Source organism: Acinonyx jubatus, chromosome B3, assembly GCF_027475565.1.
Source record: "Acinonyx jubatus isolate Ajub_Pintada_27869175 chromosome B3, VMU_Ajub_asm_v1.0, whole genome shotgun sequence".
NCBI classification, from domain to species: Eukaryota; Metazoa; Chordata; class Mammalia; order Carnivora; family Felidae; genus Acinonyx; species Acinonyx jubatus.
Genome location: NC_069386.1, coordinates 5,875,897 through 6,128,356, shown reverse-complemented (window position 1 = coordinate 6,128,356; position 252,460 = coordinate 5,875,897). Strand labels below are relative to the sequence as shown.

At 49.1% G+C, this 252,460-nt stretch overlaps 8 protein-coding genes and 2 long non-coding RNA genes across 27 annotated transcripts; 4 read left to right on the top strand and 6 right to left on the bottom strand.

Moving 5' to 3' along the window:
* Nucleotides 1-18,024: 18,024 nt before the first annotated feature.
* Nucleotides 18,025-65,418, top strand: TICRR (TOPBP1 interacting checkpoint and replication regulator). Of its 3 annotated transcripts, none has more exons than XM_053223552.1 (22): nt 18,025-18,728; nt 24,768-25,047; nt 26,866-27,104; nt 28,244-28,475; nt 29,440-29,569; nt 33,508-33,647; nt 34,441-34,659; nt 37,133-37,284; nt 38,276-38,373; nt 38,684-38,777; nt 38,873-38,952; nt 39,115-39,354; nt 39,839-39,935; nt 42,631-42,688; nt 44,388-44,537; nt 54,901-54,991; nt 57,484-57,545; nt 58,619-58,753; nt 59,337-59,494; nt 61,599-63,738; nt 63,859-63,984; nt 64,724-65,418. In XM_053223552.1, the coding sequence occupies exons 1-22, from the start codon at nt 18,066-18,068 to the stop codon at nt 64,834-64,836; spliced, it is 5,697 nt and encodes a 1,898-aa protein (XP_053079527.1). In that variant the 5' UTR covers nt 18,025-18,065; the 3' UTR covers nt 64,837-65,418. The 3 variants fall into 3 exon arrangements, with proteins under 3 accessions (XP_053079527.1, XP_026923844.2, XP_053079526.1); XM_027068043.2 differs by having other exon boundaries at nt 28,244-28,478; XM_053223551.1 differs by lacking the exon at nt 64,724-65,418 and having other exon boundaries at nt 28,244-28,478; nt 63,859-64,118.
* A 298-nt stretch (nt 65,419-65,716) lies between these two features.
* On the bottom strand, nt 65,717-98,412 carry KIF7 (kinesin family member 7). Of its 6 annotated transcripts, XM_053223558.1 has the most exons (19): nt 94,924-98,412; nt 90,473-90,824; nt 88,614-88,814; nt 87,835-88,228; nt 87,076-87,610; nt 86,440-86,553; nt 85,688-85,915; nt 84,823-84,959; nt 84,363-84,478; nt 84,034-84,186; nt 82,160-82,362; nt 70,529-70,726; nt 70,108-70,233; nt 69,757-69,933; nt 68,728-68,943; nt 67,827-68,033; nt 66,900-67,098; nt 66,646-66,792; nt 65,717-66,507 (listed from the first exon to the last, which is right to left on the bottom strand). In XM_053223558.1, exons 2-19 carry the CDS (start codon nt 90,798-90,800, stop codon nt 66,164-66,166), a joined length of 4,023 nt encoding a protein of 1,340 aa, XP_053079533.1. In that variant the 5' UTR covers nt 90,801-90,824; nt 94,924-98,412; the 3' UTR covers nt 65,717-66,163. The 6 variants fall into 6 exon arrangements, with proteins under 6 accessions (XP_053079533.1, XP_053079529.1, XP_053079531.1 ...); XM_053223554.1 differs by lacking the exon at nt 94,924-98,412 and having other exon boundaries at nt 69,757-69,930; nt 90,473-94,040; XM_053223556.1 differs by lacking the exon at nt 94,924-98,412 and having other exon boundaries at nt 84,034-84,183; nt 90,473-93,838.
* A 6,043-nt stretch (nt 98,413-104,455) lies between these two features.
* PLIN1 (perilipin 1) lies at nt 104,456-117,435 on the bottom strand. 5 transcript variants are annotated; one of them, XM_027068058.2, is made up of 9 exons: nt 117,344-117,435; nt 116,617-116,675; nt 113,370-113,574; nt 111,570-111,652; nt 110,004-110,268; nt 109,505-109,677; nt 107,638-107,823; nt 106,961-107,206; nt 104,456-105,955 (listed from the first exon to the last, which is right to left on the bottom strand). In XM_027068058.2, the coding sequence occupies exons 2-9, from the start codon at nt 116,662-116,664 to the stop codon at nt 105,596-105,598; spliced, it is 1,566 nt and encodes a 521-aa protein (XP_026923859.2). In that variant the 5' UTR covers nt 116,665-116,675; nt 117,344-117,435; the 3' UTR covers nt 104,456-105,595. The 5 variants fall into 5 exon arrangements, with proteins under 5 accessions (XP_026923859.2, XP_026923858.2, XP_026923860.2 ...); XM_027068057.2 differs by having other exon boundaries at nt 117,273-117,416; XM_027068059.2 differs by lacking the exon at nt 117,344-117,435 and adding an exon at nt 117,199-117,311.
* Nucleotides 117,436-120,063: 2,628 nt separating this feature from the next.
* On the bottom strand, nt 120,064-134,206 carry PEX11A (peroxisomal biogenesis factor 11 alpha). 3 transcript variants are annotated; one of them, XM_053223562.1, is made up of 4 exons: nt 134,072-134,173; nt 128,155-128,338; nt 124,286-124,401; nt 120,064-122,336 (listed from the first exon to the last, which is right to left on the bottom strand). In XM_053223562.1, the coding sequence occupies exons 3-4, from the start codon at nt 124,380-124,382 to the stop codon at nt 121,765-121,767; spliced, it is 669 nt and encodes a 222-aa protein (XP_053079537.1). In that variant the 5' UTR covers nt 124,383-124,401; nt 128,155-128,338; nt 134,072-134,173; the 3' UTR covers nt 120,064-121,764. The 3 variants fall into 3 exon arrangements, with proteins under 3 accessions (XP_053079537.1, XP_026923864.1, XP_026923862.1); XM_027068063.2 differs by lacking the exon at nt 128,155-128,338 and having other exon boundaries at nt 134,072-134,206; XM_027068061.2 differs by lacking the exons at nt 124,286-124,401; nt 128,155-128,338 and having other exon boundaries at nt 134,072-134,202.
* On the top strand, nt 131,571-133,408 carry LOC106965872 (uncharacterized). The gene is made up of 2 exons (XR_001428683.3): nt 131,571-131,640; nt 132,344-133,408. It is a non-coding gene; the product is annotated as an uncharacterized LOC106965872 (long non-coding RNA).
* WDR93 (WD repeat domain 93) lies at nt 134,169-184,046 on the top strand. 3 transcript variants are annotated; one of them, XM_053223564.1, is made up of 17 exons: nt 134,169-134,321; nt 141,792-142,136; nt 142,978-143,170; nt 144,785-144,849; nt 151,798-151,876; nt 153,579-153,694; nt 155,318-155,356; nt 163,092-163,176; nt 167,118-167,289; nt 168,756-168,826; nt 169,377-169,463; nt 170,737-170,856; nt 172,266-172,479; nt 174,173-174,236; nt 175,059-175,215; nt 175,537-175,735; nt 183,734-184,046. In XM_053223564.1, the coding sequence occupies exons 2-17, from the start codon at nt 141,834-141,836 to the stop codon at nt 183,828-183,830; spliced, it is 2,061 nt and encodes a 686-aa protein (XP_053079539.1). In that variant the 5' UTR covers nt 134,169-134,321; nt 141,792-141,833; the 3' UTR covers nt 183,831-184,046. The 3 variants fall into 3 exon arrangements, with proteins under 3 accessions (XP_053079539.1, XP_053079538.1, XP_026923857.2); XM_027068056.2 differs by lacking the exons at nt 153,579-153,694; nt 155,318-155,356; nt 163,092-163,176; ... (7 more) ...; nt 175,537-175,735; nt 183,734-184,046 and adding an exon at nt 137,124-137,235 and having other exon boundaries at nt 134,272-134,321; nt 151,798-152,085; XM_053223563.1 differs by lacking the exons at nt 151,798-151,876; nt 153,579-153,694; nt 155,318-155,356; ... (8 more) ...; nt 175,537-175,735; nt 183,734-184,046 and adding an exon at nt 146,511-147,804 and having other exon boundaries at nt 134,186-134,321.
* Nucleotides 153,517-191,023, bottom strand: LOC106965874 (uncharacterized). The gene is made up of 3 exons (XR_003423307.2): nt 190,875-191,023; nt 165,662-165,774; nt 153,517-153,656 (listed from the first exon to the last, which is right to left on the bottom strand). It is a non-coding gene; the product is annotated as an uncharacterized LOC106965874 (long non-coding RNA).
* Nucleotides 191,024-192,853: 1,830 nt separating this feature from the next.
* MESP1 (mesoderm posterior bHLH transcription factor 1) lies at nt 192,854-212,973 on the bottom strand. Of its 3 annotated transcripts, none has more exons than XM_027068065.2 (4): nt 212,634-212,973; nt 195,437-195,550; nt 193,497-194,682; nt 192,854-193,206 (listed from the first exon to the last, which is right to left on the bottom strand). In XM_027068065.2, the coding sequence occupies exons 3-4, from the start codon at nt 194,205-194,207 to the stop codon at nt 193,132-193,134; spliced, it is 786 nt and encodes a 261-aa protein (XP_026923866.2). In that variant the 5' UTR covers nt 194,208-194,682; nt 195,437-195,550; nt 212,634-212,973; the 3' UTR covers nt 192,854-193,131. The 3 variants fall into 3 exon arrangements, with proteins under 3 accessions (XP_026923866.2, XP_053079525.1, XP_026923867.2); XM_053223550.1 differs by lacking the exon at nt 212,634-212,973 and adding an exon at nt 205,932-207,440; XM_027068066.2 differs by lacking the exon at nt 195,437-195,550.
* MESP2 (mesoderm posterior bHLH transcription factor 2) lies at nt 211,689-215,582 on the top strand. The gene is made up of 2 exons (XM_015062009.3): nt 211,689-213,557; nt 214,383-215,582. The coding sequence occupies exons 1-2, from the start codon at nt 212,706-212,708 to the stop codon at nt 214,650-214,652; spliced, it is 1,122 nt and encodes a 373-aa protein (XP_014917495.3). The 5' UTR covers nt 211,689-212,705; the 3' UTR covers nt 214,653-215,582.
* Nucleotides 215,583-219,914: 4,332 nt separating this feature from the next.
* Nucleotides 219,915-247,145, bottom strand: ANPEP (alanyl aminopeptidase, membrane). Its single transcript, XM_053223549.1, has 21 exons — nt 247,050-247,145; nt 237,802-238,637; nt 237,117-237,259; nt 236,862-237,001; nt 236,328-236,454; nt 236,082-236,236; nt 235,753-235,866; nt 235,498-235,641; nt 235,269-235,334; nt 235,059-235,124; nt 233,499-233,674; nt 233,156-233,235; nt 231,782-231,915; nt 231,612-231,667; nt 230,554-230,701; nt 226,426-226,517; nt 225,837-225,947; nt 225,552-225,719; nt 224,623-224,763; nt 224,080-224,161; nt 219,915-220,525 (listed from the first exon to the last, which is right to left on the bottom strand). The coding sequence occupies exons 2-21, from the start codon at nt 238,410-238,412 to the stop codon at nt 220,376-220,378; spliced, it is 2,904 nt and encodes a 967-aa protein (XP_053079524.1). The 5' UTR covers nt 238,413-238,637; nt 247,050-247,145; the 3' UTR covers nt 219,915-220,375.
* Between the last annotated feature and the right edge of the window lie 5,315 nt (nt 247,146-252,460).

Here is a 252,460-nt window from a genome sequence, read left to right as displayed (position 1 = left end):
TCAGGTTTTGATCTTGGGGTCGTGAGTTCAAGCCCCACGTTGGGCCCCATGCTGCACACTGGGTGTCGAGCCTACTTAGAAAAGAAAAGAAAATTAACAAATACCCTGTCTTCATTCGTATTTCTTTCACTACCCCAAAGACGATGCTTTAGATGGATTGTTCAAACCAGAATCCAATAGAGGACCAAGAATTGGATTTGGTGGTTATGTGTCTTAAGTATCTTTAATCTGGAAGAGATCCCCACTGGTCTGTTCGTTTTGTTGCTTTTTTAATGTTTATTTATTTTTGAGAGAGAGAGAGAGAGAGAGAGGGAGAGTGTGGGCGGGGAGGGGCACAGAGAGGAGGAGACAGAAGATCCAAAGTGGGCTCTGAGCTGACAGCAGAGAGCCCAAGGTGGGGCTCGAACTCACAAACCATGAGATCATAACCTGAGCCAAAGTTGGACGCTTAACCGACTGAGCCACCCAGGCGCCCCTGTTTTGTTATTTTTTGTGTGTGTTTCAACTGACACTGATTTGAAGAACTCAGACCAGTGTCTTGTTGACTGTCCTACTTATCTAGATAGGTCTGGTTGTTTTCTTGTGATGTCACTTAACTTGTTCCCTTATCCTCTGTATTCCCTGCAAACTGGAAGTTAGAGCTAAAGGCTTGATTACGTCGATGTTAACGTTTTGTCAAGAATGTATCCCGGGTGATGCTGACTGCCTAATCCAGGACCTCAGAAGGCACAGGACGCTGTCCTATTAGTACAGACGTTAGATGAGAGACTGGGTTGAGATCATTCCCTGTCTTGTAACTTTGCGTTTTCTTCCTTAGATCCTCATTGCCCCCCAGGAGCATTTTACCTAATGGTTTTAGCATCCATTGATACCCCCTGCCCGAATCAATTACTTCATTAGGGATTGCAAGAGGGTGTTTTTCTAATGCTCTTTCTTTGACATGTATTAGCTTGCATTGTTCTATAACGAAGAGCTTTCTTGTGTCATCAACTGGGGCTGCGTGGTTCTCCTGAAACTGGATCTACTTGTTCTTAGTACTGACCTTCTGACGATATGCCTGAAAAAGGACCCTCTGCTTCCAGGCCGCCCCTGACTGTGGGTAATTGAAACTGCAGATCAGAAGGGACCACTGTAACGACAAAGTGTTCTTTTCCTTTTTGAAGTATTCACTATTCTGGCTGCTGGATTTTTACGTATTCAATATTGTATCATCAGTTACAGCCTTTGTTCTCTTTTTTTCTTTTTAATTTTTTTAAATGTTTATTTATTTTTGAGAGAAAGAGAGAGAGAGAGAGACAGAGTGTGAGCTGGTGAAGGGGCAGAGAGAGGGAGACACAGAACCCAAAGCAGGCTCCAGGCTCCGAGCTGTCAGCACAGAGCCTGACGCGGGGCTCAAACCCATAACCGTGAGATCATGACCTGAGCTGAAGTCGGACGCTCAACCGACCGAGCCTCCCAGTCGCCGCTGCTTTATTCTTTAAAAAATTTATTTATAAAACCTTTTTAAATGTTTTTATTTATTTTTGAGAGAGAGAGAGAGCAAGAGAGCACAAGAAGGGGAGGGCAGAGAGACAGGGAGACAGAGGAAGCCTCTGAAGCAGGCTCTGCACTGACAGCAGAGAGCCCAATGTGGGGCTTGAACTCATGAACCATGAGATCGTGACCTGAGCTGAAGTCAGATGCTTCACTGACTGAGCCACCCAGGCTCCTCTCATAGACTTTATTCTTTTTTGATGCTCAAATTGTTCTGTCTTTGGCCAGTGGGAGCCCTTGAAGATGGTTTCTGCGTGGTTTTTGATGTATCTCTGCTGCCTTTGGTCACTCTTCCCCTCCAGGCACACCTTGATGTCCCATGTTCCCCAAGGGAACTTTTCCTGCTCCAGCCCTGAGATGAACCATTTCTGCAAGAGCTTAAGTTCCTTTCTTCAAATACTTTAAAGGCACTCTGCAAGTTACACAAACCACGTAGCTCAGCTGGATACAGCCCATGGCATGCTAGTTTGCCACCTTAGCTCTTAAGTTTCTGCAGTTTAATGCTGTAAGACTCAAGCAATCAAACGTCCGTGCATGTGGTTGTTGCCCTTATTGGTGGACCATTTGTTTTTGTTTTTGTTTTTAATTTTTTTTTCAACGTTTATTTATTTTTGGGACAGAGAGAGACAGAGCATGAACGGGGGAGGGGCAGAGAGAGAGGGAGACACAGAATTGGAAACAGGCTCCAGGCTCCGAGCCATCAGCCCAGAGCCCGACGCGGGGCTCGAACTCCCGGACCGCGAGATGGTGACCTGGCTGAAGTCGGACGCTTAACCGACTGAGCCACCCAGGCGCCCCTGACCATTTGTTTTTAAACCTAACACAGGTCTGTGCAGGACCCACCTGTCCATTGACTACTATGCTCACTGGAGCCTGTGCGTTTCCTGGTTTCATGCAGCATTCTGGGGAATGATTTTCTCATAATCTAGGTTTGCCTTGTCAGCTCCCATGTTTGGTCCCACTACTTTAGGATTATACTGTGTCCCTCTCGCACCTTCACGACCCAGAGCATTTCAGAATAGCTGACTGCTTCAAGCCCCTAATCGTGACACGGCAAGACCTCCATGATATACTGTTAACTGGGTGGCAAGGAGCAGGGCCTTGGAAATTGGCATTTTCATCTCATGCTATTGAGAGTATAAATTTGTATCACTTTCCAGTATTATTCGGGACTCCCTCACTTATAAGTGACAGCAACCCATACAAAACTAGCTTAAACAAACACACAAAGGATGTTCATTGACTCAATTAACTGGGAAGACCGAGGGAGGGAAGGCTTCAGGCATAGCTGGATTCAGGGGCTCTATCTTTGTGACTTCTGATCCAAAAGGGAGAGAAAGAGCCCCCTGTGACAGTAGTTTATATAGAGTCTCAGGGAATACTTTGATTAATTCTCTCTGGATCTTATGCCCATCTCTGGACTGAACACTGCAGCCAGGGTTAAGAGAGGACTCTGGCTGCTTCAAGTAGAGGAGTGGGGGAAGCCTGGCTCCCTACAGGAAAAACAGAAGGCTATTATTAGAAGACGGAGGGAAAGAATTCTGAACAGGGGAGCACATCGGATGTTCATTTCAGTTAGCAAAAAAAGCCAACAAAGATTTTGAAACTTTAAAACAAAGATTTTACCTTCCATCTAAGAGAATAATTTCACATCAAAGAATTCACGAACAAAAAGATCACGGACAAGGGCAGACTTGTGTCCAAGGATGTTTGTAATCACAGTACTGTGTATAATAGCAAAATATTTTAAGAATCTAAATGTCCATCTAGAGGAGATCAAGCAACTTAGCGCCCATCCATGTTACTGGGATGCTAGGCAGCTCTTGAAAATGATCATTATTTCCTTGTATTTCATGACCAGGAAAGACCCCCATGATATACTGCTAAGTGGAAGAGACAGTCTACAAAATAGCACACATGTTATAATCTAATTTTTTTTTAATTGGCTCTATACCTGGGGCGCCTGGGTGGCGCAGTCGGTTAAGCGTCCGACTTCAGCCAGGTCACGATCTCGTGGTCCGGGAGTTCGAGCCCCGCATCAGGCTCTGGGCTGATGGCTCGGAGCCTGGAGCCTGTTTCCGATTCTGTGTCTCCCTCTCTCTCTGCCCCTCCCCCGTTCATGCTCTGTCTCTCTCTGTCCCAAAAATAAATAAACGTTGAAAAAAAAAATTGGCTCTATACCCATTGGGAAATAAACATGGTCAGGAACCACATCACAGGCTTAATAGAGGTTATCTCTGGGTGATTATTTCAATTTATTTAATTTGTCTACATTTTCTATGATAAGCACGTATTACTTTTTAATAACAGATTTTTTTTTTTTTTTAAGAAAAGAAATCAGGATAAACACACAAAGATACTCAAAGAATAGACTAACAAGTAAGGGAGGGGGGGTGGCCCAGGACCATGCCCACAAGGTCAGAGATGCTCAGAGGCAAGGACACCAGGCCTGTAGGTACCTGTGGGGGCTTTGCACACCTATTCATCAGTGCTGATTCCCTGTCATCTTGACGACTCACAGTTGCCACATTAATTGCAGGGTGGGGTGGGCAGGATGGGCTGACCAGGGCAGGCCACCACTGGCCCTCAGCTGAAAGAAGTCAAGTCCTCTTTGTCTTTTCCTCATCTGGTCCTGCCTGTGAAGACCTCCTTTTCCCAGCCAGCCCTATCCCCATCCCAAGCCCTGCCAGTTCTGGTCTCTGCACTCTCAGGTTAACTGAGAGTTAACCCATCACCCAACTTGGCAGTAAAAGCCAGCAGGCCAGAAGGCAGGGAGGTGCCATAGTGACCTGGGAGGATCCCCTTGGCCTGATGCCCTGATGCTCAGCTCCCCAGCACTGGCTCAGCAGACCCCAACCCACCTCTTCCCTTTACTCCCCCTAGGGGCTGGGATAAAAGGCTTTGGCCAGGCAAGGACCTCCAGCTCCAAACCAAAGTCAGCCTCTGCACTGTGCCTGTTGGGGGATGCTGGGGCTCCAGGCCTTGGGTCACCTCTGTGTCTCCACTTGGGGAATGCTGAGGGATCTGTCCTCCAGAGGCCTTGACATCATCCAAATAGTCAACTATAACTTGATTACCTCTTTAGGCAGCCCTCTTGAGTCTCTAGCAGCAAATAAAACTGCCAAGAAGCAGAATCTCTGGTCACAGAGAGAACAAGGGCCCTCAGGCACAATTTGCTAGATTTTTGTTTGTTTCCCAAGAGACAGTAAGGGGGGAAAGAATCGCTAAGGTATAATGCTGGGCGGAAGGGGTACTTTGGGCCAGTAAAGGGAATATACTCAAGATTTGTTTGGAACACTCCTATCATATCATAAAAATTCACAGAAATTTTATATGCTACTTCATGATATAGCTATGTGTCTTTTTTCAAACATTAAACATTTTTAAGTGTTTATTTTTCAGAGAAAGACAGTGGGAGCAGGAGAGGGGCAGAGAGGGGGTGGGGGACAGAGGATCCGAAGCGTGTTCTGCATTCACAGCGGAAGTCCCGATGTGGAGCTTGAATTCATGAACGATAAGGTCATGACTTGAGCTGAAGGCGGATACTCAACCAACTAAGCCACCCAGGCGCCCCTGTTTTCCACATTTTAAATGAAACATTTCAAACATAATTATTTTCACAGTGAAAATATCCCTATACCCACCGCCCAATTTCTACTGTTAGTAGTTTACTATATTTGCTTTATCATATGTCTCTCTATCCATCCATCAATACATTTTATTTTTTGTGCATCTCAAAGTAAATTGCAGATGCCGGTAACTTCCCCCTAGTTACTTCAGTATGTTTATCGTTAACTAGAGCTCAGTATTTGTTTATAGTTTTTTGAAGTGAAATCTATAAGCAATAAGATACAGACTCTTAAGTATACAGCTGCCAAATTCTGACAAATACATAAACCTGTGCACCCCAACCTCTATCAAGATGTAGAACCCTACCATCACCCCAGAAAGTTTCCTCATGTCCCTTCCCTATTGATACCTGCCCCCAACCTCTCGGAGAACAACACTGTTCTGATTGGTTCTACCCTAGGTTAGTTTTACCTGTTCTGGAACTTTATATAAATTGAATCATACAGAATATACTCTTTTGTTTAAAGTTTATGTCACTAAACATAATGATTTTGAGTCACTTATGTTATTGCATGTACCAATAGTTCTTTTTTTTTTTTTTAAGTTTAAAAATTTATTTTTGTGAGAGAGAGAGAGTGCAAGCCAGGGAGGGGCAGAGAGAGAAGGGAACAGAAGATCCAAAGCAGGCTCTGCTCTGACAGCAGCGAGCCTGATGTCCCATGAACTGTGAGATCACAACCTGAGCCAAAGTCAGATGCTCAACTGACTAAGCCACCCAGGCTCCCTGTTCTTTTTTTTATTAGGAATAATATTCCATCGTATGACTCTAGCCCTGTTACCCATTTTCCTTTTGATGGATGTCTGGGCTGTTTCCAGTTTTTTGGCTCTTAGGGAAAAGCTGCTATGAACATTCTTATACATGTTTTTTTGTAGACATATACATCCTATCAGGTCAATACCTAGAAGTGCAATTGTTGGGTCATAGGGTTGGCGTATAGTTTTTTAAAAAATATTTATTTATTTTGAGAGAGCGAGAGCATGGGCATGCACAAGTAGGGGAGGAGCAGAGAGAGAGGGGGAGCGAGAAAATCCCAAGCAGGCTCCACGTTGTCAGCACAGTGCTTGACATGGGGCTTGATTCCACAAACTGCAAGATTATGACCTGATCTGAAATCAAGTCAGAGCTTGAGGGCGCCTGGGTGGCTCAGTGGGTTAAGCATCCAACTCTTGACTTCAGCGCAGGTCATAATCTCATAGCTCCGTGGGTTTGAGCCCCACACTGGGCTCTGTGCTGGCCACATGGAGCCTGCTTGGGATTCTCTCTCTCTCTCTCTCTGCACCTCCCCAACTCGCTCTTTGTCTCTCTCAAAATAAAGAACTAAAAAAAAAAAAAAAAAAAAAAAAGATGCTTAACCAACTGAGTAACCCAGGCACCCCGGTGTATAATTAATTTTAAAAGAATTGGCCTTTTCATCATTTCTTGATGTGTCAGGTGCTTGACGTGCTTTATTTATTTATTACTTTATTACTTTATTTATTTATTTATTACTTTATTTATTTATTTATTACTTTATTTATTTATTTATTTACTTACTACTTACTATGTGTCAGGTGCTTTACTTGCTTTATTTAATTTTGGAAATAGCTCAATGTGGAAGGTGAGGAAGGTGATATCATCTCATTAAAAAATAAAGAAAGAAAAGAACTGGCCTTTTCCAAAGTGGTTGTATTATTTTACATTCCCACTAACAATATAGGCGAGTTCTGGTCGCTCTCGATCCCCGTTAGCCTTTGGTGGGGGTCAGCTGTTTACATTCTGTTGCGTAGGTTGTAATATCTTATTTTAATTTGCACTGCCCCTGATTATGAATGATATTGTCTTTTTCATGTGCTTATTATCCAGTCATATATCATCTTTTGTGAGCCATCTGTTCAAATCTCTTGCCAGTTTTGCACCGGGGTGGTTTGCCTTTTTATTTATCGAGTTGTAGAAATTCTCTACTCATCCTGGATAACAGTTCTTTTCAGACACGGTTTGCAAATGTTTCCTCCAGTCTAGAGCTTGCCTATTTGGGGTTTTAAAAAGTTTGTTTATTTATTTTGGGAGAGAGGAACAGAACGCATGAGCAGGGGAGGGGCAGAGAGAGAGGGAGAGAGAGAGAATCCCAAGCAGGCTCCATGCTGTCCACGCAGACTCTGATGTGGGGCTCGAACTCATGAACTGTGAGATCATGACCTGAGCTGAAGAGCCAGATGCTTACCAACTGAGCCACTCAGGTGCCCCATCATTTTTTTTTTTTAAAGATTTTATTTCATTATTATTTTTTTTAAGTAATCTCTATACCCTGTGTGGGGCTTGAACTGACAACCCCAAGGTCAAAAGTCACATGCTTCACTGACTGAACCAGCCAGACACCCCTTGCCCATTCATTTTTAAACGAGGTCTTTGAGAGCTTAAACTATTGATAAAGTCTTATTTATCAGTTTTTTAACTTATGGTTATTGCTTTCTGTGTCCTAAGAAACATTTGCTACTCTTAGCCACAAAGATATTCTCCTCTGTTTTCTTCTTCTTCTTTTTAAAATGTTTATTTATTTATTTTGAGAGAGAGAGAGAAGGAGAGAGAACAAGCAGGGGAGAGGGGCAGAGGGAGACAGAGAATCTCAAGCAGGTTCCACGCTGTCAGCACAGAACCCAACACAGGGCTTGATCCCACAAACCATGAGATCATGACCTGAGCCAAAGAAATCAAGAGTTGGATGCTTAACCCACTGAAGCACCCAGGTGCCCCACCTCTGTTTTCTTCTAAGAGTTTATGGTTTTAGCTTTTATGTTTACATCTATGATCCATCTTTAATTACTTTTTGTGTACGGTGTGAGGTAGGAATTAAGGCTATTTTTTTCTATATAGAGATCCAGTTTTTCAGCCCCATTTATTTTTTTTTTATTTTTTTTTCAACGTTTATTTATTTTTGGGAGAGAGACAGAGCATGAACGGGGGAGGGGCAGAGAGAGAGGGAGACACAGAATCAGAAACAGGCTCCAGGCTCTGAGCCATCAGCCCAGAGCCTGACACGGGGCTCGAACTCACGGACCGCGAGATGGTGACCTGGCTGAAGTCGGATGTTCAACCGACTGCGCCACCCAGGCACCCCCAGCCCCATTTATTAAAAATATTTTCCTCTCCCCCTTGGATTGGCTTTGGCACCATTGCCAAAACCAAATGACTAAATAAGTGTGGGTCTATTTTCAGCTCTCTCTTCTGTCCTTGATGTATTGCTTGATCCTTATAATGGTACCACACTATGTTGATTCCTGTAATTTTATATTAAGTCTTGAAGTAGGGTAATGTAAGTATTCTAACTTCTTTTTCAAGATTGCTTTGGAGATTCTAGATCCTTTGCATGTCTGCATAAGTTTTATTTTATTTATTCTTAATTTTACTTTTAATTTTTTAAAATTTATATTCAAATTAGTTAGCACATAGTGCAACAATGATTTTAGGAGTAGATTCCTTAGTGCCCCTTACCCATTTAGCCCATCCCCCCTCCCACAACCCCTCCAGTAATACTCTGTTTATTCTCCGTATTTACGAGTTTCTTCTGTTTTGTCCCCCTCCCTGTTTTTATATTATTTTTGTTTCCCTTCCCTTATGTTCATCTGTTTTGTCTCTTAAAGTCCTCATATGAGTGAAGTCATAGAATTTTTGTCTTTCTCTGACTAATTTCACTTAGCATAATACCCTTCAGGTCCATCCACGTAGTTGCAAATGGCAAGATTTCATTCTTTTTGATTGCTGAGTAATACTCCATTGTATATATATACCACATCTTTATCCATTCATCCCTCAATGGACATTTGGGCTCTTTCCATTCTTTGGCTATTGTTGATAGTGCTGCTATAAACATGGGGGTGCATGTGTCCCTTCGAAAGAGCACATCTGTATCCCTTGGAAAAATGCCTAGTAGTGCAATTGCTGGGTCATAGGGTAGTTCTATTTTCAGTTTTTTGAGAAATCTCCATCCTGTTTTCCAGAGTGGCTGCACCAGTTTGCATTGCCACCAACAGTGCAAAAGAGATCTTCTTTCTCTGCATCCTCACCAACATCTGTTGTTTCCTGAGTTGTTAATGTTAGCCATTCTGACAGGTGTAAGGTGTATCTCATTGTGGTTTTGATTTGTATTTCCCTGATGATGAGTGATGTTGAGCATTTTTTCATGTGTCAGTTGGCCATCTGGATGTCGTCTTTGGAGAAGTGTCTGTTCATGTCTTTTGCCCATTTCTTCACTGGATTATTTGTTTTTTGGGTGTTGAGTTCTGCATAAATTTTAGAATCAGCATGTTAATTTCTATAAACAAACCTATGGAGATTATGATTTATGAATTGAATCTATAAACCAATTGAGGAGAATTAACAATATTGAATCTTCTAATCCATGAACATGGTATGTCTCTCCCTATGCTTACATCCTTTAAACATTTACCTTAGGAACGTTTTGTAGTTTTCATTATGTAAGTCTTGCACATCTTTTGTTAAACTTATTCTTAGGTATTTTCTGGTTTTTTGTCTTTGTCGTAAATTGGATTTTATTTTAATTTTACTTTTCAGCTATCTACTGCTAAAAAAATCTGGAACACTTCACAAATTTGATGTCATCCTTATGTGGGGACTGAGTTAATCTTCCATATCATTCTAGTTTCAGTATATGGGTTGCCAAAATGACATTGTATGTTTTTAATAAAAACATAGTATCATCCACTCCTGTGAATTTTTAAGATACACTCCAGGCAATGGGGCACCTGGGTGGCTCAGTCAGTTAAGCATCCTACTCTTGATTTGGGCTCAGGTCATGATCTCACCGTCAGGAGATGGAGCCCTGAATCCAGGCTCTGTGATGGACATGGAGCCTGCTTAAGATTCTCTCTCTGCCCCTCCCCTACACACACACACACACACACACACACACACACACACACGTGTGTGTGTGTGCGTGCGCTCTCTGTCTCTCTTAAAAAAGAAAAAAAAAGATACACTACAGGTAAGGAAGTTGCTTCTTACCTGGATCCCTTGGTGCGCCTAGCACAGTGCCATGGACCCCTACAGGGAGCATTATGGGATCTCTGCCCAGAATGCCTTCTCCTCTGGGTCACTATCTGGCTCTCTGAGGTTGGAAGCCTACATTCTCCACTACAAACTCCACACACTCACATCAGCTGTGATTTTGTAAAATGGTTCATCAGTCCTAAAACATGGTGGCAAAAAATGCTTCCTGAGCCAGAACCTGATTTACTGGCTCATTCCTCACATTCATCCCCAAATATTACTGGAGAGAGAAAATCCCATCTCACGGACCTAAGGATAGCCAGAAAGAGTGAAAAGAGAGGCACATCTGTCAGGCTCTTTAAAAACCATTTCTAACCTCTTGGGTGGGTCATGATGACCCTTGAGGAGAAGACAGTGCCTCCCGCAAAAGCTTGGTGGCCCCAGCCTACAGGTGCTCTTGGAGCACGCGGAAACCTCTCTTCAGCCTCAGATGAGACTGGCCTGACATGCTTTCTAAGCTAACCACAGTATCATATTCTTCTTCTTCTTTTTTAATTGTAGTGAAATATGCATAACATAAAAGTTACTGTTTTAACAATTTTAAAGTAAACAGTTCAGCAGCCTTAAGTAAGTACATTTGCACTATTGTGCAAACATCACCCCCATCTTCTCCAGGACTGTTTCTTATCCCCTATCACGGTTCATCTTAGAAAATTATTTTTTCATCTGACCTATGCTTTTTGAAGAATGAATTAAAAGCAGGTTGCCCAGCCCTCCACTCCCAAACCACTTCGCAGTCCTGGGATCCACAGTGTGATAGAAATCTTTCCTCCTGGCTCCCATTAGCTGGTCCAGGCCTCATGGGCTTAGCCCAAGGCAGGGCTGTGAGCCCTTGGGGCCCCCTGTCCGAAGGGGGTGGGTGGACGCCTAGGGGGTGGGGCTTCCAGATTAGGTTCCGCCCCATCCTCTGGTCTGGCCCTGGGTCCATTAGGGAGATTGCAGTCCTGCCCATCCCCCGCCCCCCAAATTGTCTGGGGCTTCCGTTCCTTCCCAACCTGCCACCAGGACCCCACAACTTTCCCGAGCCTCTACAAGCCCCTCCAAGAGTCCTGAGGGAATGTGAGACCCTTCCTTCACGGTGAAGCTAGCCCCGCCCTGGGGCAGAGCCCGAGGCCATGATCTTTCCCTGCCTAACTGCCTCCTCACGTGGCAGACCCAGTACGATTTGCAGTATAAATGACTTCCAAGAAGGGCTTTGATTCTGTAAGGAGTTTCAGCGGGCGCAGTGGCCCCACAACCACCGCTTTGGCCTCATTTCTTAGTGGGCTTCTGCCTGCCAGGGGACCTTCCTTTCATCCTCCATTTCTCCCATCGGTGAGTGGACCTGGTGTTCCAAACGATTGTCACAGGGCCCAAGGTGAAGTGTTTCTGAGCTCTGTGCCGTCCTGATAAGGCAGGCCTGGGCCATGCCTCACTGGCTTCAGCCACAGCTTGGCTTTCTCAGCCAACAAAGAGGGCCAGGCCCACGGGACTCTGGAATCACACTGGCCCTTGTTATGCCCAGAATTCGTGATCCCCAAAGACCACTAGGGAGCCGAGTCCGATGCAAAAGCAAAGAGCCTTTATTCGAGCTAGCTCGAGCTCAATCCCCTACCTGCACCGACGCAGCGGTGAGATACCAGGGAAAGAGAGCGAGTTTCAAAAGGACAAAGGTTTTATTGGGGCCTGGGGGCAGTTGGTGAGGTAATGGCTAAGGCCTCAGCCGATTGGCTGGGGAAGGGTCCTGGGGAAGGGTCCGAGTCCTGTTAGGCAGGTGAGGGGGGGTTACTCAAGGGGAGGAGGTGTGGTCAAGGTGAAGGACACAGAACAAGATGGAGTCGGCTGGCGTAGGCCCGCCCTTTCACCCTCAGACCTGGTTTCCCAGGGAGCACTGCTGGGGTCGGAGCAGAGTGAGGTTGGAACAAGAGATTAGGGTCCCAGGCCTTAGGTCAGGAGGGGTCTGAGAGAGGACAGGGCAGGGGTGAGGCAATCACCACCCATCCTGCACTCCTGCTCCCCACTCCACCCCATCTCTGAGCCACAGACAGCCCTGCTCCTCCAGAAAGTAGAGCGACCACTCAGTGAGCTGTGTGACGTCCAGCAACTTACTTAACTTTTCTCAACTGTTAAAATGGAGATGTACAAATGGTTTTGAGGATTAAATAGGAATGTTCTGGTTGAACAAATGCCTGGCGTGGAAGAGAAACGATCTCCTTGGAAGACCCACCCCTTATCCAGACCCACCAAGGACACATACGCTATTTGTCAATGCCAGTAAAAATCCCCAGGCCTGTGACCTCAAGATGCCCTGCCCGACGGGAGCTGGAGGGGTCCAGACACCTCAGCTCCTTTTTCAAAGGAGGGCAAGGACATTTTTGTCATCATCACCCTCAAGGAGAAACCAGAGTTTCACTGGGCCCCTGGGTGGCTCGGTCGGTTAAACATCTGACTTCAGCTCAGGTCATGATCTCATGGTTCATGGGTTCGAGCCCTGCATCAGGCTCTGTGCTGATGACTAGGAGCCAGGAGCCTGGAGCCTGCTTGGGATTCTGTGTCTCCCTTGCTCTCTGCCCCTCCCCTGCTCACGCTCTGTTTCTCTCTGTCTCTCAAAAATAAATGAATGTAAAAAAAAAATTGTTTTTTTTTTTTAGAAAAGAAAAAAAAACCAAACAAACCAGAAACTCAGAGCAAGGAGGGAGTTTGGTGATATGCCCAAGCCCCACGGCAACCCAACTCAATTAGAATCTTTGCCGGGTAGGGCCAGCTTTGGATAGTTTTTAAAAGTCCCCAGGTGCTTCTAATGTGTAACCAGGGTTGAGAGCTGCTGGTTTAGTCCAACCTCCTCATTGCAGAGATAAAAGAACACACAGGGGGAGAAAACCCCAGAAAGGTTAACAGAAATAAAATATTTAAAGTGAAAGAGTATGGTTCAAATTAGTTGCCCTAAAGGGGGAAGTTGTTACGATTTCCCTATTTCTGTTACTGCTCTAGGCAGGCTAGCTCTGTGGACATGTGTCTTATAGGGTCACACCAGCCCCTCATGCTTGGAAGGGCCCTGTGCTTGACTTACTGCTCTGCCGCTGCTGTTTTGAAATGTTTAATTTTTTCAATAAGGGGTCCCACATTTTCACTTTGTACTGGGCCCTGCTGGTCCTGGCTCTAGATCGCACAGCTCTTAAAAGCAAACTGGATTATCACCCCTTTAAAGGAAGACGAAGAATGCAGGGCTCAGAGGCTTGCTGGACCTCCTGGGCTCCATTGCCCAAGGAGGTCCCTTCTGTCCACTCCATCAGGGGAGGAGGCTGTCCTGGGATCTCCTGTGGGAAGCAGTGAAAGAGTTCCAGTGCTCTCTCTTACAAGCTGTGAGAGCCCCTCTGAGCCTCAGTTTTCTCATCTGTAAAATAATGCCTGCCTTGCAGAATTACTGAGAGTGGCCAGAATTATGCCTGTCCCTCTAGATGCTGGAAATATGTGACTTCCCTTGCTTTATAGGAACACAGAACGCATCGTTCCCCAAAAGAATGGGACCCACGTGCTCCAGGTGCAGCCTTGTCAGCCACCCCAAGGTCCTTTTTTCTCCTTCAGAGGCCCAATTACAGTAAGTTCCCAGATTTTTGCTTTTCTCACCCAAATGAAGGACAAGCAGTTCTGGGGAAAGCTTTCGTTCTGGAGTGGGCTTGTAGGCTTGAGAGTCCCTGGTGAAGGGTTGCTGCTGCTACCCTCTGGTGGTAATGTGTGTATATGCACAAATTCCTAACCTGGGAAACGCTTGGTAACATACTGCATTTCAATTATGATAATAATTTATTGCTACTCTGCTAGGCAAGAGGGATACAAAGACAAATAAAACATAGTTCTTGCCCTTTAAGAACTCACAGCTTTTAGAAAGTGAAAGGGAGATAGCTCGAATACAGTGTAATGTGAGAAGTTATAAAAACCCGGGCACCTGGGTGGCTCAGTGGGTTAAACATCCGGCTTCAGCTCAGGTCAAGATGTCACGGTTCGTGAGTTCAAGACCGGCATTGGGCTCTGTGCTGACAGCTCGGAGCCTGGAGCCTGCTTCAGATTCTGGGTCTCTCTCTCTCTCTGCCCCTCCCCTGCTCGTGCTCTAGCTCTCTCAAAAATAAACATTAAAAAAAAAAAAGCAAAAAAAAAAAACCCCAAAAACAACAACACCTGACTTCTAGCCCCAGACAAAATAGGGTACACATATTCCTATTATTCCCACTAAGTAAAGCTGAAAACTTATGGACATTCTATATACACAAACATGAGAAGACCTCTTTGAGGTTGAGAGAAGAGGCAAACTTTGCTAGGGTCCTTGAGACCCAAAGAATGACATGGCAGTGAGTTCCCAGGGTTTTCTTTTGTCCTTTTATATCTGACTGGATACTGGAGAAGCTTATACATCCATAGATGCAGACTAAAAAAATCCCCGAGGAAAGTCTGCTCTCTCCAGTGAAAAGACCAGGAAAGGGGTAGACAAGACAGAAAACTTCTAGACAATAATCACTCCCGTCAGGTAAAACTCCAAAAAACACCAAGCTAAACCAAATCAAACCAACAAACAAACAAGCAAACAGTGTCTCAGCCCCATCAGCAAAGGCTGAGTGGGATCCCACACTTGTGCCCACGCTGGGCATCACGAGACAGCCCCTTCCCCTGCCAGGGTGGCATCAGAGGCCAAGTGGGGAGCTGGCACTTTTATCCCCACCCAATGGTAATGAGGACCAAAGTGGAGGTCCCTTAGGGAACCTGGACTCCCACATCTATCCGCCGGGAACAAGATTCCCCCTCTGCCCCTGCTGGGGTGATGTCAGAGGAGGCACAGTGGAGAAACAGGACTGACACAACCCCTGTGGTGACACAGTTCCCCCACCTGCAGTGTCAGCAGAGGCCACAGAGGCCAGGGGGAAGGGGACTACATTTTCTAAGTGATGGGGGTGGAAAAAAAAAAAGATCTGTCAACCCAGAATTCTATATCCAGTGAAAGTCCTTCAGAAATAAAAACATTCTCAGAAAATTGAGGAATTTTCTGCAAGCAGACTTACTCTAAAAGAATGGCTAGTGGAAGCTGTAAAACACAGGAAAAAAAATGATAAAAGAAGGAATCTTAGAACATCAGGAAAAAAGAAGTAACAATGGAAAGAGTAAAAGTATGAGTAAAGACAATACAATCTCCTTCTCTCAAGTTTTAGAAGTTTGATGGTTAAGGCAAAAATTATAACCAATGTAGGTATTAATATTTATAAAGGAAATAGACAATTTTAAGTGAGGAACGGTAAGGGGACTTAAAAGGAGGTAATATTTCTATACTACATTATACTTCATCAGACTGTGGTTAAGTTATACATACATATTGTAATACTCAGACAAAACCCTAAAAAAATCTATACTGGGGCAACTTGGTGGCTCAGTTGGTGGAGCATCTTACTCTTGATTTCGGCTCAGGTCATGATCCCAGGGTCATAGGATCGTGGCCGCGTTGGGCCCTGTGGTGAGTGGGGAGCCTGCTTAAGATTCTCTATTTCCCTCTGCCCCTCTTCCCTCACCCGTGCACTCTCAAATAATAATAATAAAAATCTATATAAAGAAATACACTAACAAACAAAATTAATAAATAAAAATTGATTTTAAAAAAAAGGTTCGGGGTGCCTGGGTGACTCAGTCAGTTAAGCGACCAACTTCAGCTCAGGTCATGATCTTGTGGTTTGCGAGTTCGAGTCCCGTGTGGGGCTCTGCGCTGACAGTGCAGAGCCTGGAGCCCCTTTCGGATTCTGTGTCTCCCTCTCTCTCTGCCCCTCCCCTGCTCACGCTCTGTCTCTCTTTCCTTCAAAAATAAATAAACATTAAAAAATTTTTTTAAAAGTTTCAATTAGCACTGAGGGAAGGAGGAGGAAAAAACAAAAACCAAAAAATGAAATGGCAGACTTAAGCCCTAATAATCAATAATACATTACACATAGATAGTCTAAATACATCAATTAAAAGATAGAGATTGGCAGAACAGATTTTTTTTTAATGTTTATTTATTTTTGAGAGAAAGAGAGACAGAGTGTGAGTGGGGGAGGGGCAGAGAGAGAGGGGGAGACATAGAATCTGACGCCGGCTCCAGGCTTCGAGCTGTCAGCACAGTACCCCACATGGGGCTTGAACCCATGAACCGTGAGATCATGACCTGAAGGGAAGTCGGACACCCCACCGACTGAGCCACCCAGGCGCCACTGGCAGAACAGATTTTTAAAACTGACTCAATTATATGTTATGTAAAGAAACTCACTTCAAACATAATGATATAGGTAAGTTAACAGAAAAAGATCCAAGCAAGATATACTATGCAAACACTAATCAAAGAAAGCAAGACAGGCTGTATTAATAGCAGATAAATTTATTTCAGAGCAAAGAAAAGCACCAGTTACAAGAAAGGACTATTACATAGTGATAGAAGGGCCAATACACTAAGAAGACACAGCAATTCTAAGGGTGTACGCATCAAACAGAGATGCAAAACATATGATGCGATATAATGATAGAACTGAAAGAAATAAGACACATCCACAATTATAGCTGAAGACTTGAACATCTTCCTGTCAACAACTGAGAGAATAGTTAGAAAATCAGCACAGATATAGAAGCACTCAAAAAACACACTAACCAATGGGATCTAATTGGTATTTCCAGAACACTCCACTCAAAAATGGCAGAACATGTCCCTTAAACTGGTCCCATCTCCCACCCTTCCTTGACCTCCCTGCAGCATACCGTAAACACACTCCCCCTTTGTCCTCAGCCTCTAGCTTGAATATTCCCTTTACCTTGTTGCCTGATTAGAAACCTGGCTTCTTCTATTTGCAACAGGAAATGCTTTTTAGTCACTAAGTATATTTCTTCCTGACTATAACAGTAACAAGGGGATACAGAATAGAAAATTCAGAAGAGTGTGAAATAGGTATATATGTTTAAAATCACCATAATGTCCTCATCACCCAAAGAAAACTTTCGGTACAGTTTTATCATAACAGTTTAAAAATATACGCATCGAAAATTGGGGGTTCTCACTGCATGTGCTGTTTCACAGTCCTTTTTTAAAAAATCTAATGTTACATATAAAAATATTTTTGAAAGCTACCTGATGTTCCTTCCCTTTAGGCCGTGCCGTAGTTTAGTCATGCCCATTTGAGCTGTTTTCCAATCTTTCTCAAATTAAGTAAGTAACTCTATGATGTACCTAAGTATTTTATTTGGATCTAATTACCTTCTTCAGAGAAACTCCTTGAAATTATTGGGGCAAAGTGAACTTTTCATTGTTAATAAATTTTTCTTAAATTACAGAAAACGAAAATTTCATCATCGGATTCTATTCCATAGAAAGTCTAGGGCGGCTTCCTCCCAGTTTGAATCGGACCGTCTCGAACTCCCCTCCAGTCCTAAATTTCCAGTCTCGGTAAACATCTCCCAGCAGCCCGCACCCACGCCTGCGCACAATCGCCCAAACGCAGGCCTCCCGACCGAAGGGGAAACTTAAGGACACGCCCCCGAAGCGCAACCTCTTTAAATTTTAAAATGAAGGCCCGAGCCAATGAATGTTAAGTTTCTCCCTGAACTGCGTGCCCCGCTCACAGCCACGCCCTCCACCAATCAGGCAGAGAGCTTCTCCGTCGTCCTTCCAATCAGCGCCAAGGCTGGGAGTTACCAACGTAAGTTACGTAAGGCGAGCGACCAGTAGGAGCTGACTCTGGGGGCTGACTCCGCCAATGGCAGCAGCGCTTGGAGAGCGCGGGAGCTTTTCCACCGGGACTCCTGAGGGAAAGTGGTGAATGGCGCTGGTTCCCTGAGGCGAGGGCCCCGGCCGGAGCCCGGGGGCGGCGGCGCGGCCGGCATGGCCTGCTGTCACAACGTTATGTTGCTGCTGGACACCGCGGGCGGTGCCGCCGGCCGGAGCCCGGCCCGGCGGGCCGCCCTGCGCCTCCTCACTTACCTGAGCTGCCGATTCGGCCTGGCCAGGGTCCGCTGGGCCTTCAAGTTCTTTGACTCCCAGGGGGCGCGGAGCCGGCCGTCCCGCGTGTCTGACTTCCGCGAGCTGGGGGCCCGCTCCTGGGAGGACTTCGAGGAGGAGCTGGACGCCGTGCTCGGAGACGGCGCCCACGGCGCCCACCTGCCGGGCCCGGCGCCCAGGGCCAGCCACACGCACGGCGCCCTGATGGAGACGCTGCTAGACTACCAGTGGGACCGGCCCGAGATCACGTCGCCCACCAAGCCGATCCTGCGCAGCAGCGGGAGGAGACTGCTGGACGTGGAGAGCGAGGCCAAGGAGGCCGAGACTGCGCTCGGGGGCTTCGTGAACGCGGTCTTCCTGCTGGCCCCCTGCCCGCATTCGCAGAGGGAGCTGCTGCAGTTCGTGTCCGGGTGCGAGGCGCAGGCCCAGCGCCTGCCGCCAGCCCCTAAGCAGGTGATGGAGAAGTTGCTGCCCAAGCGAGTGCAGGAGGTCATGATCGCCCGAAAAATCACCTTGTACTGGGTGGATACCACCGAGTGGCCCAAGGTGAGTTAATGGTAAGGTCCGACTTGGTGCACGGTGCCCTGCGGGATCAGCCGGAACCTGGCGGCGTCCGCAGAGCCGCCAGTAGACCCAGAATGCGACCAGCCTGACCCGCATGGGTCCGTTCGGGAGGAAAGTCCTGTGGTCACAAAGTGGGACAGCCTCCACGACAAAACAGGTAGGTCCTTGGGCCCTGCTGAGGTCAGCGTTTAAAGCCGTTCACAATTTGGGCCCTGTCCGCCTTCCCAGGGAATACTCCAGCATGTGAAGCATGGTCTCTTGGGTCAACAAATCTCGAGTGCTTGTTCTGTCTTAGCCACCGGAAGCCTTTGCGAGTCTAAGCCTCTCTTCCAACGCCTTGCCCAGTGGCAACACCTCGGTCTCTGTTTTGAATTTCCACCCACTTTTGTGGCACTTACCCTTTCCCAGTGATCAGTTCCGCTCGTGCAAGTCTCTCCCTTTCATCTGGTCTGAAAACGTCTCAAAGGCAGGTCCGCACACCCCTTTGTGTCCCCTGCAGATGCACCTTGAACATTGTGCGAGCTCAGTTAAGTATCTGTTGACTAAAGGAGTACATTTAGGTACTTCCGGTTCTAAGTGGCTCATTTGGGGCCCCAGCTTCAGTTAAGCACCCCTTATGATAAGTATTTTTACCTTCATTTTTCTGCTGTCTGCTTGTTGTAATAGTCAAGCCATTGCACTGAGCGCCTACTGCACGTTGTAGCTGCTGGGGGTGCGGTGGTCAGCTGTAGTGGTTTACCTTCTGGTGAGGAAGATTCATGAAACAGATAAGATTAACAGATCAAACAGGTGAGCAGGAGGAGGTAAAAGGGTGGGGGGACTGTTGTATATAGGGTGATGGTCAGGGGAGGCCTTTATAAGCAGAGAAGGTGAAGGAGGAGGAATGTGAAGGCTGGGAAAGAACATTCCAGGCAAAGAACAAGTATAAAGGTTTGAACTAGAAATGAGCTTAGTTTGTTTCAGCAAGTGCCCATCTATGGGGCTTAAGCAGTAAAAGTGCCGATTTTCTTCTAATTGACGGGAAGTGGGTTAACCAGGTGAAAGATGTGATTCCGCTTATTGAAAACTCCTGCCACTGAATGAGGGGTGGGTTAAATTGCAAGATTACAAATGGAAAATGAGCAGATGCTTAAATAATGGTATGTAATGTTAAAATTTCCAACGTGCTTTCGCATACAAAGCCCAAAAAAGGCGTGGGAAATGCAAAATAAGGCAGCAGTGGCTTGTCAAAAGGAAGGGACAGAGTGTTTAAGGGGGATTGTAAACATTTCATGGAGAAAAAGGAATCCTAGAACTTAAAATTTCTGAAGGCAGCAAATGAAGTGTTGGACCCATACTCAACACATAAGTGTTTGATTTGGGATGATTGACACCAGATCACAACAAAGACTTGGTTCTGAAATTATATCAAATACTGGCTAGAAATCTTAACAGATGGGGCTTGGAGATCCTTCTCTCCTTTTTCTCTTTTTGGAATAGCTTTGCAATAAGGAGATTGATGGTACCTTTTTGGAGACCCCTTCCAGTTCTGACACTCTACCTTCTGAGGGGATGGGTCTTCTCTGAGGCTTCCCTTCTCACTTTAGCTGTGTGTTTCCCCTAAGAAAATGTCCCATCAAACAGGCTTTTCTGGAATTTTTTTTTCTGGTGAAGATTGATCCTTTACTATTCAGAAAGCCTCTGCCTGGCCACACCTTGGAGACAAAAGGGAGCTTTGGGTCCTGTCCTTGGAGAGCTCTGGCTACAAGGGCAGAGAAAAGGGAAGGAGAGAAAATCCAGGCCCTGTCTGGTGGAGCTCCCCATCTGGGAAATGGAACAGGAGAAACAGAACCTGGATTCACAGACTGGGGGAGGAGGGATCCAAGCACAGAACTCTGGCAGAATAAAGGGAACACAGGAGACTCCTGGAACACTTTCGGCTTTCTCTCCGATTTATTCAACACCTACTTATTACCTGTCTGCTAGGTGTGCTGAGTGTACCATTAAGTGAACCAGACAGATGCTTTCCTGGAGTTTATAGTCTTGTGGACATTTATAAATCTCCAGATTCGAAACTATCACTGAGGCTTGTCTGTCAGTTATTCTGTAATGTGCATAAAAATGAAAAATATAGGGGCGCCTGGGTGGCTCAGTCAGTTAAGCGTCTGACTTCGGCTCAGGTCATGATCTCGCGGTCCGTGAGTTCGAGCCCCGCATGGGGCTCTGTGCTGACAGCTCAGAGCCTGGAGCCTGTTTCAGATTCTGTGTCTCCCTTCCTCTCTGACCCTCTCCCGTTCATGCTCTGTCTCTCCCTGTCTCAAAAATAAATAAACGTTAAAAAAAATTTTAAAAAAAATTGAAAAATATAACCGTACTTTTTATATTGATTGTGTTTTTTATTTTGAAATAACTTCAAAAAAAATTTTATTTACATCCAAGTTAGCTCACATAAAGTGTAATAATGGTTTCAGGAGTAGAATTTAATGATTCATCACTTCCATATAACAGCCAGTGCTCATCCCAACAAGTGCCCTCCTTAATGTCCATCACTCATTTAGCCCATCCCCCCACCCAGCACCCCTCCAACAACCCTCAATTTGTTCCCTGTATTTAAGCATCTCTTATGGTTTGTCTCCCTCCCTGTTCTTGTATTATGTTTTCTTCCCGTATGTTCATCTGTTTTGTATCTTAAAGTCCTCATATGAGTGAAGTCATATATTTGTCTTTCTCTAATTTTGCTTAGCATAATACCCTCTAGTTCTATCCACGTTGTTGCAAATGGCAAGATTTCATTCTTTTTCATCACCGAGTAATATTCCGTTGTGTATACATACCACATCTTTATCCATTCATCCATCGTTGGACATCTGGGCTCTTTCCATACTTTGTCTCTTGTCGATAGTGGTGCTGTAAACATTGGGGTGCATGTGCCCCTTCGAATCAGCGTTTTGTATCCTTTGGGTAAATACCTAGTAGTGCAACTGCTGGGTCCTAGGGTAGCCCTATTTTAAATTTTTTGAGGAAACTCCACACTGTTTTACAGAGTGGCTGCACCAGTTTGCATTCCTGATGGTGGTTTTTTCAAATCATGTGCATATATTACTTCTCATCAAAAGTTGATTTTTTTTCAATTCTTATTAAAGCTTTACTTTTCAATTGATTAGCAGATTTTTTTTCCCCTGGCTATCCTCTAGCCAGAATCTCTAACAATTTCAACAAATTTTTCGTTTCCCTTTGGTGGAAAACCCCAATAAGGATCTGTGGTGTATGAACTAGCTTACCATTCTCCCCTATAGCAGTGAACACAGGCATGGACACATGGGTGGTAACGGCAGATATTGATTAATTTCCAAACTGGCATGCATAACTGAAAAGTCTTACAATATATTGTTTATCTTCGTTACATGTGATATTTTCTGTTCTCTGATATTTCCTATCCTGGTTTTTTTTTTTTTGTTTTTGTTTTTTTTTTTTAACACTGATCATAAGCCAGGAAATTGATCCATCAAAGGATCCATCCGAGTCCATCAAAGGGTCATAACCCTCATATTAAAAGCACTATCCAAGATAGTTCTGGGTTCTCGGACTAGTCTGTCCTTCCCTTGCTGTGACCTTGGGCACTCTTATGCCCCTCTTTGAACTTGAATATATGGAAAGTTTGGAGATGTCCTGGAAGACCTCACATTTCCATAGCAATTTATTGTCTACAGTTATTAACTGTCCTGTGGAGTAGGCAAACCAGCACAATAATCATATTTTGGGATAGGCACTCTTCTGTTCCCATACTACTTGAATATTCTCATGTTATATTGTGATGCTACATTAAATATTTCATTTTATTACTGTTTTATTCCACCCCCAACTTTAAAATTCTAGAAGACAGGCACTGTGTCTCACTAATCTATGGCGTATAAAGTTTGCTCAATGAAAGTTTGAAATCCATGCTTGGGTGTTGAGACTCAGAGGGAGTCACCTCAATGCTCCCTGATAGAATTCCCACTGATTAAGTAGGTCAGTTCAGGATGTTTGCTCAAATGGGTATTGGAGTTCGACCAAATTGTTGTAATAAAACAAGAGTTTAATGCCTTAAAAAAAAAAAAGTTTGTTAAAAGAAGGTTGAATGGAGCATTGGCTGTGTGTGAGGAAACGAAGAGCGGCTTTTTACAGAAAAAGCAGTATTTGAGCTAGATTACCAAACTTAGTGGAGAGGGAAGGGGAAGACACAAACAATGAACAAAAGCATGGATGATAAAACAGGGCATGTTCAGGAAACATTAGGGTTCAGTGTGTCTGGAAAGCAGCGATGGGTGAGGGAAAGATAATGTGTTTGGAAAGTTTGTTTAGGGCTGGGCTATCCAAGAGTTACGTTATCGTGGAGGCAGTGGGAAGCCCTTGAAAGTTTTTTAGACAAATAGCATGATGTGATATATGATTTGGAAGAATACTTCTTAGAGAAACATGGAGGACAGATTCAAGGCGGGACACAGACTTTAGAGGCTGTACAGTAAGAGTTCAGGCAAGAGATGATGAGGGCTTTGGTGACAGCAGTGAGGACAGAACTGAGACCTGCTTGGTCCCCCACACAGTCATGTGGAGTGGGTGAGTCAGCAGTGATCCCCCTTTAGGAGAGGGGCTCCTGCCTAGCTCCCTTGGTACCTAGCCATTGTTGTGTTCTGTTGTGTAGGACAGAATTATTTTTATTAATGTGTTGTATGTTTCTTTTGACTCTTGACATTTTATGATTCCTCTCCAGTGATTTTTATCACTTCTGTTCCTTGCCAGAAAATAGAACTCAAGTGTTGTTTTCACTACATGGGCACTTTCTAGAAGGCATAATATGTAGTAGTTATATTCTTAGGCTGTACAGTAACAGGATACTGGCCATTATTTGTGTTTGGCTTAATAAATACAATGATTGTGGAATTTGATCCTTTAATGTAGATGCCAGCTTGACTTTCTCTTGATCTCCCTAAGCTTGCTTGCTTTTTTTTAATATGAAATTTATTGTCAAATTGGTTTCCACCCAAATTGAAACACCCAGTGCTCATCCCAACAGGTGCCCTCCTCAGTGCCCATCACCCACTTTCCCCTCCCCCCTCCCCCCCATCAACCCTCAGTTTATTCTCAGTATTTAAGAGTCTCTTATGGCTTGCCTCCTTCCCTCTCTGTAACTTTTTTCCACCCCCCTTCTCCTCCCCACTGATCTTCTGTTGAGTTTCTAAGGATCCACATATGAGTGAAAACATAAGGTATCTGTCTTTCTCTGCCTGACTCATTTCACTTAACCCTCTCCAGTTCCATCCATGTTGCTACAAATGGTCAGATTTCATTCTTTTGCGTTGCCAAGTAGTTTTCAATTGTATATATAAACCACATCTTCTTTATCCATTCGTTGGATAATAAATAAAGTTGATGGACATTTAGGCTCTTTCCATAATTTGGCTATTGTTGAGAGTGCTGCTGTAAACATTGGGGTACAAGTGTCCCTATGCATCAGCACTCCTGTATCCCTTGGGTAAATTCCTAGCAGTGCTATTGCTGGGTCATAGGGTAGATCTATTTTTAATTTTTGGAGGAACCTCCACACTGTTTTTCAGAGCGGGTGCCCCAGTTTGCATTCCCACCAACAGTGCAAGAGGGTTCCCGTTTCTCCACATCCCCTCCAGCATCTATAGTCTCCTGATTTATTCATTTTGGCCACTCTGACCTCACTCTGTGAGGTGGTATCTCAGTGTAGTTTTGATTTGTATTTGCCTGATGAGGAGTGACGTTGAGCATCTTTTCATGTGCCTGTTGGCCATCTGGATGTCTTCTTTAGAAAAGTGTCTGTTGATGTCTTCTGCCCATTTCTTCACTGGATTATTTGTGTTTTGGGTGTGGAGTTTGGTGAGTTCTTTATAGATGTTGGATAGTAGCCCTTTATCCGATATGTCATTTGCAAATATCTTTTCCCCTTCCGTCGGTTGCCTTTTAGTCCCCTAAGTTTTCTTTATGGGTGCCTCATTTATAACTACCTGAGGTTCTTTATAATTTTTATTTCAGTTGTGGGAGTCCCCAGATCACCTTGGGTACTGGACAGTGTGTCAACTGCTCCACCTTGTAGGAGGCACTATCTTACCATCCGAAACTTTCCGCCAGGATTGTACTAAAGCTGGGAAAATACTACTTGGTAGTGAAAAAAAGCTGTCAAGTGAATCTCCCCTCACTTCATGGATTTCGACTCTGCCATCTGATGCCACTTTAAACTGTTTGCTCTATAATTCTCCTGCGTATGAAGCCTCATTTCCACGGATGGAAGGAATCTTATTTCTCCCTGTTGAAGGTAAGCAAATACTATTTTGGGGGCTTTTATGGTCTCAGGTACATTCATTTCCTCAAGGCAGATCCATGCTTTTCACTTGTTTAGAGTTTCCAGCAGGCTAGGCACTCAATGCTTGTAATTAAAAGATACCCATGTAAAGGGGCACCTGGGTGGCTGGCTCAGTGGGTTAAGCATCTGACTCTTGGTTTTGGCTCAGGTCATGATCTCACAGTTCATGGGTTCGAGCCCCACATCGGCCTCTGTGCTGGCAGTGCTGAGCTTGCTTGGGGTTCTTTCTCCTTCTCTCCCCTCTTCCTCTCCCCCTTCCCCCACTCTCTTTCCCTTTCTTTCAAGATAAATAAACTAAAAAAACAACAACAAAAAAGATACCTATGTAGAATCAGAGGTACCACAGGAAAGGGTTGGACGTGGGCACAGTATAACTGCCAGCCCACCTTTGAAAAGAACTAGTGAGTGATTGTTTAAAGAGTTTCCCAGCTGGGGTGCCTGGGTGTCTCAGTCAGTTAAGCATCCGACTTCCGCTCAGGTCATGATCTTGCAGTTTGTGAGCTCAAACCTCTCATCTGTCAGCACAGAGCCTGGAGCCTGCTTTAGATTCTTTCTCTCTCTCTCTCTCTCTCTCTCTCTCTCTCTCTCTCTCTCTCTCTCCCCCTCTCCCTCCCCCTCCCTCCCTCCCCCTCTCTCTCCCTCCCTCCCCCTCTCTCTCCCTCCCTCCCCCTCTCTCTCCCTCCCTCTCTCTCTCCCTCCCTCCCCCTCTCTCTCCCTCCCTCCCCCTCCTTCCCTCTCTCCCCTTTCCCCGCTCATGCTCAAGCGCTCACTCTCTCTTTCCCTCTCTCTCCCCCCTCCCTCTCAAAAATAAACATTAAAAAAATTTTTTTAAAAAAGTTTCCCAGCTGTTGTAAAGAAGGATAATATTGTTCAGGTGCCCAAGCAGAGCGGGTGGTAAGATTTCCCACCTCATAGAAGAGATTGAACAATTGAAGACCATAGAGAAGCGATGACTGATTAAGAGAAGAAATGAAGGGCGCCTGGGTGGCGCAGTCGGTTAAGCGTCCGACTTCAGCCAGGTCACGATCTCTCGGTCCGTGAGTTCGAGCCCCGCGTCGGGCTCTGGGCTGATGGCTCAGAGCCTGGAGCCTGTTTTCGATTCTGTGTCTCCCTCTCTCTCTGCCCCTCCCCCGTTCATGCTCTGTCTCTCTCTGTCCCAAAAATAAATAAACGTTGAAAAAAAAGAGAAGAAATAAATTAGTTCAGAGGCGCTGAGAATGGTGCTTGTTACCAGGAAGAGCCAGCATGGTGAACTCTTTGTAAATTGGCTTTGCCGTGTGGTCTAGTCATATGGTGAATCTCCTTTGTGAATCCTGTCTCCACACAGGAGTAATCCTACCTAGAGATGTAAACCTAAAACTATGTGATGCATTATGTGCAGTTTAAGGAAACTTCAAGAGTAGTTTTGTTTAACCAGTTCTGTCATACCTAGTTTTTAGACTTTAACATTTTAATAAGATCTGATACCCTGGACTTAAGAGGCAGTGTTGTCTTTTTTGCAAGTAATGAGTATTACTTGAATACTTACGTCGAAGGCGTAATTATTGAGAAGTTCTGACATTTAGTTGCACCCGTGTAATTCTTTTCATCTATCGCTCTTCCCAGAGAGCAAAATGAACTTGCTCTGATAGCCTGTTGGCAGTGGAATGACGGTTGAAGTGTGAAGTGACAGTTACTAGCACCTCGACCGACAATCTGATTTTTTTCTTCTTACTATTCTATTTTTAGTACCTCTCACATTAGAATTTTAATATTCCTTATTTCTAATAGACAAAGAGATTCAAGAAACATGGACAGTCACCCTAGAGCCCTTGGCCATGCATCAGAGACACTTTCAGAAGCCAGTCAGAATTTTCCTAAAAGGCACAGCAGCCCGGTGGTCTCTCCCAGCGAGTAGCATTTTGGGCACCGATAGCTGGTTGCTACAAAGTCCAGAGGAGAGCAAATCAACTCAAAGGCTGTTATTTCAGCAGCTGGTAAGCAGGCTGACTGCTGAAGACTTACACCTGGTAGGTACCGTGTACACGCTGAGTTATTCCGGTCTGATAACGCACTTGTACGGTTCAATAAGGGGTCTGTGAGGAGCCAAGGCTGGATCTACATAACATACTTTCAGTGACACAGGTGATGTTTTTGTGAATCATACTATTTCACGGTAGCATCGTGACGGTGCTTGTTGGTGAAGAAACAGTTTATAAAATTGCATGTACCTTTATTCCCATTAAGTTAAATTATATTCACATGGGAAGAAAAGGCGGCAGGTCAAATGGAAGTATTAGGGTAGTGAAATCATGTGTGGTTTCTTGCCATTTTTTTGAGTGTTCTAATATATATTTCTAAACTTATGTATTTTTATATACTAAATGTCATTGCTATGAAGCCCTTCACTGTAAAGTTGGATGTAATAGTGTTTAATAGTTCCACAAACTTAGAAATGTCTTCTGAAAAACACATAGGTACCCAGATTTGATTGAAAGGTGATGATTATTTTCAACTACTGGCAAATTTTTTACCTTACTTTGTCTTTTGCCTCTGTAACCTCAGAAGGCTTCTGTCGTCTAGATCCTTTGTGAAACATAGAAAAACTGTAGTCTCTGGACCGATGTTGTTCTTTCTAAGAGTTACGTGTGTTCTGAATGAAAGAGCTCGACTCAGGGAGTCAGCTGGGCCTCTGCTCTGTTCTGCAGTTATGTATCTAAATCCCTTAAGTGGTAGTATTGCCTCATGGTTAAGAGCATGGGTTTCGAATTCATACACACGCAGGCTTGGCTTCTGCCTCTTACCAACTCGGTAACCTTAAACAGGTTACTTATTCCTCAGCCTTAATCCCTCCTCTGTAAAATGGGGGTAATAATCATTTTTTTACCTCAGAGCGGCTGTGAGGATTCGGTGAGTTATAATCACATAATAAGTGCTTAGTAAATATTCCCGGTAACCTTAGGTTTTTCTTGTTTATAGATTGAGAGGTTAGGATCATGTGGTCACTAAATTCAATTCTAGCACTAATACCCATCCAGCCCGTCTGTTCCACAGTTTTGTCTTTTGTAATAATCATTGGGAGAAACTATCATTCTGTCTTTTACTAAGCTACATTCTCCTTTAGCTGTACGTCAGCAGTCTTCTCAATTAATTAGACCTTCTGATGTAGGTTGCCAGCGTGGACCCTGGTGAAGGCTGGGCCCCCATCACTGGAGTTATTTCCCCCCTCTCTACCAATGCTACAATTCTCACTGTGTTCCGCACCAAGGAGGCTGAATTTCAAAGACATTTTCTCCAAACAGTTGTGGCAGAGAGCCCCCAGGATACAGCGTCCCTTTTTTCTGATGTTACGGATATTGTACTGAGTCAGATTCACAGTTCACCTCAGGATCCTGCCACCTGTGGTAAGCTCCTGAACCAATAACTAACATACTCTAGGGCAGTGGTTTATAGTTTCTTCTACCATCAGAATTTTTTTCACTATGCTTTTCGTAGAACCCCAATATCTATTATAAAACAGATAAAAGCAAGCTACAATACTTCAGGCTGTTTAAATCATCATTATTTGTAGAAATCCTGAAGCACCTCTGAGGAGGCCAAAGGCTCTATGAAACTGGTGTGAAATCAGGGGTATGAGATGAAACCTGTATTTTAATATACTTATTGAAAGTGAAAGTATTGTGCTCCTGTCCACCTCCAATCTGATGCATTGTTACTAATAACAGTACAAACCCTATTTATGCCAGGTAGATATAAATATAATCAATTTGATATTTATCCCATTCATTCAACAGATTTATTGAGTGCCTGCTATGGCAGGCACTGTTCTAAGTAACGGGAATATATCAGAGAACAAACTAGACAAAAGTCTGTGTTCTTACAGAGTGTACCATCTAGTCTGGGGAGACCAGACAGTGAATAAGGAAATTGCATAGTATATTTAGAAGAGATAAGTGCCATAGTCATAAAGCAGGAAAAAGGGAATAGGGAGAGTTAAGGGGTGGGGGGTTGAAATTTTAAACAGGCTTTGTTGAAAAAGTAATATTTGAGCAAAGGCTTGAAGGAAGTGATACGAAGAGGTAACAGCAAACGCCAAGACTCTGAGAAAGGTGTGTGTCTGTTACATTTGAGGGACCGCGAACAAGCCTGCGTTTTGTACACTGTCGGGAGTGGCATTTTTCATTGACAGCATAGACCTGTTGGGGTTGGTGGTGTGGATGGAAGAGTGTTGTTAGTGATGCGGCTGTGCATCCTTTGTAAGAACGCGGCCAGTCCAAGGGAGGAGCAGGTGTTTGGATTCTCTGCTTCGGTCCTAATGCATCTTTTTCTCTCCTTCCTCTCCCATCTCTGCTCCTGTCCCTGTAGCTCCTCCTGTTCCAGAGTGGGCCCAGCAGGAGCTTGGCCGCACCGGTCCTTGGAGCGCAGCCGTCATGGAGAAGTGGTTCCCCTGCTCTAACCTGACTGGCGCTAGTTCAAGTCTGATGGAGTCATTTTGGTACAACTTCATTTCTCTGGATATTGATTGATGAAATCGGCCCTCACTTATCTGCTTATGGGTTTGTTTGGTTTTTTAGCATACTGCATTTTCTTAGTGTAGTCCAGTAATACTAAAAACTACACATGGAGAGCATTGTTTAATGGGGATAGAGTTCAGTCTTATAAGATGAAAAGAGCTCAGGAGATGGATGGAGGTGATGGTTGCACAACATTATGAATCTACTTAATACTACTGAACAGTGTACTTAGTGTATTTTACCACAATTAAAAAACTTGGGAAAAATTAATTACAAAAACAAAATGTTCTCATTATGGAAGAAAATATTTAGTATTAAATCTCAGTAAAAATGAAAAATAACAAATTTGTATAATGCAGCTAAGCTAAGTGTATGCATACAGGAAGATTTAAGAGCTTAAACTGTCTTTCAAATAAGAAAAGTTAGGGGCACCTGGGTGGCTCAGTTAAGGGTCTGACTTGGTTTTGGCTTAGGTCATGATCTCCTGGTTCATGGGATCGAGCCCCACATTGAGCTCTGCTCACACCTAAGAGCCTGCTTGAGATTCTTTCTCTCCGTCTCTCTCTGCCCCTCCCCTGCTCACACACGCTCTCTCAAAATAAGTAAACATTTAAAAATAATAAGGGGAGTGTAGGTGGCTCAGTCAGTTAAGCGGCCAACTCTTGGTTTCAGCTCAGCTCAGTTCGTGATTTCGATCAAGCCCCACATCAGGCTTCCCATTGATGGTGCAGAGCCTGCTTGAGATTCTTTCTCTCTGCCCCTTTCCCACTCACTCTCTCTGTCTCAGAATGGATGAATGAATAAACTTAAAAAAATTTGTTTTAATAAAACAAAAAATAAAAAAATAAAACGTTAAAAGCGAATTAGCTAAGGGTCCAATACAGTAAATAACACAACAGAGTAAATCCCCAAAATAAAGAAGGTAGTAATAAAGATAAGAACAATAATCACAGACAATAGAAATCAACAAACATAAAGTGATTTTTTGAGAAGTCAAATAAAATGGAATTATCTATTGTAAAATTGAGTAATTTTTTTAAAAAAGAAGACATAAACCATATTAGAAATGTAAAAGATGAAGCAGAAATTCAAAATAGTATTAAGAGGTAAAGTCAAGGTTTATTTTTGCCATATAGATAACCAGTTCCAACCCTGTTTATTAAAAGTCTTTTTCTCATTAAATTACTGTAGCACTTTGTCCAAATCAGTTCACCACCATTGTGCAGGTTTATTCCTGCAAAGAATCTAGTCCAGAAGTTGTTAATATCACATTGTCTTGAGTACTGAAATCAAGTAGTTTTAGTCCTCTCAACTTTGTTTTGTTTGATTTTGTTTTCAGAATTGCTTTGACTATTTGAGAAACTTTGCATTTCCCTGTAAATTTTAGAATTATTCTGTTAATTTCCACCAGGAAACCCTGCTAGGATTTTAGCTAAGAGTACATTGAGTCTGTAGATCAATTTGGGAAGAATTGACTTAATATATTGAGTCTTCTGATTCCTGGATGTGGTATAGCTTGCCAGGGCTAAGACAGGACAGGTACACTTTTCCCTATAAGATAGCAGTGTTTACCATAAAGCACTAATAAATAAGGTGGTGTGGTATTGGTGCAAGGATCAACAGAGAGACCCATACAGCAGTAGAGCCCAAAGAGTGACCCACACATGTATGGGAGCTCAGCATACACCAAAGGCAGAATTATAAGTAGACTGTTGGGGAAAGAATAGACTGTTCTATTAATGGTGATGTGACAATTGGCTCTCCAGAAGAAAAGCAATGAAAATTAGATTTCTACCTCACAGCATACACAGTGATAAGTTCCTGATAAATTTTAAACAAATGTGAAAAGTAAAACTTTAAAATCTTAAGGGAAAACACAGGAGGAGTTCAGGCTTGGAATGGTTTTCTTACATAAAACATCAAGCACTGAAACCATGAAGGAAAATATATGACTATAATTTAGAATTTCCTATATGATGAAAAGGCCTAGTCATAGGCCTAGGTAGCTGTAATCCATATAACCAGCAGAGGATTTGTATCTAAATTAGTACAGAGCTCCTAAAAATCAATAAGAAGAAAAGCAATTGGGCACAGAATGCAAACAAGCAATTCATACAATGAAATCCAATAGAGCAGTAATTTGAAAAGATAAGATACTCCGTTTCAGGGTGCGATCTCGGGGTTCTGAGTTTGAGCTCCACGTTGGGCCTAGTAGAGCTTACTTTAAAAAAAAAATGCTCAGTTTAAGCAAATGGAAATGAAAACGACAGTAAGAACCCCCCCACAAGATTCTGTTTTATACCCATTAGATTGTCGAAGGTCAGTAAGTCGGATATAGCACATAAAGAAATGAGAACACTTTCGATGATAGAATTGTAAATAGTTACAACCATTTTAGAGAACAGTTTGTATTCCTCGTAAAGGAGAAACTTTACATGCTGGCACCCAGCAATTCCACTTTTACATGTCTACATTAAAATATTTGCACAAATACAAGGAGAGCTACACTCGATTGTTCATTGCCAGTTGTTACAAGTGAAAAAGTGGAAAGAACCGGCTGTCTGTCAGCGGGGAAACGGATAAACAGACTATGGTATAGTTACACAATAGAACATTATAGATAGATTAGTAAAACGGAATAAACGAGCTATTTATATACTCATGAAAAATGTTGACTACAGACAGAAAATTGCAAAAGGATGATGTATGGTATTTTTTAAACTTCCAATATATACAATAGCAATTTATGTTGGTTTTAATACATACGTATGTCTCTATAAATCAGATACAAGTCTAGGAATACTTCTGGAAGGAAAGGATGGGAAAAGATTGGGGCTTTTCTGTGTCTATAATGCTTAATTTCATTAAAAGAATCTGAAGTTGATAAGGTCAAGCTTTAGCAAATATTTAATCTTTGTGGGAAGAACATATCTAATAATGCTTTCACTCCTTTTCTGTGTAATTGAAAGGCTCATAAGTTCTAAAAAAATTAACAGAATGAAAAACAAACCATCCCTACAGTTAAAGGAAATCCCAGCACACTAAGGGAGAATTAGTCTGCTTCAGAACTGCACGTGTGAAGCCGAGAAGCCCAGCCCATTCAGCCAATGTCACCATAACTTCCTCCCACTTTTAGATCAGATAATGGAAGATAGTGAGATATAAGTAATAAGTTTTTGTTTTGTTTGTTTTTGAACGTTTACTTATTTTTCAGAGAGCGCGAGCTGGGGAGGGACAGAGAGAGGGAGACAGAGGATCAGAAGCAGGCTGCTCATGCACTATGGATGCACCGTCAGTGCAGAGCCCGACGCGGGGCTCAAACTCACAAACCATGAGATCATGACCTGAGCCGAAGTCAAACGCTCAACCGGCTGAGCCACCCACGTGCCCCTACAAGGAATACGTTTTCAAAGTTTTGCTCTTTTCATGGTTTCCCTTAGTGATGTTTAGCCCCAGGCAGAGAGGCATTTAATATCTAATCCCCTCTGCCACACTTCCTCCCCTTCTCATCAATTCCAGATTAGTTTACTATGATGTAATGGTGATGTGAAAGAATTATTCAGAAGGCACTGTGACACTCACTATACTGTATTGCATCGTCTTCTACTTTAATGTATGGGCAGAGGGTAGAAAACAACTATGGAATAGTTGCCTAAATTAGACATGTACCGTAGGACCTTAAGGATCTCATCAATATAGAAGTCACTACCATATGTAATGATTAATGGTTTTGTTAACAGGTGGCTTCTGTCCCTGAGTCTGTTTAAATCATAAATGAGAAGAGAGAGAATACATTTTTTGAAGGCTGCTTGTGGGGATATCTTTTGATTAGCTTTTAAAGGCTAATGAATTTTGTTGTTAAAGCATTTTGAAAAATCAGAATTTCAGCTTTGTACTAGACATCTTGACTTGTTCACAGGTTACTACAGGCTGCCTCATCTAATAAGGAAGAGTCTTCCAAAACTGAAAGTGAATTAACGTGTTGCCTCTCTGACCTCTACCAGAGAAAGTCTCGGGAAGAATCCACTGTGTCTAATCAGGAAGACAGCAAAAAGAAACGTATGCACATACTGTTTCTTGGTGTAGTCTTTCTTGAGAGTGTGTGTTTTAAAAGACTGGAATTCCCTAAAATGGGGTTGAAACGGTAACTGAATAAGAGGACAAGTTCTTGCATTTCAAACTTGAAAATGATTACATTAGTACAAAAGTGATGTTAAAAAATCGCCTACAATCTTACCTTCTTAATAAACATTTCCATTTTTAGTTATGCAAATACAACTTTGTATGCTACTCATCAATATTTATTTCCCTGTGCCACCTTGCCTTTTCAGTTACTGTTCCACCTCATTGCCTCACAAGATTGATGAAATTTTTCTGTTGTTGAACAGTTTTCAATTTTTATCATTATAAGTAATACCGTAGTATATGGGGTGCATAGGATTTATTCTTTGAGTGACTTCCTTAGTGTAAATTATCTGGAACAAATTACTGTATCAAAAAGTGGGGGAAAAGTAGCTTGCAATGCATACTGCTCAATTGCCTTCCAGAACTTTTGTCCCAACTCTGTGACCACTGGGTGATGATACCTTGGGTCTGTTCGGCCTCTGCCTTCCTAAAAATCATCCGATCTTGTTGCCATATTTAGTTCCTAAACTTGCGTTACAAGAAGAGCTCTTTCTCTTCTGTGTTGTAGGTACAGACCGATGGGAGAACCACCTCATTCACATCCTCCTGAAGGGATGTACTTTCTTGCAGTATCCCTTCACAGAATACTGAGTCTGAATTAAAGCATTACTAATTCTGCAGAAGTAAAAGCTATTTTACTTGTCTTCCCACGATGCTGTTTTGGTAGGAGGGGTCCCTCGCACCCCAGTGAGGCAGAAGATGAACACCATGTGCCGTTCCTTAAAGATGTTGAATGTTGCGAGGCTGAACGTGAAGGCCCAGAAGTCGTGTCCAGAGGGCAGTCCAGATGCCACCGGGGAGAAGGGGATCCCAAGGGCAGCCGTTGGAAGAACGGCAGATAAAGTGGAAAACCGAGGGAGAACACTCCGAAGCTCTAAACCTAAAGGTATTTATTCCTCGATGCCATCGCGTTTTGGGGTCTAAGGCCACGCTTATTCTTTCATACCCTTGTATTTTTATAAATTTTAATCCTGTCCTTCAGTTAATGAACATTTATTGAATATCTGCTGAATTCCTCAAGGTGTGTTACAGGGAATACAATAAAAATAGGATCATGTCCTATTCTCAGATTTATGATCCAATCACAAAGATGACAATAGTGAATTCATATATGCATGTGTACATGCGAGCGTACACACACACACACACACACACACACACACACACACACACGAAGTACATAATGGACTAATACAACGTAAGACATAAGAGAGCCAAGAAGCTACAACAGCAAAGACCTACTAGGCGTCAAGAACGAGAAGGTCGGCCTTGGGCCAGAAGAGGCTGAGAAGGCTTCTAAGGAGGCAGTGGAGCCCAGGCTGGAGTTTAAGGAACAAGCAGAATTCAGATGGCAGGAGGGTAAAGGAAGAGCGTACTAGATGGGAGATTAGCCTCAGTAAAGTCACAAGAAGGGCCATGGCATGGCCCTAGGACAGGTAGTTAAAGAAGCTTTAGCCATTGAGGAAGAGAGGGAGATGGGGAAGCTTTGTGACTCATCTAGTGTATTGAGGTCTTTCAGAGTTGGGCAGAAGAATTTCATCCAGTAGTGTTAATTTTCCTATTTGTTTCTTTCTTTGCTAAAAAATGGATTGCATTGCAGTGTGTTTCTCATCCTCAGGGCACATTCTTAGCTCACGCTACCAGAGCCGGTCCTGTGGGAGGTGAACTTTGGACAATAACTGCATGATGTTACCTTTGATTTCTTTTGAGAATTCTGGAGTAAAAGTTTTCTGCTCCTTGAAGAGTTTTTTTTCCCCCACCTTTGGAATATTAGATTCACAGATGATAATCAGTTTGAATGGGACAGAACATCTTTAATGAGCTAGTAAAAAAGTATTCACGAATGTGGATGGTTCATTCAAGGGAGAGCAAAATTAACAGTACTCAAGTGCCATTAATATTAACACAGTTTCTGGATTAGATTCTGAGCAGAAATAGACCCGCCCAACAGTGGTACATGCTTTTGGACAAAGGTGCCCCAATAATTTAGTGGGAAAACGATAATCTTTTCAACAAATGGTGCTGGAACAGATGGGTGTCTTGATGGAAAAAAATGAACTTTGACCTCACCTCTTAGTATTTCAAATCTCTGCTCTATTTTTCCATTCTAATACTGCTTATTTATCCTTTCTCTATTTAATATTCCTCAGTCTTACTATAGATTTCTGTATCTGGTTTTGCAGAGAATTATTTTTTTGTTTCTGCTGATCTCTCTTGTTTTTTTTTCCCTATTTAATTCATTTCTGTTCCTGTCTTTAGTATTGCCTTTGTTTTTTGGATTTATTCTCTCATGCTGTTTCTTCTGTTGTACCCTTAGCTAATTGGTTTTTATTTTTCTTCTTTAAAAGATTATTTAAGTCCATGAACTTTCCTTTAAGTTTTAATTTAAGTGCATTATACAAGTTTGCTATGTTCTGTTTTCATTGATACTTCTAAATATTTGGTGACATCCAGAATATAAGGGAATTTTTTAACCCAATCTGATAGTTTCTCTTAACCAGCATGTGCATTTGTGAAATAGATGTTTATAATTATTGATAAGCTTGGATGTTTTTTAGAGTCTTATTTTGTGCTTTCTAGGTTTTTTGTTTGTTTTTTCCTTTCTAGCAGACTGGGATCAATCAAGTTTTGTTTGTTCCTCTTCCTTTCTGCTGGGTTTGGAGGTTATATAGGTGTTTTTTTGTTGTTTTAGAGAGAGAGAGCGCGTGAGAGCGCACGTGAGAGTGCAAGCAGGGGAGAGGGGCAGAGGGAGAGAGAATGAATCTCAAGCAGGTACCCTGCTCTGTGTGAAGCCTGACGCGAGGCTCGATCCCACAACCCCTGGGATCATGACCTGAGCCAAAATCACTAGTCAGACGTTCAACCTACTGAGCAACCCAGGCATCCCTTTTCTTTTCTTTTTTTAAGATTTTATTTTTAAGTAATCTGTTCACCCAACATGGGGCTCGAACTCACAACCCTGACATCAAGAGTTGCATGCTCCACTGACTGAGCCAGCCAGGCGCCCCTATAGTTTCTTTTCCATTAATAGTTATCATTAAATTTATAATATGTACATTTGATTTGCAGAGCCTTAATTAATCAGGATCTCTGCATTTCTCAGCCTCCCCACCACTGACATTTTGAATGTCTGTTAGGGGCTGTTAGGGGCTGTCCCTTGAACCACAGGATGTTTAGCAGCATCCCTGGCCTTTGGTCACTAGATGCCAGGAGCACCCTCCTCCTCTCCACCAGTCTGGCAACCCGGAGGTAGCCACACGTGCCCTGGGAGGCAAGATACCTGGTTGACAACCACTGGCTTAAGCCATACAGTGACTTCAGCTGGATGTGATGATCAACTTAATTTTTTTTTTTCACAGACTTTAAAACTGAAGAGGAGCTCCTGTCTTACATACATGAAAATTACCAAAAGACTGTGGCCACAGGAGAAATCATGTTGCATTCATGTGCTCGGAATATGATCTCAACCATTAAAGCATTCCTAAAGTCAAAAGGCACCAAGGAATTGGAAGTAAGAGAGTATGGATGTTGCTGTTTATTATAGGTGGAGTGGTTGGTTGCTCGTTGGTGGGTTTGGTTCATATGTCTTGGGAAATGATTGCTATGCAGTGTGTGATTCAAAAATAAGAGAAGGGATGAACTTAATTCCAGATCTTGGGAAGTAGACACAATGAACTGGTAAAGCAGAAATCCGGGAAATAGACTGGGTGAGGGTAGTGGTAATTACATGTACTTCTTTTTAATGTTTTTTAAAGAGCAGAGGAGAGGGGGAAAGGGACACATCGAGAGAATCCTAAGCAAAGCTTCATGCTCGGTGTGGAGGCCGACATGGGGGGCTCGATCTTACAACTGCGAGATTATTACCTGAGCCAAAATCAAGAATTGGATGTTTAACTGACCCACCCAGGCGCCCCTTCGTGTACTTCTTTTCTAACAAAATCTCTGTTCTCAACTACATGTTAGCTGCATGAATTAAACCAGCAGTTTTTACCTTAGGTGACTTTAGAGTCACCTAGAACATTTTTGAAAAATGCTAATGCCTGGTTTCCTCAAGACCAACAGAAACAGATCTCTTGGGCTTGGTTCCTGGGTATATGTACTCGTAAAAAGCTTCGTAGATGATTCTATGCAGAGGGAGTATTGTAAACCACTGGTTTAGACCATGCTGTCATTGTCTTTATTCACGGTTAGTGCTGAAAGCCAGTCTCCTTCTCAAAAATAGATAGGAGTTATTTATAGTCCTTAAGGTTTTTTTTTTTAAGGTCAGACATGCAAGCTTGTTGTAGCCACACCTCCTTGCTCTTAAATATCTTTTTTACCCTGTTTTTTTTTTTTTTTTTGAAGATATGAAATAAGAACATTCATTTCACTATTTTTCGTTCAATAAGAGGGAAATACCTAAGGGGATATACTTCCCTTCTTAGGGCATTAGTCAGCTGTGAAATAAATTAGATATAATAAGCAACTCAGTTTTCTCCTAGGTAATAATTCTGTATTTTCAGATGAACTGCCTGAATCAGGTAAAAAATCGCCTCTTAAAAACTAGCAAAAGTCTTCGACAAAATCTGGGCAAAAAACTGGATGAAGATAAAGTCAGAGAGTAAGTAACTACCTTTGTTGATTGATTGACTGATTTACCACCACTCCCAAACAAAGCTCTAAGATTTGCTTCTATTCATTTAAAATAGATTGCCAGTTGTTCAAAGAGGCTCTTTGTGCCTGATTCTTCGTGATGTTTTAAGGTGCAGTTTGAGTTACCCATTTATCTAATAATCATGTCATTACTTAGAGAAAGCAATGACTCTTCTTTTTGGTTGTCGATTCTTCTGGAAAAAGATCTTTGCTTAAGGAAGGAGCTTTTAGTTAAATGGCACTCATGATCGATATGACCAAGTATTTTTTCTCTCAAGGTGCCAGCTTCAGGTATTTCTTCGTTTGGAGATGTGTCTGCAGTGTCTTTCCATACATGAAAGTGTAGATGATATGGAGCAAGTGGTGAAGGAGGCAAGTATATAAGCCCAGCGCCCCTGGGAATCAGCCTCAAAGACTTTCAGCGTCCCTGTAGAAGGCATATGGTAATTTTCCACTGTCTTCTTCAGGTGACAGATTTGCTGCGCATGGTGTGTTTAACTGAGGATTCGGCATACCTCGCGAAGTTTCTGGAAGAAATTTTGGAGTTGTGAGTTTGAGGACTAGTAACTTCACTACTCTTTTACCAGGAACCACGTGTGGTATTGTGTGCGAACCGTGGAATGGGAGGACTGCTTCTCGTGCTGGATGAGGGGTGGAACAGAGAGGGTGGAATGGTGGCTGCTCCACGTTCAACCAGTCTGTTCCGCAGGTATATTGGCTCCATCCCGAAGACACTCGGAACTCTTTATGACAGCCTGGGGTTTATGATTCCTCAGAAGCTAGCTGGCGTCCTTCCTCTAGACTTTTTCAGCGATGACTCCATGACACAGGAGAGCAGATCACCGCTTCTTTCTGTGCCTCTTCTGTCAAGTGCTCAGAGATCAGTGTCGGGCGGCACTGAATCTGACCAACTGGAGGAGCTTCGTACCAGATCAGCTAAGAAGAGAAGGTGGGAGCTCAAGAGATTGGAGGAATTACTTGCACTGTTGTAGTTCAGACAGACGGCAGTTGCCTTTAAATAATTGAATTCCTAGCTGCCCTTACTTCTGAATCATAGAAACCACTTCTCGGAGTTCCTAACCTACATCATCTGATGCCTTTCACTACCCAGGGAATATGCAGTGTTGATGACGTGGTCCACAGTGTCCTTCTTACCTGTCCTCATGGGGTTGCCAGGAGCCTTTTATGAGACAAGTTGAGGGCTTCCGCGTACTTTCTGTTTTTCTTGATGTTCTTCATTGCTCGTAACTAGTTGAATTTATAGCAGTTATTTTGGAAGTTGTGAAGTTGGCGTATTTCGCTACAGATTCAGACCAGTGTCAAAAAAACTGACTTTTATTTAATGTTCTCTTAGAAACTCCGGTTCTTTTCTAATGTAACTACTTGTCACCTCTATTGAATGTGTTTTGGCTCTTTGTTTCTGTTTTTAAAAGGAAAAATGCGTTAATAAGACATAAAAGCATTGCAGAGGTTTCACAGAATCTTCGGCAAATTGAAATTCCCAAAGTGTCCAAGAGAGCTACAAAACATGTAAGTTATTTCCAGAGGACAGGAAATGGTGCTTCTAGGTCTGTTCTTTCCAGCAGGAGTTGATGCAATAAGTAAGATTGAAAGGCAGTGTCTCTACTTTGAGGAAATGGTCATTGGAGAATATAGAAATAAAAGTAGATGTTTTTAATCCAACAAGTAAAGAACTATAAATTTGTTAAAGGTAAGCCATCTTACCCAAAAGTGTGACAGTTAGAGGTGATACAAAGAAAATCGGCAAGTGAAAGTTAGGAATGAATAAGTGAATTCAAAATATCTAGATAAGAAAACTCACAAAATAATAACATAAGCAAAGAGACCGTTGAAAAAGTAATGTGCATCATGATAGGACTTTGATTGCAGATCAGAAGGTGCTTTTCAGTACCTTTTACTTCAGTAAGGTGGGGTGGAGGAGGAGTGCTGTCGGGACCCAGGTGATCTGCTTTTCTGTGACAGTAGATGGGAGGACTTGAACCCAGCTGCAGTCTGTTAATATTAAGTAGAACTGATGTTTTATTAAGGAAAGAAGAGAGTACCTTGAAACTTTTTGGAACTGCAGGCACTCTGAGAAGAGTTAAAATTCTGCAAGAACTAGTTTTAGAAGCATTAATCATAACGGTTTGCTTTGTTTCTAGATATGTATAGCTGGCCTTTGGGATTGGAGGTGGGATTGTATTTTAAGAGCTAGTGATATTGACTTCCTTAGTGTGCCTTCATAAGTGTCCATGAATCAGGCACTAATCATATATGTTGGAATCCTGAGTGGGGAGCAGGAAAATCCAAAAGTGACAGCAGCAGAAGTGGCAGGCTTCCTCTCTCTAGGTGTTACAATGATTCACAGTCCTTTCTAGCACTCCTTAAGTCGGCCTCCATGTGGTAGTTCATTCTTCAAGTAACACATTGGCATAATGGGAAAGAAACAACCCCAAGCTTTAAAAACAATTCCATTGTATAGCTGTATCTATATTTTTAGATTATTGTATAGCAAATAATTTAATATAGAGACTCCTTAAGATTCTAGTCATCCTCGGGGTGCTTGGGTGGCTCAGTGGGTTAAGCATCTGACTTTTGAATTCAGTTCAAGTCATGATCCCAGGGTTGTGGAGTTGAGCCCTGCACTGGGCTCTGCGTGGAGCCTGCTTAAGATTCTCTCTCTCTCTCTCTCTCTCTCTCTCTCTGTCTGTCTCTCCCTCTCTCTGTCTCTCTCTCCCATACTCACAGTGTCACTGTAAAATTTAAAAAAAGTGGGGGGCACCTGGGTGGCTCACTTGGTTAAACATCTGACTTCAGCTCAGGTCATGATCTCACAGTTCATGAGCTCAAGCCCCACTTTGGGCTCTGTGCTGTCAGCGCAGAGCCTGCTTCAGATCCTCTGTCTACCTTTCTCTCTGCCCCTCCCCCACTCATGTGCTCTCTCAAAAATAAACTTTTTTTAAATTTTTTATTTAAAAAAAAATTTTTTTTTTGACGTTTATTTATTTTTGAGACAGAGAGAGAGCATGAACAGGGGAGGAGCAGAGAGAGAGGGAGACACAGAATTTGAAACAGGCTCCAGGCTCTGAGCTGTCAGCACAGAGCCCGACGTGGGGCTCGAACTCACAGACCGTGAGATCATGACCTGAGCCGAAGTCGGACGCTTAACTGACCAAGCCACCCAGGCACCCCACATTTTTTTTTTTTAAAGAGTATAGTCATCTTCTAATTTATACAGGTTTTCCTTTACTTTTTTTAGTGTAGAAGGTATACATGATCATCGTTAAAAAACTGAAACCTTAATAAGTTAAAAGTTAAGAGTGTCCCTCCTCTTCCCAGGCCCCTTTCTGTATACACCAATAGCACACATCAAAGGTTTCCACATACCTGGACACACGCCTATGCATAAATGTTATAAATCGTTACTAAGCTACTATACTTCTCCTTCCCACCCCCACCACTTTCTCCCATCACGTAGCTCTTTCTGTGTATGTACAGATAAGTCTTCCTTCGTTCTCTATTTTTTTTTTTCAACGTTTATTTATTTTTGGGACAGAGAGAGACAGAGCATGAACGGGGAAGGGGCAGAGAGAGAGGGAGACACAGAATCGGAAACAGGCTCCAGGCTCTGAGCCATCAGCCCAGAGCCCGACGCGGGGCTCCAACCCACGGACCGCGAGATCGTGACCTGGCTGAAGTCAGACGCTTAACCGACTGCGCCACCCAGGCGCCCCTCCTTCTCTATTTTTAAAGGTCTTACTAATCTTTTAGTGTCTGTTGGATGGATGTATCAAAATGTCTTTCATTCTTTATGGATATTTAGGGTGTTTGTGTTTTTTTTTTAATTTTTTTTTAACGTTTATTTTTGAGACCGAGAGAGAGCATGAAGGGGGAGGGTCAGAGAGAGAAGGAGACACAGAATCTGAAACAGGCTCCAGGCTCTGGGCTGTCAGCACAGAGCCCAACATGGGGCTCGAACTCACAGACCGCGAGGTCATGACCTGAGCCGAAGTTGGACACTCAACCGACTGAGCTACCCAGGCGCCCCTGGGGTGTTTCTTATTTTGCACTACAATGCAGGCTTCAGTGTCCTTGGAACATATATCTGTTTTTGTGCATTTTACAAGTATTTCTGTTAGGGGTTCCGGCAAGTGGAACTGCGAGGGTCAGAGGATTTCATGTGGAATTTTTATTCTTTTTAATGAGTGCCGATTTACTCTTTCAGGAAGGCTCTCACCTTACTCTTCAGCACCCTCCAGTCCTGGCAAAAGATACAGTGCAAGGTATACTTTGTCTTCTCGGTGTACGCATATACTGACTAGGATGACAAACTTAGTTTAATTGCATGTATTTAAACAGCTGCATACAGTTCTAAATTATAATTTTATATGATCGTTGGTTAATGAGATACGTCCAGGTATCATATGTCCTAAGTCCAAATATGTCCTAAGAATATCTTAGAATAAGATATTCACACAGTCTCAAAATAACTGCATTCTGCAAAATCACGGGCCAGAAATCTTTATTTTATTTTTTTAATTAAGCTTTACACCCAACATGGGGGGTGAACTCATGACCCTGAGATCAAGAGTTGCATGCTCTACTGACTGAGCCTTCCAGGTGTCCCTGGCCTGAAATCTTTTTTTTTCTTTAACACCATTATTATGAAAGCCACAGAAAGGAAAAGAGGCAGTGAAACTGGTCTAGATGAAAGCACTTTAAGTGTGACAGTTGAATGCACTATATGATCCCTGCCTGGATCTTAAATTCAGGGAGGCAAGAAGCCATAAGGGATATTGAGACAGTAAGAGAAATGTGAAGATTGGTAGTATGCTGGGTGATAGGCCCTTATTTTTTTGTGGTGTTCCTACCTTACTGTGCTGTGTTCCTGGTGGGAAACTGTGTAAATGTAGAGAGTGATGGAGGGAGAAAACAAAACTTGACAGTTGGTGAATTTTAATGATGACTCTACGTGTAATGAATTAGTCATTGGCATTTTCTGTCAATGTTAAACTTTTATAAACTTGGGAAAACAAACCAACAAATCCAGCTTGGCTGTCAGATCATAAATGAGTTTCAGGCGTTTGTTTTTGAAACTTGGGTATCACTGGTGTCCTTAACTTTAATGTCTGTCATTGATCGGTAAATATAAGGGCTCCTCCCAACTTGTGGGTCATGGTTTATTGGGGTTGTATTTAAATGACTTGCTCTCAGAAGAGTTACCGTGGTGAGTGAGTGAGTCGGCTTCCCTATAGGCCATCTTGCTTCGGATGAAGATGCCATCCTGCTGGCTTTGTCAGGTAGTTTTTGATTGATTCTTCAGCTACTTTCCTCAACTTTAAGTCTATAAATGGTCACACACTCCCATGTTCTGAAGTCAGGAAGAGAATTTAAAATAATGCAGCAAATTCATGAAATACTCAAATCCACAGAGTGAAATCTGTGGATTTGAGAAGAACACTTTTTCTCCTTGGAGCCGAGTGCAAAGCAGTAAAAAGGCCCAAAGTGAGGAAAATCCTCACAATTCTGGCATACATTAAAACAGACCCTGATCTACACTACCGGCCTCCTGAGGATTGTGTCCATTTTACAATGACGACAGACTCTGGTGGTTGCCTACAGCTGGGAAAGCTGGGGGAAACGGGAGAGTGACTGTACTGGATATGTGGTTTCTTTCTGGAGTGATGAAAACAATCTGGAATTAGTGATGACAGACTCTGATTTAAGTGATGTGGGCCTTCCTTGTGTTCCTGAAAAGTTAGATTTAAATTGAATTTGTAAAAGTAAATAGTCTTTATGTACCATATGAGTATAATACTTAAGAAAATCCTGTTAGTAAATGTGAATATAGAAGCCAGTCTGTAGAATAGTTCCTTAAGCTTAATCAGCCGCTTTCTGTTTTGGATGTCTTTCTTTTCCCAGATATGGCATTTATTAGTGATAATATTTGGTGCTTTTGTTTGTTTTTTTTAATGCTTTCAGAAGTGACCAAAGTTCGAAGAAATCTCTTCAACCATGAAATGATTTCTCCTTCAAAGAGATTGGCAAAGCGGGGGTTGCCCAGAAGCCATTCTGTGTCGGTTGTGGAAGGTTTGGAGAATAAACTTAACAACTTGAAGAAGAAGACCAAAGGTATTATATTTTAGGGTAACCAGTAGAAGGGGATTCTTGGATCCAAAGCAGTCTTCAGACTCTGTTGCAGAAGCTCATTGATCTCCTTCATTTTCCTCTGTGGTTACCATCAGTTTTCCCCTTGGGGTCTCTCTTCCTCCAAGCTTGGGTGAAGACTTAATCCTGGGATCTGGTCAGTCCTCTCCTACCTAGTCACCCCTACAAGTATCTGTTTGACAAACCAGTGAAAAAGAAATGAAGGATAATGACCAGTTTTTTTTCTAGTCTTGGGTGTTTTGGTTTTTTCTTTTTTGTTCTTGTAGTAATTGAGTAAAGAATGCAATTCACTGGCCTTCATTGTATTTGTGAAGTGGTGCAACCGTCATCACTAATTCCAGATTGTTTTCATCACTCCAGAAAGAAACCACATATCCAGTACAGTCACTCTCCCGTTTCCCCCAACTTTCCCAGCTGTAGGCAACCACCAGTCTACTTGCTGTTTCTGTGGATTCACCGCTTGTGGATATTTCTTTTAAGTAGAATCATATACTATGTGGTCCTTGTAACCAGCTTCTTTCACTTAACATAATGTTTTCAAGCTTTATGTACAGGTTGTAGCACATCTCAGCACTTCATTTCTTTTTATTGCCATAATACACCATTGTGTGGATTAACTGCCTTTTATTTGTCCATTCATCAATTGGCGGACATTTGAGTTGTTTCTACTGTTCAGCTGTTAGGAATATGCTTCTATAAACACACACAAGATTTCACGTAGACGTGTTTTTAGTTCTCAGGCACATGCCTTGGAATGAAATTATAGGGACATATGGTAACTCTGTGTTTAACTTTCGAGGAATTACCAAATTGCTTTCCAATGTGGCTATACCATTTCATGTTCCTGCTGGCGATGTGTGAGGGTTCCAGTTTCCCCACACCTCCCCCCCACCTGTGGTCTCTTTCTTTGATTCTCCCCATCCTCCTGGGTGTGCAGTGGTAGCTCATTGTGGTTATGAGTTGCATTTCTCTGATGACTGGTATTGAGCATCTTATCCTGTGCCTGCTGGCCATTTGTAGATCTACTTCAGAGAATGTCTATTCAGATCTTAGCCCATTTTCTAATTGGGTTGTTTGTCTTTTTACTGTTGAATTATAAGAATTCTTTATGTATTCTAGATATTGGGCCCTCATCAGATACATGATTTGCGAATATTTTACCTCGTCTGGGGGTTGTCTTTTCATTTTCCTTGATAGTGCTCTTTGATACACAAAGTTTTTAATTTTGGTAAAGTCCATTTGAAAGCAGTTTGTGAATTTTTGTCATTGCTCATGCGTTTGGTGTCCTAACTTAGGAAAAAAAAACCGAACAGAATCCGCTTTTAACTTTAAACAGTTACGTTTCAGTCTTTGATCCATTTGGAGTTAACTTTTGTGCATTATTTTGTGTGAGATAGGAGCCCAACATCGTTCTCTCATATATGGCTATCCAGTTGTTCCATTAGTTGAAATGGCTTCTTTCCTCATTGAATTGTCTTGGCATCTTAGTCAAAGTCAATTGACCAGGGGTGCCTGAGTGGCTCAGTCGGTTAAGCATTCGATTCTTGGTTTTGGCTCAGGTCATGATCTCACGGTTCATGAGATCAAGCCCTACGTTGGACTCTGCTGACAGCACAGAGCCTGTTTGGGATTCTTTCTCCCTCTCTCTCTGCTTCTCCCCTGTTTGCTCACTCTCAAAATAAATAAACTTTAAAAAAAAGTTAATTGACCATATATATTAAGGTGTTAATTTTTTAAATTTTATTTAAATCCAAGTTAGCTAACATGTAGTGTAATAATGATTTCAGGAGTATAATTTAGTGATTCTTCACTTACATATAACATCCAGTGCTCATCCCAGCAAATGCTCTCCTTAATGCCCATCACCCATTTAGCCCATCTCCACACCCAGCACCCCTCTAGCAACCCTCAGTTTTCTGTATTTAAGAGTCTCTTAAGGTTTGCCTCACTTCCTCTTTTTATTTTTCCTTTTCTTCCCGTTTTGTTTCTTAAATTCCACATGAGTGAAGTCATATATTTATCTTTCTTTGCCTATTTCGCTCAGCATAATACACTCTAGTTCCATCCATGTTGTTGCAAATGGCAAGATTTCATACTTTTTGATCACCGAGTGATATTCCATTGTGTATATATATCACATCTTCTGTATCTGTTCATCAATCAATGGACATTTGGGCTCTTTCCATAACTTGGCTTTGGTTGATAGTGCTGCTATAAACATTGGGGTGCATGTGCCCCTTCAAATTAGCATTTTTGTGTTCTTTGGATAAATACCTAGTAGTGAAATTGCTGGGTCTTAGGGTAGTTCTATTTTTAATTTTTTGAGGAACCTCCCTACTGTCAGAATGGCTACACCAGTTTGCATTCCCACCAGCAGTGCAAAAGTGTTGCCCTTTGTCTGCATCCTTGCCAACACATGTCATTGCCTGAGTTGTTAACGTTAGCCATCCTGACAGGTGTGAGGTGGTATCTCATTGTGGTTTTGATTTGTATTTCCCTGATGATGAGTGATGTTGAGCATCTTTTCATGTATCTGGTAGCTATCTGGATGTCTTCTTTGGAAAAGTGTTCATGTCTTTTGCCCGTTTCTTCATTGGATTATTTGTTTTTTGGGTGTTGAGTTTGATAAGTTCTTTATGGATTTTTGGATACTAACCCTTTATCTGATATGTCATTTGCAGATATTGTCTCCTTTTCCATCAGTTGCCTTTTTGTTTTGTTGATTGTTTCCTTTGCTGTGTAGAAGCTGTTTTCTTGATGAGTTTGTAGTAGTTCATTTTTGCTTTTGTTTCCCTTGCCTCCAGAGACATGTCTGTAAGAGGTTGCTGTGGCTGAGGTCAAAGAGGTGTTGCCTGTTTTCTCCTCTAGGATTTTGATAGTTTCCCATCTTACATTTAGGCCTTTCATCCATGTTGAGTTTCTTTTTGTGTATGGTGTAAGAAAGCGGTCCAGGTTCATTCTTCTGCATGTCGCTGTCCAGTTTTCCCAGCACCACTTGCTGAAGAGACTGTCTTTATTCCATTGGATATTCTTTCCTGCTTTGTCAAAGATTAGTTGGCCATACGTTTGTGGGTCCATTTCTGCGTTCTCTATTCTGTTCCATTGATCTATGTGTCTGTTTTGGTGCCAGTACCATACTGTCTTGGTAATTACAGCTTTGTAATACAGCTTGAAGTCCAGAATTGTGATACCTCCAGCTTTTGTTTTCTTTTTGAACATTACTTTGGCTATTTGGGGTCTTATTCTGGTTCCATACCATTTTAGAATTGTTTGTTCTAGCTCTGTGAAGAATGCTGGTGTTATTTTGATAGGGATTGCATTGAATATGTAGACTGCTTTGGGTAGTGTCAGCATTTTAACAATTTGGTTTTTAAACTTTTTTATATGTGTATTTATTTTGAGGGAGAGGGAGAGAGAGAGCATGAGCGGGAGACAGAGCATGAACAGGGGGAGGGGCAGAGAGAGAAGGAGACGTAGAATCCGAAGCAGGCTCCAGGCTCCAGGCTCTGAGCTGCGAGAACAGAGGCCGATGCAGGGCTTCAATCCACGAACCATGAGATCATGAGCTGAGCCGAAGGCAGATGAGCCACCCAGGCGCCCCAACAATTTAATTGTTTTTTAAATGTTAGGTAGAAGTCAGCAGTAAAGCCATCTAGTCCTGAGTACTTCTTTGTGGGAAGGTTTTGATAACTACTTCCATCCTTTCACTTGTTACATACAGGTTTATTCAGATTTTCTTTTTCTTCTTGAGTCTGTTTTCAGTGTTTGTGTCTTTGTAGGAATTTGTCCATTTCTTCTTGGTTATCTGTTTTACTGTTACACAGTTCTGCACCGTATTCCCTAATAGTCATTTGTATTTCTGCGAGCTCAGTAGCAATGTTCCCTCTTTCATAGTAGTTTGGGTTTTCCCTCTCTTTTCTTGGTCAGTCTAGTTAAAGATTTGTCAATTTAACAAAGACGGGAGTAGAGTTTAGTGATTCTTCACTAAAAAGCACTGGGTGTTTTATGGTTCTTCTCAAAGAACCGACTTTTGGTTTCATTGGTTTTTCTTTTGTTTTTTAATTCTTGATTTCATTTATTTACTATGTAATCTTTACCATTTCCTTCCTTCTACTTGCTTTGATGTTAGTTTGATCTCTTTTACCTTTTCAGGTTTAGTTTAGGTTATTGATTTGAGATCTTGTTTTTTAATACAGGCATTACAGGTACAAATTCCCTTCTAAGCACTACTTTAGCTGTGTCCTGTAAGTTTGGGTGTGTTGTGCTTTCATTGTCATTATCTCAAAATATTTTCTAATTTCCCTTGTGATTTTTTTCTTTGGCCCATTGACTATTTATGTGTGCATTGACCTTCATGTATTTGTGAGTTTCCCAAATTCCTTCTGTTGTTAATTTCCAATTTCACTCCATTGTGGTTGGAGAACAAACTTTGTATTTTAGTCTTATTAAATTTGAGACTTATTTTATGCTCTACCATTTGACCTATAATGGAGAGTGTTCTGTGTGTGCCTGAAAATAATGTGTATTCTGCTCTTATTGGGTAGAGCGCTATACTAATCTCTGTGACCTGTTTATTTTATAACTGAAAGTTTGTACCTCTTAATTCCCTTTATCTGTTTCACCCACCCCCTACGCACCTCCCCTCTGGGGACCACCAGTTCTATGTATTGAGGAGTCTGGTTTTGTTTTTTTAGGTTCCACATATAAGTGAAACCATATGGCATTTGTCCTTCTCTGACTTAGTTCACTTAGCAAAATACCCTCTAGGGCCATTCATGTTGTCACAAATGTCAAGATCTCATTCTTTTTTATGGCTGAGTGATATTCCACTGTATGTATGCCACATCTTCTCTATCCATTCATCTATCAATGGGCATTTGGGTTGCTTCCATATCTTGGCTATTGTAAAGTTGCAATAAACAGAGGTGTGTGTATATCTTTTTGAATTAGCAGTTATCATTTTCTTTGGATAGATACCCAGTAGTGGAATTATACTGGTGAATTATATGATAATTCTGTTTTTAATTTTTAAATGAACTGTCATTGGGCATTAAGGAGGGCACTTGTTGGGATGAGCACTGGGTGTTACATGTAAGTGATGAATCACTAAATTCTGTTCCTGAAATCATTATTACACTACATGTTCACTAACCTGGATTTAAATAAAAAATAATAATAGTCCAAAACTATAAGGTTTAGAATCAAGATATGTATGTATATATATATTAAAAAATCAAGAATTTCCTCTACAAAAAAAAAATAATAAAATAAAGGAACCTTCATACTGTTTTCCCCAGTGGCTGCACCAGCTGGTATTCCCACCAACAGTTCCTAAGCGTTCCCTTTTATCCACATCCTCACCAACATTTGTTATTTCTTGTTTTGATAGTAGCCATTCTGACAAGTGTAAAGTGACCTATCATTGTAGTTCTGATTTCAGTTTCCTTGATGATGAGTGATGTTTGAGCATCTTTTTATGTCTCTGTTGGCCATTTGTATGTCTTTGGAGAAATAGCTGTTCAGGTCCTCTGCCCATTTTTTAATTGGATTATTTTTCTGGTGTTGACTTGCATGAGTTCTTTATGTATTTGGGATACTAACCCCTTATTGGATATGTCATTTGCAAATATCTTCTCTCATTCAGTAGGGTTGCCTTGTCGTTTTGTTGGTTTCCTTTGCTGTGCAGAAGCTTTTTATATTTCAGTGTAGTCCCAAAGGTTTATTTTTGCTTTTGTTTCTCTTGCCTGAGGAGACATACCTAGAAAGAAGTTGCTGATGTCAGGTTACTGCCTGTGTTCTCTTCTAGGATTTTTATGCTTTCAGTTCTCACATTTAGGTCTTTAATCCATTTTATTTTCATATATGGCATAAGAAAGTGGTTCAGTGTCATCCTTTGCACGTAACTATCCGGTTTTCCCAGCACCGTTTATTGAAGAGACTCTTTTCCCATTGTATATTCTTGCCTCCTTTGTCGTAGATTTACCACATAAGAGTGGTTTAGTTCTGGGCTCTGTATTGATTCTTTTGATCTGTGTGTCTATTTTTGTGCCAGTACCATACTGTTTTCATTATAGCTTTGTAGTATATCTTGAAATCACAGGTTGTGATACCTCTAGATTTGTTCTTTATCAAGATTGCTTTGGCTAATTGGGATCTTTTGTGGTTCCATACAAATTTTAGTATTTGTTCTAGTTCTGTGAAAGATGCTGTTAGTATTTTGATAGGGATTATCTTAAATCCATAGATTGCTTTTTGTAGTATGGAAATTTTAACAATATTAAATCTTCAAATCCATGAGCATGGAATATCTTTCCATTTATTTGTGTCACCTTCAATTTCTTTTATCAGTGTTTTATACTTGTCAAAATACAGGTCTTTCATCTCCTTGGTTAAGTTTTATTCTTTTTGGTGCAGTTGTAAATGGGATTTTTTTTTCCTTCTACTTTGTTACTAGTGTGTAGAAAGGCAACAGATTTCTGTATATTAATTGCAATCCTGCACCTTTACTAAATTTATTTATCGGTTCTAGTGCTTTTTGGTGGAATCTGTAGGGTTTTCTATATATAGTATCATGTCATCTGAAAATAGTGACAGTTTTAATTCTTCCTTACCAATTTGGATGCCTTTTATTTCTTGCTCGATTGCTACAGCTAGGAGTTCCAGTGGTACTGTGTTGAATAAAAGTGGTTGATACTCTTGTCTTTTTCCTGATCTTAGAGGAAAAGCTCATTTTTCACCATTGAGTATGATGTTAGCTGTGGGTTTTTCGTCTATGGCCTTATTACTTTGAGGTATGTTCCCTCTAAACCTACTTGGTTGAGAGTTTTTATCATAAATGGATGCTGTGGTTTGTCAAATGTTTTTTCTGTGTCTATTGAGACGATCATACAGTTTGTATTCTTTCTCTTGTTCATGTGAAGAATCACGTTGTTTTGCAAATATTGAACCACCCTTGCATCTTTGGATTAAATCATACTTGTGGTGAGTGATTTTTTTAATGTATTGCTGGATTTGGTTTGCTGATATTTTGTTGAGGATTTTGGCATTTTTGTTCATCAGAGATACTGGGCTGTAGTTTTTTGTAGTGTCTTTGGTTTTGGTATCAGGGTAATGCTGGTCTTGTCAAGTGAATTTAGAAGTTTTTTTCCTCTTTTATTTTTTGGAATAGTTTGAGAATTAGGTTTCTTTTAATAATTTTTATCACTTTGTTGACAGTCTCATTTTGTTCATACATCGTTTTACTGATTTCCTTTATTTCTTTGTGATATTCTTGAGTCATTGAGCACATTTAGAAAACTTGATTTACTGTCCTTGACCAGCCATTCTGATGGGTTTTCTTAGGGATGGTCTCCATCAAATTCTTCTTTTCCCGTGGATGGGCTCTATGTCCCTGTTCCTTTGTATATTTTGTAATTGTTTGTTGAAGATTAGATATTCTGACTATTATAATGTGGCAACTTTGGAAACCAGATTCTCCCACTCCTGGGTGTTTGCTCCTCTTCTCATATTGAGGACTTCAGCTGTCTCTGTTTTCCAAACCCGCAACGCATGTAGTCCATATTGTGTGTGGTCACTGAAGTTTCTGTTCTGTTATCTCTGGTTTGCCAGTAACCTGACCAAGATTTCCTTAAATGTCTGACTCTAAAAAGGGAAAAACAAGAAAGTATTCTTGTCCCTTTAAATATTCCCATAGCCGTCTTGGGAAATGCAGCTGCCTTCTGGAGGTCCCAAAACCAGAGCAAGTGTCTGCGCCCGCCCATCAGGGGTCCATCAGATTAACCACACAACCCCAAGTTTGGAGGACAAGGTGTCTGCCCTACCACCAGCCACCTGCTCCCAGAATGTGGGCCCCTCTCCCCACAGCTGCAGTGAGGCTGGGGAAAGGAGATCAGAGCTTCATGCGTGGTGTTCACTTACCAAAAATCAGCAGCATCTTCCTTGCATAAATCATGCCCCTCATTGTTGCAAGTAGCCCCTTGGGTTTCAGAGTTCCAAAATACTTGATTCTGATCATTTCCCACCCCCCACTCCCCTGCCAGTTTACTAGCTGTTTTGGTGGAGAGACCAACCCCTAGCTTCTTATGGCACTATTTAGTGTAACATCACTCCCTCTGGGGATTACAATTCCTATCTTCTAAGAGCCTAATTCAGATTAATACCAACTTCATTTCAGCAGTATTGAAAAACTTTGCTCCTATAAATACCGTTCTGTTTCCTACCCCCTCCTTTGTGCTCCGTTGTTATACACATTACATCTTCGTACACTCTATGCCCATCAACATCAATTTATAATGATCACTTTATTTTTCAACTCCTAGGAGAAGAGAGTTACAAACGGAAACTGCTTCTGTGCTGTACGTTGTATTTATTTATCTAGTTCCTTCCCTGGTGCTCTTTGATTCTTCCCATGGATTTGCCTCGCTCTTGAGTGCCCTTTGCTCTCAGCCTGAAGGACCCCCTCTAGTATTACTCATGGGGCAGGTCTGCTACTGAAAAGTTCTGTTTTTTTTGGGGGGGGGGGGGGAGTTTGTTTTTAACCTGGGAATGTGCTAATTTCTCCCTCATTTTGAACAATAATTTTGCTGGATATTCAATTCTTGGTTGAGTCTTTGCCCTTTCAGCGCTTTTCTTTTTTTTTTTTTTTTAATGATTGTTTTTGAGAGAGTGCGAGTGGGGGTAGAGACAGACAGACACACGCAGAATCTGAAACGGGCTCAGGCTCTGAGCTGTCAGTACAGAGCCCGACGCAGGGCTCGAACCCACGGACCACGAGATCGTGACCTGAGCCGAAGCTGGACACTTAACCGACCGAGCCACCCAGGCACCCCTGCAGGTCTCTTTTTTTACTGACAACTGGACGTAACATAATAAGGCACTTCTGACTTCTCCCCTCCCCTCCAGTGTTTGTTGTTATTGTTACTGCTTTTGTTTGGTGACTTTCCTGAACTAACTCTTTAAAGTCTGTATTCTGTCATGTGTGGCCACTGACATCTGCTCACTTAGCTTAGCGCTCCAGCTAATGATTGGACAGATTTTCTTTGATGCCTGGAACCAGTAAGTTTCTCAGCCTTTGCTGAGGGCCTTTGGTGCGTTGGCTCTTTTCTTCAGTACTCAGCCAGGCAGCGTATATTTCTCTCTGCTTTTCTAGAGCCTCAAGGTGAGCAGTGGGTGACAGCTTAGGGCCTTCTTGGGTTTACCCTGGGCGTGCACACAGCCCTGCATTGCATGGAGTTTTAGGTCCCAGGAATATGTTGAAGGTTTGTTGAGTCCTCCATAGACACCTCATTCCCTAGTTTCCCCTTTTACGCTTTTGGTTAGCTTGTTGTTTGCCCCAGCTGTTATCACTCCCCTAGGCAGCTGTGATGTTCACAAGTGCTGCCAGTTGGTTTCAGTAAGTGCTCCCTGGAAAAAGCTCATTCATACGGGGTGAGTCCTGAGGTCAAACAGAGACTACTTGAACCCGTGAGATTTTGCTTTTGTGGGGGAACTGCCAGACAGGTCAGATAATAACATCTGTGAATGGGGCTTTGGAGGAGCTCCAGTCTCATTTGGCCCTGTTCACACACAGGCCCCTGGGCCGTTGGTCTGCAGAGTGATTGCAGGCTGTTGGTTTTCAAGGCTACGGCGCTGGGGGCGCTGGGGCAAGATAAAGTTCCGTGGACTTGGCAGTTGTTACTGGGATTCACTGTTTTTCTTGGATAAACACTCCATGGATTGTTGCAAACTAGTTAATTTCCAGAGTTCTGAAAAGGCTGATTTTGCCCATCTTTGCCCAGTGTTCTCGTTCCTTTTGTGGAAGAGTTATTTCAGAGGTTCTTACACCACATTCCTGCCGACATCACTTCTCTTCCTGGTCACTTCTAATTCCCTCTAAACTAGTCCTCCCGTGATCAGCTTGGTTACATACCCCACTGCGGAAATGCATGCCGGCTAGATGGCTCTCGCTATTCAGTATCTTAATATCTGTGTGGCATGTCAGCACTTTCATACTCTATCATTTCATCATAAATATAAGAAGCACTGGTGAGATGGATACTTACTAGTCCTGATTAAATATTTTTATTTTTTTTTTCAGAATTGCTTATTAGAATTTTACAGTATTTTACACTAGCTTATTTAATGTCTAATGCTGATTGACTGTTGTGTCATGTTAAATTAAGTCCTATGGTTGGACGTTAGCCCCAAAACAATCAATAGCCCCTCCGGTAAAGACAAACAAAAACCACTCCAGGTGAGTAGTAAGCCATACAGAATTGCAGACTGCTTGCTTTGCCTTGCTGCCACTTCTTGATAAGGTTAAATGAAATTGATGCTATTTACATTTTAGGTTATCACAAACTGCTGACTAAGAGTGTGGCTGAGACTCCAGTACATAAGCAAGTCTCCAGAAGGCTTCTTCATAGACAAATCAAGGGCAGGTGAGTAACATCCTTGCCTAGCTACTTTGTGTAGTCACACAGCCTTGCTAATGATCTTGTGGGCCGCTGTCCACCTTCTCGGAGCCCCTGTGACTGATGTCTTAACTGTCTTATTACTAAAGAGTATTCAGCATTCTGTAAATTCTGAGGGCTAGAGAATCATACAGAATGCACTCTTTTGCGTCACCTCTTTCACTTGGCATAATTATTTTGAGATTGGTCCATGGTGTTGTATGTATCCATATTTCTTCCTTTTTGGGGTGGTGAGGGGTTGCTGAGAAGCAGTCCATCAAATGGGTATTCCACATTTATAAACTTTTTTTTTTTAATTAAAAAAATTTTTTTTTAACTTGTTTTATTATTTTTTTTTAATTTACATCCAAATTAGCGTATAGTGCAACAATGATTTCAGGAGTAGATTCCTTAGTGCCCCTTCCCCATTTAGCCCATCCCTCCTCCCACAACCCCTCCAGCAACCCTCAGTTTGTTCTCCATATTTAAGAGTCTCTTCTGTTTTGTCCCCCTCCCTGTTTTTATGTTATTTTTGTTTCCCTTCCCTTATGTTCATGTTTTGTCTCTTAAAGTCCTCATATGAGTGAAGTCATATGACACTTGTCTTTCTCTGACTAATGTCACTTAGCATAATACCCTCCAGTTCCATTCACGTAGTTGCAAATGGCAAGATTTCATTCTTTTTGATTGCCGAGTAATACTCCATTGTACATATATACCACATCTTTATTCATTTGTCCATCGATGGACATTTGGGCTCTTTCCATACTTTGGCTATTGTTGATAGTGCTGCTATAAACACGGGGTGCATGTGTCCCTTCAAAAGAACACACCTGTATCCCTTGGATAAATGCCTAGTAGTGCAATTGCTGGGTTGTAGGGTAGTTCTATTTTTAGTTTTTTGGAACCTCCATACTGTTTTCCAGAGTGGCTGCACCAGCTTGCATTTCCATTATAAACTTTAAAAAAAATTTTTTTCAGAGAGCGTGTATGCATGTGCTCACACATGGGGGAGGAGCAGAAGAAGGAGGGAGAAAACCCAAGCAAGCTCTGCGCTCAGCCACCCACACAGGGCTTGATCCCAAGATCCTGGGATCACGACCTGAGCCAAAGTCAAGAGTCTGGTGCTCAGCTGACTGAGCCACCCAGTCCTCCCCTGCACAATTTTAAAAACCATTCTTCATGGCATCTGGGTGGCTCAGTCATTTAACTGTCTGATTTCTTGATTTTGGCTCAGGTCAGGACCTCATGGTTGTGAGATCAAGCCCCATGTTGGGCTGTGTGCTAAGTGCAAAGCCTGCTTAAAGATTCTCTCGGAGCGTCTGGGTGGCTCAGTCACTTAGGCAACTGACTCTTGGTTTCAGCTGAGCTCATGATCTCATGGTTTATGTGTTCAAGCCCCACGTCAGGCTCCGTGCCACCTGCTTGGGATTCTCTCTCTCTCTGTGCCCCTCCCTTGTGCACATGCTCTCTCTCAAACATTTTAAAAAACCTTCAAAAAAATTCTCTCCCTCTCAGCTCCTCCCCTCACATGCTCACACTTTCTCTCTAAAAATAAAAAACTTAAAAAAAAAAAACAAACCCACACGGGGCACCTGGGTGGCTCAGTCGGTTCAGCTTCTGATGTTGGCTCAGGTCATGATCTTGTGGTTCATGAGTTCAAGCCCCATATCCGGCTCTCTGCTGTAAGCACGGAGCCTGCTTCTGATCCTCTGTCTCCCTCTCTCTGCCCCTCCCCTGCTTTCTGTCTCAAAAATTAGAAAACAAAAATGCAAAAGCATTTGTCATTACATGGAGGGGTCATCATCACTGCTGGGCCAGGCTGCAAGTTTAGGATCTCGGCTCAGCCTATGTGTGTGGTGGGCCACAGTTTTCCATGGTAGTTAGTGTCTGAAAGTTTGTCGTGCTAAGCTGCCCCTTTCCTGGTTCTTTGGCTAGAGAAAGCTGACTTTTCTTAGGGTAGTTTTGGTACCTGTTGGCATATTTGGGTTATCTATTTCCCCAGCACCCAGTCCAGGATCCAGGAAGCAAAAAGGGAACTCTCTGGGAGCTCACTGCCCTGTCTCTCTTTGGGTCCTGGGATCCCCAGCCACCTGCCTCTTCTTGTCACTGTTTAATCTGTAGTTCATTTTAATATAACATCCAGGGTTTTTAGCTGAACTTAACAGGAATAATAGGAAGGTTTCATCTTGACATTATTTGTGTACAGATTTTATATACTTGTGCAAGTTATCTATAGGATAAATTGCAAGGAGAGAAATGGGTGGGTTAGAAGGCATGCATATTTTTAATTAATTTTTATGTTGTAAAACCACTTTCCAAAAAAGTGTTCTAACCATTTTACTTGCAACAGTAAAGTATATGAGAGTGCTTGCCAACACTGGTACTCTTAAGCCCTGTGGTCTCTGTTGCTTTGTGAGGCTTGTGGTGCATGAACCATGAGTGATACTAAATAATCCCTATGCTTGTTATTCGTTAAGGTCCTCGGAGCCTGGTCCTGATATTGACATAGTCGAAGAGTCCCCAGAAAAAGGAGCAGACGGTATTACCTATGTTTGTTTTGTGCTGTTTTCTCTAGTTTCTTTGAAAACCCTCTATTTGTGGTGTTGTTCAGCATGTCCTAAGATATTGTGCAGACACTATGACAGCTCTGGGCCTGCAGTGTAGATCAGTAAATGTTTATTAGTAAATGGTCTTTTACACAGAATTTCCTGAGGGAATTTCTGGAGAAACCTTTTTACACAGTAGGAACAGAGGTCAGGGTACGGGCTAACACGGGGTGATACAAAGTGCCGTGGCTTCTTTTTAAAGTACATGTAATTCAGGGGTTTCCAAAAGCAAACATTTTGTTTTTTCCAAAAACAAAGTCATGTTTTTAATGACTCAAGTAATTTGTTTATTGTAGAAAAATCAGAAAAGTAAAACAAAAAATACAGAGAAGTCAAATTAAAAAAAAAAAAATTTTTTTTAACATTTATTTATTTTTGAGACAGAGAGACAGAGCATGAACAGGGGAGGGTCAGAGAGAGAGGGAGACACAGAATCTGAAACAGGCTCCAGGCTCTGAGCTGTCAGCACAGAGCCCGACGCGGGGCTCGAACTCACAAGCCGCGAGATCGTGACCTGAGCCGAAGCCGGACGCTTAACCGACTGAGCCACCCAGGCGCCCCAAGAAGCCAAATTTTTAATAATTGTTTGGTAATCCCACAACTCAGAAATACTTAACATTTTAGCTTCATTGATACTCTGACAGGTGTCGTTTCTACACAAATGTATGTATCATAAACATGAAAACTGCAATTTGTAAATTTAAAAAATTTTTTGCAAAAGTCACACTATATAAACCCTTTTTTCACCCAGTATCATGGTTAAAAGGGTGGCAGTTTGAGATTTCCAAAGGTCACAGTCTGGTAGGTCAGTGGTTTTTCTGAACTTTGTTGGAGCCATATGTCCTACCCCTTGTAACTTTGTTACACTTCAGAAGTCTCAAGGTCAGTAATTTGTGACAGTCCATTTTGTATGTGGTATAACAAAAATTTTACCCATTTCATACACAGGCAAATGTAAAAAGCTTGTGTTTCTCCCTGGTTACTAACTGTGATTCTGGTTTTGTAGAAATAAGCTTGAGACGAAGTCCTCGAATCAAGCAGTTGTCACTCAGCAGGACAAATTCTGGTTCCTTCTATTCTGCGTCTCAGCCCAAGTCTCGAAGTGTGCAAAGAGTTCACTCATTCCAGCAAGACAAATCAGGTAACTTGCTTGCCCACCGCCTAGTTGTGTGCCTACTTGGCGGGAAGTATTTTTGGGAAAAGAAGTATAAAACTTGGCATTTTCTTTCTTGATATTGGAGCAGTAGAACAGGCATATTCAGTAGAGGTTTAGAGTGATGGACGATCCATGACATTCACTAACAGTGTCCTTCCTTTGGATTCCTACAGCTGGTCATTCATACTATCCTTTTGGTAATTTATTCATTCAACAGGTAAATTACCTGTTATTTCCACCATGTGTTCACATTCTACACTCGGGTCCTAGGTGGAAGGGGATACCTGTTTGTCCTTCATTCTTTCATCCATCATTAGTTTGGATCATCAGATAATGTGTTTTTATATTTACAAATTAAATTCTTTTACTTGCCTCACATAAGGGCTGAGGTAACTATGCAATCTTATTAAAAGTCCAGATGGCAGCAATAATTGGGGTTGCTGGCGTAATTAGGTGGGATCCCCCACTCCCAGCAGCTCGAAAAAAATTGTTTTCTTGTATGGACTGGCTGTTCTGTTAGTATTGGGAGGGCAGAAGTTGAGAAAGAATTACTGTTTTTGACTTGCAGACCAAAGAGAAAAATCTCCAAACCGAAGTATTCGTTCTCCCAAGAGCCTGCTTTTTGGGGCATTGCATGAGATGGTCAGTCCTTCTGAGAAGGGTTCAGCTCGACTTCAGAGGACTTCAAGAAGCACATTGGGTTCTGAGATACCTACAGCTTATCAGGTATAACATTTCTATAATGTTTAAAATAGTGTGGTCTTGTGGGGGGAAACAAACATGGCCCAAAAAACCCACTGAGACCATTAGGGACAAGAAAGCAGGTGATCTGTAGATGTTAATACGTATTTGGGGGTGGTTGGGTTGATCGAGATGAATGGTTATTGGGTATATAGGGATGTAAGGCAGCAGTTTGGCTGAGGCCAAGGTGGTAGGAGAAAACAGAAATGATCTCATCTAGTCTCTTGGTTTCGTCCACCATTTTTATCATACACCACGTGTAGATCTTCCTGAAATGTACAGGCATCATTCATCTGTTGCCCTTACACTACCCACCCAATCTAGTCATCCACGTGAGAAGCCTGAGTCACTCCCAGACATAGCCATTTATACCCATTCCCTTTTCTCCATCCCTGCAGTTCTGCCCTATTCCAGTTCTGCCTGGAACATTTCAACTGTCTTTTCCCTCTTCCCTGTCAAGTCCATCCTGCCCCCAGAGGCCAGAGTGAGCCTTTTTTTTTTTTTTTTTTTTTTACATTTATTTATTTTTGAGAGAGCACAGTGGGGGGAGGGGCAGAGAGAGAGGGAGACACAGGATCCGAAGCAGGCTCCAGGCTCTGAGCTGTCAGCACAGAGCCCAACGCGGGGCTTGAACCCACAAACCGGGAGATCATGACCTGAGCCGAAGTTGGATGCTTAGCCGACTGAGCCACCCAGGCACCCCCTGGAGTGAGCTTTCTGACTGCATCACTTTGCTGAAAGCTCTAGAGACCTCTTGTTAAACAGGGTTTTCTGAAAATGGAATCCTTATGTTAAAAAATAATTTTTATTTGGAAACCCAATAAACCGCTTAGAGTTTGTGGGAGGACACTCAGCTATGGAGATGGGTTTGAAGACCACAGATTTACGGAACCAGGTTCAGTCCTCTCCAGATGGGCATGGGCCTCCATCGGCTGGCTCTGGCTCCCACTCTCCCTCTGCTCTGTCCTCTACCTTTCCGGTGACGTCAGGCTGCACGTAGGTCTGCATGCAGCTGCTGGTTTTCATTTTAGGCAGAGAAAATGATAGAGCAAAGGCACCAGGGGCACCTGGGTGGCTCAGTTGGTTAAGCGTCCGACTTCGACTCAGGTCATGATCTCACGGTTTGTGAGTTCGAGCCCCGGGTCGGGCTCTGTGCAGACAGCTCAGAGCCTGCTTCCGATTCTGTGTCTCCCTCTCTCTGCCCCTCCCCTGCTCACACTCTGTCTCTGTCTCTCAATAATAAATAAACGTTAAAAAAAAATTTTTTTTTTAAAAAGGCACCAAAATTACCTCTTCCCTGCTTTCCCACCTTTTGCATTTACCTGCTGATACCCATTCTTAATGACCTAACTCACTGTTCCTGTCCCCCCTTCAGGCTAGCTGGGTTAGACAGTCCTCTCTTGTGCTGCCAACACGTGTTGTCCCACGCACATCCCTGTCGGTGCGCTGGTGACACTGTTACCATCTTTCTGTACCCCATTCAACGTGAAATACCCACTAGACCAGGATTCCCTTGAGATGATCATGATGGGTGTCTGACCTGCTTTACCTGTTGGAGTGTTTAACTGCATTTTGCCAGAAGGAAGGGAGATTTTTTGCTGGGGAGTGTTGTTCCTGAGACGTTGTCTTTGTTGCTGGACCTTATGTATCCATCTATTCCATACTCCATCCCCACCCCACCCCCCCGCCACGGCCTGGCACATGACGGGTGTGTAGCAAGCACATGTTGAAGGCAGGTGAACAGCAGCTGATGTGACACCTAGAAGCTACTTCAGGAAGGGAGCAGGAGCGGTGCGGTGGAAGAGACTGTGGCAGTAGTGGCGTGATCCACCATTGAAGGCGAAGCGTGTTTTAGCTGTAGTATGCATCTGAAGAAAATTCTTGGTCTTGGGACCAAGATCAGATTTGGTGCTTAGTGCTAGGAAAAGAAAAGTGCGCATCATGTTTTGGAAATTGAAATGTGCCACTGTCTGAAATCCAGGTTAAGGATTTCCCATGTGCCTTTCTGATTGTCTTAGAGGTGACTCAGATGCTCTGTAGAGCATATGGGTGATGACATTCAGGCACTGAAATGAGCATTTCTTTACAGACTCCCAAGAAGAGTAACCGGAAATCTCCAAGCTCTTCTAAAGTGACGCCGAGACGGTTCCCTCGTATGCCACGAACTCCACTGCGCACCCCTGAAAGGTGGCAGAAACCCCCTACTGAAGTGACCCCTGCGAAACAGGCCATTTTTGAGGAGTCCTTAAAAGACTCCTCACAGGACTGGGGCTCACCATCTCAACCAAAAGTCACTCCTCAGAAAGGCTGCTCCCTGGCTAAAGGAGGAACCTCTCCTCTTGAAAAGAAGATCCCAAGAACCCCCGGAAGGCCAGGTGGTCAGCCAGCTGGATGTCTGCGGAATTCTACTTGGCCACTCTCGGTGACCTCCAGTCCAGAAAGCACCCCCTGCCCCGCAGCCCCCAACGGGACTGCAGGTCTGAGTCCTGCCGGGTCCTCTCCGCGAGCGGCAGCCTCGGAGGTGCGGGGAGAGACACCTCCGGACCAAGAGCACCACCATCCCTGTGTCCCCGGGGCCTCCCAGGCAGGGGAGCTAGCACAAAAAGGAAAGGAGAAAGCCGCCTCCACCCCCGGGAGCCCGGGGATGACAAGTCTGGTGCCTCCCCCATCTCCTCCTCCAGAGAAGCCTTTCACCTTTCCCTCAGGCAAGGTTTCCAAGAAGAGTCCATTTCGGAAATTTTCGACGAACTCTCCTTACCCTGGAGAAATGGACTGGAGAGAGCCCTGGAAAGCCCCCAATGTAGCCTCACCTCTCTCCTGTCCTGCTTCCTCAACTCCTCCCAGAATCCTGCAGAATGCCCAGTCTGACCCCGCACCCCCTCTGCCCCCTTCTAAAACTGGAAGAAGGTGCAGAGAGCCCTCGGATCTTGCAAGCAGCTTCCTGGAACACCAGCCTAGTGCCTCTGCTGCTCCTAGAGAGGCCCCAGCTGACAACCCAGCTGCCAGCACAGATGCCAGCAAGGACCAGAAGGAAGTGAGCCTTTCTCTTCGGTCTTCCCCTGAAAGACACAGCTACCCTGGGCTTGGCTTCAGGAGGGACTGGCGTCTGTCCTCTCCTCTGCTGATGGCGAGTGACACAGAGTATCTCACTCTCCTGGACAAAGCACAGCTTGACGGCAGTGACGGCTTGAAAAGTGATGTGGCACCAATGGGAGAGGAGAGGCAGTCAAGGACGATGGTTGCCAAGGAGAAGTCTTCTCCGTCGAGCCCTGGGGTTCTTCCGTCCCCTCGTTCCTGCGGGCCTGGTTCTCCCCCGACACCTTCCTACGACCTGCGCAGCACTGCAGACAGAAGGCAGCGCCAGGCCGCCGCGCAGCTGGAGGATCTGCAGGCGTCAGCTCGGCTTCCAGAAGCCCCCGCCAGCCCGCAGACCTACGAGGTAGAGCTGGAGATGCGAGCCTCTGGCCTGCCCAAGCTTCGCATCAGAAAGATCGACCCCGGCTGTCTGTGCGAAGCTGAGTCCCTACGAAGGGCGGGGAGCTCCCGGGGCGATGAGAGCGCCCTCCCTGGTGTTGGCCTGCCCCGGGCTGGCAGGTCCTCAGGGAGACCCGAAGCCACCTATGTGTCTCCCCCCTGCCTCCGCCCCTCACACAGCACCCCTGGCAAGAGCGGGGGACAGATGTACATCTGCCAGTCCTGTACACCCACCCGCGGCCCCTCTAGCACCCCCTCTCCGTTTCAGACAGACGGCAGTGTTCCTTGGACCCCATCTCCCAAGCACAGCGGGAAGACCACTCCGGACACCATCAGAGACTGGCCCCGCAGGAAGCGGGCAGTGGGCAGCAGCTCTGCTGCGAGGAGCGAGGTCAGCGCTGACCTCCCTGCAGGGGTGTCCCTACTCGAGCCAGAGAGGAGGGAGCGAGGCCCCGAGCTCAGCATCAGCAGAACTACCCTCTTGGGGGATTTTGAGCTCGAGGGGGTGTGCCAGCTGCCCGACCATTCGCCTCCCGGGGACAGTGTGCCGAAGGCCGAGGAAGCCTGCTCTTGGGGACAGTTTGGGCTGGGTTCCAGGAAGAGGCTCCTTCCTGCTGAGGAGGAAATGGAGTGTCAAGCAAAACGAGCGTGTGACGAGCAGAGAGGAGACCCAGAATTCAAGAGTGAGGAGCGGTCTCCGGGCGTGAGTGTGCTGTGCCTGCCCTCCACGGGGGACGACGAGGTGTTCTTTTCAGGTGAGGCTGCCGCCATGGGTTTTGGGGGTTGGGGGGAGCGCCTCAGAGCTGCTCCTTGAAGAGGCCCGGGCCCCGTGGCATGGGGTACCACGGAGCCGTGCTCACCCTGCGTCTCTGCAGGTTCCACGCCTTCTCCCGGCTGTGCCAGGCGGAGTGGCGTCTCTGCCAGTGGGCTGCAGGCCCTGACCCAGTCTCCACTGCTGTTCCAGGGGAGAACGCCTTCCTCTCGGTGGAACGATGCCAGAGGTAATTGTTCACAGAAGGTCCTGAGGAGTGACTGCTGGGTGCCTCCCTGGGGTCAGCTCGGGGTCTCGGACAGAGGACCGTCCCTGCAGGGTCCCGTGCTCTTCCCAAAGAATGGTTCTAACCTCATGGTGTAGTTAAGCGCAGGCCTCAGATCCTGATGTGTTTTCTTCAGCTTCTTGAAACTGTGACAGATGTGGACATCCCACATCCTGTGTGGCGGGAGCGTGTGGAGGAGAGGGGTGGGCGGCACGCTGGCAGCTTTCCCACAGCGGGTTCCACGCTTCTGTACTGGAAGCTTCTGTGGTAGATGGAGGACTGGCTGTCGTGATCAGACTCGAGGCTTCCCTTTCCTCGACCCCGTGGCTTGCGTCTGCGGAGTGCATGGGTTAGAAAGGTCTCCTGGAACTAAAGGGGAATGCAGGAGCGGGGGGCCTTTGGTGGTTCCTCTCCCTTGACACTCAGACATAAATCACGTGAAACAGCATAAACCCCACAATCTGAGCCAAAAAGAATGTACAAACCCAGCTGAGGGAGTTCAAACTGCAGTACTTAGCTTTTTCCATTATTTACTGCCGTCCAGTCAGTGCTGACGGGTGGGGGGCGCTCACGCAGCCCGAGAACCTGCAGGCCGTGCTGGTGTCAGTCCGTCTTCGGGTGTAGCCTCTCCAGTTCAAGCCTGTTTTCTTTTGTTCTGTCCTCAGTGACTTCCTGCCCACTAAGTCTTTCTGGCTTTCCCTAGATGAGGATATGGACGTTTTCCCGGCCGCAGCAGAAGACTCTCCTTTCAGCCGAGCCTTCTCCAGGAGACGCCCCATCAGCAGAACTTACACACGGAAGAAGCTGATTAGCTAGTGAGGCTGGAACCGGTCAGGGGACTTAAGACTTCAAACACTACGGAGCGTGGCCGGAGCCACCGTGTCCCCAGCACAGAAGACGTGTTCTGAGCGGTCTTCTCCGGGTTGGAAGTTCCAGGCTGCTCTCTTCCCACCTAACCCTGGGCTTGCTGCACAGAAACAGGAATCGCCAGGGCTCAGTGGAGCCAAGGGAGTTCAAAAGAGGAAGCTGCAGTCAGCCCGGTCCCCATGCCTCTTTGTGGTCAGCTGTCCCATTCTTTACTCCCTCTCCGGAAATCCAGCCCTACCCCTCCTTAGGGAGGTGGTGTCGCTGGGGCTGGGAGTCAGGAAGCAGGCAGGAACTGTAAGACCAGGCGCTCATTCCAGCCCTGCCCTCCGAGAGACCAAGGCAAGTCAGTCGACCCCCCCCCCCCCCCACCAGCCCCTTCATGGGTTCTTTATGAAGCTGCCGTTAGGCTGGGCCCCGGAGATCCCGGCAGGGCTCGTGAACTAAAGCACCACACACAAAGCTGAAGGCGGTGGCAGACAGAATAAATTTCTTGCCTTCCCCGTATAATAATAAAGTCCTCTCTTGCTACTCCGTGCATTTCTGCTTACTCACCAGGGCCGAGCTCTGGTGGTTCCTGGAGCAGCCACATCCCCGGGTCTGCTCTGAAACTCAGCCAGTGCCCAACGGTCCTCACCGTGAGTGGGGAGACGCACCGGAGTCACACAGAGGCCCGGCGTGTCCCAAGGAGCAGCTTCTGGGGACTCCTGGTGGGGGCCCCGGTCCACAGTTCTGAATTGGGCCTGTCTCAGGGGCTCTAAAAAGCCTTTACACCTGTCATGTTCTCAAATCTGACTCGTGTCTTGTAAATCAAACCAAGTAAAAACTCACATTCTTCCCTTCAGAGTCTCATTTATTATAAAATGGTTTTACAAAAGTCTAAAACTATGCCAAGCTTCCCACTTCCCACCATATACATAAGACCATTTAAAACACAACCCGGTTGCCACTCACTGTGGTGTGTCCAGCACCGGCTGAGCCCCAGCACTGGGGGCACCCGCACGCAGGTCTGGGACCAGAATTGCCTTTTGGGAACTCTCAAGCCAAAAGATGGCAATCCGGTACCGGAGCTCAAAGAAATGAGGGGCAGGAATTTGCAGATGAAAAAATAGGAGTCTGATCCACTGGGGCAGGTGGCCCAGGTTCGCTGATCCCGGCTGTGTCAAGATCAGGACCCGGATTTGGAGGAGAGCTAAGGGCCGTCTTTCATGAAGCAAACAGGGTTGACCGTGCCCGGGAGCGGGCTCAGCCTCCCTGCAAGGCGGGCTCTGCGCACAGCCTACAGCGGGTTTCTCCTGACGTCGATCATGCCTGAGCTGGCCCGGCGCGGGTCCCGCCGGGGCTTGGGCAGGGGCCCAGGGCTCCAGGGCAGGCCCGCCTCACCCACGGGGGGCGCCCGCCCTCCCAGGGGCTCCTCGGCGCCGCCCTGCTCCTCACCGCACAGGCTGGAGCGCTTCCACGTCAGCGGCAGCGGGGCCCGGACCAAGTCCCGCACCTCGTCTCGGGAGCGGGGGCCCCCCTCAGGGAGGGACTGCTGCCAGAGAAGCTCGGGCACGGGGCGCAGCTCGTCTTCATTTCCGGGAGCCGGTCTGCTCTCCAGGCACAGGGCCCTCTTCTCCCCACCTGTCACCGAGACCAACGACACTCGTCGGAAACGGAGGCCTCCGCTCCCCTGTGGGAGATGCCCGCGGAAGAGTGGAGGTTAGAGGGGTTCCCAAGCCTTCCTGGAAGCCGGCCCAAACCGGGTCAGGTGAGCCTCACCCCGGCTCTGGCCCGCCGCACTCAGGCTACTGAGCTTCTGTTTCAGTTCCTGGTTCATCCACAGGTGGCGGCCCAGCTCCTTCTCCAGCGCTTGGATCCTGGTCTCATACTGCCTCCTGCTGTCCGCTAGCCCCTCGCCGAGGTGATCTAGACGGGAGGGGACACGGAGGAAGGCCGGGAGGGGCGGAGGAGGAAGGAGGGGCGGGGCGAGGAGGAAAGCGGGGAGGGGCCGCGGGCAGGGAGAGGGGCCTCACCTCGGCTCTGCTGGAGGAGAAGCTGCATGTTCTGTTCGTGCTCCTTCTGCTGCAGGGTCAGCTGGCGGTCCATCTCCAGGCGCTGGCGCTCCAGGGCCACCTCCAGCCAGTAGACCAGCCTCTGCTGCTCCTCCAGCTGCATCTCCAGCTCAGAGAAGGCGATCTGCTGCTGGTGCTGCTCCTCTCGGAGCGTCACGACCTGTCCCAAGACCCAGCCAGGCTCAGCCCCCAGCGTGGATCATCCCCAACCGGCGGCAGGTACTCAGGTACTTGGCAAACTTGTAGCTACCACCCCCCACGGGCGGACGTCACTAAGGAATCACCAGGGTGTCCCGCTGAGCCAAGACCTGGCCTCCCACACCTTCTCAACAGTGTTCTAGGCAGGGATTTCCAAATGACAAGAGTCAGCTGTCAAGAGGAAGCTTACTTCCTACCCCTGCCTCAAGCTCCTTCCGAGGCCGAGGCTCCTAAGCCCGCGGGCAGAGCCTTGCTGAGGCCCAGCTTCTCAAGCTCCGCACTACTGACGTTTCAGGCAGGGAGTCTGTGGTTGTGGGGACCTGTCCTGCCTGCTGTAGGGTTAGCAGCATCCCTGGTCTCTACCCTCATGGCTGTGAGGACCGGAAGCATCTCCAGACTCGGCCAGATGTCCCCTGGGGGAAAACCATCCCTGCCGAGAACCACCGATCTGGGTGCACTGAAGGGGCCAGGAGGCCGGAAAGTGGGGGGAGAGGAGACCGGGTCTTCGTTTCACTAAGAAAGTTAGGGTTTAAGGAGGAGAGTCTGAGGCAGCCCTGGAGACTGGCGCTGGCCCTGATTCTGTCCCTGCATCTGGGAGGAAACAGACCCCCGTCTGGAGCTGCCAGCGGACCCCTCCCCCACACAAGTACCAGACGGAGGTGGCGGAGGGCCCGGGAGCCGGTGACCCACCTTGTCAAAATACTTGCAGAGCAGGGCTCTGGTCTCCGAGGACGAGAGGTAGCTGAGCTTGGCCATGAGGTTCATCTCACACTGGGACAGCAAGGAGGCCGACGCCCGCAGCACCCGCTGGCGGCACGTGATGGCCTCATTCTTGTATTCGATGGCAGCATCCAAGGCCTCGATGGCCTCGTCCAGCTGGAACAGCGTCCGCTCCTCCTGCGGGACACGGGCGGGCGTGGAAGGGGAGGCCCGGGTGCCCACACCACGCACACGCACTCCCCGGATGGCAGCCCTGGGCAGACGGCACCAGCACCCAGCCACGAGGGAGACGCTCTGTCTCCTCATCCTGAGCTCACAGCACATCCAAAGTGTCCCTGACTGGTATGGCAGGGACAGGAAGCTTCCGTCACAGCCCCGACCCCGGGGGAGGCCAGGCTCTGCTGACGGGCTGCTCTCTGGTGTATCACCTGTCGCATGATCTACAGAAGCGCAGAGCACCCTACGCCAAATGGAAGATACGGCGGGTCTGCTACGGGCAGCAGAGGGGCCACCGGGGTGAGTTTATTGCAACGAGGCTCTCTCTGCTGCTCAGGGACTGGCCACGAGGCGTGGGGACGTGCTGCCACCGCTCATTCCCACACAGGGAGCCGAGGCGCGGACGCGCGGGCTGACACGGCTCAGGACACAGAGCGCCCCCAGGGTCCAGCCGGGCAGGAACCGCGAGGGCCAAGTCCGTGCGTCCCTGCTGCGGGGGCCGCAGTGGGAGGAAGGGCCAGGTCAGCACGCCCGCTGCGGCCACCCCACGCCCTGGGTCTCACTCGCAGGGAAAGCGTGTCAGGGAGCAGCAGGGCCCGGCCCTAGGCCGGGCCGAGGCCAGGCAGGCTGCGGAGGTCCGGGCCGCGGGGCTCACCTCGGGCGACAGCAGGCTGCCCCTCCTCAGCTTGCCGTCGATGTCCAGGCGCTGCTTGAGCAGCGAGTCCTTCTCCTGGCGCAGGGCGTCGATCTCCCCGCGGAGCCGCTGCTGGCTCTGGGCGCTGCCCTGCCGCAGCTGCCCACTCTTCTCCGACAGCTCCTTCTCCAGGTGCTCCAGCCGGCTGGACACTCGCACGATGTCCTCACTGAGGGCCTGGGGGCGGCGCCGCTGGGGGTCAGGGAGGGGGCGGCCCCACCCTCGCAGAGGTCACAGAAGCGGCCCAACCACGGGATGCTACGGAGGCTGCGGGCCTTTCCCTCAAGAGCCCTACAATCCGAGAGTACCGCCCGGCGGGAGGGCCCGGCTCTCGACTCTGCGGCGGCTCGGCCAGTGGGGCCGGTGGGACCAGAGCCTCGGAGGAGGGACCCCCAGAGACGGCCCCGAAGGATCCCAGCAAGCATGGGAAAAGGCACTCCTGGCAGAAAGGGGGCAGCACCGGACAATCCAGCAGCACCCTGAACCCTGCTGAACTTCAGAGCACTCTGGACCCCCGCGGGCACTGAGTCCGAGCACCTGCTCCGGGCCCGGGCTCTGGGTCTGACATCCCCCCTTTCCCACCATCCTGGCACCACTGTGATTCCACCGGCCGAAGAGGGCACTGGCTCAGAAGCTCCTTACTCAAGAGGAAGCAGTGACACAGAGGGGACAGAGTACTGCTCAGCGGGGGGGCCGCCATCTGCCCAGGTCTGTTGGCCTCCAGCGCCTGTGAGGCCTGCGTCTCCTTGGTCATCCCCCTTTCCACACCTGCTGTTCCTTGTTGGCCTGCACGGCCCCCAGCAAGTGCAGAGGGTGAAATGAAGGGGACAGAGCCTCACGTGGCTGGAACTTGCCCGGCAGGGGCATCACCCGGAAGAGCCTCCCCTGGCAGGGTTGTCACCGGGAGGGACCTCCATGGGAGGGGGCCACCCGATGGCATCTCACTTGGCAGGACCTCACCCAGCACAAACCCCGCTGGCGGGGCCTCACCTGACTGGACCGCAGGCGCTTGCTCTCCAGCCCCGTCTTCTCCTGCATCAGGGCCTCCTTCTTGGCCAGGATGGCCTCCCGCTTGTGGAGCTCCTCCCCCAGCTCCTCCAGTGCCCGCCGCTGCTGTAGGACCTTTTCCATCTCCTGGTCCAGCCACTTCTTCTGCTCCTCGATCTTCTGGCGGGGGTGGGGGAGGGAACTCAGCTCTCACCCCTGGCCCCACGGGCCACTGCCCGGGGTCGGTGGGGGAGAAGGGTGCGCCCCCCCTCCCATCCTCCACCTCCGCCGCACCCCAGGGGGACCGAGGCAGCTGACCGGGGGCTCCGGGGACGCCGGCCCGGCCCGGCCCACCTGCTGCTGCTCCAGGCTGACCACAGAGCCGTTGCTGCCGCTGCGCCGCTTCCTCTGGAATGCCGCGATCTCTTCCGTCTTGATCTTCAGGATCTTTTGCTGCTGCTCGTGCCGCCGCTCCAGCTCCTGGGGACGCACCCGGCGAGCAGCTCAGGGGCAGGGTCCCAGGGGGGCGGGGGGGCCGCATCTCCCCAGAGCCCCTCCGGAGATGGCCTCACCACCCACGTCTCCCTGGGACTGGGTTCCTGCGGGCTGCCGGCCGCAGGCACGGCTCACCTCCTGAGTCCCGCCCGCCTCGCGTGCCCTCCGGCTCTCCTCATTCTCAGGGGCGAGGACAAACTCAGGGAGGCCGAGCCGCCAGCTCGGGAGGTCCTGCGGCTGCGAGTCCCGGGGACCCCAGGCGCCCCCGACCCGACCCGACCTTGACACGGTGCTGCCGCTTGTTCATCTCGGTCTCCAGGCGCCGCTTCTGCTCCGTCTCCTCGCGAAGCCGCCTCTGCAGCTGCCCCTGCTGCTGCCGCATGAGCTGCACGTGCCTCTCGAGCTCCTGCAGCCGCTTCTCGCTCTGGGCCGACAGTGACGCCAGCCGCTCGGTCGCCTGCTTCTTTTCCTTCAGCACCTGGACCGACACAGCCTCGGCTGGGCCACCACGAGATGGCACCACCCCCGACACTCAACCAGGGTGGACAGGACCGAAGGACGATGGACGGAGAGAGGGACGGATGGAAGGGCAAACAGGCCAGTGGGTAATGGACTAATGACAGCAAAAGATGGTGGCTACCAGGACATTTTCTCTGTACGAGGCACACATCACGTGCTCTGTGGGTATCAAATGATCCTAACAATCCTATGGAAAAAATAGGATTATCATTATCCCTACTTCGCAGACTAGGAAACTGAGGCACAGAGATCTCAGGAAACTTGACCGAGGGCACACGGCTACTAAATGGCAGGGCTGGGATTCAAACCCAAGCAGTCAGGCTCCAGAGCCCGTGCTCTTGACCATTCTACTGAACTGTCTCTTGGACAGCTGAGCTGAGGAAGGGAGGGAGGGAAGACAGACGGACAGACAGCTATAAAGTTTGGTGGATGGAAGGGTGGGTGGACAGATGAACAGGATCATACAAGGGTGAAAAACAGGGTGGGGGCGCCTGGGTGGCTCAGTCAGTTAAGCGTCCAACTTCAATTCAGGTCATGATCTCAACAGTTCGTGAGATGGAACCCTGGCGCCAGGCTCTGCGCTGACAGCCCGGAGCCTGCTTGGGATTCTCTCTCCCTCTCTCTCTCTGACCCTGCCCCACTCACACTTCCTCTAATAAAGAAGTCAATCTTAACGACAAAACAGATAATACATGGATCAATAAAAGGCCATAGAAAGACGAATGGATAGATGGATAAACGGACAGTTAGTCACATCAACTGATAAAACGTGTTGGGGAAGGTCAGTCAGCAAAAGGATGTGATTGCCCATTGACCCATGAGCTGGACCCGGGCGATCAGAGGCTCCTCACCCCCTTCCCTGTCCTTGGAATGTGGGCCGCACTTGGCTTTCCTGCTCCCAGAGGCAGCTCCAAGGACACGGCCTCGAGAGGGTGACGCGCTGAGAACGCTGCGTGTACACGACTGAACCCGCGTAGACCTTTTCATGAACTTCTAAGATACAGCAGGTGGGCCCGGGGATCCACTCATCCTGCTGCCGCCCAAGACAAGCCTCGTAAATAAGTTCCCTTTGCTGATTAAACCTGCGACTTCCCCGAGGGGAGTGGCTGCCTCTTTCATAGCTTCCCCTGCCCTCTGCATGCGGGGACCGGTTTAAAGTGACATCCGGGAAGCTCGCGAGCAGATTGCCACGGAAAATGGCAGCAGGCGAAACCCGGAGTCGGCCAGAGACCTGGGTGGGGAGAGGTGGCCCCTATGTCAGACGCTCACGGATGGCTGCATGAGCATGGGGGCGTCCTTAAAACGCTGATTTAGGGGCTGGTTTGGGAAACTGCACGGCACACCGGGGCAAAGAAGGAAGAGGTAAGGCTATTCTGCTGCCCACTGGGCTGGAGTGCGGGGTAAAGACCTTATAAAGCTACGAGGGCACAAGATGCCTCTGCTTGACATCTGGGTGCTTGTGACAAAGCCTGATTCAGATGCTAAGAGGTGGAGTCTCTGAGAAGGCGAGGAGGATGAGGAGGTAACTGAGGAGGAAACAGACAAGATGCTCCATGTCTTCTGACCCTGACACAAAGGAAAAATTTCCTTGACTTTTTATTTTTTTTAAGTTTATTTATTTTGAGAGAGCATGAGCGTGTGAGCTGGGGAGGGGCGGAAAGAGAGAAAGAGAGAGAATCCCAGGCGGGCTCCACGCTGTCAGCGCAGAGCCCGACGCAGGGCTCAATCCATGAACCGGGAGATCATGACCTGAATCAAGATCAAGAGTCAGACACTCAACCAAATGAGCCACCCAGCGCCCCACAAAGGAAAAATTTAAATAGCAATTACCCCAAACTCCTTGAAGAAAACTTGCATGCTTTGTCCCTTGAATTTGTAAATCTTAGCAATTCTTAGTAAATCTTAGTCTTTGAAATATAAACACCCCAGGACATGACCAAAGCATTGCCCACAGAGACTGAAAAAGGCAAAGTGGGGTGGGGGGGGGGAACCTTTTAAAATACAGACTGCTGGGGCACCTGGGTGGCTCAGTCGGTTGAGCATCTGACTTCAACTCAGGTGATGATCTCACGGTTCGAGAGTTTGAGCCCTGTGTCAGGCTTTGCACTGACTGCACGCAGCCTACTTTAGTTTCTCTGCCTCCCTCTCTCTCTGCCCCTCCCTGCTTGTGCACGCTCTCTCAAAAATAAACATTTAAAAAATTAAAATAAAACACGATAAAATGCAGACTGCTGGAGGAGTTCCCTTGTCCAAAATCCAGTCCACAGCCTTTGAAAGATCACGAATATCAATAAAAGCTCCAGCCATGCGAGCCGGCTGGTTCATGGCTGGAGCACTGAAATGAAAGCTGAGAGAGTTGTAGGAGGCCGCTAAGCTCACCTCATCTCATGGATGCAACTAGAAAACACATGGGAGCAAACAACCCAGAAAACAACCAGAAGACAGGCAGAACAAACCAAACTAAATGAAGAGAAGACACCCGTGGAAGAGGGTGGGAAGGGCGGAGACACGGTGGGAGCTAGATGGACCACAGGACCGTCCATGGGAAAGGGGGACACCAAGGAAGCGGAGAAGGGACAGAAACAGACCCTCACACCAGGGAGCCTGCCCCGGGGAAGATCAATCACCCTAACATTTGGCTTTGAAAACCAGAGGGGCCAAATTTTGAGAGTTCTTAAAAGTATTGGGACTTAAAGCATGGAACTTTAGGAGTGCCGGGGTGGCTCAGTCAGTTAAGCATCCAACTCCTGATTTCGGCTCAGGTTGTGATCTCAGTCATGAGACCGAGTCCTATGTAAGGCTCTGTGCTAAGCATGGAGCCTGCTTAAGATTCCCTCTCTCTCCCCTCTGCCCCTCCCTGCTTCACACACATTCTCTCTCTCTCTCAAAAAAAAAACAAAATAAAAAAAAAATTAGAACTTTAAAACTCAGCGGGCTCAGGTCTGGGAGAACCCAAGGGCCACAGGAAGTGGAGTCCCACCCTTAAAGAGACAGCACAACACATAGGCATGGAGGTACAGACAAAAGCAGGAGTCTGAAAAATGCCCAGGGCATATGGAGGGAGAGTCATTTACTAATCTGGAGGGACAGACATCACTGAGGGACTCCTCCAGGAACAGAGGACTTGGCAGGTGCCATTTCCACGCTCTGCACCCCCAGCATCAACACGCAGCCCCTCGTGGGGGCCAGCGCTACACCAACACTCACTGCCTAACCTACACTGAGCCTCATCCCACGGCACTCCAGCAGATCTGCCCCTGCAGCCAGACCTGCCTCGGTCCCAGCAAGACAGGACTCCTCCCCCAGAAGGCGGGCACAAACCTTGCAGACACCATGCACCCCGCACTTTACAGATCCACCTCCTCCGCCCCCGTGGCGGGTCCTGGACATAGTAGCAGGAGGTCCCCTCTCACAAGAGGACAGCTCACAAACCTCGCTAAAACTGGACGCCCTGCCCCTGTGCACGTTGCAGACCCGTCCCCTCTAATATGCTCTGGGCCAGAGCCCATCCAACCCAGGCCACAGCCTGGCAGTGTATAAGCAGCCCCCACAGAGGCCGGCACTACTCCAAAGTGACTCCTGCCCCAGAGAGATGGGAAGACAACCACACTAGTCTGACTGCGGCGCCAGCAGTGGGCTGGGGGCAGACAGCTGGTCTTGCCGGAGGCCGTGCGCATCCACAAAAGCTTCTCAGGAAAACACAGGGAAAGGGCCCTGCGGTTCGGTGCTTCCACGGCTCTGGCAAATCCCTGATCTGACTCAACTCAAGCCCGGCGTGGCCCCAGACTGGCCCACTAATGGCACAGGGACCAAACTCTGCCCACAGCAGACAAAGAGAGCCCCTGCAGACCACTGGACGGATGGCAAAGGCGGCCACAACAGTCAGGTGCACACGATGCACATGTGAGATATGTGTGAAGCACCAGGTTCTGGTGAACAGGGGACACTGCACTACAGGACCTCTTCCTCATGAGGCCTCTGCTTTCAAGAGCAGAGGATGTAGCTGACTTTCCTAACACACAAAACCGACCCAGAGTTAGACAAAATGAGGAGACAGAGGGATATGTCCCAGATGAAAGGACAGGACAAAATCACAGCAAGAGGCCGAAACAAAAGAGAAATAAGTAATATGCCTGATAGAGGATTTAAAGTAACAGTCATAAAGATACTCACTGGACTTGAGAAAAGAGTGGAGGACATCAGTGAGACCCTGAACAAAGAGACAGAAAACATACAAAGAGAACCAACCAGAAATGAAGAACACAATAAATGAAACTAAAAAGACACTAGGGGGAATAAATAGCAGACTAGAAGAAGCAGAAGAATGGATGAGGACAGAGTAATGGAAAGTAATCAAGCTGAGCAGGTGAGAGAAAAAAATTATGCAAAATGAAAACAGATTTAGGGAACTCAGCGACTCCATCAAGTGTAATAACATTGGCGTTATAAGGATCCCAGAAAGAAAAGAGAGAAAGGGCAGAAAATTTATTTCAAGACATGATACCTGAAAACTTCCTGAAGCTGGGGAAGAAAACAGATATCCAGATCTAGAGGCACAGAAATCGCCCCATAAAATCAACTCAAGGAGGCCCACGCCAAGACACTGAGTAATTAAAATGGCAAAAAGTAGTGATGGAGGATTTTAAAAGCATCAAGAGAAAACAGTTACATACAAGAGAAACGCCATGAGACCATCAGCTGATTTTTCAGCAGAAACTTTGCAGGCCAGAAGGGAATGGCATTCACGGCACTGAAAGGAAAAGGCTGCAGCCAAGAATAATCTACCCCGTAACACCATCATTCAGAATAGGAGGAGAGAGAAAGAATTCCCCAAACAAAAGCTAAAGGAGTTCACAACCACTAAACCAGTTCTGCAAGAAATGTTAAATGGGACTCTTTCAGTGGAAAGAAAAGATCATAAGTAAGAGTAAGAAAAGTAGGAAGCATGAAAGAAGTAAAATACGTGTATCTGTAAAAATCAGTCAGGGGACTCACAAAGTAAAAGGTTGTAAAGTATGACATCATAAATCCTACAATGTGGTGGGGAGAGGAGTAAAGAATGGTTTCCAACTTAACCGACCATCAACTTAATATAGACTGCTATTTGTAGAAGATGTTAGATACAAACCTAACAGTAACCACAAATCAAACACCAGGAATAGATATGCAAAAAATAAAGAGGAACGAATTCAAGTATATCACTAAAGAAAGCCAGGAAACTGGGAAGAAAAGAGCAAAAGAATAAAGAAACTGAGAGGAACTATAAAAAACAGTAAAATGGCAATAAATACATACCTATCAAAAATTACTTTGAATGTAAATGGACTAAATGCTCCAATCAAAAGACACAGTATCGGGGCACCTGGATGGTTCAGTTGGTTAAGTACTCGACTTCAGCTGAGGTCATAATCTCATGGTTCATGAGTTCAAGCCCAGCATCAGGCTCTCTGCTGTCAGTGCAGAGCCCGCTTCGGAACCTTTTGTTCCCCCCTCTCTCTCTCTGCCGCTCTCCCTTCCTCTCTCTCAAAAATAAGAAAACATTAAAAAAAAAAAAAAAGACACAGTGTGACATGGATTAAAGAAACAAGACCCACTATATAATGCCTAAAAGAGACATATTTCAGACCTAAAGACACCTGCATATTGAAAGTGAGGGGATGGTGGGATGCCTGGGTGGCTCAGTCACTTGAGTGTCCAACCCTTAGTTTCGGTTCAGGTCATGGTCTCATGGTTCATGGGTTTGAGCCTCACATTGGGATCCAATCTGTCATCGCAAAGCCTGCTTGGGATTCTCTCTCTCTCCCTCTCTGCCCCTCCCCTGATCATGCTCGCTCTCGCTCTCTCTCTCAAAATAAATAAATTAACTTAAAAAAAAAGTGAGGGGATGGAGAAACATCTATTATGTAAATGGATGTGAAAAGAAAGCTGGGGTAGTAATCTATTCTATCAGACAATATAGACTTTAAAACAAAGATTGTAACAAGAACAAGGAAGGACATTATGTAGTCATTAAGGGAACAATCCAACAAGATAGAACAATCGTAAATATTTATGCACCCAACACGGAAGCACCCAACACATAAAGCAGTTAATAACAAACAAAAAGTAATTAATTAATAGTAATACAATAATAATAGGGGACTTTAACACCCCACTTACATTCATGGACAGATCATCCGAACAGAAAATCAACAAGGAAACAGTGGCTTTGAATGACACACTGGACCAGATGGACTTAACAGATATATTCAAAACATTTCATCCTAAAACAGAATACACATTCTTTTCAAGTGCACATGGAACATTCTCCAGAACAGATCACACATTAGGCCACAGAACCAGTCTCAACAAATTCCAAAAGATCAAAGTCCTACCATGCATCTTTTCTGACCATAACTAAAAATCAACCACAAGAAAAAATCTGGAAAGAACACAAAATACATGGAGGTTAAATATGCTACTAAACAATGAATGAGCCAACCAAGAAATCAACAACATATATGGAGACAAATGAAAATGAAAACACAATGGCCCAAAACCTTTGGGGTGCCACAAAAGCTGTTCTAAGAGGGAAGTTTATGGCAACACAGGCCTACCTCAAAAAGAAAAAAATCTCACATCAACAATCTAACCTTATACCTAAAGGAGCAAGAAAGAGAACAGACAAAATCCAAAACCAGCAGAAGGAAGGAAATAATAAAGATTAGAGCAGAAATAAAACAGAGACTAAAAAAAATAGAACAGATCAATGAAACCAGGAGCTGGTTCCTCGAAAAGATCGACAAAATTGATAAACCTTTAGCCAAACCTATCAAAAAGAAAGCAGGGGAGGGACTCAAAATCAGAAATGAAAGAAGAAAAATAATAAGTGACACCAAAGAAATTATACAAAGGATGGTAAAGAGAATATTAAGAAACATGATACACCAGCAAATTGAACAACCTAGAAGAAACGGATAAATTTCTAGACACATAACCTACCAAAACTAATCACCAAGAAATAAAATTTGAACAGACTGATTACCAGCAATGGAATTGAGTTGGTAATTAAAAAAAAAACAAAAAACAAAAACTCCCAGCAAACAAAAGTCCAGGGTCAGATGGCTTCACAGGAGAATTCCACCAAACATTTAAAGACGAGTGATACCTATTGTTCTCAAACTATTCCAAAAAATAGAGGAAGGAAAGCCTCCAAATCCGTTCTGAGGCCAGCATTACCCTGATACCAAAACGAGTCAAAGACATGACCAAGAAAAGAGAACTACATGCCAATATCTCTGATGAACATAGATAGAAAAACCCTCAACAAAGTACTAGCAAACCAAACCCAACAATATATTTAAAAAATTATTCACCATGATGAGGTAGGATTTACTCCTGAGGTGCAAGGCACCGGGGTGGTTCAACAGTCACAAATCAATGTGACCCATTACATCAATAAGAGAAAACAACCATACGATCGTTTCAATAGATGCAGAAAAAGCATTGGACAAAGTACAACATCTATTTATGATAAAAATCCTCTACAAAGTAGGTTTAGAGAGAACATACCTCATCCTAATAAAGGCCATATATGAAAAACCCACAGCTAACATCATGCTTAATGATGAAAAACTGAGGACTTTTCCCCTATGGTCAGTAATAAGGAAAGTATGTCCACTCTCATCACTTTTATTCCACATAGTACTAGAAGTCCTAGCCACTGCGAGCAGACCAGAAATAAAAGGCACCCAAGTTGGTAAGGAAAAAGGAAAACTCCTATATGCAGAGGACATGATACTATATACAGAAAACCCTAAAAATTCCACCAAAACACTACTAGAACTGATAAATTAATTCAGTAAGGTCACAGGATACAAAATTATACAAAAATCTGTTGCATTTCTATACACTAACGATGAAGCAGCAGAAAGAGAAATTAAGAAAACCCTTTCATTTACAACTGCACCAAATAATAATAAAATATGTAGGAATAAACTTATTCAAAGAGGAGAAAGACCTATACTCTGAAAACTATAAATCACTGACGAAAGAAACTGAAGATAACACAAACCAATGCAAAGACATTCCACGCTCATTGATTGGAAGAACAAATATTATTAAAATGTCTATACTACCCAAAGCAACCTACAGATTTAATATAATCCCTACCAAAATACCAATTGGATTTTTCACAGAGCTAGAACAAACAATCCTAAAATTTGTATGGAACCATGAAAGACCCCAAATAGCCAAAGCAATCTTGAAAATGAAAAACAAAGCTGTGGGTATCACAACTCCAGATTTCATGTTACATTACAAAGCTGTAGTGATCAAAACAGTATGGTACTAGCACAAAGATAGACACATAGATCAATAAAACAGAACAGAAAGCTCAGATATAAATCCACACTTATGTGGTCAATGTTTAACAAAGGAGGCAAGAATATACAATGGGGAAAATAGTTTCTTCAACAAATGGTGCTGGGAAAACTGGACCGCCACATGCAAAAGAATGAACCTGGACCACTTTCTTACACCATCCACAAAAATAAACTCAAAATGGATTAAGGACCTAAATGTGAGACCTGAAACCATAAAAGTCCCTACTAGAAGAGCACACAGGCAGTAACATCTCTGACATCAACTTCTTTCTAGATAGAGTCCCTGAGGCAAGGAAAACAAGCAAAAATAAACTATTGGGATTTCATAAAAATAAAAAGCTTGCGCAAACAAACAGTAAACTAAAACCTATGGAATGGGAGAAGATATTTGCAAATGACATTTACAATAAAGAGTTAGCATCCAAAATATATGAAGAACTTACCCAACTCAACACCAAAAAAATACTCCCATCAAAAATGGGCAGAAGACATGAACAAACATTTCTCCAAAGAAAACAGGTAGACGGTCATCGGACACACGAAAAGACGCTCAACATGACTGATCCTCAGGGAAATACAAATCAAAACCACAATGAGGTATCACCTCACACCTGTCAGAATGGCTAGATGTAAAAAGACAAGAAATAAGTGTTGGTGAGGATGGGGGGGGTGGGGCAGGGAGGAACCCTCGTGCACTGATGGTGGGAATGCTAATTGATGCAGCCACTGTGGAAAACAGTATGGAGGTTCCTCAAAAAATTAAAAATAGAATTACCATATGATCCAGTAATCACACTACTAGGCATTTACCCAAAGAAAGTGAAAACACTAGTTTGAAAGGATATATATAAGCACCTTATGTTTACTACAGCATAATTTACAATAGCCAAGATATGGAAGCAACCCAAGTGTCCATCGATAGATGAAGGGATAAAGATGTGGCGTATATGTACAATGGAATATTACTCAGCCATAAAAAAGGGATGAGATCTCGCCATCTGCAACAACATGGATGGACCTGGAGGGTTTCATGCTAAGTGAAATATGAGAAACGCAAATACTGTATGATTTTGCTTATATGTGGAATATAGAGAACAAGTAGCACAAACAGACCCATAAATACAGAGGACAAACTCACGGTGGCCAGAGAGGAGGGGGAGGTGGCACGGGTGAAGGCGAGTGGGAGGTACAGGCTTCCAGTTATGGAATGAATAACTCATGGGGCAAGACACAGCACAGGGGATAAAGTCAATGGGATTGTAACAACGTTGTGTGGTGACCGATGGTAGCTACACTTGCCGTGAGCACACCATAAGTACACACACACTTGGTGCATCACTATGTTGTGCACCTGAAACTAATGTAATATGTCAACTATACTTCAAAAAAAAAAAAACAAAACAAAACAACCCAGCAGACTATAGTAGTAACAGATAAAACCACTCTGGCTGGGTGGACTAAAGTACTCCCCCAGGCTTTCATACAGTTGAGTGATCAACCAGTAGGGCCCGTGCCCCATATGCCAGACTGGGGCCTCTTGCCAAGGCACCCAATCCCGTCGAGGTATGGAAGTCATGGGAAACAGCCACTGTCTCAACTCTCACCATGGAGCCATGTGCTGTGCTGCTGAGAACACCAAGCCCCACCACGCCTGGGAAAGGGATGGTCTACCAGAACTTGCCTGGGGTGTCCCATCTGGATGGGTGAGTTACTTCGAGGGAACTCCTCGGTCTCCACTGGGATCCTGTTGTCCTGCTACAAGCCCGACCTAGTGAAACGCACTAGACGCGGAATGGTAAATGTGCCACTGGGAGAGGGAAGAAGGTGGGAGTCCTGGTTGGGCACATCCCCCAGTCCATCTCTTCACACCTGGCAGTGCTGCCTCCCCCAGCCAACATGTACGGTACGCACAACCAGGTCAATATCCTAAAGCTGCAAACTTCCCTCTCCTCAAGGCCAGGCGGACATTGTTTTCCAACAGTACGATCGTTTGGCCGCCATCTTGGTTCCCTCCACTGGGCTGGAGGACAGTATAGCACACATAGAAGCCCTTACTAAATTCATCTAGCAAGCTTAAATGACAGCCAAAGAAGCCTGTCCTCAACACTGAAAGGTCTCTGGTGAGAACAGCTATCCTCCAAAACAGAATGGCCTTGGACATTACTGTCCTACAAGGAGGCCCCTGTGCCATCATCCAAACACAATGTTGTGTGTTCGGCTAACGTGTGATCCTTGTTGAATCTAGTTGACCCATGAGCTGGGTGGACCCAGGTGATCAGAGGCTCCTCACTCCCTCCCCTGTCCTTGGAACGTGGGCTCTGCTCGCCTTTCCCACTGCCCGAGGCGGCTCTAAGGACACGACCTTGAGAGAGTGATGTGGCGCTGAGAACACTGCATGTGCACACGACTGAACGCAGTTCAGGGAGCCTCACAAACTTTTAAGATGTGGTGCGTGGGTGCGGGGAGCCACTCACCTTGCTGCCGCCAAGACAAGACTGGTGTGCAAGCTCCCTTGCTTAGGGAACCTTTCTACCTGGGGTGGCTGCCTCTTTCTTTGGTCTCTCCCTGCCCTCTGCACGCAGGGACCCATTTCAGGTTACACCCGGGAAGCTCCGGAGGGGGTTACCAACCAACAGCGTGACAGACAGATGTTCGAGTCAGACAGACTGACGGCCCGAGGGGTAGACAGAGAAGACGGGACGGAGAGAGAAGTGGCCGGGGAGCCGGGGGGGGGGGGGGGGGGCGCATGAGGAAGGGTAGCTTGCTTTCGATGCCCACCCCTCACTGGACTGCAAGCAGCACGGCCTCCCTGCCTCTGCTGTGTTTACAGCTGAGACCCCCCCCCGCTCAGCACCGCTGACTTCTGTGTAACACCGGCCTCACCCTGGGAGCCGGAGGCCGTTCCCCAAGCCAGCCAGGGGCTGGGCCACGAGGGCCTGAGCGCCCACGGGTGCCGGTGAACCTGGCCCCGGGGCCCACCTGGCTTGATCCCAGGCCCCCAGCCACTGCCCCGGGATCCCCACACTGACCTGCACCTGGCTCCGGGCGACAGCGACCCTCTTGCGGAACTCCTGGAGCCGGGACCGCTCGCCGGCGTCCTGGGGCTCCCTGCCCTCGAGCTCCCGCAGCTGCCTCTGGCTTTCGCTCAGCTCTGCCCGCACCTGCTCCGCCTCCTGCTCCAGCTCCCGGATGTGCTGGCTGTGCTGCCGGTTCAGGGCCTGGGCCGCCTTGCCTGGAAGAAAGAGCGGGGGCCTCATCAGCACAGGCAGAGCCTCTCCCCCAAGGGGACCATCGCTTGGCTCCCCTGGGAGGGGTTCCAGACCTCTGTCAGCCACAGTCACCTGTGGGGGTTTTGCCAAGCCTCCGCACCACTGGTACCGTGAGTTATTTACTATATTTTCCTTTAAGCCCCTTACTTTTTCAATTAAAATTAGCCTCATCCATAGCAATGACCCACAGAAATTAGGGGTTAAACTGGCTTTATTTTTTTAAATGTTTGTTTTTGTGAGAGAGAGAGAGAGAGAAAGAGAGAATGCACGTGCATGTACGCAGGGGAGGGGCAGAGAGAGGGGGAGACAGAGAATCCCAAGCAGGCTCCACGCTGCCAGCACAGAGCCTGACTCGGGACTCAAACTCACGAGACACGAGATCGCAATCTGAGCCGAAGTCAAGAGTCGGAAGCTTCATCGACTGAGCCTCCCAGACCACCCCTAAATTGGCTTTGTTTTCACCTGACACCTACTAACAAATACACAGGTTGGGCCTGCATGTAATTAAGCCTCCAGAACTGACTTCCATTGGCGGGAAATCTGGCGAGCGGAGGGACGAGTTAAATAACACCACAAGGAAGCCAATGGGCAAGTCCTGAACACGAGGGGTTTGGGACAGTCTACAGGACTGTGAGGAGACAGGAGAGGGACGCTTTAGAGGCCTCACGAGCACGGTGTGGGACATGTGTGGAGCTGGGTGCCAGCAAATCAGCTGTCCACGGACTCTGCCAAAGACCTGAGGGAACAGGCTTGTGCTCTGGGCGTGGGGGGGACGTGGAGCTTCGTTAGACGTGCTCATGGCACGTCGGTTAAAGTGTCCAAAAAGAGGCAAACTGAACGGTGTGGGGGTGAGATGACAAGATGCCTGGGATTTGCTTCAAAACACCTCAGCGAAGGCAAAAGAGACAAAGGAAAGGGATGTATGGGAGAAGCTCGTGATGCTAAATCCGGGTGACGGGCTCACGGGGACCTGCTGTGCCAGCCTTCCTCCTCTTGTGTTTGAAATTCTTCATGATGCATTTTGTAAATGTTTATTTATTTTTGAGAGACAGACAGACAGACACAGAATCCGAAGCAGGCTCCAGGCTCTGAGCTGTCAGCACAGAGCCCGACGTGGGGCTCGAACCCACGAACCGTGAGATCGTGACCTGGGCCGAAGTCGGACGCTCAACCGACGGAGCCACCCAGGCGGCCCTTCATAATGCATTTTGTAATAAATGTACAACCCTTCAAATAAAAAGGCTCAGCTGCTTCTTTACATGTGTCACCAGTGGCGGACGTAGCATGATTTGGGGCCATTGTTTGCACCCTAAGAGTAGGGGATCCTGTGCCCAGCAAGGTGCCTAACACGGCAGGCAACTGACAAATACAACTACCGCTACCACGAATAGGTATTGCTTTCTGAGAACCGGTCTTAGCGCTTCAGCTGAATGAAGTCCCCTCAACGGCCCAAAAAGCAGGTACAATTACTAGCCCCACTTTAGAGAGAAGAAAACAGAGCCACAGAGGGGCTATTCTACTTGCTCAAGGTCACACAGCCCCAAGAGGCTGAGTCGGCTACCACACTAAGCCACCTGGTCCCCGCTCCTAACCACCCTCAGGCGGGAGGCCCGCCCGAAGGCCCACCGCCTCACCTGTGCGGACCAGCTCGCCAATGAGCTCCTCCTTCATGCGGATGTTGATGGCCAGCTCCCGGATCTTCTGTTGGGCTTGGGCCAGCCGCCGCTCAGAGGCCGTGGCAGCTGGGGTCCGGCGGGGCCGCGCCAGGGCCTTGCTCCCACCGGCTACTGTAACAAGCCCGCCGTCAAGGCCACCACCCCAACGATCAGTGGGGGAGGCGGGAGAGGGGAGAGGCACGCCCCGGGCAGGGGCGGCGAGGCATGGCGTGTGGACCGTCTGGAACAGCCAGTCCAGGATCACGGAAGGGAGGGTCAGAGCCCCCTCTGCACCAGGCCCAGCTCACCTCTGGGCCCCGGGACGGCTGCACCCGGTTCTTCGGGGTGAAGCTCTGGGCCCTTCCCGGCACAGGGACTTCCTGGGCGGGCCCCCACCCTCTGGCTCCAGTTGTTGATCCCGTTCCTGGAAGACAGAAGCAGGACTCAGAGGAAGGAAGAGAGGCCACTGTGGTCTTCTGTCCTCTCAGGGTCAATGGAGCCTCGGGGCGTCGGTCTGGCAGAACTGAGGCCAGGGGGCTGGGCTGTTGGGGGCACCGAAGGCCGCCGTGAAGGCTGAGAACCAGGAGGCCCGGGGCCCACCCTGTGGCGTACTCACCCCACCGGTTCCAAGCCCGCAGTCCCCATCTGCTCTCCCCACCGGACGGGGCAACGGAGGTGAGGGCTCCCTGAGACCACAGTGGGGTCCTCCTCCAGCCCAGCCTGGCTCCCGAGGTGCTTTGGGTCAGGTGGGCAGCTGGTCCCACTCACCTGCGCAGGTGCGGGGGCCGCAGGGGCGGCTGCCCCTCCTCCTGCTCCTCCTCCTCCGAGGCAGCTGAAGAGCCGCTCCCCTGGCTGTCTGCCTCTGCCAGCAGCTGGGCCCCAGGCTCTCTGCCATTTGTCACCTGCTAGGGGAGTGCCAGGGTTTCAGGACAGAAAGCGCCCAGGGCACCGTCCATCAGCCATTTTCCATCACTGATCTTTGCTCGTGCCCTGCCAATCCCAAGTGAGAGTAGGAGCTTCCTCCCAACCCCCCAGCGCCCCCTCCCCTGTGGCACCCATAGCACCTGGGACTCCACGGGTGACAGCTTGCCCTATCTTTGTATACAGCTCACCAGCAATGCCCTGCCAGAGTGGTGGATGTATAACAGACTCCGGTCAAACCCACACCCTCCCTCCCCACAATGCCTTGGGCTTTTACAGCTGAGATGACCCAGAACTTTCAGGAAGATGCAGGACAGCCTTTGTCCAAAAGGTCCCAAGTGACTAGAAGGCCGGGCTCAGGGAGATTAGGGCTCATGGAAAAGTATACTTGCAAAGACAGAAGGGGTGGCCTCAGAGGTGATAAGCCACCCATCTCTGGAGGTGTGCAAGCTTTCCATCCAGCGCCTGAAGCCCAACTCCCTCTGTAACGTTCTCACTTCAAAAGTCTCCAGCCAGCCCAGGGATGCCCAGTGGTACCAGACCCTTCTGAGCGGCCCTACAGAGTCCCCCAAATTTTGGCCCTTTCTCTAGGAGCACTGGAAAGGGGTATCTCACAGCTGGTCCCGGGAAAGGCCGGATACATTCGGCAGCACCGCCCTTCCCCTGCCGGAGCCTGTCCAATGCAAGAGACCCAGGCTCGCCACCTCCTCACCTCTCCCCAGTTCTCAGGGCCAACTTCATCTCCAGGAAGGCAGACGGGGGGCACCATGCCCAGCATGTGGCTGTGGGCACCGTCGAGGGGGGCTGTGTGAGGCCGGGGCGCAAAGGAGCCGGCAGACAGGCCCTGTAGGAGCCCTGGGGCCCCCCAGCCAGGCCGCACCAGCTCTAGCCGCAGCCGAAGCTCCGCCATTTCCTGCTGCTGCTCCCGAAGCCGGTCGCTCTGGAAGACATGTTCCGGGTGCTGATGGGGGGTGCGGACGGGGAGGGTGCCGGGATGCTGGCAGGCAGAAGTGCGGGAAGCTGAAGAAAGGGGCCACCCCACCCTCTCTCGGCTAAAACTGAGGAGGGCCAGATACCTCTGACCACTTGTTGCCCAAACACACACACGCACCCACGCACACGCACGCCAGTTGTTCAGGGTCAAGCTCTCACCCCACCCTGCTAGCTCCAGGTCAGTCCTCCACGTTCATGCCAGTCACTGCCGCCAGAGGGCGCCGGGAGCAATGCTGACCCAGTTGCCTTGGGACGACGGGGACCCGACCGACTGCCCCTCCAGTCCCACCTCTCATCCAGGGTCATGGCCATCAGGCACGACCACCCGCACCATTCTCTTCCTCACCTCCACGCTGTTGCTCAGTTGTGGCCCCTCCATCTCTTCCCACCCTGCCAGAAGCCTGCCCTGGCTAACTCCCCCTTGTCCCCGGAAGCTCAGCTCGATTTCACCTTGAGGAAGCCTGCCCCCACCTGCAGTTTGTACTGCTCCATGGCGTCCTCCAGGGCCGCCAGAAAGTCTCGGTTCTCCTCCTCCAGCCGGGCCACCTGGCTCTGCAGGGCGAGCAACTGCAGTGCCCCGTCTTCCTATGGGGCAAGGAGAGAGGCTTCAGGGGCAGGAGCCGGCGGACAAGCCTGCCTGTCTCTGGGACACCCCGGCCCTCTCTCTGCCCTGCCAGGGGTTCCCCTAGTCCAGCTTGCTACTCTGCTGCAAGCCCTGCCTGCAATGGGGCTCTGCCTCCAGAGCCCACCCAGCCTGTGGTCCCCTCTGCAAGCTATTTGGGCCATCTCTTGGATTATGAATCATACTTTTATTAACAATAATAACGGCATCACTATTATTGGGAACCCACTGAGGCTCCACTAGCGTGCTGCGCTGGGCACTTGGTACACCTTCGGCCCTTACAGCAAGCCTAGGAGGTAGATACCCACGTTATCCCTGTTTCACAGACAGAGACCCTGAGACTCGGGAGGGTAAAGGACGCGGTCAAGGTCATCAGAATCGCCTCTGAATCCAGAATGCGCTGCGCTGATGGACAAGGGGCAGGGGCGCCGCTGGCCGTATGAAGACGGCTCCCTTCCCCGCTCCCTCCGTCCCCGGGGCCACACCTGGCCCTTGGCCACCTTCGGCCCGCCGGGCCCCTGCGTGGCCTGCTCCTCGGCGGAGGCGCTCTCGATGCCGCTGTCGGGCCCGGAGGCGGAGCTCAGGGCGCTGCGCTCCCCCTCGACGGCGCACAGCCAGTCGCGCACCTTGCGGGCGGCGGCGCCGGGCAGCCCCGGCTCCGCCTGCAGCTCGCGCAGGAGGCTGTAGGCGGCGTCGGTGCGGGCCCGGTAGCGCGCGCACTCGGCGCCCAGGCGGGCGGCGGCCGCGGCGGCGGCGGCGGCGGGGCCGGGGGCGCGCCGTCCGCGGTGGATGATGCGCGTCTCCGAGCGGTGGCGCGGGGGGCCGCGCGCGCCGGCCGCCGCCTCCTCGGGCGCGCGCTCGGCCTCGGGCCGCCAGTTGACCGTGGCGCGGTTGCGGATGTTCTGGGCGCGGCTGGCGTAGTTGAGGGTGTTGAGGGTCTCGTCGAAGTCGGAGGAGGAGGGGCTGACGCAGGCGATCATCACCGTCTTGGCGTTCCCGCCTAGCGAGTCTTTGAGGATCCTGAGGACGCCGGGTGGGGGCGCGTCAGGGGCGCCGGAGCGCCAGGACGCGCCCGGCCCAGGGACCCTGATTCGTCGCCCGGGGGGCCTCGGACCGGTGGGCGGCGCGGCCGGAAAGCCAGAGGGGACCCATCCCCTCCTCGCCTCGCCTCCCGCCGCCCCCTGACCCCCAGCGGCCGGAGAGGGGCCCCTGCTCCCGTGGGCCGCAGGCCGCAGGGCCCTCACCGGGTGATCTTGGAGTCCCGGTAGGGGATGTGGCTGCCGCGGCGCTGGGGGTCGCCCAGGGCGCTGATGACGTTGCCCAGCGCCAGGAGGCTGCTGTTGATCTGGATGCTCTCCTTGAGCCGCTCGCCCGTGCTGCCCGTCTTGAGCACCCGCTCCGAGCCCGCCAGGTCCACGAAGTGGAACTTGGAGACCAGCAGCTGGCCCGCAGGGGGTCGCGGCAGGCGGCTGGGGGCGCGCCCCCGCTGCTCCAGGGTCACCGTGAAGACGGTGTGTGAGCGGCTGGACAGGCGGTTGAGGTGTGTGGCGCCCGTGTGCCGCGCCGCGTTGCCCATCTCCAGGAGGCTCAGCACCTCGTCCAGGCCCTCCACGTCCACCTCCTTGACGCCACACAGCACTGAGGACACGCAAGGCTGTGAGCCCAGCGCAGGGGCAGCCGGGGACTGGCCAGGAGGGCAGGCAGAGCAGGGCTAGCCCTTGCCAGCTCTTCCCGACTCAGATGCCCCTTCCCCATGCCTGACAGGCAGGGGTGGGGAGGGTCCTGCCCATCCTGGCTCCGGCCCCAGGGGCTCCCACTTGCCCATGCCCACCTTGCACTCTGGGTACATAAGTATATACTGAACTCAGGGGAGACGGGAGAAAGGAAGGCAAAACGTTCCAGGGCTCGGGTTTCGCAGTTAGGAGGTAGCCCTCCCAGACAGGTGAGCCACCCCTCAGCAGGTGAAGCCGCATCAAGCCACATGTCCCACTCCCAGCCAGTGGAGGCCCCAGGAGCTCCTCACCAACATTTCCGCGGTCATCTTCCCGCAGCTGGATGTCACGGCTGGCGGTGCCCACCTCCAGCAGATCTCGGAACTCCTCCTTATACACTTCCAGGTAGGACACGTGCACCAGACAGTCAAGCAGGTCATTTTCATCGATAAGCTTGAAGGCTTCAGCCATGGCCCGTGGGATGATGCCCTGCTCGTCCTCGTGAAGGGAGGCTGGGGAGACACGGCAGAGCCTCCTGCCACCATGCCTTCGGCGGACATGGCTCGAGGCCCCAGGGCCCCAGCCAGCAGCTGGAGGGCAGGGCTCCAGCATGAGCGTAGCAGCGGAGGCCAGGATGGCTGGGTAGCCTGAGCCAGACCATGCTCCAGGAAGGTCAGGCAGAATTATGGAACTTCAGAGTTGGAAGCAACCTCTCAAGGTTCGGCCAACCCCTTTCATGAAGTAATAAGCATCCCCTCCACCACATCTCTGCTAGATCATCAGATACCCTTGGCTTGATTACTCCCCGGGTCAGGGAGCTCATTACTATAGTCTACGCTCAGTTAGCTAAAGGACCTCCTAAATTTATCCCAAGGAAGTAATAAGAGGGTGTTCAGAACATCACTCTTCATAACTTCAAAAGAATGCAAACATCCTAAGAGTCCGTCCTAAGATCCAATAGGGGTCTGGTTAAATAAGTTAACTTATATACACAATGGAATGCCAAGCCACCATTAAAAAATCAGCTTGGAGGGGCGCCTGCGTGGCTCAGTCGGTTGAGTGTCCGACTTCAGCTCAGGTCATGATCTCTTGTGGGTTGGAGCCCCACGTCGGGCTCTGTCTGCCAGCTCGGAGCCTGGAGCCTGCTCTGTATTCTATGTCTCCCTCTCTCTCTGCCCCTCCCCAGCTCACACTCTGTCGCTCGCTCTCAAAAATAAACATTAAATTAAAAAAAAATTTTTTTTTCAACATTTATTTATTTTTGGGACAGAGAGAGACAGAGCATGAACGGGGGAGGGGCAGAGAGAGAGGGAGACACAGAATCGGAAACAGGCTCCAGGCTCTGAGCCATCAGCCCAGAGCCTGACGCGGGGCTCGAACTCACGGACCGTGAGATCGTGACCTGGCTGAAGTCGGACGCTTAACCGACTGCGCCACCCAGGCGCCCCTAAATTTTTTTTTAAATTAGCTTGAATATTTAATGATCTAGAGACATGTGTATGATATATTGTAAGAAAAAAACAGGATATAAAAGAACAAGTACAATATAATCCATTTTTTAAAAGGTAAAATAATTTTCTCAGAGAAATTGGAATGGTATCAGGGCGAGTGATTTCTGGAAAGTACCAAATGCTCGTGTTTGTATTTTCCTAATTTTCTACGGCACACCTGTATGCGTTTGTAACCTAAGAGAGAGAACGTTTGTGCTACTTAACGTGGGGCAGTTCCTTCAACTGGCCCAAAGCATCCCTCCCAAACGAACGCTCCAGGGCCTCACTGAACTGCCGGCCCCCTTGCCAGGCAGCAGCCAAACTCGGCTCTTCCAGAACAATCCCCCCTCCCACTACTCTGACTAGAACACGGGTCCCTGAGCTGTGTCAGCCATCCTGATGACCTCCAGAGACCAGCCGACTTGCCTCGCCCTTCCTCCCCCTGAAGTCCCCGGAGCCACACAGTGTGACCCTATCTCTGTGGAGGTGCAAAAGGCTCCCCACGTCAAGGACTCTTCCTTCCCGTCCTGGTCAGCCTCCCGACACGGCCGCTCCCACCCGGGGCCGCAGGTCAGATTGGGAACCCAGCTCGCCTTCGACGGGGGTATGGCAGCAGGAACACAGGGGCAGAAGTTGGGGAGACTCCACAAGGGCACGGGGCCTCCCGCTGGGTCACTCACCCACACTGGCCTCCCCCATGGTGTACGTCTTCCCGGAGCCCGTCTGACCGTAGGCAAAGACCGTGGCGTTGAAGCCCTCAAAGAAAGCCTCGAGGAGGGGCTGCACGCAGGCCTGGTACACGGCCTCCTGCCCCGTGTCCTCATCCAGCACCACGTGGAAGCCAAAGTGGCGGTCTCGACCAAGGGTGACGCGGCTGTGCCCCGGGTCCACCCTCAGGCAGCTCTGGTGCCCGTGCAGCAGCTCCTTGGGCAGCAGCGGCCGGACCCTCAAGGCCACCCTCACCGGGGCCTCCTCGGCCCCCGGCAGCCTCTGGGCCTCCAGCCCCATGCTGGGGGAGGGCAGCTCCCGGTCCTGTAGAGAGAGGAAGAGGGCCCTGGCCATCAGCACCTGCAGGTGACCCGGAGCCAGATCCCGGGGCTCCCGACCTTGGGGACATGGAAGGGAGGGTGCCTGGTGTCCGAATACTGCGAGGGCCACATGCGGTCCTACACGGTAACACTGTGTGGTTCCCGTCACTGGCAAAAGAAGGCCCCCAACTCCTCCACTTGACTCCCAAGGGCTTCCGTATTCCAGCCGCACCCCTCCCCGGTGACCCCATCTCCTAGAACACGCACGCTCCACCACCACCACATCAGGGAGCCCCTTTCCCTAATACCCACCAGGGTCTCCATCACCTCCGCCCTTGTCACCTCACACCTCCCTGCCCCGCCTTCTTCAAAAAAGCCAGATCCTTCGAGACCAAACTCCTACCACCAAACCTGCCAATTCCATCTCCTAAATATCTCTCAAGTGCACCTGCTTCTCCCCATCTTATTGCCAAAGCCCCGCTCCCGGCCACTGACATCTCCACAGGATGGCTGTGACCAGCTTCCTCACTGTTCTGTCTCCAACGCAGCAACCAGGAGCATCTTTCAAAACTGCAAATGCAATCATGTTACCCTCCTGCTGACACTCTCCCAAGAGAGGCTCCCCACTGCCATCCAAACTTTAACAGCCCTGCCTTGTCTGCTCCCCTCCTGCACCCCACCCCGTGTTGCCCAAGGCTCCTCATTTCTCTGGTCTTGGACTGGCCCCCTCTCCCTCAGGGAGCCAGGGAAGCGCCTCTGCTCCGTGTCCGCACCGCGGCGCACACACGACGCCCGGTGACGCTCCCACCCGCCACTGGCCACTCTGTAGCAGAGGGAGCTGGGAGGCAGGGACCCTGCGTCTCCCTTCCTGCAGGATCTCCACCGCCCAGCACAAGGTCGGACGCTTAGTAGCTGCCCAACAGTGATGATGAAACTGCATCCAAAAAACTCTCCCCGTCCCCGTTCTCTTCTTATCACGGTCCACACCGCCTCCTACCCACCGGGTCCGCAGCACTTGGTTTGTCACTACTGAACTTCTCTGAGCACACGTAACGGTTCGTCCCTTCCCTCACTCAATCCTCCAGTCCCTTGCTGGGTGCCCGGCCCTGGGGACACAGCGGTAACTATCGCGCAATACAGTGGGCGCCTCGGCTCGCCCCGCACCCTGAGCTCTTCCAGCGCTCGAGACACAGAACTCCGCGCACCCAAGGCTCCGGGACAACTCCACGGGTGCGGTCTGGCGCGGGAGGAAGCGGGCACGCGACAGGAGCTCCCGGAGTTTGGAAAAGTGATTACACATGCGGGCCCGACTCTCCCAGCGTCGGCGCTCGCCCCTGCCGGCCAGGCCCGGGATGCTGGCCTCAGGCCCCCGATTTAGGGAAGGGGGCGCTTCCGCCCGCTCAAGGAGGGGCCTCCAGGAGCTGGTATGCAAGGATCGGGGCTCCTCGTGCTGGGTCCAGGGCTCCCCAAGTGCCGGCTCCCGCTGCCACCCGGCCCAGGCCTGCGCAGGGAGGGGGCGAGCGCGCGCCTCCCCCGCCCCCCTCCTCTACCTCCACCCCTCCCGGGCCCAAACCCACCTGCTCGGTGGGAGCACAGTCCCCCAGGGGTGCAGTCAGACTCCGAGCCTCCGCGCGGCGCGCTCCGATGCCGTCATCGGGACCCCCGCCCCCCAAAACATCCCGCCCCTCGCCCGCAGCTCCGCCCGCCCGGGAGCTCGGGGGCGGAGGCGAGAGCCGGGCGGCGCCGTGGTGTCGGTCCGCAGACAGGGCGGGGTCAGGGCTGGAGGGGCGGGGATTGGGCGGGGCCTTGCCCGGGGGCGCGGCAGGGGTGTGGGGCGGCCAATCGGGTTGCCGGAACCGCGCTCTGATTCCAGCGCAGACTTGCCGAATTCTGGGGTCGCGGCGACCACCAAGGCGGGCCTGATTCTCCGAACGGGAGAAGCCCGCCTGCTCATGGAGCGGGGCACCTAAATCTTACAATGCAAGTTGCAACAGGTGAGAAGACGAAAACTAACCAGGAGACTTTTTCGCTCCGCGAGGGGAGAGTGGATTTTCCAACTCTCGATTCTGAGTAACAGTGGACTAAAGATAAGCTACTATTTGTTCATTAACTGATTCGTTCAGGGGCAGACCTGCTCTCCTCCCGCCATGGCTGCCCCTCGATCCCAGCACTGCCGACGCCCCCTGAAAGCTCAGCAAATCTCTCCCTTCCCCATCCTCGGGAAGGCTCCGCCCCGCTTTTCTCCCTGATTTCACGACCCCTTCTCTAAAGCTGAGAAGGATCCATCCCCCTCCCCCATGAGATTCTGGAGATTGGGCTGGGGGCCCACTCCACCCTGTGTGAACGGGCCCTGGCTGCACCTTCTGCACTCACACTGGAAAGAATCGTTGCTGGGGCTCTTCTCTGCCAAGGCCCAGAGTGACCCAGACAGGGGGTGGATGGGTGAAGCCCCCCAGAGAACTACTACTCAGGCCTTCTAGCATGCCAGAGAGCAGCATGGAGCTGCCTCCGGGGGAGCCTCACCCAGGACAGGCCCTGACAAGGCCTGGCCCCACAGCGCTGGCTTGTAAGCCCACAGTTTATAATGAGCAGGGGAACCACTGGTCCACTGGTAGACCGCACTGGCACCCAGCCTCGGGTGCTGGATGGACAGCTGCCCCTGAAAAAGGCCACTGGGAGGTGAGGTTTGCTGTGGGGTTCTTAGCCAACCTCTCCAGTTAGGGAGGTTATGCTGAGTGAACAGCTCAAGGGAACCTTGCAGAGGTGTTATTCATCCTGCATCGACCTGGGCAGGTGCTACCCGAGGGACTGTCCCCAAACAGCATTTCCAGTGTGCCCCCCACCGTCCATCCCATCACTCAAGCCGTCCTTGTCTCCTCCTCTTCTCTTGTCCAGGACTGAGCCCCTCCTTCCCCTCCCCTGTAGCTTCCAGTCCAGGCAAAACCCTTTGTCCTCTACGCCCTGGCCACCCAAGCCGCCACTATCCCTCATCTGGACCCCTGCAGACCCTCCTCCCTGGTCTCCCTCCCGTCTCTGTAATACCTGCCAGTTAAAATTATATTAACAGGGGCACTTGGGTTAAGCATCTGACTTCAGCTCAGGTCATGATCTCACGGTTTGTGAGTTCGAGCCCCGCATGGGACTCTGTGCTGACAGCTCGAAGCCTGGAGCCTGCATCGGATTCTGTGCCTCCCTCTCTCTGCCCTTCCCCCTGCTCGTTCTCTGTCTCTCAAAAAAAAAAGAAAAAAAAGAATAAACATTAAAAAAAATTTTTAAATACACATTTTAAAAGTTTTTAAAAACTAATAGAGTCTAAAATATGAAGGAGGCAGGTAAGAGCGGTCGATGTCTTGGAGGGTTCCCTTCCAACTCTTATTCTCTGTGTGTCTTAGTCCATTCAGGTTAACAGAACAAAATACCCCAAACTGGGCAGCTGATAAATGGCAAACATTTATTTCTCAGGCCTTGGGGGCTGGGAAGTCCAGAATCCTGGCATTGGAAGATTCAGTGTCAGATGAGGGCCCACTTCCTGGATGCCCCAGAGGGCCAACATCACATGGCAGAAGAGATTGAGCTAACTCTCTGAGGTGTATCCTATAAGGACATTGACCCCATTCATGAGGGCTCCACTTTCATGACCTGATCAGCTCCCAAAGGCCCCCCCATCAATACCATCACCTGGAGGGATAGGATTTCTTTTTTTTTTTTTAATTTTTTTTTTAACGTTTATTTATTTTTGAGACAGAGAGAGACAGAGCATGAACAGGGGAGGGTCAGAGAGAGAGGGAGACACAGAATCCGAAACAGGCTCCAGGCTCTGAGCCATCAGCACAGAGCCCGACGCGGGGCTGGAACTCACGGACCATGAGATCATGACCTGAGCCGAAGTCGGATGCTCAACCGACTGAGCCACCCAGGCGCCCCGAAGGATAGGATTTCAACGTATGAACTTGCGGGGGACACGCACATCCAGACTATAGCCCTACGATATACAAGCACATACGTATCTATTACACACACACACACACGTATGATACACGTATTATCGCTGGTGCACTTTACCTGCGACACTGAGGTCCTTGAAAGGAGTGTGCCTTATTTACCTCTGTGTCTCTTGTCCCTGGCCCAAGGCCTGGCACCGTCACTCTGTAGAGGTTTCTGGTAACAGTTATTGAAGAAAGGAAGGAAAACCTTTTCGCATTAGCAGAAATATAGGTCACCGTGGCTCATGGTTTCCTGCTGTGGGCACAAAGTGACAGAGCGGTGCACAGGACATACCTGGAGAATAAAGGAGCATCCTCTTTGTGGCATCTTATGCTTTAGAAGTCAAGTCCCCCATCTGCATACCGGGCGATCCCGTCCTCAGCTCAGAGTCCCTTCTTTGGTCATCTCCGTTTTCCACGCTCAGTCCTGACCTCCGCCCCCCAGAAAAAGAAACCCAGTAGAAACGTCTACCTCCTCACATCCAACAAAAAAGATCCTTCTTCAGTTCTAAGTTTCACATTTTTCTCACATTTTAACATTTGTGACATCGAGTTACACCTTGTATTCATTGCCAAGGGAAACCTGGCACCAGGAGAGGTGACAGGTATCTATGTGCCACCTCAAGGAGAGAGTGTCTTCACCTCTGTGACCTCTGATGGATAGATTGCATTGACAGCACCATGCATGGTTGACTTTTAATTAAAATCTAGAAACATATTTGTCACTTTAAATGTCGTTAGAAAAATGGAACCCTGATGCAGCAGTGACATTTAATTTATTATGCCTACAGAAGATTGCCTGTCATAGACAGGCAGTGTAATTAAAGGCTGCAGAGAGGGGCAAGTCTCTTTGAGTAGATCTATATTAGGAAGGCTTCGACCTCAAGGAACACACACCACAACTTGAAGTGGCTTGTACAATAAGGCCGTTTCTTATCTCAGCTGAGAGATGGATGAGAGGGAGGAGGGCTCCGGGGCAGGCTGAGTCAGTGGCAACGTGACAAAGGACCTAGCTTGTCCATTTCTCTGGCCATCATCACCTTCGACCATAAAACATGCAGAGGAGGAAGAGAGCGCTGTATCATGAGCAGGCTCTTCGCTCTTCGCTCTTCGGATGAAGGGAGATTTTCCTAGCAGCCCTAAGAGCAGGGTTCACACCTCATGTACCAAACAGCTTAGGGCTGCCCCCCTGGAAGTAACCACCGGCAAAGGGGCGGACTGATCATGATGGCTTAGAATGTGCACCTGAGTCTGCATGGTGTTGGGAAGTGTGATGGTTCCCATCATTTTATGTATTGGCTTGACGGGGCCGTGGGGTGCCCAGATATTTGGCAAAACATTATTCTAGATGTTTTTGTGAGAGTGTTTTTGAGTGAGATTAACATATAAATTGGTGAACTTTGAGTAAAGCAGATTGCCCTCCCCAATGTGGGTGGGCCTTGTCCAATCAAGTGAAGGCCCGAATAGAACCAAAAGGCTGACCCCGTCCCAAATAAGAGTTTTCCTGCCTGACTTTCCTTGCACTGAGGCTTTGGCTTTTATCCCACCTTCAGACTCAAACTGAGTCCTGAGCCTGCCAGCTTCTGGACTGGTCTAGAACCACACTATTGGTTCTCCTGGTTGTTGGGCCTTCAGGCTTGCACTTGAACAAACCATTGGCTCTCTTGGGTCCCAAGCTTGCTGACTCACCCTGTAGATCTTAGGACTCGCCAGCCTCCATGACTGTGTGAGTTAATTCCTTGTAATGAATCTCTCTCTCCGTGTATATACATTTCCTATTGGTATATACTTATATATATACCAACAGACCTGTTGGATCCGTTTCTTTGGAGAGCTCCAAAGACAGGACGTCATCTGCCACCGTGTCCTAGATTCTTCAAAGATGAAGAGAGGCTGGTCAACGTATCATGAACGTTCTTCATTCAGGTACCAAGCCTCTCTCCGTCAGAAGCCGCCAGAAGCTGTGGCACTTTCTGCGATATATAATTCAAAATATAATTCGATACACGCAATAATGTAATAAAAATTCAAGCATTTGGGAAAAGGAGGTGAACCCCCCCCCCTTTCTCTGATATGCTGTAGAATTATATTGTTGGTCCCAACTATTCTAAAGTAGCTGGGGTCCTGAGCTGAAATGATACGGAGAAGCCTGTTACCAGAGTGGTCAAAACAATTCATTTAGGGGCACCTGGGTAGCTCAGTAGGGCGTTAAACTTCGGCTCCGGTGATGATCTTGCGGTTTGTGAGTTTGAGCCCCGAGTTGGGCTCTGTGCAGACAGCTTGGGGCCCTCTTTGGATCCTCTGTCCTGCCCTCTCTCGCTGCCCCAACCCCACTTGCGCGCGCTCTCTCTCTCTCCTTCTCTCTCCTCTCAAAAACGAACATTAAAAAAAAAACAAACGATTCATTCAGACTCTGAATGTGAAGAAGCTGGAGACTAAACTTGGACCTTCATGCACATAAATGTAACAAAGATTGGTAACGATTGGCGAAACCTCATGTTTCAGAGAAGGAGGTATGGGGTTATAATTATAAGAATAGTTATTAAGCTTAAAGAAAATAAAATTTTTACAGTAAAAATTTGAGCGAATTTTGTGATGTTAGAGTTCACTGAAACTATCGATGTAAATTCATGACTTTGGAAAGATATACCTTCTTTCCAGCTCTTACTAGTGGATATGCAATGTTGTTTTTTGTTTTTTGTTTTTGTCTGTCGCCAATATGCACATGGAACAATTGGATATTTGTGCCCCAGCGTCCAAACTTGGGCTCTGTCATGATTTCCTATTCAAAGTAGTTGATCCCACATGTTAGGTCAAGAACTGGGATCATTTTTTTGCGGGCAGAAAACTCAGATGATTTTAAAATGTCGTACGCCTGAAAGGAAAAAAGGTCCCAACTAATGGGGCCAAATTGTGGCAATCTGAGCATCCGAGCAAAGAATAATTGTAGTCACTTGAGACAAGTCAAGTCTGTGCAAATTTCTTTTGTGGAAATTGACAACCTGGCTCTGTTATTTAAATGGAAAAACAAAGAGCCAGAAGTTGTAAAGACATTCCTACAGAAGGGCCAAGGGTGGGGTGGGGGTGCCTGCCCAGCCAGATATGAAAACATACTTTAAACTACTGTAATTCAGATGATGTGTTCATCCCACAGGAACAGACAAACGGAACGTGTTTGGAAACTTGACCTATGGCAGGGCTAGCAGGTGGATCAGTGAACGAAAGCCCAACGAGGCTATACGTGAGCCAGAACCTGGTCTCTTAGCCCTACCTGGATACAAGAAACAAGGAAACATCATTCAAGCTCAGGCGTCAGCAGGGCAGAAGCTCCCAGCTGACTTCCGAGGGGCACTCTTAACCTTCTCGCAGTATGCACTTCCATTGAGGAGAAACTAAAAATTCAAGAAATTAGGAAACATATACAGGACCATCAGTTATCTGTGTGGAGGAAAGAAAATTGGATTCCTACCTCAATCATACAGCAAAATTAATTAAACGTAAAAAGCAAAACTATGGAAATATTCAAAGGAAATACAGGGGAATATCTTCATGACTTCATTGTAGGGAAGAGTTTTTAACACATAACTCCAAATCACAAAACATAAAAGAAAAGAATTATAATTATGTTTATCCAGAAAATATGAAAAAAAAAAACCCTCTAAAAACCAGTGAGAAAAATTACTAATAGAAGGTTGTTCTGGGATACCTGGGTGGCTTGGTCTGTTAAGCATCTGACTTCGGCTCAGGTAGTGAGCTCATGGCTCATGGGTTCGAGCCCCACATCAGGCTCTATTCTGACAGCTCAGAGCCTTGAGCCTGCGTGGGACTCTCTCTCTCCCTCTCTCTCTGCCCTTTCCCTGCTTGTTCTCTCTCTCTCTCAGAAATAAATAAATAAACTTAAAAAAAAAAGAAGGTTGTTCAATGTATGTCCATTTCAGTTTCTTTTTAATTAAAAAAAAAAAAAAGAAAATTGCTCAAAACTTTTGACGGATACTTCACAGAAGGGACACGTCACAAATACTCAATAAACATAATAAACGATGTTCCGTATCATTGCTAATCAGGGACTTAAATCCACAATGAGATGTTATTTTACACACTACAGATTTGCAAAAGTGGTAAAAATAGACAATATCAAATGATCGTGAGAATGTTGAGTAAGAATAAATTACAGTTGACGTTTGAACAAGGTGGGGCTTAGGGGCACCGACCCCCTGCCCAGTCAGAAATCCATGTGTAAGTTTTGGGTCCCCAGAAACATAACTATTAACAGCCTACTATTAACCGGAAGACTTACTAATCACATAATCGGTCAGTTGACCCAAATTTCGGATGTCATATGTATTATGTACTATATTCTTATAATAAAGCAAGCTAGAGAAAAGGTTATTAAAGAAGTCATAAGGAAGAGAAAGTACATTTACAGTACTGAACTGTACTTATCAAAAATAAATCTGTGCATACATGGACCGGTGCAGTTCAAGCCCGTGTAGTTCAAGGGTCAACATACTTGTAGTGAGAATATAAATCAGAACAAACATGTTGGAGGAAAATTGGCAATATCTAGCAAACACACGTACCTTATGGCTTAGCAGTCCCACTCAGTCATATTCTCTAAGAAACTCATAAGAATGTTCATCGCCAAAATTATGGAGTAGTAGAAATATGGAGGGCCGTCTGGCTGACTCAGTCAGTGGAGCATGTGACTCCTGGATCTCAGAGTCATGAGTTCAAGCCCCATGTTGGGCAGGGAGCCTACTTAAAAAAAAAGAATATGGAAATAAGCCAAATGACTGTTGACAGGAGAGTGGTGAGGCAGAGTTTGCATATCCCAGACACCCCCACCCCCGGGGTCCGGTTTCCATCCTTTTAAGGCCTCTGATTTAAAAAAAAAAAAAATTAATGTTTATTTTTGAGAGAGAGAGAGACAGAATGTGAGCATGGGAGGGGCAGAGAGAGAGGGAGACACAAAATCTGTGCCAGGCTCTGAGCTGTCAGCACAGGGCCCAACGCGGGGCTCAAACTCATGAGCTGTGAGATCGTGACCTAAGCTGAAGTCGGACACTTAACCGACTGAGCCACCCAGGTGCCCCTAAGGCCTCTGATTTTTAATTAGATGCATAGCCACTCTGAATAAAGACTCTGAATAAAGACTCAGCCTCCTTTCCATCTAGATGTGGCCATGTGACTGTGTTTTGTTCAGTTACTTATAAGCAGAAGTCATGTGTATAATTTCTCCATCCCCCTTGTTTCTTTTCTGTGGCTGGAAAATGGAGTTGATGGCTGGGGCAGAAGCAGCCTTCTTGGCCTGTGAGACGACTTGAGGAAAGAAGATCACTGACAGCAGAACAATAAGATAGAAAGGTCTGGATTCCGGCCACTGGGGAGTGCGGTCCAGCGCTGGACCGCTCATCTCTGGGCTTTTACACGAGAGAGAAATAAACTATCGTATTTAAACCACTGTGTGTTGGGTTGTACTATTGTTCAGCAAATATTTGCTCCTCTCCCTCTTCCCCTTCCCCACTGGTGTGGGCTTGGCTATGTGACATGCTTCGGCCAATGGAATATGAGTAGATATGATGCAAGCAGAAGGCAGTGATTTGTGTTGGGAGAGCATGCCCCAGATAGCCCCTGACCCTTACTTACCCAGGCTCCCTGAAATAGCACACCTAGAACAGATTTGAACCCATGCACAGCCCAAAGCCAAGTGCAGATGATCCACAGGCTGAAGCAGAGCCACTAGGAGAGCCACAGGGATGAGCTGAACCACGGTTGACCTGTTGACCCACAAACATAAGAATAAATGCACATTGTTGTAAGCCACACTATTTAGGATAGTTTATTGTGCAGTGTGTTATGGCAAAGGCTGACTAATACACGTTGTTATTTAGGGCTTTCTGTCTCTCAAAACTGAATCAATTCTGGGGCGCCTGGGTGGCTCAGTTGGTTAAGCGTCCAACTTTAGTTCAGGTCATGATCTCACGGTTTGTGGGTTCAAGCCCCGCGGCGGGCTCTGTGCTGACAGCTTGGAGCCTGGAGCTGCTTTGAATTCTGCGTCTCCCTCTCTCTCTGCCCCTCCCCCGTTCATGCCCTGTCTCTCTCTCTCTCTCTCTCTGTCTCAAAAATAAGTGAACATTTAAAAAATTTTAAAAATAACCGAATCAATTCTAATACAAATGACTAAATTACAGTTTATTTAAATATACTTATTAAACATAAAAATGTACTTGTCTATTTAGGCTGCTATAGCAAAACACCACAGAAAACAGCCTGGGTAGCTTATAAACAACAGAATTTATTTCTTATAGTTCTGGAGGCTTGGAAGTTCAAGGCCATAGCTCCAGCATGGTCACGTTTGGGTGATGGTCCTTTCCTTGGCTCAGAGCCGGGGTGTCTTACTGGGTCCTCACACGGCAGAAGAGGCAAGGTTGCTCTCTGGGGCCTCTTTTACAAAGACACTAATCCCATGAAGCCCTCATGACCCTATCACCTCCCAAAGGCCCCACCTCCTAATATTCTCATCTTTGGGGGGTAGGGTTTCAACGTATGAATTTGGCGGGAGGGATACAATCAGACCACAGCAATAGTTGTACAAGAAAAAAATTTCTGGGGCGCCTGGGTGGCTCAGCCGGTTAAGCGTCCGACTTCGTTCGGCTCAGGTCATGATCTCGCAGTTCGTGGGTTCGAGCCCCACGTCGGGCTCTGTGCTGACGGCTCAGAGCCTGGAGCCTGCTTCGGATTCTGTGTCTCCTTCTCTCTCTGTTCCTCCCCTGTTCATGCTCTGTCTCTCTCTCTCACTCTCAAAAATAAAGATTTTAAAAAAATGTTTTAAAAAAATTTCTAGTGAAAATGAGTGGTTCTCAGGAACTTCACTTTGAGCGGAAAAAAAAGCAAGTCTCAGAAGAATACATGTAATTCCACTTAAAGGTCAAAGCATGCAAAAATAAATACTGTTGGAGTGAGATATATGCATAGGAAAGGCATATGCATATATGCATAAAGAAAAGCAAGGGTATAGTAAACACAAAATTCCAGATTGTGGTTCCTGGGGGCAGGCCAGGGCGGGAATAGAGATGCCACAAAGGACGTTCTAATGGTACTGCTCGCGTTCTGTCTCCTACATTGAGAGGTGGGCAGGGGAAGGGTCCATCCTGCTCTATGTGCAGCCTCAGCGCCCCCTTCGCAGACGGGGGATCCCCTGGAAGTTGCTGTCTGTAATAAGATGCCAGTGAAACATGCAGACGTTTCCACTGACTCAGGCTTTCTAGGAATGTTTAAAAGAACCTGACATTGTGTCTGTAACCGACATTTGGATATTTAAAATAATTTGATGGATGCATTCTATAAGTTTTGATTAAGTACAAAGTGTTTAAATGTTTAGGAAAATCATGCTCAACGCAATGAGCATTAAAGCCCAAGTTGTAGTGCTATTGGTCTCCAGACACAGAAGTCCTTTGGATTTTAAGATCCTAAATAATTATGGAAGATGAGGCGCCCGGGCTCATCCAGTTAAGCATCAGTTAAGCATCTCGGAGCCTGGAGCCTGCTTTGGACTGTGTCTCCCTCTCTCTCTGCCCCTCCCCTGCTTGCGTGGGTGCACTCTCTCTCTCTCTCTCTCTCTCTCTCTCCCTCTCTCTGTCAAATATAAATAAAACATTAAAAGAAAAAAAAGCATCTGACTTCAGCTTAGGTCATGACCTCAGGGTTTGTGAGTTTGAGCCCCACATGGGGCTCTGTGCTGACAGCTCAGAGCCTGGAGCCTGCTTCGGATTCTGTGTCTCCCTCTCTCTCTGCCCCTCCCCTGCTCATGCTCTGTCTCTCTCTCAAGAATAAAAACATTAAAAAAATTTTTTTTAACTATGAAAGAAAGAAGTGGTAAATAACTGCATGGATAAATGTATTTTATGGTCTGTAATGGTCCTTTCTCCATCTCCAGATGGAGTTGGAGGTGCATTTCATGAGCTGGAGAGAGGGGATAGGGGATAGGGCATTTCTCTGGAGAGGGGCCTTGGCATCCCAATGTGAAGTGGGGTGTTCTGAGGTCATGAGCTACTGAAGATGAGTGTGCAAGAGCCTTCGCATCCATGTGAACAAGGAGGCTCGCCAGAGTGATGTCTTTCAGAACAGCGAAAAGTTCCACACCAGCCGCTGAAGCACATTTCTTTCGTTTCGAGGAAATATTTTGCTCTCATTTCTCTCCAAAAAGTGTTCAGGAACCCCGAGAGCCAGGCTCTGGGTGGTCTGCTACCCAATCAAGAGGTTTTTAATGATAAAAAGAGACTTTTACAACTTAAACTGTTTGTTTCCTGGGCCATCCTGCCCCATACACTGGCCCCAGCACCCTGAGGGGTGAGGGGTGTGGCCTGGCCAGCAGCTGTGTAGACAGCTACTGCCTGGTCAGGGACCCAGCTCTTCTGGGTTGCTGAGAGGGCAGTTTTTCTGCTACTTGGGGTATGGCCTCGAAGGAGGAGCCACAGGACTATGGAGGAGTGGACGGTCGGAGTGTGGTTTCTGAAGCTCCAGAAAGAAAGCAGCATGGGCAGGGGGGGCCAGGACAGCTGGGGGTTCTCTCTACACATCCAGGCCTGAGGTCAGTGCTCCAGCAGCTGCCCCCGGGAGCCCTGCCAGGGCCAGGCGGGACTCTATCTTTCTAGCCCCTGTCCTATCAGCCTATTTATTTATTAAAAAAATTTAATGTTAATTTTATTTTATTTTTGAGAGACAGAGCATGAGCAGGAGAGGGGCAGAGAGAGTGGAAGACGCAGAATCCGAAGCAGGTTCTATCAGCACAGAGCCTGACGCGGGGCTCAGATCCACGAACGGTGAGATCATGACCTGGGCCAGAGTGGGACACTTAACCAACTGAACCACCTAGGTGCCCCACATATCAGCCTATTTATAAGGGCCCCCCTTGCCAGATCACATTCCCTCCCCAGGCAACTGCTGGGGTGGTGTGGATTGCACAGGCGGGGTGGGTGCCAAGGCCAGCTCAGAGTCCTGGCCATGTCCACAGGTGTATGTCACTGGCACTTCCATCCCCCACTCCGGGCATCCTCAGATTCCAGAACCATGGATCAAGGTCAACGACTCATTACACCAAAGCTCTGCCAGGACCCAGAGTCAGTTTCAGAAAGCTGGGCTCTCAGAGGTGCAACAGAGTGGGGGCCAAGAGGGTGCTCACAGGCCTGAGGGGGACCTATGGGGAATGTATATATGGACATCCAAAAGGACTGATGGAGGGGCGTCGAGGTGGCTCGGTTGGTAAAGCGTCTGACTTTGATTTCGGCTCACGTCATGATCTCACAGTTCATGAGTTTGAGCCCTGCATTGGGCTTTGTGCTGACAGAGGAACCTGCTTGGGACTTTCTCTCACCCTTTCTCTCTGCCCCTCCCTTACGGGAGCACGCGCACACGCACGCGCGCGCGCGCGCACACACACACACAGTCGCTCTCTCTCTCTCTCTCAAAATAAATACATATTTAAAAGGACTGACAGCTGCAGATGACAATAACAACAAAAACTGAGTTTGGTTTGGAAGGTTACTTGGCATCATCTAACAATATTTAAAATGCACATACTCTTTTACCCAGCATGTCCTGGTTCCAGCTTATAAATTTCTCCTATAGATTATCTACACATCAGCATAAAGCATTTTGTATATAGACATTTATTGTAGCACTATTTGCAAGAGCAAAACAAAGGAAACAACCTAGAAGTCCATTATTAGGAAACTAGTGAAGTCAAAGATAGCACATCTATATCACGAAGCACTTACTGGATGGTCGTGAAAAAGAGCAAGGGGTATTTGTGATATGGATACAAAAAGATCTCTCAGATGTATTGTTACAGGATAACATCCCACAGCTGTGTGAACAAAGTGGGGAGTGTACAAAGTGGGCCTGCACACGCACAGCCTGTACCTGGAAGGATGCACAACAGACTGACAGCCCAGTGCTTTTTGTGAAGGGGAAGTGGAGAACTCAGTGAGGAAGACACACACCCTTTTGCAATATTTGAATTTTTAAATTGCACGTATGCATTCCCTAGATTTACCAAATACTGCCATTTTCAAAAATAGGGCTTGAAATGAACTGTGGTCACAGAGCCCATACACACAGTCTGTCTAGGTTAGACTTCAAGGAGGTGAAAGGTCACCGTTGTCGCCCCCAGCACCAGGGCGCCAGCGGTCAAAAGGCGACGGAAGGGTGAACGCGCAGATGGAAGGAAGGCTAGGATGCAAACGGAAAGGTGGCTGTGAGCCAGAAGGTGGCGCTACAGAGCGCAGGCCGGGGCTCAGCCTGGGAAGAGTAGCGGGTCCTCGGAAATGCGAGGCTACTCTTTATAGAAACGTACCAACAGCTTTCGCACCTAATCGTTGTTCCCTTCAAAGGAGTCTGCGGAGAGCCTGGATACTCAGGGGGAGTCTCTGAGCTCAGGGCTTAAACATGGGTCACAAACTCCTGCTTACTATCGGTCTGCGGATGCTGGATCTACATTTTGGCAACAAATTTGGTTAAAGAAGTGAGACATCAAGTCAGACAATTAATCCTTTGGAAAAACGAAAAACAAAAGGCATACAAGCAAAGCAAGCTGCTGCTCCGGTGCTTCTTAAGAATAGGTTCTGACAGCTAAGCCCAAAAAAGGTGCTGGGAAGATGATGCCGCGGGAATGGGGCCCACTTGGAAGAAGTCTGCGCTCACTTGGAAGTGCGGGCTTTGTTTCTTAGCTGGAGAGCCCGCGGGGGCCTCGCCGCCGTCGGGGCCGGGGGCCGGGCGGACGGTCGCGCGGGGCTCAGCTCTTCTTGCGCAGTTGGCTGTACTGCGCGCGGCCCAGGATGGGCTCCATGACGCTGGGCCGGAAGAAGCTGTCGCTGACCCTGCGCGCGGGCTTCTCGCGGGCCACCGCCGGGAAGACCGGGCGCGGCGCGGCGGGCGCGTCCGCCCTGTCCTCCTGCCCCGGGCCGGGGGGCACCCCGGGACTACGCGCGGGCCGCAGGCTGCCGCGGGGCTGCTGGGGGCGCGGCGCGGGCTCCGGGCCCGCGGGCGGCGCCCCAGACGCCCTGCGCTCCGCCTCCCGGCGCTCGGCCTCCGCAGGCGGGTTATCGATGTCCCGGAATTCACTCTCGGGCTCCATCAGCGACAGCCTGGGGAGCTGAAGGCAGTCGTGTTAGGGCCCCGGCCTGGCCGCTGTCCCTGCGCCTCCCGCCCACCGCTTCTCTGGGACCCTCGCATCCACGCCTCCCAGGAGCGACCTTCGAGGGGGAGGGCACCGCCTGGAGTGTAGGACTGAGCCTTTAGTGCCCTGGGACACAGGCGGGGGGGAGGGGGGCCCAGGGGAGATCAATGATGTCTTGCCCTCTCTCTCCAGCGGTCTCCACAGGCCAGACCCTTATGCAAAGCAGGCATCCCTTCCTCCCAGTTTCTGGACACCTCGAGCCTCCCTCAAGGGTCCCTGGGTGGAAAGAGAGTGGCTTTCCCACCTTTCCTTGGGGCGGAGTTGTGCACTAAGCATGGCCCACACGTTGTCCCCACCGGGGTCAGGGTGCCCAGGCCTGGCCCTGTTTGGGGCCCAAGGTGAACAGGCTGGCTGCCAGGACCCCTGGCCTGCCTCTCAGAAGCGAGTGACTCAGCGACCCCTGCCCCCCAAGCCTTGCTAGCCCCGAGGGGCCCGGTGCCTGGCTGGCAGCCATGGAGCCCACACAACCTGTAACTTGCTCTGGGAAGGGGCCCCGGGGATGCCCAAGGGGACAGTATTGGTGTCTCTTGGTTTTTCCTGTTGCTGCTAGGTGCTAGGATTGGGATGGGGCGGCCACTGTGCCCTGGAACGTAGCCCAGCCCCCAGGGTGCCCTGGAAACCTCCCTCCAGCCCCTTCCCAGGAAGCAGCACACCCTCGCTTGCTGAGGGGAGGGCTGGGCCACCAGCAACCCCAGGCTGATGGTCGGAAGGGGGCATGTGGGGAAAGGTCTCAGGCCAGCGTCATGGGCTCTATACTCTTGGGGCTGGCAAGGGCCCCCAGTCAAGGCCGTAGTTTGTCAAAACGTTTCCGGGGCGCTGAGGATCCGGAGGACCGCCAGGGAGATTGGGGACGGGAAGGCCACCACAGCCGAGTCAAAGCTGCTGTGTCCGTCCTTTCCAGGCCCCTGGGGCGGGACTCACCGGCACGTAATGTACCACCGTGTCCACCACGTTGTCAGTGACACCCTTCAGGGCGTCCGACAGGGACATGGCCCTCCCCTTGGCGGAGGAGACAGCGGGGGCCCCGGGGAGGTGCAGCATCCTGGCTGCCGAGCCCAGCACAGTCGCGGGCGCCCACATCACTGCCGAGATGGTGCTCTGGAGGGCCTTCTGCATGGTGTGGGCCACGCTGCCCAGGAGGCCTTGTGGGCTGGGCAGGGCTGCTACCTGCGGGCCAGAGCTAGGTCAGCACCTCCTGCAGCGGCCCCCCTGGCCCTCCCCCTCCCCACCACCCCCAGAGCTAGAAGGGAAAGAAGGGGGGACACCAAACTGAAACAGCCCTAGGCTCGGCTCTGCCACCAGCTGTGTGGCCTTGGGCAGGTCACTTCCCCTCTCTGAACCCGCTTCTTCATTTGCAAAATGAGTCTGGCAGTCTCCCCACCTACTGTGCGGGTCAGCTGAGGAGGGGGCACAGAGGCTGTGTGCAGGTGAGGGGAGCAGTGCAGGAGGCAGGCACTGCGTCTCTGAGCCCCTGGGGGGGGGTTGGGGTGGGAGGGAGGCAGAGACCCTGTTTCACCCTGTGCCTCTGCTTCTCGTCCCCTCACTGGGCCGCGGGACCCGGAGGCATCCTGGTCCCACTCAGCTTCTCGCCCCCTTACCTCACTGAGCTTGTTCTCCTCGGTGTCTGACTCCTCCTCCTCCGTCTCTCCCTCTGTGTCCGTGTGGTCCTCGTGGTCCTCCTCCTGGGCGGCCGTGAGGCTGTGCAGCCAGGGCGCCCGCACCTCACTCTCCCGCCGGGACACCACCTGCATGGCCGCGGACGCGCCCCACTGGGCCAGACTGCTCTGAGGGACGGAAGGCAGAGGGCTGCTGGATTCAGGGGCAGACCCCCTCGCCCCCAGGGTCAGGCCCCAGCAGACTGTTCCTAAAACTTGTCATTGAGGGATAACTTCCATACGTGGAGTGCGCACATCGTTCATGTGCAGCTCTGTGAGGTTTCCTGAGCACACGCCTGTGTAACTACCACAGATCAAGACACAGACCCCTTTCAACCCCCCAGTCTCCCTGTGCCACCCACGCAGGCGGGTGGGTGGCACAGGGGGACCACATTTTGACCTCTACCACCATGCCTTGGTTTTGCCCATTTTTGAACCTCATATAAATGGACTCATCCAATGTGTTTTCTTTCACGAATGGCTTTTTATTCAACATCATGTTGTGAGATTCGTCTGTGCTCTTGCGCGTTCAAAATAGCTCCTTCTCTTCCCTGTGACAAGTCCATGTACGCATGCCATAATTTACACATTCTGCTGTTGATGGACGTCTGTGCTGTTTCCAGTTCTTGGCTAAGGATAAAGCCTGATAGGAACATTTCGATGTGTCTTTTGGGGGACATAAGCTCTCGTTGCTGGTGGGTCGAATCGATGGGTCTTAGGGGGTATGTGTGTTTAGCTTTAGCAGCTACTGCTTGGAGATCTTTAAAGAGTGAAAAAATCAACAGGGCCACAGTGTCCCATGGGCGGAAACAGACTTGGGCAGGTGGGCTAGTGTCCCCTTGAGGCACAGCTTGGCTCACTCTGGACCCTAGGGAGCTCCACAAACATTTATTATTCAACTCCAGGGGACACCGGTATGTCTTACGTGAACAGGGTGCCCGAGGTTGCACGGTACGGTAGGGTCTCCCGACTGCACATAAGGCTGGCACACGGGTCCGTCTCAGCCCCCACTGGGAAATGACCCCCCAGTACAGGGGACAGAAGGGAACTACCAGTCCTGTATCCCTACTGGAGCCACAGAAGCTGGCGCACAGCACGTTCTCAGCAAACATTAGCTGGAATGGATGATCCAGGGCTGATGAGCTTTTAAAAGTGTCACCCAAATGATGGCTCAGAAATGGCTCTTTCGTTTGCTGACCTTTATGCTGTAATGTTGTGTTTCCTTTATTTTCCTCGATTTGGTCTTTGTTTCTTACGAAAAAATGCAGTCTATCTCTGCTAAAATACACAGAGGTGGAGGAGGGTATGGTGGGGAGATAGCCCTACGTGCACCTAGAAAAGGAGGCTTTGCCTTAGGGGCAAGTAGAATGCAAATGAGAAGCCTCTGGAAAGGAAATTTTGAAATCTGGGGCGGTCAGGGTTGCAGCCTGGCCAGGGCTCTCTCCTCAACGGAAGGAGCTTGGGGCCTGGATTATTTACAGGGGACACTCCCTAGTGTCTGGATAGCAGCTGGGGGCCTCTGCTCCCTCATAGGCAGGAGGGCCCACAGCAGGAGGCCCCCTAGGAGGATGAATTTGGGGGGTGGGGCTCAGAGGGAGACACCCTAGCAAGGCAGCTTGCCCTTGGTTCATGTCCTGTCTTTTCTTTCCCCTTGCAGCCAGAGGACCGGCCCTCAACCGCCTTAAGGCCTCTTGTCCTTAGACCAAAAGTCCCAGGCCAGGCTGGAGGAGGGAATGTTCTTAGGACCAGAGGTGGAGTTGGGTGGGAGGGACCCAGGCTGGGGGTCAGCCAGATCAGGGCAGACACTCACCAGGGGCGCCACACCTGGGATCCACATGGCCAGGGCGTGGCCCTGCTTCAGCGCACGGGCTGTGGTCTGGAAGGTGTGTTGGGACAGGGTGTTGGCCAGGGCCCCAACCCTGCTCAGGAGGCTCGGCTTGCCTTTGGGAGGCTTCTGGGCCTGCTCGTGTCCTGCGGCAGGGGCTGGGTTGGATTTGGGGGTAAAAGAGAGGAAAGCTGATCAGAGACGGGCTAGGGAAGCTCTGTCTAGGGTTGGAAAGCGGTCACCCTGGTTCCACCACAAGTCTGCTAGTGACTCGGGTCACTCACTTGCCCCACTTACAAATGGGGAGAGGAGGCTATGTTAGGATGGCTCCATCTAAGTATCTCGTCGGACCTTCCCTGTTCCAGAGCAGTGGCTGGGTGAGTCCTGGCTGCCTGTTGCTAATTCCCAGGCAGCATGGGTAGGCGCCTCCCTTTCCAGGGGGGTGGGGGTGGGGAGGTCTGCCAGCCCCCCTAACGATAGATACCTGACTCTTCCTTGGCGGAAGGGAGGAGGTACTCTACCACCTTCTCGACGCCACCCAGGGCCAGGTCGGCCCCTCCGGAGGCCAGCCGGCCGGCTCGGGTGTTAGCAGCATACTCAGCAGTGTCTTTGGCCACCCCCCAGGCGAGCTCGCAGCTGGCCAGAGCAGCCCCCAGGACCTTGTCCGAAGTGCTGGCAATGGGAACGCTGATGCTATTCCTGGCACTGCGAAGGCGGGTGGAGATGGTGTCCTTCAGCTCAGAGGCGATCTGTGGGAAAGGGGGAGGGGGGGGTCAGGCCTGTGGGTCTGGTAGCCCTGAGCCCAGCTCCCAGGAAGGCCTCAATTAAAGGCCCAAGCGAGGGGCGCCTGACTGGCTTAGTCGATAGAGCATCTGACTCTTGATGTCAAGCTTGTGAGTTCAAACCCCACGCTGGGCGTTGAGCTTACTTAAAAAAGAAAATAAAGGCCCCGGGGACTGGCACCAATATCTGGGCCTCTTGACTACGCTGGGCTTTAAAGGGGGAAGAGCTCCAGTTCTCCCTGTGCATGGATCTCCTGGCTGCTTCGCACCCCACTTCCGCCTATCAAGATCCTCACCATCCTTCCCCCACAGAGGCCACCTCCTTGATGACACCCGTCCTGAGATTCTCATGTACACAAGGCACCTCCACTCCCAAACTCCTTTAATGCCTTCTCTGTTCTTTCCTCAGAACACCGCTCACATTCCCGCCTGTGTTTATATTGACTCAGAGATGTGGCTGTTCACCCTACCAGTTCTGTACCAAAATAATTATCTTTCTCTCCTATCAGCCTGGGAGCCCTTTTGTGACAAAGGTGCCCTTTATCCGGAAAGATGTGAAGAGCACAGGCCTCCGAGCCAAGCAGACCCGCTCTCACGTGGCCTCCACTTACGGCTGTGCGGCCAGGGAAAAGTCACTAGCTTTCTCATCTGTGAAATGGGGATCCCTGCCCTGTCCCAGAGGGCTGACAAGAGGATTAAATGGGAGGGCTCCACAAATCGCATCACGGCCCCTGGCACAGGGTAGGGCTTAGGAAATAGTTGTGGGATGAGTAGATGGTTGGTCAGTGGGAGGGAGCTTATCCCCAAAGCCCTTACCTAGCAAACGCCCAATGCACGTGTATCTAGGTAAAGTGACCTTTTCAGTCTCATGGTCCATAAAGGGCTGGATCTTGAGGACATGGGAGTGCAGTCCCGGGATCTGATGAGTGTGGCCCAGGATGTTAGGGGACTATAGTCAGCAAGTGGCCCAGTGTGGGCCCACCAGGTGCCGTGGGGCAGGGCAGGGGGGTTGGTGGGATCTGAAGCAGTGAGACCCGCCCCAAGCTCCTGTTTGAGTTTGCCCCTGGGCGGGGCCTTCATTTGGCACCACAGGGAGAGGAGGAAGCCTGCTGTGTGGACTTAGGAGCCGGCAGCCACCCCCAAGCTGGAAGGGTGCCTACCACAGAAATGAAAGACTGACAGTCATGGATCGTCAGCCTGTGGCCTCTCCTCCTGAGCGGCGGGACAACGGAACACGGGGCACATTCCGGAAGAGGAAAGGGGCTCACCTTTTCAGGAGGGTACTGGAGGGCTGGGATCTTTTCCTCCAGGTGGTCCAGGCCTCGGCAGGCCAGCTCGTTGGCCGCTGTGACTGGAAGTGAAGGGCCATGGTGGGGTAAGCTGTGAGAACCTAGCAGTGGCCTCCGTGCCAGGGAAGGTGCCTCAGAGCCTTCAAAACCCCCAGCCCTGCTGCCTCCAGCGCATCTGGGAACCTGGGGCTCCCCTGCAGCCCCTCTAGTCCGCGGTAACTCCTGGAGGCCAGGCCCGTGTCTTCCCTCTGTGTAGGAACTCTGGAGTCAGGCAGGTCTGCACTCAAAGCCCAGAGTCTGCACCTGCAAAGTGTGGCCTCAGGGGAGTCACAACCTGCCTGAGCCTCCGGTTCCTCATTTGTAAGACGTGGGTTAATGGATCCTACCTTGCAGGAGGAACTGGCAGAAACTCTGTGAATCACCAACAAATACTGGGCTCTCCCTCCCTGCCCTCCCTCCCCTCTCTGGGTGAACTCTGGGTGGGCACGAAGGAGGAGAGTGAAGGCGTGTGAACAGGGGCAGCAGGGCCCTCCGGGGGCCTTGGTGGGAGTAGGGCGGGCACGGCTTAGTTCTGGAGGTGACCAACTCCTAGCCATGGCCAGCCCAGGCCCCAGACGGTCCTTGCCCTTCTTTCTGATCTCTAGGAGGAAGATGATCAGCAGCGGGAAGAGGGTCACAGGGAAGAGAAAGGAATTGTCCCTAGAGAGCAGGGCAAGTCCCAGAGGACGCAAATGCTTCTAGATTACTGCCCAGGGGCTGCCGAAGATGTAGCCCTGCAGTCGTGACCATGGAGACGGGTTCTATATTCTCTCACATAATCTTTCACATATGCTTTCTCCAGATAGGTGACATTTCTTCACAAAATTCTCAAGCAGCAGAGAACCCAGATGACCTGGCCATCTTCTGATTGGGCGAAATGAGACCCAGGGAAATTATTTGAAGAGTTTGTAGGCAGGGAGGCTGCTGGCCCAGGGCAGAATCCTCAGACACCCATAATTCTCTAATCAGGATGGTGGAAGGTCCTAGACTTCTTGGTGCTGCTGGGATTTCCCTCAGCCCTGTCAAGAGCCCTGCCTTGGATGTTGTGATGAGCAGCGGGTGATGTATGGAATTAGTGAATCACTATATTGTACACCTGAAACTAACATAACACTGTATGTTAACCATGCTGGAATAAAAAGAGAGAGAGAGAGAGAGAGAGAGAGAGAGAGAGAGAGAGAGGGCGCCTTGCTTTGGAGACTGTATTTACAAATAAGGCAGGACAATTTGAACAGGGGGGGGTCTGATAGCAGGGGCCACATCGACTGTCACCGGCTGGTCCCATCAGCTCCTGGGCCCGGAGAGCTTCCTGTGCCCCCGCTCCCCAGGCCCTGCCGGGCCAGCCCTAGCACCTAGGGACCCTGCCTGTGTGTCAGACTCTACGAGTTCCTGCTGCCGCCAGATTTGGGGCCAAACTGGGTGTCTGGTCTACCACAGGCTTCACTCCCACCACTGCCCACACGGCTCTGCCCATTCCCTCCCCTGCCAACTCTCTGGCCTATCATGTGATCCCAGGAAAATGCCAACTTGGCGATAGACGAGACACGTAAGGATGGGAAGGGATGTATGTCCATATCTGTAGCTGTATCTACGTCTGCATGATCTGTGTAATGGGATGTAGGTGGTTAGAAAGGCGGTCAGACAGACAAGAAGGTGCACAGACATATCGGCAGACGGACAAGCGAGCTGTCGATCGGACAGACTGACGGATGGTGGCCTGCAAGGGCCACGAAGACTCACACTGGGTGGACAGCCTGCGGACCACGGGCTCCATGCTCCAGGCCGCCAGGCTGCTGGCGCCCTGCACACCCTTCTCGTAGGCATTGCACACAGAGGCCACCAGGGGGTAGGCTTCCTTGGTGCTGGTGTAGGTCTTCTGGAAGCACTCGCAAGTGCCGCTCACCACCGGCAGCTGCAGGACCCGTTGCAGGACGTTCTCCTGCTCCTGGAAGAAGAGAAGGCAATCGAGTTGTCCCTCTGCCCTCTCGTGCCTCTCGGGAAGGCAGCCCAGGGTCACGGCGCCCACCGGTGAGGCTAGCCGGGGTCCAAGCGACCCAGGAGGAACCCGGGCCAGAGGGGGAACACAAGAGCCAGACTGCTCCGCTCTCCTGGCCACAATCCAGGCTCTGGAGAGCTGCTGGGACGTGGCCTCCCGGCCTCCGCATGCCAGTCCTCCCCTTGGGCACTCTCCCCCTGCCCTCCCATGCCCCTTTCTGTCGGGCAAAATGCCACTCCCTCAAGACACGGCCTGAGGCTCACTGGTTCTGTGAGGCTTCTGACCCTCTTCCATCACGTCAGAAGCTTCCACTCCCTCCTGGCTTGTCTCCACACACATCACATGGTGCTGCGATCATGTGTGTACCTGTCTCTCTCCCGGCCAACCGTCCTCTTTGCATCTCCAGTGCCTAGCCTAAAACCTGCGCGGTAATGTTGGCCGAATAAATGAATCAGCCGGGGCTGTACCTAGAAGGGGTGAGTTTAGATCGGAATCACGGAAGTTCAGATCTCCGGGAGCTTCTGCAGCAAAAATGCCTCCTTCCCATAGCCTCTCTGGCAGACTTGTATCTAGATGTCTCCTTGGATGGGTCTTGCCCCTCCTAGAGTGGCCGTGGCCCTTGTTGGACAGCCAGTGCTGAGCTACAATGTGCCTTCACCCACTGCTCCACCCTCTGTCCTCTGGAACAACACTGAGCAAACCTATTTCATCATTCATGGGCTGGCCCTTCACATATTTGAAGGCAATATATATGTCTGCCTTTAGTGGTCCCTCCTCTGTGCTCAATAGCTCCGGATCCTAACTTAGCTTACCACCCTGGTCTGCTGGTCCCCTCTGGACCTGCTACAGTTTAGTGCTGCTTTCCTTCAATATATGCACTCACACTTGAAGACAGCATTCCAGATGTGGTCTGAGCACATGGGGTATAGTGAAACCGTCACTTCTTGTTATCGGGGAGCCATGTTCTTACTAATGCGTTTCACCTACGCAGCAGTCACCTACACCGAATTAAACTGGAGGTCGCCTGGGACTCTCAGTGAACAAACACAGGTGTTTGAAAGAATGTGGACTCCAGCCATGCACAAGGGAACGTCTCCTCAGTGCCATTATACCCCAGGCACGTATCAGGGTGCTTTGGTGACAAGACCTCACTGAATTCTAACAGCGACCCTCTGAGGTCTAGCACTTTGCCTGCGGGGACACAAACACTCAGAGATGTGAAGTGACTTACCCGAGATCACACAGCTAGTAAGTGGCAGAGTCAGGATTGCAACTGAGGCCTGAAATGGCCTGTGATTTGCTTCAAAATATCGCAAGGCGGAGGAGTGAGTGAGCGTGTGGATGAGGCCAGACCGGCCACGGGATTGATAAGCGGCCGTGGCAGCTAGTGAGGGGTATTCTCTGCTTCTGTCCGCTCGCAGGAATGCTCAGAAACCGCCACATAGGAAGTGAAAAGAGAAAGCTCCCCCGTCTGACTCAGGCGCAGGGGCTCTCTCTGCAGTCGGGATGTGTCCCTGTTACAGGGTTCTGCTCTGGAGGAGAGGACCTGGCCTCTCTATTTGTAGGCTGAGGTAGAAGACCCATCAAGGAGACTCGGAACAGCAGGCCGTGCACGGCATTTTAGCTTTCATTTTGCAGGCGAGTTTGAAATTTGAACTAGACAAAGATTATGACTGCAAACGAGAATATTTTAATACTTGGACAGACTCTTCGGAGGTTGTTGTAGGCAGAGCCAAAGAGGGTCAATCCCGACCCTATGCACTTGTTCATTTTATGCCTCTGTATTCTAGGATTTATTTATTTGTTTGTTTATTTATTTATTTATTTATTTATTTATTTAACACCCACTCGTTTTGCAGAGACAGAGAGAGACAGGACGTGAATGGGAGAGGGGCAGAGAGAGAGGGAGACACAGAATCTGAAGCAGGCTCCAGGCTCCGGGCTGTCAGCACAGAGCCCGACGCGGGGCTCGAACTCACGAACTAAGAGACCATGACCTGAGCTCAAGTCGGAAGCTTAATGACCTGAGCCACCCAAGTGCCCCTATATTCTATGATTTGATATAAAACTTAACATGGTGATTCCAAGTGCAAAGGTTAGTTTAAATTAGGTCCTCTAGGGGCGCCTGTGTGGCTCAGTCGGTTAAGCGTCCGACTTCAGCTCAGGTCATGATCTCACGGTCCGTGAGTTCGAACCCCGCACGAGGCTGTGTGCTGACAGCTCAGAGCCTAGAGCCCGTTTCAGATTCTGTGTCTCCCTCTCTCTCTGCCCCTCCCCTGTTCATGCTCTGTCTGTCTCAAAAATAAATAAACGTTAAAAAAAATTTTTTTTTAAATAAAAAAATTAAAAAAATAAATTAGGTCCTCTAATTGGGGACAAGATGGGCAGTATAGGGGTGCACAATTTGTAAGCTTCATTGACTCTTTGAACTGTGCCTAAATCGGAGAGGCCTTGCACGGAGGCATCAGGTACACCTGAAGGTGTCAATCCGCTCCGAGTCGCAGAGAAAACCAGCCTAGACACACAACTCTGGAAACACCGTTCCTCGACCCCCTTCCCATACGCAGCAACAAGCTGCGCCACGTGTAACTCAGAGAGGTGCCATTCGCACAGAACACACACAACGCCCCAGAGTTACAGAATACAGCGGCTCAGCGCCTCAAACGACACCCCACCTGGGTGGACAAAGCAGGGGCTTTTGCATCAGGGTTTAGAACTCAGTAAGTAGCTCCCTTCCCCCTCCTTTCTTTCCCTCTCAGCCAATATTTCTGTCCTTTCCTCCGAGGTGTTTAGTTTTCATTAGGCACTCCCCCGCCCCCTCCTCTAAGAGCCCCCTGCAAAAGGCAGTGAGGGCGAGAATAATGAAGACGTAATGGTCAATGAAAGGTGAATATAATCGAGACAGATCTTGTCCTAAATCCCCTGAACCTGTCCTCCCTCCCCCACTCAGTGGTCCCCTCCTCCCTTCTCATAAAGGCCCAAGTTACTTACGGGGAGGTCTCCATCCGGCAAGGCTGGGCCCTTGTTGATGGCCGTCATAGCTCTTCAAGCTGCAAAGCAGAGTGCCAGGTCCATGAGAAAGCTCTCAGCTTGACACTTGCAGGGTCAGTCCCCTACCTCTCATGACCACTGACGAGGCCCAGGCTGCCTAGGGGCTCCAGCTCCCTCAACAGAAGGCATCTGGTTGGAGGGTGAATGTCAAGGACTAGCGGCCCCTCCCTGGAGTCCCACTGGGAGGAGCTGCCCCACAGCCTACTTGTCAAGACTGATGTTTCTTACAAGGGTTCAGGGTAAGAAATGAGAAATAAGGGTAGCTTTACGAGGTAAGAGGTTTTAGATGAAGAGGCTCCCAGATGAAGATCCAAGAGACTGAAAGAATAAGTTTCAGGTTTAGTCTTTTTTTTTTGGTGAAAAAGTTCTGCATTAATTCTGTTCTTTTTAAGCAAGCGTATCCACTGGTCCTTCCCTGAATGCTCAACTAAGAAAGCAGTCACTCTTAAAACCAGCTATTTCAGCTGCGTTCTGGAAAAGCTAGTGCGCCAGGATATCTATCCTACACTCTTGGTCATTCACCTTGGGTAATCTCTCCCTCAGTGGTTTCCCTGCAGGCCTCTTCATCTTCAGTAAAGTTCTCAGGACACCCTTACCCTCAGCTTCTTTCCTTTAACTCTCGGAAACAAAGCAGGTAAGGCAGATGTTCCTGGGCCCCTGCACTCACGCTAGCGGATGCTGCCTCGGTCCCACAGAGCCCAGGCTTCTGAGTGTCTCCCCAGAAGAAACCCTTCCAGCTGCTCCAGAGAAGCCTTGGGCAATGCTACTAACACCTCCCAGCTGGAGGAGGGCAGAGAGGAAGAGAACGTTGGGTCAGCCAGTTGTTGTGGTTATTTGAGCCAGGGCCCCCTGAACGTACCCTAACTTCTGTAAGGAGATATGGCCAACTAGGAGGTGGACTGCAGAGCTGATGGAAATCCAGGCCGAGGCGTTATTATTCCAGAGCCATGAAAAATCCATTCTGTTAACACATTTCTGGCCCCCGGTTCTCAAACAAACAACAACAAAAAAACCACCTGTCTTCCAGAAAGAAGGTGTTGGAATATGTCATGAAACTCATGAATTCTAAAGTTCTATAGTCTTTGGTTCCTTTTTCAGAGTGTGCTGTGGGACTGTCTTCAACCCACTTCCCTCATCCCTTATTATTTACAAGAGTGAATTTTGAACAGTAAGATTTAAACCTACGCAGGAACAGCGCTCACCCAAATGTACTACTCTCTCTCTGATACATTACTCTCAAGAAGAGGACCAGAGCTGGGGGTTGACTCTTTGGCAATCTAGCCTTTGAGGAAGCAGTTTCAACCTCTGTAAATTCCTAGATTTCAAGGAAGTTTATTGAACTCCACCCGGTCTAAGATGCCACCAGAATATGCCGCGGGAGAGCTAACTGGATTTTGCCGAGTCTGAAACAGTGTTGGCCAGGATCCTCTGACTTATTGAAGCATGCAAACAACCAAGAACTATCACCTCTCATCCCTTCCTTAGTACAAACCAGCCGGGGGCCCAAGTTCTAGCTCCTGGCTTCAAAGACGACAGAGTATGGTGGAAGCCAGTTTTCAGATTATCTAAGGGCCTCTTAAAATGGATATTGGTGGCGGTGGGGGGATTCCTGGCTGGCTCAGTTAGTAGAGCATGCAACTCTTGATCTCAGGGTCCTGATTTCAACCCCCCTGTTGGGCTTAGAGCTTACTTAAAAATAATAATAAGATGAATAATGGGGGTACAAACTTATTTTCCTTATTGTTCGTAGAATTATCTCTGTTGAGGACTCTCGGCTAAGCTGTATGCTGTGGGCAACCAGAGAAGGGCAGGAGGTGAGAAATGGCGCTTTCTCCATTGGCCATCAATTCTGCATCTGTGATATAATAAAGCAGGGAATGAGAGGTCAGGAAAGGGAGGAAAGAGTCACGCAGGGAGCCTCCAAAAGGAGTAATAAATATGTGGTATGTTCAGCACTTATTGATTTGAGTGGGACTTCTATATTTAATTTTTTTTACATCATGTTTTAAAACTTATTTTTGAGACAGAGAGCGAGAGAACACAGGGAAGGGGCAGAGAGGGAGGCAGAGGATCCAAAGCGAGTTCCGCGCTGACAGCAGACAGCCCAAAGTGGGGCTTGAACTCACGAACCGTGAGATCATGACCTGAGCTGAAGTCGAACGCTTAACCAAAAGGGCCACCCAGGAACCCTTATTTTTTATTTTTTAATGCTTATTTATTTGAGAGGGGGGGAGGGGCAGAGAGAGAGGACGGGAGAGACTCCCAAGCAGGCTTTGAGCTATCAGCAGTTATCAGTGCAGAGCCTGAGGCAGGGCTCGATCTCTTGACCATGAGATCATGACCTGAGCTGAGATCAAGAGTCACTTAACCGACCGAGCCACCCAGGTGCCCCCCGACTGGGGCTTTTAAAATAGAAGACAGTGATGGAGGAAAGGAAGCATTTAAAAATGGAAGCATTTAAAAACCTCGCCTCAAGGTTCAGGGCAATTCATCCACGAGGCTGTGTCTGGAGAGCAAACTGGGCCAAAGGGCAGTTGCAGGGCTTTGGAGCGGTGGCTCTGGGCCAGAGAGTGCAGGGCTCTGTGCCTGCAAGCTCTGCTGACAAAGCCGGTCCTTTGGCCGCCTCGGCCGGGAGTGTGGAATGTGGGTGAGAGGGGACAAGTGGTGAAAGGGCCTAGGACGGTCCCCCAGGAGCAGTCCATCTCCCAGCCACAGCGTGAAGACGCAGGTTTATTTCCTTTCCTCCTCCACCCCCACCTGCCCCCTCACCCCCCGACATGAACATAGGGGCCTTGGCCCTCTTGTGCACAAGTGGATCCCCAAACTAAGCATGGTATTCAGACATTCGTTGTGGAGCTAATTCTCAGGGAACAATGTTCAGTTGTTCTGTGCGTCTATTAGGAATGTCTTTGGTCTTCAGAATCCCTCATGAATGTGGAGGCTTGGAGGTGGGGACGGTTAGTTAGAAGCAAGAAACATGCAGAGAGGGAGGTTCTGGGGTACCATCCAGGTTTTCACACATTCTAGAAGAGACGGTATTTCCCAAACTCCCCATCGCTCACGCTAAAGTGCAGAGGACAAAAGCAGCAAGCAGGACGCCACTGTGACAGGCGACCGCAGATTCAAGGCCCACTTCTCCAGGCAGAAGCCAGACCACCACCTGGCAGAGCTGGTCCAGAAGACCCTCTCCCAGAGCAGATCATCCTAGTGGTCTTTCAACCCAGACGTTCCAACCTAAGTCATTCTTCACCCTCCTCCTCAGCCTGGACCTTCCAGGCGGGAGCTCCTTGTACCGGAGCCCTCTCTACCGTGTCCACTCTGATCGTCTCTGGATTGGCTTTCTTTTCGCTCTTCCTCATTCCCAGAACACATTCACAGAGTCAGGAGTCTGTTTTGTCTCGCAATTTATTAGACATAATTAATCTATGACAGCAAAGGATCTGGACAAAGTAGAATTGGTTACTTAAACTTTTTGCTTGCCCTGACCTAGCAGCTTTCATTTCTCTTAAAATTCCCCGAGGGTCTTCTCAAATCCCGTTATCTTGATCAATCACTTTAAAAATGAGACAGCCAAGGGCCGGAGTCTAGTTTTTAAGAATCTCATTCACATTCCTGGGAGATCTAGTGCACGTTTCTTTTCTCATTTCCGTTCAGGTAAGTGAAACGGCTTTACTGGCAGGACTGACACCAGCCTCCTGCCTGATGGCATCCTATTTTGCTATCTCACTGCCCTCAAATCGGAGGATCTGCAATCACAGCTCAACACCCAAGACGGGAAGTAGGACACGAATAAACGGCCTTGTCACTGGTCCCTTATTGCTCTTTCCCACCCCCCAACCTCCCCACACATAGGAGGTCTGATTTATCAGAGAAAATTATGGCATTCCCACATTCAGAGTATTCCCCAAAAGTTCTTAACTGCATACATTTTGATGACAATTAACGCAGAAGTGCCCAAATGATTATACGGCTTTAAATACAACAATCCAGCTGATAAATCTAGCTATAGTTTTAATTTTTATGTGAACCAATGACTAACAAAGTTCGAAAAAAGGCTTTTCGCACAGGATTCTGGAGAGTCTCACACTTCCACTCCCCCAGGAAGGCAATGAAATATAATGGAAAGAACCCTGGACTGGGAGTCTGAAAACTGAAGTGCTGGCCTCACTTTTTTAACCTCAGTTTCCTCATCTGTCACAGGCTACTACCTCCAGGCTCCCACCGTGAACTTCCATATTAAAAAAAGATTTTTTTTTTTTTTTTTAATTTTAGAGAGAGAGTGTGAGTGGGGGAAAAGGACAGAGGGAGAGGGAGAAAATCTTAAGCAGGCTTCATCCTCAGCATGGAGCCTGGTGCAAGGCTCGATCCCACAACCCTGGGATCATGACCTGAGCTGAAATCAAGAGTCAGATGCTCAACTGAGACACCCAGGCACCTCTCATGCACATTATTTTTTACCTCAGTCCTTTCTATGTGCTTCTGATTTTTGCTTACTCACACACTACCTGAAGTCACAGTTTATACCACGAAGGTGGCTGATGCGTTTCTGAGTCTCCTTGTGGACAGAGGAAGGACAGGAGTGCAGTGATGCAAGGCCGTAAGCCCAGCCCCGTGCACCCTGGCATGGGGATCTATGCAGAGGCGGGGGGCGGGGCTGGTAACCGATCAGAGGAACAAGAGGCTCCTACTAGGTCTGAGAGACAGCTGAGCAGCAGATCTACGGAAGTGAGGTTCTCAGCCCCAAAGTCACGGTGTATTAGTGTTCAGTGGTTTGGGCCTTTTCTAATTTTTATATATTCGGTAGACAGTAAGCTCCCACTATGAGCACGAGAGAGGCTCAATAAATGTTAGATGAAAGGGAAATACTCGGAAATTTAGAAGTCACTCCAGCACTCTAAAAAACACGTGTAAATCTTCATGCAGTCCCCTTCTCCACTCTTGGCCCCGCCCTTGCTCACATCACTGGTCACTAAACGCTCACAAGAACACGTCTTTAAGCACAGTCTGACATGGTCTGCACCTCACGCAGATGTCCATCCTGAGACAGTGTCTTTTAAAGCAGGTGCCAATCTCGAGCCCGAAACCGCTTCACTGCGTCTTCAGCTTCATGTGAGGATACGCCACAATGATGATGCCTGCTAGAGACGACACAAGGCCTCCGAGTCCAATGATGCCAGGATTGGACTTATAGATCCCCAACTGGTCCAAGGGGTTCAAGATATCGCAGAAGTTCTTCACCGTGTCCAGGAGCAAGGGAGGATGCTTCCTCAGAGACCGGAACAAGAGAAGGAGAAAGGACTGGAGCCACTCTGTCTCCTCGTCGGCCACGCTGTACCCCGGAGGGTCCTGAGGTGGTGATTTCTCCCTCTCTGCCCTGTCTCGTGTCGCCTGTTCCATCTGCAGGGAGATTTCATACAGATCCCTGGCCAGGCTCAGCAGGAGAGAACAGCAGTAATGGCGGGCAGCCCACATTCGCCATTTCTCTTTGTTAATGTGAGAGGCGAGCCCTACACTCCTCACCCAGAGGATGGTATCGCAGATGAAATAAACCACACGGTTCAAGTTGGCTAACGTTAGGCAGAGGCGGGGCACCAGGGCAGTGGTGTGAATGCTCTGCTGAGTCGCCTGTATGGCATGGACCACGTTGCCCAGCCTGAACCCTGCAAGAGGAACCCGCAACAGTTAACAAATATTTAATTGGTATGTACTATGAAGGCAGAATCCCTGCCTCAGGGTGAGGGGCCAGCACTGGTGTCTTGACAGGTGGCTGCCATGTGAGGCTCAGTCTTTGTTCAGGAATAAGGAAGGACTTTACAGTACACGAAGGACACGGAAAATGATGCTGGAAGGCACAGAAGACAGTGACTCTTTAAATTTATCACCTCCATTCCAGTGGATACCTTAACAGTGGCTTACGATATACTTTAGGCAAGGTCAATCACGAGTGTGGATTGTGACGTTTGAATATTACCAGCTATATGTCTTGAGAAGAAAAGTACTACGATCACATGAAGTCTAGATGTACCATTGCTGCTACTATTATTATTATTTTCACATACGAAGCTTTAATTCACTGTGGGCATTTCTCTGACCCAGATGCCAGTATTCGTTTGGAGAGTCTGATGCCTCAGATTTTACTTACTTTCCAGACAAAAGATTTGCTTTTTTATAAAACGCCATTATCATCTTGCCATCTCTGTGGTTCAAACCCCCTTCAGCTCCCTACTGTCAAGAAGACAAAGTAGGATGGTAGGATGTAGTGGCTAGGGAAACTGTTCCTAGTCGAATTAAATCAACCACTGTGAGGCATATCCTTATCTGAGCATGTAATTCAATTAATCTGGGATGTATCAATCGACAAGTATTTACCGAGCACCTACTCAGAATGAGTTATAATCCTAAACGTTATGGACAATCCAAAAGAAGTACCTGTACCTTCATTAAAGGACTCTATCTTAGACTGAGCAAATGTTCAAAAGTAGGTACCCTCAAGAGACTTACCTCAGAAGAATGCCTGGGATTACTGTGTCAATAACACAAAACGGAATATGTAATGAATAATCCTGGGTTCCAGTTCTGGCTCTTGCACTAGCTAGCTGAATGACCTTGGGTAAGTCTTTCCTGCACTTCAGAGACTAGTGAGCTCTGACACACTAAAGAATCTGAGAACTTCTAATCCTACCCTTCAAAGCCATCCAGAAAAGCTCACCCTACCTTCCAACATCCCTCTGCTGGATAACTGAAGTCTTTTCTCTGTCAAACTCGTTTCTCATTGACCTTCCAATACAACAGTTTGCTCATGAACAGTTTTGAGCCTTCACGGAGGAAATCACCCTTCAAGAAGGCTCTCCTTCCCACTCTCTCTAGCCACACCTCAAGTTCCACCTCCTCCCAAACCTTTCTTTTCCTCTATCCTAGCCAATATATTTGGCACTAAATCTTACACCATTATTTATACCGTGTAATCTTAGTTCTTTCAGAAAGCTCAGAACTATACCTAAAGCAGGTGCTCCAAAATAACTGATCAACATCTGATTTCTACATTCCATTCTAACACCTCTGTCTACCTACTGTAGCGATATCTGATTCTCATCAAACCACTAAGATTCAGCCATGCGATTGTTATTAGAAGGATGGGTTTCCCAGTACGCTTTATTATTAAAGCAAATCAGATGAGTACAAAACACGGACTTCACTTTTGCCTTGAACATGAAACCACTCCACAGTCTGAGAACCACCTTAACCGTTTCCTCTACTAATTCCTCCAGAGAAGAAGGGAAAAGGCAAGGAAAAGGCAAGGTATTCTGTTCTAGAGAATACAAAGGCCTTCCAAGAGCCGGAAGCTCATGTCAGGGATTGCCAAAACATTGTGTAATTCTAAGAACTACAGTTGAGCTAATACACTGCATGTCTGCAGGGTGTCTGTGAATGGTCTGCAGCAAAACTTCAAACTTCTTGGCCTGTCATTTCATGAGGGCAGCCTTACTGGTCAACCTCATCAAAAAACGTGATTGATTAGTGATGAATGATCTACAGAGTATTTTGTAAATGACAAGGTCTGACGATTCGAAACCAGGAGCCACTGTCCCTCAAGAGACAGGGTACTTACATTTACGGCCAGTGCTCACACTGGACTCCAGTTTCTTGAGCTTCATTACCACGTTCTCTTTGCCAGCTTTAGGCTCTAACAAATATCTAAGCAACATGCATGTGTACTGAGTGGCTCTGAAATGGAAAACAAAAAATGAGAATGATTTATAAACCAAATAAAATTTGATTCATGAAGCAAAGAAAGGAGAAATGTGTGTTGCTAAAAGCAAAGTTTCCAAGACAATTTCTCACGTAAGCAGTTCTTACAAGAGCATAATTCTGCAACAGTGACCCCACAGGGCCAAAGGGTAGAGCATGTGATGCAAAGGTGATGAAAGGGAACTCTGCAGTTACGGTGAGCAGCCCCCCAAAACGCCTTTTGCTGGCACAGAGAAATGGATAGAGCCAAAGTGGTGAACTGCCCAAAAATCTCCCCCAGGTGAAGTCTGCAAAGATTCATATTCTTTATTTTCTCCTGTATAGTGACTTTTCAATTTCCTAAAATGAACTTTTTATCATGTAGTTAACCAAATACTTATCTAATAGGACACCCACTCAAACCAGAACCAAATGAAAAGTTGTTTGCACACTGCTTAATTAAAAAAAAAAATTTCTTTTAATGTTCACTTATTTTTGAGAGAGAGACAGAGAGACAGAGTGCAACTGGGGAGGGACAGAGAGAGAGGTAGATACAGAATCAGAAGCAGGCTCCAGGCTCTGAGCTGTCAGCACAGAGCCTGACACGGGGTTCAAACTCACTAACCATGAGATCAGTACCTGTGCTGAAGTCAGATGCTCAACAGTGTGAGCCACCCAGATGCCCCACATTGCTTAATTTTTTAGAAAAGGATCAAATACACACCAATACGTGAATAAGCCTAGATATATTTTTATGTTTGTCTTTCAAAACTAATTAGTGTTTTATATATAGACTATTTAATACTAAATATTCAATAAAGTGATTATTGTTATGACTACAAATAATAATGCCTTACTAACACGAGAAATTTTATATCACATAATCAAACATCTAAATGCATTTGGCAGCCTATTAACAAAGTAGGTGCCTGTTTCCTACCGTTCTGTAACTGCATTTGAATCCCTTTAGGCTACAAATATTATTCTCAATAAAAATGTGGCACATTTTCCAAAACGGTAAACTTGTTATTGAGGATGAAGTAAAAAGAATATCTTTCCCTCTCTCCTTTTTAAAGTAGCTTCCAGGGTGCCTGGGTGGCTCAGTCAGTTAAGTGTCTGACTTCAGCTCAGGTCATGATCTCACAGGTCATGGGTTCGAGCCCTGCATCGGGCTCTGTGCTGACAGCTCAGAGCCTGGAGCCTGCTTCAGACTCTGTGTCTCCCTCTCCCTCTGCCCCTTCCCCACTGGCGCTCTGTCTCAAAAATAAATAGACATTAAAAAAATTTTTTTTAAGTAGCTTCCTGGCTAGAGGGCTCAAGCCAGTCACATCAATGGGTCCCCCTTTCTCAGACCTGGTCGAAAAACAGGGATGCATCCAAAACCAAGGTAGTATTTTGTGAATGCCAGTTTGTTTACAGGAGCCATGGATCACCAAGGGCATTGGGAAATGAATACTAGAGATCTCAGATCTTACAGGAAAGTACATCCGAGCAATTATTTTATTAACCAACCTCACCGATAAACCTTGCAGGGCACATTCCGAGTGCACTGACATTGAAGGCTTCTATTTTAATGAAGCTTGCATACAATGCGATCATTAAAAAAGCCTATCAAATTAATTACAACAGTAGTATGGGCTGGCCGTTAAAATGGTGGGCATTGGAATCAACGTTGTGGATTTAAATCTCAGCTCTGCCACTTAGGACCTATTAACCTTCTGCTTCGGTCTCCCTGTCTGTGAAAGGGGAATAATTCAGAGTATCTACCTCTTAGAGTAGTAATGAGGGTTAAATGAATGTACAGCTGTGACGCACTGAGAACAGCACCTGGCATAAAGTCAGCTTCCAAAAGTCCCAGTATTGGGGCTAGTCTTATTAGACTGTCTGTATTAGTACCTGTACACCCAGAAGAGAAGGGAATGCTGTCGAAACCTCAACCGTAACTATTTTTTTTTTTTTTTTATTAAGAATCAACCAAATTTCTAAAAGAAACAACATGACTTAATTAGGATTAAAGCACTATCTCTGCTTAGGATTTTCAGTAGCATGGCATGTATCTTAGAGGTGCTCTCCAGACTGTGCTCTGTTCCACAGTTCACAAAACTATTTCACACTCAGTGTCTTGCAGGGGCCAAGGGCAGGCTGCCCCAAAATGTGCCACTTTGCTATAATGATTATTTTAAACAATTCACTTAAGAAACAACGGTACAAAGACACTCAGCCCCTCCTTTGTCCCCCAGAAAGTAGGAAACACATCTCCCATGTGAAAAATACCCTCCCTCCCTGTACTAAGAAATTAAAGACCTCCTCACTCAAAAAGAAGGCTTTTATATAAATGCTTTACATAGACTTTACAAAGGCATGAATTATTTCCTATTTTAGCTAAAAATCTCTTAAGGAAAAAAAAAATCAACCTGTATTCCTTCTCTGTCCCTCAGAGTTAAGACTCTTATCATGCCTTCAAAATGTAAACACGGCCTAAGATAGCCTGAGACCGAAGAAAAAAGCAGGGGCAACTTTTTAAAATATAAGCTGCTTTGGGGGCACCTGGGTGGTTCATAGGTTGAGTGTCTGACTTCGGCTCAGGTCATGAACTCATGGTTCATGAGTTCGAGCCCTGCATCTGGTGAGTTCGAACCTCACATCTGGCTCTTCGCCGACAGCTCAGAACCTGGAGCCTACTTCAGATTCTGTGTCTTCCTCTCTCTGTCTGTCCCTCCCCTTCTTGTGTGTTCTCTCTCTCAAAAATAAACATTAATAAAATAATAATAAATAAAATATAAACTGCTTCCATAAAAAATAAAAATAAAATAAATTCTAAATAAAATTAAATTTAACTAAAAATTTAAATTTAAAAGCTTAAATAAAATAAAACTTAAACATTTAAATAAAATAAAATCTGCTAAAAAGAATATTATGCCCAGGCCTAGCAACTCTAGTAAGAGACCAGTATGTCCCAAAGAGCCCACCATAGGAGGGGCACCTGGGTGGCTCAGTTGGTTAAGCATCTGAGTCCTGATTTCGGCTCATGACCAGCCATGATCTCGTGGTACATAAGTTCGAGCCCCACGTTCAGGGTCCGTGCTGACAGTGCAGAGCCTGGTTGGGATTCTCTCTGTCTCTCTCTCTCTACCCCTCCCCTGCTTGCTCACTCTCTAAGATAAACTTAAATTTTAAAAAAATCTTTAAAAAAGCCCACTTTAGAAAAAACTTGGATACCTTCTCTATGCCTCTATGATACAAATTTTCTATCCCCATCCGCTTTAGGACCTAAGACCCATTCTTTAACATACAAACTTTAGGGGTGCTGGGTAGCTCAGTCAAACATCTTAACTCTTGATTTCAGCTTAGGTCATGATCTCACAGCTCATGAGATCTCACAATTAAGTGCTGGTCAAGTGCTGTGTCAGCTATTGCACTGTCAACGCAGAGCCTGCCTGGGATTCTCTCTCTTCTACCCCTCCCCCCTTAGCACGCGCTCTCTCTCAAAATAAATAAACTTTAAAAAATAAATAAAATACAGGGGCGCCTGGGTGGCTCAGTTGGTTAATCGTACGACTTTGGTTCTGGTCATGATCTTGCAGTTTGTGAGTTTGAGCCCCGTGTCGGACTCTGTCCTGGCACCTCGGAGCCTGGAGCCTGCTTCAGATTCTGTGTCTCCCTCTTTCTCTGCCCCTCCCCTGCCTGCACTCTCTCTCTCTCTCTCTTTCTCAAAAATAAATAAACATTAAAAAAATGTGTTAGGGGCACCTGGGTGGCTCAGTCAGTTAAGCGTCCAACTTCGGTTCAGGTCATGATCTCACAGTCCGTGAGTTCGAGCCCTGCGTCAAGCCCCGCGTCGGGCTCTGTGCTGACAGCTCAGAGCCTGGAGCCTGCTTCGGATTCTGTGTCTCCCTCTCTCTCTGCTCCTCCCCTGCTCATGCTCTGTCTCTCTCTGTCTCAAAAATAAATAAAAACATTAAAAAAATTAAAAATAAATAAAAATTTAAAAAAATGTTTTAAATAATAAAAAAACAACTTTCAAGGAAAGTAAAATGTATGTTTTTGGAAAGAAAAAGTATGAAGAACAGAAATACATTTTTGGGGGGCAAAAAAATTTTTATCCTAAAGTGAGGCTAATCATTTAAAGAGGGAAAACTTACAACAAAAATCTGAATATTTAAAAAAAAAAAAAAGGTTGTAGAAAGTTTAGGGAAAAGGAACCTTTGAAAACGAATTTTATATGTGGTCAGTACTGGCTAAGATTAAAATAAACTTATCTAACAATGAGTTTTAAGGGGCACCTGGGTGGTTCAGTTGGTTGAGCGTCCTCTGATCAGGTCATGATCTCGTTGTTTGTGAGTTCGAGCCCCAAATCGGGTTCACTGCTGTCAGTCTGTCAGCCCAGAGCCTGCTTCAGATCCTCTGTCCCCTGTCTCTCTACCCCTCTCCCACTTGCGCTCTCCCTCCAAATAAATACATATTAAAAAAAAATGAGTTTTAATATCAAAAGTATACTGGTGCAAAATTAGAATTTTTCTCTTTCAAAAGGTAGAAGTTTTCAGAAACAAGTGTTGAGGATGTGGAGAAAAAGGAACTCTTCTGCACCGTTGGTGGGAATGCAATGCAAAGTGGTACAGGCACGCACTGTGGAAAATAGTATGGAGGTTCCTCAAAAAATTAAAAATAGAATTACTATATGATGCAGTAATTCCACTACCGAGTATTTACCTAAAGAATACAAACACACTAATTTGAAAAGATATATGTACTTTTATGTTTACTGCATTATTTACAATAGCTAAATTATGGAAGCAACCCAGTGCCCATCAATAGGTTAAAGGACACACACACACACACACACACACACACACACACACACACACACACAATGGATTATCACTCAGCCATAAAAAAAAAAATGAAATCTTGCCATTTGCAACAACCTGGGGGGAATCTAGACAGTATGATGTTAAGTGAAATAAGCCAGAGCCAAATACCATACGATTTCACTCATATGTGGAATTTAAGAAACAAAAGAGAGAGAGAGAGAGAGAGAGACAGAAAAGACAAACCAAAACACAGACTCTTAACTACGGAAAACAAACAGATGGTAACCAGAGGGGAGGTGGGTGGAGGGATGGGTAAAATAGATGAAGGGGATTAAGTGCACACTTATCTTGATGAGCACTCAGCAATATATGGAACCACTGAATCACTATATTGTACACCTGAAACTAACATAACACTATATTAATTATACTGGAATTGACATGAAATGAAATAAAATGAAAGGAAGAAGTTTTCTTAGGTTATTGGTTTGCTTTTTATAAGAAATTGTAAAGAGTTTTTTACCTTTAATGTAATCTGCCTAGAAAAACAAAGATTCAATGCTTTGTCTTTATCAGATCTTTGATTATTCAAAAAAACTGAGTCTTCTTAATACTAAAAAAGCTAAGTTTTGCTTACAACTATGTAACCTTTTGTATTTGTCTTTAAAATTTTTTATTGCCTGGGTGGCTCAGTCAGTTAAGCGTCTGACTCTTGATTTTGGCTCAGGCCATGATCTTATGGTTCGTGAGATCGAGCCCTGTGTCGGGCACTTCGAGGACAGTGAGGCCTGTGTGGACTGCAGGGAGGCTGCTTGGGATTCTCTCTCTCCCTGTCTCTCTGCCCTTCCCCTGCTTGTGCTCTCTCTCAAAAATAAATAAATAAACATTAAAAAAATTTTTATTGTCACTTTAGCTAAATTGATTTGGTTTCATCATGATCTGTGATCTCATTTAATCAAATGTTTTGATATTTTTTGACAAACTTCCCAACATCAAATTCTAAAATCAAGTCTACAACTTAACTGAAATGTTCCAGAGGGTCCAGGGAACATTTCAAAATATTCGGTCTTCTTTTATAAAAAAGGAGCTATTACATTAATTAGGTTTGTTGTGTTAAATTACGTGAGAAGCATTGTCAAGTGATACTAAATCCTCTTAAAGTACATTTGTATAGATATGTTAAGATATGTGTTCTAGAAATTATATGAAACTCCTAGAAATCTGGTATGTACTGGTATAGAACTATCTTGAAGTGTTAGATGTCACAGAAATAAATTTCCTTGTCAGTTGCACTGTAATGAACTTAAAGGGGTTCATGACAGGTCCCCCCAAAATGTACTCCTTTGGCATGTGGATTATTTTGAGCTGAAGGCACTTGAGACCCTGTGGGCTCAAGGGAAACTTCTGCCCCTTCCTTAACTACGTAGAATCTAAATTGAGGTTCTTTCCCAGAATAAGGGTGATTAGCAAAGATAAATTTTATCTGAATGACCCATCTGTACCGTAGGGCAAACGTCAAATTACCAAACATCTGTTCTTACCACACTGTAAAAGTACATTCCTTTCCTCTGGAGCCCCAGAGCCCTATCCCTTCTCCTTAGTTCAGAATGACATATATACCTCATCTTGCCTGCCTTTGGAATTTCCATGTCTATGTGGATCCCCCATTATCAAATTTGATTTTTTTCCTGTTAATCTGCCTCATGTCAATTTGAGGGACAGGACCTTTGAGTGGACAGGAATTCTTGCTCCCTGACAAACTCTAAGCAGATCTGTAACCATGGCCATTTTTAATTCTTTTATCATTTACAGACAGTTAATACTTTGCTTGGATGCTTCTCCAAAAGCTTCCTGTAAATGTGTTTCATCTTGAGAGATTCATAAAAAGGAATTTTGACAAATGCAGGATTCTGATAATTTTAAGATCATAAAACTGAACTGGGTAAGAATGTCTGGAACTAAAGGAAAAACTGAATTTAAGCAGATCAAGAATAGCATAAACAGAGGAGGATAATTATAAGTTTAATGACATTTTTGTTTGAAATACTGACTTTTAATGTTTCGTTTTTCCAGATTTAAGAAAAGTTTTTCTCTTAAGCTATGATTCACAACAATTTATCTTTTTCTCCCTGTCTGATCCCTCTAGAATTCAAAAACTCTCATTGAATTCTTATGTTTTTTTGACAACATACTTATTTGGGTGAGTTCAATGAGAGTTTGTTCTCCTTGCACAGGACATGGTTAGAAACACGGGTTATATTACCAAGGCTTTGACTGGAATGCCATATTTGGGAGACAGGCATAAATTCAGATATGGCTAGAGAGTTTTAAGGCACTAATGGTGATCATATGGAGCCAGTAAAGCCTTTTGGAAGAAGAGCCTAATACCTTGCTTGCAGGGCTCCCAGCAGGAGCCTCTCACCAAGTGAGTAAAGGAGGACACTTCCTGGCGGGTGCAAGAACCTCAGGGTATTTGGGGGACCTCAAGAAGAGAGCAATGAACTTTAACTTATAGGTATTACAGGTGAAGTCTGATGGCAAGTATTTGGGTTGGCTTCTGGCCTCAAGAGGCTGCTTAAAGTTCAACAGCAGATTTAAGTGTTTTTCTTCTTAATGTTTATTTTTAAGAGGGGGCGGGGGGGGGGGGAGGGAGACACAGAATCTGAAGCAGGCACCAGGCTCCAAGCTGTCAGAACACAGCCCAGGGTATGGCTCAAACTCATGAACCGTGGGATCATGACCTGAGCCCAAGTTGGATGCTCAACTGACTGAGCCACCCAGCTGGCCCTGGATTTAAAAGAGCCTGTATGATTAATCACTATTTTTGCTGTACTTATGTAAATCATCAGGCCAAGTTTATCCAAACTAGATTCATTTGGCAAAGAAATTAGTCTTAATTTGGCTATCTCTAGTAAAATGAAGGTGATTATGGGAAAAAAAAAAAGTTTCAGTAACACACCTCTGTGGATATTAGATTCAAATACAATTCATTATAAACTGGACTAGATCCTGATTTCCTTTTAGTTTCTTCCAATGCCTGGCTACAATTCTTCAAACTAGTATTTTTGATATTTTCTATCTTTTGACTTGAAATCATTTGATAACTAAGACCATCCTTTTCCCCGAAGCCCTGCAAACTGAGTATGAACAACTTGATGAGGACTTCAGAAAAAGCACAACAGCTCATACGTAAACGATCTTCGTGCCTGGTGCTCTATGGGCCACTCGAAATGATCACCAGAGACACTCAAGTTACAAACCAAGAAACTCCACTAGATTGCCACTGCCTGCCCTCACTTTATGTAAAGATGCTTTCAGCGTGACAACTAGAAACCCTCTGGACTGGCTATATTCAGGACTCAGAAACTGGTTTTACAACTTGATCCAATCACTGGTCATTATTTTTCTTTTAATTTCCAGAGAAAGGCCTTATTTATTACCTGGATAATTGAACCACAGGCCTAACTGTGAGAACACACTTGTATCACCGCCTCCCGAAGTGAGTTTAACTAAAACGACCTATCCTCAGAACTAAGACACTGGTTCAAGCAGACGGGACAATTTATCAGCTCAACTTTTAAAGCAAGAAAACTTCCAGGGAAGTTTCAGAAAAGGGAACCGTAGAGGCCAAGGGTAGGCCACCCCAAAAGGTGCCACTCTGGCATACAAATTAAATAAAAATTACTTAAGAAACAGCGGTTCAGAGACTCCTCTGTCACCCAGAAAGCCGGAAACACATCTTCCATGTGCAAAATACCCTCCCTGTACTAAGGAAGTAAAAGGACATCCTTGTCGCCAGAGATAGGGACTTCAAAACAGAGAAAGCTTCAGAAACGAACCTGGTTACTTTTTTTCTAACCCTACCAACTCAGCCTAAATTCTGTTTAGGATTCCCTCCTAACTGAAGTTTCCAAACACCTGCTTTCTTTATCCTGTCGATTCCTCATAAATGTATTGTCTCTGTGTCTCAAAAGAAGAAAAAAATCCCTGCCTTGGTCATTTCTTCAGGTCTCAATACCAGCCACTGTGCACACATCCTTGATTTTTTTGTTTTTTGATTTTTCCTCCTGTGAACCTGTTTTGTGTAAATTTAATTCTTTGGCTGGCTGAAAGACCTTGAAGGTAGAGGAAGAACTGTTCCTTCCCTACAATCTCAATGAGGTAGGCAGGACGATGATAAAAGATAAATACAATTTCTGTGTCTCCATAAGCGTTTCATGGGGTATTTGAAACCACAGCCAAGGGGTTGGCTTCCCTGGCCACAAATGCCAACCCAAAGTTCATCTTATAAAATTCCTGGTAGGGGTGGCGGTGGGGGATGGGGAGATGGGGGAGTGCTGGGTGGCTCAGTCGGTTAACCTCCAACTTGGGACTTGAGCTCAGGTCATGATCTCAGTTTGTGGGTTCGAGCCCTGAGTTGGGGCTTTGCGCTGGCAGCCTAGAGCCTTGCAGCCTGCTTCAGATTCTGTGTTTCTCTCTCTCTGCCCCTCCTCTGCTTGTGCTCTCTTTATCTCAAAAATAAACATTAAAAAAAAAATTCTGGCGGGGACACCTGGCTGGCTCAGGTGTAGCGGTGGAGCGTGGGGCTCTTGATCCTGGGGGGTGTGAGTTCGAAACCCATGGTGGGTGTAATGATTACTTAAAAAAAAAAAGAGAGAGCTGGGGGACTGGTCCACCACGGTGAGGGCCTCGGAGGCTGCTGGGAGGAGGTTCCGCCGGAGTCCCGCAGAGTGCCAGAGAGGGGCCGGAGAGCGGCTCCAGAAACGAACTCGGTCCCTCCTCCGGGGCCGAACCACACGGGACCAGCTCGGGTTGCGGCACCGGGAAGGAGTGAAGGCCGCGGGCTCCTCACTCACCTGAAGAGTCGGTCCCGGCCCTGGGTCTGGTTGGTGAAGCGGGTGAAGGCATCCATGACGCCCAGCCGAGGCCACGTGCCACCAGCGGCGCAGTCTCGAGTCCTCCAGGGTGTCGCCGGGTCCCCCGCGGGACAGATTGAGTCTCCCCGCCCCCGTGGGGGCGGGAGCGCCTTCCGACCAGGGACTTCGCGGACTTCCGGTGGCGGCCGGAAGTGGCGGTTACTAAGGCGACGCCAAGCTGCCGGCGCAGGTGAGCGGAAGCTCGGCATTTGGTCTGGGGTTCAGCGGTTCCCCGCGTGTCCCCAGACGCCCTTTGATATCTAGGGTCTCCTAGAGGGGGGCTTTGCGGGACGGGGGGCCTTCTCCCCAGCTACCGGAGTTCCCGGAGACCCTGGGAACTCAGGAAAAACCCATGTGGCATCCTGAATGCAGATTCCCTTCAGGTTTTGCTTGGGGTCTTTGGGGCCGCATCATTTCCCACCTCTGTGCCTCGGTTTCCCTTGAGGAACAGCAGCTCCAGGTCTGGGGAAGGAAATGGTTAGAGCAGAGATAAGCCAGTTTGTGGCATGTGTTTCTAGCACGGAGAGCTGGGTAAAGTGAGAGAATTGTCTGCTAGGTTTATTGAGTACTGTAAGAAGATTGCTACTTAAGGAAGTCCTAGAAGGGCTAACATGAACACAGTGGAGGCAGAAGTTAATTATGATGAAACTGCACCACTGAATGGCAGTTTTCTGGGGCCTGAGGATGTGAAATCCCACCCCTTCCATAGCAGTAATTTTATAATGTACCCCCTGTAATCAAAAAGTAAGGTGAGCTATTTTTGTAATCTTTATTCCCTTTGTCAGGCCTGCCCTTAACATTTGCAGGCCCCGGGGTAGGACTACAAATAGAGACCCACATACCATATGTTAATTGATTAATTAATTAATTAAAATTAAAGATTTTATTTTTTAAAATTTATTTATTTAGAGAGTGGGGGAGGGGCAGAGAGAGAGAATCCCAAGTGGACTCTGTGCTGTCAGTGCAGAGCCTGATATGGGGTTTGATTTCACAAACAGTGAGATCATGGCCTGAGCTGAAATCAAGAACCTAATGCTCAACCAACTGGGCCACCCAGGTGCCCCAAAGATTTTTTTTTAACTAATCTCTACGCCCAAAGTGGGGCTCAGACCCATGACCCCAAGATCAAGCCTCCTGTGCTCCACTGACTGAGCCAGCCAGGCGCCCCACACATTCCATACGTTTAAATATTTAGAAGTTTTAAGTCAAGGTAACCCAATTGTCACATTAGATATGTTCTGTTCTTCTACCTTGTCTTCTACCTTCTACCAGTTTCACATTCAGAAGTCTTGGGCTCCAGCAATAGCACTATTAGGAATTTATCCAAAGGATACAGGAATACTGATTCATAGGAGCACAGGTACCCCAATGTTTACAGCAGCACTCTCAACAATAGCCAAATTATGGAACGAGCCCAAATGTCCCTCAACTGATGAATGGATAAAGAAGATGTGGTGTGTATATATACACAATGGGATACTACTTGGCAATGAGAAAGGATGAAATCTTGCCATTTGCAACAACGTGGATGGAACTGGAGGGTAATTCTGCTAAGTGAAATAAGTCAGAGAAAGACAGATATCGTATGTTTTCACTCATATGGAATTCGGGAAACTTAACAGAAGACCACGGGGGAAAGGAAGGGGAAAAATAGTTTCAAACAGAGAGGGAGGGAGGCAAACCATAAGAGACTCTTAAATACAGAGAAAAAACTGAGAGTTGGGGGGGGCAGGGTAGGTGGGAATATGGGTGATGGGCATTGAGGAGGGCATTGGTTGGGATGAGCACTGGGTGTTGTATGTAAGCGATGAATCATGGGACTCTACTCCCAAAGCCAAGTGCACACTGTATACACTGTATGTGAGCTAACATGACAATAAATTATATTTTTAAAAAAAGGAATTCTTGGGGTGCTTGGAATACCTGGAAACACAGCTGGAATATGGTACTGTGGGGAGAGCTGGCCCCCTGGTCCTTTCCCACACCCCTTCTCTTCTCATTCCTGGCTGCCATTCACATCACTGAGAGGGGCCTTACATGTAATGTGTGGATATTCCAAGCCACATCCAAGTTCTGCCCCTGCCCCTGCAAATAGCCATGCTTTGGCCATCTTTCACGTCTAGGGGTGCACACATTAGCATCTGGGCCTAACCTCAAGAGAAAGCTGGGAAAGAAGTTTGTTCAGGCCTTGGCATCATCTGGGCAGTAAATTTCAGGGGTATAGGTGCCCGAACATGGTCTAGACTCCAGAAGGGTGCATCTAGGCTCTGGGTGGGTATAATCTCTTGGCCCCACAAATTCCTCATCCTTTTCAGAGGGAAGTGCTTGGGAGAGAGACAGAAGTATCCTCTAAATTTATGTCCCAGGGTAGGGCAATACTGCAGGCAAATTTATTGAATGTTAGCCATGTCCCGACCACTGTGCTAAGCTCTCAGCCTAAGGTAAAAGGTTAATGGGGGACACGAGTAAATAGTAAACACAACACAATGATACGTTAGATGATAAAGATGAGCACAGGGTGCTTCTAAACACAGATTTATATAGTCTGTTCTCCATACCTATAATTCTGCTTTTTCACAATATCAAATTGAATCATGTAGTATGTAGCTTTTTCTATCTGATTTTTTTCACTTAGCATAATCAGTAGTTTATAACTTTTTATTGTTAACTAGTATTCCATTGTATGGACCTACCATAGTTCATTAACTCTTCACGCACTGACGTGCGTGTTGTTTCTAGCTTGGGGCAATTATAAATAAAGGTGCTATAAATATAGCACAGTACAGATTTTCATATGAAATGTTAAGTTTTTCTTGTGTAATATGTAGGAATGGAATTCCTGAATCATAGGACGAGTGTATGTTCAACTTTGTGAGAAACTGCCAGACTATTTTCCAAAGTGGCTGTGCTATTTTGTATGCCCACTAAATATGGGATGTGACTGTCTGGGAGTTTATCTGTTTGCCTATTGATAAACATTTGTTGTTTCCAGTTTGGGGCTCCTACTAATAAAGCCATGATGAGCATTCATGTAGAAGCCTATGTGTGGATGTGTTTTCAGTTCCCTTATATCATACTGAGGAGTGGGATGACTGGCTATAGTGGTAGGTAGTATGTTTAACTTTTTTAGAAGTTACTAAACTGTTTTCCAAACTGATTGTACCATTTTACCTTCCCAACAGTAGTTGGAGGAATTCCGGGTCCTCCACATCCTTGACAACACTGGTGTGATCTTTTTACCTTTAGGCGTCCTAATACACATGTATTGTGCTTGTAATTTCCATTTCACTTACTAATGACATGGAACATCTCTTCGTGTGCCCATGTCCATCGGTTATATCTTCTTTGGTTAAGTGCGCAAACCTTTGGCCCATTTGAAAGAATTGAGTCATTTCTTATTACTGAGTTTTAAGAATGTGCAAAATATTCTGGACACAAGTAATTTATCATATATATGACCTGCAACCGTTTTCTCCCAGACTGTGGACTATCTTTTATTCTCTAAATGGTGGTTTTTGTAAAACATACACGTATTTCTGAAAGGTTTAAGTTACCCATTTCCTCTTTTATGGATTGTGCTTCAATGTCATATCTAAGAAATCTTTGTCTAACTGAAGATTGCACAGGTTTCCTCCATATTTTCTTCCAGAAGTTACATAGTTTAAAATTTTACATTTTGGTCTATGATCTACTTTGAGTGAATTTTTGTATATGCTGCAAGGTATAGATCAGAGTTCATTTTCTTTTCCATGTGGATACTGAATTGCTGCAGCATTATTTATTGGAAAAAAAAACTATCCTTTTCCCACTGAATTAGCTTTGCGCCTTTGTCAAAAATAAGCTGTCTGTTCATATGTGAGTCTAATTCTGGACTTTTTATTTGGTTTCACTGATCTATTTGTGTAGCTTGATGTCAATACCACACTATCTTGATTACTGTAGTTTATAATAGTCTTGAACTAGGTAGTGTTGGTCCTCCAATTCTGTCCTTTTTTTTCTAAGTTATTTTGGCTATTCTAGGTACTTTGCATATCCATATGAATTATAAAATGAGCTTCTTAATTTCTTAAAAAAAAAAAAAGGCCAGCTGGGACTCTCATAGGGATTGTGTTGAATTTTAGATTTGGGAAGAATTGACATCTTAACAAAACTGAGTCTTCTAACCTGCAAAGTATCTCAACCCATTTACTTAGGTCTCCTTTAATTTCTCTCAGCAATATTTTACAGCTTTAAGTGTACAGTTTATACAACTTTTGCCAGGTTTATCCCTATATAATACTTTTGATACTATTATAGTATTTTTTAATTTCAATTTTTGATTTTTGTTGCCAGTATATAGAAATACAGTAGGTTTTTGTATATTGAACTTATATCCTGCAACCTTGCCAACATCATTTATTAGTTTTAGTAGATTTTTTGGTAGATTTCATCAGATTTCCTATGTAGATAATCATATTGAATAGGAATAAAGACAGCTTTATATCTTCCTTTCCAATCTGGGTAAAACAGCTTCATCGCCCTCCCCAAGCCCCCCTCATGCTATCCTTTTTTTTAATAATATTCTTCCTCCACCCATAACTCCTGGCAACTACTGATCTGTCCCCCATTACTCATTTTGTCTTTCCTAGAATGCCATATAAATAGAATCACTGCACATAAATTTTGAGACTGGTTTCTTTCACTGAGCATAATGTCTTTGAGATTCACCCATATTTTTGTGTATATCAGTAGTTTTTTACTTTTTATTACCAAGGAGTATTCCATTATGTGGATACACCACTGTTGATTTATCCACTTACCCAGTGAAGGCTATTTGGATTGTTTTTTTATTTTTGGCAATTGTAAGTAGAGCCACTATAAACATTTGTGTACAGGCTTGTGTGTGAGTGTAAGTATTCATACTCCTAGAGTAGATACCCAGGAGCGCACTTGCTGGGCCATAGAGTAAAATATATGTTTAACTTCATAAGAAACTGCCAAATCCTTTTCCAGGGTGGTATCATTTTGTATTCCTGCCCACTTACTCTGCATCTTTATTAGTATTGTCAATACTTTTTTTTTTATTTTAGCCATTCTAATAGGTATGTGTAGTGATCCATAAGTTATTAAGAAGTGTGTTATTTTTGAGGTTTTGCATCTTTCTAGATATCTGTTATTGACTTCTAAAATAATTCTGAGTGGTCAGAAAACATAGTTTGTATGACTTGAGTACTTTTAAATTTATTAAGACTTGCCTTACAGACCCGGATATGATGTGTTTTGGTAAATGTTTCATACGTACTTAAAAAAGAAGCTGAACACTGCTGTCGTTGGCTAGAGCCTTCTAGAACACTGCTTCACTGCTCTCTCACTGGTGCTTTCCTTCAGGAAATCTGCTGCTCTCCTGTATTTTGTTCCTTTATTCACGTCTTTTTTTTTCCCCCTTTGGCTGCTTTTCAAAATTTGTCTTTATCGCGTCTTTAGTTTTGATCACAATGTGCCTTGGTATAGATTTCTTCATGTTTCATTTCCTTAGGACATGTTTTTCTTCTTGGATCTGTGAGTTTATAGTTTTTATCATATTTAGAAATATTTTGTCTATTTCTACAGATTTTTTTTGTTTCTTCCCTCCTTTGGGGATTCCAATCATACATATTAGGGAACTTCAGGTAACTCCCACACCTCACTTCATTTTTTCTGGTTGTTTCTATTGCTGTATCTTCAAATTCACTAATCTTCTAATTTATTTTGCTCTGAAAGTTTGTGATTAATCAAACGTGTTCTTCATCTCAGACACTGTAGTTTTCATCTCTAGAAGTTCAGTTGGGGTGGGGCACCTGGGTGGCTCAGTCAGTTGAGGGTCCGACTTCGGCTCAGGTCATGATCTCGCAGCTTGTGAGTTCGAGCCCCGTGTCGGGCTCTGTGCTGACAGCTCAGAGCCTGGAGCCTGCTTCAGATTCTGTGTCTCTGTCCCTTCCCCACTCATGCCCTGTCTGTCTGTCTCTCTCAAAAATAAATAAACATTAAAAAGTTTAAAACTAAATAAATAAAAGTTCAGTTTGGGTTACTTTGTACCTTCCACATCTCTACTTGACTTTTCCTCTTCGTTTTTGAACATGTGGAATATATGTGTGTGTGTGTGTGTGTGTGTGTGTGTGTATAATGGGTGTTCTGGTTAGTTTAAGACTATACAGAAAGTCTTTTATATTCTGTTGTTTATATATATATATATATATATATATATATATATATATATATATATATATATATATATATATATACTGTTTTTTCCCTGCTACTTCTAATAGCTGTGTTGACTATGAGTCAGCTTCAATTAATTGACTTTTCTCTTCATTATGGGTGTGTTTTCTTGCCTCTGAATGCCAGGTAGTTTTTTTATTGGATCCCAGACATTTCCTTCATTAGATGCTGGATATTTCTGTATTCCTCTAAGTATTCTTAAGCTTTGTTTTGGTACGCAGTTATTTATCAGTTGTTTGATCTCGTAACTTCTAAGACTGGATTGGCAATGACAGAGCGGCATTTATTCGAGGGCTAATTTTCCCCGCTACTTGGCAAGACTCTTCTGAGCACTCCACCCAAAGCTTGTGAATTACGAGGCTTTCCATTCTCCCTGGTGGAAACAGGCATTACCCCTGGCCCTGTGGGAGCTCGGTTTACTGTCCCTACCAATTCTTTCAGGTGGTTCTTTTCTCTCATATTCAGACACCTGGCTCCTCTACCCATGCGCCGGAAACATCACAGGTGTACCCTAGCAGGTAAGGAAAGATGACGGCCGCGGGTTTTCACAAGACTTCCACGGCCCCCAGTGCTGACAGTGCAGGACCCCACTCTGCTACATGTTATTCATCTTAAAACAGACCCCATGTGCCACATTAAATGCCTTTATTTAACTATAATATTTGAAAGCCTTTTTTATAATTTGTACAGGTTTGAGTCTTATAAAGTACAGAAACATGATGCCCACATGCAGGCTGGAGCCGGAAAGTTGCAACATTTTTGTGAATGACGAACAGTTTTGATTTTGTGGGGGTTTTGTTTCCTTTTAGTCAATTTTCAAGTCTCAAACATTTCTGTAGACCCTAGAACAATCTCACAGGCCCTGGGCACTGTGCCTACAGAACTCCTGGTTGGTAGCTGTGGGCTTAGAGAGAAAGGAGCAAATGAGACAGCAAGGATTAGAAGTGCTTAATGGCATCTGGTCGGAGGTGAAAGAAACGAAGGAGAGCAGACGTGGCTCGCTACCCAGCTGGCCTGGGCACAGCCATTTGCGGAGATGGAAGAAGCAGGAGAACGTAGGGGGTAGGCTGGCTTCTAGTTGGGACTGAGACGGACGCTCTCTTAGCAGAAGGAGAAGGGCAACAAGAATACCTAATTCCTCTCCCTGCACCATAGTGCACACACGTCATCTTGGGCTAGCCTGGAAGATGCGACTTGTCAATACCCGTTTCTGCTGCTCTCCTTACTAATATGAAAAGCATATATCCATACTAACATGATATCCATACTAATATGAAGGGCCCTGTGGTAAATAAGGAAAGTGCCCGTCTCTAGAATAAACAGTCCCCATGGGCCTGTTTTTGTGCTAGAAGGGATGACGTGCTGTCTTCTGGTAACTTGCCCTGTTTCTCAAAGTACCTTCGCTTGCTTCCTTTATCAGCTTTTCAGAGTTTCATAGAAGTTTCCAGGGCCAGCTTCTGTGATGTCATCCCCCGGAGGAAGTCAAGTCTGTAAGATGAGGCTCTCCAGCTTTGTACGAAAGGTGCTGCTGGAGGTGCCGTCCCCAACAGAGCAGGACTGGCCTCAGGACGATGAAAAGGATTTTGCCTTCAAAGATTCAGAGCAGGAGCTGGAATCCCTGCCTCAGCCTTACCGAATGATCAACAAGATGGTGAACCTTCTGTTTGACCAGGCTTGGGAAGTGATCATGAAGAGGGATGCGCTGAGGGAAGCGGAGCACAGCCGGGTCCAGCCCACCATCTACCTTCCGCTTGTAGAAAGCAAGGTATGGAGCCGCCGACCAGGAGTCCCTGTTTCCCACCTGAGTACTAATAAATGAAAATGCCTGATCCGGGGAAGGAATTCCTCCAAGGATCCTTCATTCAATAAGACAGGGGCATTTCTGAAAGATTATAAGCATGCTGTCGTTGATTAAAATGGGTCTTGTAATTGCCCCGGGGAAATGGATATTCTGGTTAGTTGAAGACTATACAGAAAGTCTTTTATATTCTGTTGTTATTTAAAAACACTTCTGAATATATTAATCACCCTTTTGCTTGGTGGTTGAGAATCTGCCAGTGCCTCAGCTATAGCTCTTTCCGCAGTGTTCTAGATGAAAAAAGTACAGGGAATGGGACCACTTGTCCACTTCTCAGAGGGGTCAGGGTCAGTGTTGTGAATGTGTACTTGTTTTCTCTGGCTCCTTTCCCCTAAAAGTAGAATGCTATGACTGTCTTGATGCTTGGGCAAGATATTTTTTTTTTTTAATTTTTTTTTCAACGTTTATTTTTATTTTTGGGACAGAGAGAGACAGAGCATGAACGGGGAAGGGGCAGAGAGAGAGGGAGACACAGAATCGGAAACAGGCTCCAGGCTCTGAGCCATCAGCCCAGAGCCTGACGCGGGGCTCGAACTCACGGACCGCGAGATCGTGACCTGGCTGAAGTCGGACGCTTAACCGACTGCGCCACCCAGGCGCCCCTTGGGCAAGATATTTAGATGAGCTCTATTTGGGGTGATACTGTATCCAGGAAGGACCCACATGCCTCTCTGAAAAGTCAGCTCATATTCTTGCAGATGGGGGCAGCTGAAAAGCATTCCTTTCTTCTTTGGTTTTGTTTTCCCAGCTCAACAAAATGCCAAATTGTATGGCTGTTTCCCAAGACTATGTGTTCATTGGAGGAGCCAAAGGGTTCTCCATTTATAATCTGTACGATGCTAAACAACTGTATATTTGGGAGAAACTTAAGGTTGATGTCACTTCCATCTGGGCCGCAGATTTGGGGAATGAAATACTTGTTGCTCCTGTGGATGAAACGGGTACTCGTTCTTTTCATTTATTTTTTAGCCTAATTTATAAGTGTCTATAGACCGTTCAACTAAATCTCCCTTCCAGGTATGGGTGAGGCCAGACATGGAGAATTCTCCCTGACCACGTAGCATTAACTAACGTCTACAGAACAGGATGGTGTGCCAAGCACTATTCTAACATTACACATAGGTTGGCCCATTTAACCCTCACAACAGCCCTAGGAAGTAAGTACAATTTTTTATCCCTGTTTTTCAGAAGAGGCATCTGAGGCACTGAGGTTAAATAACTCACTTGAGGTAACATAGAAGGTAAGGGGTACAGGCAGGATTTGAACCAGCCAACGTGGACCCAGAGTCCCCACCCTTTGGGTATTCAGAAATCTTGCTGCTCATAGAAACCAGGGATTGGTTCTTTTCCCTCAGCTTGAGGATGAATCAGGCCTTCATGAGGACTATTGTATATGGAACCATAGAGAGTCTTGGAGGGCCCTGTTTCTACAGGAGAGTGACCTGACCAGATTGGCATTTTAGGAAGGACACCATGGTAGCAGTCTGAAAAGTCAAAATGAGAGGCAGAGATGTGGTTTTGCAGTAGTTTGCTGGTCCAGGGTTGCAATTCTCTAGTATTCCCAAATAAACCCATCTTTTGCTGCTTAAAAAAAAAAGAAAAAGAAAAAAAGGGCAGGGAGGGAAACCAAGAAGAAGTGTTGCATTCATCGAAGAGAGAAACTACGAAGTTCTGAACCAAGGCACAGGCTGGTAAAATGAAAAGAAAAATGGTGCTGTGTTCATGTCAGATGTTATCACGGGGGAAGTGATGTGAGCGGTATATGGGAACTCAACTATTTTCGCAACTTTTCTACAAGCCTAATATTAGTTCAAAATAAAAAGTTTAAAAAACAAAAAGGTAGACATAATGGCAAAACTCGGCCAGCAGTGGAATATGCGTATGGGGTAGGTGAGCAGGGATGTGAGTGGGGAGGTGAGAAAAATGGTCCTCCTCTCTGCCTTAGAGAATGGGGTGGACGATGATGCCATTCCTTGACAGCAGTCATAGGGGAATAAGGCTTCAGCGGTCTGAGCTGACCACACACAGCCCTGGGACAGCAGGAAGGGGAATGTTGATACTCAGGAGGAGTGGGGCCTAAAGATGGGATCGCATCTATCACGCTGCATTATGTCTACTTGCTTTCACGTCCGTGTGACCCTCAGTGCAGTGTGCTTGAGGGAAGAGAGTGCCTTGGCTGTCCCTGGGACATTTGTGGTCATGGAGCAGATATCCCTCAGATGTTTAGTGGGTTGAGTTAGACCTGCTTACAGGGTGGGCCCTTTGCCTTTGCCCTTCTGGATTATGGGTATTGGGGCAAGTTATGAGTGTTTTCCAGAGGCTTTCAGGACAAGAGGATGGGCCAGTGTCGGTAGGGAGGATCCAGGAGGGAGAACAGCCTGAACACGTCATGAGAGGGATGGAGGAAAGCAGGGAGACTGAGATCAGCAGGGGCTGTGGAGGGGCCAGGAGGAGGCCTAAGGACCCATGAGCACACAATGAGAATTCAGAAAGTCAGATATAAAATTCCAGTTCTTCTCTGACTCAATGGTCTGTCACTGATTTTTCCATTTCAGGTATCGCTAGACTGTTTTATTTTTGTAAGGATGGTCTTTTCCTAATCAAAGCCATCAATGAAGTGGTAAGTTCCTGTTCTTTTCCCTGTGGCTGGGCTAAGAGCTGTAGCAGATGAAGTTTACTTTTAATATAGAGGTGACGACAGCTGTCTTAGAGTAGAAAGATAGCGACTCTCTGGACAGAGCACCTCCTCTAAGAGATCCGATTAAAAGATGCCCCGCCATCCAAGGGCGCATGCTGAATGCCTTGGATTCACTTACCGTGTTGTCCAGAGAAGACGCTTACTAAGGAACTCCAGTCCAGATTGAGCACCGGACCGACACATTCAACAACTACTTACAAGTCCCTGAATTTTCCAGGCTGCTTCACATCCTGTTCCCTCTGCTGGGAGTATTCTCCTTGCCTCCCTGCCTACCATGTGCGCCTGTTAAATCTCCCTCCTTCCTTACATTTCCCTCAAGACCAGCTCAAATATATCCTCTGAGATACTTTCCCTCTTATGCCCCAAGGACCCGGTCTCTCCCTCCTCTGTCTACCCCCATACGGCACGACTTTCTGTCACAGTGTTTTCTCCACCATCCATCCTATTTGTTTGTATGACTGCTTCTTCTCTTGGACGTAACCTTCTTGAGGGCAGGGGACACTATTCACCCATGCCTCCCTTGCTCCTACCACACTACCTGTATTCAGTGGGTTCTCAGAAAGTGTTTTGTGACTCAATGAACCCACCGTAAAATTTTTAATTGCCTTATAAAAAATACCATTGTCTTATAAAGAATACCATTGATGGGCATCAAAGGAAGTCAGTGGGGAAGAGAAAGTATTTTCAACAAATGATGCTGGAATGCTAGAATAATATGTGGGAGGGATGGGGCACCTGGGTGGCTCAATCGGTTGAGCGTCCGACTTTGGTTCAGGTCATGATCTCATGGTTTGTGAGTTCAAGCCCCGCATCAGGCTTGCTGCTGTCAGCACAGAGCTCGCTTTTGATCCTCTGTCCCTGCCTCTTTCTCTCTGCCCCTTCCCCACTCACGCTCTCTCTCAAAAATAAAAATAAACATCAAAAAAAAAAAAGTGGGAGGGAAAATGAACCTCAGCCCTACTTTATACCATATATAAGAATTAATTCGAGGTGTGCCTGGGTGGTTCAGTTGGTTGAGTGTCTGACTTCAACTCTGGTCATGATCTTGTGGTTCATGGGTTCAAGCCCCGTGTCGGGCTCGGCACTGACAGCTCAGAGCCTGGAGCCCGCTTCTGATTCTCTGTCTCCTTCTCTCTCTCTCTGCCCCTTCCCCACTTGTGTGCCCGTGCTCACTCGCTCTCTCTCTCTCACACAAAATAAATAAATAAACATTTTAAAAAGAATTAATTTGAGATGGATTATAGGTCTAAATGTAAAGGTTTCTTGAAGAAAACACAAGAAAATATATTTGCTACAATATTTCTTAGGACATGAAGAGCACTGAATATAAAAGAAAAAATTGGTATTGGACTTCATCAAAGTTAAAAACTTCTTATTCTCACAACAAACACAAAAATTAACTTGAAGTGGGTCATATGTCTATATGTAAAATCTAAAATCATAAAACCTCTAGAAGAAAACATAAGACAAAGTCTTGTGACCTGGGGTTAGGCCAGAAGGTTTTAGCTACAACATCAAAAGCACAACATACAGGAAAAAACTGACAAGTTGTACTTCATCTAAATTTAAAACTTCTTCTGTAGATGACACTGGTAAAAGAATAAAAAGACAAGCAATAGACTGGGAGAAAATAATTGTAAATCACAGACCTGAGAAATGACTTGAATCCCGAACACGTGATGAACTCTCAAAACACAAACTCGAAAATGAAGGATTAAAAAGACCCAGCTTTTAAAATGGGCAAAGGATTTGACAAGAAAAGACAGCTGACCAAAGAAGTTATTTGGAAAGAGAGTAAGATGCTCCACATCCTTAGTCATTGGTGAAATGCAAGTCAAGATCATGATGACCTACCACTGTGCATATATTAGCCTGGCTAAAATTAAAAAGACCGACCACACCAAGTGCTGACAGGGACACAGACACAGAACAGCTGGAACTCTCGTGCACTGCTGGTGGTCAAGTATAACGGTACAATCGTTGTGGGAGGTTTTATTTTTTTAACTAATTAATTAATTAATTTAATCTCTACGCCCAGCACTGGGCTGAAACTCACAACCCCGAGATCAAGGGTTGCTCACTGTACTGCCGGAGCCATTCAGGCATCCCTTTGACAGTTTTTTTTGAAAAGTTAAACGTACGCCTACCATACAATCCAGGCATTCCACGCCTTGATATTTACACAGGAGAAATAAGAGCATGTCTCCATGTAGAGACGTGCACATGACTGTTTGTAAGCAGCTCTACGCGTAAGAGCCAAAACCCAGAAACACCCGAAAGTCCATCAGCACGTGAGTGGATAAGCCAATTGCGGTATGCCCACACGATGGAATGAACTATTAATATTCAGGCACATGACGATGTGGACGCATCTTAAAATAATTACGCCGAGTGAAAGAAATCAGAAACAAAAAGAGTACATACTGAATGATTCTATTTATATAAAATTCTAGAAAATGCAAACTAAGGTAGCGACGGAGAGCATCAGTTTTTGCCTGGGGTGCGGTGGGAGGAAGGTGGAAGGAATGATTACCAAGGGCAGGATGGAACTTTTGGGGGTGATGGATATGTTCACGGTCTTGTGATGGTTTTAAGGGATATACATATGTCGAAACATCAAATTGTACACTTTCAATGTGTATAGTTCGGGGGGTGTCTGGGTGGCTCAGTCAGTTAAGCCTCATGATCTCACAGCCACGCGTCGGTCTCTGTGTTGACGGCTCAGAGCCTGGAGCCCGCTGCGGATTCTGTGTCTCCCTCTCTCTCTGCCCCTCCACCTCTTGCTCTTTCTCTCTCACTCAAAAATAAATAAACATGAAACGTGTAGTTAGTATATGTTATTATATTTCTAATAAAGCTGTTTAAAAAGAATTAAAACTCCTCATCAAAAGATGTTATTAGAGTTCACTCTGTAGCAGGAACTAACTGGAGCCCTGAGAGCCTTGAGCAGCCCCCCTCCCCCACCACTGCCAGCACCAGCCCAGTGACCCTCACACCCCAGGAGGAGCCACCGCTGTCACAGCTGGCCCCAGACAGCATGAGCACAATCCCGAGCAGTGAGGCGGAGGCCCCTGCCCACACCACCTGCCGTGTTGCAGGGAGCACTGGCACCTGCTGGCGGGGACAAGGAGGTCATGGCAACGATGGTTAGGGAACAGTCAGATGGCTCCATATGGAGAACAGACAGGGTTTCATCAGCAGGAAAGACACCAAGGAGGATGTATTTGGACGGTAGATTGCCATAGAGAGTAACCCCAGGAAGGGTCCTTTCGGTGTAGGAGATGGCGAGACGGTGAAGTTTGGTACTGTTGGAGGAGAAAGTGTGTGAGGCAGCAGGTGTTAAGTCCCTGGTGGAGTTCAGCACAAGACAGTACATCTGTAGGGGAACACAGCCACTGTGAATGCTGTCCCCGTCTACGGCTAGACCTCCATGCAATCACCAGCAATCTCACCTAGTGAGAGTGGGGGAAGGAATGAGGGGTCAGAAGGTGCCCCTGAAGGTCAGGCCCCGCAGCATTGGGCCCAGTGCAGGCAACAGTCCCTACCTGTGTACGGGCAGAGACCCGCCACACCACACCAACCCTCCTGCGCACGGAGAATGGACGGAGGGGGTTGACAAGCAGGGCGCAGAACCAGGTATGCCAGTGAGAGAATCTGTATTGGGGGAAAATCAAGATGACAGCCAAGGTCAGCAGCCACCTCAACCCCGCAACTTCTGTTACTAATGCAAATGCCCAGAAAACCTAAGCCATAAGATGGCAGAGGGACAAAAGCAGCCACGAATTCGGGTGAGACTTCCTGGTTCCCAAGGCGGAGCAGGGCGGGGCTGAGTAAATGCAGGCTTACCAACTCTTCCACCGCCCGCTTCAGTCCTCTGACAAGACGTGATCAGGAAAAATAAACCACCTGGACTACACCAAGATAAGAGGTGCACGGTGAAGGAATGCTTCGACAAAATGACAAGGCAGCCTGGGGAATGGGAGAAGGTATCTGCAAACGATACACCTGACAAAGAGTTTGGATCCAAAATAAACAACAAACTGATACAACTCAACACCCAAAACCAAATAATCCAATGACAAACTGGGCAGAAGACATGAACAGACATTTCCCTAAAGAAGACATCTAGACGGTCAACTGACATATGCAGAGATGCTCAACATGACTCATCATCAGGGAAATGCAAATCGAAACCACAATGAGATATTGCCTCGTACCTCTCAGAATGGCTAGGCTCAAAAAGACAGTAATAACAAGTATTGGCAAGGACGTGGAAAAAAAGGAACCCTCGTGCACTGTCGGTGGGAATGCAAACTGGTGCAGCCACTCTGGAAAACAGTATGGAGGTTCCTCAGAAAATTAAAAATAGAACTACCCTATGACCCAGCAATTGCCCTAGTGGGGATTTAACCAAAGAAAATGAAAACGCTAATTCAAAAAGATATACGTACCTCTCTGTGTCTACTGAAGCATTATTTACAGTAGACAAATTATGGAAGCAACCCAAGTGTCCATCGACTGATGAATGGATACAGAAGATGTGGTATATACATACATACACACGATGGAATATTACTCAGCCATAAAAAGAGAATGAAATCCTGTCATTTGCAACAACATGGATGGAACTAGAGAGTATTATGCAAAGTGAAATAAGTTAGAGAAGGACAAATACCATATGATTTTGCTCATATGTGGATTTTAAGAAACAAAAACAAACAAAGAAAAAAGAGAAACAAACAGACTCTTAAATACAGAAAACTGATTGGTGGTTGCTGGAGGGGAGGGAATTGGGGGATGGGGGAAATAGAAATGATTGTGAAATCCCAGCAGTAAGGGGCAAATGAAAGATCAGAGCTGAAGACCTTGTTTTTCTACTGTTGACCAGACAACTGGAACTAGTGTCACTATTTATGCCAGCATCTGGGTTTTTTTTAATGTTTATTTATTTTAAAAAATTTTTAAATGTTTATGAAGAGAGAGAGAGACAGCATGAATAGGGGAGGAACAGAGAGAGAGGGAGACAGAATCAGAAGCAGGCTCCAGGCTCCAAGCTGTCAGCACAGAGCCCGACGCAGGGCTCGAACTCACAAATCCAGAGATCATGACCTGAGCCGAAGTCGGACGCTTAACCAGCTGAGCCACCCAGACACCCCTGTTTGTTTGTTTATTTATTTTGAGACAGAAAGAGTGCGGAAGCAGGAGGGGGGCAGAGAGAGGGGGGAAGGGAGAATTCCAAGCAGGTTCTGCACTGTCAGGGCAGAGCCCCATGTGGGGCTCAATCTCACCAAATGCAAGATCATGACCTAAGAAGAAATCAAGAGTTAGATGCTCAACCGACTGAGCCACCCAGGTACCCCTGATTTTTATTTTTACCTGAAGATGTCTCTTTTTGGTAATACCAAATGGGTTTTTCAAAAAGCCTTTTTTTTCAATATACTTTTTTAATGGTTTTAAAATTGTTTCGTATCTAGCCAAGTTGAGATTTTTAAGCACCTCATTTTTAATTTGCAATAAAACATTACAACTTGATTTTTTTTCAAAAAGTCAACAAAATGCAAGCATCTGTTAATAAAGTTCTTTTTTTGTTTAATGTTTATTCATTTTTGAGAGAGAGAGAGAGAAGGCAGGGGCAGAGAGAGAGAGAGGGAGGCACAGAATCTGAAGCAGGCTCCAGGCTCCAAGCTGTCAGCACAGAGCCTGAATAAAGGCCTTAAAAATAATAATACTTATCTTTGGGGCGCCCGAGTGGCTCAGTCAGTTAGGCATCCAACTTCAGCTCAGATCATGATCTCACGGTTCGTGAGTTCGAGCCCCACATCGGGCTCTCTGCTGTCAGCAGAGCCCACTTTGGATCCTCTGTCCCCTCTCTGCCCCTCCCCTGCTCATCCTCTCTCTCTCAAAATAAATAAACTTAAAATATTACTACTACTACTAATTATCTTTGTTATTATAAAGATACAATTAAGAAAATTAAAAAGCAAGTCACAGACAACCATAAACATGGAGTCTCTCACCTGGCCTGAAATTCGAGTAGATTTCATACTAGGATTACAGTCAGTCTCTACTTGTTATGGACTGAATGTTTGTGTCCCCACAAAATCCGGGTTGAAATCCTAATCCCCATTATGATGATAGTGGGAGGTGGGACCTTTGGGAGGTGTTTAGGTCATGAAGACAGAGCCTTCATCAAGGACAAGGGCAAGGGATTAGTGCCCTTATATGAGGCCTAGGAGAGCTCCCTCAACCCTTCTGCCATGTAAGGACACACCGGGAAGGTGGCAGGCAGGAAATCTGTGAACCAGGAAACGGGCCCTTAGCAGGCACTGCATCGGCCAGGTTCTTGCAGTCCTTGGAAATCTTAGATTTCCAGCCTCCAGGACTGTGAGAGATAAAGGTTCATCGTTTGTGAGCCATCCATCCTATGGTATTTTGTTACAGCAGCCGGAACAGACAGAGGCACTGCTAAGGTCCAGATGGAGCCTTTCTTCAAGTGGCTGACCAGAGTTTTCAGTAGAGCTTTCTTCATCTCATTTTGAATAACTGAGTGCTGGCACAGGTCTTTAGAGTTTGCAGATATGACCAGGAGAACAGATAGTATGCAATCACCACAACCATCTGGAGTATTTAAAAAACCAGGAAATAAGTCCAAAAACGTTTAGGCAGAAAATTGAGTTCTGCTTCTTTACATACGATCTTGACAAACTCCTGTACAAAAATGGGAAGTATGAAGCATTTCGAGGCATCTTTTTTGCGTCATGAGCTTTAAAAGGACTCATGTTCCCTGGTGTGAACCCCAAGAGACCCCGAAACACACTCCCGTCCATCCTCAGGCTGAGCTCCCTCTTTCCGCCCCTCTCTTCTTCCCAGGACGATACCAGCAAGCAAACCACCTGTCTGAAGACGGAGATCTCCCACGGAGGCGACTTCGCAGCCTTCCTCCTACAAGGCAAGATTAACCAAAGGTGGTTGAGAAGGTTCAGATGTGTAGTCTCTTGCAGACGACCACCTTTTTTCCAAACGTTTTATTTAGAAATAATTTACAGAAATGTTGCAAAGATTTACAGAAGAGCTACAAAGATAGGGACAGAGTTCCCCTGCACCCTTCGCCCAGCTTCCCCAATACCGACATTTAATGTGATCATTTGTCAAAATTAAGCAATGCCATTGGTATAATACTATTAACTAAAGGGTTTTTTTCCCCCCAGATTTCGCCAGTTTTTCCACTAATAGTTCTGTTCCAAGGCTCAGTTCAGGATATCATATTATATTTACTCATCGTGTCTTCTTAGTCTACTCCCATCTATGACAATTTCTTGGTCTTTGTTTTTCTTGACCTTGACGCTTTTTTGAAGAATACCGATTAGATATTTTGCACTATGTCTCTCAACTTCAATTTGCCTGATATTTTTCTCAGGATTCAACTGGGGTTAAGGATTTGGGAGAGATGCCACAGGGGTGAAGTGCTCTCGTCACTGTATATCAGGGTGTATGTGCTAGCGACATCACCTAACAGGTGTCTGCCAGATTCCTCCATTGATAAAACACTTCCCTTCCCATACTATGTTAGAAGCAAGTCACTATACCTGGACCACACTCTGGGGCAGAGGATTTAAGCCTCTCTACCTCTTTGAGGTAGGAGGATCAAAGAATTTGGAGGCATATATTGAAACCACCACAGTAATGATAAACACGAGGCAACGCACGTATCCTGGGTCCCCTTAAAGGATGGCCACCAGTTCCAGCATTCATCCTTGGATCCTACCTGCTGTAATCATTACTATGGTGATAGGACATATTTTATTCAAGTGACTGTTTGCTTGATTTTTAACTTTGGGCCTCTATTTATATTCTTGCCCCGGGCCCCTCAAATGTGAAGTGCTTGAGAGAAAGCGTATACTTCATCATGTTTTATGCATCAAAGGAAGCTTTTATACTCTTTAGTAGTTCCTGGGGCTGCCCCAACCAAGCACCACAAACCGGGTGGCTCAAAACCAAAGATACTTATTCTCTCACAGGACTGGGGGGCGGAAGTCTGAAATCCAGGTGTCCAGATGATTACTTTCTAGAGGAAACACTGAGCCAGATGCCCACACCATGGGAAAGCAAGCCTTCCCAGGTTGACGGGAATTCCGGATAGGAGCTGAGTGCGTTTCTATGATGAGTTAAAGCCCCACAGCCACTTCCGTGGGTTGTGACTTCCTCTAATATCAGCCAGGAGAATGCTCTTGAGCGATCTCTCCCAATTCTAGCCCTTAGCCATGCCCCTCTCAGTTACTGAGGCTGTTTATACCACCGTCCTCCCCAGACGGGAAAAGCTGTAAGACAGAATGTCACTGGAATTTACCATTTGGAGCCTAGAAAACATGGGGACCGGCCAGAGCAGGCAGCTTGGTTAAAAAACAGTCATATCAGCGCTGTGAGTGGGAGGGGCCCTGTTTCCTTCAGGTGGCAGAGGCCCGTCGGTCGGGGCTCACCAGCTCTCCAGGAGCAAGGACTTGCAATGACATCTCCTTCCGTTTGTCAAAGTTGCCGTTCCGAGGGCGCCAGCAAGTCTCTGGGCCAGGGGTTCTGAGAAGACAGGCCATCCCTCACAGGAGACTTCTCGCCTGCTTGTGATTGCTCAACGGGTCCGTGGTTTCCCAATGCAGGAGCCGGAGAGATTTGGCTGGATGTGTACAGATTGCCCAAGGAGTCTTGGCTCAAAGAAGTGGAGCACCCCCAACTTGCTATAAATCCAAAGAAGAAAGTCAGACAGTTGCAACTGGTAGGAGACATCTCCCTTTCCCACGGATAGGTTTCTCCCTACCCTTGACCCACATCCAAACTAAATCCTCCTTGGAATTTCAAGATGAAGAGGGCCCTACAGAGGCTGTAGGAGAGGACAGCAGGTGCTCTGGCCCACGACTCCAAAGTCGATTTGCTTTGGTTAAAATGAGATATTAAAAAATAGAGGTGTCTTCAGCAGTGGGAGCCCCACTCTGTCTCTGGTCTGAGAGTCGCCTCTGCACCAAAGCCGCTCCCAGGCATTTCGGGGGGTGGGGGGGTCATCTTCTATCCTGACTCCTGCCTCATTGGTAATTTTTTTCCCCATCTGGGCTGAAATAATCCTTTCATGCCTTGCATTCCACTGAATTTCCCAGATTATGGTATAAACAGGTTGTTCTTGATATATGGGAATACAGTATATATATTTTTCACATTCTTAGAAATCAGGAGCTCTACCGTTTCAGTTTATTTATTTTTATTTTTTAGTTTTTTTTTAAGTAATCTCTACATCCAGCATAGGGCTCGAACTCACAACCCCGAGATCTCGAGTTGCATGCTCTACCAACTGAGCCAGCCCAGGCCCCCACTTCAGTTTAATTATATGTGGACCTTGTGCTGTGTCTTTAAAATATAGTTCCTCAGTAAATATTATTCTGAGACCTGATCTGCTCATCCATCCAATATGCACTTACTAGTTTTTAACCAGCAACAATTATTAATTGGGTGAGCTTTTAAAACACACTGTATCAGGTGCAAAAGACTTATGAACTTAGTAATATAGGAGAGTGAATTTGAGACTCACATTCACCACTGAGTTCACTGAGTGGCTTCAAACAAATGCCTTTTCTCCCCAGTGAATGTCTTCAAAGAGGGGTGTAGTCCTGATCACTGGAAGAGTTACCAGCCCAGAGATCTTCCTCCTCTAAACTCTTACAGAATTTATTCCTTATTCCTCTTTTTTGGCATTTCCCCATATACTACCTTGAATTTTAGTTATCCTTTTGTGCATGAAAGGTTTTTTTTTTTTTTTTTAATTAACTAGATGATAATTTTCTGGACTGTTAAGAACACACCTTCTACTCCTTATTAACCAACTACACAGTATCATACTCCGTATCCAAAAGATACGTTTTGAGGGCTTCATTTATTATCCAACTGGGAAAACTACCTTGGAAAGGGGATGTTTCTCACCATAATTCACTCATTTCCATAACTGAGAACCAACCAAATAACACCAGTCCCAGGGGTAGTCCTGGTACTGTGACTTACATGTAGAGTTGGTTAAATAAAATTGCCAACATCGTCAATATATTTTGCCAATCAGGAATATTCACTTCGACTTAGATTTTTATAATGGCTTCCTGACTGATCTCCTTACCTCTGTTCATTCATTTTTGCTCGTATCATTATTTCCAGTTTCCCCTACTACATTTTAAGATCTTAGACAGTACGGATCGTGTGTTAAAAATCCTGCAGGCCAGAGGACCACACAAATATCGGTCCTCTGTTTCTTTCTACAGGTCACTACCGCCAACAGTAACAGGGGAAGAAAGAGATTCAGAGGAGGTGGGGGGACGTACATCAAGCCTATTGTGAATTAATTTCTCACTTTTTTCCTCAGAATACTCCTGACTCTGTGACTTCAGATAATTTGGAAATGGTAAGGAACTTTATGTATTTTTTTAATGTTTATTTTTGAGAGAGGGAATGAGGCAGAGCGTGAGCAGGGGAGGGCCAGAGAGAGGGAGACACAGCATCTGAAGCAGGCTCCAGGCTCCAAGCTGTCAGCACAGAGCCCAACGCAGGGCTCAAACCGTGAACCATGAGAACATGACCTGAGCCGAAGTCGGACGCCCAACCGACTGAACCACCCAGGCGCCCCAATGGTAAGGAACTTCAAAGAAAATCTCCAGGGAGACAGATTCAAGTCGCATGCTATAGATTTTTATTTTGACTTGAAATTTACTTTAAATATCAAGTATACTAGTGAAATGTTCCAACAGGGCACTCTTTTCAGATACTCTGTGACTTAATCTCATGCCTCATCCATGGAGAGTTGTCCCCTATCCTTGAGGATAATTGACCCAAGTCAGTTGTCCAGAGACAGATTTCCAAGAAGACACGGGGGGTTAAATTTCAGGGCCCCTCACTTGTATGGCCCCTTCCAAAGCCCTGTGAGGGGTCTGACCACTGTGTTCACATTTTTTTGTAAAATTAGCAAAAGTAATATTTTAACCAGTCACTTAGGACCACTGTGTGTTTTCACTCAAACTTCCCCTGTCACATTTCCCCCCATATTGGGTGGTATTAGGGTGGCCACGGGCATTTTGTGTTGAAAATTTTGTGTTCTTTCTTTTACAGAGGCCCCTAAAATGTATATACTCAGGTCCCATGAAACCCAATTTGCCCCTGCCAAACTAACAGCCCGTTCCACCAAGCCAAGTTTCTTGGGGGGCTTCATCTCTGTATTGGGATACCTTAGAGAATAGAGTGGCTTCCCCGGGGCAGGGGGCTTCCCAGCTCTCCCTTTGAGGCCGAGAGCACACCATGCTTTCCAGTGTGTGTGTGTGTGTGGGGGGGTGCAAACTAATGGAATACAATGGCATCTCATGTAATTTTCACTGATCTCTTCATATTTTTTATTGGCCACTGAGGTTTTCTTTGAATTGCCTGCCTGTATCACTTGCTCGTTATATGTTTCCTTCCAGTTTGTTGTTTCCCTTTTTCCTTGGTTTATGTGCTTTTCTGTTGTAAAGAAGTTATAAGTTTTGATGCAGTTGGAGTTTTCTTTTTTTTTTTTTATACCCATCGCACGTAAGTAGGTTTTCCCTACCTCAAGGTTATAAATCAATTCTCTGGTTTCTTCTAATAATCTCAGAGTTTCATTTTTGACATTTCCCTCTTTAATTCATAGGGGAGTGTCTTTTGTGAACAGAGTGAGGAAGGAGCCAACTTTCATCTGTTTTTTTTTTTTTAAGTAGCCAATTGTCACACAAATATTTTTGAGTCATCTTTTCCCATTTGTTTCGAAATGTGACCTTTTATCATTCCTATTTTATTTCTATGTTCTTTATCCTATTCCATTAAAATACTCATCTGCCTGCACCAAGACCTTAATGAACTTTGGAGCAAAACTGCCAGGATTCTAATCTCGTCAATGCCACGTGCTAGCGGGGTGACCTTATTGTGTATTTTCTGTTCTATTTTCCATATTTTTGTTGTTGTTCTACCTTTGGGGAGAGCTCACCTGCTCAGTGTCTCCACTCTCTGAGTTTTTCATTTTTGCTATCATATTTTCATTTACAAGAGCCTCCCTCTTTTTTCTTTCTTTTCTCTTCTCTTTCTTTCATAAATGTTAATGACTTTCCTAAAAAACATTTATGATAATTTTTGATGCTTCTTCTCCATGTTTGGTCTATTTCCCCAAAGTTGCTTTTTTCCCTACTATTTGTTTTGGTCTCTGTCTTTCCAAACAGATACTTTCTTCACTTGGCTCTCTACTCCTATCTAAAGGTAGGGGTCACTGAGAAACTGACAGGAAGCCAGCCCTGTGGGCATGGGTGGGGCTTGTTAACCGGTTTTGCTAAAGGGTACCCCAGCTGGGCTGCAGTGTTGGGACACGCTCCTGTCTGTTTCCCCAGCTATCCTTAAGTAGAGCGTGCCTATGAAACACCTTTCTAAGCCAACATGGGGTAAAGTGAAGAAGCAATTACCACTAACTTACGTGGGACAACGTTTGAGCATTCCCAGACCCCCAAAATAACCTCTCTTAGGCTTGCTAATGTATGTACAAGATAAATCGACATGAAGCACAGATGCTCACAGACACCGGGGAAAGCTATGGCGCGTGGCGCCCACAGGCTGGGTGCAGCTCCCCGGGAAGGACGTGGGCGAGGCCTCGCTTACCGCTCAGTGCAGGTGCTGCCTTTACTCTAACAACCCAGCTCTCACCTGAGTTGCAGAGGCGGTTGGGGAACATGCCTTGGGGTGTGGGAGGGGTGACCTCAACATTCAGTATGTAAACTTTAACTTCATTCTATCGGCTGCATGCAGTTAGGGAGTCTAAGAGTTTAAAAGCGTCTTAAAGAGATTTTCACCCAATCCTGTTGAACCCAGAGACACCTGAGCTGCCATTTTCTTGAGTCTTTAGGGCCTTTGTGATGTGAATCAAGTGACTCCCAGGCTTTCTCCCTTACTGGTTCAGATCTTTCTTGGGTCTGCTAAATCTATTAGCCACCTGCTTCCCAAGTCCAAAATTTTCTTGCTTTTGTTTCCTTTTTATTCTCTTATTCCTTCTGAGTTTATTTTTTTAATGTTTATTTTTATTTTTGAGAGGGAGAGACAGAGCACAAGCAGGGGAGGGTAGAGAGTGAGGGAGACAGAAGCAGGCTCCAGGCTCTGAGCTGTCTGCACAGAGCCCAACGCGGGGCTCGAACCCACGAACCGTGAGATCATGACCTGAGCCGAAGTTGGACGCTTAACCGACTGAGCCACCCAGGCACCCCTATTCCTTTTTTAAAAAGCACCTTCCTGTCATTTTCATGGGGTTTCAGGAAGGAGAGGTGTTAAATGTTACCTGTTCACACTACCATCTATATTTTCTAGCTAGTTATTGCTGATCCGAGGCTGTATCAGCATTCATCAACTCATTTGTGCAAAGAAGTTGTAAGGATATCAAGTTTCAGAGAACTGGAAGGCACAAGGGAGGGTAGGCAGTAAAAACATTGTAGCCAGGACTCCACTACCACTGCTCCTGACCATCACCACCCCCCCAAGAGACACAGCCACCAAAGGTGATGCTGGGCTTTCCATGACGGCTCTGTCACTGGGCTCTTGACATGGCCACCTCCACTGTGAATAATTTCTCTCCTGCTTCTGGATCTCTGTGTCACTTCCTCAAGAGTCCCAGTCCCAGGCAGGAGCCCACAGCTGGTTGAGCCTTGGTCATGTGCCAACACCCTAACCTCCAAGGGACAGAAAGAAGAATCTGGTCCCTTCAGTTCCTTAGAGGGAGACAGATTCTCCCAGACTCACACCACAGGTGAGTCCCCTCAAGGTAGAAAAGATGTTGAGGGCTGGATAGCCAAAATGATGACAATGGCCACTACACTAGTACATAGGGAAGCTATCAATTTTTGTATGTTGATCTTATATTTGGCCAAGATTACGGTGAGGTCAGCAAAACATAGACACTGTTGGGGTCATGCAAGTGTGGGGGTGGGCACCTAAGAGTGAGTGCCTCCTGAAAGTGCCTCACTTCCTTTATTTACCCTAGTCTCAGGACTGTTGGCCTTTCTACTGAAGTTCTAATGGTTTGCCAGCTGACACTGCTGGATTTTCCAGCTAGACAACCATAACTATAAATACTGACAACTTTTCCTCTCTCAAGTATTTATTTCTCCTATTTATTGTTCTTGCCTTGTTCTATGTTCTAGGATCTCTAGTAAAATGCTGAATAGTCATGGTGTGATAGACTATCCAGGATATAACAGGGGTCCTCCAACTGTTTGACTATTATGCCCGAAGCTTACTATAGGCATTTGAAATAAATATCCTTTATCAAGATAAGCATGTGTTCTTCTAGCCTCCGTTTGCTAGGAGTTTGTTGTTTGTTTGTTTTTTAATTAGGAATGGACATTGACCAAATACTTTCTCCTCATCTTTTGAGAAGAGCTTTCTTCCTTCATCTGCTTCATCTGCTTTCTTCCTTCATCTGCTAATGTAGTAGGTTGCATTAATAGATTTTCTAATGTTGAAACATTCTTTGTAAAATATGTTTTAATGTTTATTTATTTTGAGAGGGGGGGGGGCAGAGAGAGAGCGGGACAGAGAGAAACCCAAGCACCCTCCATGCTGTTAGCACAACGCCCAGAGCGGGACTTGATCTCAAGAACCGTGAGATCATGATCTGAGCTGACATCAAAGGTTGGACACTTAACCGATTGAGCTACTCAGGTACTCTAAAACTTTCTTACTTCCATTCTTGGGTAATCCATGCTTGATAATAATTCATTTAATTATACTTCAGTGTGTTTTGCTAATATTAAAGTCCTAAATAAAATACCAGCAAAGCAAACTGATAGTTCTGTATTCATAGATAGTATCTAAATTCAAACATGAGATTGGCCTATAGTGGTGTTTTTTTTTTCTTGTGGATTTCTTAACACAATTTTGTATTAGTGTTATGCTAGCCTTGTAAAGAAAGTTGGATGTCGTTTTTTGTTTTTTGTTTTTTTACCTCTAGGTCTATAAAAATCTTATGTTTTCAATTTCTTCTATGGTTATTAGTCCGTTTCAAAAACTTTTGAGCCAATTTCAGTCAGAAGTCATTTATTAGTGTAGATATATAACTATAGATATATGTAAATATGTTTCTCCTATAGTATGAAAATTAAAATCTGTCTCTTACATTATTCCCCTTCCTTGTTCATAATGGATCTAGCTCACTGATTTTTGTTTTGTTTTGTTTTGATGTTACCTATTTTAAGAGCGAGAGAGACAGAGCATGAGCAAGGGAGAGGCAGAGAGAGAGGGAGACACAGAATCCAAAGCAGGCTCCAAGCTCTGAGCTGTCAGCACAGAGCCAACGCGGCGCTCGAACTCAGGGAATGTGAAATCATGACCTGAGCTCAAGTCGGACGCTTAACCGACTGAACAACCCAGGCGCCCCCTAACTCACCGATTTTAACTTGCCAATATTTTGTTAATTTTACATCTGTGTTCATGAAGGATATTTTTTGTTTTCCTTCCTTCCTTCCTTCCTTCCCTCCTTTCTTCCTTCCTTCCTTCCTTCCTTCCTTCCTTCCTTCCTTCCTTCCTTCCTCCCTCCCTCCCTCCCTCCCTTCCTTAATATTTTAAGTAATCTCTACACCCAGTGTGGGGCTCAAACTCAAAACCATGAGATTAAGAGTTGCACACTCTACTGACTGAGTCAGCCAGGTGCCCCAATTTTATTTTCTTCTAACATCTTTTGGTTGTGGTATCAGGATGATGCTGACCTCATATAATAAGTAGAGTGTTCCTGTTTTATTTTCTGGAAGAGTTTGTGTAGAATTGGTATTATTTCTTCCTAAAGTGTTTGATAGAATTTACCAGTAAAGCCATCTAGCCATGGAGTTTTCCTTGTGGAACTATAAATTCAGTGTCTTTAGTGACAAAGGGTCATCTCTTTCTCCTTTTTTTTTTTTTGTTTTTTTTTTTTTTTACATTTTTATTTATTATCAAGAGACAAAGAGAGACAGAGCATGAGCATGGGAGGGGCAGAAAGAGGAGGAGACACAGAATCCAAAGCAGACTCCAGGCTCTGAGTGGTCAGCACAGAGCCAGACGCGGGGCTTGAATTCATAAACCGTGAGATCATGACCTGAGCCAAAGTGCGCCGTTTAATGGACTGAGCCGCCCAGGCGCCCCACCTTCTTTAAGTTTTTATTTAAGTAATTGCTACCCCCAACATGGGGCTGCAACTCAAACCTCGAGATTAAGAGTCACACACTCTTCTGACTGAGCCAGATAGGCGCCCTGGTTAGGTCTTTCTTTTTTTTTTTTTTTTTTTAATTTTTTTTTTTTAACGTTTATTTATTTATTTTGGGACAGAGAGAGACAGAGCATGAACGGGGGAGGGGCAGAGAGAGAGGGAGACACAGAATCGGAAACAGGCTCCAGGCTCCGAGCCATCAGCCCAGAGCCTGACGCGGGGCTCGAACTCACGGACCGCGAGATCGTGACCTGGCTGAAGTCGGATGCTTAACCGACCGCGCCACCCAGGCGCCCCAGGTCTTTCTTTTTAAGCAAACTTTTGTATTTTGTGTCGTTGAAGGAACTTGTCCATTTTTACCTAAGTTATCAAATGTATTGACTTAAAGTGGTTAATATTCTCTTATTATCTTTTTATTATCTGTAAAATCTGTTTTGATGTCCTTTTCTTCATTTCTGATGGTGGTAATTTGTGTTTTCTCTCTTTTTTCTTTCTTAATTAGCTTGGCTAGAGTTTTGTCAATTTTATTAATCTTATCAAAGAGCCAGTTTTTTATTTGTCTCCACATTTTTGTTTTGTTTTCTATCTGACCAGTTTCCAATTTGATTTTTATTATTTCCTTTCTTCTGCTTACTTTTGGTTTAAGCTTTTCCTTGCCTTCTAGTTTCTTAAGGCAGAAAGCTAGGTCATGTATTTGAGATCTTCTTTTCTGATATAGGCATTTAGTGCTATAAACTTACATCTAAGCACTGTTTTAGCTGCATTCTTTATATTTTGATGGGATGTTCCCATTTTTAAAAATACTTCAAAATACTTCCTATTTGCTTTTTTTAAAATTTCTTGTTTGACCAGTGAATTATTTAGAAGTATATTAGTGTCTAAATACTGGAGATGTTCCAGATATTTTTTTTTTGGTTTCTAATTTAATTCCATTGTGACTAGACAAAATACTTCATATAATTTGAAACCTTTTAAATTTCTTAAGATTTTATGCCCAGAATATGGTTTATGTTGTTGGTAATTGTTCTGCATGCACTTGAAAAAATGTGTATTTTGCTGCTGTTAGTCAAGTTATTTATGTCTGCTTTTCCTTCTATAGCCTTACTATATTCTTCCTGATTATCTGTCTGTCCTATCAGTTATTACGAGAGGAGTATTCAAATATCTAAGATTACAGATTTATCTACTTCTGCTTTCACTTCAATGAATCTTTGCTTTGTGTATTTTGAAGCTCTGTTATTAGGGGCATAAACATTTGGAATGTTATGTCTGCTTGATGAATTGACCATTTTATCATTATTCAGTGAATTTTTATCCCTGTTAATATTCTTTTCTCTGAAATCTATTATGTCAGATATTAATATAGTCACTCCAACTTTCTTTGATTAGTTTTACATGACGGATTTTTACTATGCTTTTAATAGATTGGTGTCTTTGTGTTTAAAATGAGTTTCTTTTTGACAACATAAAATAGGGTCTTACTTTTTTTTTTAAGTTTATTTTTGAGAGAGAAAGAGCAGGGGAGGGGTGGGGGGGAGGGGGGCGGGGAAACAGAGGATCTGAAGCAGGCTCTGTCCTGACAGCAGAGAGCCCAATACAGGGCTGGAATCCATAAACCATGAGATCATGACCTGAGCTGAAGTCGGAAGCTTAACCGACTGAGCCACCCAGGCACTCTGGGTCTTACCTTTTTAGACAATCTGACAGTCTCTACCTTTTAATTGGGTAGTTAGGCCATTTATATTTAATGTGATTGTTGATGCATTTGGATTGAAATAAATCACTTTGCTATTTACTTCCTATTTGTCACATCTGTTTTTCTTCCTTTCCCTCTGTTTCTGTCTTCTTTTGGGATGTGTTTTTAATGATTCTGTTATATCTCCTTTGTTGGCTTATTAGCTGTGCCTTTTCCTTCTTGTAGGATATAAACATTTGTTTTAGAGGAGACATTAAGTTGAGTCTGCCAGTTCACATAATGAAGATCAAACCACCCAAACCAGTTACAGGTTAGTATAATTCAACTAATACTCTTTTTATTTCTGATATTAATTTCTGTTTTTTTCTTTCTTTGCTTTCCTCCAAATTTCCCAACTTTTCTAGATATTAGCAGCAATATCTAAATTACAAGTATAGTTCTGAGGAGGAAATTTTTTTAAAAGTCATAAGCTCTGGGATCTAAGGACAAAAATATAAATGTTACAAGGACATAGTTAACTAACAGAATTGGAAAATCAGGAAAAACAGGCATCTAGCTGGAGTTCATCCATTTCTATATTCCTGTGTTAATGCATTCATCAGGATTTGCTGAGTGCCAATGAAGAACCAAGCACACAGATGAGTAAGACACCTTTTCCATACCAAAAGCTGCTGTTCTACCAAGGGAGAATAAGAGGAAAGTGGCATTGTAGGATATGATAAGTGCAGCAATGGGGAACATTTAGGACCATGAAAACATAGAGGAAAGAGTGACCAACTCTTCCTATGGAGGAGGCAGAGGGTTTATCAAAGGAAGGGACATTTGGGAAGGTCTTTTTTTTGCCGGGGGGTGGGGGGTGGGGTGGGGGGTGGGGCAGAGGGAGAAGGACTTGAAGGACAAGTGGGAGTAGGTCAAGAGGGGCAGAGGAGAAGTCCATTGTAGGCAGAGGATAGAGTATATCCTCTCAATACCTGCCCAGAACCTCAAAGATATATCTATAGGAATGTTCACTGCAGCATTATTTATAGAGGCAAAAGACTAATTAAATAAAATCTGGTACACTCATCCAAAGGAATACTTTACAACTATCAAAAACAAAGAAGGAAATTCAAAAGGCCAAGAATAGCCAATTCACTCTTGTAAAAGAACACGATGACATGATTTGCTCTATCAAGACTTATTATAAGGGGCGCCTGGGTGGCTCAGTCGGTTAAGCGTCCGACTTTGGCTCAAGTCATGATCTCGTGGTCTGTGAGTTCAAGCCCCGTGTCGGGCTCTGTGCTGACTGCTCAGAGCCTGGAGCCTGTTTCAGATTCTGTGTCTCCCTCTCTCTCTGACCCTCCCCCATTCATGCTCTGTCTCTCTCTGTCTCAAAAATAAATAAACGTTAAAAAAAAAAAAGACTTACTATAAAGCTATAGTAATTAAGACACAATAGAAAAATAGATAAGTGAATAGTAGATAGATAGAAATATATATAGAGAGAATATAGAAATATAGATAGAAATAGTATACAGAATATAGTAGTAGAAAAATAGATAAATGAAACATGATAGGCCAGAACAGACCAAGACATAAATGGACACTTGATAACTGACAAAGGTGACATTACAGAGCAGGCGAGAAAGGATGGTCATTTCAATAAATGGTGCTGGCTGTCCATATGGAAACAAAAGTGAGACTCGACTCCTGCCTCCCACCATACACAAAACTAAATTCCAGACGACCCATAGAAGCAAATATGAAAGAGAAAACAGTAAAGCTTTTAGAAAATAATATAAGACAGTATCTTTATGATTTCATAGGAAAAGACTTTTTAAACAAAACACAAAAAGCACTTACAATAAAAGAAAAATTTGACAAATTTGGCTACTAAAATTAAGGACTTCTAGTAGTCCCAAGACAGCATTAAAAGCATGAAGGAGCAGCCACATAGTGGGAGAAGATAGTTGCAAAACACATAAAACTTAGGAATGGTCCCTACTGAGAATATATAAAGAATTCCTACAACTTATTAAGAAAAAGAGATAATCCAGTATAAAACAGGCAAGAGCTTATTCAAATGGCCAATAAACAGATGAATGTGTGTACTCAACATCATTAGTTATCATGGAAATGCAAATTAAAACCATAATGAGCTACCACTCCACACCCACCAGGAGGGCAACATTTAAAAGAGGCGGGCCATACCAAGTTGGTGAGGATGTATCACAAGCAGGCCTCCCGTACACTACAGTTAGCAATGAAAATCGGCACAACCACTTTGGAAAATAGTTTGGTTTGATCCAGTGATGTGGACGATAATTTATACCCTGAGACCCAGCACTTACACTTGGAGGCAGTGTGACCAACCGTACCAGCTTGCCCGGGACTGAGGGGTTGGTCTACTGGGATGTGGGGCTTTCAGAGCTAAACCTAGGGAACTTCTGAGGAAACCAGGGTGAAGTGGTCACCCTCCTCCTAGGTATATACCCGACAGGTGTGCAAGCAAATGCGTACAAGGAGACATGTACAAGAATGGTAACAGTGACATGATTCTCCATAGCCCCAATCATGAAACAACCGAAATGTCCATCAACAAGAGAACATGTATTCACTTGATGGAATACTATCAATAAAAAGGAACAAACTGCAGCCATCCACAACCAAATGGACAAATCTCACAATATTAAGCAAAAGAGGGCAGACACAGAGTTAACTTCATAATTCCATCCGTGTGTAACGCTCAGAAGCAGGCCAAGCAGAGCTTTTTCGTTTAGATGCACATTTAGACAGCAAAGGTAAAACAAACTTACTGCAGTGCTTATGGAAAAGCCAAGAGAATGGGTGCTGCTCTCGCCAGGAGGTTGTGACTGGAGACGGGCCCCTGCGAAGCTTCCAGGGAGCAGGTGATGTTCTGTCTCTGGACCTGAGTGGAGACAGACATTTGCTTTGTAATAATTTATTAAGATATATATATATATTTTTTTAATTTTTTTTAACATTTATTTATTTTTGAGACAGAGAGAGAGCATGAACAGGGGAGGGTCAGAGAAAGAGGGAGACACAGAATCCGAAACAGGCTCCAGGCTCTGAGCTGTCAGCACAGAGCCTGACGCGGGGCTCGAACCCACGGGCTGCGAGATCATGACCTGAGCCGAAGTCGGACGCTTAACCAACTGAGCCACCCAGGCGCCCCAAGATATATATTTTTTAATGCTCTTTGCTGAACGTGTTCTATTTCACAGTAAGAAAAAGGTTTAGTAAATGAAAATAAGCAACAATAAGGAAGGTCTGTAGCACTGAAAGGAAGCGATCTCCAAGCTATTTGTGAGTGGAAAATGCAAGGGGGCTGGTGTAAAAGAGCAATTCTCAAACTTTAGCTGGATCGGACTCAGCCGGAGAACTTGTTAAAACCCAAAATGCTGCGCCCCAGCCACACAGTTTGTGTTTCTGCAGGCTGGGGTTGGGGCCTGAGAATCTGCATTTCTAACAAGTTCCGGTTGAGCCCCTCAGATCCCTGCTCATCTTGGAACCACACTTGGGGGGTACTAGTGTGTCCTGTGCTACCATTTGTTTATACAAAGGTGGTCTCCCTATAGGAACTTATGTGAGAAATGAATAACAATGATTGCTTCTGGCCAAGGAGACCTGGGCACCGGGGGCCTCCTGGGCACCCTCCATCTGAAAGCTGGGGTGGGAACCTAGAAAATAAATGACCCAGTTTTACTGTAGATTTAGGAACAGTTGAAAAAAGAAGGAAATGAAAGGTTTTGGGGGGGAAGGGGAATGGTAAGAAAAGTGACTGGCAGAGAAGGGAGATGGTTGAAGGAAGGTAGTTGGATAGACGTCAACATAGGTAGAGGCCGGGACCGTCTGTTTCTGTGGGCCCTGCAGCAGCGGCTCAGTAGTGATGGCAACTGGCACATTTGGGGCCTTGCTGGGCTGGGAAGACGGCAACGGTGATCTAAGGTCTCTAGTGACCTCGTGAACTTTTCTTTGGCCTTGTTTGGGGATCTGGGCATCTGGAAACAGGAAGTGATGGTGAGGCTGGAGGAGGAGGAGGAGGGGGGAGGGCAGTGGCCCTTAGCCTGTGTTCGCTGAGCCGCCTGGCGAGGAAAGAGGCGGGGAGAAGACTGAACGCTGGCTTCCCAGATGGATTTCTGAGGACTAGAGATTCTGCAGGAAACTGGAAAGTGTGGAGGAAGGAAAGGAAAATCAGGAAGGGGGAAGTCCCATGGTTTGACCAATTCTGGGATCTTTTCAACCTAGGTACCACATTTAAAAGCCCCCTGGAAGTCTTTGCAAAGATTGAGGACTGCTACGGGCTGGGCTCAGGGCAGAACCACTTCATCAAGGACACTCAGTGGGAGCAGCAGGAGGCCATCTTCAAAGCCTTGTTCAAGAAGTACCTGGACGGACAGTGGGGGGAGGAGCGGCTCAGGTGAGCAGGAAGGAGGCACGGCTCCCTCTTCCTCCCTCCCCTCGAGCCGGGGTGGGGGGTGGGGGGTGGGGGTTGGGCAGAGTGTCTCCTCTCAGGGCACACACAGGAATCAACCCAAGCACTTGAATTAAAAGCTGTTTCTGGTTTGGGAGATTTTCCCGAGAATTACGGATTTTTTGAAAAGATATGTGGAGATTGTTCAGAGAGAGTTAGAACAAAGGCTGATCATGTGGATTTCAAAGAGGGAATAGACATCTATGGAGAGGAGAAGTCGAGTTCATTTTACAATCTTATGTATATCTTCTCTTTAAAAACTTTTTTCCTGATGGGGCACCTGGGTGGCTCAGTCGGTTAAGCGGCTGACTTCGGCTCCAGTCACGATATCACAGTTTGTGAGTTCGAGCCCCACATCAGGGCCCTGTACTGGCAGCTAAGAGCCTGGAACCTGCTTTGGATTCTGTGTCTCCCTCTCTCCCTGCCCCTCCCCCGCTCACGCTCTGTGTCTCTCTCTCTCTCTCAAAAATAAACATTAAAAAAAATTTTTTTTAAGTTTTTTCCTGATTATCTAGACAACACAGAAGATCCTGAAGACAGAAATAAAAGTCGCCACTATTCACATTTTCCTCCATTCCCATCCAGTCTTTCTCAATGTAATATATTAATGCAGAATTACTAAAATACCTTACTTTGTAACCTCAGGCAGCAGATGGGCTCAGGAATCCCCTGCTGTGGCTGTAAAAACCGAGCCCAAGGCTTTGAAGGATCTGGTGGAGCTGGTTTTAAGGAACTAGCTCTCTTCACAGCTACCGTGGAGCTCAGGAACCAGGAACATTCTTGCTTCACAGAGGAAGAAAAACCCCTCATCTTGCTGCCAAGTGCACCTTAAATTTTCTCACGTCAGGACACAAACTCCTAGGGCTACGCCCTCCTAGCAGCTACCTGAGCCCTGAACTGGGCCCCAGCGAGGTTCAGGGGCATGCTGCCTGGCTGCAGGCTCGTTGTTAACCTGCGGGTAATGTCTGTCTGTAGTGGGAGTCTATACCACAAGAAGCTACAAACTCTATATAGACATCAGGAAATTAGTTTGTTCTTTTCTTAAGGACAGATGTATCAGCACACCCTGGTTGGATTGCCCCCAGCATAAGGGAGCATTTGTTCACGGCAGCCAAGTCTGGTCACTAGGGGATCTTCCCCAAGGACAGAGAAGGTTCTTCTGGGTGCCGGGTGCCGTTCCCAACCCAGGAGTGACTCCCGCGCCTCTGCCTGCCCTGCCCTGCCCTCACCAACTTCCCAGGCCTGCGGCCACCAGGGCCGGCACATCCCATGCGACTTAGCTCATGGCCCTGTATCCCTGGGAAGGTCCATCCAAACTACCCATTTCTGGCTTTAGTACCATGGCTCTGCCAGGGTGTCTCCTTGCCAAGGAGCCTGCCACGGCTGACTCGTGTCTCTTTTTCTTCCCCCAGTATGGCCACGTTCCACTTCCTCCTTCCTGGCCGCGTCACCACCATGCCAGCGGACGTCAAGAGCCCCTCGGGTAAATGAACACGATGCAGGTGGCTGTCCTGGGCAGGTGGTCCACTCGGGGAGCACCCCAGCAACCCCTGCACGGTGGGAGGCAATGAGGCGGAGAGTAGGTCGCCGCTTAACGGTGTCTGGACGCATGGTGCCCCAGCCCAGACTCCCTGATAACGGAGGCCGTGCTGTCTTCAGGCAGTGACTAGCCACACAGGAGGGTCTGAGCACATATCCTGCCAGGCTGCTTCTGAACATGAACTCACTGTGTAGAACATGCTATTTAAAACACTGACAGCCAAGAGGACATGAATTATCTAGACGACGTGAAAGCCGCTGAGGGGCACTGTGACCGTCCTCCTCACCGGGGAAGGCGAGCTGGCCGTGGGAACAGCCCTCCCGGGGATGCTCAGCCCTCCTCCCCGGGAGGCTCACCCCTCTGCTGGGCGCTGCCCCTTAGAACGCACCACTTTTGACCTCAAACCGACTTCTGCTTGGGCAAACACCTTCCGTACAAACCCGGGGGTACCCAGCTGCCTCACGTGACGCCCCTTTCCTCTCTTCTTTCCCAGGGGTAGCCTGTGTCCTTGGTATACACTGGACCGGAAACCACAACTTCTTCCTCTATTCACTTAACCGAACTCTGAAGGATAAAGCCGGTACTTGGCTGCTGAGATGGGAGTTGCCTGAGAACATGTCCTTCTCCAGCTTAGCTGAGAGCACGTGACTGACACGTCACTTTAGGGGACCAGAGCTGTGCAGGCAGAAGCAGGTGGCTCAGGGCCTGTGGTGTGAGCGCAAGGCTCTGTCTGGGCGGTCCCGTTTCTCCAAGAGAATAGGTCGATAGGGACAAAGCCCGGTCAGGTCCACAGGGCTCCTTTGGCAGCTGAGGCAAAAAGAGGCTTGGCATCAGGGGCCGGATCCGGCCCCGGCGCAACGAAGGCCCGCAAGCTGTGTAGCCCCAGGCCAGTCACCGCGTGCCCCCAACCCTGTTTTCTCATCTGAAACACAGAGCTCATTCATCACACCATCCATCCCTGCTGACTGCACGTGCTTGCCGTGGATCGCAAAATCCAGAGGGTTTCTGTATGTGAAAGCTTTTTGAAATTGAAAGGCACTTAGGACCAACACTTACGTGGTCTTTGTTTGGTTTTTACAAATTCTTGGAGGCAGTTACATGAGTAGGTTCACTTTGTGGTAATTCCTTGAGCTGTACATGGATATTATTCTTTAGAATTGTACTTTAATGTTTGGGGCCCCTGGGTGGCTCAGTCGGTTAAGTGTCTGACTTCGGCCCAGGTGACGATCTCATGGTTCATGAGTCTGAGCCATGCATCGGACTCTGTGCTGACAGCTCGGAGCTTGGAGCCTGCTCCGGATTCTGTGTCTCCCTCTCTTTCCCGCTCCCTCACTCACAGTCTGTCTCTCTCTCTCTCTCTTAAAAATAAACATTGTTAAAAAATTTTAAGAAGGGATTATACTTTAATGTTTAAAAGTGTTCAGAGGAAGAATTTTCTCTCCTCCCAACACCCTCTCAGGCAGTGTGGCTTCTAATCTCCACCTCTGTACTGACTGGCTCTGACCTTGGGCAGGTGGCTTCTCTGCCTCAGTCTCCTCATCTGTGAAAAAAGGGTGCCAACAGGACTCATCTCACCAGACCCTTGTGAGAATTAACCGAAAGGGTGCACATACAGTGCTTACCACGGTGCTTAGCGCCTGGCAAGTACTCATTCAGTGTGAGCGTCAGTGCAAGAGGACTGGGACTTGCTCTTCTGTCCTAAGGAGGTAGCATTGCAGAGAGCCCAGCAGGTACCCCTGCCCGTGTCCCAGCCGGGCAGACTAGTCTGGGCCGTGAGCTGTGCGCGTGGAGGTGGTGGGCGGGTGCAGCGGCTGGGGCAGGGGCGGCCGAGTGAGTGCCGTCCTCCCCTCTAGACCCGGAGGGTGTGTGGCCCTGTGCTGCACCCATTGCTGTCTCTCAGCTCAGCTGCTGCTGTTCCTACCTGGTGCTGGCCTGCGAGGATGGCGTGCTCACGCTGTGGGACCTGGCAGAAGGTGAGCACCCCCCCCCCGCCCCCACCTCTGCCTAACCCCTGGATTATGAGACCCCTGGATTATGAGACCCCGGGGAGCTCTGGAGTTTCCTGCAGGCTCTGGGCCTTCTGGTAGTTACTCTGTGTTCTTAAGTCAATGTGGGGAGCCGGTCCCGCCTTCCCCTCATTCATTCAGTCACTTATTGAACACGATAAGTGCTGACACTTCCCAATCCCCGTGTACTGGTTGAGCGCTCGCCCTGTGCCCGTGCCCCTCACTGGAGTGGGTCCTGGAAGTAAGACTGTTAGTTACCTCATTATCACACTCCAGGGAGGTGACGTGGAGCACAGGATGTGACGGTAGGGCAGCCCTGGCCCTCCCCCACCCGCCCCCAAGTTCTCAAACTAAGTAAGTCTTCCTGCTCTCCCACCCCCACCTCGGTCAGCAGGAAGCCCACTGCTATTGAAGCTAAGAGACCTGTACGGTGGCCAGTGCAAGACCAGTAGCCATGCTGGGTGGGTGGCACCTTGCTAGAGTCCTGGAGTCCCAGGATCCCGGGTCCAGCTCTGCAGGTGCAGAAAATCAGTGGTGTCTAGTTTCCCTAAGTCGATCGATCAGCCTCTGAGGGAAAGGCTCCCTCTTACCAAACTTTTTTAGAAGTGATGACTGAATCGCTGGGTTTGTCATTGTACAATTGGATGGGTGTTTCCTCTGAGAGTAGAGGTGGGCAGCCTTCCCAGCCGGCGCGCTGGTGAGAACCAGAGAGAGGGCCCTGTCTACTGGCCATCTCGGGGAGCCTTCTGTCAAGTCAGTGAGGTGCCTTCCTCCCTTGGCTGTTTCCATCTGAAGGATTCGGTGGTGGTTTCCGTTTAGCCGGCACTCGGCCCACATGGTGGGGAGATAAACATCCCTACGCGCCCTCTTGAATTTTGGTTCCTCACCCAGTCTTCTTACAAGAGTGAAAGATACTTAAAGGGCTGAAGAATGCTCATAATTTCACATTCACTTGCTCAATAGGTTGTTTTCATTTGTCTGGATACTGATACATCCTGGATATCGTTTGACTACACACATATACACCCTTCTCATAAAAAAGCCCTTCTCAGAGAACCACCTTCTCTCTGGTATACCTTGACCCACCACGGTCAGCTGTGGTTCCGTACCTGGCAGGGCACTGTCCCTTCTGTCCCAGCACTGACTCTGGCCCCTCTCCCCGGGACTCTTCCCCATCCCCCACCCCCCTCCATACTTAGAAGGGGGGGCTCTTCTCTCCCACTGGGCACTGGGGTTTTCTGGCTTCACTTCCAGAAGGCTCTCATTGCCGGATCTTGCCTTCACACCCCTCATGTGCCTGTTGGTCACAGACCCTGCGCCCAGGCTGCATCAGCCCTCCCCCTTTCACTGACCTGCCTGTGCCATTGTTTTTCCAGGTTTCCCTCTTGGGGTCGTCGCTCTTCCCAAGGGATGTTCCTGCCAGAGTGTTCACTTCCTCAAATACTACTTAGTCCACCAGGGACAGAACGTGTATCCTGAGGGGCCCTTGAAATCCCACATGAAATGTGTGGTGCTGTGCACAGATTCTTCTGTCCATCTGGTGACAGCCAGGGGGACCCAAGAACCCACCATCAGTGTGCTGGTTGAGAGGTCAGTGGCTTGAGCGCAGGACGGGGCAAACGACCGGCCAGCCGAAAGTGACAAGCTCCCCAGCTGGAGTCCCCTGGCTCTGTAGTCAGCACCCTCCCTGTGAGCTCCCAAGTCCCCACCGTCTTTTTTATGTGCACGTGTAAAACTTGTCTCACAAAATTGCGCGACAGCACAAATGACAGCTTTCACGTCATTTGTCATTTCTGCCAAAATCGCCTTTTATCAGTTTCCTCGAGGCTTTCTTTCTCTTTTAAATTGTCTCAAGAGTCTCTTTCTGAAGTTGTGAAAATACTTTATGCATGCAAATGAGCTATACAATATATACATGTGTATATTTAGGATATAGCTATATATACACCATGTATAGTATATATGTAGGTGTATATGTATTTGGGTGTTTATATATATACACAGAGAGAGAGAGAGACAGAGAGTGGGCAGTGGGAGAGAGGGAGGGAGGGAGAAACTTCCCTGTACCCATCATGAACCTTCAGAAATAGATCATCTCCGGGGAGCCTGGGTGGCTCAGTTGGTTAAGCATCCAACTCTTGGTTTCGGCTCAGGTCATGATCTCAAGTTCATGGGTTCGAGTCCTGCATTGGGCTCTGCTTTGACAGTGCAAAGCCTGCTTGGGATTGTCTCTTCCCCCTTCTCTGCCTCTCTCTCTCTCTCTTTCTCACTCTCCCCCTCTCTCAAAAATAAACAAACATTAAAAAAAAGAAATAGATCATCTCCAATTCAGTTAAAGCTGTGTGCTTGTCCCTGGTCACACCCTTCTCTCCTCTCCAGAGGTGACCCCCTTAGTAATCGTCGCTGTATATAACAAACCATTCCACAACTTAATGGCTTCAGAAAACAAGTCAATGTGTAGCCCCTGATCTCGCAGTCCAGCAATTTGGGCCAGTTCTTCCACTGGCCTTGCTCAGGCTCTGGCAGCTGGGCTGGGGGCCGGATGGTCTGGCACAGCCTCACTTGCATAGGTGGCAGTTGGGTGGCCATTGGCCAGGACACTTGGTTCTCTTCCCTGTGGTGGCTCCTGCGGGCCGTCTCAGCCTCCATCACCCCACAGCCTAAGGGGTCCCCTCAGCAAGCGAGGGCAACCTCAACGTACACTCTCCAAGCTTCTGCTCACGTCACAGTGGACGAAGCATGTCACGTGGCCACACCCGCAGTCAGGCAGTGGAGAAACTGACTCCACCGTTTGATGGGAGTCGCTGCCAAATATCACGGCCGATTTCTTTTTCAATCGACTGTGTCATTTTCCAAAATTCATCATCCATTCCTTCGCTTTCCCGTAAGAATTAGCCACACGCATCTCCAAGTAACACATTGTTTAGCTGTGCCTATTTGGGAAATTCGTAAAGAACTCCCATGCTGTGTATCCTCCAGCTTGTTTCTCGGGGCTGTTTATTCCGTAACTTGCTCTGCAGCCTTGTTCAGGAGAGTCGCACATGTTGGTGAATGCAGCGCCGGGTCTGTATCTTCCCAGCTCTACTGCATCCCATCGTATAATAAATATATCACAACAAGGCATTCTCCTACCAGTGGGTTCCCCGCGTCTGCTACTATGAACCATCTCTGACATGTGTCCCGATGCTTATTTACAAGAGTGTCTCCTAGATGCGTGCCAGGAGAGGATAGCACAGCCTTAACTCCTTCCAGGACGAATGTGTATGTGTCTGGTTCCCCACAGGCCGGTAAAGTACCTGGACGAAGCCATCTGTGCAGTGGCCCCAGTCCCAGCCTTACCTGGCATGGTAGGTTCCTCACGCCCCTCACTCCTCTTCAGCAAGCGTGTTCGTTTTCCCTTCAAAGACTGTTTGTTGAAGGCCTGTCAAGTGCGAGGCACTGGACTAGCTTTGGGGCGCACAGGGACGAAAGAGCAAGCTGCCGCCCTCGCAGATCGCACGGTTCAGCTGGGAAGGCAGACGAATCACCGCGCAGCTGCCCTGGAAGACGAGAGAGGCTGTGATGCGCTGGGCCCTGGATGCCACAGAACAGAGACAGGGGTCACCACCTCAGCCTGCAGAAGTCAGTGGGGGCGGGGGGCTGCTTTCGGGAGGAAGCGACAGGACGGGGCAGAGAAGGTGAGGACGCACTCTCAGGTGTTGGAGTGTGAGGGGCGGGGAGGTGGTGTGGCAGCTGGAGGACGATTCGATCAGGCGCATCTAGCAGGTTCACCTACAGGGAGGAAGGAGCCAGGCAGGAGAGAGGCCGGTCTCCGAACCCGGGCCAGGAAGGGCCGTGGGATGGAGCGGAGTCTCCGAGGATGGGGAGGAAAGCATACGTGTGCCGAGGGCGGCACTGCGTCCGGCCACGTGGAGGGCCGGCTCCTGGACAGGGATGCTGGTGAGCCAGAAGAGAAGCCTGGGCAGGAGTGGGGAGCGCCACCCAGCATCAGACACGGCACCTGGAAAAGGGCCTGTTGCTGCTGGGGACACCGGAGAAATAAACACACATGTTTCTCTGCTCCCCGAGCAAATCCGTTCTCTCTGTTGCTGGCCTGGATGTCCAGCTGCCTCTCTTATTCCAAACGGGGGTGACAGAGAAGTCCCCGTTGCCATCCCTTTGCTTCCCAGGTGCTGACCTTTTCCAGGAATGGCTCTGTGCAGCTCATGGACGTGGCCAAGCCCCAGATCATCTGTGCCTTTGCTCCACCCAGAACCTACCATCTGGCAGTGCCCTGGACGCCTATGTTTGTCGTGTCTTTGCACCGCCCGTGTTTCCTGCTCCGAGGTATGGGAGGGGGGCTCTGGGGGCTGCTATTTGCCTGACCTTCTCCCTCCCTTCCCAAAGCACGGGGTGATGCTCCCAATCTCTTCCCTGCTCTTCAACCCTGTGCCACAGGCCAAAAGGACACTGCTGCTTAGCCCCTCACGAGGCACTTAGCTAAAACACAGGATTCCAGAGAGACTCCTGCGGCCCCCTTCAAGGGAGCCCCTCACAGCTCAGCCCCGATGGCCCAGCCTTTACCAGCAGAGAGCTGCTCCCAGCTGCCCACCCAGCCCACAGAGAAGGTCATCCCTCTACAGAACGCTGTGTTTTGTTTCATCTCAGGAGACCATCCTGACGAAATTGAATCCGACGACGCCAAGGACATCCAGAATTCTATTTTCTGTTTTAATCTCGAGGCCTACCCGCTCCTGGAAAACATCTGCAACCTTTGCACCGTTCCTCAAACGGACATGACCGATAGCATGGCCTTTGCCCAGGTGTTGCCCTTGGAGAAAAGATGTGAGAGTTTCCTCCAGGAGAGGTAGAGTCCCGGGTCTGCTTTCCATCCCTGCTCCTGGGGTTGTCTCTGGGTTGAGGACTAGCGGAGTGTGTTCGATGGTCAGATCCGTCCGGCATTTCGACTGCCCCTTCCGTGGGGGACCCCGCCATATTGTAGCCCGTGAGCCACACTCCAATTTCCCGTTTGGGTTGGCAGGAAAGGGAGCCCCGGATTCAGGCTGGTAAAGAAGAAGGACTGCCTGCCAGTCGCTATTTTCTCCTCGTCAAGACTGTCTTGTCCTCCTGCTTTCTGGATTCTTTGGTTTTGTAAAACTGTATTTGGATGATCAGACACCAGTCATGGGAGACAGGGGCTTAAGTCATGGGCCAGGTTCGGCCCATTTGCTATGTCTCATCATGGCTGCTTGTGTGCTACAACAGCAGACTTGAACAGTGGTGACAGAGACCACACGACCCATAAAGCCCGCCTCATTTACTGTCTGGCCCTTTATACAAACTGGTTGCCAGCCCCTGGTCCAAGCCCCCTTGGCTTTAACCGTCGTCTGGACAAATGGTTCGGCCACGCGTCTCTCCCCTTTCTGTGACCCCCAGGCCGTGGGGACTCTGCCTGTGGCCCTTTCTGCTGTAAAAGCATAAGGAGCTGTGCTCTGTCTGCTCTGGAGAAGCAGGTGTCTCTTCTAATCCATCCGCCACTCATCTCGGTGGTTTGCAAATTCTTGCTGATGGTTTCTAGCATGATTGCACTATTGGCAGGAGGAGGTTACCAGCGGAGCCCTGGATTCTCCTGGGGTGGGGGGGGGGGACTTTGGTGGCTCCTTCCTTCCAGGATCTTCAGAGACTCTGTGATCTCTCCAGTCCCCACGATATCCCTTTACGACCATTTCCCTTTTTTCTATTTACTCTTGCCTCAAGAGGAAGGAAGTGGAATGGCCAGGATACTCAGGTTTGAAATCCAGTGCCACCCCTTCCTAACTGAGAGACCTCGGGTGAGTGCCTTCACCTCCGAGAGCCTCAGTTTCCTCCTTTGTTCAAAACCGGTGTGTTGAACACCTGCAGTGTGCCAGGCTGGACACTTTGATGGTGCCCAGCCCTCAGGTTTTGTGTGTATTCCAGAGATAATACACATCTAGTGCTGGGCATTGGGTGGTCGCTCAGTAAATGGTAGGTTCCAGAAGGATGCTGGGTTACTTTCAGTTCGCGCCTGGGGAAATCATAAACACCACCGCAAGGTGGCGCCGTGAATTCCCCAAGGCTGCATTTCCCTGCTGCTTGTGGTTCTCTGGTTGTGGGGGTGCCTGGGGGGCTTTCAGTATCTCCTGGAAGGAGGCAGCCCATTCATCAGGAAGAGGCAGATGGTCTGTGGGTCTCGGGGGGAGGACGGTGAAGGAGGGGTCATTGGGCATTTCCCCTGATTAAAGATTCACCAGGAGCGTTTGGCTGTTCTTTACATGGCAGTTTCTTGCTTTGACCCTTGACGACTTGACTTATTCTGAGGAGACACAGCTGAAGAATTGAAGGGTGAGGCATCGTGATGTCTGCAGCTTACTTTGAAGCACAGACCAGGAAAACATTTAGAGAGAGGAAGAGAAAATGTCAACAACCAGTGAAACCCAGGAAAATACTCACAGAAAGAGACAGCCAGCCAGGCAAAATGTTCACCATCGGTGACCACAGGTGCAGGTTCACTGTACTACTTGCAACTTTTATGTAGGTTTGAAATTTTTCTTTTTAAAAAAAATTTTTTTTAAACGTTTAAATTCATTTTTGAGAGACAGAGTGCAAGTGAGGGAGGGGCAGAGAGACAGCGAGACACAGAATCCGAAGCAGGCACCAGGCTCCGAGCCATCAGCACAGAGCCCAACGCGGGGCTCAAACCCATGAACTGTGAGATCATGACCTGAGCTGAAGTCGGACGCCTGACCGACTGAGCCACCCAGGCGCCCCAGGTTTGAAATTTTTCCAAACAAAAGATGGAGAGAGGTTATGAAATATCGTTTACAGTATAATCCTGATTTTGAGAGAAGTCTGGAAATGTGTATATCAATATAACAGGAGTTCTATTTGGGTGATGATGTATGTGATTTTTTTTTTTTTTTTGTATTTTCCCTATTTGCAGCTTTCCTACCAAAACAAAACAAAACAAAACAAAACAAAATGAAACATTCTCTTGGAAAATTTTAAAAACTGGTTAAAAAAAAAGTCAAGAGTACGAGTTTAGGTCATAGCTATGGTGAGGCTGTACTCCTGGGTCATGGTGTGGAGTTTCTGGAGCTCTTTCCTGATGAGGCCTAGAGAACTCCGTGTTTAAGGAGACTGTTCCCATTTCTGCCTCGCAGTTTATTTTTTTTTCAACGTTTTTTTTTTTTTTTTATTTACTTTTGGGACAGAGAGAGACAGAGCATGAACGGGGGAGGCGCAGAGAGAGAGGGAGACACAGAATCGGAAACAGGCTCCAGGCTCTGAGCCATCAGCCCAGAGCCTGACGCGGGGCTCGAACTCACGGACCGCGAGATCGTGACCTGGCTGAAGTCGGACGCTTAACCGACTGCGCCACCCAGGCGCCCCATCTGCCTTGCAGTTTAACGCCCTCTTTTACTGGCCTGGAAAGGGTGAGGCTGGACCGACATGTCCAGCGCCAGGCGGCTCACCTCCTGCCTGGCAGCAAGGGGCCCGGCCAACTCAGGCTGCCCTCAGTCCCTGACTGACATTTCCAACCCTCAACCAACGTATGAGTGGAGATCGGTACTCGGACACCTGCAGAGCCCCACTCAGCCCCTGAAATCTGCTTCAAGCACACTACGACCATAACGGAGCACTTCCCCGTTGTAAAAAAAAAAAAAAAAAAAAAAAAAAGTGATTCATTATTTCTGATAGAAGTTATACACGCACTTATAGAAATCTGGAAAACAGGACAGCGCAGAAAAGAAAATGTAAACCACCCACGACCATCACCAAACCCTAGCCCTGCTGTTAATATGTCAGTGCATTTCCTTCTGGTTTTCCCTTTGGTGTTTTGACTAAGTTGACGTCACGTTCCGAGTTCAACTTTTAAATCTGGCTGTCACTCCAGAATATCACTTAATTCTTTTTTAAGAAAACCTTCCTTGTAAATATGCCAATGTCATTTTCTGTGGAAAGGATGTGTCTGCAGGGCATTTCCCCACTCCCCTGTGGTCGGGCCTGCTCTGTAAAGATGGTCCTTTCCACCCTGCCCCCTCCAGTCTGTGTTCCTGTAGGAATGGGACTCACTCTACTACTTTCCCAAAGTCTTTCCTCCCTGTCGGCAGAGCTTGGCTCTCAGGTGTCATGCCTGAGCAACCCCCCCTGGGGTGGCCCCATAGCCAGGAGGGTGTGGAGAGGACTGCCCTCCCAGGGAAGCTTGTCAGGGAAGAGTGCTGGAGTCCTTGGGGCTGACCAGGTGGGGCAGGGGGGCTGGGAGCGGGGGTGACCAGGGGCAGGGCTTGGGGCTGACACAAACCATGGGAGCTTGGGAACAGAAAAGCTCAGAGAAGTTGTCACTGGGTTCTGGGACCCAGCAGGAGCTGGGAGGGGTGGCATTGTATGGTTGGGGCCAGCCTAGCTTGAAGGAACTTTTACTTCGGCCTGATCACAGTGTTTGAATTATATCCCTTGTGGCAACCCATTTTCCAGATTAGGTCCCAGCAATAATTTGGGAAAAACTGTTTTAAAGAAGGCTTTTCCTGTTCTACTTGCTCTGAGGTCTGCTATCTGGGACTTTGCCAAAAAGTAGCCCTCCACCCCCCCCACCCCCGCTCCAACATTTTATTTTGAAAATTTTCAAACATACAGCAGTTTTGAAAAAAAAAAAAAAAAGTCACCGAACATCCATATACCCACAACCTAGATTCTGCCATTAACATTTTCCTATTGTTGTTTATCCCACATATCCATACATGTCCCAAAGGTTTTAATCTCATCTTGTTTTTCCCTATTTACTCCTCGTGTCTGAAACCACTTCCATTGGCCCTAAAACTAGGTGAAACTTCAAGGCAGTGGGTTATGTGGCAATCGATTCAGAGTTTCAAGCTTGCAATCATCTGCCCAAAATATTTTTGCAAAACCTGCCCCTGGGACTTTTATAAATAGCCAGTGTGAAAGGGAACCTGCCTTTGGGGCTTTAAAAGGAGGCCAGCTAGCCGCAAATATGCATCCCCACCCCCCACCCCAAGGCCTGGCTTCTGTTCCCGTGCAACTTGGGGCTCCAGGCACCGTTTCCACTTTCGAGTTCTGCCATCCCTGGCTAGGTCAAACTTGATCACAAGACAGAAATTTCTGGACACCAGGAAGCAGACAGAGTGCCCCTTCCTCTCTCTGTCTCTCTCTCCCTTTATTCCTTATGGAATACAAAGCCAAGCAAGATTCGGGTTCAACCACCCACCTGTCTGCCAGAAGGCGGGCTTCTGGGTCCACAGGGCACCTGGCCCTCTGGGCCAGGGGCTGGGCAGGCAGGAACTGACGGCTCATGGCTATTTTAATTAGGGAATGAAGGACACTGAGCATCTTTCTGTTATATATACTGTACGTTTCCCTCACTCCTTCCCTGGCCTGCCCTGGATCTGTTTCTTATGCGTGAGTTCATTTTCTTTTGATTTTAAGAGTTGTCAATGTGCTGTGAATAATCTTTCCCGGTTTGTCTTTGGAGAGGAGTATTTGGAGTTGCTCACCCAGCCAGACAGAAGTTTCAAGTGTCCAGTAGCTGGACTTTTCCGCCTTCTCCCTTAGGCTTCGCTGAGGGGCAGGTGCAAAGGGCCTCAAATTCGGGGTGCAAGCTCAACAGTATGACTAGGGCACAGACAGGGGGCTCTAGCTGTGTGACAGGGCGGTCCCCAGCATCTCCGTGTGTAAAATGGGTGACAGCTGCATCTCCGCATAGGACGTGGCCTGGCACACGCTGGAAGTGTTAACCAGGCTAACCATCTTTACCACGAGATCATCGAGAAAGGCCTTCTCCCCGCCAGCATTATATTTTGAACGTCATCCATGTTGTCTTGAACACACGAATGACTTTATTTTCAGGCTTCCTTTTAAAACTTGCCCTAGTTCCATCTATCCAGCTGCCTCTGGGACGGTTGCTCTTTTTTTTTTTTTTTAAAAGCAATCTCTATACCCAACGTGGGGCTCAAACTCACAGACCCTAGATCGAGAAGTTACAGTCTCCAGGGCACCTGGGTGGCTCAGTCGGTTGAGCATCCAACTCTTGGTTTCCGGCTCGGATCATGATCTCACAGTTCACGGGTTCGAGCCCCGTGTTGGGGTCCAACCTGACAGTGCAGGGTCTGCTTGGGATTCTCTATCCCTCTCTCTCTTGCCTCTCATTTGCTTGTGGTCTCCCTCTCTCTCTCTCAAAACAAATAAATAAACTTAAAAAAAGAGTCACACGTTCCACCGACTGAGCCAGCCAGGTGCCTTCCTAAAGATTTTAAGTAATCTTACACTTAATATGGGGCTTGAACTCAAAACCCTGAGAGATCAAGAGTCGCACGCTCCACCACCTGAGCCAGCTAAGCGCTCCTGGACGGTCCTTATTGAATCCATGTTGTTTTGACCTCCTGACCCAAAAATTTCACACCCACTTATTTATCAGCAGCAGAAGTATTATTATAATTAACTTTAATGAGCACCTACCATGTGCCAGGGCTATGCTAAGTGCTTTGCAGGCATCATCTTATTTTTTACTATTATTTCCCCACTGCACAGCGAGAAAGCTGAGGCTGATGAGGTCGTGCCACCCGCCCCGGGTCACCAACTTGTAAGCAAAGGAGCTGGGTTTGAGCACAAGCAGTGTGGGTTCAAAGCCCGAGTTTGTAACATGCACATGCTTTTCCTCCTCCCTGCCCATCGCTCTCACACGCAGGCAAAGACTTCATTGCAGCCTGGACAGCATTAGCAAAAGAGTGGAAACCCCAAGTGTCACCAATAGGGGAAAAAGACTGTGGCAGATCTGGGAGTGCCTCCTGGAAGCAATTTCTGGGATACGGTTTCAGTGCAAACGGCAGGGTGCACAATAGTGCATGGCACACTTCCGTTAAAAAAAAAAAAAAGGTTATACACATGTCTATGCTTGTATGTGTATACGCAATTTCCAAGGATTTACAAGGAGCCGTTAATTATCGTTGCTTTGGGAACAGAAAATAAGGATCTGAGGAGAGAAGGAAATTGCTTCTAATTGTATACCCACTTGTATTCTTCCATTTTTTTTTTTAAAGCAAAGTATAGAGTACTTTTTCAAATTAAATATTTTAGGGGCGTCTGGTGGCTCAGTGAGTTGAGCGTCCAACTTCAGCTCAGGTCACGATCTCACAGCCCATGGGTTTGAGCCCCACGTGGGGCTCTGTGCTGACAGCTCGGAGCCTGGAGCCTGCTTCGCATTCTGTCTCCCTCTCTCTCTGCCCCTTCCCCACCTATGCTGTCTCTGTCTCTGTCTCTCTCAAAAATAAACAAACATTAAGAAATTTTTTTTAATAAAATAAAATACAAATGTTTTCATGCATCGAGTATCAGATACATCTCCACGTGGATGTTTCTTGGCAGGTAGAGCCTCAAAAATCCAAAGCTGCAACCATGGTCTTTCTCCCCGGAAGTAGCCCTCCTCCTGCTTGCCCTAAGTGGTTTAACATCCTCTGTGCCCTCAGGCACCCAAGGCAGAAACCCAGACAGCAGGGGCACCCCTTCCCCAGAAGAAAGGCTTCCTCCCCCCCCCCCCACAGCGGCCATCTCCGCACAGGCAGAATGAGGGGTGAATCCTGGGCTGCCCTGCTTTTCCTGTACTGAATGCGCATTTATTTGTTACTTAAAAAAAAAAAAAATTAACATCTTGTAAAAAACCCAACTCGAGGGTCTTCTCTTCCAGGAGCTCCCCAGGCAAGGTGGATGGATCCCTCCCGCCTCCCTCCATTCGACCTCTGTGGCACTTAAAACGCCTCAAATTACAAATGTCCTTCCCCCCTGTCACCCTGATGGAGCTGGGGTGGGGGGGAAGCAGGGCTGTTTCAGCCACATGGATCTTTCCCGAACTTGCACCCTTGCCTGTCACTACCATAACCAAACCAGTGGGAGTTCACTCCGTGGTGAGTCACACAGACAAACTACAGCAGGTGAATTGTGGCACAAGGGAAACTTTATTCGCAGTGGATAAGGACATCACTGGGAATAACTTTCAAAAGCCGTGACTCTCAGAGCAGGGGTGGGTGGGTTCCTGAAACTGAGGGTTAGGGAAGCCTTGTCACCGTACGCAGAGGTGGGCATGCGGTCCTGCACGCGCCCTAAGGAAACACGTCTACACATATGCTTTGTATGTCACGTAAATGAGACGAGCCCCCCCTCGGTGCAGATTTTAGTATTATGATGAAATAAAGGTAACCGCTGGTCCCTCCCTGGGTCACCGCATGGTCCCATGTGCGCAGGCGTGAGCCGGGGGTTAAGTGCAGACTGGTCTGGTTGGCTGGGCCTCCAGAACTCTGTCTGTCTGGGCTGTCAGTCGTTATTGCCGGCGGGGCGGTTCTGGTTTCCTTCTCGGATGTTATGCCCTTCGGGTCTTTTGCCTGAGTTAAGAGAGAAGCTGGAAAGAAGAATTTAAGGAAGAATGTGGGACAAAGGTCAGTAAGTTTGAGCAGGTGGGCAATCAAGGTCGGGTCTTGGGAGTCCAGCCGGTGACACTCGATGCTCTAGCGGCGTCTGCTCCCTGGAGGTGTGGGCATCCTGACGTGGCTCACGGTGGTCCACGCGCACAGACCGTGAGTCCCCCGTGGTACCGCGCCTTCCGTGGGGCGCCTCCCGCAGCACGCAGGCCCCGTCGTCACGCAGTAAAGGTGTTTCGTGTACCAGCCGTGCACCAGGCGGAGCCCCAAGGACACAGTCGTGCAGCAGACGAGCCACTCGGAGAGGCTCTTAGATTAGCACAGGGCGGTCAAGGTCTGCCCCGGGGACCTTGGAGCCGGGCGGCAGGGGGGTGACGAGGCACAAAGCAGCTTCCTCTCATCTCCACCTGTGTGGCCCACAGGTTCCAGAAGTTGGAGAAGAAGGTGAAAGAGCAGGAGCACTGGACCCGGCTTCGCAGGTACTCCCTGCTTCTCCAGAGAGAGACCTCCAGGAAGTGACTGGGCTCTCTGCAAGGTTGGCGGCAGGCAGGCTTCGCCCCGGGATGCTCCGAGGCCAAGAGACAAGGTGACAGAGGCCCCCAGGGGCCTAGACGGGCAGTCTGGGACCTCAGCAAGGGGAGAGGGATGATCTGGGGAGCCTCCAACCCTAAGCCGCTTGTCAGAGCCCTCGGGTGGGCAGATGTCACCCCAATAAACAGTGCTATTGTTTCCAGACTCCAAAGTCACTGTGGTGTGTGTCCTTTTGTTCCCACCCAGTCCAGACCCCAGCAAGGCCCAGTCCTAGGCTGTGTGAGGGACACTCGCCTTCTAAGCCCAGGAGAGCCACTTTGCTCAAATGACCAAGACCCCAGGCCACCCCAGCTGCTATGTGGCCCTCTTTCTCCCCACCCACTTCCTCTCCCTCTCTGAGCTGGCTCATACACAACCTTCCTGGAATTGCTTCGGAGAGGCTGTGGAGGATCAGAGGTTGGGTGACCGCAGAGGTCACACGGGTCTGAGAGGCGAGGTGGCAGGCAGGAACTGTGGCCTGGGACCCTCGGTGGGTGGGTGGGGGGGGATGCTGCAGGGTGGGGTGGCTGGGGGACAGGATGGGGGCAGAGAGGTGCCTCTCTTTTCTGGAAACTGCCCTTCCCAGGAAAACCGGCTGGAGGGGTCCCCGCAGCTCAAGGCCTATGCCTGCCTCTGCGAGGACACTGTGTGGTGTCTCTGAGAACTGCAGGTGGGTGACACGTCCCGGCCTCCCCGTGGTCAACTGCACGCGGGGTTGGTGACAGGCATCTCCTTTTGTGTCCCCATCCATCTCCTCCCTTGGGACACACATGCTCCTCACTGTCCTGATCCCTCCTTCACAGCGCTGGTGCTGACCGGCAGCACGTCCCCGGATGAAGAGTTTCCCACCTGAGGCGCTCCGCCCCTCATTCTCCTGCCCGTGGAAACAAAAAACAGCAGCAAAAATAACCTTTACACCAACGGGTCCTGTTCCTCTAAACAGCAGGCACTGACTCCCTTTTGAGATGAGGGAGGAAAACTCAGGATGATGGCCTTGGCCTCGCACACCCCCTAAATGTAACAGAGGACTAACATTGATGGGGCACCTGCTGTGATGTGTCTGCTTTACAAGTACACCTTGTGAGATGTACAGATGATCATTATCCCCATTGTACAGAAGGAAAATGGAGGCTCAGGTCACTGCTCGGAACAGCCTGTATCAAGTCCTAATGGGCTTTTCCAACATCAAGTGTCAGAGACCCAGCTCTCAAACGAACTTTAGGGTTGGCTCACGTAATGTAGGACGTAATGCTTTCTGGGAAAGCAGGAATCTCTCTCCATCTCTGTTTTGATGCCCTTTGCTTGGGTGGCAACATGACTGCCGACAGCACCCACAGCGAGTGTCCCTTTCTTTTATTTATTTTTTACTTTTTTAAAGTTTATTTTAATTTTTAAAAATGTTTTATTGTATTTATTTTTTAAATATACATCCAAGTTAGTTAGCATATAGTGCAACAATAATTTCAGGAATAGATTCCTTTACCCATTTAGTCCATCCCCCCTCCCACACCCCCTCCAGTAACCCTCTGTTTGTTCTCCATATTTAAGTCTCTTATGTGTTGTCCCCCTCCCTGTTTTTATATTATTTTTGCTCCCCTTATGTTCATCTGTTCTGTGTCTTAAAGTCCTCATATGAGTGAAGTCCTATGATATTTGTCCTTCTCTAATTTCGCTTACCATGATACCCTCTAGTTCCATCCATGTAGTTGCAAATGGCAAGATTTCATTCTTTTTGATTGCTGAGTAATACTCCATTACATACATACATATATATATTATATGTATATAATACCAAAATCTTCTTTATCCATTCATCCATCGATGGACATTTGGGCTCTTTCCATACTTTGGCTATTGTCGATAGTGCTGCTATAAACATAGGGTGCATGTGCTCCTTCAAAACAGCACACCTGTATCCCCTGGATAAACACCTAGTGGTGCAATTGCTGGGTCGTAGGGTAGTTCTATTTTTAATTTTTTGCGGAACCTCCATACTGTTTTCCAGAGTGGTGGCTGCACCAGCTTGCATTCCCACCAACAATGCAAAAGAGATCCTCTTTCTCCGCATCCTCGCCAACATCTGTTGTTGCCTGAGTTGTTCATGTGAGCCATTCTGACAGGTGTGAGGTGGTATCTCATTGTGGTTTTGATTTCTATTTCCCTGATGATGAGTGATGTTGAGCATTTTTTCATGTGTCGGTTGACCATCTGGATGTCTTCTTTGGAGAATTGTCTATTCATGTCTTTTGCCCATTTCTTCCCTGGATTACTTGTTTTTTGGGTGTGGAGTTTGATAGGTTCTTTATACATTTTGGATACTAACCCTTTATCTGATATGTCATTTGCAAATATCTTCTCCCATTCCGTCGGTTGCCTTTTAGTTTTGCTGATTGTTTCCTTCACTGTGCAGAAGCTTTTTATCTTGATAAAAAGTTCCAATAGTTCATTTTTGCTTTTGTTTCCCTTGCCTCCAGAGATGTGTTGAGTAAGAAGTTGCTGCGGCTGAGGTCAAAGAGGTTTTTGCCTGCTTTCTCCTCGAGGATTTTGATGGCTTCCCGTCTTACATTGAGGTCTTTCATCTATTTTGAGTTTATTTTTGTGTATGGTATAAGAAGGTGGTCCAGGTTCATTCTTCTGCATGTCACTGCCCAGTTTTCCCAGCACCACTTGAAGAGACTGTCTTTACTCCATTCGATATTCTTTCCTGCTTTGTCAAAGATTAGTTGGCAATACGTTTGCGGGTCCATTTCTGTGTTCTCTATTCTGTTCCATTGATCTGAGTTTCTGTTTTTGTGCCAGTACCATACTGTCTTGATGATTACAGCTTTGTAATACAGTTTGAGGGGCGCCTGGGTGGCTCAGTCGGTTAAGCATCTACTTTGGCTCAGGTCATTATCCCCCAGTTCATGAGTTCAAGCCCCACATCAGGCTCTGTGCTGACAGCTCAGAGCCTGGAGCCTGATTCAGATTCTCTCTCTCCCCCTCTCTCTCTCTCTCTCTCTGCCTCTACCCTGCTCACACTCTGTCAAAAATAAATAAACAAAAAAAAAGTGTCATACAGCTTGAAGTCTGGGATTGTGATGCCTCCTTTTTTGGTTTTCTTTTTCCAGATTGCTTTGGCTATTCAGGGTCTTTTCTGGTTCCACACAAATTTCAGGATTGTTCTAGCTCTGTGAAGAATGCTGGTATTATTTTGATAGGGATTGCATTGAATATGTAGATTGCTTTGGGTAGTATTGACATTTTAACAATATTTGTTCTTCCTGTCCAGGAGCATGGAATATTTTTTCCTTTGTGTGTGTGTGTGTGTGTTCTTCAATTGCTTTCATAAGCTTTCTATAGTTTTCAGTGTATAGATTTTTCACCTGTTTGGTTAGATTTATTCTTAGGTATTTTACAGGTGTTGGTGCAATTATAAATGGCATTGATTCCTTGATTTCTCTTTCAGTTGCTTCATTGTTGGTGTATAGGAATGCAACTGATTTCTGTGCATTGGTTTTATATCCTGCAACTTTGCTGAATTCATGGATCAGTTCTAGCAGTTTTTTGGTGGAATCTTTAGGGTTTTCCATATAGAGTATCATGTCATCTGCCAAGAGTGAAAGTTTGACTTCCTCCTGACTGATTTGGATGCCTTTTATTCCTTTTTGTCTGATTGCTGAGGCTAAGACTTCCAATACTACGTAGAATAACAGTGGTGAGAGTGGACATCCCTGTGTTGTTCCTGACCTTAGGGGGAAAGCTCTCAGTTTTTCCCCATTGAGGATGATATTAGTGTTGGGTCTTTCATATATGGCTTTTATGATCTTTGGGTATGATCCTTCTCTCCCTACTTTCTTGACGGTTTTTATCAAGAAAGGATGCTGTATTTTGTCAAATGCTTTCTCTGCATCTATTGAGAGGATCATGTGGTTCTTGTCCTTTCTTTTATTGATGTGATGAATCACATTAATTGTTTTGCAGATACTGAACCAGCCCTGCATCCCAGGTATAAGTCCCACCTGGTCGTGGTAATTTTTTTAATGTATTGTTTGATCTGGTTGGCTAATACCTTGTTGAAGATTTTTGCATCCATGTTCATCAGGGAAATTGGTCTATAGTTCTCCTTTTTCATGGGGTCTTTGGTTTTGGAATCAAGATAATGCTGATTTTATAGAAAGACTTTGGAAGTTTTCCCTCCATTTCTATTTTTTGGAACAGCTTCAAGAGAATAGGTGTTAACTCTTTCTTAAATGCTTGGTAGAATTCCCTTGGAAAGCCATCTGGTCCTGGACTCTTGTTTTTTGGGAAATTTTTGATTACTAATTCAATTTCTTTACTGGTTATGGGTCTGTCCAAATTTTCTATCCCTGTTTCAGTTTTGGTAGTGCATATGTTTCTAGGAATTTGTCCATTTCTTCCAGATTGCCCATTTTATTGGCATATAATTGCTCACCATATTCTCTTATTATTGTTTGTATTTCTGCAGGGTCAGTTGTGATCTCTCCTCTTTCATTCTTCATTTTATTTATTTGGGTCCCTTCCTTTTTCTTTTTGATCAATCTGGCTAGGGGGTGATTTTTTGTTAATTCTTTCAAAGAACCAGTTTCTGGTTTCATTGATCGGTTCTACTGGGTTTTTTGGTTTCAATAGCACTGATTTCTGCTCTAATCTTTATTATTTACTGTCTTCTGCTGGTTTGGGGTTTATTTGCTGTTCTTTTTCCAGCTCTTTAAGGTGTAGGGTTAGGTTGTATATCTGAGACCTTTCTTCCTTCTTTAGGAAGGCCTGGATTGCTATATAGTTCCCTCTTATGACTGCCTTTGCTGTGTCCCAGAGGTTTTGGGTCATGGTGTTGTCATTCTCACTGGTTTCCATGTACTTTTTAATTTCCTCTTTAACTTCTGGATTAGCCCATTTGTTCTTTAGTAAGATGTTCTTTAGTCTCCAAGTATTTGTTATCGTTCCAAATTTTTTCTTGTGGTTGATTTCGAGTTTCACAGCGTTGTGGTCTGAAAATATGCACGGTATAATCTCGATCTTTTTGTACTTGTTGAGGGCTGATTTGTGTCCCAGTATGTGATCTATTCTGGAGAACGTTCCATATGAACTGGAGAACAATGTATATTCGCAAATGTCCCTTTCTTGATGGTTCCAGCAAAGTCCGGAGCCTGCTTCTCACTGGCCCGAATGTGGTCTCATGCCTGAACCACTCGGTGCTGACCGTGCGGACCTGTGTCACGTGCCCATCCCTGGAGCAATGCAGAGGGGGTGCCCACTGAAGCTAAGGAGGGGAGAGCACTGTCTGAAGAAAGAAAAATGCCAGACCTCAGGGGAAGAAGGCAGGAGGGGTGCTAAGCTTGGCCAAGACCTCAGAGGTGGCCCTGTCCACTCTCCAAAGTCACGTGTTGCCAACACCAGGCCACCTCCCCATCTCCTAGTGTGTGTGGGGAGGGCAGGAAGGGGAGAGGGGAGCTGGGGCATTCGAAAGAAGCCTCACAGGCCAGGTCCAAGGGAGGGAGGAGGGGGAAGAGAGGAGGGTGGAGGGCAGAGGGCCTGGCAAGGCTCCGGGGAATGGGTGGAAGGGGCCTGAGCCACGCTGAGCTGGGGACTCACGGCTCTAGCCCCACTCGGGGCTGGTGCACCAGCGGTCCCCAAAGAGGAGCTTGCCCACTGGGCAAAGGGACCCCTCAGAAGCACCAAGAACCCTGGGTCTCCTCAGGGGAGGCTGGAACCAGTGTGAGTGGAAGGAGCACCCAAGGCGCAACATTTGGGAGGCAGGGCCCTTAGGTTTGTGCAAATGCAGGGATGACATGTGGGGGTCAGGGTGGGCTCCTGGCCTCACTCCGGGGTAAGCGGGGCTTAGCGGTTAGGGCTAGCTTCCCTCCTCAGCCTGGGGCCACCTGGTTCTCCATATCCAGGCCCTTGCGGAATCCTGGCGCATCCACATGCCCTTTGGATGGACCTGCTTATTTGGTACCGCGTGGCCAGAGGGACACCGGGCTGGCCCTCCTCCAGACGCACCAGCCACCCACCCAAGGCAGGGGACCCCCGCTCAGTCCTATGCCTAGGACCTTAGGACGGGCCCATGCAGACAACTCATGACCACCTCCCCCTTCCCCGCCGGGGGGGTCCACACTGTGACCCCTGCAGTCTGTCCTTGAATCAATGTCTTGAATACAGAGCCGTCAGCTTAGCTGCCCCGCCTTAGAACCTGGCCCAACCAGCACCTACACAGTACAGTTTCCCCAGCGGGAGCAACATCTAATCTCAGTGGGCAGAATGTTCGCTGCCGGCAGTGACACTGGTGGCCACGGTGCAGTGGGGCCTTATTTTACACCCCCAGCCTCCCCCCCCCCCCCCCCAACACACACGCTTGCCCGCCAGGACTGTTCCAAACACCTGACTGGTCAACTGCCTCCCACCGTTGTCCCCGTTCCAACGGCCAGGTACTAGCTTTGTGAAAAATGCCCTGTTTTCTGTGCTTTAGTGTCCCGATCTGTTAAATAGGTATAAGCGCACACACCTGCCCGCCTCACCTGCGGCGACTTGAGGTTAGACGGTGAACTGAAAGCCTTTAACACAGAGCCCGGCTCGGGTAACCAACCGCTCTGCCCATCCGACCCGGCCGGCCGGGACAGCAGCTCTTCCGAAGGACGCAGCGCCGCGGGCCAGCGGCCCCGTGGGGCACCCGGTGCCCACGCCACGCTCCGGCTCCCGCCTTCCAGCAGGCACGCGCCCCCGCCGCGCCAGGCCAGGGCACCCTGGCAGGGCCCCGGGTGAGGTGCCACCACCTAGCCTCCGTCCCAGAGACAGGCCGGCGTTCAGCTGTCGCCTAAACCGTGCGCCCCGGGGGAGGCACACAGGCGCCGCACTCACATCCGGGTCCCCAGCCAAAGCGGCCACCCACCCTCCGCTCCGGCGCGTCGGCTAGCCTCTTCCTTCCTTAACTCTCCCACCACTGGCCACTTGTCACAGGTGCTGAGAACCGAGCGAGCGCACGCTGTCACCTACCTGGACGGTGCTCACTGACGTAGGCCTTGGGACGCGTACACAGGGTCTCCTCCCGGGGGCGGGCGGCGCCGGCCCAGCGAGGGGGCGCGGGCGCAGGCGCAGGAGAGGTGGGAGGAGCCCCCTTCCCATCCGCCGTCCTCCGTCTCATTAGCAGAGACGTGTTAATGAAAATTCACACCGAGGTGCTGATAAACAGTGGGCCTCGCCGGCTCCGGGAGGGAGGAGAATGCTCTCCGCAGGGGAGGGCGCTGGCCGATGAGCCCCACTTATCTGTGAAAAGACTTGCTAATAACTTTAATTCCCCATCCGAAACCGCAGGGCCTTTGCCATGCAAACAGATTTTCTAACTTGGGTAGGGCCCCTGGAAAAGACTTCTCGCTCTGCTCCAGTTAGGGTCCTGGGAGGGGAGAGCAAGATGAGGGGCGAGGTGTGGGAAAGGGGGTGATCAGCGGAGGTGTGAGGTCAGCCCCCCTGCAGGGCCTCTGCTTTTGGATCCCGCTCTGTGCGGCCAAATGCCGGCCAGGGTGCGTGCGCCTGGACGCCTGAACGTCACAGCGGTGCCCCCGGCCACGCCGAATTCCTGCCCCTCCCGGCCTGGGCCCGAGCACTGGAACTGATCTCTGAGGTGGTTTCAAAACAAACCTATCCGTACCGACGGATAAACAGATAAACCGTGGTATATCCGTGCAATGGAGTATCACTGGGCAATAAAAAGAAATGAAATACTGATGCACCTAGGCCACACGGATAAACCCGGAAAACGTTAAATGAAAGAAGCAGGGCACAAAAGGCCTCTATTGTGTGATTCCAGTTACACAAAATGTCCGGAACCGGCCAACCGGCCAATCTATGGAGACAGAAGGTAGATGCCTGGGCTGGAGGGGGGGGGGGGGGGGGGGTCATGGGGAGCACCTGCTAATGGACACAGGGTTTCTTTCCCCGGTGATGAAAATGTTCTCGATTTAGACAGTGGTGATGGTTGCATTACTACGAATATACTAAAGTCACTGAATTATAAGGTTGAATTTCATGGTATGTAAACTATATCTCAATAAAGCTACTATAAAAAACAAATGCTAAGGCCTGTGTTTCAAAGTTGCTTGGCAGGGAGGGGAGAACTTGGTATCCATAGAGGGCTGGGGGACCCTTGGGCAGAGGCTACATCCCCTAGCCTCACCTCAACTCCCCCACAAGGCTTGACTGCTTACCAGACCCCTTGAGCCAAGCCAGGCCCCTTCTGGGTCAAGGCTTCCTTCTTCCCCATACACTGCATCCCTGATCTGAACCCAGCAATGCAGACACAAGTGTGGTTCCAGGTCAGCTATGTGGATTTGGAGGCAACCCCATGAGCCTCTCCACTCTAGCTAGGCCTCTGGGAGGTCACAGTTAACTCGGGACTGACTCATAAAATGTTAATGTCCCTAGCCCACCTGGAAGAGAAAGCAGAGTGAAGGCAGATAAGAAAATCCCAAGGTCTAGGCCACAAAGCTCCAGTACAGGGGAATAAGGACATGGGATGCATGGAACGAGTCCTTGGAGCTGGTGTCCTCTCAGACCCCAGAGCTGGCAAAACCTGACCAGGGAGAACTTGGGATTCTGAATTCATACCGACCCTGAGTGCTGACCCTCAGTAAAATCGTTATTTGGGTATAAAATGTGTAAAGGACCTGATGATGCACAGTAAGTACTAAGAAAACGTATTTTCTACACAGATACTTTGCTTTTAATGCACCTCCCACCGGGTTCAAGGAAAAGGAGGACAGGCTCCACGGCTACCACTTTCTCACATACAGCATCTTCCCGCTCCAGGCTGGCCTTCCTGGAATAGGACAGGCTAAGCCAAGGCAAAGGGGAAAGGGTCTGGGCCTTTGTGCTTTGAGGGCTGAAGACTGCCAGAAACTCTCTTAATTCTCCTAGGTTCTTCTTTGGAGAAGGGGAGGGAGCTTTGTGTCCATGCGAAGGAAGAAGAAACGGTCAACTGACACCAGCACAGTTTATTCACAAATAAATAAATACATAGTAGGCAGGCGCCCCCTGCCTGCCTCCAAGGGTCAATCTATGGGTTCCTCCATTGCAGGAGGGGCTGGGGAGAGTTGTCTTGGGTGGGGACGGGCTCTCGCTCTCAGGAATGCCCATGCCAGTATCGCAGGTGCCCTCTCCTAGGAAAGGGAGTCTGGAGAGGGACCGTTTTGAAGGTGCTGAAAGCCAAAAGGGCCTCGATGCTCACAGGGCGCCAATTGTACGTCGTCACTTCGACTCAGGCCGGCGGCCACTCCAGGGGCGAGAGGGGCATCCAGGTCTCCAGCAGGGACAGCACGTCGCCGGGAAAGAGCTGGGGGGAGAGGGTATAGAGTTACCTTCAGCGCTGGCCGCCACGCGTGGGTGTCCGCGCTCGTAGGTTCCACTCGGGTACAAGAGCCTGTCCCCTGCGTGTCCTCTCCCTCCCCTCGCCGCTTGAGCGCCCCAGGCACACTAGCTACGCTGCTCGAGACAGCAAGCAGACAAGGCCAGGCTGCCGGCGGGGATGCCGCAGGAGGCCTGTGAGCGGCGGACGCGGACGACAGGTAGCAGCACCCACGTGGGTGGGGGGAGAGAGTCCCGCGCGGGGAAGGAAGTACTAACCGGAGACGAGGGGCTCGGCTCCATTGCCTGCGATTCCGAACTCGCCGCCTCGTCATAAGGCACTGGCGGGTCGCGCGGCTGCGGCGCCGCTAGTTCTCCGAGACAGGCCGGCGGGGACCCCCAGGACGCGGAGGGGCTGGCGGCTGAGCGCAGAAGCTGGGCGCGCGCCTCCACCTGCACCTGCGTCTGCGTCTGCGCGGGGCCGCCGTCGGGGCAGAGCGGGCAGCCCCGAGGCACCGCCGCGTCGCTGCGCCGCCGGCGCCGGCGCTGCAGGCTCTCCTCGCTGAGGCCCAGCACCGCCGACAGGTGGCCGATGTAGCGGATGGCCAGGCGCAGCGTCTCGATCTTGGTGAGGCTCTGGCCGGCGGGCGCCACGGACGGCGGCAGAAAGCGGCGCAGCTCGTGCAGGGCGCGGGCGAGCGTGCGCATGCGCAGCTTCTCGCGCTCGCTGGCGCTCTGCCGCTGCCCGGAGCCCAGGCGGCTGCTGCGCGCGCCGCGCCTCCCTGCGCCCCGGGCTCCGGCGGCCGCGTGGGTGCCGGGCCGTCCGGGGTTCAGCTCGGGGCTGCCGGCCGGGACGCTGCCCCAGGAGTCCGGGGACGAGGCGGGGGAGCAGCCGCAGTCCCTGTCGGAGGGCGGCAGAGGCCGAGGCGGGCCCCAACCCGGGAAGAGGAGCCAGGACTCGGAGAGCGGCGGGCACAGGGACTGGGCCATGGCGGCAGCGGCGCATCTGCGGACCGGCGCCCGGCGACCGCTTTATCCCGAGCCCGAGGTGTGAAGTGGCCCCTTCCAGGCCGCATCAGCACTTCAAAGCGGGCTCGGGGCCTGGAGGGGGCGGGGCCATACCCTTTGAACCAACGGGGGGGGGGGTGCTGAAGGTGCGGGCCCCTTGGCCGCCCCAGGTCGGCCCCACCTGGGCCCTCGCATGGGCACCGGAGCCAGCCACTGGGGCCTCTTGCCCGCGCTGCCTGGCGTGTTGGGCCAGCCCAGCAGGTCAGAGGAAGCGCGGTCCGGGGAACTGGAAGTACAGTACCTGGGCTTGGGGCTGCCTTCACCTGTTGGGACCTTATGCAGATTCTTACGCTTTCTTGCAAATTCGTTCCCAGTTTGTATAACGGGAGCCTTGAGGCATACTGCAGCCAGGTCTGCAGAATGAATAGGATGGGGACCCAGAGTGGGGCCCTGATCCCTGCTAGAGGTGAAAGGAGCAGTAATCCATTTCTCCTCTGAGGCAGACCGGTCCTGGACGTGGCCTTACCTGGTGGTGGTGATCGGGGGTGGGGGGACGGAGGGAGCACTATGAGGAAACTATCCCAGGCAAATCCAACAAGCTGGCCAAGTATGGCCACGTTGCTGGACCGTGTGAGCTGAGGGAGGGGAAGCCTCAGGCCCTCTAGGGCACCTTCTCCCTGGCAGGATCAAGGGCTTGGCAAGCTGCCACCACTGGCCACCAGTTGGCGTCCTACCATTTGGGGGCAGGTATATCAGGTTTTGCCATCGAAATGTGAGTGGACACGACATAGAAAAATGCACATAACAAAATTCATACCCCTCCGTAATAAAACTTCTCAGCCAACTAGCAATAGAGGGGAACCGTCTCAACCTGATAAAAGGCATCCACAAAGAGCCCACAGCTAATATCATAGTAAATAGTGGAAGAGTGAATGCTTTCCCATAATGTTGAGAACCAGGAGGGGATGTCTGCTCCTCCCCAGGCCTATTCGACAGTGCGCCGGAGGGCCTGGCTTGTGCAAAAAAAGAAAAGCATACAGATTGGAAAGGAAGAGACTGAACCGTCTCCACTTGCAACAAGACTGTCTACGTAGGAAATCTCAAGGAACCGATACTGCCTGCCTGATCCCTCAGGAGTTTGAGTTTATACACCTTGTCATGATAGCTACTTCATGCACAGATGTCTGTTGTCCACCTAGACTGTGAAGTACCTGGTGTGTAGCATGTCTTCAAGAGAAGCGGTATGTAGGGTCTCCTCCAGGGTGAGGGGTCTAACATTTTGCATCCCAATGCCTTCTAGTCCTGTGACTGCCGGGTGAGCTGGTCTGTAGCAAAGGCCAAGTGGTTTAGCAGCTTCTCCCTGGGCATCTCTGCCCCCCACCGTCCCCCGCCCTCGCCTCTTTTATCTTCTCCTGCCCTCGGCTTCTTCCAGCACCTTCTACACCCCCTTCCTCTGCAGTCTGTCCCAGCGGCCCCAGAATGCTTACGTCCACGGTCACATCCAGGAGAGTTAGTCCCAACCCACCCCTGGGGAGAAGGGGAGCTTCTCCCCTTCCTAGGGGGGACCTAGGTCTTCCTAGGACCGATTCCCAAGGAGAGTCTGGTCCAGGAGAGCCCTCCCAGCTTGAAGCTGTCAGTAGGGTCTCCTTTTGGACCCTGCTCGATGGATGCCCTCCTGGGGCTCCAGATCCAAGCTAAGAAGCTGGTATTGCAGCCTAGTGGCTGGGCTCTTTTGATCCCACTGGACCCGAGGGGACAAACAGTTGGGACTTGGTAGAGTATGTTGTGCACTCAGGCAAGGGGTGGGGGTGGGGGGGTGGGGTGCAGAATAAAGACCCATCAAGCAGGAGGGATGGCATCTGAGAGGGCTCAGAGCCTCTGCTGCCAACCTTCTGAATGTCAAAAAAAAAAAAAAAAAAATCCCTCCAATCCCCACAGAATTCTGATTTCCACTTTGTAGCTAATTGAGGAAACTCAGCACAACCCAAAACTCCTAGGCAATCAGCCACCCTTTTGCTTTACTCTCATCTCTGAAAATACAGTATGTGCATGTGACCGGAAAGTCAAAAGCTCAATAGGTAATGAAGGGTGTAACAAAGTTCATTACTATCCCCGCCTCTGAGGCCTGCCATTCTGTGTCCAGAGGAAACCACCGGTGCCGGTTTGTTATTGTAAAAGCACAAAATCAACCAGACATGTTTTGGACAACAGGCCGTATGTGTGGGAGGCAGACTGTTTATCCTGAAAAAACGTAGCTCTGTCTCCTGAGGATTCTCACATCTGGGACCTGAGGTTTGACATCCCTCGGGCACCTGCCCGGGAACCACCAAGAGGTCTGGAGCAGGGGAGGACACCGTGAGCGGTGCATGGCAGGCTGAAGGAGGGCTAAAAAGGTCCCGGGGCCAGTGTGGAGCCAAAGAGCCCACAAAAAGGGCATGAGAGAGGTGGGGCAGATGGCAGGGTTCCACCCCCGACCCCAACCTTGGCGTCTTCAGCCCTAAAGGCTGCCACCTGGGAGTCCCTCCCTCTCCTGCTGCCCTTGGGGTGTCCAGGCCCAGTTTGTACAAGGGCCACGGCCAGTGGGCCCGATGGAGCTAAGCTGGGGAAGAGGAGGGACCCCCCCCCCCAACCTGGGGCCTGGGCTCCACCACCTCCTGTCAGTCGCCTCCCTTTTTCCTCTCCCCCCATCACCTTTGATCTCCTTATCGCCAGCCTCTCCTGTGGGTTCATTTGGGAGCTGCCCCCGTTAATGAGTTCTCCGGGCTGCAGGGCCCACACGCCCTCCCGCTGGGGTGAGGACTTCACACCTCTGGGGCCTGTGTTTTGACAAGTGCCGGTGCCAGTGGCTCCCGCTCCCCTGGCCCGAGCCTGCCTTCGCCTGCCAACGTGTAAGGCTGGGAAATGAGGCCTCGGGGCAGCCCCACTGAGCAGAGGTGAGAGTTCAGTTGCGGTCCTTGGCCGGGGTGGGGGCGGGCAGAGCAGGGCGGCATCCTCCCGGGCGGGGGGCCGGGGTCTCTCAGCCTTCCCGCTAGGAACCAGCCCGCTCCTCAGGCCCAGCCTGGTCCTGGACACCGCCCCCCCCCCCCCCCCCCAGCCTCAATGCCCTCATTTCCCGACCAGCCCTTCTGACACAGGAGTGCTAATCAAAGGTGCTATGTCAATAGCCCCTTGGAGCCCCTAATCCCTGGCCCGCCGGAGCCAGAGGCCCCAGGAGAAGGAAGCAGCCCCCTGTACCGCCAGCCTGCTTAGCATCAGCAGGCGCATCTCCTGGGAAGCTCCTAATTCAGGTGCCCCTGCTTGCTGAGATCTTCCCACCACACCCCAGCACCCGCCCGAGGCAGCCCCTTCATTGTTGTTTAAGGAGCTGCCACCTCCAGGCAGCCTAGAACACCCCTCTGGAGTGTGGCCAGCGTGGGTCAGAATAGAGTCCCCGTCCTGCCATGTAGCACCTGTGTCATGTGGGTAACTCTCCATCTCGGGGCCCACGCAGCTTCTGCCTCTGGGCCAGGGGGTAATGCCTGCTGTGCTGACATATTGTAAGGATCGGATCAGAGTATACGGACGGGGCTTTGGGCAACACCCACGGGCACGCTTGCTGCCGTCGCTGGGGCCTGGCGCTGTGCTGGGGCCTGGCTGGGTCACAGCTGACAACCACGTGGCGATGTGGGCGTCTCTGCCTCCCTTTGTATGTGAGGGAATGGGGCGTAGGGAGGTTGTTCTAGGTCACGTGGCTAGCAGGGGCAGAGCTGGGGCCTGTTTGCCTGTGTGTGGGGCCAAAGCCCGGGTTCTCTCCTCCCCACCACCTCTCCTGTCTCTTCTGGAAGACGTGGGGGCCCCCTACCTCCCAGAGGCAGCCCCAGGAGTGAGGGTGCTGGCGTGGGAGGAGACTTCCCCAGAGACCTCAAGTGCCCACAACATCTTGTCACAAGTCACAGGGACCATGGGAGACGTAAGAATAAAAAGGTTTCCACACCCACCCTGGACCTGCTGCACCAGAGCTGGAGAATCTGGGTATGAAAAGTACCATGTCCGGGGTGCCTGGGGGGCTCCATCGGTTAAGCGTCCGACGGGCTCAGGTCATGATCTCACAGTTCATGGGTTCTAGCCCCGTGTCAGGCTCTGTGCTGACCGCTCAGAGCCTGGAGCCTGCTTCGGATTCTGTGTCTCCCTCTCTCTCTGGCCCTCTCCTGCTCGTCCTCTATCTCCCTCTGTCAAAAATAAACATTAAAAAGGAAAGAAAGAAAAGTACCGCCTCCCCCAGAATTATGAAGCTCGGCCACTTTTGAGAAGCAGTGCCCTATAGTGGCATGGCCACCCCCACCCCAATCCAGAGAGTGGAGAAAGCACTGGGAGTGTCCAGCCCCCCATCATGGTTCCTAAACCCCCGTGGGTCATGGGTGGATGTGGCTGCGGCCACCTGGAGCCCCAAAGCAGTCAGGGGGCTCAGCAGGAAGGCCCCCGACTTCTCCGCCACCTCCCTCCTTCCCCAGCAGCCTCCCAGCTGAGGCCCCAAGGCTCCCAGGGAGACCCTTCCAACTAAGATCACCCCCTGTCCTCACACCTTTAGCTCCCGGAGCCTCTGAGTTGGCAAGCCATATGGAATAGATTATTCCAGACCTGAGATAATCTGATTATCTTGGTCATGGATCAGCTGGATGCTCAGCCAGTGGAAGTCACAGGAGGCAGAGGGGTGATGAGGAGGGAGGGGGTGGCAAGAAAGGAGAGAGATTTGGCAGATTCCAGGAGAGACTCAAGGGGAAGTGGCAGAATCCGCAGTTCTGGGAGCGGGGCTGAGGGCGCAGGGGGAGCAGACAGTGCCTCTCTCGTAGGGGAGTCACATTTATGCTTCTTTGCTTCCTCTGGGTAAGTGGAGGAAGATGGCAGCTTTCTAGGATAATGTGGGGAAACCAAGGCATAAAGGGGTTAAGGAGGGGAACCGGCCCAAAGCAGAGATGCAGACGTGGGTGTGGGGAAGCCTGTCACGTGGCACCTTGGTTTCCCCAACTGTAAAATGGAGCCAGGACTCTCCACTGCCTGCCCTGGTTGGAAGGTTCCCTTCCCAGGCCAGAGAGTTGACGTCTGGGTGGACAGTTGTGGACCAGTGTCCTCAAATTCCCAGCCACTGCCAGCAGAGGGCACTGCCCAGCCGCCTGGGATTTGGGGATCTGAGCAGGGCGGACCTGCCTGTAACAAGCCTTTGTTCTAGGGCCAGGGTCAGGCACCAGGAACCAGAGATGCAGGGGCTGACTTAAGAAGTGGGTGAAGCCAGCTCAATGCCAGTGTGATGGGGTGTGGGACTCCCAGATATGCCACTTGCCCTCTCTGGAGCCCTGCCTGCTCATCTGTTCACTGGGAAAAACATACAAGTGTGCAGAGAAGCAGAGGGACAGAGCCCAGAGGAGTGAGGAGAAGGGGGACAGGCTAGGAGGGAAGGGCCCAAGCAGGGCTCAGGTCCCCCGACCTTCCCTATACGCTCCTGGGAGCAAAGGCTGAAAAAAGACCACAAGCCGCTGGAAACTCTAAGCAGCGGATGCCTTGGGCTCAGTGCCCTTGCCAAGTCCCCGCTAAGGATATGCAGGTCTAGCTCAGCTGCTGACCGAGGCCATGTCCAACACAGCCCCTCCAGGAAGCACAAGATAGACCTCCCTCCAAGCAGGATGGACAGTTCTGGGGTTCCTTGTAACCCCACCCCTACCCTTGCTGACCACTCACAACAGTGTGGTGAGGTGTCAGGACTGCGATGAGCCCCCCACCAGGTCACCGGGCGGCTTGGGCCTTCAGCCAACTCAGCAGGAGAAGGAGGGTACCCCCCGAGGCATCTGACATCAGGCCCAATAAAAAGCAGAGGGGAGGGGGGTGCTTGGGCTGTTCAGCCAGCTAAGCCTCCGGCTCTTGATTCTGGCTCAGGTCACGATCTCATGGTTTGTGAGTTGGAGCCCCATGTCGGGCTCTGCGCGGACGTTGAGGAACCTGCTTGGGATTCTCTCTCCCACTTTTTCTGCCCCTCCCCATTGCAGGCACGTTCCCTCTTGCTCTCAAAATAAACTTAAAAAAAAAAAAAAAGCAGAGTGGGGGCTCCTAGGACTGAACTGAACACCTGGCCAGCACCTGGGGGAGTGAGCTGACTCCGGGCAGAGGATTCTTTGCCAGAGGCGGGGGGGGGGGGGGGGGGGGACAGGGACGTCCCTGGACAGAATGGAGAACATCTAGGGGGAGGGGACAGAGCTTAAAGCGACCAGATAACTAAATCACACAGAAGGGTCTTACCTGGTCAGTACAGATGACGTGCTAAAGACTGAGGGAAAGGATGAACTCAGTCCTCTGTTCTCGAGGCTCCCTCAGCAAGAGAAATCCAAGATCAGCCCCTGGCCTGAGCCAAGGGAACCTCCTTCCCCCTTGGAGATGGTGCCCCAGCCCGAGAATGCACTCGCAATGCCCGGCACGGCATGGCACAGGTGGCCGGGCTAGCTGGGGCCCCCAGCCGGGCTGGCTGCCCAAAACCAGGTTAGCCTCGACAGCCCACCTCCGGGGCTTCTCCGAGGCCAGCCTACAACTTCAGAACAGCCTCAGCACGCCCTCTGCCCGGCGGTTTCCCTGGCGGGAATTCATTCTGGTTAGAAAGACTGAAAGGCGCCCATGAAGACACGCCGCTGGTTGGCAGAACCAAGTTCTAGAAAAATCCATCCAGTAGGACGCCACCACCGATCCACGCAAAAACAAGAGAGAACACAGATCTAAAAAACAACCCCCGCACAGAAAGTCATCGAACGATACTGTGTGTGTTCGAAGGGTCTACTGTGCGCACGTGTGTACGAGCACAGACAAGTCTCACACAGTAGGAGTCTCAGCCAATCTGTGGGTGACTACGGGACTTACTCGGTGGGTGGGCGGGGACAGGTCTGGGTTCTGGGAGGTGGTCAAGGGAGACTTTCATCTCATCGGGAATGCTTAATTTTTTCACAAGGAGTTTGCATTCGTTTATTACACGTGCAGCTTACCTTTTTTTTAAAAAAATTTTAAAATGTTTTTCTTTATTTTTGAGAGAGGGCCAGAGTGCAAGTAGGGGAGGGGCAGAGAGAGAGGGAGACACAGGATCCGAAGCGGGCTCCAGGCTCTGAGCCATCAGCATGGAGCCCGACACGGGGCTCAAAGCCACAGACCACGAGATCATGACCTGAGCGGAAGGTGGACACTTAACTGACAGAGCCGCCCAGGCGCCCCTTACACATGCAACCTAAAAATAATTTTTAAGATCTAGGTATCAGGATGTCCCTGTGTGGAAAACCGTAAGGCATCTCAGTGTGCACCAGGGAACTTCTCGGCTACCCTGCTACCACCACATCATGGGAGCACTAGGCGTGCCCTAAACATCTCATCGCAGAAATACATCTACTGACGATACGGAGAATGTGGATACGTTAGTGAGAAGAGTCGGTCACAAAACCACAGGCTCTCTTCATACCCAAAGAACTTGGAAGCAGGCACTAGAACAGGGATTTGGACACCAACTTTTGTAGGAGCATTAAGGCACAAGAGCCAAAAGGTGGAAACGACCCAAATGTCCAGCAACGGATGAATGGAGAAACAGAATGTGGTCTGTATGTGCAATGGAGTATTTTTCAACCACGAACAGGAATGAAGTTCAGGCACACACTAACCTATGGACAGACCCTGAAGGCATGAAAGGAAGCCATATGCAGGGCACCTGGGTGGCTCAGTCGGCTAAGTGTCCAATTCTTGGTTTTGGCTTAGGTCATGATCTCATGGTTCGTGAGTTCGAGCCCCGTGTCGGGCTCCTTGCTGACAGTGTGGAACCTGCTTGGGATTCTCTCTCTGTCTCAAAATAAATTAACTTTTAAAAAGTAAAGTAAGTCAGACACAAAGAAAAAGTACTGTATGATTCCACTTCGGCGAGGCACCTAGAACAGACAGATTCATAGAGACAGGAAGTGGTTGAGAGGTTACCAGGGACTGGGGGTAAAGAGAGTTCTTCCTTGATGGGTCCAGAGCTTCTATGTGAGGTGATGAAAACCTGTGGAAAGTGACGGCTGCCTAACACTATGACTATAATGAATGGCACTGAATTGCACACTTTAAAATGATTAAGATGGCAAATTTTATGTTAAATATATTTTACCCCAATTAAAACAATTTTAGGTACTATACACACAGAACTGTTGAATTATACACTTTACACAGGTCAACGTATGATGTGTGAACCAAATCCCAATAAAGCTGGCATGAAAAATAAAACATAGGGGCGCCCGGGTGGTGCAGTCGGTTAAGCGTCCGACTTCGGCCAGGTCACGATCTCGCGGTCCGGGAGTTCGAGCCCCGCGTTGGGCTCTGGGCTGATGGCTCGGAGCCTGGAGCCTGCTTCCGACTCTGTGTCTCCCTCTCTCTCTGCCCCTCCCCCGTTCAGGCTCTGTCTCTCTCTGTCCCAAAAATAAATAAAACGTTGAAAAAAAAAATAAAACAATAAAACATATACCAGAAGCTTCAAAAAATGGAAAAACTAAAGCAGAAAAAACCCCGACACACTTTCTCTTGATGCGTCTATCTCTATGTTCACGTACTTGCAGGGAAGCCTGGAAAAGGACCAGGTGCAGGGGCAGGGTCCGTGCTAACCTGGGGCCAACCTAGTGTTAACCTGGTTCTCTCCGGCAGGATGCAACCAGGGGCCTTTTAAAATTCCCTTCTTTTTGGGATGCCTCGGTGGCTCAGCCGGTGAAGCGACCTATGAGGCTTGATTTCAGCTCAGGCCACGACCTCACAGTCCACGAGTTCAAGCCCCAAGTCGGGCTCTGCACTGACAGCACGGAGCCTGCTTGGGATTCTCTCTCTCCTTCTCTCTTTGCCCCTCTCCTGGTCTCTCTTTGTCTCTCAAAATAAATAAATAAACCTGAAAATAGAATAAAATTCCCTTCTTTTTGATTGTCTGCATTTTCTCGCTTTCCTGAAATGAGAATGCATTGCTTTGATAATTAAATGAAAGAAAAGGAAGGAAGGAAGGAAGGAAGGAAGGAAGGAAGGAAGGAAGGAAGGGAGCAGAGGGAGGGAGGGAGGGAGGAAGGAAGGGAGGGAGCAAGGAAGGAATGCTTTGATAATTAAATGAAAGAAAAGGAAGGAAGGAGGGAGGGAGCAGAGGGAGGGAGGGAGGGAGGAAGGGAGGGAGCAAGGAAGGAATGAAGGAAGGAAGCAGAGGGAGGAAGGGAGGGAGGGAGGAAGGAAGGAAGGGAGAGAGGGAGGCAGGGAGGGAGGGAGGGAGCAGAGGGAGGAAGGAAGGAAGGGAGAGAGGAAGGGAGGGAAGGAGGGAGGGATGGAGGGAGGAAGGCAAGGAGGGAGGGAGTAGAGGGAGGGAGGAAAAGACTTTGCAGAACCACCCAAACCTGTTTGCTTTCCAGCAGGTGGGTCTCAGCCCCCTCATGGCTTTGGGGGCCAGGAGGCTGAGTCTTCCCTCCCAGGGCCCGGGCGGCAGGAGTGTGCACCACTCACTCTCCCACACTGTCCTTCCCCAGCTGCGGGACCCCAGGTGACCGCTTCCCCCCAGCAGGGCAGGCAGGCGAGACTTCTCCAGTCCCACATGCTGAGTGCATGTCCCAGCAAGGACACCCATTTCACAGATGAGGAGACTGAGGCTCAGGTGGGGACCGGAGCCCAGGCACGGCGGGAACCTAGGCCTGAGCCGCCTCCGGGACTGAACCAGGCAGTTCTGGGGCTGCCACAGGCCCTTCCACACCAGCCTCCGTGGCCTGGCCTTCTTGTTGGAGGAAGAGTGGCAGGCCCACCCCTGTGGCCCTGGCCCGCTGGGCAGCCCTCCAGCCCTCCCGTGCTTCCCCTAGCCAATGGGGCCGCGTCTTCCCCGCCAACCTCCACATTCTCTGCCACTGGCTCCTGGGCCCAAAGGCCGCGGCTCCAGTCAGCCCTCAGCCCGCCTGACTGCTGTCGCCCCACTGGCTTCCCGCCTCTGCCTCTTCACCCTCCCCCTCGTCAGGACTTCTGTCCAAACTCCCCACTCGGGAGGCCTTTCCAACCCCGGCCAGCTCCTCCCACCGCTCCCCTCGGGGCTCCAGCCCACTTTCACGGTCCACACCAGTGCGGCCTTTCCCCTCCCAGGCCTGGGCTCACACCTGGTGCCTCGGTTAGGAACCCGGCACCTCCACCTGGAGAAAACCCACGACTTCAGGTCCCTCCCTTCCTCCTGGGACCTGCCCTGATCACCTGGCCACATAGTGCCTCTCCGTGGCCCCAGGGTACCCGCACCCAGGCCACCACAGACTAGAATTTGCCTTTCGCCTCCTCCAACCTCTGAATCCCGGAGGGCACGTCCCTCCCTGGAGCCTCGCTGATGGCACGGTGTGTGCCCTCTGCTGGTCCGAATCCTGACTCTGGGGACTGAGGCAAAGGAACTGATCTGTCCGGTCCGGCCCGGCCCATCTAAGCAAGGGGAGAACAGCAGGCTGACAAAATTATGGGGTTTAAGCCCTGAATGGGTCCCTCGCTGCAGGCACAGTGTTGGGCACTGGTCAGTGTGTGGTGCTCAGAAGACCAGGTGGTTCTAAGGTCCGGTCAGGGTGCCCTTGCCCTGGTGGCTTCAGTCTTGGGCCTCCTGGTGACCCCGATGGCACTCTGCCTGGCAGGCCGTGTCAGGCACCAGCCCCTGGAGCCAGGGGAGAGGACTATCTGGGCAGGTGGACTCAGGGCTCATGTCCTCCCCCCTCCCTCTCTCCCCCTCTCAGGGACGTAGGCCCCGCCTTTCCCTGGGCCTCCCAGGGTGGGGACCTGCAGCCCCCGCCCCCAGCCCACAAGGGGTTTCGGGGTTGCCGAGAGGACCGCTGCCGGGCTGTTTTGGAGGCCCCTGAACACCCTCGTTCCCAAGTCGACACCTTCTGCCCTGGGGGAGGCGGCCTTGTGTCAACAGGCAGAGAGGAGGTGTGAAGGCAGCCACAGTGGCCGAGGGAGAGGCCGGGCTGGTAATGAGAATACCACACTGTGGCTACAGGCCCCACGAGCCCTGCCTGCATCCTTCCCTCCCATGTTCCCACAGCCTGGACACCCCCAGGGCCTGGAAAGGACTCAAGGGGGAGGAAGGGAAAGGAGACCCATAGAGGCCAGGCCTTCCCCGGGCTCCGCTCTGGGTCCCTGGGTCTGCTCCTGGGGGCCCTGAACTGCCTGTCCGGGGAGAAAGAGCAGGTGCAGAGCTTCCAGGAGCAGGGCCGGGGGTGAACAAACGATGAGGCCCGTGCGAGGCCACCAAGAGCAGGCTGGACCACAGTCACTGCCCCCGCCCCAAGGCCGTGAGCAGGGCCAGAGCTGAGTGAGCACGTTTGGTCGGGCCTGGGCCGCGGCCCTCCTCATCTGACTGGTGGCCTGGGGCAAAGCCCTGGGAAGTCCACAGGGGAGGATGGGACGGAGGCCTCAGTTTCCTCACCTGTGTAATAAGATCATTGACACGGACACCGCCTGCCTCAGAGCGTCAACCTGGCTGGGGCCATGCTGGCCTTGTGGTGCCAGCCCAAGACGGGGCCCGGCTGAGCCAAGGCTTCAGGCACAGAGAACAGGGGTGAGAGCATCTGGACTACCGAGGCACCTGGGAGGCCTCATTCTGTGCCTGAAGGGGCCCCTACGGCTGCCCTCACACAGCCCAGAGTCCTGAGGCAGCGGCCCCATCTCCTCCCTGATTCCTGGCCCCGGCTCCTAAAGTACCTCAGGGATTATCCCATCGAACCCCGTTTAGTGGGGCTTGTCAGTGTCGGCAGAGGCAAGAACAGCCATCCACTCCAGCTCCTGCTTGCGCCCAGCACGTACTCAGCTGGCTTCTCCTTGATCACCTCCACCAACCGGCCGCTCACTCCCTCATAAGACAGCAGCTCTGATCTTAGAAAGTTCTTCAGTCTCCCTGGAGTATTCCCCCTGCAGGCACCCGGGGACAACCATCACGTCCCTGAGTGTTTTTTTTTTTTCTTTTTGGACAAAACATCGCTGAGTCCTTCAACCCCCCCCCCCCCCCCCCGCCTTTAATCCCCCTCACGAATCTTGGCCCAATTACTCTGGCTAGGGCCCACCCTGCACAGAAAATAGGAGGCCATCGCCTCCTTGGTTGAAGACCTCTGTTTCTTGCAAATGCAAATGGGATCACATTTGCTTCTGGTGCCCTTGATGCCTGGAAGGCAGTGACTACGATGCCCTTTCCACGTGTGGTGCTGGTTACACGATGCCGCCTGGCCCTGAACGGGGACGGAGGACACGTGGAGCCCTGTGGAGCCCTCCTTATTAGACCCAGCCTGTCAGCGTCTCTTCATTACCCAGTTCACTTGCCGCACTTGCCCCAAATGAGATCAGTTCATATCTTCATTCAAGATCATAGCGCTGCCCTTGACGAGGCTGGGAACAGAGTCGGTGGCACGTCGCTGGAGACTTTCCTCCAGGTGGTCACCCATCCTTCATCGGTGGGAACACTGAATCTGTTGTGAATTCGCTTCACTCTCATCCAGCTCACATGGCCCCATTTGTTGTTGACAAGGATATCCTAGGCACTTCTCTCATGTGCACAGGAATTATGTGTGGCTGTTCTTACACAGCCAAATGTGAACAGCTTAAGACAGGCTGGTGATTTGTTTTCTCTCACAGTAAAGAAAGTTAGGGATAGACAGTTCTGGGCCAGTACAGTGTTTCTGTGTTATCATCAATGCCTCAGGCTTCTTTAAGCTCCATCATCCTTACTGTATGACTTCTGTCCCTGGGATTGCTTCAGTGTCACGAAATGGTTGCTGAACCTCCAGTCATCACATTTTCCAGGAAGAAAATATAAGCGGGTAGAAATGTAGGAGTGTACCACTCTACTTTAAAGAGCTTTCCTAGAAGCCCCATTTAATATTTCTACTAACATCTCATTGGCCGTTCCATGAATACGGGAGGCTGGGAAATGTAGTTTCTTACTGGGCATGTTGCCACCCCCAACAATACACAGTCCTCTTATTAAAAAAATATATATGGGGCGCCTGGGTGGCGCAGTCGGTTGGGCGTCTGACTTCAGCCAGGTCACGATCTCGCGGTCTGTGAGTTCGAGCCCCGCATCAGGCTCTGGGCTGATGGCTCAGAGCCTGGAGCCTGTTTCCGATTCTGTGTCTCCCTCTCTCTCTGCCCCTCCCCCGTTCATGCTCTGTCTCTCTCTGTCCCAAAAATAAATAAACATTGAAAAAATATATATATATAAGGATGCACCTGGGGGGCTCAGTTGGCTAAGCATCCAACTCTTGGTTTCAGCTCAGGTCGTGATCTTATGGTTCATGAGATCAAGCCCCACATTGGGTTCTGTGCTGACAGCGTGGAGCCTACTTCAGATTCAATCTCTCCCTCTCTCTCTGCCCCTCCCCCACTCTCTCTTCTAAGTAAATAAACATTTTTATCTTTTTTTTTAATTTTTTTTAATTTTTTTTTTAATGTTTATTTATTTTTGAGACAGAGCATGAATGGGGGAGGGTCAGAGAGAGGGAGACACAGAATCTGAAACAGGCTCCAGGCTCTGAGCTGTCAGCACAGAGCCCGACGCGGGGCTCGAACTCAACGACCGCGAGATCGTGACCTGAGCCGAAGTCGGCCGCTTAACCGACTGAGCCACCCAGGCGCCCCAAACATTTTTAAAAAGATATAAGAATAGAGGCTGTAACAGACATTGTGTGTACAACTAGAAGTGTCTGCAATACTAGGGAACACTACTGACCATGTTTCCCTGATCTAGCCGCCACCTCCTCCTATCAGGAGGGGCTGAACCCAGGGCCAGTAGCCCACTGAGGCCCAGAAGGTAATCGCCTTATCTAAGAGCGTACAGCTTTAGACGTCCCTCCTTTTAACATGAGAGTCAGATGAGGAAGACAGAAACAGAGCTGGCTCAATTGGAGGACGCCGTGGGGCACGGCCCAGACCCAGCTTGTTCGCCGAGCACCTGGGGCAGGTTCCTGCACAGAGCGGGGAAGCTCGAGGGTCCCAGAGGCAAGCTGGACAGGCACCGGGGCCAGGACCCAGCCACCAGGAGGAACAGGTTCCGATGCTCCGTTCCTAGCTTTAGCGGGGCTGGTTGGCTCCAGCTCCAGGCATCTGAGCTCTCCCGTTCCCTCTGTACTGCAGCTGTGGTGACCCCTGCCACAGGCCAGGAGCTGGAGTGCCCTGCTGAGGATGACCCCCACACTAGATCCACGGAGAAGGGCTGGAGAGGGAGGAGGGGGACGGGGTGGGGTGCACTGGGCCTGGTGCAAGAGAGAGTCTCAGGAATGGAAGGAATCACCTTCTTCTAGGGCTAAGACTAAAAGATATTCTTACCCACACCCCGACCTAGTCCTTTGCCTACTTCCTTCTGTTGCCCCTGAACTTGCTATAAGCAAGATTTATAAACGTAGGCTCTGTGATAAGCTCTATGACACGCATTATGTTTATTTATCTCAACAATCGCTCTGGAGATCAGAATCCCCACTTCACAGATGAGAAAACTGAGGCTGAGTAAATCACCCAAGTTCTCCCGGCTTATAAGGGGTGAAGCTGGGACTCTAAGCCAGGTCAGTCTGATTCCACAGCCTGGCATCCTAACTATTAGGCTACATTGCCTCCCTGTGCTTAGGTGGAGAACCAGTGAAGGGGGTGGTGGGGATCCACTTTGGCTTCCCCCCTGGGAGTGGAGCTGGCACACAGTGTGTCCCTGTGCTTCCAGAGCCTGGCTGAGGGGCCTGGTGAAGAGCCAGGGCCCCGTCTTCTAGAACTTACGCTCTGACATCCCAGTCAGTCTAAAGCCTGGGGCTCTGGGGCTAGCTCAAACCAAGACAGGAGGCCAGGCTATCCTACAGAGGAAAGGATAGTAAGCAGGGCTCTGTGCTGGCAGTGGATTCTCATTATTCACCAAATCCTTTCATAGGAAATGCCCCCGGGCTGGCTCTAAGGGGGTGGGGGGAGGAGGACTCTGGATATCCAGAACCTTCCAGGAGCTCACAAGGCTAATCCACCTCTCCACATCTACCTGCCTGAGCAAAAGGGCAGTGCTGTTTGGCAAAAACTAAAAACACTTAACTAAAGGGGCACCTGGGTGGCTCAGTCGGTTAAGCATCAGACTCTTGATTTCAGCTCAGGTTATGATTTCACAGCTTGTGAGTTTAAGCCCGCACAGGGCTCTACGCTGATGGTGTGGAGCCTGCTAGGGATTCTCTCTCTCTCTCTCTCTCTCTCTCTCTGCCTGGTCTCTCAAATAAATAAATAAATATAAAAATAAAAATAAATAAAAACACACTAAAGATGCATCAATAAGGGTCTGGCTGGTGCACACATGCCATGGAATATTATAGAAATGTTAAAAGGAGTGAGTCAGAAAGCTCAGTATCAACAGCACATTAACCTGAAAAACTTCAGAGTCTGGATCAAGAAATATACATGAAACCATATGAATTTTGTTTACAACCGTCAACCACATGCATATCAATTCCCTGATAGTACACTATGACAAGCCTTTTTTAGTACCGTGCAGGCTTGGATGAACAACGACTTATTCTAAATGATTTGCCATTATTTCGACCTAGAAAGTGTAGAACTGGCTGTTTTCTAAGTCCCCGCTGCCCTTAGGAAAAAGTATTATCATTTTTTTTTTTTTACTTTGGTTTAAATCCTCTTGAGTCATGAAATATTGCATAACTGCCCGCTTCTTTCCAAAGAAAGCCCGTGTGGATTCAAAGCCACTGTTAAGTGGTTCAGCTTCTTCCTGTGCTATGGATGAATTAAAATTTTCCTTTCCTCCTTCACAGCAGCTAGAATAAACAAGAGTTGCCTTGACCAACGTTATTCAATGTCAATTACTATTTCATCATCATGTTGCATAGAGTGGTAATTTCGGCCTATTTTCCCTAATATTTAATGTTTATTTTTGAGAGAGAGAGAGAACGTGAGAACATGAAGGGCAGGGGCAGAGAGACAGGGAGACACAGAATCCAGAGCAGGCTCCAGGCTCTGAGCTGTGAGCACAGAGCCCGAGGTAGGGCTCGAACCCATGAACCATGAGATCATGACCTGAGCCAAAGCTGGATGCTTAACTGACTGAGCCTCCCAGGCGCCCCAGTTTTCTCTAATATTAAAAAAACAGTAAGTTCTGAGCAGAAAGTAATGAAATGTCATCATTGAAGGTTTATCTGCACCTCCTGCCATTTTACATTTTTCCCCAGTTAAAATTATCCACTCTAATGTTCATATGACATTAAAATTTTTTTTTTAACATTTATTCATTTTTGAGAGACAGAGAGAGACAGAGCACGAGCGGGGGAGGAGCAGAGAGAGAGGGAGACACAGAATCCGAACCAGGCTCCAGGCTCTGAGCTGTCAAAACAGAGCCTGACGTGGGGCTCGAACTCACCGACCAGACCGCGAGATCACGACCTGAGCCAAAGTGGGACATCCAGGCACCCCTGTAGGATGTTTAAATATTCACCCATCTAAATCAAACTATGACAGTCTATGCATCAGCTACAATATCCTGACAGGCAATGCTCTAAGACACGCTGTTGAATGATAGAAAGCAAGTTACAGAAAACCTGCTCCAACGATACCTTGTTTACATATGTCAGTGTGAATGCCTGGGCCGGGACTGGAAAGGCACCAGACGACTTAATAGCCGCTGCCTCTAGTGAGGGGTAATAGGGACTCCAGCTTTATCTGCAAAGTCCCGTTGCTCACAAAGAGAATGTATTAGTTATGTAATTTGTGTAACTAAATATTTACTTTTAGGAACAGCCACAAATAGTACAAGGCCGTTTACCACTTCCAGCTGGTCCAGGCCAATCTATTCCAGAAACTTCATCATGCTGACCTTTAGTTATCGATTACCGATTTTTTTTTTCATGTCATACTTCTGCTACGAAGTCCATTTGGCTCCCCAGTTTCTTAGCCCGGCCCCAGCCACGGTGCGCTCGAGCTCTCCACACCGGCCTGCTTGCACACACTGCTCCAGAATTTTCCAGAAGCACCTTGGCAAGTCCCACTGCCAGGTTTTGCTTATGCAGTTCCCACGGCCAGAATGCCCCCTACCTGCCTCTCTCCTTACCCAAGTCCTACTCATGGTTCAGGGCCCAGCTGTGACCTCTCCAGCTCTGTGGCCAGAGCCCTACCGTCCCTGCCCCTCATGTGGCCCTTAGCCTCTGAGTTCAGCCCTTTCTCCGCAGATCACAAAGGACACTGATGCCTCCTTTAAACTGTAATCACTGCTGAGGAGTGAGAGCTTTACTCTTGGAGTCTCGGCGTTTATCCTCAGAGACTACAACAGTCCTCTGAGTAGATACTCTAACGACATTATTCCTGTTTAATGGAGCAGACGCTGAAGCTCAAGTTAAGAGCCCTGCCCAAGGGCACACAGCTAGTTAATGGTGGACCTACTCAATGTATAATGGCCTGTTCACCTGTCTCTCCCACAAGGCTGAAATGTCACGAGAGCAGAGACTCAACTAGCCTGTTCACCCTGGTGTGCCTGACATTTACCAGTGGCTAACAAAAATATGAATTAAATGAGCAACGCCTCCAGCATCTTGAAATGGAAGTATCTTGCCTATAAAATGATAGCAGCAAACATTCAGCCCACTTTCCAGGCCTATACTAAGTGGTTCCACAGACGGTTCCACTAAGTACCAGCAGCCATCATAGGCGGTGGGTATATGGGATTATTACTGCTAGGAGACTGAGGAAGCTTGAGCCTCCGAGGAGTTCAGGGACTTGCCCCAGGTCACACAGCAAATAGCCTCAGGCCTGCCTGGGGGCCCACCTCCCTCCATGTTCCTCACCCACTGCACCCGATTCCTCTTCTCATCTCAGGCTGCTCTGTTTGATTTTTCAAGGACAGAAACTATCTGTGGATAGTGAGATGACTTTCTTCATGTCAGTCGGCAAACCGGCAAGTGCAGGTTCTGGGGATGGGGGTGGGGCAACCCAGGAAGGATCCACCTGTATGACCCCCTATTTGCACCCCACCCCACATACTATGGGCAAATCCCTCTGGGCTAGTGGGGAGTTACTGGGCTAAGGCCCCCCGCCCTGCCACGGGGCTGGTGATGAGACAGGCGCCCGGGTCCGCTCTTCACACGAGGGGCAGGCAGCCCGGCCGCCCCCAGACGATGGCACTGCCCACCACTGTCGGGCCCCTGGGTACTCACCGCGCCACGAGCCCGGGTGGGTGGGAACTCGGTAAGAAGCTTAGCAGCTCCATCCAGATGCGAATTGTCCCTCCCACACTTCCCGGGCTGCAGGGGCCTCCATTAGAGCCCCCGAGGAGTCAGAATCCACACCTCCGCAAATGGGCCCGCTTTCCCAAGGCCCCCCCCTGCCCAGGCCTTCCCTGGGCTCTGTGGGTTTTGACACCTCTCTGCAACCTGGCAGGGGGGCACCTCTCACCTTTGGTCCGGATAAAAGCTCAGACCTGGAGGTGGCCGGCCCAGCCTCCCAGAGCCCGCAGCAGCCGCGGCCATGGCCCAGTCCCCTCCTCTGCACAGCCTCCTGGGCCAAGACCACTGGATCTTCCCCCAGGGTTGGGGCTGGGCCGGCCACCCGGACTCCACGTCCCCTGCCTCCTCCTCGGACTCGTCGGGCTCCTGTCCCTGCGACGGCTCCCGCGGCCCCTCGCAGCCCGCGCCTCAGGCCCGCAGCGCCCGCGCCGCAGAGGCCGCCCCGACGGCGCCCGGACGAGCCCGCAGCGGAGCCGCCGCCGGGCAGCGGCAGAGCGCCAGCGAGCGCGAGAAGCTGCGCATGCGCACGCTCGCCCGCGCCCTGCACGAGCTGCGCCGCTTTCTGCCGCCGTCCGTGGCGCCCGCCGGCCAGAGCCTCACCAAGATCGAGACGCTGCGCCTGGCCATCCGCTACATCGGCCACCTGTCGGCGGTGCTGGGCCTCAGCGAGGAGAGCCTGCAGCGCCGGCGCCGGCGGCGCAGCGACGCGGCGGTGCCTCGGGGCTGCCCGCTCTGCCCCGACGGCGGCCCCGCGCAGACGCAGACGCAGACGCAGGTGCAGGCGCGCGCCCCGGCGCTGGGCTCAGCCGCCAGCCCCTCCGCGTCCTGGGGGTCCCCGCCGGCGTGTCCCGAAGCGCTAGCGGCCCCCGGGCGCCTGGGGAGCAGGATACCTGACATGGGTCCCTGGGTTACACCCCCTTACCACCCTGGGATGCAGTCGCCCCCGCAACTGTCCCGAGGGAGAGGCCCCGACGCGGCCCTTTGGACACCGCCCCAGGGCTGTTCAGGAACGCAGACGTCCCCAGAGTCCAGGAATCAGGCTACACCCTGGACGCCTTCCCCCGCGGCCCCTGAGCTGGCTGTAATATACCAGGTACGCACCCAGGCCCCGCTGCTTCCCCTGGGGATGGTCCCCAGGTTCATTTGGGGGTGGAGACGGTGAGTTGGCTCTCATCTGCAGAGAATTTCATACTTCTCAGATCCCCGTTTATCTAATCCAACCCAGGCGGGGGTAGAGAGAAGCCGAAGGGAGTATGGAGAGGACCCTAACCTCCTTGGGGAAAGAGGTAGGGCCCCGGGTCATTAAGGCCACCACCACCACAGCCACGTGGAAGAGGGGGAATCTTCGGACTTGCTCCAGAGGCAGGATGGAAGGTAGCAAGGGCCGCTGGCAAGAAAGTCGCTCCAGGTGCTCCAGTGGTTGGCCCCGGGGGTAGGGACTTCCGGAATCGAGGGGCTTGGAGCTGGTGACCTTCCCGTTTTCTTCAAGCTTCATTTGTTCTTGAGGCCCACAAATGAATGAATCATGGTCCACGAAAGAGCATGTTAATAAGCGAAAATGATTGCTTGCTCACTGCCCGACCCCATTCTTGGCACTGTACGTGTACGTGTACCTACTCAGTCAGCCCTCCAGCAGCTCCATGGAGTAAGTAACTGTTACCATCGTCCCCATTTCACAGATGAGAAAACAGAATGAAAGAGGTCGAGTTCTTATAGCTAGTTAGTAGCAGAGGTGGGCTTCGAACCCCGGGCAGTGTATCTCCAGAGCCAGTGCTGTTCACCACTTGGCTTCACTGCATCCGTGGCACCAGGGCTGTCCAGAAGCTGCCGGCCACACTCCAGGGAGCATCCAGGTTCAAGGTCTCAAGCTATCTCAGCGCAGTGGCCCACTAACCAGCTGCTTTTGTCTCTCTTGCAGGGTATCTCTGTGTCTCCAGAGTCCTGTCTGTTGCCAGAAACGCCACCCCTCCTGTCCCGCCCAGCATGCCAGAGACTCCAGCCTCAGACCGAGTGGGGTTGCTGGAGCCACAGCGCAGAGATGCTCCCCGGTTCAGAAGACCAGGGACCAGGCCCTGCCTTCCAGCTCGGTGATGAGAGCCCTTCCCAGAGCTCAGGCGTGCAGCTCAGTGGCTGCCCTGAACTTTGGCAAGAAGATTTGGAGGGGGCCCACCTGGGCATCTTCTACTAAAGGCCTTGCGTTGTCCCCTTGTCGGCCAGGAGTCAGGCCTCCAGGGTGGGCTGCCTTCCATCTGCTGCCTCTGAGGTCTTCAAGGTTTTTTTGTTTTTGCTTTTTTTAAAACCAAGCACCTCTTTTCCAAGGGATGTCTTTTATGGAAGCAGTGTTTGAAATAGGTCATGGGTGGCTTCCCTGGCTGGAGTCAGGGCTGCGGCAGGGCCCTCCATTCCTAGAACCCCCCCCGCCCCCCCAGAATGCCCAGTGCTTTGCAGAGCACCGCCTGACCTACAGGAAGGCGGTGGCTGCTTGAGCACCGACTCGGCCGGCTGGGACTGGAGGGGGAGTGGGTTGTGGCTGGGGGTGGGGTGGGGGGGTGGGAGAAGCCTATATGCTTAGATTTTGTGCTTCTTAAAAAAACAACACAAATTTTGGTGTGGTCTCTTTTTCTTCTGTCAACCTGGGTTCTTATTGCCTTATTGGGAAAAGGAAGAATGTTCCCATCCTGCGGGGAGCAGTCATTCTGTTCTTCCCCTCCCCGGGTCTAGGCCTCCTGAGGTTGGTGTGTGCCCTCACTTGCCACTTGGACAGTCTTTACTGTGCAAGGGCTCCACCCGGCCTGCTGTGCAAGGTGACATGGGCGGGTTAACGCTTGGGCACGTTCACCTGCCTCAGCCCCGCCGCTGTCACCTTTGCCATTCTCCTGGGTGCCCTCCTGCTGACCCAGAGGGCTCCTTCACAGTTATATGAAAGTGTTTTTAAAGGATGCATGGTGGGGCGCCTGGGTGGCTCAGTGGGTTAAGTGTCCAACCTCGGCTCAGGTCATGATCTCACGGCTCGTGAGTTCCAGCCCCGCGTCAGGCTCTGCTGACAGCTCGGAGCCCGGAGCCTGCTTCCGATTCTGTGTCTCCCTCTCTCTCTGTCTCTCCCCTGCTCGTGCTCTCTCTCTCTCTGTCAAAAATAAACATTAAAAAAGAATTAAAGGCTGCATGATGGTTAGCTCCCGCCAGCGAGGCCCAGTGTGTCTGGGGTTGCCCTAAGAAAAGATCACCAATCAGGTGGCTTAAACAACAGTATCTTTTCTCACAGTTCGGGAGGCTAGAAGTCCAAGGTCAGTGTCAGCAGGTTTGGTTTCTACTGAGGCCCCTCTCCTTGGCTTGCAGATGGCCACCTTCTCACTGTGTCCTCACATAATTACCCTGCGGCCTATGTGTCTGTCGGTCTCTTCCTGTAAGGACACCAGTCATACAGGGTTAGGGCCCACCTATATGACCTTATTTTACCTTACTTACCTCTTTATAGGCGCTCTCTCTGAATGCATTCCTGTTCTGAGGTCCCGAGGGTTAGAACTCAGTTCAGCCCACAATAGCCGATGTTAGATGCCAGGGAGAAAACATTCCTCAACTAACAAGGCGAATTACAGGCAAGTAAGCGGTCAAAGACCAGGTCAAGGATGGGAGTTTATATAATAAGGAGCTTAGGGACCAGAGGGCATGTGACAGCCTGGTGGGAGATGGGGCTGACGACAGTTTCTTTCTTGAGTTACCCGATTGGTTAATGCCGCTGCGTTGATTCATGCTGCCTTGAGTAAAGAAGCTTGAGGAAAGAATGCCACCTGTGATCCATTAGCAAAAGCCGCCATGGGCTGGGGAGCCAGGAGCTGTGGTGACGTCATTCTGTATCTGCTGACCCGGGTGGAGGAGAATTGCAGGACGTTGGGGGGGGGGGGGTTTGAAGGATGTGCAGGAGTTCGCCAAGAGGAGTGAGTGGAGAGTGACCTAGGCAGAAGAAACTGAGTCCAGAGCTGACAGAGAAAGGTGAAGATGAGAATTGGAAAAGGGGCTCAGAGACCAGATTGTGGGGACCCCTCCCCCATATGGCCTCTTTCCTGGCTAATGGGGAGGCATTAAAGGTAGGGAAAGGGAGATGAGTCTGTCACAGGCACATCTGGTCCCTTTGGGTGCTTGGCAGAAATGGAGCCGGGCAGGGAGGCTGCTGTTAACAGTGCAGGGCAAGAGCAGGGGAGGGTGGAAGACCAGAGCACAAATTGCTCAAGCTCTCAGCCACATGCAGGGCCACTCATCTCACCCTGCACGGTGACCCATGACCTGCCCATGTGCCTGATGACGTCAGACAAGTCACGCCCTCTCTGTGCCTCAGTTTCCCCATCTCCTAAAAGGGGAATGGGTTTAGGCGACCACTGAGGTGGCTCCTTCCCCTAACCTTCTAGGGTTCTGGTTCTTACCCTGGGGTCTTGTGTCCTTAGGGGGCTGCCAGCCACACCTGGAAGGATGAGAAAACCTCTCACGAGGTCATGAACAGCTAGGAGACGGATACAGGGCGCTGCTGACCTGGGTGCACATTTCATTCAGCTCTTACCCACTGTATGGCTGTGGGCAAACTAAGAAACCTCCCTGAGCCTCGATTTTCTCAGCTGTCAAAAGGAGACCATGATAGACCCTATCTATTCCTTAGGGTCCTTAGGCTTGGCACGTAGTAATTGCTGAATGGCCTGAGAGACGACGCAGTCCAGCGGTTCCCTAACCTGACTGCGTGTTGAGGCATCTGGTCCTAGGGTCCCACCCTGAGGGCATGATCCAGTGCCTTGAGCTGGGGCTTAGGAACCCGGGGCTTTAAGAATGTCCTTCCCAGGGATTCTGGGGGCTCAACCAGGTTTGGGTTCAATGGTTATTCTTCACCCTTTCATTTTATAGCTGGGGAAACCAGCCTGGGCAGAGGAGCAACTTTCCCTAGCACCCCAGCTAGGTAGGGATGTCAGGCCCCTGACTCCCTGTTCGGTGCTCTCTCCTTCCCTAGAAGGCCCGAGGTCTTGGTTCCACAGTCTCGCAGCAACTTCACCAAAAGCAGAGCTAAAGAGCTGCCCTCTTTCCTTTGGCTCCCACAGATCTGGGGTTAGTCCTTATAGGGACAGAGAGAGATATGCCCTGGTCCGGTCACTGATGGCCATGCTCCTCCAGCTCCAAAGCCTGAGCCCGAGAGAGTACTGGCTTTCTCCAGCAGCAGCCAGAGCTGGGCATCTTCTGGAATTTGGTAGCCTGTTCCCAGCTCACTGCAAGAGGTACCTCTTCCAGGAGATGCAAACGCAGAGGCGAGAGGCCACCAGCTAGTGTTGCTGAGATGCGGCTGGACCCAGGGGCAGGGCCCAGGGGGCTTCAGCGACCTTCCTACCCCTGTCCTCAGCCTCTTCGAGGGAAGGCTCAGGCCTGCCTCTCAGGAGCAGTAGCCCCTGGCTCCACCCTGGGCTTGCTGCTCCTGACTGCGGCTGGAGTCAAGAGACTGGACATTCTTTCAATGCCTGTAGGGGACATGCCTCCTGAAGAGCCTCTTGGGTGGGGGGAGGTGGGAGACATACCCCCCCACCCCGCTGCTTCTTGCCCCTCCCCAGGGGCCGCCTTCCCTGCTGGCCCCACCGCAGGGTGCCCCGCAGGCAAGGACAGCCTGAGTTCTAGTCGGCCCCTGCTCTGTGTGCGACCTTGTGCAGGGTTCTGCAGGCAGGTGTCTGGCTGTGTGAGCCCTGATGGCGTTCCCGAGGAACTGATTTTCTGCAGCCACTGAGGGCGTTCTGAATGCCAGCCTCGTATGCCGTGAGGTGGTGGGAGCACGTATCGTGGGGATGCCACGGACCCTGCCACAGATGGCTTCCCTTCTGCACAGGCTTTACAGCCCGCATCTCCTTCTAGCTCTACTGACTTAACCTCCCTGAGCCTCAGTTTCCTTATCTGCAAAACTGAGACAAAAACAACCCTTATCTCCTGGGACTGTTGAGGCCCAAATGAGATAATGCGCATAAACACTTTGCCCAGTGCCAGGCGCAGAGGCTAGGATCCCTGCTGACTCCTCTCCCAGGAGGCCAGTTCTCTCCCAGGGACCCCGTGAGGCTGGGCCCTCCCCCAGCGGGACCTCCTGAGGGGGCCTGCCCTCTGATCCCCAGAAGGTTAAGTGCCAGCCAGGGCTGCTGGGCACTGGCGACAGGAAGGACTGGCCCACAGGGGCTGGGCTGAGGGAAGCCTCCCGATTGGTGGAGAGACCCCACCCCATAACCTGGGCGGGCCTCACCCCTCCAGCCGCCCCACCTTTGATGTAGGGACTGCAGGGGCTGGCTGGGGAGCCTTCGGTCCCAGACCCCACCCCCACTGCTCCCAAGGGGGAATAGAGGCTGTGAGGGAAGAGGGCAGGCCAGGAGACGGGGCTAAGGATAACAATACCCAAATCTCCTCCTGTGTCAGGCAGTGCCCCACATACGTGAATCTCCTTAGATGCACACCCCGACCCTGGGATCCGCTGCCTTTAGGTGTAGGTGCGAAAACTGGAGCCCGAGCTGTGATCTGAAACCAGGCCCCCTGGTCTCCCAGACTCCAGCCCCAGTGGCTCACTTGGAAGAAACCCCCAAAGAGCCCTGTGGCCTATTACCTTCCTCTTTCTTTCCACCAGACTGTGATGCTCCACTGGGTCCTGTGGGGCTGGGGCGGAGGCTGAGATGAGTTTCCCAAAACCTGGCTCCATTTGCTAAGAAACTTCCACCAAGGCCATTGTGAGCCGTGGAGCCGCGTGGGTCCCAGACCTCCTCTGGGATAGGCTCTGACCTCGGGCTGCCCCAGGTGATCTGGAGGGGCGCCTGTCTTTTTCCGCACACTGCTTTTGAAAACAACCACCTTACAAATTGAGATCACCTTCCACCATGAATCCTGGGGAGGGGGCGGGACATGCCCTTGGCCAGTGGGTGGTCAGACCAGGCCTGGGTCCCAGGGCTTGCCGTCCTCACTGCAAGCCCCCTTCCCTGTCCCAGGTGTCCCCGGGATGGTGGCTGCATGCAAGAAGAGAAGCCCAGTCAGCATCCCGCTCCCTTAACCTCGCGGTAGGGCAGGTGCGGATCGTAGTGTCTGGAACTACAGAAACTTCTGCTTTCTGAAAAAGACTCCCTCCACTGTCAGGACCTGCTCTGCGCCTGGCACCAAGCCCCAGCTCCCTGCACTCCATCGCGAGAACCGCTGGGTCTGCTATAGCATCCACCTCCTCATGGTTTCCAGCACCCGGCATCTCCTGCCTGCCACGGGAATTCGGATGAAATGAACACCACAGGCCGACCCCACAGCACACCCAGGTGTTCTGTAGGAAGGGCCAGCAGGCTGGGCACTTCTCCCCTCCTGTGCTCCGTGGGGGTCCCCTACACCCCGGGGTCCCTCCGTCCCTCCCAGGCTTCCTGGCTCTTGTGCAAACCTACTCACTCCCACTCTAGTGTAGTAACGAGTCTAGGCATTGATCTAGAAATCCTTTATTTACATTTTCTCTTAGAAAAAAAATATATAGATCTGGTGCCCTGTTGATTCCTCAGGTTCAGGAAATTTATGGGAAGGTGAGAGAGGGCACAGGGCCGCCCCCTAAGGCCATCCATCGTCCATCAAGGGCTTCTGCTCATCTGACCCCAGCGCTGGGCTTCCCTGAGATCAGCCCCAGGGCCCTGGGTGACAGACACCATGCCAGGCCTGGGGTGGAGTTGGCAGGAGGGGCAGGGACTGAGAGGTGTTGGGGCAGTCTGGCCATCAGGAACTGGATTGGCCCCATGGGCAGAGTGGAGAAAACATGGGCCAGAGACTTTGTCCTGGGGTGAGGACACCATTGTCTCAGGCTCCAGGAAGGGGTCCTGCCGTGGGCCACTGGGACAGACACAGAATAGGCATCTCACATGGGGGCCAGGTGACTGCAAGGACCAAGGACCATTAGCTGTTTTCTGTGAACCACCTGAGCACCACATCCTTGTTTTCCTTCACCCACTTGATGTTGGCCTTGGTCTTCTCCAGGGCTTGCTCCAGAGCTCGGGTGGCTGAGCCGAAGCCTGTGTCCATGTTGTTCTTCTTGAACTGCTCCAGCTGCCAAGGAAATGAAGATTCTCAGCCTCAGGCTGGGTCTCTAACACAGCATGAGGGGAGGGCGGCCTAGTCCTCTGTCCTCCCTGTCCACATTAGGGCCCTTGCAAATGGAGAAGCCACGGTCTGTTCTCCAGGAAAGGGCTGGCCCTTCTCTGTCCCTGGGATAAAGTCCTTATCTAGGGCAGAGGTGAAAATAAGCACAGCCTCGGGGCTCCTGGGTGGCTCAGTCAGTTAAGCCCCCGACTTTGGCTCAGGTCATGATTTCATGGTCCGTGAGTTCGAGCCCCACAGCGGACTCTGTGCTGACAGCTCAGAGCCTGGAGCCTGCTTCAGATTCGGGGTCTCCCTTTCTCTCTGCCCCTCTCCCACTCATGCTCTGTCTCTCTCTGTCTCTCAAAAAAGTGAATAAACATTAAAAATTTTTTAAATAATAATAAAATAAATAATAAAATAATAAATAAATAAATAAGTCACAGATGAAAAGATATATTAGTACAGGAGGTTGCAGCCGGGACAATTAGGCAAGAAAATGAAATAAAAGGCACCCAGAAAGGAAGAGGTAAAACTATCTCTATAAGCAGATGACATGATTTTTGTATTCAGAAAAATCCTAAGGAATCTACCAAAAACAAAAAAAACCCAAAAAACTATTAAAACTAACAAATTCTGCAAGGTTTCAGATGGGCAACATACAAGATCATACTACATTTCTACACACTAGCAATGAGACATACGAAAATGAAATTAAAACAGTCCCATTTACAATAGCATTAAGAAGAATAAAAGACTGAGGAATAAATTTGACAAAAGACATACAAGACTGGTAATGTTGAAAACTACAAAACACTGTTGGAAGAAATTAAGAAGAACTGAATAAAAGGAAACAATACCCAAATCGACCCAAATCCGTGTTAATGGAGTGGAAGATTTAATATTATTAACATGGGAACGGTTCCTAAATTGATCTACAGATTCAACGCAATCCACATCAAAATTCCAACTGCCTTTTTTTGCAGAAATGGACAAGCTGATACTAAAATTCATAAGGAAATGCAAGGGACTCAGAATAGCCAAACAATCTTGAACAAAGCTGGAGGGCTGACATTCCTAAACTCACTACAAAGCTACAGTAATCAAGACAGTGTGGTATTGGCTGAAGGACCGACAGATAGATCAATGAAATACAATTAAGAGTCCAGAAATAAGCCCTCGCATTTACAGTCAATTGATTTTCAACAAGAGTGCCAAGACCATTCAGTGGGGGAAAGAATAGTCTGCTCAACAAATAGTAGTGAGACAATCGGACAGCCACATGCAAAGGAATGAAGTTGGACGCCCATCTCACACCATATACAAAAATTCAGCCAAAATTGATCAAAGTCCTAAATGTAAGAGCTCAAATAGTAAGACTTTTAGTAAAAAGCAGGTATAAATCTTCATGACCTTGGATTAAGTGATCGTTTCTTAGATATGCCTAAACACAAGCCATAAAAGAAAAATTAGAAAGCTGGACTTCATCCAAATAAAAAAAAAAATTGTTAAGGTATGGAAAGACACTATTGAGAAAGTAAAAAGGCAATCCACAGAATGGAAGAAAACATTTGCAGATCAGGTATCTAATAAGGGTCTAGTGTCCAGAATATATAAAGAACGCTTACAACTCAAAAATGAAGAGACAAATATCCCAATTAAAAAATGGGCAAAGGATTTGAACATTCCTCCAAAGAAGACATATGAATGGCCAATAAGCACATGAAAAGATGTGCAACATCATCAGTCATTAGAGAAATGCAATTCATACTATCTCACATCCACAGAATGGCTATAATTTAAAAGGAAGGAAGGAAGGAAGGAAGGAAGGAAGGAAGGAGGGAAGGAAGGAAGGAAGGAGGGAAGGAAGGAAGGAAGGAGGGAAGGAAGGAAGGAAGGGGAAGGAAGGAAGGAAGGAAGGAAGGAAGGAGGGAAGGAAGGAAGCGAGCAGAGGGAGGGAGGGAGGGAGGAATGAAGGAACAAAGGAATGAAGGAAGAAAAGAAACGTAAGTGTCCAAAGACATAGAGCCGTGGAAAGTACATTGGTGCAATTACTTTGGAAAACATTTTGGCAATTTCTCAAAGAGTTAAACATAAAGTTACCAAATGATCCATCAATTCCCCTCCCAGGTGTATACCCAAAAGAACCAAACACATATGTTCACTCAAAACTTTGTACATGAACATTCATAACAGCGTTATTCATAATAGTCAAAAAGTGGAAACAATCCAATGTCGATCGACTGATCAGTGGATAAACAGATGTGTTACACCCATACAATGGAATATTATTCAGCCATAAAAAGGAGTGGTACCCTACCACATGGATGAAACTCCCACAAAAGGCCTCATATTATATGATTCCATTTCATGAAATATCCAGAATATGCACATCCATAGAGACGGAAAGTAGATTAGTGGTTGCCAGGGGCTGACAACAGAGGACTGGGGAGCGACTGCCACAGTTTCTTTTGGGGGGTAATGAGAATGTTCTGGAAGTAGATGGTGGTTATGGTTCTACACGCTTGTAAATATCCTGAAAGCCACTTAACATGGCGAGTTTTATAGTACATTAATTATATCTCAATTAAAAAAATAGATAATATCAACCTAATACAATGAGTTAACTTTAGCTTCTGATTCAAACATGCATATCACTGCAAAATGAGTTTTAAAAGAAACAACCTAGAAGGTTTAAAATGGGCCAGATAGAGGGACACATGGGTGGCTCAGTCGGCTGAACATCCAACTTCAGCCTCACGGTTCGTGAGTTCAAGCCCCACCTCGGGCTCTCTGCTGTCAGCACAGGGCCCTCTGCAGATCCTCTGTCTCCCCCTCTCTCTGCCCCTCCCCTGCTCTCTCTCTCCCTCAAAAATAAAAACAAAACAAACAAACAAAAATGGGCCAGGCAGAATATGATACGTAAAGAACTGTTCCTTTTCTTGGCTTTGCTAATAACATTGAGATTATCTTTTAAAAATTCCTTTAAATAGGACTAAATCATAGACAGGTGAACTGTATGATATTAGTGATCCCTGCTTGAAAATTCTCCACCCCCAAAATAGAACCGGCAAAACACTGGTAACTGTTCAATCTGGGTAATGGGTAGGTACGTGGAGGTTCACTTATATTATCGTCTTCACTTTTTGCCTATATGAAAGTTCCAAGATGAAGTTTTCTGATTGAATCGTCACCATTTGAAAAGCCTGGATACTGGGTTCTACTCCTGAAACCAATACTACACTGTGTGTTAGCTAACTACATATTTATTTAATAGTTAAATAAATAATAAATATTGATTTAATATAGAGAGAAATTAATTAAAAATAAATAAATAAATAAATAAATAAATAAATAGCTAGCTAGCAAGCCTGAATACCCAGCTTCCCCTGCAGGTGAGGAAGGCCTGGCAACGTGGAGCCCGGGCTCTCCTTGACCACACCCAGGGGGCGCCGGCTGAATGGTGGTCCTTTTAGACTCACGATGGACCTCTGGATGCTGCCCCAGGGTCCCGGGCTTCTTACCTGCTGCAGCTCGAACTCAGTGGAGAATCGTCTGGTCACCGCCTGGATGAGGTTGGAGAAGGAGAAGGAACCAGTGCCATAGCTGTGGGGACAGGAGAGAGAAGACATCGTGAGGGGCAGAAGAAGCAATGCTCCGTGACTGGCAGGTGCCATTATACCTTCGCGTCTGCTCTGCGACTGTCCCCATCTTGGAGGTGAGATGAAATGACACACCCAAGGTGATACCCCGAGGGACACGACCGCAGGTTTGATCTCAGTATCCTTGCTCCCCTGTCTCCAGAGAAACAGACTTTCTTTGCCCCAAGTGGGAGAAAGGACAGCCCATCCCCTGCCTTGTCTTTCCATGTTGGCCCTCCCCGCCCTCCCCCGCGCCTGACCACAAGCTGGGTTAATTTTTCAGCACTCCTAGGCGGTGTCCACAGCCCCCCACCACGCTCCAGCCCTGCGGTGTCCCATGCACACAGACACACGGACCCTTCCCTCCGCCCCCCGGACACCCCAGCCTTGGCGGGCACTCCTCCCAGCAGGCTCCCCCAGACTCACTCCTGAAAGAGTTTCTTCCAGTTGCTCTGGACAAAGTCCCAGGCCAGGGTTTGCCCGACGACGTTGCTGGAGATGCTGCTGAGAGTGCTGGTGACATCTTGTTTCCGGATGAAGTTAGGGTCCAGGGTATAACTCAGGAACCTGTGAGGGAAGGATGCTGGGTTAGTGACCACTTCCAAGGGCTGTAGTCAGATGATATGAGACAGAGAACCCAGGAAGGCAAAGGATCCCCTCCCCCGCCCCCGCCACCTCTCCGGCATCCTCCTAATGTCCCTTCAGTCTACTGAGGGTTGAAGACCTCTTCGTCCTACCTCCCTCTCACAGGTGGGACACTGAGTCTCCCAGGCAGGGTCACTGGCCCTGCCTGACACGGACCTGGTGCCCGATGGATATGTGATGACTGATGATGAATGAATGAAGACAGGAAGGAGTACCAGAGCCGGGAGCCCTGTCCCAGGCACGGCAGCCACCTTTGTCTTTGACGCTGAGGGAGGCTCTTCTTTACTGGGGTCTGGGAGATGACATACAGGTGGCCGGTGGGAGCCAGGAGCTTGGGGCGTGCCCCGCTGGACATCCAAAAGGACCCAGGCCCAGCTGCAACAGAGCCCTCGGCAGAGAGGAAAACTGAGCTTCTGTCAACTACCGGCCAAGAAGCCAAAGCGGTTAAAAGTGTGGGACGGAGACCCAGACGTGGGTTCAGATCTTGGCTCCACCACTTACTAAAGCTTCTGGACTTTGGGCAAGTTGTTTTCGCTTCTCTGAGCCCCAGTGTCCTCCTCTGCGACATGGGGGCCCCACCGCCCCACCACCCCACCGCACAGGTTTGTGAGGATGCCGTGAATGAGAGGCCCGGCTGGTTCTTGCTCTCCCACGTGGGGTCCCCCGTGGGGAGGTGAACTCACGCGGCCCCGTCGGGCCCCGGTCCTCACCTGTTCAGGATCCAGACCTGGTTGCTGCAGGCCAGGGCTCCGCGGAGTTTGTCAGCCTCGTTCACCAGTTCAGCCTTTAGGAACTGCTCCCACACGAAGTTCCACTCCTCCTCGCCGCCCTGGGCAATGGCATTGCAGTACACGGTGGACCGCAGGTTGGGGTGGATCCTGGCGAGGGGTGAGAGGGTCAGGGCAGGGAGGCGGGGGGACGAGGGTCTGACGAGGACACGGCTGTGGGCTCTAGGGATGGATGAAGGTCAGGGGAGGAGCGGGGGATACACTCACGGGTTGTTTTGGGGGTTCTTCTTCCACTCGGCGAAAAGAGTCGCGGCCAGCTTCTCACACTCAGGAACCCCGTAAGAGCAGGCGGTGCTGACGGCGTTAATCTCGCTGTACCTGCCCCACGGGTGACACTCTGTCAGCATGCCCATGGGCCGCCCAGCCCAGACTTGGGCAGAGACACCCCCCTGCCGACACACAGCTCCGGGAAGGATGGCGGGGCCCGGGCTCTGTCTGAGGCTGCTCACTGGATCCCCTAAGTGGCTTTGTGCCTTGGGCAGCCCAGGGACTTAGAGGACTCCGCACAGGCTGCAGCCCCTATCTGAACACCGAGAATCTGAATGATCAAGACCCTGAGGGGACCTCAGAGTTTCAGTTGGGTCCTTTGTACAAAGAGGTCAGATGGGCTCCCAGGCCGCACAGAACCTCAGGGCAGGCCTCCTCCTCCCGCCTGGTGGCCCCGGCCAAGAGATGGCCTCCAGAGGACACTGCGGGGCCCTGCCCTGGACTCCCCAGGTCAGGGTAGCTGGGCCGCCCATGGCCTCCAGAAATAAGGAAAGGAGAGAGGCTCTTGGCTTCTCAATGGTCCACTCACTGGTCCATGAGGGCTTGCGGGTGATCAGTCCAGTTTTTGGTGACTCTTTCGAAATGATTGAAGAGGGGCGTGACCTGCTTCTTCAGGTACCTCTGGGCAAAAGAAAACACGGAGAGCTTTGAAGGCAAGACTCCTGCCAGGTCTTTCTGGAGTCCCTGCAGCCTCTGACGTGGGTGTAGGTGCAGCAAGGGCTGCTGGCTACGGAGGCAGAGAGGCCGGAGGCTCAGGGCCCTGAGGGAGCCAGCAGGGCCCAAAGGGGCCCGCACGGGCCAGGTTTCAGATCACTGGCCCGAGGCTCTCCTGCCTGAAAGCCTCAGTCAGCTCCAACACTCCTTGTCTGTGTCACCAGTTTTTAATAGTGTTGGGTTCCCACCCCCCACGCTCCACCACCAACCCCGGTGGTGAGTATTCCGTGTCTACTGTGAAGAGTGTGGAAAATACAGAGCAGCATGTGCAGAAAATGAAAACTGCCCAGGAGCTTCCCCAAACTGATTTTCAAATTGGTGAGTTTACCCCTTCTTCCCGCCCCCCCCCCCCCATCTACCCAGCAGATCCATCATGCTGTCTGCTGCCCTTTGCCCCCGACACTGGAATGTAAGTTCTGCCTCCTGTTACTAACACCCTTCGCAGACTCGGGTTCAACACGGTCGATCGTCACGGGCCCCAACCGGAATCCACGTCCAAACGTAAAAGGAATAAACCTCCAAGAGCCAAGAGAACGGAAAGGGAAAAAGAGTGGATGAGATGCCCATGCAGTCAGGAAGCTGCAAGGTGGGGAGAGGAAGGGAGGGACGGGACAGAGTCACAGTGCGGGCCCCGGGGGCAGGGGTAGGGGGGTTGGAACCGGAAGCAAGGCTTGCCCAGACAAGGCTCAGACTCAGAGGGACAGGTCTGCAGGAGACAGGGGTGAGGCGGGGGCTGAACACAGGGGGAATGAGTCCAAGTCTGCAGCGGGAGTAGTTGAACCCCCAAGCTCCCACTTCCCTCCTTGCAGCAGGGCAACAGCACCCCCACAGGTGAGGCTGAATCAGTGGGGCTCAGAATCAGGGGGCCCCAGACATAGCAGAAGGGTTGGCCGACTGAAGAGGTGAAAGTTTATATCCTAACTGGAGGTAACTCTAGTCAGCTTCTTTTTCCCCTGTGTCCGCCAGTCGTAGAAAGTGGGCATCACCAGCCTCACTATACAAGATAAAGGGTGATTCCCTGGTCTCAGGGAAACACACTCATGGATACTATATATGTGTGTGTGTGTGTGTGTGTGTGTGTGTGTGTGTGTGTGTACATTTTTAGTAAATTCTATATTCAACATGGTTCTTGAACTCACAACCCTGAGATCAAGAGTCACATGCTCAGAGGTGCCTGGGTGGCTCAGTCGGTTAAGCATCTGACTCCTGACATTGGTTCGGGTCACGATCTCATGATTTGTGAGATCAAGCCCCACGTCAGGCTCCAAGCTCAGCATGGACTGGGATTCCGTCTCTCTCTCTCTCTCTCTCTCTCTCTCTCTCTCTCTCTGCCCTTCTTCCACTCACATGTGCATGTGTTCTCTCTCTCAAAATAAAACACTGGGGCGCCTGGGTGGCTCAGTCAGGTAAGCATCTGACTTCGGCTCAGGTCATGATCTTATGGTTTGTGGGTTCGAGTCCTGCATCGGGCTCTGTGCTGACAGCTCAGAGCCTGAAGCCTCTTCGGATTCTGTGTCTCCCTCTCTCTCTCTCTCTCTCTCTCTCTGCCTCTTACTACCCCCCCTCCAATAAACAAACATTAAAAAAAGATGTTTTAAAAATAAACATATGATACAAGAAACGCCCACAATCTGTAGCCGAGGGGGCTACAGGAGGAGGAGGAGAAAGACACATCGGGACTGAGAGAAGAGCCCACAAGCTTCCAGAAGGGAAAAAACAGCCACGTTCAAAGAACCAGAGATGAGCAAGCCTCTGAGCTTCTCAACAGCAGCACGAGAGGCTTGGCATCAGTGGAGCAAGGCCTGAAATTGTCTGAGGAATAGTAGCTTCCAACCTAGAAACTTCTAATCCCAGGTAAATTCTGGGTCCAGTGTGGTGATGGAATAAACACATTGTGCATGATCTACCTCCACTCTTAGGGACACTTTCTCAAAAATTCCTGGAAAAGGTGCTCCACTATGGGAGAGAAAACTCAAGGAAGAACCCACTGGTTCAGGAAACATGAGATGCCACACCGGGGGAGAGCCTCCCATTTGGGGGAGGGGTGGGGCTCAGCCGCAGTTCCAGAAGGGAGCACATGGACTGCGGGCTCCGGCAGGGAGGGATGCCTCTAGGAAAATGCAGCAAATCTAGCATATGCCCTGATGACGTTTGTCCAAGATGTATAAAAAAAGGGGGGGGGGACATAAACATAGTAGTCCATGTGGCTCAGCAGAGAATGATATTTAAATAACCACAATACTGGGGCGCCTGGGTGGCTCAGTCAGTTGGGCATCATCTGACTCAGGTCATGAACAGGTCATGATCTTGTGGTTCGTGAGTTCGAGCCCCGCCCCGGGCTCTGTGCTCACAGCTCAGAGCCTGGAGCCCGCTTTGGATTCTGTGCCTCCCTCGCTCTCTGCCCCACTCCCGCTCACGGTCTGTCTGTCTCTCTCTCTCTCAAAAATAAACATTAAAAAAAAAATTTCAATAACCACAATACAGTAAATGCTGAATACTGAGTTGATCAAATATTGTGACTTAACTACATCGGGAGGATGGAGTAAATCCAACGTAGGCAGGTTAAAGAGTTAAAATCTCACTTGCCATCACACCTCTTTCAACATCATAGGAAGTGCACGAGAAAAAAAAAATTTTAATTAAAAAATGACCTCTGCGAATGCCAGCTGGTGCAGCCACTCTGGAAAACAGTATGGAGGTTCCTCCAAAAACTACAAATGGAACTACCCTACGACCCAGCAATTGCACTACTAGGCATTTATCCAAGGGATACAGGTGTGCTCTTTCGAAGGGACACATGCACCCCCATGTTGATAGCAGCACTATTGACAATGGCCAAAGTATGGAAAGAGCCCAAATGTCCATCGATGGACGAATGGCTAAAGAAGATGTGGTATATATATACGATGGAGCATTACTCGGCAATCAAAAAGAATGAAATCTTGCCATTTGCAACCACGTGGGTGGAACTAGAGGGTATTACGCTAAGTGAAATTAGTCAGAGGAAGGCAAAAATCATATGACTTCACTCATATGAGGACTTTGAGACAAAACAGATGAACCTAAGGGAAAGGAAACAAAAATCATATAAAAACAGAGAGGGGGACAAAAGAGAAGAGACTCATAAATATGGAGAACAAACAGAGGGTTATGGGAGGGGTTGTGGGAGGGGGGATGGGCTAAATGGGGAAGGGGCACTGAGGAATCTACTCCTGAAATCATTGTTGCACTAGATGCTAACTAATTTGGAAGTAAATTTGAAAAAATAAAAAATAAAACAAGTTAATTAAAAAAAAAAATGATCTCTTCAAGTTTCATCTAATGGCTGCATAATATTCCATCAATGGATATCGTAGTTTACCTAACCAATCTCCAACTGTTGGACAATTGTTTTGGGTTCTTTTTTTTTTTTCTTTTGTAAATCACCCTGCTGAGTTTCTCTCTTATCTCCCTCATGGGAGCCTCAACAAATAAATTTATTTATTTATTTTGAGAGAAAGGAGGAAGAGAGAGAGCAGGGGAGGGGCAGAGAGAGAGAGGGAGGGGGAGGGAGGGAGAGAGAGAGAGAGAGAGAGAGAGAGAGAGAGAATCCCTAGCAACCTCTGCACTGTAAGTGCAGAGCCCAATGCAAGGCTCGAACCCAACAAACCATGAGACGGTGACCTAAGTCGAAACCATGTTGGACGCCTAACCGCCTGAGCTGTCCAGGCGCCCCCGTCTGTGTCCTTTCTCGGCCCTACCCAACCTGCTCGCCTTTCCAGTACCTGTTCCCTTCACCCTACATCCCTCTTGCCACTCTGCCCACCTGCTCTCAGAAAAGGACCCGGTGTCCTGTCGGCCCGAAGGGTGCCACCGCTCCAGACAAAATTTCTAGTAACTCCCTAATGGTGCATTTCTGGCACCGGGCAAATTGGGCCTCGAACCCTGCCCTGCCCCCCTGTACCTTCATGGGGCCGTAGACCTCAGAGCGGTCGAACATGAGCTTAAAGTAGCTCAGGCTGCTCAGGGCGGCCTGCCAGGGCATGTACTCGGTCTCTTGGATCAGGAAGAGAGTGTTGTTCAGCGCCAGAGTGACGGGGACCTTTTGGGCACTGGGGATAGACACAAGGGCTCAGGTAAGCATCCCCATTAAGCCCAGTCCCCACTGAGGGGGCCCCAACCCCTTCCTGAAACCTGAGAGCCCCAAATGAGCCAGCTCCAACGTTCACTGTAGATGGGCCTGGGGGTAGGTAGGGGTGGGGCCGGGGACGGGGGAGGGATGTGGGACAAGGTCAGCTCAGGCCCTGTCCTCACCCACTGCCAATCACATTCCCCTGTGTATTATCCCCATTTGACAAATGGGAAGCTGAGGCTCAGAGAGGCAAAGTGACTTGCCTAAGGCCACACAGCCCATAAGAGACAGAGCTGAGATGCATAAGGACAAAAAACCTCTGCTCTTTATTCTGCCCACCTCTTCTCTGATTTGCTCGCCCCCCTGTGCCTTCCTCCCTCCTCCTCCTCAGACCATCTGTGCACCTGTGGTTCATAAATGTCCGTGTCTGTGGGTGACATCACCTAAGTCAAAGAGCTTAGCACCTGCTGGGAACACAGTAGGTGCTGAATAAATATTTGTTTATCCATGCTGCCTCTCTCCTGCTCTGTCCTTCCCAGACTTTTTGTAGCATCTGCCATGGCAGGCTGGCACACAGTTAATCCTCAGGAAGAGCCTGGTGCTATAAAGGACACTGTGGTTTTGGAGTTGGCCAGACCTGTGTCTGGCTGTCACGGGCTACAGAGTGACCCCAGGTAAAGCACTCAGTCAAACTCTGAGTCTCGGATTCCTTATCTGGGAAAAGTGGGTTGTAACACTAGCAATCTGCAGGGGTGTGGGGGCCCAGGGAGGGGCGCAGAGAAGCACAGGGAGCCCATAGCAGTGTGCCTGGGTCTGTCGCTGTAGAACAGCACTTGCCCAAGTCACCAGGCCAGGGACAGGCTGGGCCCCAGGAGGAAGGGGGCACTCACCTCGCCAGGTTGAAGGCATCGTGGATGACTTGAGCCCGATTGATGACAGGAATGACCTAGAAGGGGTGACACAGCGCGTGACCTCAGGCTGCTGCTGGGGGCGGGGCGGGGGGGCGGTGGGCAGGGACAGGGCCTGGGGCAGGGGATGGGGGCTGGCGGCCAACACTCACCGACAGGTCTGTCTGCAGCTGAGTTTGGATCTTCTTCCAGTTTTCATTGTCATAGTTCACCAGGTAGTAGCCCGTCACGTTGAGGTTCAGCAGAACCCAGTCATTAGCTGTGGTCTTGAACAGGTCATTCTGGGCTGCGGGGAGAGATCAGAGCTAGGTGGGGCTGCTCAGAAGGCCACAGGCTGACCCTTGGCCTGTCTTTCTCCAGGCCTCCCATGCAGCCTGGCACCGGCTGGCCCTCAAGCCTCAGGCGATGCCAAGGGAAGGGGGAGGAGAAGGGGCGTAGGTAGGACTGGGCTGCCAGGCCAAACTCTGCCCTCAGAGGGACCAAGTGCCATCTCTGCCCCTCGGTGCCCTTCCTGTCTCCCACAGGCTCCACGTGGCTGGGCCAGTGACCGCAGCCCGGACTTCTCCATCGGCACAGCCTCAGGACACCCAGACCGACTCCACAGGCTGCCGCTCCTCCTCCCTCCCTCCTCCTCCCCTCTTACCCCCCCCCACCCATCACCTAGTGGGAAGCCCAGGCAATGCCCGCCCCCCGCCAGTCAGCACCCCAGTGCTGCCCCTCTCTGCCCTCCCTTCCCGCCTTGCTCCCGGCAGCCAGAGGGGGCCGTCCGCTTGCCACTTCCCACCTGCCCCAGCTCCTCCTGGCCGGAGGACACAGCCATTGTGTCCTGCAGTCAGCAGGGACCTTGGGAAGCAGCCTTACCTTCAGGGCACACCTCTGCCCTAGCCACAGTCCTTAGTTCTCTCCTGCCTCGCACTTGCTCTTTCTTCTGCCCCCACGAGCCTGGCTAAGTCCTTTTCTTCCTCTAAGACTCAGCTCACCTCCTCCAGGAAGCCTTCCCTCACCTCTCCGTGAAGTTGAAACTTCCTTATTCCTGGCTCCCTGCCCCATGCCCCAGCAGCCTGTACGTGCCTCTGTTAAGGCATCCAACACAGCTCTAGAAAGTTTTAGCTGCTTATCTTCCTTCTCTCCAGCTGCAGTTTTGGCCTCGGCAGGGGACGAATTGCCTTGACCGGATTCCCCAGTACCTGGTGGAGTAGGGCTGTTTATACTTTGCGCCAGGCACTGTCTTAAACATCTCATGTGGGTTCTCTTCTTTAGTCCCCACACAACTCAACCGGGCCGCTATTGTTCTTAGCCCCATTTTATAAATGAGGAAATGGGAGACCAGAGAGGAATGGCAACCTGCCCGGGGCCACACAGCTGGGCGGCCGCAGAGTAGAGCTCAGAACCAGAGAAGTGGGCTCCATTTGTTGAATGAGACCATGAAGGAAGGCCATGAGGCCTGGCGGAACCCCCAGGACGTGGGCCGGGAGCTGGGGGTGTGGGGGAGGGGACGGCTGTCCACAAGGGCGGGGCTGGATTACTTTTTTCGACACCCGGCATCCAGTAGTGAGCCTGCGGGCTGCCGTTTCTGACAGAAGAGATGGGAACGATCCACAGGTAGCTGCAACAAGAGACCCAGATGCCAGGTGATGACAGCCGGCCGCTCTCGGTCACTGCCAGCAAAGAACAGCCCCGCCCAGCCTCCCAGTCTCTGCCCGGCTCCGTCTGGGCACTGAGCACGCCCCTCCCCCACCCCCCCATCCGGGGCCAGGTGCTGGGGCTGGGACCACGCCAGGTCAGGACCCACCACGGTCAAGGGACACCACAGCACCTGTCCTTCAGAGCCCTCACAGGACGCCCGCCTCAGTGCCCCCTGCTGCTCACTTGAACTGTGAGGGGCGGGTGACCACGGACTGGGGGTCAAGGAGGAAGTGCTGCTGGGAGATGGCGCCTGTCTGGGTGTCCACGGTGATGACGGGGAAGCCCATCTGCAGGATCCAGCGGTCCATGATGGCACTCACGGTGTCGGGCAGCTTGATGGTCGGCTGTTTGTCTACAACCTGGAGCACAGCGAGACGGTGCCCGGCCGTCAGTGGCCCGCCCAGGGCAGCCTCGGAAGACCCACCTTGCAGGGAGGCGGGGCCAGCGGAGGAGCCCGGGGTGGGGGTGGGCAGGAGCCTGGGTCCCAGCTCAGCTCGAACCTCAGAGGATGGGAGGGGAGGGGAGAAGGAGAGGAGGGAAAACATAGTCCGAGGCACGAGCGGGTGCAGAGACAGGGAGCAGGAGTGGGTGGTCTGGGGACGGGCTTAGGGCGGTCGCTACTGTCTTCTTGGGTCTTTTTTCATCTTTTTCCATGCACGTGCACTGCTTTAGTAATAACGGCAAAAAGCCAACAACATCTGTTAATGACTGAGAAAATTAAGACGGGAAAGAGGATAAAGAACACCAGAAGGGCACAGGCTGAACAGGGAGGGGAGCTGGGGGCTGCTGCAGAGAGAGGGGGGGCTCAGCACAGAGGGAGTACCCTGGAGGCAGGGGTAGAGCAGGCGTGGAGGAGGGCTCAGCTTTGGAGGAGAGGAAGGAGCGGGAAACTGAGGCAGGCGAGGAAGACGGTGGGTGTGGAGGGGAGGGACCGAGGCAGTGAGGAGCCCCCTGTCGGCAGGTTGTGGGAGGTCAGGGCAGGGAAGGGGTGCGGGGGAGGGGGACAGACCAGAAGAAAGAATTTGGGCCGAAGACCAGCATGGAGGGCCCTGGAGCCCGGCTGTGACTCTGAGACAAGGCCCTGGGTCTCCCCTCCCTGGTGGATCCGGGCTCGGGATTCTGGAGGGGTCAGTGGGGCTGAGGAGGGGTCGAGAAGGAGCCCTAAGGGAAGGGAAGCTCTGGGGGAAGATGGGGAGGGTGCGGACTCCAGCCGTACTAGAGGCAGGGGGGCCGGGGGAGGGGGCGGGGAGAGGGGCAGTCCGAGGGTCTGCACTGCAGGGGCTGCTTGGGGTCTGAGTGCACAGGAACGCAAGGCAGGGCGGGGTGGGAGGGTCAAAGTTCGTGCGGGGGGTGCTGGTGTGTGCAAATTCATGCCTGGGAGGGGCCGGTCGGGGCACAGGGCAGCCAGGAGTGCTGAGTAGATAGAAAGACTTGCTCCAAAGTTCCAGGCAGAGGAGGGCTGGTTTCCTCACCTCTAAGACCTGGGGGGCTCCTCGGCTCCCATCACGGAGCTCACTACGGGCTGAGGCAAGCTGCCCATGGTCTTGACCCATGGTCTCACGCCTCCTGCAAGGAGCCATCATGGCCCCCACTTTACAGATGAGCAACAAGGCTTCAAATGACCCCCCTGGGCTGGTGAGCAGTGGAGCTGGACACATTCTAGTACACGTGTGCCACCCCTAGGGACTTAGGGCACCGCAGGACCCCGACACGATGGCTGCAGGGGGCTTGGCTGTCACTGACCTGCTGCAGGTGCTCCCACAGGTTCAGGTAGATGGTGTTCCCGTATTTATAGGTATGGAGGTAGGACTGTGGAAAGACAGGTCGCAGTGAGGGCAAAGCAGGTGCTCCCCAGCCTCCACCACTGAATGTCTGTGGCGACGCACCTCGGGGGCTGGAGGAAACCGCCCCCCCCCCCCCCCCCCGCCTCCATGGCTGGCCAAGGGGACTCACCGCTATGCCCATCTTGAACAGGTCCTCAGTCAGGAAGTTGGAGAGCATCCTGAGGACAGAGGCTCCCTGGGGGAGGGGAGGGGGTTCAGAAGGCTGTGCGGAGCCAGCCGGACCCTGGGCCCCCACCGGACAAGGGCAGATGCTCCCAGTGCCCTAGCTGTGTCCCTGCCCCTTCCACACGCCCTCCCCCCCCCCCCCCCCCCCGCCCACACACACACTGTCTCAGTACCTTGCTGTAGGAGATGGAGTCAAACACCTCGCTGATCTGGGCCGGCGTGTTGATCTCCGAGGCGGGAGTTGACAGCGGGTGGGAGGAGGCCAGGGCGTCCACAGCCATCACACGGTATACGTCGTTCAGCACCATGAGGTCTTTCTGCAAAGCCCCGCTGGGCGTCAGGAGACCGGCCCGACACGGGATGACCCGGGTCTTCCCCTCCCCCAGCCCCTCGTCCCCAGACCCCGGGGCCCAGGGCAGCCGGCTCACCAAATTCCACATGGGCTCTGCAAAGTCAGCACCTAGGTACTCCACGTAGGAGGCGAAGCCCTCGTTCAGCCATAGGTCATTCCACCACTCCAAGGTCACCAGGTTCCCAAACCACTGTTGGGGGGGGAAGGTCAGCCCGGCTGGCCTTGTGCTCACGGTCACCGGGTGTCCCCCACACGCCAGGCACCGGGTCGGGACTCCACCAACCTCGCCGTGACTCCCCTCTGCCATCCTGTCGGGTGGGACCCTCCTCCCTTCGCAGGTGCCCAGGGCAGAGCGGGGACTTGGGCCATGTCCTTTCCCTACCCTCCCTGGGAAGCAGGGGCTACCTGGTGGGCCAGCTCATGAGCAATCACGGTGACCACGCGCTCCTGGTTGCCGCTGGAGGAGGACTGCCTGTCATACAGCAGCGCACTCTCCCGGTAGGTCACCAGCCCCCAGTTCTCCATGGCGCCAGCGTTGAAGTCAGGCAAGGCAATCTGGTCTGGGGGTGGCATGGGCCAAAGCCATTGTCAGGACGGCCTCTGGGTGGGGAACCCTACCCGCCGCCCCCACCACAACGCCCCCTCACTCACCCGACTTGTTGAGCGGGTAGGGCGTGTCGTAATGTTGGGAAAAGAAGTCCAGGATGGGGCCTGTCACCTTCAGGGCATAATCGCCATGGCCCTGGCTGATTGCACTGGGCCGGGCCCAGATCCGGATCTGCAAAGAGGGTGGGGGTAGGTCAGGGGCCCCCCTAGGCTCCTGGTGCAGATGGGCCAAGCCGTGGGGATCCCAGGCTAGTAAGGGGGATGACTAGGTTAAAATGAGGGGCTGGGGGGTCTTTGGGGGGCTTTGAGCCTTAGGGAGGAGCTCTGGGAATAATAATAGCCACGGCCATCATCCGCTTGGCATCCATGCGTTGGGAACTCCCTTCATGAGGACAGACCCATTTTTCAGATGCAGAGACCGAGGGTCAGAGAACTTAAGACACTTGCCCAAGATCACTCAGAGCCGGGGTTTAAACACCGGCCTAACAACTCAGGGGCTGAGATGGGAATTAATAAAAGAGGAATATCCGTCAGGCCAGAGCCAATCCCGGGGAAGGGCCGACAGGCCCAGCTTCTTACCAGGACGCCACTGGGAGCTCTTGTCTCCACATATGAGAACTCACTAACGATGTAGGCCAGCAGGTAAGTAGACATTATGGGTGTGGTTTCGAACTCGGTGACTTTCCAGGTGGTATTTTCAGCAAACGGGACGCTGGGGCCTGGGCATGGACCGTTCAGGCATGTGGAGATGCCTCCTCTCCCCCACCCTGCATCCCAACCCTGGGCTGCCTTCTTCCCAAGGCTGTGTGTGGCCCCTGGGACAGACCCGCTCACCTCTGGGCAGCATGTTGGACAGGGCCACCCAGTTGTTGGGGTGGATGATGGTGATGTTAAACGTGGCCTTCATGGCGGGCTCGTCAAAGCACGGGAAGGATTTCCGGGCCTCTGTAGCCTGCATATGTGTCGTGGCCAGCACCCTGCCCAGACCGGGGTATTAGAGGGTGTGCTGGCAGAATGCCTGCACCCCGTGAGGGTGGGCAGGGCGGGGGCTTCAGGGCGCCGCTGGGCATGCGGGAGAAGGGCATGTCGCTGGGCATGAAAGCCTGGTCCGGCTCATCCCTGCCCTCCCCGCCTCCCCCAAACAGCCTCTGGGCCCCGACAGGCCAGCTCCTATGAGAGAGCAGAACTCCTTCAGGAGTCGGGGTCAAAGTCCCGGCAGGATCCGTGCCCGAGTTAACTAGGAGGCTTTGGGCAAGTTTCTCTCTTCTGAGCCCCAGATCTCCTATCTGCCCGAGGGGTTCTTTCGCCACTTGCCCCCGACTCCCTCGTGGGGGGGGATGGACGCTCCCCAGGAAAGAGCCGCCCCCCTGCCCCTGGCCCCCGCGGATGGAGTCATGGCCAGCCGAAGGCTCCAGGCGGTTCCGAGGCCCGCAACCCAAAACCTTCCTCGGCCCCCAGGACCCGGCTCTGCCTCAGCCTCTAGGACCTGCCCCACTGAGCAGACGCAGACGCAACTTACTTTTTGACACCGTTCTCCATGTACTCGCTGCGGTAGAAGCCCGCCAGGTCGTCGGCCAGCTCCCCCTGGAACTCACTCTTCATCTCGTACTGTCTGCCGGCCACCAGCGGCTCCTGGAGGTGCACGACCAGGTACTCGGTGAGCTCCACCAGCTCCGTCCTGACGATGACAGGTTGCGGCTGGAAGCCCCCCACGCCCGACAAGGCCACCATGTGCCCCTGGTGGTTGGTGTAGTTGAGCCTCTTGCTGTGGATGATGACGATGTTGGTGGACTCCTTGCACGTGAAGCGAACGATGCTTGTGCCCGTGAAGACGTACAGGCCCTTATTGTTGGGGGTGAGGTAGGGCCTCAGCGTCACGTTGTAGGAGTCGGGAATCAGCGTCTTGGGTAGACGGTAGACGTTCCATGGCTTGCTTTGGTCCAAGGTAGTAGCCACGGTGGTGGTCGGGCCCGTGGGGGCCGCCGTGGGGGCCGCCGTGGAACTCTCGGTGCTCCTGTTCTTGTCCTGGGAGTACACCACGGACAGAGCGATGATGGTGCACACGGCCGCCACGCCCAGGAGGATGGCCAGGATGCCCACAGGCTTGGAAATGTAGAAGCCCTTGGCCATGGTGAGGGCAGGGGGGGAGCTGGGGGAGGTTCAGGACGGCGAGGAGCAGGCGCAGCGTCTGGCCAGACTTATATCCCTGAGGGGCAGGGGGAGGAGCCCCACAGCCCACAGATTGGGCAAAAATTAACCAGGGCTCAGGCAGGCAAAGGTCAGTGGGCTGGCCAGGGGCGCCCTGTGCTCGGGCCCTGGAGAGGCTGAGATCCAGGAACAGTGTGCTGGGGGTGCCTGGTGGGGAGCAAACAGCGTCCGGTTACAGGCTGCAGGAAGGAGGGCTGACGGGCAGGCAGTGGGTAGAGGGAGCGGCAGGGCCGGGTGGCATCGATCGGCCTGTGCCCCGGGACAGCGGGGACAGAGGAGGAGGACCGAGGTTAGAGTCTGCGAAGGACTTCCCAGGAGCAAGAAGGAGGAGATACAAGGGAGGAGAGGATCGGTTTCTGGCTTGGGACAAGAGTGCCTTGGGTCACCCCTGTGGCTGGATCCTGGCAGGGTGCCCGGGGCTCGTCGGCGACAGGGGCCCAGCCCTCCCTCGATTCTTTCAGAGCAGGGAGTCCTTCCAGGTTCCCCCTCTCACCCCTTCCTGCCCAAAACTTCTATCTCAGCCATCGGCATACTGAGGGGAAAGAAAGATGTTTTGCCATGTTTTTTTTTGTTTTGTTGGTTTTAAAATGTATATTTATTTATGAGAGAGAGGGAGAGAGAGAGTGTGTGTGTGTGTGAACAGGGGAGGAGCAGAGAGGAGGGGAGACAGAGAATCCAAAGCAGGCTCCATGCTGTCCGCACAGACGAACCGTGAGATCATGACCTGAGCCCAAGTCGACACTTAACTGACTGAACCACCCAGGAGCCCCTGTTTTGTTTTGTTTTGTTTTGTTTTGTTTTGTTTTTAAAGAAAGGAGGCTGGGGGCGCCTGGGTGGCTCAGTCAATTAAGCGTCTGACTCCTGATTTTGGCTCAGGCCATGATCTCGCGGTTCGTGAGTTCAAGCCCCGAAGCAGGCTCTGTGCTGACAGTTCGGAGCCTGTTTGGGCTTCTCTCTCTCTCCCTCTTTCTCTGCCCCACCCCCACCCTTGTCAAAATAAATAAATAAACGTTTTAAAAAAGAGAGAGAGAGAGAGAGAAGAGGCTGGTGGAGACTTAACCTCTTCCCTGCTGTGATCTTGGGCAGGTAACTTTCTCTTTCTGAGATCTCTCTCTTCATAAATAGATAATAGCATTCACCTCTTGGGTTTGTTGCACAGATTTACTGAGAAAACACGTTAAACTCCACATAATAGACCTGAAACATCGTGCCCTTCTTCCCCACTCAGAGCTCGGCCAGGCCTCTATTCCCATCCTCAGTGGCAACGAAGATCTCACTCATCATACTTAATAAAATAATGTTCGTGATCTTGCCATCCAGCAGCCCAGTGACTCAGACCTTGACCCCTCCTGACCCTCACCTCCACATCCAATTCTACCCTCATCCTCTGATCTGATCATGTCCTTGGTCAAAGTCACTCTCCCTGTTTAAGTAGACACCACTATACTCTCATGGACTCACCACTTCCGCTCGGGCCCCCTCCAACCTGTTTGGCCCAAGAATTGGGTCATTTTTCACCACGGCTTACAACCTTTCTGGGTCTCCTGGCTGGCTCAGTCAGTGGAATGTGCGACTCGAGCCTGGGGCTGGGAGTTCAAGCCCCATGTTGGGCGTAGAGATTACTGAAACATAAAATCTTTTTTTAAAAATTTAGTCAGCTTTCATTCCTTCTTTCTTGTTTTTTTTTTTAATTTTATTTTTTATTTTTTAAAATTTACATCCAAATTAGTGAGCCTATAGTGCAACAATGATTTCAGGAGTAGATTCCTCAGTGCCCCTGACCCATTTAGCCCATCCCCCTTCCCACCAACCCTCCGGTAACCCTCTGTTTGTTCTCCGTATTTATGAGTCTCTTCTGTTTTGTCCCCCTCCCTGTTTTTATATGATTTTTGTTTCCCTTCCCTTAGGTTCATCTGTTTTGCCTCAAGTCATCATATGAGTAAAGTCGTATGATTTTTGTCTTTGACTAATTTCACTTAGCATGATACCCTCCAATTCCATCCACGTGGTTGCAAATGGCAAGATTTCCTTCTTTTTGATTGCCGAGTAATACTCCATCGTATATATATGCCACATCTTCTTTATCCGTTCAGCCATCGATGGACATTTGGGCTCTTTCCATACTTTGGCTATCGTCGATAGTGCTGCTGAAAACATGGGGGTGCGTGTGTCCCTTCGAAACAGCACACCTGTATCCCGTGGATAAATGCCTAGTAGTGCCATTGCTGGGTCGTAGGGTAGTTCTATTTTTAGTTTTTGGAGGAACCTCCATACTGTTTTCCAGAGTGGCTGCACTAGCTTGCATTCCCATCATTCTTTCTTTCTTAATGTTTGTTTATTAATTTGAGAGAGAGAAAGAGAGAGGGTGCGGGGGGAGGGGTAGAGGGAGAGGAAGAGAGAGAGAATCCCAAGCAGGCTCTGCACTCAGCGCACATAGGAGGCTCGATCCCACCACCGTGAGATCATGACCTGAGCCGAAATCAAGAGTGGATGCTTAACCGACTGAACCACCCAGGTGCCCCCAAAATAAAATCCTAAAAACGAAAACCAAAAAAACCCTTCCTTCTGTTCATAACATCCAGACTAAATTTTCTAAAAGGGACCCACAAGTTCAGCTGCCCATTTCCCAGACTCTTCTGTCTCTGTCTCTGACTCTTCCCTTCTGTCACGGTGGTCCAGCCACTCTGGGCTTCATCCAGCCTCTCCACCACAGGCCCTTTGCACATGCTGTTCCTGCTGCCTGAATCACCTTTTCCTCCCTCTTTCCCCACCTATGTCCTAGTCATCCTTCAAGTCTTCCTCAGAGAAGCCACCTCAACCTCCCTGACCAGGTCAAGCCCCCACCCTTGCCCGGGGAGCACTGCCTGCCCCCTTCTCTGCACCTTCCTCCAACCATGGCAGACAAGCAGTATTCTTGCTAGGGCCAAATGCATCCCAGGGCTCACATACGCCTCCTCCATCAGCTTGTAAATTCCCGACGAACCTCATGTGGCTGGCACTCCCCGCCCTGGCTCGGGTCTGCCATCCCCTGAGCCTGGGCGAGGGCTTCGTAAGTGAAGGGACACAGAGATCAGTTCACTCTCGTGTAACTGCCAGAAGGAATGACTGCCACCGTCATCTGGCCAGGGGACGCGAGGTCTGAGTGCAGGGTCTGCGGGGGAACCCTGGGTGCCCACCTCTCAGACTGAGGGAGTTCTGAGCCCTTGGCATTTCCCTCCTTCCACGGAGACCCGCCGACAGGGCTCTGGCCTGGGCGGTGTGGACCTCCCACCGCCACGGCCGGGAGCCACCCCCTCAGGCCTAGGCTGCGCTAATGGGAAGCCAAGAGCCCAAGAGAAAGCTCCAGCTGGGGCATGGTGACAGGGAACTGCGGCTCCCAAGGGTGACGTGTCACGTGCTCCCGATCTCCTACCATCAGGACTAGGATTCGCCTAGGGAGGCCATCTTTATCGTAACCCCGGAGGCTGGCATCCAGGGCCACGTGTCCCCCTGAACTAAGTTTCACTCTGTCTCCGACTGGGCCTGCAGCCCCCTCCCACCTTTGTAGCAGAAAGTCCCGGCAGCCCACTTGGCCGAGTCCCTCCTCCAAACAAAATCCCTCCTCCTCCCGCCCGGCCCAGTGTGGTCTCTTCCTGTTTGCTTTGGACACGGACCACAGGCCCAGCTGGCTAGAATCTTTACCCTTTTGGAAAGAGCCTCCAGTTTTCAAAGCTGGTGCGGCAGGCAGCCTCCTGCCCTGTGATAAGGGGTCTCTGCTCCGGGGGCTCAGAGAGGGCATGATCCGTGGCTCCCACCTGCCATTCCACTGAGAAGCCCCCCCATGCCGTGGCCCAAGCCCGGCCGTCTGCACACCCCACTGGGTCGTGGTGGCGAGTACCCAACCTCACCCAGCCTCGCCACACGCCTCAGCAGAAGGATCTTCCTTTCCCGCTAGAACCGGATCTCCGGCTCCTTCTTGCCTGCGGAATGAAACCTCAGCCCTTCTGTGAACTGCACCCTCTGGCCTCTCCTCTTTCCAATGTATGGCTCCAGCCACAGGCATTTCCCACACCTTTCCATACCTCGGCGGCTTTACTCATCCTGCTTCTGCTCCTAGGAGTGCCTTTCCCCTCCCTCCTGTCCAACTCCTACTCATCCTTCAAAGCCCAGCTCACATGTCACTGCCTTCTCGTGCCTGATGGCTCCTCTCCCCTCAGAGCTTCACTGGCCTCTGGGTCACACTTCTAACACAGCACTTACGAATAGGCCAGCTTTGTGTCCAAAGACCTGTCCCTAGACCTAAGCCCCCTGAAGGAAGACTCTAATTTTGTAAACCCCTCCATCACGAGCACAGGGCAGGAGCCCAGTAAATATTGGCTAAATCAATGATAACGCACACAATCCTTGCCATGGCTTTTAGGTCTGGCGTGATCCAGCCCCCAAGGATTCTCCGGTCTCATTTCAGGCTTTCTTGTCCTGTCACCCCCTGGGCTCTGCCCACTGGCCTCTTCCTGTTCTCCAAGCCCACCACATTCTCCCTCTTCTAGCCACATACTGCAACCCCCTCCCCACCAGCAACAAGCTGTTCCTTGGGGCTGGGAGGCTCCTGTCTTTCCCTCACCCATCATCCCGGAGGCTCACTTCAGGGCTGCTGTCCCAGCACAGCCTTCCCAGCCCCCTAAAGACTCTGAGCACCACGGGGATAGTATCCCCCACACCAGGCAGGCACCTAGCACAGCCAGCAGGTGACACATGTTTGTGGAATGGATACATCACTAAGAAAACGAGACCGTGGTTAAAGATGGAACTCAGGGGCGCCTGGGTGGCGCAGTCGGTTAAGTGTCCGACTTCAGCCAGGTCACGATCTCGCGGTCCGTGAGTTCGAGCCCCGCGTCGGGCTCTGGGCTGATGGCTCAGAGCCTGGAGCCTGTTTCCGATTCTGTGTCTCCCTCTCTCTCTGCCCCTCCCCCGTTCATGCTCTGTCTCCCTCTGTCCCAAAAATAAATAAACGTTGAAAAAAAAAATTTTTTTTAAGATGGAACTCAGTGTAATTCGGACACTCGATCCTCAGGGCAGATTGCCCCCCACGCCCCATACCTCACCTTCTTCTTGGGCTCCTGGGTCATGCGTACAGACCAGCTTTGTGAGTTTTGCCAAATTTTGATCCTCTCGTGTATTATTCACTTAATATCTTTCCTTAACTCCATCCACTACTTAACTCTACTTCTGGGCAATAATGACCATGAACTCATGGTTAGATGTGTCATCGTTTTTCCGATACACATTTTAATTGAAGATTATTGGCTTAAAACCTACTCATCCAGGTGGCCCCTAAAATCATCTTGCATAAGTGCACTCACTCTGGAAATCCTTGTTCCACCCTGTGTGATCCTGGGGGTGGTGTTCCCTGCGGGCTGTCTTTGGAGTGGGACCTTTCTGCAGGGGAGCAAAATGTGTGTTCCTTCTACTGTTAATCTCTTTTTTTATCTGTTTATTTATTTTTTGAGTTTGCTTTTTGGGAGAGAGAGAGAGAGATTGAGCAGGTGAGGGGCAGAGAAAGAGGGAGAGAGAGGATCTCAAGCAGGCTCCACACGGTCAGCACAGAGCCCGATGCGGGGCTCGAACCCACAAACTGTGAGATCATGACCTGAGCTGAAATCAAGAGCCGGACACTTAACCGACAGAGCCACCCAGGTGCCCCCTTTTACCATTAATCTCTTGATGGGGGAGAAGCTGAGGACCTCCAGCCCCATCTCAACCAAAGCAGCCCTCCTATGGCTATCTATATTTTGGTCTAGAGGACAAAGTTTCTTCTAAATTAAAAAGAAAATAAAATTAAGGTTGACAACTTGGAGAATATTTAAGCCATAGCCACACGTGTAGGAGACCTCAGCTAAACAAGTAAAAGTCACCTTTGTCTCAGATGTGGGGGTACAAGCTGCCTCCTATTCAAACATGGAAACACCAGGAGCCTGGGAGGGGGCTTGGTGGGGAGACCCCAGGACCAGCAGCCGGGTGCGATCTAGGCTCCCTCACAGACCCCTGGGTAAGCCGCTTCTCAGTGCTCGCTCAGTTTCCCTGTCACCTGCAGGGCTGGGCAGGCTGGGTTCTAGGGACAATCTGAAGCCCATCTGTCTGTCCCGAAGGAACAGTGAGTGGGAGGCAGGGACACAGCTAGGGCCCCAGCACAGGGCACGCTCTGGCCCCTCAAGGCCCTGGCCTACTCCCAGACTTCCGAGGCCTCAATCCACAGCTGCATGAGGCTGGGTGTGGGCCAGCCCCCCAGGGTGCTTCCTCTGGGACCATCAGACGTTGTTCATCCTGTGAGAACCTCAGAAGGGCCCTAATGGGAAGTCAGCTCCTGCTACAGATTTCTAGCCCCATGTAGGGCACTCAGGAGGGAAGGAGCAGAGAGGCCTTGTGGAGGTGTGCAGTGGGGGGGAGGGCACTCCGGCCTGTGGCTCTTGCCTGGCAACTCCTATCTGTGTAACTGAGCACCTACTGTGTGCCCCACCAGGATAATCACCACCAGTGGGCTGCTGAGGAAGCCAAAGCGCCGACAGAGATTAAGTGACTCGCCCAAGGTCACACGGCTAGTTAGTGGCAGCTTTTACAGGCTCAACTACGTAAGCATCCTCCCAACCTCCTACCCCGGCCCCCACTGGCTCCTGTGCAGTGCCCAGGAAATGTTAGGGACCCCGGGAGGAGACAAACACCTTTTAGCATAACAACACATGATAGACAGCAAGTTACAGAAGGCAGATCTGGGCAGGATGAAAGGTCTGACCGTCAGGTGAATGGTGTCCCGTCTGGATTTTCTAGGCACAGTAGGGGGCAAGGAGCTGCAGTGGCTGAGAGATTGAAAATTTGATGGAAGCCAGCCTGAGGGCTCTGCAAAAGGGCTAGGAGTCCCAGGCCTCCAGGACAGGAAACTGGGGGGGGGGGGGGGGGAAGGGAGGGTGCTTCTAGAAAGTGGAACTTCTTGGCAATAGGTTAGCGCTGGGGCGCTGCCCGCGGGGGCCTCTGGCCCAACCTCCATGGGTGCAGCTGAAGCCACTGTAGGGTTGTTGATGACAGACACCTAGGGTTGGGACCAGGCAGGTGGTGATGGCTGACGGCTGACGCGGAGGAAGGCACCAGGGGACTTCAGTGTGAGTGGCTCGCCCACCTCCCCTGCCATCCCTCAGACCGTCCAGGAGCCCCCAGCAAGGGGGCCTGGACCTTCCACTAGAGCCACAAGCCCTGGAACCACGCCCAGTTCCAACCCCCACTCCCCCCCCCACCCCTTCCAATGTGGGGACCCCTGCCGTCTCTCCAGAGTGCTTAGCAATAAAACTTCAGGGGCGCCTGGGTGGCTCAGATGGTTGAGTGTCCGACTTCGCTCAGGGCATGATCTCACGGTTCGTGGGTTCAAGCCCTGGTCCGGCTCTGTGCTGACAGCTGACAGCTCAGAGCCTGGAGCCTGCTTTGGATTCTGTCTCTCCCTCTCTCTCTGCCCTTCCCCTGCTCCTGCTCTGTCTCTCAAAAATGAATAACTGTTAAAAAAAAGTTTCAAAAGCAAGCAAACAAACTTCAAGCAGAGGGGCTGGAGGACCTGACTTAGAGATGTGGGAGTGGCAAGAGACTGGGGTGGGGGAGGTGGGAATCCAAGGAGGGGGCTGGGCTGCCGCACTCAGCTGGGCCTGTTCCCCACCTGCGAAATGGAAGCAGCTTAACCTTCTTCTGCAGGTGGTCTAGCCTTAACTCCAAGGCTTCACAGGGAAGCGGGTGAGCGGACCCTAAGATCACAGCAGGATCTCTGCCAAAGGCATTCCTAGCACTTCTGGGGGCGGGGCCCGGGGACGGGGCAGCAGGCACCCAGCCGGGCCACCGAAGTGCAGCAAGGAGTCCCTGAAGCAGCCCGAGAAGCTGGCCAAGGAGGCGGCCGAGAGAAGGCACTCCAGCAGAAGTGGAGAGAGAGGGGCAGGACACACACATCAGGAGCTGAACACGAAGCCGCGGGGAAGGGCCCCCTGGCCACAGGTGGAATGAAGAAATCTGGCCCAAATAAGCCCTTCCTGTGCCTGGGGCCCTGGCGATCCTTCATTCCATTCCTGCTGAAACATCTGGGTCCCCTGCCACAGCATCTGCTGCCACCTACATCTAGAGCGAAGGGTCGTCCTGGAAGCTGCTGCACATTTAGGAATAATCTTTTGTAAAAAGAAGAGGAGGAGGAGGAGGAGGAGGGACGGGAGAAAAGAAGAGAAAAGCAGAAGAAAACAGAAAAGAAAAAAGACAAGAAAGGAAGAAAAGTTTTCGCTCTCCCTGGGCCTCAGTGTGCCGGACGGAGAAGGGGGCGTCGGCAGCAAGACGTGGGGTCCTCTGCCGGCGTCGCGGTCCCCGCCTCACTCCTGCTGCCGCCCCGCAGCCCCTCCGCGTCCGCAGCCCCGCCCCTGCAGCATCCCGCACCTGCCCCGCCGGCTCGCGGCCTCCCACCCTCCCCACGGCCCCGCCGCCGCCCCGCACCCTCTGCGCGCCCGCAGCCCCGTCCCCGCCCCGCACCCCCTGCGCGCCCGCAGCCCTCCACCGCGCTGCACTTGCCCGAGGGACCCGCACAGGCGCTCGACCCAGGCCGGCTGGGAGCCTCCTCCCCGACGACGTCCAGGAGCCAGGCCGCCACCGAAAACTGCCCCACCAGGACCTGACTCCTCCTCTCCCCGTCTGTTTAAAAGGGAAGTAACCTGACCCGACCACTACTCCTCCCGGTTAACCCCTTTCAGGCCACGCGCCCGCCCCCGGCTCCGCCCGGACTCCTCCCGCGCCCGCCCCCGCCGCCCGCAGCCCCCAATCGCCCTTGGGTTCCTGGTCCCCCGCACCCTCCCCTCCACCCCCACCCCCACCGAGTCCCCCTGGGGCCCCGCAGCCTCAGCGCCCCGCCCCTTCACATCTGGACTGAAGTTGCCACCGAAGGAGGGACACAGAGCCTCCTCGCCTTTGGAGTTGTGGGTGGGGAGAGAGAGGCCCTGTCACCCAGAAAGAAAACAGATCGCTGAATCTCGCCAGCATCTATATATTTTAAGAGTCAACATATATGTCCTAATGTTTTTATTTATTTTGAGAGAGAGAGAGAGAGCACAAGCAGGGGAGGGGCGAGAGAGAGTGAGAGAGACAGAATCCCAGGCAGGCTTCGTTCGCGCTGTCAGCGTGGAGCCTGACCTCAGGCCGGATCTCAGGAGCCTGAGCTGAAATCAAGAGTCGGACTCCTAAGGACTAAGCCACCCAGGCGCCCCTTGCCAGGACATAATTTAACTTTGGTGTTGCCTGGGGCTCATCATCAGAAGGCAGAGAAGAAGCAGCGTTCAGCAAATAAATAAATACATAAATACATAAATAAAATAGCAATTAAAAAATAAAAATAAAAATACCAGAGCCAGGAGTATGCACATATGCACTTCTCGTTCAGATTCGGCTTCCAGAAGCTGTGCAGCCATGGCTGGGCCTTCTTCTCTGGGCATCTTTTCACTGGACAGTCCCTGGTGAGACCCGCTATTCCTTTCCTCTGGCTGCTGCAACAAATTAACACAAACTGCAAACAATGCACATTTAGTACCTTAGGGTTCTCTCTAGACTAAACTCAGGGGTGTCCACAGGGGTGTCCTCCTTCTGGAGGGTCTACAGAGTATCCATTTATTGCCTCTTCAGGCTTCCAGAGGCCGCCCGCATTCCTTGTTCCGTGGCGGCCACCATTTTCAAAGCCGGCGATGGCCGGCCTTCCTGCCCTTGGATCCGTCCAACACTGACTCTTCTGCGTCCTGCTGCTACTTCTGAGATCCCAGTAGTTACACTGTCCACCGAGAGAATCCCAAATAATCGCCCCATTTTAAGTTCAGCTGATTAGCAGTTTTAATTCCAGCTGCAACTTCAGGGGCCCTTTGGCACGTAGCATGACAGTGGTCACGGTTTCTGGGGATTAGGACGAGGACATCTTTGGGGAGGAGGGCAGCATTCTGCGTACACAAGACGTTCAAGGTGCCTGCCAGAGTCTCAGGTGTGGAAGCACATTTAGAGATCAGCCAGTCTCATCTGCTCTCCTTATCTGTCACCGGGAGCTGTGGGGCAGTTAAGCACTGCGCTGCATGGCCCGGGCCCGTTGCTGCTTGACTCCATTTTATTATACTTTCACTTGCTCTTCCTTTGGAAACTGCACAGCGGACCAGGGTACCCGTACGCAGCAGCCTTGCTTCCCCTTCCTAATTTGTTCCCGTGCTGTTAACAGCCAGCTCACAAGTTTAGTGGAATATAGAACTGTGCTTAAAGTAAGAGTAGGCAGGCTCTGAGTGAGACCCAGCAGCTGGTCTGGGTCTTCCTTCTCTCTCTCTCCCCGGCTCTCATCCTGCCCCGTCCCCTCCTCCAGCATATTTCTCCTAATCTGCTCTCCGGCCCCAGAAGCCAAGGAAAGATTCAATCAGGGCAGGAGAGAATCTCCTGCCCTGGGTCCCTTTGCTCCGCCTTAGGCCCCGAGGGCATTTGGAGAAGAATAAACATATGCCTCTGCAGCAGGAGAGTGCAGCCCAACTTTCTGGAGGGTAGTTTGGGGACAGGAATGAAGGTCACTTTCAGGAATTTAGCCTAAGGCAATAGAATATTTATGGACAAGGCCCTTCGCTGCAGTGTGACTTCTATAATTCAGGAAAATCGGAAATAGCCTACACGTTCAGCCGTAGGTGACTGGTGAAATGAATTAGGGTCTTCCCGTGCGAGGAAATACTACTCCGCCATGAAAAACAAATCATGTTTTATAACTACTGAATGAACCCATGGGAGAACTAAAAAACACCACCACCACTAACAACAAATCCCGGAGTGGGGAAGGCCTTCCTAAGTATGACCCAAAACCTGAAGGCTCAAAAGATTGATAAATTTGAGTTCGTAAAAAAGTCAAAATTTCTGCCTCGCACGAACTACCACAAGTCAACAGAAAAACTTGAAACTGGGGAGTGAGGGGCTGCGGGTCATAACAAAGGCAGAGGGATGATTTCTCTAATACATAAAGGGCTCCCACAAATCGTTTTTAAATGAACCCACAATGACGCAAATCGGGGGCGGGGGGGGGGGCTGCGGAATAGGCAAAGAATATGAAGAAACAGTAGGGAAAGGGGAAATTCAAAGGAACTCTTAAACGTGTGAAAAGATGCTCAACAACTCTCCTAAAAGGATAAACGAAAACTTGATCTCCAAAGATACTCTAGTTGACATCAGATGGGCAGAGACAACAAGGTTTGGTAACACACGAGGTTTGCGGGGTTGGGGCGGGGGGCACAGACACCCTCCTGCCCAGCTGGCTGGTGCGTAAACTGATAAACCCCTAACGGAAGGAATTTGGCAATATTTAGCAAACATAGAAACACACGTACCCTTTGACTCAGCACTTCCACTCATAGAGATTTATCTTACCAATATCCTCACCCACAAGTGCAATGGTGAATGCAGGCTTTTCACATGCAGAACCGTCTGTAGTTGGGAGGAACCTACCACCAGCAGAGGTAGGATCAGGGTCTCTGAACCCTTCCTTCGTGTCCCTGCAATGGGATGTATGGAGTGATAAAAAGGAAGGAGGATGCTTACCTAGAACAATCTCCAAGGCACGCTGTTAAGGAACAAGAATAACAAATAAAAATGTGTTTATTTATTTATTTTCTTAATTTTTTTTGTAACGTTTATTTATTTTTGAGACAGAGAGAGACACAGCATGAACGGGGGAGGGGCAGAGAGAGAGGGAGACACAGAATCGGAAGTAGGTTCCAGGCTCTGAGCCATCAGCCCAGAGCCCGACGCGGGGCTCGAACTCACGGACCGCGAGATCGTGACCTGAGCTGAAGTCGGACACTTAACCGACTGAGCCACCCAGGCGCCCCTAAAAATGTGTTTAGAATCAAATACACAGATCTTTGTTTACGTGGATTGCCAACTGTGTTTTAAGCAGGAGAAAGCACACAATTCGCTTTTACACGTGTAAATAATGACTGAAGATACACAAGACGTTGATAAGACTGGTGGTTTTCCAGGAAGGGAACGGGACAGCCCGAGAACAGGATAGAAAACAGATTTTTCCATGCTTGCTTTAGTCCTTTTGAATGTCTAGCCGTGTGCATATGCTGTCTATTCAAACATAAATAAAAAGTGCCAGACAAAAAGACCAGAGGATTAACAGATTTTACGATATAAATTTTTTTTTTGATTTTTATATGTTTATGGATGAAAAGACTTGATGTCTGGGGTTTGCTTTGAAATAATCCAGGTGCAGTGGGGAAGTCAGGGCTGACTGCCCAAGACAGCGTGATTTAAAATAGGGGGAAATCGAAGACAATCTTAATGCTCAGCCAGTGCGGATTGGTTCAATAAATTACGGTCCTCTGTGTGAAAAAATACTACGCCATCATTCACAAAATAACAAATCATGTTTCAGAAGTAGTGGAAGAATCTGTTTTTGTTTTGCTAATAGCCTTAGACTGGAAAGACCTTTCTAAGAATTATACAAAGCCCAAAAGTCACAAAAGGAAAGATTAAGAAATTCGACTGCGTAAAAGCAAAAAAAATCTCTGCATTGCAAAAACCACTACAAGCGACATCCAAAGGAAAATTCTATACTGGGGGGAAAAAATCAACCTTGCCTTGATCACTGTTGGAGCTCGGAGATGGGGACACGGGGAGTTCACTGAACTCTTCTTACTACTTTTGAGTATGTTTTCAAATTTCTGTAATAAAAAGTTAAAAACGGGGGCACCTAGGTGACTCTGTCTGTTGAGCACCCGACTCTTGGTTTCGGCTCAGGTCATGATCCCAGGGGTGTGGGATCGAGCCCCATGTTGTGCTCCGCCCTGAGCGTGCTTGAGATTCTCTCTCCCTCTTTCTCTCTCTCTCTCTCCCTCCCCCTCTCTCCTTCAGCCCTCTCCCTGGCTCTCTCTGTTAAAAAAAAAAAAAAAAGAAAAAGAAACCAGGACAAAGGACGAGATTCAAAAACTCATAGCGGAGGAAATAAAAAAGGCCAATTGACATATGAAAAGTCATTCAACCTTAGCTGTATTCAGGAAACACAATTTCAAAACAATGAGAGGTCAGGTTTTGCCCAGGAGGCTGGCAGAGGTTTAGACAATGCACCATACCTACAGTTAGCCAGGGTGCGGTGACCCAGTGACACCAGCTCCTAGCACACTTGTCAATTGCTCTGATTACTCGAGAAAGTAAAATTAAAAATTAAAAACGTAAGGATGTGTAGGAGGAGGTTTATTGACGTATTCCTTGTCATAGGGGGAGCAACAACAAAAAAAAAGGTCAAAGTGTCCGTAGGGGGCCATTTAAACAAATTATCAAACATCCACAGGAAGCACTGCACGGCAGTTGGAATGAGTTAATGCCGTATACTTACCTTGGGATGATGTCTGTGTATATTTTTGTTGAGGTTTTTTTTTAATCTTTTATTTATTTTTGAGAGAGAGAGACAGAGTGAGAGCAGGAGAGGAACAGAGAGAGAGAGAGGGAGACACAGAATCGGAAGCAGGCTCCAGGCTCTGAGCTGTCAGCACAGAGCCCGACGCGGGGCTCGAACCCACGAACCTTGAGATCATGACCTGAGCCGAAGTCGGACGGTTAACCGACTGAGCCACCCAGGCGCCCCCATGTCTGTGTATATTTTTAAGTAAAAAACAAAAAGCAAGTGCTACAGGAACACAGTTACTATGTTCCATCTTCCTAAGAACTCTCTCGGGGCATGAATACTCCTGCGGTGTCACGAGTGTTGGGACGAGTGGAAAGGCATGTGCCCAGTGATTAACCTGGGTGTTCTCAGTGAGGCCGGCGGGTGGCAGGGGGTGGGAGGGAGGGCAGGGAGACTGACGTTGCTTTCTTAGACGCTTGTGTTCTTTTTACACCGGAGAACAAACATACACTAATTTTGTAGCGACAGCCACCCAAACCAGTCAAATACGACTTACAAACGGAAAGGATAGATGACA

Excerpts from the sequence above, each read along its gene's own strand:
- MESP2 (XM_015062009.3), top strand. The coding sequence starts at position 212,706 with ATGGCCCAGTCCCCTCCTCTGCACAGCCTCCTGGGCCAAGACCACTGG. Across the intron at positions 213,558-214,382 it reads AGCTGGCTGTAATATACCAG|GGTATCTCTGTGTCTCCAGA; the intron begins GTACGCACCCAG and ends TCTCTCTTGCAG.
- ANPEP (XM_053223549.1), bottom strand. The coding sequence starts at position 238,412 with ATGGCCAAGGGCTTCTACATTTCCAAGCCTGTGGGCATCCTGGCCATC. Across the intron at positions 231,668-231,781 it reads AGCTGCAGACAGACCTGTCG|GTCATTCCTGTCATCAATCG; the intron begins GTGAGTGTTGGC and ends CACCCCTTCTAG. Across the intron at positions 226,518-230,553 it reads AGGTCTACGGCCCCATGAAG|AGGTACCTGAAGAAGCAGGT; the intron begins GTACAGGGGGGC and ends TCTTTTGCCCAG.
- PEX11A (XM_027068063.2), bottom strand. The coding sequence starts at position 134,127 with ATGGATGCCTTCACCCGCTTCACCAACCAGACCCAGGGCCGGGACCGA. Across the intron at positions 124,402-134,071 it reads GGCCGGGACCGACTCTTCAG|AGCCACTCAGTACACATGCA; the intron begins GTGAGTGAGGAG and ends TTTCCATTTCAG. Across the intron at positions 122,337-124,285 it reads TGTGAGCACTGGCCGTAAAT|GGTTCAGGCTGGGCAACGTG; the intron begins GTAAGTACCCTG and ends TTCCTCTTGCAG.
- MESP1 (XM_027068065.2), bottom strand. The coding sequence starts at position 194,207 with ATGGCCCAGTCCCTGTGCCCGCCGCTCTCCGAGTCCTGGCTCCTCTTC. Across the intron at positions 193,207-193,496 it reads AGCCGAGCCCCTCGTCTCCG|CTCTTTCCCGGCGACGTGCT; the intron begins GTTAGTACTTCC and ends CTCTCCCCCCAG.
- PLIN1 (XM_027068058.2), bottom strand. The coding sequence starts at position 116,664 with ATGACGGCCATCAACAAGGGCCCAGCCTTGCCGGATGGAGACCTCCCC. Across the intron at positions 110,269-111,569 it reads TCCAGTACCCTCCTGAAAAG|ATCGCCTCTGAGCTGAAGGA; the intron begins GTGAGCCCCTTT and ends CCTTTCCCACAG. Across the intron at positions 105,956-106,960 it reads CGGTGGTACATTACGTGCCG|CTCCCCAGGCTGTCGCTGAT; the intron begins GTGAGTCCCGCC and ends GACTGCCTTCAG.
- KIF7 (XM_053223553.1), bottom strand. The coding sequence starts at position 90,854 with ATGGCCAGGGCCCTCTTCCTCTCTCTACAGGACCGGGAGCTGCCCTCC. Across the intron at positions 82,363-84,033 it reads TGGCGAGCTGGTCCGCACAG|GCAAGGCGGCCCAGGCCCTG; the intron begins GTGAGGCGGTGG and ends TCTTTCTTCCAG. Across the intron at positions 67,099-67,826 it reads TCTGCAAGTATTTTGACAAG|GTCGTGACGCTCCGAGAGGA; the intron begins GTGGGTCACCGG and ends GTCTTGGGACAG.
- WDR93 (XM_053223564.1), top strand. The coding sequence starts at position 141,834 with ATGTCATCCCCCGGAGGAAGTCAAGTCTGTAAGATGAGGCTCTCCAGC. Across the intron at positions 155,357-163,091 it reads CTTCAGATAATTTGGAAATG|GATATAAACATTTGTTTTAG; the intron begins GTAAGGAACTTT and ends TCCTTCTTGTAG. Across the intron at positions 174,237-175,058 it reads TCCCAGCCTTACCTGGCATG|GTGCTGACCTTTTCCAGGAA; the intron begins GTAGGTTCCTCA and ends TTTGCTTCCCAG.
- TICRR (XM_053223551.1), top strand. The coding sequence starts at position 18,066 with ATGGCCTGCTGTCACAACGTTATGTTGCTGCTGGACACCGCGGGCGGT. Across the intron at positions 29,570-33,507 it reads AGTCTGATGGAGTCATTTTG|GTTACTACAGGCTGCCTCAT; the intron begins GTACAACTTCAT and ends ACTTGTTCACAG. Across the intron at positions 38,953-39,114 it reads CTGGAAGAAATTTTGGAGTT|GTATATTGGCTCCATCCCGA; the intron begins GTGAGTTTGAGG and ends TCTGTTCCGCAG.